The following is a 260,710-nucleotide window of genomic DNA, read 5'->3' on the forward strand; positions in this document are numbered from 1 at the left end:
TGACATTTAATATGCATGTGGTAGTATTACTATAAAAATAGACTTTTCACTCTTTTCTTGAGGGTAACAAGAGCCCCCAGGATTAAACCAAGGCAAAGCATTGTCCTCAGGATAGTCTCTACTTATCCACTGTTTCATTTAATACAAAACAAATTCTATTAATACTCTTTATTCCATATGGAAAAGTACAGTAGTTGTGCAGAAACAAAACTACATAACAAGAGTAAGACTTTCACAAATATTAAAGAAAACAACAAACAATAAATAAGCCAAAGTACTTCTAGCAGAACTCAGGGAAAGCCTAGAAAAATGATAAAGCTGTACAAAGTACACCGTTCACACTCAGGCACAAATGTTGAAGAATGACACCAGATTTCCTGTTCGTACAAAACCATAATGATGCTCAGAGGAACGTCGTTACAATGATTCATTTTTAAAACTTTCTGTAAATATAGAACTTACTTCTCCCCAATTCTAGAAAATAAATTTCACATCCCACCATATAAAACAACTATTCTCCTACCTCTCTCAAACTAGCAGTTTAACATCCTCCAATAGCACACCATTTTCATATAAAAATACCTTTAAACCAAGGCTCATTGCTGTACCTTATCTTTACAAATGAATAATACATCAGTTAGGACTTAAGTAGCACCTCAAAGGTGTTCATATAAATGAGATAAAGTGCTGTTACTGGTATACTGTTAACATGCCATAGTAATATATCGTTCAGTGCAACAACCAGCATGAATGAAGCTTACAAAGAACATGCAAATATATGAGGTTTTTTTATGATTAACTACTTGAAATAGTTATATTTACAAGTCAGAATACAACTTGGCTATTTAATATGTACAACATGTGACTATAAAGTAATGATTGTATAATGAAACAAAAGCAACAACTAACCATACCTTAACTATCCAAATTAAATACTGTCCTTAAAGGACCCTGGAGGGCTTGTTCCAGGAATGGTATCATTGTTAAAAGCAGTTTGGGAACCAGCTGAGAACGAATTTACATATCGTAAAGAAAGCTGTATCCTTAGTTTAATCCAAATCCAACTTGACCACCAATCCTGCTTCCAAATGGCTTTATACTATTTCCAAATATTATAAACACCTTTAAGTGGGAATATAATTCCAAAAAGGTGCTATAAAAATGTTTTTAGTGAGAACCCTAACATGGAAATAAAAGAGAACTACTATGAAGGTAACAATACTTGGATATTCTTGTATTTTGCTTAAAAAAAAATGAAAAGAATCAGCTGTATAACATTTATAGTCACACATGTTCAGCCAGAAATTTTTATATATTTATATGTAAAAACTGGGATTTGACTCAATGGAACTGAAACTTGAAGATTCCATCTTTTCCAGAATACATCATCTGGATATTTGTCATAAGTTAAACCTATCACTTAGACATTTACATTCTCTAAGAAATATTATGATTTTACCACATAGCAAACGCTAAGAGAAAAGTGGTAAAAACCAATTTCATAAGAGAAAACCATGAGTTAATGTCTTCTTGGTGGTCTTAAATTTTTTAACTTAATAGGCATAACTAATTATAAATTTTAATTCTGGTTAGCATTCTTATTTATGGTGACTCCTAGCTATTTATCAAAGAAATTTTATCCCATATTTTATATATATCAGTGGCATCTGACCCACCCCCAAGGAATAAAGAAAAAAAACATACATGGCTACAAGGTAATTTTTCTCACGAAAAACCTCTGAATCACCACCAGGAGGTGGCACACAGTTTCCCCAATCCCACATATGCGTCTCTCTTAAGGCTCACACATTTGACTCTATGAATGATCGCTTTGGTTTTGCTGAAGGGAGGTGACTCCTGTGAGCTTCATTACTGACATGAGGCTGCTGTTTGGAGATACTTTCCTGATACAGATGAGAAACAGTCTTAGTGATCCTGCTATCTTGACAGTGGACTGGAATTTGGCATTTCTTTTCTTCTAGCTCCTTCACCTGTGACCCATTATGGACACTTCCACCCAGGGTAGAAACAGCACAGGTTTTGGCTTGGCTACTATATCCTCCTGCTTGTTTGAGAGAGGGCTTCTCAGAGTTCAAGGATTGCAAGCCGGCTGCAGAGGACGTGTTCAGCAGTAGTCCCTCCGGCACCTGACAGTGCCAGGTACGGTTTGGAGGATTGTTCTGCTGCTGGAACCTTGCAGTCTTATCCATGATGCCCATGAACGGAGTACTGCGTGGTCTGTGCTCGGCTGTCCCACTTTGACCCTGGCTAACAACCTTGTCTTTAATGCGAGCATCCGGTCCTTGGACTTTGAAGCCATCTGAGAAACTGCTGCTTGAAGTCAAACTACTGGTTGAACTTGACATCTTTATGCTGCCAGACGGAGAACCAGAAGAGCCTGAGCTGGTGAGGGAAGCCGGGTGTCGCCCGTCACTGCAGCTCACCGGCCCGCCCTGGTTGAGAGGGGCTACATCCACGGCTACGGAGGCGTGAGACAGAAGCCTCTCTGCAGTCTTTACCTTGCTCGGTAAAGGGTAGGCAGCACCACCCTCGCTGTGCTGCATCTGGACACCGTGGCTGGGGCCCAGCCTCTCTCCAAAATGGCCGGACCCGGCGCCCACAGTCAAAGTGCCCGTGCCCTCCAAACGCTGGGTTCTGCCACCACCAGGAGCTGCAGGGATCCCACCTGGCATAGGGCTCGGGGGAGGATTCTGAGCAGCGACCTGCATTTTTGTGCTACCGTTTCTCACGCCGGCCTGTCCAGCACCCAGATGTTGGTTGGTCTTCACGATCTGTGCCTGCCGGGTGGGCTGCAGGACCAGCCCAGGCGGAGCTACAGCTTCCCTCGGGGCCTTACCGATGACTGGCCTGTGCTGCGGGGACACCGGCCTGACTTTGGACTGTAACCCTTCTTGAAGGTTTCGGATATACGGAGAGGGGACACAGGAGGATGGCTGAGACCTGGGCGGTGGGGAAATAGACTCTTCCTGGGAGGAAGTTTCTTCTTCCCCAGCCTCCTCAAGATGGAAGTGGTCGTTTAACCCAGGGGTCGGAGCGTCCTCCTCGTTGTCGGAGTCATTGGGTGGGGCTGGCGCTGGGCACTGCTGTTTCTGCTGCTGGCTCCTCTGGAGCTGCTTGCATTCCTCCTCGACGCGGGCCACCAGCCTCCTGATTTCCTGATTGGTGGGACAGAGCTTCACAGCTTCCCGGAGGTCAGCCAGAGCCGCGGCAAACTGCCTATACGTGAAAGCAGAGGATACGGTTAGGAGCCACGTAAGAGCATGCTCCCAATGTAACTGTTCCTAAAACAGTTCTGCTGAAAAGAAAGAGAAGGGGAGGGGGGCACCTGGCTGGCTCAGCTGGTGAAGTACTCAACTCTTGATCTTGGGGTTATGAGTTTGAGCCACACATTGGGTGTAGAGACTACTTAACAATAAAATCTTTAAAAAAAAAAAAAAAGGCAGCTGAGTGAGTTTGGCACACCTACTGTGGTGGACAGGAGCTATTCTACACGAGCTTAGAGCTACTCCACTAGGTGGGAGTGAACGCTGACCCACACCTGCACCATGCCAGGACCCATACATCTCTAACCACCACTGGCCCAGGAGCAGGAACAGACATAAACCAGTGGGTGTTAGAATCCTCTTAGTTTTCTTCACCATTGCCTCTCACCGTGTCCATCTCTAACCCAAAAGCCTTATAGGACTCTCTTCCCTTCCCCACCTCCCCTGCTCTAATGTCTCTAGCTGGCAGGTTCCCTGTGAGCACAGACTAATAGGGATTCTGTGTTGCAGCAAGTGTGCAGGGAAGGAACAGTTACTGGGATGTTAGGAGAAAACAAAAGTCTAGCCATCACTGATAATATCCACTGCTGGAAGCTACCAATTTAGTATCAAAAGGGAGGAGAGTCATTAGAGCAATGCTGGTGAATCAGAAACTCCCAAAGTCAACAGCAGCTCTGATACCAAAGAGACACAAGAAGGCTTCCTTAGTCATAGATCAGACCCCAGACAGTACCTGCTATTTCTCTTCGCTCTTGCCCTGGCATAAAAAGCTTCATAGGACTTTGGTTTCAATTCGAGAGCCTTGGAAGCAAATTCTTCTGCCATGCCAAAGTCCTGGTGTCAACATTTAAATACAGGAGTCAAAAGAAGCACTGAGACATGAGTACAGACATCTTTTTAACAGATTTCCTCTCAAGGTTAGCAGAGAACTGGGACGTAACTGAATAGGTAAAGGGCAACATAAGTTTTATTTATTTTGTTTTAAAGTTAAGGAGTTTAAAATAAGTAAAGTTAGGAGATAGTTAATGCTTTTTCATATTTTAAGAGAAGAACCCAGTAGAGAAGTAAAAACGGACGACTCGGGACAGCGGGTAGAAGCAGCGCACCAGAAGGCAGGGGAGCATGCAACGCGCAGGCGCACGGAGGGTCAGATTCCAAGAGGGACGGAGACGCCCACTCACTGCAACAGCAAGGTGGGCCGCATTCGCGGGCACAGAAGCAGGCGGTCAATGGATTCGGTGGTGAGAAGATGAAATGAACAACAACAGCAACAAAAAGCAGGAGAAAGAAGTACTGAAGCACATCTATAGTTTCTGTTTACAAATTAACTATGAGTTAACTACTGAGAACTACAAATTAACCGGTTACTGGCATACGGATTGTAACACATCCGTGTTGAACTTTACAGCACCCTTTTGAGTCTGGGAAGGGTGGCCCGTGACAGAAGTGCACGTTGGCAAGGGGAGGAGCGGCAGCCGGCTAGCCTGTCACTGCTGAGGCCGAGGAAAGTGCCTTCCAAGTGCATTCCCTCAGCACTCTAAGGACGCAGTGACGGCGATCACGTGACGGCCACCTAAGGAGAAGCAGCCCCCCACACGCCAAGTTCACAGCACCGTGCAAACAAACCACACAGGAGGCTCCATGACTCCGTCTGCATAAGGGCTGGCCTTCACCGCCAGAAAACACTCTACTGCTAAAGGAACAGACTAAGGTAAGGGCCCACAGCTTACATTTGTTTTTCTTCGGCAGCGAGACAAATTGAGATAGAGGGAAACTCTTAGCTCATTGAATGGTCTCATGTCCTCTCCAAATCCTTCCCGCGGAAACTTCCTTAAGGCATACTGGTACCTCTGGGCTGCCTCTTTCATCTTCCCTTTCTAGGAATCAAAAAAAGCACAGAAATTGATCCTTTCCTGGATGCTTCAAGACGAACAGCCTCCTGCAACTTGAAGACCCTGGTGAGGTTTCCGCGTCCCTCTCATCCCGCAACAGAAACCATCCGAGCACATGGAAGGGTCCTGCAGAGGACACAGCGCCCTGACCATTATGAGCCCGCACAGCCTCACTGTCCGCATGGACTTCTGCACCACGTGCTTCACGGGGAAGGCACAAACTGGTTTTCTAGGAAATAGTCTGTAAACTGCCTAATTGATAACCATCAATCTTAATACATCAGATTATCCTCTCTGTTATATATTTTTGAAAACCATTTCAGGAATGATCCTTCCTCGACAAATACTTTAATGCTAACTGTAACGATAGAAATCAGATAAAGAAATGATGCCCTTCCCAAGGCAAGTACAGTCTTGTGGAGAAACCTAGAGCTTGCTGTAAAATAATCATTTGTGAGAGGAACTAAAGTATGGGCTTTAAAAACTGGAACAGCACCGCACATCATTTTCAAGGCTAAAGAAATCAATTTGCTCAGTCAGTTCCATAGCACAGCAGGTGTGAAGTCTGCTGAAAATGGCTTGATATTTCTAACATAATTGCCTACCAAAATTCATATTAAAACCACTTCAAAGCCACAACAACATATACTCTGAACTCAATTTCAAACGGATTACAAGTCAGGAACCCCGCTGGGTCGTGCTTTTGCCTACATATTTGTTATTATTAAAAAAAGAAAAGGGAAAAACTAAATGCAGTCCATGCAGCAGCCTCCTGATAAAAGGATTAAAATGGTCATAATGCAGTTTTTTGTTTTGTTTTCAGAACTTTTACTTCTGTCTAATTACAGACCTGGAAAGAACAGTGATCTAGGTCTATGGCCTAAGCATCTATCTAAGCCAGGGGTGGGACACTACAGCTTCTGGGCCAAATCTCGCCTGCCACCCATTTTTACAAATGCGCTTTGACTGGGACATGGCCACACCCATCTGTTCTGTATCACCTGTGGCTGCTTTCATGCCACAGCAGCAAAGCTGGGGAGCAGTGACAGAGACCATATGGCAAAGCCTATTTCCTTGTCTGGCCTTTTACAGAAAAAGTCTGCTGACCTCTGATCTAAACTAATGGCTTATTTTGGAAATTTTACTTCAAATTTTATTTAAAATGTTTACTTTTATTAATCTTTATATTTCCATTTCTAAGGGAAAATGGGGAAAAAATTATCTCCCCAGTAACTGAGTATTACATATGCCTTGACTATCTTAAGTAAAAATATCTCTAGAAACGGTTTCAAATTGCAGAAGCTTACAACTATTAAAAATAAGATAATAAAGTCTTAGGAGACTTAATGATTCTTTTCTTCAGAAAATGTCTCCTGAGTGGCCCTTTCCTGAATTAAGGAATGTCCTGCTTGAGGCTACTCTACCTTCACACCAAGGCTTCAGGCCATACATCACAGTCATAGCTATGAGGATTCATTCAGAAATAACAGTTCTCAACGACAGAATAGTGCCTTCCACCTTGAAGGCTCTGCTGTGGAGACATGAAAGCCTGGGCACGAGGCCAGGTGTGCATCTCCCAGAGTGTCCACGGACGCCTGGCTACAGGTGTGGTGGGCAGGAGCATGGTCCTGCCCGGTCCACACCAAACTAAGAGGTTGCTCGTAGGCTGTCACATCCCAGAAAAGGGCGATACCACTTACTTTGTACATCACGTTTCCTTCCTCCATCAATTTCTGTAAAAGTATAATCAAAATATCAGGTTTGGAAGTAGCCATCGCCCAGGCGGCATTTCCTGCAAAACAAACATGCATTCAGAGGCACGTCAGTGCTCTGGGAGGGAAGGAGTTTGCTGCCGCTGGGGCCAGATGGCAGCCCAGGTCACAGACGGCAGCATACTGTGTCCTGCAGCCTCCAGACAACAGTACAAGTAAGGACAGGGAGCAGGACCCCCAGGAGTTGGTCTCCCTTCCAATCTGCCTCACGCTGAATGAGGCTCCTGGGAGGAGGCTGTACCCCATGCACCTGTTACTCTGATGAAAAGAGTGCTGGGAAACCAAGGCGTCAGAGCAGCCAGGCCCATCCCTCCCTTCTGCTGGGATTTTTGGGGAAAATCAAACATGGCTTCTGAATAATCTCCTTAGCTTCCTGCAGGGCCCATGTCTGCTGGTGAGTGAAGGCACGTGTTCTTAGCAGCCTCTCGCTCTCTGCTGCAGTCTATACTGCATCTGCCCAGACAGGTTGGCTCTGGCTAGTCCGCCCTCTTGTCACAGCTCATGTTTCTCCAGCCGCCAGCCCCACTTCTGAGCACGTGCAGGGAATAATGCTTAAGAGAGGACAGTCTCAGAGTCAGACTACTCTGCTCCACTGACTCTGCTGATTACCATGACCTTAGGGAAGCTATTTACCTCCACTGTGCCTTGGTTTACTCCTCTGCAACATGATGGTGTTATCTCTACCTACTTAGAGGGTAGGTGAGGATTAACTATGATAAAACATGAAACTGCTCAGAATAATTCCTGGTACTGTGAACTGCTTAGTAACATCAGATCTGTTCATCTTTGCCACAGTCCCCTCCTGGGGGCTGCCGCTGGCCGAAGGTCTGGCGTATTAAACTACGAGAGCCATGTTCTTGTTGCTCTTTACCCACACATTGTGAGTGGGGGCTCACGCTCCGACCAAGCACAGAGAACGAGGCTCTTCCTACTCTGAGTCCCCTCTGCCCTGTCATTATCCTTCAGTGACACCCCTCCCCCATCTAGTTTCCAGTAAAATCCCATGAACTTTCCTTCACAGAAACTGCTGGAGTTGTGGCTACCCTACCCGACTAGGACTACTCCAGAACAGTGGTTCGCCAATTCAGCTGCTCAGCAGAGCCACCTGTGAGCTTTCTTAACCACATAACCAGCCTCCCCCGAAGAGCTGAATGGAGCTGCTCACTGCCGTGGCTCCCGGGCATCCCTAACACCCTACAATTCTAGACTGGTCTTCAACATTGGCCACTGCTTTCTACCCACACTGCAGTGATAATGTCATGAGTTATTTAAGCATTCTGAATGACTGTGTTTAAATGAGCCTTGTAGAGGACAGAAAAGAAATCTCTAGGCACCTGACATCTTCTTAACCTGGGATCAGGTAAGTCTTTATGGCCCCGGACATACTCTAGAATTTGAAGTGAACCTCCCTCTCCCGCTGCTGAGATGAGGTGTTCACTGACCTAATTTGGCTCCTTTTCTCAGCAGTGTAACCACTACAGATGTATTTCGACAACCAATGGCTCTATCCAAGGGGCGCATGCCGCTGTGGTCCACGTGCTCAATCACGGCTCCCTTCTCAACCAGATACAGTACCTGCAGGGAGAGACAGAGCCCTGAGGGGTCGCTGGTGGCAGAGGTGTCACACCCCACCCACCTCTGCATCCTGGGGTGGAACTGGCAGTCTTAGCTTTACTGTGATCTTCAACGCCTCTGGCCATGAAGGGTCCTAATGGAAATGAAGCCAATGGGTAACCGAAAACAGGGTTATAATCCATAGCTAAAGTCCACTCTGCCATCAGCAATGAGGGAGGCGGGTGAACACTCCTAGGGAGGGACATGTTATGTACATGCATTCATATACCACAGAGGAGTATATGCATATCAACTTCCCAGACCACAGGGATGGCCACAGTCATCTTTTCATCTCCAATTACTTAGGAGGCAGACTTCTACAACAGCTCCTACATACTGGCAGTCTACAGCAATGGGACCTCTGGAAACACTCAGACCCACACAGCCTGGTATAGCAAGCTAGAAAAACTAGCAGCTTGAGATTAGAAAAAGCCAATTATTACTCACTTTAAGGCTTAGGAAAGAGACTCAAATATTGGGTATGTAAAGAGGCAAGGTTTGAGACCATGGTACATAGCTTGATTTGACATGGTATGACAGCAGTCACTCAGAAATGGAACACAGAGGAAAAATCACTTGGGCTACTCAAATTGCTGAAAAGAAGTCACCTTAGATTTTCATGTGAATCTGACAGTCCACCAATTATTCAAAATGACACTGGAAGGATTAATATCCATAATATATAAAGAACTCCTACAACTCAAAAATAAGAAACCCAAATAACCCAATCTTAAAAAGGATATGAATATACATTTCTCTAAAGGTGATATACAAATGACTAAGAAGCATATGAGAAGATGCTCAACATTATTAATCATTAGAGAAATGAAAATCAAAACCATGAGATTATCACCTCACATTATTAGGATGGCCACTATCAAAAAAAAAAAAAAAAAAAGTGTTGGCGAGGATGTCAAGAAATAGGACCCCTGAGCATTGCTGGTGGGAATGTAAACTGGTGCAAACACTCTAGACACAGTATGGAAGTTGCTCAAAAAATTAAAAATATAACTACCACTTGATCCAGCAATCCCACTTCTGGGTATATATCCAAAAGAATATAGATAAATCTTGAAGAATCTACAGGATCCTGAAGAGATATCTGCATAGCCACAGTGGACTATTGTAAATTGTGACTATTCACAATAGCCAAGAGGTGGAATGAACTCAAGTGTTCATTGACAGATGAAATGATTGACACAATGTGGCACAAACAGTGGAATATTATTCAACCTTAAAAAAGGAAATCCTGTTACATGCTACAAGGTGGATGAACCTTGAAGACATTATGCTAAGTGAAATAAAGCCAGTTTATAAAAGGAAAAATATTCTATGATTCCACCTGTATGAGGTACTAGAGTGGTCAATTCACAAAGTAGAATGGTGACTGTCAGGGACTGGAGGAGGGAAACAGTCTTATTTATTTATTGGGTACAGAGTTTCAGTTTTACAGGATAAAGTGTGGATATTAGTTGTACAATAATGTGAAGTGTACTTAGCACCACTGAACTCTTCACTTAGAAATGGTTAAGATGGTAACTTTTATGTTATGTGTTTTTAAATCACAATGAAAAAAAATTACCCTAGAATGCTAAGCTCCTTCACTCTTCCTAATGCTGACAAACTAGGATTTGGTAAGGTAATAGAAGCTGAAAAATAAAAGTATGGATATGTGAGGTTTAAACAGCTGTTTTTGAAAATCAACATTAAGTACAATTTACACTGTCCAGGAAATTGAGACCATTTAACACGAACATCACTGCCTTCTAAAAAGCATCAAGGCCCAGACATGCAGAACAAGGATGGCTTTTGTTCTAAATTCCATGGTTTCCAGAAACACAGAATCTCTCTGGCTAATTTGCACACTAGACATATTTAATTCTTCAAAAATGGTAAGTCTGAAGGAGCTGAACATTCCTTTAACACCTGCTTGGTGCCTGGGATGTGGAACTGGACAAAGACATGGTTTCTGCCCTGAAAGACATTTTGTAGTTCTTATATTACTAATATTTTATCCCTTCTTCTCTCAATTAAACATTTGGCAAAGGGATGAATATAGTGCCCTAAATATTTTATATTATTTGTATATTATTTATATATATACATATTTTATCTATGTAAATAATGTGGCATTGTCTAGAAATAATATCAACATATATATGAGCAGTTACTAATCAGATAATTATCTGGTTTATTTTTAATAAATAAAAATCAGCATTGTCTAGAAATAACTATATATATATAAGTATATATATAAATAACTATATATATATATTTATATATATATTTTATATATATATAAATTTATATATATAACAATATATATGTATATATATATAAATAACAATATATATAAAATATATATATAATAACAATATATTATATATATAATATAGATTTATATATATAAATATTATATATTTATATCTAATATATAAATCTATATATAATATAGATTATATATATTTATATCTATATATTTGTTGTTTTATTTGTTATTTATTTTTTATGTTATTATTTACATTATTTATGTTATTTACATTGTCTAGAAATATGTCTATAATATATAGATATAAATATATATAATATGTATATTATATATAGAAATATATATGTAAATATATATGTAAATATATATAATATAGATATATTTATATTATGTCTGTATGTCTATATTATGTCTATATTATAGACACCATATAATCTATAGATATATATCTCTATCATATATATTTATATATATTATTTATATTATTTCTAGACTGCCACATTTTTATTAAAAATAAACCAGATAATTATCTGATTAGTAACCGCTCATAAATATAAAAAAGTGATTTTTAAATGCTCTGTAGAGGAATTCTATTTATATGGGTTACTAGAAGAAAATAAAACTACACACGCATTTGTGTGTGTATATATATATATATACACACACACATATACATATGTTCAACATATGTTTGAAGACACAGTTTGTAATCATGTATCTTGAAGGTTTTAAGAGTCTATTAAAATCTTTACTAAAATTCTGCCACAGACTGAATGCCAGAGAATTAGAGAAAAATGAAAGCTACCCCACAGCATACAAGTCCACACTGACCACACTCAACACGGCCTCACATGCGCTCTGGGAATAATTCAACTCCTGGGTTTCTCTGCAGCACTGGCCTGGTGTGCAGGTGGAGTGTGTGACCACCTGCGGGGTACCTACGGTCTCTGCGTCACCGTAGAAGGCGGCCAGGTCCAAGGGAGTGCGGCCATTCTTGTCCGTCTGGTCTATCTCAGCTCCTTCCTCAACCAGAAACTGGACCACTGCCCTGTGACCCTTCAGACAAGCCCAGCTTAATGCTGACAGTCCCTCTTTGTCCAGAGAAGAAAGGGCAGCACCTGAAAGAAAAGCCCATTCGCAAAACATGAGCTCAGTAAGACAAAGCCCAGAAGCCAATCAATTCACATCTGCAAACACCTGGCCTGACTGGTGGCAATCAAGCCTGTGATATCTGAAGCTGGCAAATGGTCACCACTGCTGAAGCTGAGTAATAGGTATATATGTCTACTACCTATTCTTTCTACTTGTGTGTGAATCAGAGAATGTCCGTAACAAGAAGACTTTTCAAACTTGAATTGAAAAGCACTGCCAGTGGGTCTACCAAAGCTCTTTTCTTTGTCCATTCCGAAGAAACCTCTGCAGGGGCTCCCATGCTGCTACCTTTTGAAAGGAGAAATTCCACGGTGCTCAAGTGTCCTTCACAAGCGGCCACCATGAGGGGCGTCCGGCCCTGCTTGTCACTTAGGCTCACATCACAGCCACGGTCCAAAAGTAATCTAACGATCTGAAAGAAACATTGGAATTAAAATCTCCCTGCTCCACTTTCAATCTTGTGCTCTCTACCCAGGCAGGTTTTCCACACTTAAAAGCAATAAAGGATTCCTTCTTCAAATGCCTCCCTACACTGTGTGATTTGTAGGGCCCGTGCCATCTTTCCATTGTATTCCTTTGAACAGAATCTTCTTCCAAATATGTACTTTTTTTCCACATACTCAATTACTATAGCTGTAAAACATGCACATACAAGGCATGAACAGTAGTAACGTGGAGAAGGGGAGATACCAGTCACAATCAAGTCATGACCAGACAGCCACAATGCGGCTTATGGGATCACTGGGCAGAACTAAAGGAAGGGGCAAAGGTCCTGGGTCCCGGGGTGATGATCCTGCAGCTACACTCCCGTAGGAGGGTGGGGGCTGCAGGAAAGCATTCACCCACCACACCCCCAAGCAATCTGCTTTTCTAAGCCTCCCGGCTTAGTGGATGGCTTGACCTTCACAGAAGACAATTTTTAGCAAAGCTTCCTGGAAGACATTCCCAGCCTCAGCTCTGTGCCTTCAACCAGTGCATGGCAATAAGACTGGGGAACACAAACAAAAAACCACAGAGGTGTCTCCTACAAATACCATCACAGTGAGTGCCCTCTGGCACAGCATTAGTTATATGGCGACAACAGAAGGTGGAGTATTCCCACTGCTTTCTTGTTCTTGAGACACTGACAGATGCTTTCCAAACCTCCCCATGACTTAGGAAGTACTGAGACCAGGAGAGAGGATTAGCTAGGGCATCAGATAGACATTATGAGGAGGACAGGACGCAGATGGCACAAACCAAGCTCTTGGAAATGGAACTGAAAAGCCAATCTTGGTGGAGAGCACTGGTAGCTCCTAACAATTGCACTAGCATCATGATTCCGTGATGTAAACTTGGGTCTAGAAAATTCTTCCTATAATGTATGTAGTAAGATCCATTTGTGTGCAGCTTGAATGTAACCTCATACCAGGCATGGGGTGGGTACGTGGCTACTATTTGCTAAATGAATAAATGAATAAATGACTGTTCTCGAAGATCTCCTATGCCCCTAAATTAGAGGCAATGGGCCACTCCTCACAAAAGAAACCAGGCTGAATCACAGTCCTAGACCAGAGAGAAAATGTTTCCTTTTCTAAAGAGCACAAGAGAACCACTCTACTTCCAAGTGTGCTGGACAAATGGGTCACAAAATCACGACAACAAGTATGTTACAGCAAGTCTTCAGTTCTCATGACAGAAAACTAACCCTCCCTGGTTAAAAGGAGGCAGCCGCTGGTCTCCCCTGGTCACCAGCCTTGCTCCCAGTTAGGTTACCAGCCTACAATGGCTGACTGCGCTAGCCCGTCAAATGTTGACAATTATCGAGTAGAACTGACAGCACAAGCAGCAGCCAAGAATGTGAAAAAGACAGGGTCAGGGGAGCCGCATGTGGCCCCTGGGGAAATGGGCGCTAGGGAGCTCTATCCCACCCATGGTTTCTGAAGCCTTCGGGGGCCCACCGGGTACCTGCCAATGCCCCTGGCGTGCTGCACAAAACAAAGGTGGGACTCCTCTCCTGTTAGTCTGAGACACAGCAGCTCCGTGCTCCAGCAGCAGCTCGCACACCTCCAGCTTCCCTCTTCCAGCAGCAGCAGTCAGGGCTGAGGGAAGGTCACAGGGCAGAGGGAGTCTGTTAGTGTGTGGTAGCTGAATGGGGCCACAGATTCTTGGATAGTCCTCCCACTGCCAGGAAGGCGGTTCTGCACCCTTCCCTGCGTCCCTGGATCTGGGTGGGCTCTGTGACAGCTCTGACCAATGCAACACAGAAGGAATGACGACATGCCAGTGTCTGGGCCAGGTCCTGAGATGGGAAACTTCTAGTTCTCCTCGGAACACTCATTCTTGGAACCAGCTGCCATGGTGGGAGGAAACCCAAGTGGCCCTGTGGTGACACTCACAGGGAGAAGCACCCAGGCCTGTGTGTGGTTGACAGTCCCAGGTGAGCTCCCAGCAGCCAGCCAGCAACAAACTGGCAAGCATGGGTGTGCACCATCCTGATAACAGATCCCCAGACAGAGTCTCGCTGCACCAGGTAAAGCAGGTGAGCAGAGGTGAACCATCCCTACCAAGCCCAGTCCACACTGTAGATTCAGGAGCCACTATGTTTTTATTTCATTGTCTTGTTTTGCTTTTTTTGTCCCTCCACCCACAGCAAGAGATAATCAGAATATAGTGCAACACACACACACACACACACACACACACACACACACACACACACAATCAGTAGTATTATCCAGTCCAGCCTCTTACCTTAAAGTCATAAATTTCAATCAGCAAGAACTAGTAATTACTGAGGCAGTCAAGGGCATATCAACTCATTCCTGTCTATACAGAGCTTAGAATCTCTATAACCAGTCAAGATGCTGGATTAAGAATGTCAAGAAAGCAAGAAAAGGGAATCTGATTGTTGGGGGCCTCGAGTGCTCAGGTAAATAGCCTAGTGCGATACTGAGCAGCAAGTGGCCGCTGGTAGTAGTGATGTTCTAGGAAAGTCAGCCAAGGATAAAACAAAAATAGAATGGAGGGAAAGAGAATACATTGGAAAGGTTCTCATGATGCCCCCACTTCAGTAACTATGCCTCCTCACCCCTGTCCCAGGCCATGATTCCTGAAGAGTAGTAAAAAGAGGGGTTTAATTGGATGAGGGTCCTCTGCTATGTCACATGAATGATCGTCTAGAGGAAAGGATAGTCACAGATTCCAGGGACGATCCCAAGCCAGGACAACAAGACAAGTTTCAGTGGAGGACAGGACAGGAAGGCGCTGGGGAGGAACGACACCTCAGGAGGGAGCACTGACAATGCAGATGAGGAAGGAGAAGGTTGAGTGTGGTAATGTGGCTCTATTCCTGCTGCCTGCCTAAGACAACGTTGTCTCAGCCTCACACTTACACATGCCCGGCTTCCAGAACAGATCCAGTGTTGCTACAAATCAGTAAGACCTCTCAGTATGAAAATCAGGAAAACATAGTACAAGGCCCTTCACCAAAGGTGAAGTCCAAGTGATAATGAACTTATGAAAAGTACCCAGCCTCGTCAGCAATCCAAGTAATTGAGAAATGGATACACTCACACACACTGCTGGTTGGAGTAAAGATATCCACATCCCATCGCACAGCAACCCCACTTGCAGACACGTGCCTGGAGATGCCCTTCTAGGGCACTGAGAGATGTAGTGACAACAGCCACAAACTGAAAGCAGCTCACATGGCCATCAACAGTGGGGTGCATCGAAGTACGGTGCAGCCCAACAATGGAACACCGTACAGCAAGAACGACAAACGCCACACCACTGAAGGCAACACAAGGCACCAGTATCACAAACTTGTCATCAGTTCAAAGAAACAACACAGAAAGGAACATGCACGGTGACTTGGTCATACGTAGCACACATACCCCACCGCAGCAGGGCACCTCCTTTTAGAGGGCAGCCTGGCTCCACTGCAGACCGCAGGGTCTGTGTCCCATTCTCCTGGGCACCTAAGGGAGTCAGGCCTAGGGGAGCCAAGTGCTTACAAACCCTGCTTTCTACATGCACATCTCCATCCTTCTGTCCTCCTCAGACCCCTCTCGGGACAGACAACCACACCTACTCCACCTCCAGTCAGCCTGACCACAGTTCAACCCCAGGAGCCACATGTGCACAAGCATGTGAACCTGACACCTGGGCCTGATCTGCCTGTGAGAAGAACAGTTCTTCCAAGAAACAAAGAAGTCTCCTCGGACTGTTCCCGAGACACAGTGCAGTGGGGCCAGAGACTTTGTTCACACAGAGGTGCCACAGCTGCTCAGCAGATCACCTGAGTTTCCCATCCATCCCAGGGACCTGTGCCCCATGAAAGTGAGGAAGATGGCAGGACTCATGAACAAGTGAGCGAATGTGCCAGGCCGGGGCCCTAAAGATGTGAAGGTCAGGTTGTGGAAGATGATGTAGAAAGCAAGCCCTCTCCTTCCGGAAAGGCAGTGAGCTCTCACTTTGCTTCTGGCCCTAAGTCCCCTGAGGCAGGGAATGTGTCACCAGAGCAGCTTGTCACTGGGCAATCTTAATAATGCTTTCTGCCATCATCCATCCATTCAAAGAATTTCTTACAACTCTAAGAAGGGCCACAGTTAGCAGCTGCCATCTGCACTGCTGATTTTCTCAAGACAGAGACGAGGGTCTAGACTGCAGGTGCCATTCTTACCTGGGTTACCCTAAGAGGCTCACTGCCACTCACCATACATCTAAACTCATAAGGAATTTGTAAACAAACACCATAAAGAGAACAGTATTTGTATCAGTTTTATATACTGATGCCCTGGGGTGGAGGTGAGGGTTCCCATACCCAGAGTATCTGAAAACCAGTGCCCAAGGGGATCCTGTCTATACTATAGAGTCTGAACTAGCAGGCCCTGGCCCCAGCTGTCCCAGGCATGCCCAAGATAGTCGGTTCCTGCCATGGTGTTAACGTTAACGATTCCTAAATAACACGAGCTTTGGGGCACTTTTTAAGAGTGTTATCTGGATGGATCAGAACAGGACCAATGAGCGGCTCAAGAGATGGAAGTTCTGGGCAGTGAGACACCTCTTGGACCTGCTGACCTCTGTAAGCCTCCTCCAATTAGGGATCTCCTCCTCTCCCCTCCTCTGGCCACAGCTGACCACTGCAAGGAAAGAATGAACGAAGGAACAGAATGAATGAATAAATCCACACATACACTGCAGGCAGGGTCATGGCCAGCAGATATGCAGGACAGCCTGGGAAGGAACAAACTCAAGGCACTTCTGTTTGATGAGGTCCTGAAGCAGCAGGGCCTCACTAACATTCCATTATCTTCTATTTAGTAAACAAGTTTCATCTGTATTGTAAATGGGGCCTTTAAATCCGGATGTCTGGTGCAGCTGCTACTGAATTTTTGCAACAGCAGCACATCAGAAATGACAGCCCAGCACTAAAAATAGGGCTGTGTGTTTTATGGAGGCGCCAGAGAAGCCAGAAGTTGGAGCAGCTGATGAGCGGATGAGAGCGCCACCCCAGGCCTGGCGACAGAGCTGGATTCCCTTCTCTTCCTTTACAGCCAGACCTGCTGTGCATTTGGTGATTAACTTCCTTTCGAGATAAAGCACCTATATGCACAGGCTGAAAGAGTGTCACACTGTCTGCTCTGGCCTAACACCGCCCACGCTGTGCACATCAAGTCCTAATGAGGTGCTCTCCTTTTCAAGTGATGTAGGTCAATAGGACCTGTGTTTCCCTTTTTTACTCCTGTGAATACTTTTGGCCTCATCACTCAAAACCCCTGAGGCTAGAGGGCACCTCAAGTTCCAGCAGCCACAGATTTAAGGACACCAGATTGAGAAACAAGCAAGACTGAAGAACAGTCAACCACATGCTGAAACAAACAAAATCAGGCAAGACTCTGCTCAGGAATTCCAACTATTCTGCTGAAAAGGCTGACCTCTGAGCTGACCACCAGACTCTAATGAGGGTCAGTGCACTCTGTGTGGCCAGAAGAAAAGAGGGGTGGGGGGAGACAGGAGGAGCGGGTGAGGCTCTGGCAGTGGGGAAATGCCTGTCTTCTGGCCAAAGAAATTCGGAGACGAAGGTGCGAAAAGACCTGGCACGAAATGGAGACTCTAAAATCAATGTGAGTGAACACATGGCACTTTTTATGACTCAAATTGGACACAATTTCTTTTACTTGCAAATTCCTTAACAAGATGGCACTTTTCTAATTAAATTCCCATGAAAGCATAGATCGTTTTTGGAAGATTCTGAATAATTGTACCTCAGCAATACTGTCCTGTCTTCAGAACAGGAGATTTGTCACAGCAGACATTCCTGTTAAGAAGACCCAGTTGACACTCAATATTACGAGCTTCCTGAAAACATCAGTTAGATCTGGTTCTTTGTAAAATGGATCATTTCCAGGAATCTTTTACATATTCAAGTTCTCTGGGCAAAGGTCTGATTTACAAACACTCAATTGTCAACTTGCCAGGAACGCAGTCATTCCACAAACAGGGCTGTTTATAACATTTTATGGCAGATCTGTCACTCAAATACACAGGCACAGGATGGCTGGCTTGAGGGTTTTAACAATGGATCATTATTCCCCTCCTCAGATGTTTCTGTCCCTAATTTAGAGACCTTGAGAGAAGGGTGACAGGTCAGTGCACACAGTGGCGGCTCCCACTTCCAGACAGCGGCCTTTTCAGACACTCCTTACACATTGCCATGCCACCCTCCCAGGCCGGAGTGGAACACGTGAGCCCAACCGTCTGCACCTGCAAAGGGGCAGTCATGCTGGCCCAGATGGCTGACAGAGGGACATGGGCAGAGTGGCTCTGCTTTGCTTATATATTTATGTTTACTGGTGCAATTTATTTCCTAATATATTGACTTTTCCTGTCTGTCACAAAAGTGAGTGGGAAAAAAAAAAAAACCAAAGTGCCAACATTTATAATAAGCAGCAGGATTCTCATAAATGTCATCTAGTTGCAATCAAGATGGAAACCATTAGATGTGCCACAGGCAGTGATGTTTGAACCTCAGCTGGAGGCTCTCTGGACAAACCCCACCCAACTGCAAAGGAGGAGAACAAAAGTAAAGAGTGTGCATGAAATGCTGGAAAATTCTCAGCTATTTTATCTAAGAGGTCAAATGTAATCAGGAATTTTATGATTTAAAAAAAAAAAAAATTCTTTGGGAATGGCAGCCTCTCTCCCTTGAATTCCAAAAACTGACTGGTTTAGAAGTTGTTACGGAGGAAGTTGACCCCTGCTGTGTTTGGCTTTGTTTTCTTCTGAGTATGGGCTGGGCTGGGCGGCCACCCTGAGGGCCTCTGACAGGCTAGCCCCAAAGTTCTCTGCCCGAATGAATGAAAGTAGCACTAAACCCCAAACAAAAGGCAGGCAACACCCCCTTATCCACCTGCTAGGAGTAGGGCTAAGATTTATAAAAGCCAAACCCCACAGCCTTGCTCTGTTAGGCATTTGCTTCCTTTGTTCAGGGGATGGGAAGGCTTCCCTTAGACAGAAAAACAACTTCCTACAGCTATAAATTCTTCATCTCCACAGGGACCAGGCAGTTACTTAATGTAATTCTCAACAACGTAAAGAGTAAAATGAAATACAATAAAGAGTGATTACTTTTTACTCTTACTGAGATCTCTTAGAGATTACTCTTTACTCTTACTCTATTACTTACTAAAAAATATCACTGCATTGAGGGATGAACCCCTCAAAAGTCTCTAGCACTCCCAGCCCTGAACAAAGCCCCGCTGGGTGGGCTCCGTGACCTTATGAACGGGAAGCCAGCACCACCCAGATGCTCAGAGAGTCTCCCAAGTAATGGCTGGGAACACCGTCCTAGGTCTGACCCTGCCTTAGTGTTCTCCATTTGGCAGAAGTCCCCCAGGAGGGCCTCGGGGATGGAGGAAAGGATGGATGTTACCAAGCAACCGGCAACAACCGAGCATCACATGAAACGGTGACTCCCCATCATATCACGCCAGCTCCCAATGACCTACCTATGGAGGTTAAAACAAGGCAGGGGCCAAATCTAAGGAACCAGGACACTCCTGACGTGTGAAAAGTTCTGTAAAAACATGCTGTCAATCTCTGTGTGATAATTAAAGACTAATTAAAGACTAAACATGAACCTCAAATTGCCAAGGAATTCATTACAGAAATAAAATTTATAACTGCCACTAAACAGGACTTCACATGTAACCGAAAGTCATTGTTGTCCTTCGTTTCTGTAAAGTAACTGCAAACTAAGGTTCTATCACTTCAACATCCATTTCAATACTCTATCCAGACCAAATGTATAGTATAACTATGTAACATTCAATAATTAATACTAATTTATCACAACCCTAGCAGCATACTGCATCTGTTGAACACTTAACAACTGCCAAGCTCTGGCTAAAATACTATGGGTGAATTTTTATTTAATCTTGATAAGAATCCTTTGAATTCAGTGACTGTCCATTTTATTGAGGTGAAGGAATCGAGTCACAAGAGTTACATGATTTTCCCCGAGCCCACGGCCAATCAATATCAGTCAGGAATTAAATCCAAACAGCTGAATGAATGAACCTGGATTCATGCTCTCAATCAAAACAGGAAAATCCTAACATATTTTAATATTGTATCATGATACCTATAAAATGCTTCCTACACTGACACTTCATGGCCCTTTAAGTTCACAAATTCATTTAATATACAACTAACTTTTATTTTTTTTATTTTTTTTTATTTTTTTTTAAATTTTTTTTTTAACGTTTATTTATTTTTGGGACAGAGAGAGACAGAGCATGAACGGGGGAGGGGCGGAGAGAGAGAGGGAGACACAGAATCGGAAACAGGCTCCAGGCTCTGAGCCATCAGCCCAGAGCCTGACGCGGGGCTCGAACTCACGGACCGCGAGATCGTGACCTGGCTGAAGTCGGACGCTTAACCGACTGCGCCACCCAGGCGCCCCACAACTAACTTTTATGAGGTAAGTATTGCTCATCCTGGTTTTATAGATGAGGAAAATAAGGCCCAGAGAAGTTAATCAACTTGCCTAAGGTCACACAGTTAGTGGGAGGCAGAGGTAGGATTTGAAGTCGGAGATCCTAACTCCTATGTTGTTGGCTCTGGGATGTTCCCCTGAAAAATATCCAACTAGGGGCACCAGCGTGGCCCAGTTGGTTAAGTGTCTGACTCTTGATTTGGGCTCAGCTCATGATCCCAGCGTTGTGGGATCAAACCCTGCACTGGGCTCTGTTCTGTGCATGGAGCCTGCTTGGGATAGATACTCTTTCCCTCTCTCTCCACCCCTCCTTGCCCCTCCCACCACACCACACACTCGTGCACGCACACTCTCTTAAAAAATATATATGTGTCCAACTAATCAAATAGACTATGAATGTTGTTTTAGATAAGAGTACCAGAAAACACTTTTCTTCTCCTGAAGAACTGTTAAGCCTTCTCCCACAGACAATAAGAATAATCTACAATGATTATGTTCCCTTCCAACTCTGGTCACATGGTATCCTAAGACCAAAACAGCTCAATCTAATGAACATTTAGGACACAGGAGCAGGAATATCTGTGCAAATCCTTGTGTCCAATTCCTGACATTATTTTTTCCCTATTCTTTTATGTATTATTTCAAATAAGTCTCCGCAAATCCTTTGAGGAATAATATGTACTATAAATAACAAATTCAATTTAGGAACAATTTCCTAAAACACGGACAACATAAATCACATTTCATACAGACTTTGTCCTAAAAAAAATCAGAACACAGCTTTTCACAGCTGTCATTTCTAAAGTGTGATGAGAATGCTCACATTTTTGATAGACCCTCTTACACACCACATTATTTAAAGCATATGTAATGTGTGGTTCTTCCTTCTCTCCTTAAAGGGCTGAGCATGCCCGAAGGAGGACAGTTATGTGCAGGACTCCATGCAAGGGGTCAGGGTTAAAGAGGGCATTTCCACAGATACACTCTATGCAAGTTCACATTCAGCCCAGAAGGATGGAAGGAAGGAAGGATCCAAACACTTCAATAAGAATTTGAAAGAAACAATTATGATTTTTCTGAGGAAGTGCAGATGAACCACACATAGTTCTTCCAGGAGTGACTGAAATAACAAGCAACGGTGTTTGTAGGTAAAGGTACTCTAAGCTACTTATATGTAGAGGAGTACAAGTTTTTAATGCCGAAGGCATCTGTTGTCTTTTAAGGAACAGTAGGGAATTACTCACAAGAAGGATGGACTCTATGCACAGCAAAAGCACCATGAACAGAGTTCCAGTAGGTAAGTGGCCAGGTTACCGGTTCATTTGCAGCGAGATGCACTCTGTGGGTTTTCAACTTGCCCCACTTCTTGCCCCCGCCCCACGCCAACCAGTCCTGCAGGGCAGGCACACACAAGTCAGCTGATCTCTGCTGTCTTGTCAGCAGAGAGGAATGGCTCTCCATAGCACACCTACGCTGGGGCAGTGAAGTGGGGATGGGCGGTGCAAACCCCAGGGGTCTGCCAGAACAGTAAAAAGACAGGGTGCAGACAAACCCAAACCCCTTAGTTCTTACCCCCAAATCCGTCTCTACTTGAGGGTGACCCTCACGCCCATCTCCGTCCTTGCAGAGCCTGGGTTAGCCCCTCTTCCCTACATTCCCCCACTTTGTTCTTCCCCTTACAGGGTCCTAGGTTACCCCAGCTCTTCTGCACCCCTTCCCCTTCCCTTCCAGGTCCTGAGCTACCCCCTCTCCCATATCCTCCAGGATCCTGTATTACCATCCTCATCCTGAGTTATCCCCTCCCTCACATCCTCTAGGGTCCTGGATTACCCCTCTGTCATGTTTGGAGGTCAAAGACAATCAAGAACTACTTTTGTTTGGATTGGCAAAACCTGGATTTCTACTCATCTTAGATACTTTCTTAAACACCAGTAGAAGAAGGGATGCCTTGACAAGGATTTTCCAACAACAGCACTGGTGAGATACAGAGAATCTCCAAAAATTGAATATCCTAGGTATACAATAATAAGTCACTTTGCTTTCCTCAGCAGGATACGTTTAGCAAATTCCTTAACATAAAAGTTCTCCACATGCCCCAAAAAGCAATGGACAAATGCTTTTTCTTCCAGTCTCTCATCTGAAAATCTGCTCTGAGATGCCCATACATCTCAGAATGTAGTCTGAATGCCAAAGTCAATACTTACTGGAGTAAGTATTAAATTTGCTTTAAATTGTTACCATGTGATAGCCCTCCTCTCTCTAAAAAAGCAAAGTAAAATCTGACCAAAGGGTCATTTTTCAACCAACAATAAGTCATCCTGTTTCCTGGGGTGCATGCACCATATTCTGTAGCAGCCTTGAGTGTGATAGGCTCAGCCGTCCATGGCCTGGGTCCACCTGCAATTCAGAGCTGAAGGACACCCCACCTCCGGGAGGGTGGGCAGAACCACAGAGTGGGAAATTAAAGCAGTTCCATGGAGACAAGAGGGCAACATCAAAGATGCAATACGACTCATTACCTCGGCTGCACGGTCCAGTAAGGAAATTAGTGTGAGCACCACCCTCCCCCAAGATGGGCCTGGAAACGCTGCACCCCAGCTGACAGGGCCAGGCCTCAGATTCAAGGTCCAGAGGCAGCAAGGTCCTACCCAGAATTCTGTCCAGAATTAAGAAAATAGTGAACTTTGATTAATACACATGCAGAACTAAGCTGCCCCCACCTGCTAGGAAAAGGGAGGGCCATGGAGCTGAATAATCTACTTAATTTACAGTGAAGTAGATTCTGCTCTTCTTAGGAAACTAAGGGTTTTTAAATAGCTTTGACATTAAAAAACCATGGTATTTACAATGACTAAACTTCTTTAGGAAGTACTAACTAGCCAACTAAAGTATTTTGCCAACTGCAATAGCATGAGCAACATAAAAGACACTTTAGAGGAGGTATTTCAGCCAGACTTCTCACTCCCCCTGACAGAGCATCACCCCCTTGCAGAAATTAGGGCAGGGGAGCCCTGGGAGCAGTCAGCCCATGGGCATGACAGCATCCTGTCTGGGCATGAAGCCCAGGGCCCCAGGCCTGCTGACAGACCAGCCAGCGAGCAATAAGAAGGACTTCCCAGGGAACAACAGTATGAGCACACAGCACATCCAGGGTGAGCAGTCAGGCTGGCAGTGCAGGGAGGGGGACATTAAGCATGGGCTGGCACAGGCCACTCTGTGCTATCAGCCATGCCCACACCACGTCTGGCTGTTAACAGCTATGTCCCCAAAGGTGCAATCCAGCACCCAACTACACCCTCAGCACACCTGCGGCACCAGTGACTCAGACAAGAGTTTCTAAGCCAGCCTGGAATCCAGCAGGACACGGTCTGTGCTATGACAGACACAAGGAAACCAGAAGATTAGCGCCTTATGAGCCCCCAGGCTCCTTAACCCTCCCCACCCCAACAATAAAATTTCTCCCAAATTATTCTGCAAGGTTAATGTTACTTGCCCGAAAACTGTATGTTTTTAAAAATTTTTTTCGGGGCGCCTGGGTGGCGCAGTCGGTTAAGCGTCCGACTTCAGCCAGGTCACGATCTCACAGTCTGGGAGTTCGAGCCCCGCGTCAGGCTCTGGGCTGATGGCTCAGAGCCTGGAGCCTGTTTCCGATTCTGTGTCTCCCTCTGTCTCTGCCCCTCCCCCGTTCATGCTCTGTCTCTCTCCGTCCCAAAAATAAATAAACGTTGAAAAAAAAAAATTAAAAAAAAAAAAATTTTTTTTAACTTTTTTTTTTTTTTGAGAAAGCGACAGAGAGAAAGAGAGAGAGACAGACAGAGTGTGAGTGGGGGAGGGGCAGAGAGAATCCAAAGTAGGCTCCAGGCTCTGGCTGTTGGCACATAGCCTGACGCGGGGCTTGAACCCACAAACCATAGCATCATGACCTGAGCCAAAGTTAGATGCTTAATGGACTGAGCCGCTCAGGCACCCCTGGTTTTGTTTTCTTTAAACCCACTTGTTCACTCAGCCAACACCCATGTGACAAGCACCCAAAAGGCCAGTATCTAGTGGCTACCAGGTTTTGAGGCACAGAGTACATTTCCAACATCACAGGAGGTTCGGTTAGACAATACTAGATTAAATAGTTGCTGTTCACAAAGGTAAGCACAAGAGACAGGAAAATTTCTGCTCTCCTAAAGCCTACCATTTGGGAAAACCCACCTCTGACCAAATCAACATCAATAATCAAATTCATAAATGGTCAACTGTAAAGTGACCCAAAACAGTCACGGGTGGGGAAGGCCCTGCTTACAAGACAGGCACATCTGCACGTAAAATGGCAAATGCTAACATAGAAGAGCCTCTATCTCCCTATAAAGAATAAGAAATTCCGACCAGAAACACAGACAGTAGGCTCACAGACTTGAGAGTTGCCTGCAGCTTGGAAACACAGTTCCTCTGACAATTTGCAACAGCATGAGGTCACCAGTTAGGCATCTCTGATCATTTCAGTTTGGGCTAATCCACAACAAATATGGATATGGAAACAGTAACTTAGGCTGGGACTTCGTGGGAGCAATTACTTGTCATGGCTGAGGAATGCCTGAAACAGAGATAACACAAGCATCTGATGGGTTCTTGTCATCTTCCAGGCCGCCCTGGAAGCAGGGCCCTGAGATGGCCTGGCCACGCCTGGGAATGTCATGGAGCAAAGGGGCTCCGCAGCCTGGAGGGCAGAGCTGTGGGTGGCCGCACGCATCAGCAGCCCCCTCCTCGGTGGCTTGGTGCTTTCTGACAAGTCCCACCACTTCTTCCACCAGAGGGGAAGTGCTAAGAAGCTACCAGACTACACAGCAGGTTTTCCAAGGGCTGGACCCTATAAATAGCAACCAGACAGGAAAAGCAAATCGCCCCAGATGCTGGTGAAAGGGGGACCTACATAAGTTAAGCTCTCTATTCTCTAAAACCAGTAGAGATATCCTTTTTAAGTTTTCTAAAAACTGCGGTTTACTACAATAAACCTCCAAATTAAATATTGTTATTATTTTAGATGAGCATCTTTAAAATCTGTTATACTTTCTTGTCTCTTAAAACTCAAGATAGAAACCATGGGCACCTGGGTGTCTTGTCCCGTTAAGTGTCAGACTTTGGCTCAGGTCATGACCTCACGGTTTGTGGGTTCAAGCCCCACCTCGGGCTCTCTGCTGTTAGTGTGGAGACAGCTTTGGATCCTCTGTCTCCCTCTTTCTGCCCCCCCCACTCTCTCGCTCTCAAAAATAAAGATTAAAAATAATAATGCTAAGATAGGAACCATCCTCTTCTGTGACATTTGAGGACTGTAGGTCATCAGCAGGGAGATGCTCAGGGTACAGAAGGCATAGGACTGTCCCTACTCCCACCAACCCCACAGGGACTGGCCTGAGTGACCAGGGGTCTCTATGGGTCTGTTGTTCCCTGTGTTCCCTCCTCTCTGGCTGTCAGCTGTCATCACCTGTCACCGATGACATGCAACTTCTAATCAGCAAAAGGCATAAAAATGACATTTTTGCAATATAAAGGAGATACACAGGGAGCACAAGGGTCTCTCCTGGCAGAAAAGTGGGGAAGGATTTTGTGCACAGATTTAGCCCTCCCACTTCTAGAACTGGCTGTGAGAGAAGGACAGGTAGCTGCCATCTGCAAACAGGGGGGTGTCAGTGCACAGAAATAGAATGGGAAGGGGAGCCAAAAACAGACCAAGGAGACCCTCCCTGGTTACCCCATCAGCTGGTATTTTAAAGCCAAGCTGTTCATAACTAAATGTATACTCAACAGACCTGTATAAGCTTCTACAAGGGTTCAAAGAGAAATACTGAACCACTTTATTCATGCTTCCAGTTTTTCTGTCATCTTCCCACACCCCTGACAGGCTCACTCACAGGATCCTGCCCCCGGGCTGTGGCTGGAGACAGACAAGCTTCACGCTTGGTGCTTTAGACACAGAGCACCACTGACCACACCCAGGAATGAGGACCAAACAAAACCAGGAAGCAAAATAACTGCTTTTACTTCCAAGGGTCCCAGCAAAGAGAAACAGTGCACACAGTGGGGCAGTCCACACAGTCTGGGGACCTGCCTGGTTGCTGCTTGGTAAGAACAAGGAACAGGAGCAGACCCACACACGCATGCTATCATTACCAGGGCCTTCTGTTCCAGAAGGCATTCGGGGTCAGGTACTGTAGACACTTCGTGGCCAATCCCAAACACAGACCACCCAATCTGGACACGTGCAGATGTGCCCTCATCTAAAATATCCTCTGCGAGATTCCAAAGTATTCTTTTGACAAGCACAGACCTGGAATTGGGAGGACCTGGGGTACGAGACATTAATGGTGATTTTTGAAGGAACACAGGAGAAAGATCCCAAGGAGAAACATGGAGCAAAGGCAAGACTGGTTTTATTGACACACAGTCTACACACAGTCACAGTGTCCCCCTGAGCCTGAGAAACAGTGCTTAGCTTTTTCTTTGGTTTAAATTTAGTTTTAAAAAGTCTCTCAAACTTTTGGCTGATGAAATTTCCCCTAATGCCCGAGGAAGAGTGTGAGCTGCTTCTCAGGCTGCAGAGTGATCTGAGCGCTGGGCACCAGCCTTTGGAAGACACTGGCTGAAACATTACTCATCTTCTCATCAAGGCTGATGGGAGAGCTGTAGTTTCTCTTAGGGGTCTCCCCTCAGAGTCCCACGGGGGAGAGCAGAGTGGGAAGAATACTGAAATTCAGGACTGGTCATCAGAGACAAAACAATGCTCACACAGCACCCTCAAAGGCAGCCCTTCTCAGGAAAAAAAAAAAGTCAACGTTAAAGATCACAGATTCCGTTTCTCCTAAGTGAGTGCCACGGTTACTATTAGCACTCAACCCCATTGCCATCATGGGTACTTCTCACGTGTCCCATCCCCAAGTCAGGCCCTTTAGACAACGTTCTACAGAGGTTCTCTTCTTGCCCTGAAGCCATGTCACCTCAAACGCTTGTTTGAGAAAACAAGAAAAAAGAGTCCCAGTCTCATCCCAGAACTAATGAACCAGAATTTCTAGATGCAAGTGAATCATGTCAGGCTGGGGGGGTGTCTTATCACTGGGTATGTTCATTTGGGCAAGACTGCCTTATCTCATTTAGTCTTTGCCCCAATCCTAGAAAGCGGGTACTATTTACCTCATTTGACAAGGAGGCAAAGTAACTCATCCAAAGTTATTTAACCAGGCAATTGAAGGGCAGGGATTCAGACGTTCTGGCTCAGCACAAAGCAGGGTCATGCACTGACCTGGTCTGCTACCCACAACACAATATGGAAGTGGATGGACACTTTTCTTTTGCCAAATTACAAAGCAACCTGTGCTATTTAAATGGGTGGAGGAAAGACTCTGTGGAATCAAGAGTATTTAATTTTAAATTATTATATATATATATATAATATATATAAATATATATATAAATAAATTTATTAATATTTAAATCTATACACGTTGAGCCCAAGCATAATTGAACCCCATTTGGGGTCCTGCCCTCTCCTTGGAACCATGGCGCAGGCCACCCCCTCCCGACGTACCACAAACTAGCTTTATAAACCACGCACACGGCAGCAGCCTCAGAGAGAGGGCACCAGGAGGCTCTGAAGTGCAGGCCTGTACTTCCTGCTGGGGAACTCTGAGGTGTTTCCAAGTATGAGTTACCTGATAAACTCGACACACTACCATTTGGCTTGTTAGGAATAATTGAGAAGCATCTGGAAATAATTCTATGCAGGCAGAAACAGAAGTCATACGCAGCCATCCTTGTGTTATTGTACTCATTTTATTGTACTTCTCATATACTGTGTTTTTTACAAATTGAAAGTCTGTGGCAACCCTGAGGTGAGAAAGGTTTGTTTTCATAGCAGTTGCTTAGCTTGTGTCTCTGTGTCATGTTTTGGTAATTCTTGCAATACTTCAACTTTTTCATGATTATATTTGTTATGGTGACCTGGGATCAATGATTATGACTCCCTAAAACCTTAGAGGACAGGTTTTTTTTTTTGCAAAAAGTATTTAAAAGAATTTTTTTAATGTTGATTTTTGAGAGAAAGAAACAGAGTATGAGTGGGGGAAGGGCAGAGAGAGAGGGAAACACAGAATCTGAAGCAGGCTCCAGGCTCCGAGCTGTCAGCACACAGCCTGACACGGGGCTCGAACCCACAAACCAGGAGATCATGACCTAAGCTGAAGTTGGATTCTAAACCGATGGAGTCAGCCAGGAGCCCCTCAAAAAATATTTTTAAATTAAGGTCTGTACATTTTTTTTATGACATAATGCTACTACACACTTAGTAGACTACAGTCTAGTGTGAATATAACATTTTATGGACTGGGAAACCAAAAAACTCATTTGACATGCTTTATTGTGATATTTGCTTTATTGTGGTGGTCTGGAGCCAAACCTGCAATGTCTCCGAGGTATGCCTGTACACTAGGCGTACACACACACACACACACACACACACACACACACACACACACGACACAGCCCAGAAATGCATTTAGCACTCTTGGTTACATCTATTAAACAACAACTCATAACTTAAAGTCTTATATTTTGAATACCAATTCGGTCAAATGGAAAATTTCAAAGCAGCGTTAGCTGTGTTAATCTGACAAATAACCAACTCAGATCTTCATTATGATGCACTCACCTGGGGCTCCCCTCCCACACTTCAGTTAAATACATATATCCACGCCAGCGAAAAGGGACTTGGCAGCTTGTATTCAGGAGTTGAGAGAGGCCCCACAAGGCTGGAGTCCTGCTCTCATTCTATAAGGCAGGCTGCAGCCTTCCTTGCTGAGCAACTTTGGCTCATCTGAATGTGAGGCTCCTGTCCTGCTCATACTGCATTGTTCATAGGAAGACCGCGTCAGGGAAGATACAGAAGATTCCACAAAGCGGAAACTACCACCTTATTTAGGTACTTCTAACAGAGATTCATCAGAAGTGCAAGAACTAATAGTCAAATTCAAAACTATTCTGATTTGCTTCAAAAAAAGTTTTACCATATTTGGGAAGTTTTAAAAGCTCTAAACTTCAAATGCCTTGTGATAAAATAAGAATAGGACTAACATGTATCTCAAGTAATTCTTAAGATAACTTAGGCCAAAATGGGGGCTAAAACATCAAGAAAGCTGGCCCAGACTACAAGCAGTGAAACCATAATTACCTGTTTCTCCCCACAGCGTGTCGGTGCCATTGACGTCTACCTCATGTTCCTTCTCCAGTCCCAGCAAGCACTGGACCACCTGTCAGAAGTGGCAAGGTGATTTAATGAGTTCTCACAGCCATATGTGCTTATTATATCCCATGTATCAAAGGAGAAAGTGTGTTGTTTTTTAACCATAATTATCTCATGCTACACAAGGAGACAAAATATAATGAAAACTGTTTTCAAGCATAATTCATATGCTATTCACATTTTCACTTTGAGAAGAATAAAAAACCTCAGTGAATTTCAGCAACATTGTTCAGGATTACTAGGTACTCAGAATTCTAATGAATTCCAACATGACCCAAATATGCCAGCCTAATCAACAAAGGACACGGGAGATCATACAAAGTGCAGTTTCTGCATAAATCGCAGGAAGATGGTGAATCCTTTTTTTCACAAAGATACAAAACAAAGCAATATATACCTTTTCAATAAAATAAAATAAATAGTATTGTCCAGAAGATTTTTCTACTGACAGCATCATTCTTCTTTTCCCTAGTTCTTTTCCCTTCTTCCCCATCAAAAAGAGCTTGAGATCACAAGTATGGAGGCAGGAGTGCTGGCTCATGGGGAAAGAACACTATGTGAGCCCCGAGCCAGCATCCACCCTGTGCAACAGCAGCAACAGGAGAGCATAATGAAGCCATTTCCCAGTCTCCCAATCCATACCCTATGGGTAAACTGCATAATAGCCCCAAGTATGATCACATCGTCATCCCCAAAACCTGTGAATGTTACCTTATAGGACAAGAGGGAATCTGCAGGTGTGATTATGAATCTTGAAATGAGATGATTATCCTGAATTACCCATGTGTTCATCTCATACACCTGACATAATCACAACTGTCTTCAAATGAGGGACAAGAGGAATCAAGGTCAGAGGAAGAGATGGAATGACAGAAGCATAGGTTAAAGTGACGCACTTTGAGGGGCGTCTAGGTGGCTCAGTCGGTTAAGTGTCTGACTTCAGCTCAGGTCATGATCTCACAGTTTGTGGGTTCAAGCCCCATGCCGGACTCTGTACTGACAGCCGAGCCTGGAGCCTGCTTCGGATTCTGTGTCTCCCTCTCTCTCTGCCCCTCCTCCACTCACACTCTGTGTGTCTCTCTCGAAAATAAATAAATGTGAAAAAAAAATTTTAAGGTGACGCACTCTGAACATAGAGGAAGGGCCATGAGCTAAGGAATGCAAGGCTTCTAGAAGCTCTAACAAAACAAGGAAACATTCTCCTATAGAGCTTCCAGAAGGAACACTGGCTTTTGGATATGTTAATTTTAGCCTTCTGGCCTCCAGAACTGTAAGAAAATAGATGAATGTTGTTTGAGCCACTGTAGTTTGTGGTCACTTGTTATAACAGCATTAGCAAATGCATACACCCTTCAAGGCTTCTGGTGAATGAGCCCTGCCCTTTTCTAGGAGACAGTTACTGGCCCTGCTGAGGCTGCTTTGGCACAGCATTCCTCCCAGCCAGCTTCGAAACAGGTTGAGTTTAACAGGAGTTGAGAAAAAGGTCACATGTGAATGTGGCATTCACTGTCCTCCCTGTGATGATTTTTCACACTTTGCGTTCCCATGCAGATTTAGGGAGCACTTTAAAAAAGGAAAAACATCCCCATTTGCTTATTTGTGTATTTAACATGCTCTCTGTATATGAGTATTTAAAAAACACATTTATAGTTCTTTTTTAAAGAAACAATAAACCTATTACACAGTAACATTTAACATACTGTTATGAAATATGTATTTTTTAAGTGAAATTACTATTTTTTCCAAAACTAAAACATATAGGGAGGTTGGCTGGCATTGTTTCCTATTTTTATAAATCCTTTTATGCCTGTCTTAAGACAGCTGCATTCTCTTATGTTTCTGTAATTAACTTGTTGCAGTATATTGTATTGGCTTAAATATTGTATATGTGTACTTTTAATGTTTTAAATGCCAAATTTAAGCCAGCTTTCAGTATGTATGTGTACATGCACGTGTGTGTGTGTGTGTGTGTGTATACGTCCGTGTCTGCCCTTGTGTTTTAAATGCCAAAAAAGTCAGCCAGCTGGCTCTGTACCCAAATTCACTATAAATCATTGAGGGTTCCAATCTTACCAAATACTGGCAACTCTAATTGCTTGAAGATAATACAGAGTAAGAAACAGGTGGAAGAGAACGGGTAAAAATGTTATTAAATCCTCAGACACATGGGTCAGGAGATTACAATTAAATCCTCAAACTAAGGGGACGCCTGGGTGGCTCAGTCGGTTAAGCTTCTGTCTCTTGATGTCAGCTCCGATCAGAAGATCCGGGTTCATGAGACAGAACCTGGTGTGGGGCTCTGTGCTATCAGCACTGCTTGGGATTCTTTCTCTCCCTCTCTCTGTGCCCCTCCCTCGTTCGCTCTCTCTCAAAATAAATAAACTTTAAAAAAAAGAAACTTAAAAAAAAAATCCTCAAACTGAGAAATACTGACATCTACCAAAAATATGTGCTCTATTTAGCTACTGCAAGAAGCTTTCCTTCAGCACAGGAACTGTGAATGACAAGCATTCTTACATGCTACCAGAACTTTGAAGTCCTATTTTTAAAAATCCTTCAAATACTCAAGAACAATTTTAGCATTAGTATTCCACATGATTATTTTTAAAAGATCACAAGGACAAAAGAATGAATCAAAGAGAAAAAAGTGCAAGACAGCTGAGCTGGAGGGTAAACGTGGAACAGAGGAGAAACTGGGATACTGCCAAGAGAGAGCTCCCCCTCCCCACCCCGCCCCGCCCCGCCCCCAACTGCAGGAGTCCACATGGGCACCAAGACCCTGGACACCGAATTCTCTCACGCAAAGGGTGGGATGTCAACAGAAGACCTAGACACGTGATCAAACCAACTTCCATTTCTTGAAATCCTCCTTTTCTTTCATTCCTAAAGTGCATCATGGGCTAGCAACTAAGATAACTAAAAAAAGCACCTGAGGGGCACCTGGGTGGCTCAGCAGGTTAAACGTGGGACTTCGACTCAGGTCATGATCTCGTGGTTCATGAGTTCGAGACCCGTGTTGGGGTCTGTGCTGACAGTTCAGAGCTTGGAGCCTGCTTCAGATTCTGTGACTCCGTCTCTCTCTGCCCCTCCCCCGCTCGTGCGTGCGCGAGCCTGTGTGTGCGCGCGCGCGTGCTCTCTCTCTCTCTCAAAAATAAATAAACATAAAAAAAATTTTTTTAAAGACAAAGCACCCAACCCATATTGGGCTATGGCTTCCAGTTTCCCAAGAGTGTCCTCTCAGCGCCAACTCACCGAGCTGTGGCCCATGCTGGCGGCTGCTGTCAGTGCCTGCTGCAGGGCTTGGCTCTTCCTCAGTGCACCTGGCTGGGGAGGGCCTGCCGACCACTCACAGGTCAGCAGGTACCGGAGAATGTCACCATGGCCCCTCAGTGCGCTGTGCACCAGTGCGCACTGGCCTTTCTTATCCAAGTGGTCCACCTGGAGGGCAAGAGAAGGTCATGGTTTAGTATCACAGCCCAAATGAAGTGCGCAAACCCAGTATCACTGCAGATGCTTGGTGGGGGTGGGGGTGGGGTGTTCGCATTCCAATGCAACTTTCTCTAGCGCACCAAATATCCATCTGAATTACTTCCTTGTAGTGAATCGGCCCTAAGGCCAAGGGAACCCTTTGTAGATCCAGCAAACACAAGGCACCCTCAATTCCTGTCTCTTTAGCAAAGGACTTAAAGCTCCAAGTTCTCTGGGAAACGTGTGGGGACACAGACGAAAGCCTCAGCCAAAGCTCTGTGCTTCCCAACGCTGCTGGTGAGTAGAACACTCTAAATCTGCTGTGACAACCTAGGATTTGGGGAGAATAAAGCAGTTCTTTAGTCATTGAAATAGGGGAGCCAGCAAAAGGCAGGGATCTGGAAAATCTAGCTATAACCAAGAAAGGGTAGGAAGGGACTCTGAAGGCCTTCTAACTGGGGAAGGAGGCCATGCACAGTCAGGTGACCTAGAACATGTCAGCATGTAAAGTGGGGCCTCAAAGCCAGGAAGGCCAGCTGTACACAAAGTTAGTGCCTAAGGGCTGCTTACCTCTAAAGGTCCAAGCAGCAACAATGGGTCATTCCCTGTCTAACCCCAGGAATACTGGACTGGAAGAGGAGCTCAGGGCCCACCCTCACCTCACTTGCAAATTCTGGTGATACTCTGCACCCTCACCCAGAAGCTTTGCAGGAGACACCTGCATGACACCCAGCCTCCTCCTACAGAGCTTTTAGCGGTGATGGGAGGGGGCCTGCTAGCCTCCACAGAAAGCTAAGCCACCATTTAGATGTAGAAATGAAGGCATGGAGATGTGCACTAATGCACCCGCCGGGAAGGCTTAATTGCAACATTCCCCTTCTTCCATGAGCTGAAGTCCCTTTACCCCAAATATTGTATTTTTGAGGGAAAAATTAAAAGGCTCTCATAGTTTCTATAAACCTAATTAATGTCTTCCTGTTGAAACTTAAATATCCTAATTAACTATAAAGACAAATACCAGCGATTTATTTCCATTTTTATTCAAAAGCACATCCCCTCTCTCCCAAAGAAATGCTTATAGCAAACCTAAAGAGAGTTTACTGTGAGCTTGGCACTGTTCTCATTTAATCTCTCAACATTAATGGTCCTAGAGTAACTTGTTTAATAATATAGTTACATTTATTTAATGCTCAGACAACAGACCTGTGGTAGATACTGTTGTCATAATTATTTTACAGATGAGAAGCCTGAGGCACACAGACTGGACAGTGTCTCCTAGCTGGCAGGTGGAGAAATGAGGATTGTGGGCTGTCCAGCTCCTGCAGCCATATGCTCAAGTACATGGCTTCTAAGACCCGTGGAACTCATTTTATTGTTTAAAAAAAAAAAAAAGACATGAAATGAAATAGGATAGGCAGGAAAGAGGCAAAAAACCCTCCTAAAATCTTTTAAACCAATCTAGTGCTCTGTTAAAATCTGTGATTGATGGAGTTCTAGGTCACCATTTCCAGGCTTTTGAAAGGATGACCTCTACTCACGCTGCTGTTGGCCTAGGGTCTCCTTGGTGTCCTGCCTCCCCATGGGTAGTATTAAGGAGAGTTAAGAGCTTATGAGCAAAACACATGACGCCTCCTCTCCAAGGCCGCACACCTGACCACCAACATCAGGCACAATCACGCCTTGACCGAAGCAGGCAGCTCACTCTTTCTGTTTAGGTGGCGATTTCTATTAGTTGCAATTCGACAAAGCAGAGACAAAAGGGAGGCTGGCCCAGCTGATGACAATTCTAACAAGGCTATGAAGACACCTCCCCCTCTCCCCACTGGGGAATGCTACCAGCTTACCCTCGCCCCCTTCTTGGCCAGCAGACAGACCAGCTTCATATGGCCAGCAGCTGCAGCATAGCAGAGGGCGGTCATGCCATTCTCTGACATTCCCTCCAGGCAGGCGCCAAATTCCAGGAGCAGAGTGACCACTTCCTCATGGCCAAGGTGAGACTGGACGCACAGGATTGGGGCATTATTTAACACTTCTGTTCTGTAGTTCACGTTGGCCCCTCCCAAAATCAGGAGACGGCTGACCTGTTGAATAATATCCCCCAACAAGATGAATTCTCACATAAACGTCAGTCACAACAGCATTTGTGGAGATGGGCAGTATCCTCATTCTAATCCAGGAGTTCCAAAACTAGAGTGTGCAACAGTACTATCTGCGAATGCACTGAAAATGCACATTCTCCATAGTGGAAAACTAAAAGGGCAGCTGCTTGGAAAACAGTGTGGAGGTTCTTCAAGATCTAGCAATCCCATTTCTGGGAATATATCCAATGGAAATGAAATCAGGATCTCGAAGAGACACCTGCACCCCCATGTTCACTGCAGCACTATTCACAATACCCAAAAGATGGAAACAAACTAAAATGTCTCTCGACCCATGAATAGAGAAGCAGAAGCGGTATGCACATATACAATGGAGTATTATCCAGCCTTTAAAAGGGAGGAAATCCTGTCACATGCTGCAACATGGATGAGCCTTGAGGACATTAAGCTAAATTAAAAAAGCCAGTCACAAAAAGACAAATGTATGATACCCCTTACATGAGGTACATAGAGAAGAGAAATTCAGAGAGACAAGTGGAATCGTGGTACCAGAGGATGAGGGGAGGTGAAAAGTTTTCTTTAACGAGGGTAGTGTTTTAGTTTTATGAGAGGAAGAAGTTCTGGAGAGCTACTGCACAATAATGTGAATATATTTAACGCTACAGAATTCCGCACTAAAAATAGTTAAGATGATAGGTGGCTGGTTGGCTTAGTCAGTTAAGCATCCGACTTTGGCTCAGGTCATGATCTCATGGTCCGTGAGTTCGAGCCCCCGCGCATTGGGCTTTGTGCTGACAGCTTAGAGCCTGGAGCCTGCTTCAGATTCTGTGTCTCTGTCTCTTTGCCCCTCCCCTACTCGCACTCTCTCTCAAAAATAAATAAATAAATGTTAAGAAATTTTTTTAAATAGTTAAGATGGTCAATTTTATGTTTTTTTTTTAAAACCAAAATTAAAAATTTTAAACACCCTGAAAAAAAACCTTAAAATGCACATTCTCCGGCTCCACTTTCAGATTTCTGATTCAGCGGGTCTTGAGTGAGGCCTGAGACTGCTTTTTAATAGTTCCCTGATGATACGGATACTGTTGGTCAGTGGACCACACTTTGAAAAATCACTGTTTAAATAAAAATAGAAAATTCATTTTTTATGGCAATGAAATAATCACGGGATTAAATAAATAACAGTGAGCTAACAAAGACAAAAGTAAATGCAAATACTCTTTTTTTTTACAGGACATGTTCCTACAAGAAAAAGTAGAACACGTTAAAATGTTCCTGTGCCTCTGGGATTGTCAGCAGCACAAGACTCCCAGAAAATAATCTGTTTTTTCTACTGATTACCACATCCACCACCCACTAAACTTGCTGTGTGATTTTCAGAAAATTACTCAGTCTCTCTGTGCTTCAGGTACCTCCTAAGAAAACCCAGCGGAATGCCATCCCATGCTACCCAATAGGTACTCTTGGTTAACAACGTTGGAAGGTGCACTTTTAGTACTTCCTTGCCGACCACCTTACAAGACTTTACCTGGAAGGTATGTGCTTAGAGGCAGAACTTTCCTAAAGATGTCTGTCGTTAATTAATACTTCGTCTGCTTCTTGGAAAAAAACATTTCCTTTGTCGGTGTAATGCTGCTGGTATTTTTACCACTTAACCCCCAATCGGTTTGTGGCTCTTCCCCCAGCCCACAGTTCTTAACCCTGCTGCACACCGAAACCACCTGGGAGCTTGAAAGTTTCCAGTGCTGGAGCCCCACCCTTGGAGATTCTGACTTGGCCACGGTACCAAGAGCTCCCAAGTGACTGCCGTTGGCAGCCAGGGCTGTAAACACATCAGGTGATAAATGCAGCTACAAAGCATGGGCTTGCTCGGAGCCAGGCACCCTCCAGCTGTGTGATTTAGGGCATGCTCCAACTGCCCTCGGCCTCAGTTCCCTCATCTGAAAAATGGAGATAACAGTTTCACTTCACTGAGCTGTTTTGAAGATTAAAAATGAACATGCCACCCACACATACATACAGCACTTAGCACAGCCCTCAGCATCTCGTAAGTGCTAAATAAATATTGTCATGGTCACAGTCATCTTTTGTAAAATCTTCAGAAGGGACAAGACCCCAGGCCCCTGACAAGCACAGTAGGGAGCTCTGCCCCGCTGTCTGGCAACCCAGGTCTCCCTACCACCTTCCCCTGCCCCTGCTATCACTAGCACAGAGCAGCAGGGAGATCTCCCACTTATTTGAGGGGAGACATAGGCAGCTCCTGTTAACAGCCACCAAACGGCACATCCAGAAGTTCTCAGGTACCTACAGCAAAGTCTCAGCTCCCTGAAAGTAGGTAAAACCTAGTAAGAACAACTTCCTTGACCGTTGTGAAAAAGAAAACCACAAGCCCAAAATGGTGTTACTTGGGCCAGGCCCGGTCACCAAACTGGGGCTTTTAATACTTAACCTGACTGCAGTTGCAACCTCTTCCAAAAATAAGTCTTAGTCTGTCAATAGGGAATTTTCTGGTCAGCACCAAAGAGGTAATTTGTCACAGGGCCCTTCTCTACCCACCAAAAGAGAATGTGCATAGTAAGACCCTCTGCCCTTTCCCCTCAAGGAGGGTGATCTTGTCTGGAATAATCCTTTCCTTACTTCTGCTTATAACTTTCTTGCCCCACCCTCCTTCCTATAAAGAGCTTCCATTTTTGGGGTGCCTTGGTGGCTCAGTCAGTTAAGCATCCCACTCTTGATTTCGGCTCAGGTCATGATCTCACGGTTCCAGAGTTCGAGCCAGGCCTGTGTGGGGCTCTGCGCTGGCAATGTGGAGCATGTCTGGGATTCTCTCTCTCTCTCTCTGCCCCTCCCCATCCCCTCAAAATAATAAGCTTAAAAAAAATAAAAATAAAAAAACCCTTCCATTTTGTACAACTCCTGAGGGTGCCCCTCTACTTGCTAGGGGGGATGGTGCCCAATTCATGAATCCCTTAATAAAGCCAATTAGATCTTCAAACTTACTCTGCTGAATTTTGTTTTTTAATACCATGCAGAAGATGCCAAGTGTTTTTCCAAAAGCGTTAACATCTCAATGAGGTTTCTGATCACTCTAGGAGACAGGCTCTTTTGTGACCTCCATTTGGCAGGTGAGAAAACAGAAGCTCAGAGGGATAAAGCACAGATTAGCTCTGGGCACAAAGCTAATTACTGTTACAGCCCAGCGGCTGCAGCAGCTCTAGCTAACATTGCTCTGCCTTCAAGGAAGGGGTTAATGGTTCATCCCGTACATTTATTCCTAACCACATGGAAATTTCCTGATTATCACCACTGCATAAGCTCTCCCTGGATAACATTTGGAAATGGCAAAGTTATCTATAAACTTCTGGGTTTAATGAATGCAAGAAAATTTTAAAAAGGGGGTCCAGGGAGCCAGGCGAAGCAATGTAATCACAAGAAGAGAAGCAACACTGGAGTCTCAGTTTTCCAAGCATAATGGAGGTTCATAGCAACACAACCGTTTCAAATGTGTATCGCCTATCATGTAGAATATGACCGGATCCTTTCCACCAAGGGAAGTCAGGCCAAAGTCCACGCCTAGTTCCTGTCTTCTCCCCTCCCTGCCTTTGGCTGAGAGAAAAATTCTCCCGAGTCCACAGCCTTGGGAAGGACGCCCACGGCCGGCATGCACTCCAATGGTACAGTGTGAACAAAACAATCCGCTGGGTGGGAGCCTAGAGGCACTGGCAGCAAAGACCCTAGTGGGCCGGCATGACCCTGGCCTGGTGAGGGGAGACGACAGTGTTAGAAATCACTGGCGCGCCAGTAAAATTAAAATTCATCTACCAAAGTCATCATTCTGGAGCAAGTCACTTTAATTTACCAAAGTGGCAAACTGCAATTGCTCAAAATGACATTCATTCCTGTATGACAACATTTAATACTCTCTAAAAAAAGTTCCCTAATTGCATGCATAATTTTAAATTACTGTAATTTGTTCAAGATTCTGTGAAAACCTTTTTTTTTTCTTGAAAGATAAAAGAAACAGAAGGATAATGGAACGCCTTAAAATTCTATAACCAAGTTATAGAATTTTGAGCACAGTGTAGAAGCAGATGACACTGAGGTTCTATAAAACAAAGTAAAGACAAATAACTCTTAGAATTGAAAGTATGTTAAAAGTAAAGTCTATGATCTCAGGAGGGTCAAGCTCATTACATTCTTATGCTGTACCTTTTAATTTACTGTCTTAAAAACACTTGTATTTAAAAACCCTGTATTTGACAGGGTATAACGCTTTCCATTTACTTTCCTCCACTTTAAAAGAGGAACTTCTGGGCCCATAATGCACTAGTGAAAACAGATATTGCCGCATTTTTATTTCTTTCTTCCTCATCATTATAGAATTTTATTAATTGTGGAGAATTCAAAAGATATACTTTTAGCTGAGAGGAAAGATGAAACCATGTTATTGTAGTAACCTCAACTCTCATTTCTATAAAATCTAAGTAAAACAAAAACTCTTAATATGACTTCCACTATGATCATCCCTGTGATCAGTAGGAGAAGTTCTCCTTAACTACTAAAACCAGCTTCTCTGTAAAACATGCATGTGGGTTCAGCCTGGACACAGCACTCACACCGAAAAGTCTGGAAACTGGGGAGTGGGACAAAGCACAGGGTTCTTATGAGTGGCTCTCCACTGCTGCTTTGCTGCGAGGTGCCCCGCCAAGAGGGGAGTCAGGCTGAAATCCATTAAGCCTAGGACCCTAACAGTGGGCTGAGTCTGCCCGCAGAAGGCTGGTTTATCCTTGCAAAAACCCCGTCTGCATCCATGGGGGAGCAGTGGCCTTTCCCCAACCAGCACCGAGGTCCTGCATGGAGCACCAGGGCTCTAGGGGACCTGCTCCAGGGTTGGGGGACTCCCATATCCTTTATGACCTAGGGGCTCCTCTGTGTGCTCATTCTACCCTCTCTACCAGGAAGCCAGAGGAGAGAGAAAGGAAGCAGAACTATGTCTACCAAGGAAGCGCTCTGCAAGGTCCACACTCCCAGACACACAGCTGAGTGGCAGGTGCTGAGGATGGGGTGTGCACACAGTGGGGGAGAAGAGGTGCAGGAGTCCCCCAAGGGCACGCTTTCCAGGTGGGTCTGATGAACTGAAGTGAGGAATAGGGAAGAGAGATGCCCAGAAACCTCCAGGGCTTCGAAAGTCCTTCCCTGTATGACCACTTGCTTATACTCACCCTTGATGCTGCTGAGCAGGCAACAGGTATGATTGTGTTCATGGAGGTGTTGGAAGGGGAGGACCTGGCTCCTTGGGAAACTGCCTCAGAGGTTCTGTATGCAGCAGGGCACGTCAGGGCCTGGGGCTGAAAGGCCTGGAGTCCAGCTGACATATCGAGTGGAAGACACTTGTGATCTTTTTACTACATTGCATTGGACAGGATGGTTGTATGCTGCTGGAACATAAACCGGTAATTCCCACAATCTTTGTGGGAGTTAACCCTCCTGTGTTGCCTTAAAAGACACTTGGCCTTCATGTGTTTTAGATTCTCAGACTTGCTTAAAGGAGGAAGGAAAATTGACTCTAAAAAGCACAGCAGTGCACTGTGACATGACAGCCACTGATCAGGAGGGAAGAAGCTCCCGGCCCAGTAGCAGGTCGACCCCCCCTACACTTTCCACAGTCATAAATGCACACGCACACACAACCTTTAGGTAACACATTTTCTCTGTGCAACCATCGCTTTGTTGTCACTCATCAATGCTTAATTTCCTATGAACCATAAAGAGATAGTCCAGATTAGAGACCCAGGACAGTTTAAAAATCAATTTTCCCTAGAAATCTCCCTTTGACCTTTGGTTTCCTTTGTGAATTGCTTCCTTATCACATCCTCTCTTAGACAGTCACCACGTGCTCACGTGGCAGCCCACGTTTCCCTGCCCAGGAAAAAGCTAAACTTCCACAAGAAAACCAGTAATAGGGCATTCAAGCCTGTGCGATTTATATCGGGGGGAAAAGCATCATTAGAGGCTCCACCAGCTCCTGTGGCTGCCACATGGTACAGGGGACAGCAGGGCTACTGGAGGAAAGGTGGTGGGGGCTGGGGCCCCAGCTTTCCGGACACAGGGTCGCTCACCTTCACATTGGGGGTGTAGAGATTCCTGAGAGAGGCGAGGGCGGCAGAGAGGCCCTCGGTGCTGTACCCGATCCACAGGGCTTGGAGGTGGCTTGAGGAGATTCCTGTCTTCTTACTGAGGCCCTGGAAGCAATCAGAGACAAGTGGGCCTCATCCTCTCCTTTCCCAGCTGCGTCAGGCTGAAAGGGGTAGGCCTGGGAGGGTGCAGACCTGCACTAACTCAGGGAAATGCCGAGGCACAGAGAACGCTGGACATGTAAGCCATCCTTCCCACCCTAAAATCAAGAATCAGGGAACTAGCCCACCCTTGCTACATACACGACGCCTGAGGAAAGACATGGCAATGAAGACCAAGTTTCTTCTTATAGAAGTTTTCCAGTCAAAGGAAGAATAAAATTTGGAATATCACCATCCTGTAACCCTTAATGCAGAGTCCAGGCAAACATCAGTAGTGACTGATAATACCCCCACTAAGAGAAGCTAGCATGAATTCCTTAGCTCCTGATGGAAGAAAAACCCTACAGACGTATAGAGAGTTTAAACTCTAAGTATAACTCTAAAGTAATTGTGACACCCTGCAAAAACAAAACAAAACAAAAACAAGCAACAACCAAACCCGAACCTGATTAAGCCTCTAGATACAACTAGCAAATGACATGGGGCACCTGGGTGGTTCAGTTGGTTAAGCATCAACTCTTGATTTCAGCTCAGGTCATGATCTTGAGGTTCACAGAGCCTGCTTGGGATTCTCTCTCTCCCTCTCTCTCTGCCCCTCCCCAGCCTGCACTCACTCTCACTCTCTCTCTCTCTCAAAAGAAATAAACTTCAAAACAAACAACTAGCAAATGACAGAAAATCCAGAGGAAAGAGAACCATTTTAAACTAGACCATGAAAAATAAGACCGCGATCAGAAAATCCAGGCTGTATGAAACTACACAGGTCACGTAGCTCACGTTCTTCAGCAACTAAATAACCAAGAAACAAAAGGGAACGAAAGAAATGGAAACTTTAGGTGAAGAGGAACTTTTTAAAACAGATGTTAAGGGGGAAAAAAATGGGGCTCATGGAAGGCTCTGAGAGGGTTGATAAAGCTGTTGAAAATCTCCAAAACCAAACACTCAAAATGACAACAAAACTCTTCTTCAAGGTGGCGCGTCTCACCTTGAAAATGTGTGCCTTCAGGATGTGATGGCCAAGCTCCATGGTTTGCTGGCGATTCAGCTTGCCCTCTTGTCGAGAGAACATGAATGCCAGGAGAGCGTGCCCATTCCTGGAACAAGAAACACAAAGCTTAGGAACAAAAGACTCCATTCCACGAACTGTAGGCTCTCAGGTGTGAACATCTCCACACAACTCTGGACTATTCTCCTGGTGCTTCAGCATCGCCAAACAAAATGGGTCAAAAGTTGCCTCTTTACAAAAGATGGCCAATGCTATTTATTCTTCAAGTCATTTTAGGGCTTTCTCTGGATTCCCCTATCTCTGTGGAGTGACCCAGAAAGAAGCTCTAGGACAAGGCAGGTCTTTACCTTTGGAACCATCCACTCTCTGTCCCTCATCCATCATTCTTCACCTTGTTTATTTATTTAGGTCTGTCACAAAAATGTCAATTCCAAAGGATTAAGGGTCTTGCCTATGGCACATCAATAGGCATAATACCTAGCAAATGCCTAGCCCTTAGCAACCACTCAAATATGTATTTCTTGTATGGATGAATGAACAGAGGGACAGGTGGAGCAGAACCATCACTGGACCTGGCATTCAGGTCTCCCCCCTCAGTGTAATCACCACTGGGAGTAGACCTGGCCAAAGGATAAGACCTGACAAAGAGAACAAAACAAAAACCAAGCCATGCAAAGCAACAGCACATACTCAGAAATACCTAGAATTCTAGGCTTGGATGGAACACAGTTCCTTACTGGGTGGAGAAAACTAAGATGTACAAGCAGACTTGCTGTGTCTGGGCACATGGTGGACATTCAACTGACACCACCAATTAACCCCTCACTAACCCTTTCATGAAGAAGCCATCCTACCCATCACCCTCTCCACATCTGCAAGACTCATTCCGTCTCCTGTGGGATCCATGCCTCTGTCTGAGCCAATTTGTTTGGGAAAGATGTTAGGGGCTGCTTATTCCAACAGCAATGACTTCTGTACAATGTGAATAATTTTATTTCTATCAATCTGACAACTCTGAGGTGCTGGATTTTTTGTTTTGTTTTGTTTTGGAGGGAAAGCAGGTAATGGTGGAGAAAAGGAAGCATTATGGGGAAAAAATGCATTCTCCCCAATGTTTTCTGGGAGTTACTAATCTAGATGAGTAAAATCATGCATCATTTAAATAGTGTTTAGCTATCCAACTGCCTGCCTGTTTTTCAAATAGGTCATAAACTATGTTAGAGATGAAAAAAATCAAGGCAAGTAGAGACCAAGAGATTGCTTTTTATACTTCAGGGGAAGGCATGACTTAAAAACATGCTGACACTGAGTGCCTTGTCCAACATCTCATAAGGGATTAGAGCTCTTCCACAAGCACACAGTCTGTACTTCTTTGCACACATTCCACCTCCCACACCTCAAGCTTGGGTTTTCCCTCTCAGATGAGATTCTCCCATGTTCCCACCCTTCCTGCTCCCTCCCACCTACCAGTGGTCCAGGCTCTATATCCTCCCTAGTTCCCTAGTCCCTAGCCATGGGCAGGTCCCAGGGTTCAACCTGGCTCACATCTCCCAGCCATGGCCTAAGCCATCCTTAGTCTCCCAGTCTGCTGAACTCAATGGCCACACCAACTGTGTCCACCACAAAGACATACTAGGCTAAGTACCATGGCTACACCCCTAATGGGGAAATGATCATGCATCCTTCAGTGGCTTCTAGTGATCTCAGCTAAGCACGTGGCCTCCTGCCTAAGGAGACAATTCATGTAATCACTAGATAGCTGTGTTCCATTCCTCTATATCCCATTTACTTTTCTTCCCTTCCTCCTAGATCCTGCAGTGCTTTCTAAGGCTACCTGCACTTATAATTCTGTTCATTATATACCAGATGCAGAAACTTAGCTGAATTGTTTCACTAAACTGTACAATCCCGCAACCCACTAAACAGTTTGTTTACATGAGGAAACAGAGGCCTGGACAGGTCAAATGATTTGCCCAAAAGATCAAATAGCTGGTGAACAACTGAGAAGAGATTTGAACTGCAGTCTACCTAATGCAAGCACCTATGCTCTTTATCAGTGCACCATGATTTCTCATTCATTCACTCATTAACATCCACCTTGTAACTAGCACCATGCTTGATATGGAGGATTCCACAGGGAACAATGTGAGGTGCTTCCCTGGAGGAGCTCTCAGCTACCAAAGGACTATAAACAACATTCAGCAGAATGGTGCCATGAATCACCTCAATGGGAATACAGAGGAGACAAGTGGCCTGTGCTCTCTGCCCCTATCCCCTTGCATTTCCAATGTCTCCTTCTTCATGGATCAGGTTTCCCCACATTAACCCCACACCTTTCCAACAACACCTCCAACTCCTGTGTTTAAAAAACAAACAAACAAAAAAAAAAAACACCCTTTCCCCACAAACAAACCCAAACCTCTCCACCCTTACACTTCTTATCCCAGAATTTTGGCGCTCTCCTCTTCCATCCCTCACAGCTGGATGGAGGGAATCTCTAACAATGTGGGACCTTCCTCCTCCACTGGGAAGCCAAACTCCCTCTTAGTTATCATCTTCCTTCACCTCTCAGCAGCTCTTGCACCCCAACCTCCTTCCTGGAATTCTGCTCCATACCCCAGAAGTCAGAGCTCCCTTTCTGCTAACTACACTCCCTCATCAGGCCCCTCCACCACTTCTCCATGAATGATGCCACATCTTCACCTCCAACTTCCCCACCATCAGACTTCCCCCCCACTTGAACAGGCAGTTCTGCCAACCCCACCAGCTCAAGCTGCTATAAGCAAAAGGCATCTCATGTCCTGCAACACGTGCTCCACACCTCCTGCTTTTCTTACCCTTCCTAAGAACAGTGCCACTCCTAGCTTCTGTGGCTTAACACCCTAATGTCCTCTACAGCTCCCCCTTCGCCTTGACTTTGCTTATAAGGCCAAGCTGTGCCCACCCATCTCATGTTAGCAGAGCCAGTCTCAACCCCTCTGCATCCCGAAGCCAGGTCCACCAAGTCCCTGCTGCTGTCACACAGGTTCTCATGGTCCAACCCTCCACACTCCTGCCAATGTAGGTAGTCTGCACTTTTGACCTGCTCAATTGAGGGCTCTCCAGAGATGACTGATTAAAGTCTATCCTCCCTAGCACATCCTTCTGTTAAGTCTTCTATCCCATGACAAAAGCTCCAGCCAAACTAGGTTTGTTGTTGCCAAAACACAACCTGCCATTTGACATGATGACTTGGACAGCTCCTTCTGTCTGCAATAGCCTCTTTTCCACCTACTAAAATCCTATCTGTTCATTCCTCAAGTCCATGACATGACAGCAGACAGGAGGTTGCTCAAGATTTTAAAACTCCTGATGCAACCCTAATGAACTGATGGATCCGGGAAATAATCATCAGGCCTCCGAGAGACATTAAGACATTGTGTGCCTCCTGATGGAAGCAGACCTACTATCTATTAAGTATCCTTGCAAAAAATATTTTAAGATAAAATCTGACCAATTTCAGGAAATAGAGGTGATAAACACAGTAAATACCATGAGAATGCAATCAGCAAAATTCAGATTATGGGAAACCATATAGGACAAATTACTCAGTTATTCTTTTTAAACAAATAAAATGCAAGGACAAAGCAGAAACAGAAGGAGAAGCAAATCTATAGATTAAAAGAGGCACTGTAAAACGCATTTTCATGATCTTATCTGGATCCTGATTCAAACATACTAGAAAAATATGAAGGAAGTAAAGAAATTTGGTCACAGCTAAATGTGTGATAATACTGATCAATTAGTCTTAACATTTTAGGTGTGGCAATGGTGTTGTGGTTAAGTGTGAAAATGTCTTTTTGGGGTACATAATCAGTTACTTGGTAAAATGTCGTGGTATCTACAACTTGTTATCAGCAAAAGATGACAGATGTAGTAAATATTGCAAAATGTGAATTATGTTTCAGTCTAGGTGATGTGCAAGAAGACTTTAAGCAACTTACTCATCTTTTTAATTCTGCTCCTGTAATTCTAACATAAGGAATAATGAAAACAAAGAAGAAAATTCTATTCCTTTCCTGAAAAGCACCAAGACATGCACAATAGGTTGCTTTATTTATAAATAACCCAGAAACAACTGCAAGGCCCCACAGTAAGGGTAAATAAAGTACATCATTATTCGCCTACTAGGAGGTTTGCACACCCATGAAAAATGATACTTTGCTAAGATTTCCAAACTGCTTGCTAAGCTATCCATGATGTGTAAGCAAAAAAAAAAAAAAAAAAATGCAGGATAGGAATTTTAATATAGAAAAGATGATTTGGAGAATGTTTAAAATGCATGGAAAGAGACAAATAAAAAGTGAGATGTCACTGACTCTGGGTATTGGGTTCTTTTTGCTGCTTCTCCCTAATTAGGGCAAAATTACAACTAATTAGGGTGGGAAGAGAAATGCTACCCATCTTTCAAGGCCCAGCCCAAATGTCCTCATGTATGTGAAACACTTTCCAAAAACAGTCTTCCCTAGCTGGAAGCCTCCCTTTCCTAAAGTCCACGTGCAGTGCTTTCTTCCCACATGGTCACTTCCTCCCTCACTTGCCCCCTTGTGTGGGAAGCCCTTGAGAGCTGGGCCCTTATCCCAGGACTCTCTGAATCTGCCACAGTACCCTGCATGTGGTGGGCCCGCAGAGACTTCTGCTGAAATGCATCCAGTAGTGTCCTTTCACCAGCTTTGTCTGCTGAATGAAATTCCAGAACTAAAGGGGTCTTGGGTAAATGCTGATGTGCACAATGCCAAATAGGAACTCCTTATACTTTGCACCCTGGATGTCTCTCTTGTCCTGGTCCAGTCCTGGTCCTACCCTGGGTAATTCCCCACACATGCTTCTTGGAACACATCAGCACTCAGGAACCCAACATTTCAGGTACACGTCTGCTAGTCACTGCACAGTGAGCTCTGCTCCAGGCTGCATTACCTCAGTGCTGCCCACCACCCAAAGCAGAGCGAGGCTTTACAGTGACTACAGTTCAACTTCCTCTGCTTCAAACCCTAGTGACAAATCTACATCCCCTGTTGAAGTTTCTCAACTTGTTTTTATGTTTCTACAAACTCGACTGTAGCCTATCTTCCTAGAAAATGATCCAACTTGGCTAAGTATGTCAAATATATGGTACACATATCACCTCGTTATTTACAGTCTCGCTAAATAACCTGGGAGTTACAGTTTGTTGCCTCAAACCAGACTCAAAAGAACACGTTTCTAGCCTGGTGTTACCTCAGAAAACAACAGTACCCACAACATGAAACAGCCAGACTCCCATCTGGTCAATGTCAAAACAGTACTCATGGGGAAGAAGGTGGTGCAGCTTACAAATGCTTATTTCACCTCTTCATTCCTGGACCCCAGCATCTGGTCACCTGGCCAGTTCAGCTCATAGGGAACAGTTCAGCAGCTTGCTGGACCTGGTACCGAGTCGGGGGCAATTATGACTCACAGACAGCAGAAACCATTCAAGACAACAGTGATGCAGGCCAAGGCCAGGGCCAGGCAGAAGTAGTAGACAAGAACCCACCCTTATGGAAACAAAAGCATCTGCACCCTCAAATTCCCTGACCTCTCACTCTGACTAGCATGAGGCCACATGAGAGGCAGGCTTACCGCCTTCCCTCCCCTGAGCAGTGCAGAGAGCGGAGTCTTGGCCCCACCCTGCTGAGACTCCTCAGTGGAACCTTCCACTCCCTAGATGCAGCTGCCGCAGGACCATCTCATAAATGGGGCATCTGAGGTCTGAATCTGAATCCTGCTGACCTCAAGCCTGTTACACTGCACTGAAGCACAAATGCAAATAATCACAACCAGCTGTGATCACTGTGCTCCATTTGGGGCCTGCAGGCATATCTGATCCCTGGGACAAGATGCTGTATGCCCAAGAGGGGCAGCAGTGATGCTAGGGGTCCAAGACAGTGCACAGACTCAAGGTGAGGAAGCTGAGCTGAGAGTGGCTTCTGGAGAAGCCCACTGTTCCCTGGAGCATGTACCACACTGTGACTCCCATAAAGGGGACCAAGGTCTAGAAGAGAATGGACAGCGAAGAAAGGTCACCAAGCATTGCTCAGCTTCTCTCTCACTGGATGTACTCGCATACAAATTTCTAGCAATTAAAGGACGGAAGTTTTTGTTTGGCAGCAAGGTTTTCCACGGCCCTCCTGAATTGTTCATCATGTGTTGCCTTTCCATTGAGAAGGGTAAACTGGAGAGGAGGGGAAAAAAGGGTGAATTGTGTTTGGAACCCCTTCTCCAATCGCACATTAGACTCCCTGCAAACAGCAGACAGGAAGCGGCCTGCCATACCTGGGCTCGCATAGGAAGGCCGTGTTTTCACCATCTGCTCTCCAAACGAGCCACTCCCGGAAGGACGGGTGGCAGAACATGCGGGTTTTGTCTCGCCTCTTAATGAGGAAGCAGGAGAGAGCATCCATCCTCTGCTGGAAGTCCTCCCATCCCTGCTCCCCTTGTACGTGGCCCGCGTTAATGGCCTGAAAGATCTGCTCATCCGTCATGGGGTGGAGGGATGCGAGGGCCACGTTTAGAATCGGAAGTGCTCTCTCGAAGGCGGACTGGGTCATGAACTTCATGTTGCACTGCAGCAGATAGAGCTCAGACAGAGACACGGGGACCACCTTGTAGCTGGCACTTTTGATGACCAAATGTCCCCTCTGGAAGAGGTCCAAGGTGAGTTTGAGGTACAGGTAGGAGCCGAGGCTCCGCAGCACCAGGTGGCTGCTCACTTTCCCAATAAGGGCGGCGTCGGCCTTGCCGTTCAGGGAGATGTTGCTGAGGATGTCCTGGCTGCTGTGGACCCTGTGCTGGACGTAGGCATGCAGGTCACTGTGAATGTCTTTGTTGTCCGGAAAGTCATCTAAGGAAAGCTTGACGAATGGCAGTGTGCTCACAATTTCCTGTGGAAAAAAAAACGCCAAAACCCACAGTGTCAGTCCACAGAGATTTCTTTTTTATGTCAGCTGCATTTCAAACTAGATTCACTAGTTTTCTTTCAAGGAGGATTTTCATGGATTACAGGGACTCATTGTTTTGTATTAAAACATGTAATAGGATAAGTTGAAGATAAAAAGCTTATGTGAAAGAAATCCTGATGCGAGATCGAATCAGTAATGGCTTTCCCGAGGCCCTCATCTGAAGACTCAGAAACGAGCAAGATGTAAGAGTCCCGGGCAGACAATGGCAAGCTGGCCATTCCAGCACAGGGGCAGTGAGACCCTGAGGTGACCCAATACTCATAATCCTTACATTGTGCAGAGGTTACATAACAAGGACAGACACAAACCAGCACTGTGTATCTAAGAACACGGCCAGACACCGAGATAAGAGGCATCCCTCTCTGTGCATCAGATACTGGGACTGTATAACTGAGCCAGGAAATCTGAAACGGCCCCTGCCCCCCAGCAGGCTATACCGCAGCCACAGCATGCCTTAATGAAGGTGCCGTACTTCAGGATAGCCTGCTAGCATTTTTTTAACTGCTGTTCATTCCAAGTAAACTTTTAAGTTCAAGTATAACATACAAACCATAATTGCACAATGTCATTAATTTTTACAAAGTTAAATACATCTGTGTAACCAGCAGCGAGAAACAACGTCACCAGCTCTCGGAAGCCCTGTGTCCCTTTCCATCCCACCCCCATCCGAAAGATAAGCACTCTCCTCACACCTAACAGCAGAGAGGAGTTTTTGGTTTTTCCTTTAAGCTAACCACTATCTGGGGCGCCTGGGTGGCTCAGTCGGTTGAGTGTCCGACTTCGGCTCAGGTCATGATCTCGCGGTCTGTGGGTTCAAGCCCCGTGTCGGGCTCTGGACTGACAGCTCAGAGCCTGGGGCCTGCTTCATATTCTGGGTCTCCCTCTCTCTCTCTCTCTGCCCTCTCCCACTCATGCTGTCTCTCTCTGTCTCTCAAAAATAAACAAACACTAAAAACAATTAAAAAAAAATAACCACTATCGTTTCTGAAGAATTTGACCCATGTCCTCACTGAATATAATAATTGCAGGGGGCAGGCTGAGTATAATCACTCCCATTTTACATGGATGGTAACCGAACCCTGTGAAAATTTAAACAGCTAGTACAGAAAATATAGGACTCCTATTCCTTTGCTCTATCGATTACCAAATTCCGCTTACTGTGTGATAAATGACTGCAAAGGGTATAAATCAAATGGCCATAAAAACAAATGTCAAGTGAGGCTGAGGCCTAATGCCACTTTTAATGAGAAAAGAAAAGAACCCAAATGCTATTTTTAAATAGACATCATCACAAAAGGGCAAAAATCAAAATCTAAGAGTAATGTCTTTACTAAAAAAGGACAGGGGTAGAGGGAAGAAGTCAAAGGTTGGTAAGATATAATTTGGGTTCAAATGAGGGGAAAGATGAGGAAAAGAATTAAAAAAAAAAGCACTTCATTTCACTACAAGTGGAATCTTATGTTGAAGTTTTATGAAAAAATAGACCTTATTTCAGAATTAGCCTTAAAAATCTTTTCTTCCTTGAAAGAAAGGAAGAAAGAAACAACAAGACAGAGAAGGAAGGAAAGAAAAAAGAAACAGATTCCCACTGCAATTCCACACAAATAACTACAGGAATAACTTTAAACTCCAGTAGATAAATTGAGTTACTTCCAGGGCTGGACTCTTGTATTTTGGAAGTGCAGGGACAGTGCAGTGCTAAGAGGAGACTTTCCTGACATCTTGATTCATGGAAGGTAAAAAGGTCAGAGTTTCACTCATTTGGGGCTTTGTGGACTAAATATATCAAAGTCCTAATGTAGTTTTCAATTAAGCAGCTAAACGCTTTTTAACAGTTTATGTTGTTAATCACTATAAATTCTGGGTATGAGGTCTTGGAAAGAGACTGGAGAATTCTTTCTCACCTGAAAATTTGCTCTTACAGTCACAATCAGCTTCAACCAGGCAGGAAACTTAGAAATAATTTTGGTAATAAATGAAGAAAGCGTATCTCCATAATCAGGCTTATGAAACTCCGCTTCATTTAAGCCATCTATCAAAATAATATATTCTTCTTCAGGAATTTTCTGCTCTAAAGGATAAAATAATTTTTTAATTAAGAAATTATACATTTCTAGAAAATGGCACCACCCAGTGAATTTTAGTGTTAGGAAAAGCTAAAAAGGTTTACATATTGCAGAAGAAACGGTTTTCAGAGAAGCACATTTTCTATTAAATTTATAATGAAAACCAGAGCAGACAGCCAAGAGAAAAACAAATCTTATAAAACAGTTTTCAGAAACATATTGTATTACACACATTAGCAGGATCTCACCCATGGATATGATACAGTTAGCTCTTCATACACTCCTTTCACTGGGGTGAGCTATAGCTAAGATAACTGGCATATATGGAGATTAAATCTGGAAAACATGCTAGGTCCTCCCCATAGAATCCCCCCTGCCCTGCAATGGATGTCTGGGAATGAAAAGGGACCCTCAAAAGCCAAGCACCTGGCCCAAGGCACACAGCCAGCCAGTGGTGAGAACCTCACTTTTACAGACTCCTAGAACAGGGCTCTTTCCCACAAGCCTGAATCTAGTTTTCCATTTATTAGCACCAACTTTCTGTCCAAGAAACTGAGGACAAATGATGACAGATCTGTTTCCATCCCAAAGTGCTATGGAGGCAGGTAAACTAGCTTAAAAGGTGAGGAATGAGGAGGAGAAAGGATAAGAAATGAACAGCCCATAATAGCATTAATGTCCCCTACCTTGTCGAGTATTTCAAGGGGGAAAAAAAAAAAATCAAATGAACACTTCTAGAAAAGCCTTTAGGATCAACTCAACTGAGCAGAGCCCCTGAAAAAAAAATAGCTGGCAAGTTCTCCAATCAACCAACTTGTTCCCCCACTAGGTAGGAATATAAAATATGCAGGCAACAGTTTCTAGGGCATAAGTCATCTGTATAACCTATGGTTACAAATTAGCTACTTTGGAAATATTCAACGGGGAGTGAATTCTTTATCGGAGGCATTTCTTTCAAAACTACACCATTCAAGAAGCAAGCAGGGACCCTAGGGAGATGGTCCTGAGTAAGGGAATGAGCAGTGCACACATTCACCCACATCCTTGCCTGGCGCCCACCCTCGCCCCTATCCAAATGCTTCTGAGGACCGTCCCAGGGACTCTGGACTAGAGAGAGAGGGTGCGGGTGGCTGCTCGGAAGTACCGTTTCTCAGGCTTGTGAGCGGTTCCAGCACTCCTCTCCTGAAGGCGGCCACTGGGTCCTGCACGCAGGACCGGAGGCTCAGCATGCTCTGTAGCTGGGGCTCCCTGATCAGTAGGTCCCTGTAGGCGGCCAGCTGGTGGGACCGGCATAGCAGAGCTGCAATGCTGTGCACGAACTCGGGCACCAGGCACGTGTACGTGTTGTCAGCTTGGCAGTAGTGGTAGGCCACGACCTATGCGGGAAGCAGAGCCATCAGCACCCCTCTTGACATGCTCCCTCCGTGATCTCAAACACATGCGATGCCCCCTCTGCCACGGGAGTGAAATACGTTGTTTCTATTCCCCAACACTGAGTCATTATTTAGCTTAATTGTTTCAGTTATTCTTTCATTCATTCACATGGTTTGCCAAGTTCTGGGCAGACTCTTAATTGCAGCCGCAAATCCATCTTGATTAGCACTAAGATCAGCACAAGGTACTCTGTATCAAAAATAATGAATAAGCCTCATTCATAAAACCTAAAGCCAATCCTGGCTTAGAGCATCTCTGAATAATCCCAACGTACTCAACATCCAGAAGTGCCACATTCACTTCATTCCTACTTTCAAAACAGCAGCATTTCCTTGGGAAACTCATGTGCTGCTCCCCAAAAGCAGATAAAGTTGGTGGGTAGGAAAGTGGCTCAATCAGTTGAGCATCCGACTTTGGTTCAGGTCATGATCTCAAGGCTTGTTGAGTTCGAGCCCTGCATCATGCTCTGTGCTGACAGCTCAGAACCTGGAGTCTGCTTCAGATTCTGTGTCTCCCTGTCTGTCTGCCCCTCCCCGTCTTGTACTCTGTGTCTCTCTCAGAAATAAATAAACGCTAAAAAATTTTTTAAACATTTATTTATTTATTTATTTTTAAAATGTTTTTATTTTTGAGACAGAGACAAAGCACGAGCAGGGGAGGGGCAGAGAGAGGGGGAGACACAGAATCTGAAGCAGGCTCCAGGCTCCGAGCTGTCAGCCTAGAGCCCGACGCGGGGCTCAAACTCACAGACTGTGAGATCATGACCTGAGCTGAAGTCGGACGCTTAACCGACTGACCCACTCAGGCGCCCCAAACATTTATTTATTTTTGAGAGAGAGAGAGAGCACAATCCTGCACACACATGGGTGCATGCATGCAGGGGAGGGGCAGAGAGAGAGAGAGAGGGAGGGAGAGAATCCCAAGCAGGCTTCAGCACTGTCAGTGCAGAGCCCTTGCAGGGTTTGATTCCACAAAAGGTGAGACTATGACCTGAGTCAAAATCAAGAGTCAGACATTTAGCCGACTGAGCCTCCCAGGCACACCCACAGCTGCTGCTTTTTCCCAGACAGGAGGGCCAGCAGCCTAGCTCAAACCTTTAGTCTCCTCCCCGCACACACACCTGACACCGGAGATATTCAACAACACCAGAGTTTGAAGGACCAAAATCAGAAATTACCAAACGTCTGCCCATAGCGTGAAGAGACACATAGGAGAGAGGTTCCTTCCCAAGCACTGAGGGGATAAGGAGAGTTGCCTTTGTTGGGATGGAGTTGAAGGGGCAGCAGGCTAGAGTCCAAGGAAAGTGCCAGGTGCAGAACTGTCCTGGGAGAAGAGCTCTGTAGATGTATGGAAACTCTGATATATTCCCACATGAGAATACAAGGAGGAACAGGGAGTATGAGAAAAGGAAGGTGAAAAAAGTAAAAATGTATGTGTGCAAAGTGCTTTTTGTTCTCCAGAAGGGTCTGAGTGCCTGCTGTTCCCAGAGCTCCTCACAACCCTGCCTCACCAGGTGTGGTTCACAGCTGCGGACTGCACACAGGTTAAATGCCTCACCAGGTAACAAGGGCAGGCAGTGGAAGCTCTGGGATTAGATTCCAGGTCTGTAGACTCTTAAAAGCAAGTGGCAAGAGTAGACATGGCCAATTTGGAACTGTTGTGTGACTTCTGTTTTAGATTAAAATTATCATCCACACTCTGAGGAAAGCTGATTGCTCTTCCCCTTTGCCCTGGAAAGATGAGCAGGAACACAGGAGGACCCCTAAGCTTGTAGAAACCACCAACAAGACAGGCAGCACCCCGGTCTATGTCAAGCACCGTGTCTGACCGAAGAAGTCTGTCAGCCCAACAGTGGGTCATGAAACCAGTCTGGAGCCACAACAACTTGTTTTCATTTCATAAAGTTGGTTATATAAAGCTGCGAGAATACCGTGATGCTTTTGCTTCAGTTGTGTGTTGTGAGTACGTGCACAGGTCTTCCGGGTAAAATATATCTCTTATTGCAGGTCACAAAGTGGTTTGAAAAATCACTATAGCAGGGTGGCTTTGAAGTCTGCACTATACTCTTCATCTCAGATCGCTCATTTCTGACTAGAGGACTGTCACCAATCAGTGGCCGGAGCTGCCTACGCCAGTGAGGAACAGCTCTCACCCGAGAAGGAGGAGCAAGGAGCAAAGATCTGGGCAAAAAAGGCTTCTTTTCAGTCCCCTGCACCAAACTCACCCTCAGAGCGTTTCCTCTGAATCCAGGGGCATTCCTAGATGCCCCTGGCACCATCCACCTCATGCTCCCCAGCTCTGCCTGCCCCACCACTGCTGCCCAGGGAGACCCCAGCAGGTCACTAGCAGTGAGAGACATAACTGTTCTAATGCACAGGGTGGCTTATGAACTTGTCACAGATGCTGAGCAGATGGAAAATTTCAGAAGGACCCTGATGACCGTGAATCTATCAAGAGAAAGTCAGCCAAGTCTCTTTTTTAACCTCACAAGAAACCTCTGACAGAGGGATGCAGGGAACCAAAGTCCCCAGGCAACAGAGAACAGGCGTGGTGAACTGGATCACGTTCAAGGCTCCCAAGTGAAGGACAGCACATGCTTGTAAGGATGGATTTGTGGCACCTGTGATACCACCTGCTACTTTGAGGAATTCTTTCAATCCATTTTTTTTTAATTTTTAAAAAAATTTTACAATGTTTATTTATTTATTTAGAGAGACAGATAGAGTATGAGAAGGGGAGGAGCAGAGAGAGAGGGAGACACAGAATCCGAAGGCTCCAGGCCTTCGGAAGAATCCGAAGGCTCCAGGCCCTGAGCTGTCAGCACAGTGTCTGAGGTGGGGCTTAAACTCACAAACCACGAGATCATGACCTGAGCTGAAGTTGAGCGTTTAACTGACTGAGCCACCCAGGCGCCCCTCAATCCATTGTTTAAGATGAATCAAAGTCCCCTGCCAGTGTCTGGAGATATTTATTTTCATTAATACCTTTTACTTGGAGTACTTGATCACTATTTTATCAAAAGCTACGTTTTTACATTAAAGAACTATCTCTGTTTCAAGATCCCTTTTTCTATTCCTTTCTCAGAAGCCAAACTAACAAATCTTGTTCTCTTTCTAGAAGAGTCCCCTAGAGCAGGAGCAGGTTACCTTAGAAGCGAGGTATTTCACTGCGTCCTCTCTTGGTCTCTGGTTCTCAGGAGTATCAGACCCAGACCCAGGGGGTGTTTTGGCCATGTTGGTGACAACTGCAGAAGAGCTCGGTGAAAGCAACGGAGTGAAAGGAAGATCCTGGGAGGAATCCGAAGCTGCCGAGAAAGAGGCCAATTTCATCATTACAACATCAGAATAGGGGTATGATGAGATAGTGAACGGATTGCTTGAGTAGACCCAAAGAGTACTTTAATAGGTAATGAGTGAACAGCGTTCCAAATGCAAAGGTCCAAAGGAGAACACAAAGTGTCCCTCTCAGCCCTGCCCCCCATACACCCAGATACCCTCCCAGGAGCAGTGCTCTTTCTGGTTTCTTTCATTTTCTTTATATAAAGTCTTTTCGCCATATATATATATATAAACTTTCATGGCTCACTGTTCCTGTTCACCATGTTAGAGACACTTTCTTTTAATGGGTTTATTATACATACAATAAGATGCGATTACTCAAATATTGGCTTCTATATTAAGTTAGTTTTTATACTATGAGTAAACCCAGCACAGAGGACAAAGGCTGTGGAGAACAGGGTACAAAAGAATTGTGCACAGACTCCTCCTGGCTTTTTCTGCCAGGAGCCGAACCCCCTTGGTTTTAGGACCCGAACTCTCCAGGGCACCTGATCAGGCCTCACAGGCCCTACAGCTGAGACAAGACCAGGGAAGGCTGTTCTCATCCCAGGTGATGGCTTCCTGGGTGCCAGGATAGATGGAAGGGTTCAAACAGGTTTCCCAATGTGCTGGCAGACCAGGTATGGCAGCTAGAACAACTTGAGGAACATGGGGACTGTTTATCCCACAGCAATGTCCCCCATCTACCTGACACGAATATCATAAACTAGATGAGTGGTTAAATATGCACATACTTTTTGGTGGTGAACTGGGGCTGCTGGAAGCAATCTGCCTCATGCGGCTTCCGTGGCAGCTAAGTGCCACCAACTTAGAAATGATTGCGGTCTTCCCAAAGCCCACGTTTCCAACCACCACGGCTCCTCTATTTTCTGTCAGTTCTGTGTTCCTCAAGTTTTCTTCTATCTGGTGAAAAAGCCAATCCCTTCCCACAAACACAGAGTCCGTTGTTATGCTTGGTACTTCAAACAACAGGGGTTTCAACAAAATGTCCTGTGGCTTGTAGGGAGCAAATCGTGCTTAGAAAAACAAAAAACAAAAAACAAAAAACAAAAAACAAAAAACAATCATTATTTTAGAAGAATGTCATAATTTTATACACTGATATACTTAGTATTAGCCTAAATTTAGGTTTACCCTACAAGGAATCCGTATTTCCAGTCTGGTTCTATGAATACTTCTGTAATACCTCATTTATAATCCCCTGTTGGTTTTACAAAGGGTCCTATTAAAATGACTTGCTACTTCTTTAATCATGACTCAGGGCAGACACCAGAGGATTAGGAAAAGGGATTCAAGTGGCCAAACCAGGCCTCATCGGTTTGTCTGAAACAGTGTTTAAGATGGCTCCTTCCACTACTGTGTTAGTAAAATGGAAATGTTTTCCTAGAGACGGGGCCCCAGCTCTCATCTTGGTGTGATGATGAGTGGCCCCTTTGGCAAGGTTCCCGACCACCCGACTGTGTGTTACGGGTAGACTTAAGAGGTGACCAACAGCCCAGGGAAATGAAACAAAGCTGACTCTTTGTTGGTCACAAAAAATATCCAGTGAGTGTTAAATTACTCCTCATTCCAAAATAATATACTGCAGAATTATTTTCCAACTCCAGAAACGAGTTCATCACATATTTTAAGGAAGAAGTCCCAAACCACTAAAGGACGGCCTCCTAGCACATTTAACAAACTTTTAGCACACACACACAATTCACGTCATGGTTTTAAATGAGCTGGCTTAAACGCTGGTTATCCCAGATCCTCAATGTTGAGTGAATGTGCTCATTATATCCATTATCCCAGCAGATGCAAAGATAAGTACCTTTAACTTCCTGTGCCCTACCTCCGGCTGTATTGTGCCACGGCAATCTAATTGACGTTCGAAGAGGGGCATTTCTCTGCCCGTCTAAATAACTCAGATCCTCCAACTTGGTTGAGCTTGTTGCTGTAATATTAAACTGAAGTTTAGTCTTTTCAAAGTTGATTTTAATATCATACCCAAACTACTACAAATTATAAATTACTAAGCAATTCCGTTCAGGCTTTCCATTCACTTCAAAGTAACTTTAGTTTTGTTTGCCCATCCCAGCTTATTTTTCCAGCAAGGAGTTCACCGAAAAGTGGCAAAAACCAAGTGTCTCTCATTCTTAAAATTGTGCTGCTATGGTTTCCAGAATTCTCCATTATTCCTGGAAAGACACAGACTTCACCAACAATTTTTATGAAGAAACTTGACCATCACGTGTCACTCAATACAGCTGCAGTACATACTGCAGACACAGAGCACGATCCCAGAGGTCTTTCCCTGCAATTCTGGAGAGCCTTCTGCTGTTGCTGGAATCCCAACCTTGTTAATTCAGGGAGCAGATTCTGCTGTACAATTCCACGGTGCTCAGAACACTAACAGTCAGCTCAGGACAGTGAAAGGAGCCATGTGGATTTCATCAGAAATAAACATTCCTAAGCTTTACATTTTTATGTATATGTTATATGCTATTTTATGTGTATTTTTAAAAATTCTAAAAACAAGTAATATTTACCTCTGATCAAATCAGTAAGTCACACCACACAGGTACCAGTTAAAATGCATTAAGGGTCTATGCGAGCATACATACAAGTTCGATTATAAAAACAACCAATACGGGAGGGGAAGGAAAAAAAAAAAAAAAAGAGGTTAGAGTGGGAGACAGCCAAAGCATAAGAGACTCTTAAAAACTGAGAACAAACTGAGGGTTGATGGGGGGTGGGAGGGAGGGGAGGATGGGTGATGGGTATTGAGGAGGGCACCTTTTGGGATGAGCACTGGGTGTTGTATGGAAACCAATTGGGCAATAAATTTCATATATTTAAAAAATTAAAAAATAAATTAATTAATTTAAAAATAAATAATAAATAAAAAATAAAAACAACCAATACAAAATAATGTTGCTAATTCTTAGCAAATCTTAACAAATACACAGTATGTTTTTACCCTAAAAGAAAAAAAGAAAAAAAAAAAAAGAGTCTCCTCTTATTTACATATATATCCTAGGTCACAATGAGAGAATTCTAAATAGGATTAACCTAATTTGTTTGTGGGTTGAGTGACCCAACATTAAGATACTGCTGATCCTACACGTACAATTCTCTTCCAGGATAATAAAATATAGGCATCATTTGAGGGCAAATGAGTGGGGAACAGGAGTGGCATTCTGAGGGCTAGGGCTTCTAAGGACTGGTAAAATCATTAGCGGGACCAAGTTTTGAGGGAGAGAAGTCAAGTTGGGCCATCTGTCTGCCGAAAGCCTTCTGGCTGCACAGCATCCAGCCACTGACCAGCACCATCTGACCAATCTGGGTCCTCCCCATTTCCCCTCCTGGGGCTTTCATCACTGTTAGCACCACCCCCCTCATTCCATTCAATAAGCACCTGGGCGGCTCCAAGGCCTGGCTCTGTGGTGGCATGTCCCCTCTTGCCACGTTCCCCAAAGGGCAATCCACCCCATGCCCTACTCACTTTCCCAGTCCCAGGAGAGACATCTGACGCCTTGACTTCACAACAACATACACGTATACTCCTGGATCCTTCTGGTGTATATCCACAGCCTAGGTACACATCGTGTGCACGCTAATGTCAATATTCCACACCAATCTTTCCCATTAGAAACATTCGGCTAAGTCCTTATGTAGGACTCCCACATAAGCCTAATTTATGGGAATCCAATGGCAGCCTCTAGCTTCAATCTCAGTCCTTCACAAGTAGGGTGTGTGAAACTTCCAGGAGGGCCACCAGGACCAAACTCATTACTCTGGCTCCCTACAATAATATCGCTTGGAACATATAGTTCTAGGTTCCTGCCTGGGACCTGGGACTCTGACCCAGGCCTCTGCAAATGCCCCCTTTCCTCAGCATGCCTCACTGTGGACACACCACATGTTGGAGGCTAGGGGGGGAGAAGGATCAGCCACAGCTGTAACCCATAAGCCAAGTTGGGTTTGGAGCTGGAACAGCCACAAATATCTGGCCTGCTGCTTCAGCCCTAGAGAACTCAAAGACACTTGGAGCCTCCAAAGGGTTTCCTATTTCTCTTCTTCCCCTACCCCTTAGAACATGACATTCAGTTTATAATTTTGTGACAACTAAAAGGACTAAGAATAGGAGAGTATACAAAGGGCATTCCAAAGAGAGGATTGCAAATAAAAGCCCTAACTTGACACAGATGCAGGAGATGGTGAGGCTTCAAACACCTCTGTTTTCAGATTTACCATCACTATAGCTCTGGCTCCAAAGTGTGCAACAAAGTGGCCTCACCCTCTCCGAGGCTCTGATTCTCCATTGCAAATGGGATTAAGATGAAGCGAAACGGACCGTGGCTCAGTGGGGCTGCAAGACAGGAGCTGCCAGCTACCACTGCTTCCTACAGCGTTGTCACGGCCCCTGAGAGAGACTTGAGTTGGGGCAGTGAAGCTTTAGGTGCTCCCCACCTACCAGAGCAAGCGACCTGGACCACGTGTTGCCTTCTCACACATGTGTACAGTAGAGTTTCAGATATTACCAGCACAACAGCTAGACTCACTTCCAGTATTTAACAATAACTGTTTTCAAAATCCTCAACACAACTCAGGGCTGAGAAAAAGCAGAGGGAAAACAATAATTTTATGCTGCCGTAAACCTACAGCTAGTAGCTCCATGGTTAAATTACACACTTGTTGCATACACACATCACATCGACCATCTGAGAAGGGTATTTTAAGATGCTGCAGGAGAGTTTTTTGAGGGGGTGGAGTGGGGTGGAGGGAGCAGAAGGAAAATTCTCTAATTGGAACAAAAAGAAACATCAGTTGAATACCATGGACTAACCTATCAAAGGTAAATACTATTAAGTGGAGGCAATGACCAGTTGGAATTTCAAGAAAATTGGCTGGTAATTCTGTTTGTTGGTATTCTAGAAAACTAAATACAGTGTCTGCGATCCACTTAGCAATTCAAAAGAAAAAGAAGTTAGTCAAAAACAGTGGAACCTAATTACCCAATTTCTAGATTATCTAAGATATCATGTTAAAGGCTTCTCCTCCTGTTTCCTAATAAAGGAATGAGGTGCCCATGCCACACATTTGATGTAGTATAAAGTAATAACCTGACTGCAGCATTTTAAACCAATTCCACTCCAACAGATACCTTTACAAAGAAAATCTCTGTACAGTGAAACAATCTCCAAACCTAGCCAACTTATTTTTATAGTCTTTGACGTAAGAATTTTACTGATTTCATTGTATTAGACACAACAGTGAACAGACAACCACAGTTCTTTGTAACAGGCTCACTGACAGTAAAGGCTGGCAACCTCAGGAACTCACTTCCATAGGCTCACTCCCTGGGGGAAGGGGCAGGCAGGTCCCTTGGGGCAGCTGCAACCAGAAGCCTGGTATCGCCTTTCCTTCATCTGCCAGTCCTTACTCTTGCCCTCATATGCCAAATGTACTCACTTGATGTTTCCCAAATGGCAATTTGTGTTTGCATGGATCTTCAGATGCAAATAATTCCCAGGGATTGCAATATATGGTCTGTGACATATTATTTAAGGCCTTCTAACATTGAGGGTTGTTTACTACCCTGTTTGTAACAGCTGGCCTTCTAATCACTAGACAAAGTGCTACACACAGTCTATATGACCTGAATCTTTTCTTTTCAATGATACTGGAAAAGTCTTGCCATTACTTTCTATTATTATTATTATTTTGTTTAATATGAGTTGCCATTACTTCTTAACTAAGGTCCAGCTTCAGGGGTAGGAAGGCAGGCAGTGAAGTTTCTCCCAGACTCCTGCTTGTTAAAAGGTACCATGAGGTAAGGAACTTGCTTATTTCCTTCCAAAACAAGCTTTCAGTTTATAAAATTTGCAACACAGAAGAAATGAGCAAACCCATTAGGCCAGGCAGCCACGCTCAAACCCAGAGGTAACACCCTCCCATTCCACAGGAGGTCTAGCTCAAGTGTGTACAGAGACGCTAATGAATAAGCACAGCAGAAATCAGAAAGCGCTGCTCTATAATCACCGCAGTCTCCTGGAAAAACTCAGCTCACACCCACTGTCACTCCACATGCCAGGAGATCACATGAAAGAACATCAGGCAGAAAACATAACCCCAAATGGGGTGCTTCCAACACTATTAACGTATTAATGCATTTACTAATTTTAAAATAGCTTGATTAAATTGAATGCAAGTTTGCTATTCTGTTGAAGTCAATAAAACTATCAGGTTCTGGGATCATATAAATGAATCGTTCATCATAACTGGGTAGATAGACACAGTCTAAAAGGCCTTGGGTGTAACACACTTTGCTGTATGTAGCAGGATAGTGGTGGGAGGGCATAAAAGCTTTCGGAAGAACCATCACTCAATACGCATAACGCTCCCCAGTATTTCTCTCTGGCAGACGTGCCAAATCCCTCTTCTGGAACAAGGCCATTTACTTCCTTTGAAAGTGAATTAGAGCTGCGCCTCAGAACTTTTCCATTAGGGCCATTTATGTATCAGCTGCTTCAGAGTTCCACTGAAAAAAGAATGCCCAAGAACAACCAGTCTGGCTGGCCACATCCCCAAGGAACAGTAGAGAAAAATCGTTTGATGCAGGGAGACAGAACCTGGGAGTGTTAGTAGAGGGGGAATTTTCAGTGCTATATTGGTAACAGAGAATAACTGCAACAAGGTCATCTTCTAAATTCAACCCAGGAGCGTGGAGTTTAGAAACTCGGGACCGTCAGAGCAGGCAGGACAGCTTGGATGCAGAGTTCCTGTCTTCGCCCATCCCAAACTGCTCTCCTTGTCTGAGGACCCCCGATTGTCAACTAGCAACAGTCACCCCTTATGTATCCCCTTCTTGTTCCAGCTGACCCCATTCCACTAAGGAGTGCCTGTCTTTCCCGTTTTCATTTCCTTGACTGACAGGCCGCACTTAGGCTGCTTATGGCTCATGCTGTGAGCTCCCTTATAACTGAAGGATACAGCAAGAGGACCTCCTATCTGTATGATGAGCCTCGATTATAAAAAAATTAGTTTGAAAGTTGGATTCAAAATTCTTTGAGTTGGTATTAACAAACTCACTGTAAACGACCCCTGTTTACCAACATATAATAAGAAGGTACAAATTCACTCAAGCTTCAAGTACCAAAAACAAGGACAAAATTTTTGGTACTTTCTTCCTTCATACACGAAGTGCCATAGAGTCTAAATATTAGATTTAAAGAATTCCAGAGTGGAAGGATCAGTTAAAGACCATTAAGGACAGCCTTATCATGTTTACAGGTGGGTAAACTGAGGCCTAGACAAGGTAAGTGCCTGACCCACGATCACAAATCTGGCTTGTGTCTGGACCAGATTCCCAAGTGGAGAGAGTGAGCATGGGGCACCTCAGACCCAGTGAGATAACCCTTCTGGAGAGAGGCATGACCTTACCTGCAACTGAGTTGGGCCGTGGCATTACTAGCGAGCTGGAGCTCTGAGAATAAGGGACTGGACCATCTCCAACTGAGGCTTCAGTTTTGGGCAGCACGCTCTCCGCTGACCCAGGGGGCTCCTCTTCTGCCACTGGGGAGCAATTATCTGCCCTGCGATCATGAAGCACTCCTTTCTGTACCCCTAACCTTAGGCTTCCGTCCTTATTCCATTCCAAACTGGAGCCACTCCGGTCATCATTTTCGGATGAACTTGTAATTGTGGCTGAAATGAGAGACCAAAATACTTTGAAGGAGGCCAGGCACAGCTGGGGCTGCTGAGAGTTAACACAAGCATACTGCCCTCCCCGTGATCAATGAAACTTTTCCGGTCCACACAGATTTTTATCAAAGTTATGTTTCATACAATGTATTTTGGTACATTAGAAGAATGTTGCTTATCACGGGAAATAAACTAAGTCATTCTACCAGGGAACAAAGGCTGGTAAGATAATGAAAAAGCTGTCTAAAAGTAACTGAGAGTTAACAGTAAACCTATGTAATCTAGAGATGATATATCCCCTCTTAAAGATAAATTGCTCACAAAAGAATTGATATCTCATTAAATTCCTTTGAACCTATAAACATTTTTTTTTTTCCAAATTAGCATTTGTATATGGGGCAGAGGACACGGTGATACAATGGTTAATGCAGAAAAGATGCGGGAGAGATTCTAGAAGAACAAAAATACAATTATAAAGTCAAGCAGAGAATTTGATCCTTAGAATTAAACTTTATAGCATCTGTTCAAGATGAATCAGAAAGAATGACGTGATTTTATTCTCCTTTAGCAGCATAGAGTGGAAAACCTCCCAGCACACAGAAAACACAAGCATGGGAAGGGATACTTGACTACAGAATTTAACCTTGAAGAAAGAAAACCAGCATGGAAAACCATCTTGGCAAAAGAGGAGGAACATGATGTAAGAAAACAGCAATATTCACCCTACATGGCTTCTACCAATAGCCACTTCTAATTTAAAGACCCGAGCCCCTTGCGAGCACAGGTTACCACAGACCCAACACTGGCTTGTGTCCTAGAGAACAAGGGCCATGTCCTCTGCTCCCTTTGTGTTTCCTGTTTGGATCTACACAGTCTAGGCCCGTAAGTGAGAGATTCAATGGGATGTGGCAGATCAGAGTGTGGTATAATAGAACTCAGCCACCTGGATTAAGTTACTTCATCAATATAACCCGGACGATACATACTATCAGCAGGCTGGTGAATGAGCTGCAACAGGCTTATCTAGGATCAAAGGGTCTGAGAGAGTTTTGTTTTGTTTATTTTTACAACACTCTTTAAGGTTTAGAAGACAAAATAATTTCCACGCTGTGACAGAAGACATTCTGTCACGATTCTAAAATGTCCTTTAGTCCTGCTGCTCCAGTGTGGACTCATTATCCACTGCTTGTCTCCCTATTTAAAAACCCCTCCTACACACTGGAGCCTCAGAGTGTCTACCTCCCTTTTCTGAAGAGCACAGCCCCTGGCACATACTAAGCGCTCAATGAATAAGCAAATGAAGAAACTTCTCCTCCAGCTGTGCTCAGAGACGCTACATTTAATCTTACGGTTATTGATTCAGGACTTGATTTTCTGTCTCCAACAAAAATCTAAGCTGATTTGGGACAGGCCCACCCCAGGGTGTCTGCCATTATTCCCAACATTTCCAAGTATTCTATCCACAGTTTTAAAACTGGTATCTCCATCTATTTGGAATCAGTCACAGCCCTGTGTGTTTTTTTAAATGGACCAATTATATGCACATAAGTATGGCAAGCATGACTCTTTCCACCCTGAAAATGCTGGTGATGATCGTAATAGCAGCCACTAACATTTATTTCAGGTTACTATATGGCACGGAGTGTGCTAATGCTTCATAGGAATACTCTATCAGTGAGATCATTGCTTATTAATTATTATTAACTGTAATCTTGTTAATAAGCTGTGATTGTTACAGGCCTTCCTTTGTTAGCCCACTGTTTGGGACTCAGAATGCTCTTGTTGCAGACATAATTAGTTAGGTTCCCAGGCTACCCCAATATCTAAGTTACAGGAACAGTGACAGGGTGGGGGGGGGCAGCAAGGGTGGAGGTGATTTGTTTGGTTTTATTTTGTTGCTGCTTTATTTGGGGGCACATACTCCTAAGGTCAAAAATACAAAGAAAGTCAGAGTGAGGTTTCTCCTCATTTGCTTTCCCTAAGCACAACACACATCAGAGTCATAACCCCAAAGGTCTGAGTCCTAACTCAGTCCACAAGCAGTGTGATCAGGGACTGGGACTTCCCTCGTTCCTGCTACCATGACAGCACCAGAGGCAGCAGAACAGAACAGGGATGACCTGGTCAGGGGTCCTAGATTGCAGAGACAGGCTGGCAGTCCCATTCTCACTGTTCAGCCACAGGTGCCCAGGTACTGATGAGTGGCAGGAAAGTGGGTGCAGGAGGAAAACACTCAGCTGCAGGAAGAGTAGCTGAAAAGGGAAGTCCAAAATGGGGTTGCCATTTCAAAATGAGGGTAAGTTCATAATGTATTTCTAAGTAGGAGACTCTCCCAACTGCCCTCATAGTGTTCAGCTAAGACACAAATTCCGCTGTGCAGGCAGGCAAGAAGTTCTCCAGCCACAGGTCCTCCCACTAAGACTGCCCCGCTTCACAGTATTCCTCCCTACGTTGCAGCACCAGATGCAGCCCACACAGCTTGAAGCCCCACAATGAAGCCCTGACACAGAGACAATGGGGCAGATCCAGGCCCAACAAGAGCAGTTTTCCTGTATGACCCAAGAAACACACCGGATAGGGCAACAACAAAGTCGCCAAGAAAGAGAAGTTGGTTCTTACGACAAATGACAGTCTACTCAAAAATACCTATTTTTCTTCCAGGCTAACAAATTCAAATGCCTCATTAAGTTAATCAGTCACTTTCATGTTAACAGGCACGCGCACACACACACACACACACACCCCTATGGCAGCATCTTCACTCTGATGACTTTACTTATTTTCTTTGAGCAGCAAGCAAAAGTTTATTAGAGTAAAAGATTAGAAAGGAAGAACAGTAGGAAAGCTCTCTTTACAGAGAGTGGACACCGGGAACTGAATGCCCACTATGATGACTTAAAAAAAAAAAAAAAAAAAAGCACCACCTGAAAAAAAACTAAGTGACATTTGATATTTTCTGGAGATTTGGATCTTTCAAGTTCCCTAACAACTCAAAACTTCTAACATTTGGGGCGCCTGGGTGGCGCAGTCGGTTAAGCGTCCGACTTCAGCCAGGTCACGATCTCGCGGTCCGGGAGTTCGAGCCCCGCGTCGGGCTCTGGGCTGATGGCTCAGAGCCTGGAGCCTGTTTCCGATTCTGTGTCTCCCTCTCTCTCTGCCCCTCCCCCGTTCATGCTCTGTCTCTCTCTGTCCCGAAAATAAATAAACGTTGAAAAAAAAAAAAAATTAAAAAAAAAAAAAAAACTTCTAACATTTTATTTCTTCAACTCGTACAGATGCCAGCTTTTGTCAATTAAGACTGGCCATTATCATTCAGACAGGGTCTCTACCATTCTTACAACACAGAGTATTCTGTTAAATGAGTGATTTCACAGTATTCTATTAAATGATTAAACCTCAAGTTTTATCAAGCTAGGAGATTAGACTTTGCTTCTCACAATTTAGTATTAAATTCGGTTTGGTCCTGCTCACTGATTCACCCGTGCTACTTCTGACTCTGCACACCATTTGCAAACGCCTTTTAACCAGGGACGGCGTGTTCTCATTCCTATGTAGTAATGGCACTTTTAACCAAACCTACTAGCACAAAGGGCTACGTGACTTCAATGCACACTCAAAACATGTTAGGACATATACATGATCACCACAGCGCTTAAGAAGGGGTGGACAGGCTAAGAACCATCAACCCACTTTACAGGTATGGAATGCACTTGGGAAAGACTAATCTCTCCCTCTCCCCCCCCCCCCCACCTCTCTCACACACAAACACACACATGGTTAGTGGTAGGTCTAACACCGGCCTTTCTGACTGCCTACACAATATGTATTGAAACTCCCCTTGCCTTACACAGCTCTCAACAAGCAAAAGTTCTCTAAGTGTGTGTGGCTAAAAAGTACTTTGCAGTTCATGAACTTTGCCTTGTTAAAAACAGTAGCCCTCAGGCAGGCGCTAGCGGAGAGAAGCCAGTCAGGGGCACACAGCAGCCAGGAAGTGGAAGAGACATTAAATGTTTTGCTATATAAAGTACTACAATAAAACTGTATTCCTTTCCCTTCCCAGCTTTCCTGCACCCACCCTTTTCTTTGCCTATTGAAGGTTCTTTGATATATTGAATGTACACTTAAAATAGAATTTTAAAAAATCAGTGTTAGGTCCAGGGCCCAGTAAGTAGTTCAGATGGATCTAAATCAAGTTACAGTTTAAAGGAACAATAAGAAGAAAATTAAAATGACTATAGCATTAGTCCAGAATTGTTGAGGAACTAAGGGCCATATCAAACAAGTGTCCCAAACGGCAGAATTTGTCTCCCTTTGAGGTGGAGAAAAGACAAGATGTGAAAAGTGCAAAGGGCTTCGGTTCAAATTCTCCCCTTCTGAGGACCCATAAGGGGTAAGCACCTCCAGGCAGAGTACTAGTGATGGGCACATTTTTGTCTTTACCTTACAGACATCATAATTAGGTATCTGACTGTGTCTCTTTGTACAGGCTGCTAGGAATCCTAAACCTTTCTGCCCACTGAGAAGCAAAACAAATCAAGTCTTATGAACCTGACTCCTGACTTCACCCTTGTTTTGCATTTTTATTTTTTTAAATTTAAGTATAGTTGACACACAATGTTACATTAGTTTCAGGTGTAAAACCAAGCAATTCAACAACTCTGTATTATGTTGTGCTCGCTGCAAGGAAGCGTGGCTACCATCTGTCTCTATATGCTGCAATACGATTGCCTATATTCTCTGTGCTGTGCCTTTCATCCTCACGACTTATTCAGTCCTTAAATAGAAACCTGTATCTCCCATCCCCCTTCATTCATTTCCACCCCCCCCCACCATCCCTCCCTTCTGCTCTTTCACTTGCTTTTATTTTCTTTCCTCAGCTCATATCATCATGGGGAAAAAAAATCTTATTTTACTAAATGTCTATTTGTAAGCATTTCAAATCCACTGGGGAGGGATTAAGTATAAAGCAGCCTCAGGAAATAACAGCAGTGGCTAACAGAAATATAATAGTGCTTACCATGTATGGGTTCTAAGACCTTATCATATGTCAACTCACTGAATACTCCTAACAGTCCTACAGGCAGGAAAGCTGCATACGGCCTGAAGCCTTGTCACGGTGCCCCACGCCGTTCTGATCATGCCACACTATCAGAAAAACTGGAGCATGTATCCCAAACCCATGTATTTACAAATTATGTACATGCATCACCCTAATTTATTCTAATACAATCATACACCAAAAAATATATTTTGAAGAGACTTTTTAAAAAGCCCACAAATTGACATTTGTCTCAAGCACTCCACAGACGGTCTTGTGTTCTCCAATTTTCAAAGCCAGGGCTCTATAAAGAGAGTCCTTTGTCCTTCCTTGGGTTGTGGACAAAATCAGATATAAGGACATGTATGTAAAGTGCCTCACATATCATGAATACCCAAGAATGTTTTCCTCCCTACACAACTGAAAATAGAGTAGCATTGAAAAAACAAAGAAACATTTTCAACTCCTATATTCAGTATGATGATTGACACAAAGTTTAAAAGTTAAAACGCTCGACCAATGAATTAAAGATCAAACAAGAAAAAGACATAATGGTTGCTTAGAAAAGTGGGAGACGGGAATGAAAAAAGAAAATCCCAGCTATACTATAGATACACCACCTCCTTTGACCTGCCAGCATAAAGATCACTAACAACTCTGGAAAGAGAAACCCGAGTCTAAATGAGACTGGGTGAAGGGCAGAGAGAAGAGTCGAGGAAGCACACGGTGCCCAACGCCCTGTTCCTCCTGGCCTGACAGGATTCGCTTCTTTCCTCGCTCACCCCCAACACCTTACACAGTTCGAGGCTGCTGTGCCGTATTTTGCATCTCCCCAGGTGACAAAGGGAAGGATTGCATGGATGAAACCAGCCTGCCTGAAACCTTCGGACCAGAAACACCAGACTGGGCTTCTCCCTCAGCCCCACCTGCAAAGTAACCAACCACACAGCGAACAGAGGCAGCTCACCTGGAGTGACTGCTTTTACCTCCCTCAGCCCGGCGAGGAGAGGACTCCAGGGAAGGCACTCAACCTAACTCGTCCTTGCCTGGAATGCCACAGGGAAGGTGGCCTGAGTTACCTTTGGCTCTCAGGGACTTTCTGGCTTCTCCTTCCACAACTTCCGATGGACAACGGCTTGGCCTGTATAAAGCACTGCAGAGCCCTGCTCCCCTTCTGGGTTTGCACACCGGCACTATGCTTTGGCTTGTGGCAGACAGATCTCTGTACCAAATCTCCAGCTCAGTGCTCATGGCATTGAGCAAGGCATGCTCTGTTATGACACGCAGGAAGGCCAAGGACCCAAGCCATGGTTCACAGCTGTATTTGTGAAGTCCCTTAGACCGTGGAAACACCTAAAGGATCAGTGGGCGCAGGGCACCGGCAGAGTGGAGGACAGGCCACACTGCCTAAACACAGTCTGACACAGCAGGTAACAGACTCCAGAGAAAAGCCTGTGGATTTAAACACCATGAAGTTTTCTAGTGATAACACCCAATGCCATGCTTAGGTAAAGCTTCACCTAACCTGCATACTGAAGGCACAGACACTGGAGCTTCTGACATAGTCCAGTGACTCCCCAGAATTGTGGACTCTTCCAGAAAAGAGCACAAGGCACCACCAGTAGTTGCTATTATTATGCACCTACAGCATACATCTTCCATCAAGAGGTGTCAATCACTGCCATGTTTTAAACCCTGTTTTCAGTAATTGATAACTTGCCCAGGTCTCCAAGGGCGGAAGACCACTCTTTGGTTCCACAGGTGGACAAGTTTGGAAACAGATACTGTGCCTGGGCTTTATTGTAACGATGCTGAAGAAACTTGCTGCTGGTACACAGTAGGTGCCAATAAATGCTTGCTACACCAACAGAACAGCCTGAAGAATCCAACTACACTGTGAATACAAGTACTACAGCAGGCATTCTGCTGCCTCGAATCATCACGAAGGATTTCTTTCCCACATTAAGTATATTACCAAATTATATATGTAAAGGCAAATTTTCCTCCTTCACCCAGGAGATTAAAAAGAAAAAGCTTCTATAATTAAGGATGATTTTTTAAATTGCAGGCAATGCAGCAAAATGAATATTAACACAGATCTCAAACACTCTAAATAGTTATTACCAAATCAATTTCAAAGCATTTCAATTTAGTAGCAAGCAGGGCAATACAGGTGGCAACAAAGCAGTATTAGCATAAAATCAAAAGGGCAGGATTTACAACAGGTTAAAATGAAAATAAAATACAATTAATTCCTCTTTGTAGGCCTCTCTATGCATATGATCATCTCCCTTGGGACACAAAGTCCAGGAAATAAAAGGAACAAAAGGTCTCTAGCTACCTCTGGAATCACTCTCATTTTACAAGCCTAGGAGGGAGTCGAGTCACAGGAAGATAAAAGTCAGCCCACGAGAAACTTTTTTTTTAAATATACTAAGCTACTGGGCAGAAAACAAATATTATCAAACTCTAGCAAGCACCAGCAGGATACTAATCAAGTACCCAGTATTTCTTGCAAGCCACGTTTGCAAAAGAAATGTTTCTGTGAAGGTATGCCCCTGCCTAAATTTACACCTGCCTTCTAGCTTCAAAGGGAGAAAGAGCAAAAACAAGCTGCACCACACCTCCCCGCCAGAGAACGGGGAAAGGCAGCAGGAAGAGCCTAAGTTCTTTACCCTTTTCATATTCTGAGCACTTAATCTCTTGAAAGCTACCTGGCCTGGTGGAATGTGGTGGCTCAGGTGTTGGGAAGCTGGGCAGGTGAACAACACACCTGCTCTGTGTGGGACACATGCCCAGTGGGGGAGATGTGGATGTGGTCCACTCAGAATAACCCTCCTCCTTCATGGAGCTGTCCTAATACCAACTCTCAACAGGAAACAGGTCTGGGATACTACGAAAGTAATTCGGAGACTATAAATGTCAGCAGATACAAGGAGACAGCAGAAGAAGGGCCTGGAAGGGACAGATGACTAACATTTAATGGCCTCTTACTCAGCCAGAATTTTTCTAATTGCTACCTATAAGTCCTTCTCCTGGGCACATCTATTATTAACGCATAGGAAGGATTATTATTCTGTTTTTAAATCGTGATAGGAAAGCTGGGTTTTGTTTCTCCTCATCCAATATGCATTCACTTTCTTCCTAAAGAGAGAAATAACCTATTTTCTTGAAATACACACACACACACACACAACACTGATCATGATGTGGGCACAGACAAAAACTAAACAGTATGTTTAAATCAAACAGTGCTTGTTAAAAAAAAAATAAAAAATAATCAAACTGGTATTCACACGCATTCCAGTGAATACACCTACTTCATTTTTTTCTGAGCTGAAATTAACACAGTTTGCAAGTTCCATTTGTTAACAGTGGAAGTAAATTTATTCAAAGGAGTGTCACTAAGAAAAAATGTTTTCTCAGGCACGGAAGAAATCCCTTTAAGAGCCACTTCTTTACAGAGTTTTCCCTTTAAAGCAAGTTATTAAAAAGTTACCTTATGCTGATTGAGTATAGTTTCACATTTAGAAGGTCTTCACACTGCAAATTTGAAAAATCAGACACTAATTTCTAGGTAATGCTAATGATTTTACTATCTACAGAGTAGGAAATTTTACTTTAAAAAATATATGTGTTTGTAGGGAATTCAGTTACTCCCCATCCAGCTGTCAGAGACAGGATTTGTGCATGACAGAATTATGATACTTCTAAAGAACATCATAAGAACGCGGGGCACCTGGGTGGCTCAGTCGGTTAAGCGTCTGACTTCTGCTCAGGTCATGATCTTACGGTTCATGGGTGCGAGCCCCACGTCAGGCTCTGTGCTACCAGCTCGGAGCCTGGAGCCTGCTTCAGATCCTGTGTCTCCCTCTCTCTCTGCCCCTCCCCTGCTTATTCTCTCTCTCTCCCTCTCTCTCAAAAATAAATAATAAAGATTAAAAAAAAAAAAAAAAGAACATCATAAGAACTTGGACCTCGTCAAAGTAGGGTGAAGTGAGACTCCCCTCTGTAGGACACAATAAAGCTGGAACAGAGGGCAGAGGATCTGCTACCCTCTGACCTCCACACAGAAAGATTGGAAGGGGTCCAAGAAATTCTCCTAATGGTCATTATTCTGCCCTCTCCCCCACTAAGCTGTTCCCAAAAAGAAACTTCTCTTCACCCGCAACATGTCAAAACCAGCAGAAGCAGAAGAAGGACACCCCACGGCAGCCCTCACAAGGCTGTGTGAGCATGTGGGAACGGAACCTTCCCTTCATGGCATCTGCTGAGCAAAAACATGTAGATTAAGTATAATCGGCAAGATGGAAATCAGCTTACATAGTAAGAGGAGGGCCAGGAATTTCTAAGGATGGGTTAAAACTATTTGAAATGTCCCCTAAGTGCCCTATATAAACCGTGCTAATACTGTGCATACAATTCTGAGATCCATATGGGCGCCTGCAGCTACCTTAAACTACACAATGCCACAGCAACTGTGTACACGGGCTGACAAATCTTAAACAATTTAAAGAGGAAAATTAAATGGAAATTTCCTCCCTGCTCTCTCCAGGGCCTATGGAACTTTAGAACAGGGATCCCAACCAGCCCATGACAAGCAGCTGCCAGGCCTTCCAAAGCAGGAAGCCAAGGTAGCTCACCTTCATTATTACCCATTCAGATCACTGTGTTCTTGAATATTTTACTCTGTTGAACACTTAAGATGCCTAAAGGCTGCTGTTCCCAGGCTACACCTTATAAAAACAGTCATGCTCCTCAGGTAGATAAAGCACACACGCCACCCCCAGCAATCACAAAACCATAACTGAGTCACAGATCCCTGCTCTGTGATGAGGCCATGAAACCTGCATGCCCTGAATTAATTCAGAAGGAAGCACTCTGCCTCCTCTGGCCCCACCAATCCTGCCTCTTCCAAGAGGTGTGGCTAGTCTGCCTAGAGAGGAAATACTTGCTTTTTTCCCCCCTTCTCCTCCCTACCACACCCTCTCCTATATCCCTTGGCAACAGGTTCTAGTTCTGCAGGTCATGGAAGGAGAGTGAACAGAGGAACATTGTCCCCAGCAGTGTTTCCCTCTCAGCCACCTACAGTCCTCACTCCCTGCAGAAGATCAGCTAAGGCAGTAAGAAGAACAATTTCCAAAGCTGGGGGTCTTCTGTGAAAATGGATGTACACTGCCTAATGACTAACACTTCATCTCAATGGTCACCATTTTTCATGCAAAGCTGAGTTAAGGGAACGTGTCTGACTGGAGCCAAGGAATGAAGGACAGCCTCAGTGACATGAAACGTGTCATTTAACTTTAACGACAAGACAAACATTAAAAGATGTGACAATGCCAACTTGGAATGGGAATACTGCATAGCTTCTTTCAAAAGCAATTAAACATTCCTTCCTTTGGTGCAACTTGATAGTGGCAACAATTCTTCCTTAAATTCTCATTCCCAACACCATGCTAGGAGCCCAGTAGACAGCTGGAATAACATAAATGAGGACCGCTCTCCATTCATATGGAGACAAAAATAAACAACAAAACCAGAACAAGTAAATTACAGGAAAATACTGAGGTGCTATGGAAGAGCATATGATAGGAGGTCTAACCAGTCTGGGATTGGATAGAACTGTACTTTTGCAAGTACTAATTAAGAGCCTTGGTATTCCTGCAGCTCAATCTCTCAATGACACGACAGAAAACAAAACCAGCAACTTTTCTTTCCACTCTTTACAACACTTTTAGGGGCACCTGGGTGGCTCAGTCAACAGAGTGTCCAACTCTTGATTTCAGCTCAAGTCATGATCTAACAGTCCTGGGATGGAGCCCTGTGTGTTGGGCTCTGCGTTGGGCGTGGAGACTGCTTGGGATTCTTTCTCTCCTTCTCTTTCTGCTCCCTCCCCTGCCCACATGTGCATGACCCCCCACCCCCAAAATAAAAAAACAAAAAATAGAACACTTTTAAAATTGCAGCACTATATCTCAACAAGAGAGAGAGAGAGACAGAGAGCAGGAGGAATGAATAAATGAATGAAGGTCATTTTCTGTCACTGAAAAAGTTTCTGTCAAAACAAGAAACTGGCTTGGTTATAATTAGAGGCATGTAAGGCCAAAGGCAGATCATTTCATGAAAAGAGAAAGGCTATCCCAAAAAACTGTAGCACTGACCAACTCCTCTTCTGAAGGAAGGTAAACTATGGATGAGAGGACATTTCAGAAGGGTGAAGAATGCTGTAAAGGAAGTCAACTGGCTACCGCAGAATACCAGAGACCCATTAGTGATGGACAGCGCAGAGAGAGGGTGTGAGGACAGAAGTAACACTGGGGAAAATTAGTTGACCTAAACAGTAGGTAGGGAAGTGGAGTGAGGAGAGAACAGGAAATCAGTAGAATAAGCTCACTGTAAGGGCTTAAAACTGAGTGAAAGAATTTAAATTTGCTACAGAAACATCAAGCCCCCATTTTATTTTTTATTTTTTTAATGTTTATTTATTTATTTTGACATAAAGAGAGAGAGAAAGAGAGGGAGGGGGAGAGGGGCAGAGAGAGGGAGAATCCCAAGCAGGCTCTGCATGGTGCATGGGAGCGCAGAGCCCAATGCAGGGCTCAAATTTGTGAGATCATGACATGAGCCGAAACCAAGAGTCGGACGTTTAACGAACTGAGTCACCCAGGTGCCCCATCAAGCCACCATTTTAATGAAATGTCCAGAACTAATCAACAGAGACAGAAAGCAGACTACTGGACAAGTGAGGCTAGGGGTGTGGAGGAAATGCAGTGTGACTTCTAATGGCTACACGATTCTTTTTGGGGTGAGAATGTTCTGAAATCAGATGGTGGTAATAGTTGCACGCCTTTGAGCAGACCTAAAACTGTTGAGTGGTCTAAATGGGTGAATGCTGTGACATGTGAGTGCATCTCAGTACGACAATTAAAACTGCAGGAAATGAAAACCTACTGGAGAGCCTGAAACAAGTGAAGACTGAGGGCACGGGCTGCCGTCCTTATGCAGAGGGCCCCTCAGAAAGCTGCAGTGAGGTCTACATCGGGGATCTCACAGGTCTTCTGGGGCAATCTCCAAAATATACAGTGCATGAACCTGCAACTTGGTTTTGCAAATTACACTTGAAAGAAATAGAAGGTGACTAAAGAAAATAAGGAGCTCAAATGTCATTCCCTTTAATTATATTCTAATGTGGAAGTAAGTGAGGTTCAGTCCACTTACTTAAAATGCAAAATACTCCTCAAAGACATGTGCGTAACTCAGAAAAAGGGAAGGAACTGAATGTTCAGTAGAGCTGAATACTGTTCAACAGCAGCACAATGCTGGAGCACAGGAGGGCCCGGACAATCCATCCAGTGGTCCCACATGTCTGTTATCTGAAAGGCACCAAGCTGGACACCTGAGACACACAGGTGTCCAACCCCAACTGCAAAAACATAAAGGCACACTTGTCTGGGGTAAGATGTAAAAACAAGGGCTCTTAAATTCCCAGTTGATTTTAATGTGCATCTGGGACTAGAATCTACTGAACTAATCAGAATCCTTACTTTTACAGAGAAGGAAAGAAGTGTGCAAAGAACTCAAATGTTATGCAAGTGATTATCCAGCTAAGCATCCTAAGAGTCAGTACTAGAATCTGTGTCTCCTGACCCACAGTTTAGGACACCCATACCTAAACTGTGTGGGTGTGTGGGGCACAGGATGGATATCCTTACAAAATTCTGGCCTCAAAACAAGCGGTCAGATACCATTAAAAGAAACTAAAGAACGCCTGGAAATAAGTGAGGAAATAAATGACCTTGAGATTGAGGTAGGACGACGCCTCAATATGCAGGGATTTTATTGCCCTGGTGTATGTCTTCGTGGGATGAGATCCCCAACAAATGGAATTAATCGATGAAGAGGTAAAATTTTGTAACTTCACAGGCCAGATCTGATCTGGAAATTTTTTAACCAAATGAACCCAGTGTTATGAAAATAAATAAATAAATAAATAAACACCAAGGAATGTAAAAGCTGATGCTTTATCCTCTCGGCTGCACATGGAGCCAGCGCGGTCTGTGAAAAACAAGGCGGGCCCTGGCAGACTGACCTTCACAGACCACACTAAAATCCTCTTAAGAAGTGCCCGGTGAATGCTCTGGCTGACGTACATGGAGCCATTACATTACCGAGTCGTGTGCTTCTTACCTATAATTCCACTGTCCTTGCTTTCCAGGGTGGAACTAGGGCTGCTAATGGTCTCACAGGGACTTTTGTTGGCTGCGGTCTTGCTGACACAGCTATTCAAGGTTGAGCAGGGGCTATCGGTGCTAGGAGATGCGGTGCTGCTTGTTAGTGTGGAGCAAGGACTGATGCCTTGGCTTAGAGCTGTGCACTGCAAGACGAACGGAAGGAGGAGTTAGCACGGCTTTACACAGGATGCTGCTACACAGTCTTTTGTTTCTGGTGCGACAGCGATAAAACTCAAAACAGGAACACAGAAAACAGCTTTTTAAAACTAGGGAGCTTAATATGTATGTGGTCTTCCAAATTTTAGAAGAGAAATATCCTTGTTCTGTCCCCCTCCCTTGTGATTTCTTTTTTTTTTTTTTTTAATTAAAAGGGCAGTCTTAGAAATAATTTAGTGGGAATGCACATTCATAAAACAGAAATAGCAAGCAGGCAGACTTCCTTTCATTTAAAGTCTGCAGAAGACAAATGGGTTCTTTGACCTCTGTACGGAAAATCTGGGAACTCTGTTTTTGTAATGTTTCACGAGCACTGCAGCCTGATTCAATTCCTGAAGATTTATGGGCTCTGCGGTCAGGGCAAGGAGGCTGATGGCCACTGCAATCTCAATCAGTGTGTGATACCCTGGCAGAGACCCTCCCAGGGGGCAGAGGCTCTGGCCCCTCACGGCCATGCAGACATATACATCTCGAATGGGAAGCGGCAGGCTGCCATTCACTAGGATGCAGCGTGCTCTCCCATGCAGGAACCATTTGATCTCCTCTTATTTTGTCTCTGCCTCATCTCCTACAAATCTTTTCCTCACCCCGCTGACCCTCCAAAACCCCCACCACGAAAAAGCGCAGGAAAGCACATCCCAAAGCAGCCAGCTGAGAAGAATGGTGTTATAAAGATAAAAGTAGTATCATGACTAGGAGATTCTTGCAGCCACTTAAATTCATTTAGCTACCCTTGCCTGGGTAGTGACCTGAAGGTTAATGTGGACATTTTCTTCAGTTCTGCACCCTTCTGCCTCTCCCCACCTCCCCACTGCAGAAATCACAAACTGTCGAAGTAAACTTGAATACACAACAGCCCAGACTCATGGACTGAACAGGGACTTCCTCACTCAGGGAGGGGGAGAAGACGGTTATGCCTTCGTTCATCCTCTGAGCAGGTAGGACATGCAGGGTCTTCCTCAGGCATTACCATGGTTTCATTTTTTTCTTCAATGGTTATGTGTGTGGCACTTGGGATCCCTTCTCCCAGTAAAAATCCCAGCCTTGTCAACAGTTCTTGAGCTGCCGGCGAACAGCTCGGTTCATTATCGGCCTTTGCTTCTGGAACAAAGAGAGAAAACAATGAAGATGCCCCTCTGGGGAATTTCAGGTTTGCATCTGGAGGAGTCCGCGCTGCAGCTGCTTGTCTGGGGCTTTTGTGTATTTTTATAAAATGCACAAAGTTTGACAATGCTGCCTGTCCTCAAGCAATACATTCTAATTAAGAGGCTGTGACAGGTTAAGAAAACAGTAAAAGAGAAACTCCAAGTGCAAAGAGTGAAGTATTTGACCTGAATCAGAACACAGTGTGATTATAGGATAGCAATTCCTATTTCCAGGTCCTGTGAAAAAGGGATACATCAGACACTAAAGGCAGAAAGAGGCCTGCCCTTCATCTTAACTCTTTAAAAGCATAGGGTGGCCAACGCCCACAGGAGGCTGAAATAAAGTTAAACCCCAGTGGCATACTGGCAGAGACCTCGGCTACTTAAACGTTGGGGTACACCTGAAATCTCAGCTCTTATTAACCAAGACAGGGGCATTACTACTTTGGTGGAAATGTCCTGTGCATACCCCATTCCCACCGCAGTCAAAAGTCAAAGCCAGGACTCCAACTCAAGGGTCAATTGTCAGGAATCCACTCTGAAACAAAGATTTTAAAACCCAGCAAAATGTGTCCCAGGGGACCAGGCCCAAGAATACACTCTGCTGTTTACATGGGGATGTAGAAAAATCAGGCTGTGTTCTCAGCACACTCCACAGTAATGCTGAAAGCACAGTTAACCTGAAGGTCACAGGGCATGCTTAGAACCTGTCCTTCCTCTGGCCTGCCTCCCTGACCGGCTGGCCATCTTATTTTTCCCACTTAAACACATTCTGTTGGGTTTAAATGTTGAGCTACAGGTTAACCTTGTATCCAAAGGCTTAAGGGAACTTAATTAAGGGTGACGAAATGATATTCACACCATTCTAACACCTTTCCTGTATTTTTAAATCAGCATCCATCAGGGAATTAAAAAAACAAAAAACATATAAAGCAAACTCTGCTTACAGATGTTAGAACTTAAAAAGCAATATGCAACCTGTAATACTCTCACTCAATGTTTTGTTCTGTTAATTGTCTAGAGACTCAGACCTATACATTCATGAACCAATTTTTCCTAGACGTGGAAATCTGCAGGTGAGTCTTAGAAAGATAACATGAGGAAAGAACAAAACAGCAGTGTTACCTTTGAGCTACAATTCCACCACCAAAGTTCAATGCTAACTTTGCCTTCTTTAAGGAACCGCAAAAATCAAAACAAGTAGAGCTGAGAAGACCATCTGTATTATCCTCACTCACATATCAGTTTTGCTCAGTCATGCTCCCAGGATAGCAGCTACAAGGAAAACCAGGCTGGTCGTATCTTCAAGGAAGGAAAAGGATCCCACCCCTTGCTTACTCTCAGAACTCCCAATGTGTGTGGTAAGAATTGCTGTTTGCCAGCCTAGATGTTTTTTAGTTGCTCTAGAAAACCACAGGGGTAAAAGAACCAAGGCTGATTGTTCTGGGTTAAGAGTGCCCGCATGTTTCTGGATCATTTGTGTTAAACCTGTAACAGGAAGGGGCAGCGGCCACAAGCCAACGGAGTAAAAGAGCACCCCAGGGTGGGTCAACCACACCCAGAAGGCCACTCTACAAAAGGCCGCTTCCCACCAGAGATTTCCAACCACATTTTGATTCCCAGGGCACTTGGGCATTTGGGAAAAGGCGGCAGGAACTAAACCAAATCAGTAAAACCCAGGCACACCCAAGGGCTGAACCCTTCAGAACAGGATCAGAACACTTCAGAACAGCCTCGCCCCAAGGCTCAGACAGGGCAGCTATTTTATCTCAGGTGGCAGCTGGACCAAAGGGAGAGAACAGGATGCAGATGGAAAGGGAAAGAAGAGGGTAAGGGGCCAGAACTCAGCAGTTTTTCTACTACACGTCCCCCCCTTGCCTTTCAAAACAATCTCTATACAGCTACCAAATTGTGACTGTGCCCTTGAATGTCTGAATGTCTAGCTTCTGGTTCGACCTGAAACTCCAGGGAAAGTGCCAGAAACTACTCCCAGTTGGCAGCTGCTGTGGAAGCACAGAGAACAGCTGCACAGGCTTGGCTGCCACAAAATTTACCCTGATGACAAACAAGGCCACGGCCTATCGTTCACGTGGGGCTCCTTCCGAGACCCTGTAACCCATGTAGGTCCTTGGCAGGGGGGGTTACCCCCCGAGGAGTCAACGCTGCCTCCACACTGTGTCTGTGGACAGACACCCCAGACTGTCAAGGTTTTCATTAAAACATATGTATTTATGCAAAGGCAATTAACTCCTCATCTAAACCTTGCCCACAAGCTGGGAGCTATGGCAATTCCAGGTTTAATGTCTAAATTGACAGGACACCTCCAAATTCATGAACAACTTGTTCTCCTAACCGTTCAACCTGGATTTGAATGCCCCTAAAGTTCTCAAACCTGACCTGGAGTCGGGATGAATAGATGTCCTTTATTTCAGGTTTAGCATCCAGTAAGCCATTGCAATTTCATTTCGTCCAAAAGCTTCCCAACTGTCTCTTCATATAATTCTCTCTTCTCAAATGTCATTCTAGTGACCTTCCCCTCAGAAGCCCTCTTCAGTCTGAATTCCTCAATCCATGTCAAGCCGTCTGCATTTTCCCCTCCCTAATGCACAGAGCTTTCTCTCTGGCTGAACTTTTCATTCTGGCAGAAGGACCCCTGGGTGAAGAGTGATGGTGCCATTTTGGGAGAGATGAGTTGCCTGGGAACTCACGCTGGTATACTAGACTGTGAAATTAAAATGAATTTCTACTTCCACAGCCGATCACAAATACTGAGATCTGAACAGTAAGATAAGATGTTCTTGGAACTAATTCTTACTACAAAATTATCTCCAAACCAAAATCCAATGGGATACTCTAAATGGCAGTATTTTCATTCATGTAGTTAATACTAAATCACTCATCAATAATAGGTGTACCTTACCCAAAACAAGTGGGATAAGTACTAGAGAGACATCATCTCTTAGCAACACTTTATATCTCACAGATTTAAATATCCAAGGAATTCACGATGGCTGCATTTGGAGTCGAAAGGATAATTGGCCTCATACTTCCTGGGACTCTATTAGACAAATGGGGAGTGATATTCCTTCCCAGTAATGTTTTCATGGAATCTTCAACAGGACACCATTATGAAATAACCAAGTGGAGGAAGGCAAAGAGAATTTTTCAGGTCACTTCTTGTCTCTTGTTAACTACCCACACCTTGTTGGACTAGGTTTGGGGCACCAACCCTCAGGTATGGTCCATAAATGGACCACCTTCCCAATTACCACCATCCTCACTTCAAATTCACTTGTGCCCCTTATAACCATCCCCTTATCCTTCCCTACAGTCTCAGAAGAAAGGACTTCTCCTGGCCAAAACTATTCTGGACCACTTACAGCGTGAACTTCTGTCACCCTCAATTTCTTCATGAGGGAAGTAGCCATAACCCACTTCTTATAGGTTGTGAGCTTATTAATAATAATAATAATAATAATAACAACAAAGAAGATGAAAAAATGAGAAAATACCTTACACACCAAGCATCTTTGAAATAAGATGTGATATCAAAGTTGGTCATTATTTCTACCAATTTTAACACCAAGAGCCCACTTTCTCACTATTATTTCATTTTCTGGTGTCATGGATTCCTATCTATATTCAACGTGCTTGTATTTTTCTTACCTATTAAACATAGTTTTTTATGATTCTTCTGCCTTATTTAACTTTCTATGAACTCATTATTCCTTCATGACAACAAATTTCCTTCCTTTTTCTAATTATCAAACTGTTCCACGTTGGCCCACACTTAACTGCTTTCATTTTTATTTTTAAGTTTATTTCAGAGAGCGAGAGAGAGCGAGCACACGCATATGCTTGTGTGTGAGCAGAGAGAGAATCCCAAGCGGACTCCACATTGTCAGCACAGAGCCTGACATGGGGCATGATCCCACAAACCACGAGATCATGACCTGAGCCAAAATCAATTTAGAAAATTGAATTTACAAAAACAGTTATTTATAGAGGAGCATCTATCCGTGAACCTGAGCTGACTCTGTCAATAATTGGCTTCTAGTCCTTAATACAAAAACATAGTTATTGCACAAGTTGTCTTTAAGCACTCCACCTCATTCACCCCATATTAAAACTGTCACCAAATCTTACCACTTCCTCTTTCAAAATGTCTCCTGAATTAGCCTTTTTCTTTCCAGTCATACTGCCACTTATCAAGTCCTCATCCTCTCAAGTCTAGATAACTATTGGACTCTGGATCAATTTTCTCATCTTTTTAAAAAATTTTCACCGTCTTCTTTTCCTTCCTCACAGCCAGTGGTTCTCAAACTTTTTGTCACACTCTTAAAAACGAGGACCCCAAAGAGCTTTGGCATATATGAATTATTGATGTTTATCACATTAGAGATTAAAACTAAGAATTTTTAAGAATCAATGTTAACCCATTCTAAGTTAGTAAAACTTACATGTTAAACATTTTTAATAAAAAATATTTTGGGGGGGCGCCTGGGTGGCTCAGTCGGTTAAGCGTCCGACTTCAGCTCAGGTCACGATCTCACGGTCCGTGAGTTCGAGCCCCGCGTCGGGCTCTGGGCTGATGGCTCAGAGCCTGGAGCCTGCTTCCGATTCTGTGTCTCCCTCTCTCTCTGCCCCTCCCCCGTTCATGCTCTGTCTCTCTCTGTCTCAGAAATAAATAAACATTAAAAAAAAATTAATTAAAAAAAAAAAAAAGTAAATCTTAACCATTTAAAAAAAAAAAAAAATTTGGGGGGGGCGCCTGAGTGGCTCAGTCAGTGAAGCATCCAGCTTCGGCTCAGGTCATGATCTCGTGGTTGCTGAGTTCGAGCCCCACATAGGGCTCTGTGCTGACAGCTCAAGAGCCCAGAGCTTGCTTCAGAGTCAGTGTCTCCCTCTCTCTCTGACCCTCCCCTGCTTGTGCTCTCTCTTTCTCTCAAAAATAAATAAAAACATTTAAAAAAATGTTTTCCCAAAGATTTTAATCTCTACACTCAACGTGAGGCTCACACTTATAACCCCAAAATCAAGAGTCACATGTTCTACTGACCAAGACAGCCAGGCACCCCCAAAATATTTTCAAAGTCAAGAATGGCAGTGTTTTACACTTTTGCAAGTTCTTTTTCATGTCTGATTTAACAGAAGACAGCTAGATTCTCACGTCTGCTTCTGCATTTAATCTGTTGTGATATGTTCTTTTGGGTGAAGCATGTGAAGATGTGTGGCCTCAGAGAGATATGCAGCTGGGAAAGGGAGGAACCTTCTCAGTTAATTACATTCTTCTCTGATACCTCACCAAAACTTGACAAGTAGCAATTTCTTAAAGGTTAGTTCTAGTTTTGACTTTGAATCCGTATCAATATACTTTTTGCACTCTGTTACAATAAAAGTCCATGATCTGTTATAAGCTTCAAATGGACTTAGTTAGCCATGCATGATTTCTTAACATCATGCATTGGATGATTTGGAAAATATTAGTTTCGCAGATCCTATAAGTGCTGACACATTTATTATACAATACCAAAATATCACATTCATTAATATCTCATCTCAAATGAAAAGTCCTGAGAAGCCATCAAACTCAACGTGACCAGTGCAAATCCCAAAAACCTGATTTTTAACTTGAAAGGTCAAATTTTATCATTGGCAACTAATCCCTGTCAGTTTTATTTTTTAATTGAAAGGACATGCTCATTTTGTTCTTTTTTGAGAAAATGTTGTGTCAAATACCCAATTCTGAATAACTCTGGCTTGCCAGTCATTCTTTCAAGTAAAAATGGTGTTCCATTAAAAAAAGTGGCTAGGTCAGCTTGCAATTCAAACAGCCACACAAGTGGTTTTCTCTGGGACAACCATCATACTTCAGCATGCAGCAGACTTGCTTTATGGGGACTTCCCATTTTATCACACAGACTATTAACAAGATCAGTCAAGGTCAAGATTTAGTAACATTTGTTATTTTCAGTGCTTTGTCAGGGATGTTACCCTGCGAGTTATTATTTTTAATACTAATGCATGGTGGTGAAAAATACCACTCCTAGCTCTAGTACAGCAGGTGGCCCTACCTCGATGCACACTAAGGCATCAGAAGTCTCACCAATAATTGCTTTTGTACCATCAGTGCCCATGTCAATGCAAGAGAAATGGAAGTATATTCCTAATGTCATTATGGAAAGAGTTTTGACTTCATAGACCCCTGTAAAGGTCTTGGGGATGCTCCTAAGTCCACAGCCCATACCTTGAGAACCTCTACTCTAAGTCTTCAACTGTACTAAGTTCTCCCTTTCCTTTAAAATCAGTAAAAACTAGTGTATGTACGTCTCTCAACCTATTAACTGATCTCTCATCTTCCCTTACTTGCTCAAAGCCTTGGGGTAAAAAGGCAATGGTTTATCCTCACCAACTGCATTTCCCTTTCACCTACCTGCAACTTAAATTCACAAGCCTCCTGAAACAGCCCTGTAAGGCACGGTAATATTTTTCTTTTTAAATGACCAATCTCCTCTTTTGACTTTTCTATAATTTTTGACCTTGCAAATACTCTGTCCTCCAAGGAGGAAAGTGGCAACTGTCGTAACAGACACTCAGAGAGGAAATCCATGGTTTTCAGAATTACTGTGTGGTCCTGAGGATTCTTATCCTACCCTTTTGCTGATGCCTCTTTCAGCCAATTCACAGCTCATGAATAAAATACCAAAATTTCTCAGTCCTCTCCTCTCAGTGGCCTTTTTCCCAGTCTAACGCATCTCGTTCCATCACGTTCCCTCCAAACAAAAGGAAGTCCAGCTCATACCCAGAACTTTTCCTTGAGACCCAGTTTGAGTTTCCAGTCGTTCAGTGGGCACCAGTGCCTACATGTTCCACCAGCATCTCAAACTCAACGTGCCTGAAACTGAACTCAAACCAAAACGGATGGTTCCCTCTCTTTCAGTGCCATCTTAATGTCACCTCAAAGCCTTGAAGTCATCATCTTGTGTCTTCAGCTCCCAGGTCCATGCAATTTCTCAAGAATCTTCCTACTCATCTCCCCTTCTTTCCTGATCCTGTTCTCATTTGAGATCTTACTCTGTCTTACCTAACTAGTGACATCTCTTCCTAACCATCTCCCTGGCCCTAGTCTCTTCTGTGCCCCACTGCATTCTATACTTTGTTGCTAGGTAAATCTTAAGGCAATCAAGTCCTTCCCAGCTCAGCTCCCCCACCGGCACCCAACACCAGCTTGGATTAGTCAACACTACTTCCCTCTCCTGTTACAGTCACTCTGCGTATATAGGTCTTTAAACCCCAACCAGACTCTAAGGCTCCATGAAGAAAGAACCTATGCTTGATAGCCCATCTCAAAGAGCATCCAACATAGTGCATTTCACAGCATCAGAATTTAATTAATATTTATTTAAGGAAATGCAGAATTAATGGATACTCTACCTCTAATCTCTCTTCCATAGCACATACAAGGCACATCTTCCTTCTATGCTTTCATCTAACTAAAACCTTATTCAACTATTGGTCAAATGGCCTACCACTATTCTAAGAGGCTGAAAATTAAATTAGCAGAAGCAAGGTTACCTCTTGGTAAAGGAAGGGGAATATGATCAGGAGGAAATATAGCTATGTTTTATTTCTTAAACTGAGTAGTAGGTAGATAGGTGCCATGTTCTTTATAGCTTTTCATTCTCTACATCTTTTTGAACATCTGAAATAATCAAAAACATCAGGCACCAGTATTTAAACAAATCTAAAAAAAAGCCTTACTCCCCCCAAGATAGTTGTGCATGTAATTATTCTGCTGTTTCATACATGCTCATTTTACTTCCTAACTATACTGCCAGGTGAGAAGTTTCATCATGTTTTGAGATTGATCTTCACCAAGCAATGACTCATTAGACTAAAATTTTCTCACCCCTCCCCATCAAAGCTTGCTCAAGGAGCTAATGACAGATGGAAGCAAACCTAAACGGATTATGGTTGCCCCTAATTCAAAGAAACATAGCTGTGAATCCTATTATAATTTAATAATCCTCTCTAATTTATCTGGGGTTTATTTCCCCCTTAAGGCAGAAGTATTGTCTTGTGGGTAAATGACATTCTCCCCGTAAACAATATGTTGGTTTAGCAATAGGAAGCTTATTTGTAAAGACCATATTCTGTATGACACACACAGGTTATTAGAACCATTTGACAGGAAAAAGGGGATTGTATTCTGTTTGAGGAGCTCATTAAGTCACTCTTTTTTCCCAGAGTAGAAAATGCTATTTTTCCAAAATATTTTAAAATCTTAAATAAAGTATCTTTTTCTAAAGATGTTTCCAGGTGAATGTAAACTTTAATAGATTCTTGGTATATAATAAAAATATTCATCTGTCCATATCATATAACCCACTCCCCAGGTAGCTAAAATATGCAATTTCACATAATTATAATTACTTACAAGTTAATGAACAAATTCAAAGTGCTTGTTGGTTTTGTTTTACTTTGATTTAAATTTCAAACAGCTAAGAATCAAGAATTTATGTAGCTAAACCATAAAACGAGGCAGCTTAGTCTGGGAAGGGTATTTCAAATATTCAGTAGTAACCTGATATTTCATGAGCCTACGGGAAATTTCAAAACCATTTCACAAAGAGCTGTTTGTTATTAACAGCGTCCAAAAACGCATTTTAAGATATTAAAAAAAAAAATCCCAAAGAAAATATGAAAAGTGTAAGACCAAGTTTTGAATTAAAATTTAAGTGATGATGTTTGATATTAAACCCTAGAAATTAGGGTTTGTCCACCATACATCAGTACATGCTTGGGTTAATACCCAAACTCAATTAGTTTTAGTTTGCTCCAGCCTCTCCTTTAGGTTCACTGACCTGGACATAAAATTTACACTTTAATATGGCAGACTTAATTAATGCTATTGAAATGTAAAGGATTCCATGGGGATTACAAAATACACCATCCTTTACTAATTGCCAAGCTAAATTGTGTTAAGCGACCACTTTCTCAGGAACCAACAGCTAACTGCTGGGGCTTCCACCACCTTCATGGCTATCCACACAACACCACATGATTACAAACATCAACTTTACCTCTTTCTCTTTTTCTGGACACTTAAAAAGAAGAAAATGTACCCTACCTGTAGACAAAACTTCTGGTCCATGTTCACAGCCACTTGGTATGTCAAAACTTCAGCCCACTAGGAGACTGACGATGCTGAATCTGAGAGCTAGGGTCTCAGCAGTGAGGGCACATGCAAAATGCAGGCTGCGGGAGCAATATCAATCTTTACGCTTGAATTAGCTCACCTGGCAGCCAGGCACGAGAATGCCTCCTCCCCCCAAGAATGACAGCCAATTCTGCCTTGGGCAAGAGGAGAAAAGTTGACAATGGGAGCTATTTATAACACCTTTTCTTTGCCCAATACAATTCTTAAATTTCTCCTCCATTCGTATCCCAGAAGGAGTCCTAAACTCTTAACAGAACAGGACCTCCGCGATATTCCCCACCAGAGAGAGAAAGGTAACATCATGGCCGTGTTTGGCCAGCCAAAACACCAAGAGCATAAATAACCAGAACTTCAAAGGCTCTGGTGGGTGGTGATGAGGGTAACGGGAGGCTTATTCTGAAATGGGCAAACAGCTTGGCAAATTTGACTATTGATATTCACTTCAAAGGATCAGGTTTTTATTTTCCTTTCAACCCCCAGAACAGAAATGACAGAACAGATCTAAAAGTAGACACCCTGCACACGTGAATTCACCACCAAGAGAGTCTTCATGTCTATAGGATGGCCATCCTAACCACACACCACTGGGGACTCTCCCCTCTTTACCACCACTCCCGTGGCACCCTTGTCCCTCCTCAGCACAAGTCTTAGTATAAACCTCTTACCCAAACCAAACAGCTAGATGTCTGGACAGAAGGGAAAGGGTAAAATTTCTCATGCTAACACACAGGCAGCAGTATCTCTTCCCTGCCCAGAATGCCCAGCTCCTGGCCCCGTCTCATCTCCCACCCATCCTAACTCTTCTTATTTTTATCTTCTGCCAATTCCTCCTCTTAGCTCATTTTTAGGTTTATTTTCACCACCATCCTATTCCATTTTCCTACCATATCCTCCTCTGAACCACTCCACACTATATATCAGCAGAAACACAAAATGCACACACAGCAGTTACAACATCAAAGAGCTATATTCCTGACTACCCACAACTGGGGCAAGGAAAATGCCAGATGTCCCATAGTAGAAATACGGGGGAGTTTTCTCTTTCAGCATTACTACACAAACTATTGATGTTGTATGACATTGTATGACAAAGTATTGACATTGAAGATAGAATGGGCTTCTCCAGACGGGCCAGGATTCCTAACCACAAGTTTCTGCAGGAAAATGAGATACAAGTTCAAAACATTCAAATTAAAGCCCACAGAGTTGTGACTTGGGGAGCCTCTGCTACCCCCAGAAAAGAACAAACAGGTAAATTCCCAAACTGATTAAAAAAAAATAAAGAACTCTTGATACATTTATGAAATGCTATCATTTGTAATGTCTGTTAGACATGTTTCCAGATCTAGGAAAAAAGAAATATATAAAATATCTCTACTAAACATTTCAATTAATTTGGATTTTTTTTGGGGGGGGGCTCTTACTTCAACATTCCCTGAAGAACAACTTTAGATCTAAAAAAAAAAAACACAAAAAACAAAACAAAAAAAACTTTCAAAAGCTATCAAATGCTTTTAAGAAAGCTAGTTATCAGAAACTTGTCCAGTGAAAGTGCTAGCTTTTCAGCCAAAGCCTGTTGAATACTCTAAAACGACGGAGTAGCAAAAAAAAAAAAAAAACAAAAACAAAAAACAAAAGAGCGCCGGAAGCAATCTTCTGGCGGGCTTTCCTTATTCCCACCTACCCCCCCCTCCCAAGCCGGGGAGGTCAAAATTGAGAGGAAAGAAGACTCAACCCTTAAACAATGCATATGCACCCACTCAACTATTCCTATACTGTGTATATAACTCCAAGAATTTACATTAGCTAAACAGATCTGTATAACTGCAAAAGGGGAAAAAAATCTCCCAAATACATTCAGTTTGGCAAAGCTTCCTCCTACAAGAGGCACTCAAGTTTCACTCAGAAATGGAGTGTCATTATGTAAAATCTTTAGGAGGGGGGAATTATTGAAAACACATTCTTACCATTCTCATTGGGCTCTGCTGCCTTGGACACTTCTCTGAACGGTATTATAACTGCATCTCCAGGCACTCTGGGGCTTTCCACATACTTGGGCTTCCTGACGGGTCCTGCAGTGGAAAAGATCTGAGTGTGGCTAATTTTTTCCAGACGCAAACAAAGCTTCAGAATGTACAGTGTGTGTCCTCACCAGGACCCAAATATGCCTAAAGGAAGAGCCGGCCCCTTCTCCTCCCTTGAATACACACACGGTCATTTCAGTACAGACACGGGAATGTCCAGTCTGAGCTGCCAAAGAAGAAATGGGTAAGCTCAGTTTCGAGAATGTAAACTCTGACAAAAACAAAAGCCGCTCTTTTGCTATGAAGTTTCTACAGCTGTCGTTGGTGTACATCAAGTGAGTGATTTTGACATGTTCAAACCTGGACAGCTTTTGGCAAAGGGTTTTTTATTTGGAATTTGTCTCTAACTGGGACAAAGACGGTTGGGTTGCTTGGTATCTCCAAAGTCAGGAGGCAAGGATTACTAACAGCCAGCCTGAAAGATCAACACACTCTGAGCGACCACAGAGAGCAGGCATTTTATCAGACTGGTGACGCACGGCAATTGTGTGGGGCACAGAAGGTGATGGTTTTCTTGGCACATGACAGAGGCACCTTCAGAAAAGCACAGCGGCCAGTGCAGCAGGCAACTGGGGACACAAGAGAGCCCGTGAGTCCAATCTCTTACCTCCCCCTCAACCTCAACTTATCATCAGAAAATCTGGAATTCTCAGTAAGAACGGATAGACCCCCTCACATACATTGGTGGTGGCAATGTACAGGTGCAGCCACTTTGGAAAACAGTTTGGTAGTTCCTCAAGAAGTTAAACAGTTATTGTATGACCCAGTAATTCCACCTCTATGTTCACACCACGTCCACACAGAAGTTTGTATACTTGTGCGCACAGTAGCACTATCAATAGCCAAGTGTCCATCAACTACTTATAAAATGTGATATCCTATACAGTGGAATCTTATTGGGCAATAAAAAGGAATGGAGTACTGATTCATGCTACAGCATGAAACACTATACTAAGGGAAGGAAGCCAGTCCCTATAGATCACATATTGTAGGAGTCCACTAGTGTGGAATTATCCAGAATAGGTAAATTTATTTATTGTTTTTAAACTTTTTTTTTTAAGTTTATTTATTTTGAGAGAGAGAGAGAGAGAATCAGTGGAGAAGGGGCAGAAAGAGAGGTGGACAGAGGATCTGAAGCAGGCTCTGTGCTGACAACAGAGAGGTTGATGCGGGGCTGGAACTCATGAACCACAAGACCATGACCTGAGCTGAAGTCGGATGCTTAACTGACTGAACCACCCAGGCACCCCCTGAATAGATAAATTTATAGAAACCAAGTATGAATGATTTTCAGGAGCTGGGGGATATGCAGGCTGTGGGCTAATGACTAAGGGGTATCAGACTTCTTTCTGGAGTGATAAAAATGTCCTAAAATTAGTGGTGATGGCTGCATGACCTTAGGAATATACTAAAAACTTCTACAGGGTACACTTGGAGTGAATTGTATATGTGAATTGTATTTAAATAAAGCAACTTAAAAAAAGAGTGCCTATTTTATTCCTTTCAAACATCACATTTGTTCCAGAATCACCCACTTTACTCTCATTTTCCTTGGTTGCCTTAAAGTGTGCTTTTAACAAGGCCACAAAGGCAGGGAACATTTCACACCAGTAAGGGACAGGATGGTGGAAAGAGTGGCAGATGGGTCGACAGCCCCCCCTCCTGCTCAGCCCTGAGCCATAGCCCTGACTCTCTGGGGTCTCGGCTCTGTCACGGCACACTGAGGTGGTGAATCGGGCACATCCTGAGCACCCTTCTGTGTCAAACATCTTAGGAGTCTGAGAAGTTCCGGTCAGAATATGGTTTGTGGTGAGAGATGCTGCCATCTAAAGGCTTACTGCAAGAGCATCTACATCAGTATAAAAATAATCCAACTCCCCGCCACCTACAGTGTACTACAGATTAAAACAGGCTACGTTATCAAAGAAGCTTATGGTACTTGACAAATAGGGCTATTATTTCAAACTTTAGAAACCATGGTTTTTAAATGGCTAACACAGCATTTAATCACATGGCTATCTCCATAATTTATGTAACCCTGTCAGAAAGAGGATTTTTCAAAGGTTAAAATGGAATGCTTATGGGGGAAGAGGGAGGACCTGCTCACAATATGAATGGAAGATGTAGGCTATACAACAGAATACAAAGCATCATTCAGATTTTATCTAAAAATACACATATCTGTACACAAATATGCATGGAGAGAAGACTGGTAGGGGAGGAGGGCGGGGAGGGTAAGGGGATACTAAAAAGTATTTGCTATAGAGGAGCCAGAAACTAGAAGAAAGGGCCCTAACAGGGCAGGAAGAAATGGAACCAGGACAAACATGAGAACCTTTCTACACTTTTGGTTCCTGACCTATTATCTACGGTAAAAGAGATGGCTGGCGTCTCTTCCCCCATCATCTGCCCTAATAAAGAAGTAAAGCCCTTTACTATTATTGTCCAGTGATTCAAACTGCCCCCACCAGCATGCCATTGCTCAAGAGACACCTATAAATGTCTGCTCACCTTAACTCTTCAGAGTATAAGGAACAGCAAATCTAATCAGATCTATTTCCAGGTTCCAATCTACCTACCCCGCATATCCTTCAAAAATATTTTCTAACAGTAAGTACTCTCTTAAAATGTGGGCTACAGTAAGTACTCTCTTAAAATTTCACATGGATGAAATATGAATGGTTTCACATGGATGGTTTTATGAATGATTGGAACATCGAACCCCAACGTCACCCAGAAACATCATCCAGAGCCTTCAGAAAGCATCCATGCCCATCCTTTCAATTGTCTAGGACTGTATTTTGTTCACAGGTCAATTGCTAATGATAAGAAATACTCAACATTGAGGAGTGAGGGTATTAAGAGCAGAGCGTCTGGAATTGGGCAAACCTGGATTCAAACATGGTCCCTAGCCTCCCTCAACTTGGACCTCAGTAATACCCCAGAGCTAAAAGATGAACACGTAAGCCTCCTGCTCCAAGGGGAACATCCATGAGAGCAGAGACCAGGTGGAACGGATTCCCAGGATTGGCACAGGGCCTGGCACAGTAAACAGGGATGCAAGATAGGAAAGGAGACACAGAATATACCAAAGGAAATAAAACGTGTATTCGGTGGACCCACAAGGCTAAGCACTAACATACATTAATTCATTCAATGGCAATAACTTTGGGAGAAAAGCACTATTTCCATTTTTAGGTCAGGAAACCGAAGCTCTAATCAGTTAAACAAGTTGCTCATAGCCCACACATGGCAAAACAGGAATTCAAATAGTTCTGTGGTCCATGCAGGTTTGAGGCCCATGTACTCAACCACCACTCAGTACTTATAAAAGTGGGAAACCCAGATAAAACATGCAGTCCTAGAAAAGGCCAGAGCAGGGGAAACTTCTACCATCACCTGGTCATCCATGGACTTAGCAGAGTCAACAAATATTTATTCATATTTATTTGTCTCTGATCACCCCTTTTACTAGGAGTTGAACATTATGAAATGAATACAGGCTTACATGAGATAGTGCAGATCTTGCAATAAATTGAGTCAAATGAATTTTTTGTTTCTTAGTGCATATGAAATTATGTATACACTGTAGTCTGTCACATGTGCAATAGCATTATGTCTAAAAAACAATGTACATACCTTAATTAAGAATTACTTGGGATAAGCACTGGGTGTTGTATGGAAACCAATTTGACAATAAATTTCATATTAAAAAAAATTTTTTTAAAAAAAGAATTACTTTATTGGGGTGCCTGGGTGGCTCAGTCCAAAGCATCTTTTGATTTCAGCTGAAGTCGTGATCTCACAGTTTGTGAGATCAGAGCCTGCTTGGGATTCTCTTTCTCCCTCTCTCTCTCTCTGCCCCTCCCCTGCTCACACACATGCTCTCTGTCTCAAAATAAATAGTGCTTTTTTTTTTTTAAGAATTACTTTACTGTTAACAATGTCAACTATCATCCGAGCTTTCAGTGATTAGTAATCCTTTTACTGGTGGAAGGTCTTGCCTTGACGTTGATGGCTGTGGACAGATCACAGTGGTGGTTGCTGAAGGCTAGGATGGCTGTGGCGATTTCTTTTTTTTTTTTTTTTTTTTTTCAACGTTTATTTATTTTTGGGACAGAGAGAGACAGAGCATGAACGGGGGAGGGGCAGAGAGAGAGGGAGACACAGAATCGGAAACAGGCTCCAGGCTCCGAGCCATCAGCCCAGAGCCTGACGCGGGGCTCGAACTCACGGACCGCGAGATCGTGACCTGGCTGAAGTCGGACGCTTAACCGACTGTGCCACCCAGGCGCCCCTGTGGTGATTTCTTAACACAAGACAACAATGAAGTTTGCCACATCAATTGACTCTTCCATGAATGATTTCTCTATATGTGATGCTGTTTAATAGTATTTTACCCACAAAATTTCATTCATAATTAGAGTCAAACCTCTCAAATACTGCTACTACTTTATCAACTAAGTTTATGTAATATTCTAAATCCTTTGTTGTCATTTTAACAATATTTACAGTATCTTCATGGGGAGTAGAAACTATCTGTTTATCCATAAAAATCAACTCCTCATCCATTAAAGTTGTATCATGAGATTGCAACAATTCAGTCCCATCTTCAGGCTCCACTTCTAATTCTAGCTGTCTTGCTGTTTCCACCACATCTGCAGTTACTTCCTCTACTGAAGTCTTGGAACTCTCAAAGTCATTGCTGAAGGTTGGAATCAGCCTCTTCCAAACTCCTGTTCATGTTGATATGTTGACCTCTTCCCATGAATCACAAATATTCTTAAGGACATCTAGAATGGTGAACCCTTTCCAGAAGGTTTTCAATTTATTTTGCCCGATCCATCAAAGGAATCACTATCTGAGGGATTGATAGCCTTACAAAACATATTTCTTAAATAAGACCTAAAAGTTGGAATTACTCCTTGGTCAGGCTGCAAAATGAGCACCATGTTAACAGTCATGAAAACAACATTAAGCCTGTTGTACATCTCTATCAGAGCTCTTGAGTGACCATGGGAATTGTAAATGAGCAGAAGTATTTTGAAAGCAATCTTATTCTGAGCAGATCTCAACAGTGGGCTTAAAATATTCAGTAAACCAAGGAGCCTGCGTGGCTCAGTTGGTTGAGTGTCTGACTTTGGCTCAGGTCATGATCTTGTGGTCTGTGAGTTCGAGCCCCGCATTGGACTCTGTGTTGACAGCTCAGAGCCTGGAGTCAGCTTTGGATTCCATCTCTCTCTGCCCCTCCCAGCTTGTGCACACTCTGTGTCTCAAAAATGAACAAACATTAAAAAAATATTCAGTAAACCATGTCGTAAACAGAAGCAGAAGTCCTGTCATCCAGGCTTTGTTGTCCCACTTATAGAGCACAGGCAGAATACATTTAGTATAATTCTTAAGGACCCTAGGATTTGCAGACTGGTAAATGAGCATTGGTTTCAATTTAAAGTCACCAGCTGCATTAGCCCCTAACAAGAGTCACCCTGACCCCTTTGAAGCTTTAAAGCCAGGCATGGACTTCTCTTCTCTAGTTATGAATGTCCTAGGTGGGATTTTCCAATAGAAGGTGATTTCGTCTACACTGAAAATCTGTTGTTTATTGTAGCCACTTTCAGTAATGACCTTAGTTAGATATTCTGGATAACTTGCTGCAGCTTCTACATCAGCACTTGCTGCTTCACCTGATACTTTTATGTTATGAAGATGGCTTCTTTCCTTAAATCTCATGAACCAACCTCTGCTAGCAACAAACTTTTCTTCTACAGCATCCTCACCTCTCTCAGCCTTAACAGAATTGAAAACAGTTAGGGTCTTGCTCTGGATTAGCCTTTGGCTTAAGAAAAGGTGGTGGCTAGTTTGATTTTCTATCCAGATCATTAAAACTTTCTCCCTATCAGCAATAAGGCTGTTTTTGCTTTCCTTTCATTGATGTGTTCACTGGAGTAGCACTTTTAATTTCCTTCAAGAACTTTTCCTCTACATTCACAGCTTGGCTAACTATCTGATGCCAAAGCTAGCTTTCTCGGTTTTTGATATGTCTTCCTCACTAAGCTTAATCATTTCCAGCTTTTGATTTAAAGTGAGAGACATGTGACTCTTCTTTTCTCTTGAACACTTAGAGGACATTATAGGGTTAAATTAAGTTGGCCTAATTTCAAAACTGTTGTATTGGTGCAACATTCAGAACACACCCAACATTTATCAATTAAGTTTCTGTCTTATATGGGTATGGTTCGTGGCACCCCAAAACAATTACAATAGTTAACAAAGATCACTGACCACAGATTCACAATAAGACAGTAATGGAAAAGCTTGAAATACTGTGAGAATTACCAAAATGTGACACAGAGACATGAAGTGAGCAAATGCAGCTGGAAAAATGGTGCCAACAGAGTTGCTGGAGATAGGGTTGCCACAAATCTTCAATTTGCAAAAATGCAACATCTCCGAAGTGCAATAAAATGAGGTATGCCTGTATAAACAACTGCTCTCAACATGATCCTTTTATTTAAAGTGCTTTCCACAAACAGCTGAACCTCAAAACGCTATAAAATAAGAAAAATTTATAACTATAGAGGTTTTGTTCCTTCCTCCTCTCAACTGCTCATTAGAGAATCTTTGCACACTTTCCATTAAACATAGCAGATGAACACTCCTTTTCAAAATACCATTAAAGTTGCAGTAAAGGGATCTGAGAGACCAATGGGAAAAGGAGAACACCATAGGCAAGAAACCAAACTTCTGAAAGTGGGAAACCGCTTGCCAAGGAGCAGTGAATTCAGCAGACTAGAAAAGGTTAGCACTGGGGGAGGGGACAGGAAGGCTCAGCCTCAGGGACACAAAGCACCTCTGAAGGCACACAAGATCAGGTCTTGAGAATTCTACTGAAGGGAGAATTAGACGCTCAGAACTAGGAAGCATTCTCTCTCTCATCCTGGAGGCTGAGGTTTTCCTCTGGAAAGGCTGAATGCCAAGACCATAGAGACTCGAGCTAAACTCTTAAGTGCTAAACTAAAAAACCAGGATTAAGAAAAATTCCACATGCGGATTGGTAGGCCCCAGATGCACCCCTGCGTTTAGCCATGAAAACACAGGCAGTGAGCACTCACACCATGACAGAGAGAGACATTAGAGGATTCTTCTCGGGAGAAAGTCACCAAGAGAAAAGACCTGTAGGTAACCAGTTGGGGACGTCCCCTGAAAGAAATGGTAGATCCCTGGGGCTCCTAGGTGGCTCAGTCAGTTAAGCAGCCAACTTCAGCTCAGGTCAAGGTTTGTAGGTTCAAGCCCTGCATTGGGCTCTGCGCTGACAGTTCGGAGCCTGGAGCCTGCTTCGGATTCTGTACCTCCCTCTCTCTGTCCCTCCCCTGCTTGCACTGGCTCTCGCTCTCTCTCTCAAAAATAAACATTTAAAAAAAAAAAAAAAAAAAAAAGAAAGAAATGGTAGATCCCTGACCACTGTATTACAAAGCCTGTCCTCAATACCTCAACACCTATCCGGCACTTTCAATCAGCTTCTTTGTTCCTCCCAACATACAAACTAGAATCAGAAGGTCAAGGAAAGGTCCTGAAAGACACCAACTGAAACAAGAAAAGGACTCTGAGGAATCAGACAAAACAGGAGGAACACCCTCCAGAATGAGGAGAGTTACTGCTTCCACTACCCAAGGGGTTACCACAACAAAGGGCACCTAGGATCCATGTGGTGGGCAACTGATAAGAATGACTGAAGGATGACGAGAAGAGAGGCTACCCCACTAGGAGGCATGTGATCACCAGACACCAGACACCAGACACTGTTACACCTGAATTGCTGTCTATTAAACCACAATGACACTGATTTCTATGCCACTGAAACAAAAAAACTCCCCCAAAATGAAGTGGCCGCATTCCTTATCAACAGACCCAAATTGAGAATTCCATCTCCCTACTACCCTCTTACTCAAGGATATTACTACCCAGCTGCCTTCTACACACAGCTTTTTAAAATTTTTATTTATTTTTTTATTTTTTTTTTTGAGAGAGAGAGAGAGCGCGCGCGCTAGCCCAAGTGGGGCAAGGGGCAGAAAGAAGGGGACAGAGGATCCAAACAAGGCTCTGGGCTAACAGCAGACTTCGAACATCCAGGTACCCCTACACACAGCTCTTTGTTTAAAGTAAAATGCTCAATGTTCCCAAGCATAAACTATCTTAAATTAATCTCCCTTGCCCTTCCCTATCAGGTTAATCCCTGCAAATTAGCCAGAATATAATGCTACATACTAATTATGCAGAAAGCATGGTACTTTGGCTACTATGTTTTAAGGCAAGAGTTCCTTAGAAATGATATGATACAAGACTGTCAGGTATTAGCTTGAAAATCAGCTAAGGGTGCCTGGCTGGCTCCGTTGATACAGTATGTGACTCCTGATCTTGGGGTTGAAAATTCAAGCCCCACATTAGGTGTAGAGATTACTTAAAAAAACAAAACAAAACAAAAAAAACAGTAGGAAGGGTGCCTGGGTGGATCAGTTGGTTAAGGTTCAACTCTTGATTTTGGCTAGGTCATGAACTCATGGTCTGTGAGATCAAGCCCCATGTAAGACTCTATGCTGCCAGTGTGGAGACTGCTTGCGATTCTCTATCTCCCTCCCTCCCCTCCCTCTCTTTCTGCTCCTACCCTACTCACCCTCTCTCTCACTCTCAAAATAAATGAACTTTTTAAAAAATACATAATTTATTGTCAAATTGTCTTACATACAACACCCAGTGCTCATCCCAACAAAATGAACTTCTTTAAAAAAATGAAGATTCCGATATACTTACTAGGTATGGCTGGGACCATGGCCATGCTTTGGTACCAAGAGTATCAAGTAGAAAAGCATAGGCTACTATGGGCAGGGCCCCTAAGGAGGACCAATCACCCTTCTTCCCTCAGGTCTAAGCAGAGTCTAGGGTCATGGTTGGGGTACCAATGGAGAATGTTCTCAATCATAAATGGGAATTGTTCTCAATTATAACTCATTTCATAGTAACTATGGATCCTTTACCTCATCCAGATTCCCCCACCCCCATTCCCATTCTCTACTATGTGATACAAGGGAAGCGTCCTCGACTTTAAAGCTAAAGGGCTCTTAAGATAAAGAGACACAGATTGTGCCCTGAAGAGGTTAAACAGGCACCCAGTACTCAGCTTGCACAAGAAGAGCTCCTGCCATCTCCTTTCACAGTTCAGCAGGACCTGTGTCAGCCTGGGAGGGGGATCAGCAGCCCAGCCTTAATCACTTCAGTCTCCAGCCTCAGAGGCAGGCATGCTTCCCATTCAGTCCTCTGCCTATGGAAATCTCCAAATGTACTTTTCCCAGCGGCCAGTTTTCCTACTCTTTTTGACATTTTAATCACATAGCTGACTATTCTGCTGCTTAGAAACTGCCATATAAGGAATATTTTTAAAAAGGGATGGCAGAAATAAACCAAACTGGGCTTTATCTCCAGGCAGTGAAAGACAGAAGGGCAGGGGTTACTTTACATTTCTGAGTGTTTCAGTTAAAAATAATTATATATATGAAAGCAGTATTTGGGATGTGGAATACCTGAGGCTATTTATTGCATTTAAAGCAGTCTTACATTTTTCACAACATCTGGAGACTATGAAAAGTGGAACTTTGTATTATCAATCATTTTAGAGGGTTTCGTTTTTGTTTTTTTTTTTTTTTTTTAACGTTTATTTATTTTTGGGACAGAGAGAGACAGAGCATGAACGGGGGAGGGGCAGAGAGAGAGGGAGACACAGAATCGGAAACAGGCTCCAGGCTCTGAGCCATCAGCCCAGAGCCTGACGCGGGGCTCGAACTCACGGACCGCGAGATCGTGACCTGGCTGAAGTCGGACGCTTAACTGACTGCGCCACCCAGGCGCCCGATTTGTTTTCTTTTTTAAGCATCTTGAACTTTTACAGAAAAGGTTCCTTTCAATTTTATCTGGTCTGGGGTTTTCATATTACATTGGGAAATGTCCACAAAAAGAGGGGAATGATAAAAAGGATAAGTAAGAGAATCTCCTTTGGGGGAGGGAAGCTTTATCACTTAAGCAAATGTCATTAATTAGTCAGTTCCCAAATGGTAAACTCTGGTAAACGATCAGATCACAGTCGGGATTTTTAAAGGGCACAATACTTAGCGCTTTCATTTGACCCTCTCCCTCCTGTGCCCCAAAAGGAAAGTGTTGGAGGGAGGAAGAGACACAGTCCGAACTGAGAAAGGGAGGAATTTGGCCTGAGGGCACGATGGGAACACCAAACACTGTAAATGGGATGAAGGTATCCTCTCTTGTTGCTTTGTCCTGTGCTGAGTTGAGGTAGGGCAGGTGAGCTGGTGGGACCGCCCACAACCCTACCTGGGAGGAGTGAGAGCTTCTTGGGAGGATTCACTTTGAGGAAAGGAGCCAGACAATGAACCAACCCCAGTCAGGAAGCCTCCACCCAAAGTGAGGGCAATTTCAAGCACAGTGTGCTGTCCATCACTTGGATTTCTCCTACAAGAAGCAGGGGAGAGACCGCATATGAAAACCTAAAATGCTTCTGGAGATGGCTCTACTCCAGGGATGGACAAAGGCAGCAAGAGGCTCCCCAGCCAGCTCTACATCTTGGGTACTGGAAGCTGATGAAAGGCAAGGCTTCAGGAGAAGTGCATCAGCAAGAGCTTCTCTGGTCTGCCCCTTGGGGGGGCTTCCAGAAACTTCTAGAAACACTTTTATGACTGCCTGGGGCCTTGTGTAGGGAGAGGAGGACAGTAAGTGAGTGCAACCTGAGTTGTTACTACTGTATATAACCTCCTCTAAAGACAGGTAAGGTCTGGGAAAATGCAGGCTAATTCTACGGAAGAAAAAACTGGTGAGAGGAAAACAATGGGCCACCTGCTAATGATGATTGAAATGCGAGAGTTACCTAACATTACTCTCAATAAGCCTCCTTTTTCTTATTTCAAATACCTTATTTTTTTAAGAGTGCATTGAGAAGGGTAGACAGCCTTTATTTATTCACCCAATGCACAAGGCACTGTGTGATATAAACGTGCATTGCCATTCAGGCACTTAAATCTAGTAGGAAAACAGTGTTTCAAGATGGAGCCATATTCCTTTCAATATATCAGCTTTAAAATAAATGTTGACAAAGATTTTCAAGTCTCAGTTTATAGTGTGCATGTTTCCAGCACTTTGAGTACAATAAACCCCAAGGTCAACAAAATATGTACCCTGAGTAATGTTGCCACTTTCTTCCAATGCAGTTTGCTGTTCCTACACTGTACTGTCTTTATATACCAAAGCATGGAAATGCATTAATTCATAAAAATTAATAAAGTAATTAATTCTTTATTTACTCAAGTATCCACTGGCATCCACTACATGCCAGGCCCAGGGTGAGAACAAGAAAGATATCAACGTGCTCTCCTAAAGCTCTCAGATGAGGGAACAAAACTCTTTATCACATTGCCTAAATTTTATTTCCAAACACTTCAATATAGTTAATGTGATATAAATGCATGTCGGGTGCCTTTAATCTACTGCCTAAAAGCAATTAGTTGCCTTAATCTGGAATACAGTCCCCAGAGGTTAACTAGCCTTTAATCATAAGGCCACACTCAAGAGCAGACCATTCACTACTAGTCAGTCAGCTAGCTATCCCTACCACAGCCACCACAGTAATACAAGTTAGCACGCTTGAGGTCAGAAATGGACTTCCACACTGGTGAAGTTCCTGATTTTGGTAAATCATTATTATGTAGTTGGAAATTTATCTGCAGTGGTAAAAGTCATATTGAGTTAAGAGGATTAACCAGAAACATCCCGGAAACTCTCTAGCCCTTGTATGACCCCAGTAGAAACTCTAGCAGGCCTGCAGAAAGGTGTCCTAGCTTAATAAGGAAAAGGTCCAGGTCTACCTGCTGATTCCAGAGAATTATTTGGCCCCAAGGCAAAACGACAGGATAAGTGAAATTCTGTCTGTGGTAGGTGGAACCTTGAAAGATGTCACTCCAAGATTCCTGTCCCCTGGTTACCAAATGAAACACAATCTGGGTATGGCTGTGAAGGGGTCTTGCAGATGGAATTTAGAATTAAGGCTACAGGATGGCAACACACAAGGCAGTGAATGTTTCTTGGGAAGAAAAAGCCTGATCCTTCACCCCCTACTTGGGGACTGTGTCGCTTGGATTCTTCTTTGTACCTGTTCCTTTCCATTCGACTTGACCTTCAGCCATCTTGCCCTTTCCCTGGCCAGATAACCCTCTTGAGCCCAAATGTTCCTTGTACTACAGTCTTCTGGAAAGCAAACTCACCTCCTGCTATGTGATCTCTAACATTTACATGGGATTGTTTTTGCCGTAGCTTAATCTTCCTGAGCCTGCTACCACCGTGGTAGTAGGTTTTAGGTGGGGTTGTAGTGCCTTTGATTAATGTAAATATCTCATTTTCATCTTTCTTCCATTGATTTGGCCTCTCCAGTGACCTGAGATTTCTGTTAAAAAGGTTGATGTTACTGTTTACTGTCTCTTGTAGAGGAAACTAATAAAGTGTCTTTGTGTCGGAAAAAAAAAAATAGAATTAAGGTACTAATCAGCTGACCTTAAAATAGCCTTACAAAGGATAGACCCAATGTAATCACACGAGCCCTTAAAAGCAGAAGAGGAAGACTGAAGAGTCTGTCTTCAGCTCATCAGCACATGTGACATGCCCCTGGGGGCTTCCAGAAACACTTTTACAAGGGCCCAGAGCCTTGTGTAAGGAAAGGAGGGTACAAGTCAGGGTAATCTGAGTTAGGTATAGATAAGATCACATTAGTAATAAAGAATATGAGGTAAGGGGCGCCTGAGTGGCTCAGTCGGTTAAGCGTCTGACTTCGGCTTAGGTCATGATCTCACGGTTTGTGGGCTCGAGCCCCGTGTTGGGCTCTGTGCTGACAGCTCAGAGCCTGGAGCCTGCTTTGGATTCTGTGTCTCCCTCTCTCCCTCTCTCTGCCCCTCCCCTGCCCACACTCTGTTTCTGTGTCTCTCAAAAATAAATAAACATTTAAAAAAATTAAAAAAAAAAAAAAAAGAGTATGAGGTAAGATAAGGCAGAAGTTGGGGGAAGCGGTCAGAGAGACTCAAAGCATAAGAAGGATTCAACCCTTCTGGACTTGACACGTTGTGAGCGGTAAAGATGGAGGAAGGGGGCCACAAGCAAAGGAATGCAGCCAGCCCCTAAAAGTTGAGAACAATCCCAGCCAAGAGCCAGCAAGGAAGTGGGGACTCAATGCTACAGCCACATGACACTGAATTCTGCCACTATAAATGAGCTTGGGAATGTTTCATCCTCTCAGCCTCCAGAAAGGCTGAAGCCTGGCCAACATCTTCAGTGGGTCTTGTGAAATCAAAGCAGGGAAACCAATTTTGCCATGCTGTGCCTGGACTTCTAACCTACAGAACTATGAGTAATAAGCTTTTGGTTTGTTTTTTTTTTTTAATTTTTTTAATGTTTATTTATTTTTGAGAGAGAGGGAGAGACAGAGCATGAGCAGGGGAGGGGCAGAGAGAGAGGGAGACACAGAATCCGAAGCAGGTTCCGGGCCCTGAGTTGTCAGCACAGAGCCCGACACAGGGCTCGAACTCACAAACCGCGAGATCATGACCTGAGCCGAAGTTGACCATGTAACTGACTGAGCCACCCAGGTGCCCCAATAAGTTTGTTTTAAGCTTATATGTTTGTAGTAATTTCTTAGGGCAACAATGGAAAACGAATGTATTGTCTATGAAATCCTGGAATACTTGCTACCGGTAACACTAAATGCAAGGTGCTGTCAGGGCACCGACCCCCTAAAAGAACTGAGCTGGAACTTTACTGGGCATACAAAACAGGTTATATGGTTGCACTGAGCTAGCCTGCTAATGAATCTATGTATAGACAGAGAACCCTGTCTGAGCCTTGTTTTCATTCACACCTGAGTTTATAGGGGGACCTCTCTAGCCCTTACCTCCTCTATTGGTAGTAATTATAATTTACCATAAAGATCTAATGCCTAAAGGTTGTTTTGTCATGCTGGTAATAATCATTAACCAAGGCATCACAAATAAATGGCTAACCACAACCTTGGTTTTAAGATGTCCCCTAGGGGGGAAAAATTCTGACTCCTTCCTGGAATGGTAATTTCAGAGTTTCCCTAAAGAACTAGGGAAGAAGCCCATAAGGGAAAGGGTTCTCCTGTTATTCACACAAGCAGGAAACAAACCCAAGCTCTGCTGCATGGTGAAGTAATGACTTCGAAAAGAGACAGGGAGCATCCCTGAGAACTTTCTTTCCCTGAAGGTTCAGATCAGTATGCTCAAAGTAGGCGCCTAGACCAGGAACAACAGCATGACCAGGGATCTGGTTAGAAATGCAAATTCTCAGCCCCATCCCAGACCAGAGTGATTCTGCTGTGTCCTCAGGTTTGAAAATCACTGGGTTACCCAGTCCTGTGTAGCTATGTAAGACCTTGCCCATGTCCTGAACAGCTTACCATCAAGTATAAAGATTAGACAGGAAGAGCCACCATGGCCAGTGTTAAGTGACTTGGGGAGGACAGCAGCAGTAGAGGCAAGAGGTAGGACCTAAGCTGGGTGGGAGGCAGGGGGCAATCACACCAGAGAGTGCACAGAGGTGGAATGAAAGCAGCTTGAGGAAGAGAACTTTGCCTCTTGTTGGCTCCCTTAGAGCACCGTGTACTCAAGGGGTGCACAAATACTAATGGTGACAACCAAGAGTTTCTGCTCTTTAAATGAATTACAACTATTGGCTTTAATCACTTTTAAGGAATTTCCTGATCTGGGGCTATTTTTCAAATATTCAGCACAGTAGCTATTATGGAATCCTGTTCTAACCTCCATTCATTCCTCCTGTCAAGGGTGGGAGATTTAGGGGTAAGGGAAGAGGTGGGAGGGAAAAGCATGAGTCCCAGTCTATCCAGAGGTCCCACCTGTTGGCGGGACTTAACTATCTGGGAGAGGGCAGGAGACGAGAGGTCCCATGGCCCACTCATCAGCTCCCCTCCCATTCGTCCACAATGACCAAGCCAAGACTTCTCCATTCTCCTCAAACCTCTGATGCACACACATGCACCCCCCCCAAAAGGAAACTTCATGGCCCACATCAGAGATAAGGATATAGAAGGAAACACCCGAAACTTTATTCAGCTCCATCCTCACACCTACTTGCAGTTATACTAATCCTGTCACACCCACATAAAACTAATCCTTCTCTGCTCATGGTGACAAGATCAAGACCAAGAAAAGGCAAGAATGCAGACTCCAACAGTTTCTATAGAGAAATATCAGAACTGTTGCTCTGGATAAGAGGGTTTATAAGCTTAATAAGATTAAGTCGAAATATTAGCAATGGATATTGTTACAACCTAGGTTGCACTGAGACCAACAAAAAGGGCCTAACTTGGGCAACGGGCCACCACTACACACATAGTAGAATAGTAAAATTTAAGAACAACAACAACAACAAAAGATGGAGGAGAAAAAACTGGTGGCAAGCACGCAGATCAAGGGGAACTCTCCTCTGTTGCTGGTGGAGATGCAAAACGGCAAATCACTTTAGTAAAGAGTTGACATTTATATATAAAATTAAACATACCATGTGACCAAACAATTCCACAACTAGATACGGACCTCAGAAAAATGAAAATGTTAGCCCCAAAACCTGCATGTACATGTTTATGGCAACTTTATTCATCATCACCGCAAAGTAGAAGCTACTGAAATGTCCTTCAAGTGGCGAATGGATAAACTATAGTATATCCATGCAACAGAGGGGTACTCAGCAATAAAAAGGGGTACTGATACCCACTACAAAGTTTTGAATTTCAAACGTACTTATACTCAGTGAAAGAAGCCAGACTCAAAGGTTGAGAACTGTATCGTTGCATTTATATGACATTCTAGAGAACACAAACCATAGATTTAGTTGTTCCCAGGAAGTAAGGGTTGACTGCAGAGCAGCAACCTGAGGGAATATTTTGGGGTGAGGAAGCTGTTCTGTACTTGACTGTGGGGGTGCTGAAAACAGAACTCTATGCATTTGCTAAAGCCTATAGATCTGTACAACGAAAAGTGAACTTTATTGTAGAGCTATAAAAAATGAAAAAAAAAAATTTAAAAGGATGGCCTGACTTAGGGTGTCCATCTGTGTAGGGGAGTATCAGTAGTTGTAGGGCACCTCCATTCTAGGCAAATATCTCTGACCTACTGAGAGGCAGAAATAGCTGGAGGCTAGTCCCAGCATCCACCACATCCCCTTCTACCTTGGTGTTAAAAAAAAAAACAAAAAAAAACCTAATTTTTAACTGGTCACTATTTTAAAAAGTACCCAATACTTAGAGGCAAAGAGGGGTACCTGGGTGTTTCGGTCAGTGTCCAACTCTTTCTTTTTCTTTCTTTCTTTCTTTCTTTCTTTCTTTCTTTCTTTCTTTCTTTCTGTCTCTCTCTCTCTCTCTCTCTCTCTCTCTCTTTAATGTTTATTCAATTTTGAAAGACAGAGAGAGAGAGTGCAAACAGGGGAGGGGCAGAAAGAGAGGGAGACACAGAATCCGAAGCAGGCTCCGGGCTCTGAGCTGTCAGCACAGAGCCCGACGCATGGCTCGAACTCACAAACCATGAGATCATGACCTGAGCTGAAGTTGGACACTTCACCAACTGAGCCACCCAGGCGCCCCAAGGGTCCCACTCTTGATTTCAGCTCAGGTCATGATCTCACTGTCTTGACATTGGGATGGAGCTCCTCGTCAGTCTCCAAGCTGAGCATGGAGTCTGCTTAAGATTCTCTCTCCACCTCACCTTCTGCTCCTCCCTCACTAGCATGTGTCCATGTGTTCTCGCTCTCACTCTCACTCTCACTCTCAAAAAAGAAAAAAAAAAAAAAGAGGCCAAGAGATTATAGAGTATACCTTGAGTGGGGTGGTAGGGGTTGTTTTATGTAAAGCAGACTCTCCAAGACCATCTCATTCTATATTCCTGACTGGCTTCCTAGTAACTGGACTATTTTACGGCTCTGCACGTTTCCAAGAGCTTAATAGCAATGCAAATGATTCCTGTCCATAGCAATGTAAATGAATTTTGTGTGGCAGAGAATATAAATCTCTGTAATCCAAATTCTCATTTAAACTGGTCTTAACATCTTACTCGCTCCCTCCTTAATTAATGAGCTAAATAAAATTGTTGACATATGACCTTTTATATTTGCATGTCCTATTTTTACTTTCTTGAAAATTATACTTCAGCAGCACAGGGCATTAAATAAATCAAAGAGTGCATTTTCCAGCCTCCTTGGCAGCTAGGTAAGTGCAGTCAGGAAGGAAACTGAGTGTTAGGTGGGATTTCAAGGATGAGTGTTTAAAACTAGCCAACCCAGCTGAGAGGGGCCCCTTATTACTCTCCTCACTCTCTTCCATCTGATAGGAAATCTTGACATGCTAGCTGGTACTCTAATAATCCCATCGGACCATGAGGTGACCTTGTGGTAGGAAGGTGTCGCAGGCTGATACTGGCACCCAAAAGTATGTCCATGACCTAATCTCTGAAACCTGTAAATGTTCTTTATTTAGAAAAGTGGTTCATGTGGATGTGATTAAGTTAAGGATTCTGAGACACAGGAATCATCCTGGACTATCCAGCTGGGCCCAAAATGTCATCACAAGTATCCTGACAAAAGAGGCAAGGAAAAAGGAGACCAGACGGCCACACAGAGAGAAAGCCAAGTGAAGACAGAGACAGAATGGAGGGATGCAACCACACACAAAAAAATGGTCACGGGTAGCCCCCAGAACCTAGGACAAGCAAGAGCCTCTGGAGGGAGTGCAACTCTGCTCATACCTTAATTCCTGAATTCTGGTCTCCAGAACTGTGAGAATGAATTGCTATTGTTTTAAGCTACCAAGTTTGCGGTACTTTGTTACAGCAGACCCAGGAAACTAACACAGAGAATGGACACAAGTCAGGGGCCTGGTCCCCTGATGACAGACAGGTTGAAGTCACCTCAGCCCTGCAACATCTAACTCCATATTACTAACAGGAGAGAAATAAATTTTTATTTTGTTGAAGCTATTATGTATGTGATTGTTTTTCCTTGAAGCCAGACCTAATCCTAATGTAGCAACATACTGTGATTATGAGTTATTGGCCCTAACCTCAATTTGCCTAAACTGATCAATCATATTGGTTCTCCACAGCCTCAGCAAGGTTGAGAAGTAAATGAAGAGCTGAAGAAGGAAGTCAGTCCCAAATAATTGATACAACTGTGTTACATTTAGAAATAAGTTTGTGTAGAGGCACCTGAGTGGCTTAGTCTGTTAAGTGTCTGACTTTGGCTCAGGTCACAATCTCATGGTCTGTGAGCTCAAACCCTGCATCAGGGTCAGTGCTGACAGCTAAGAGCCTGAAGCCTGCTTCAGATTCTGTCTCTGTCTCTTCCTCTCTCAAAAATAACATTAAAAAAAAAAAAAAAGAAGTAAGTTTGTGGTCACTGGGTATAATCAGGAAACATGTCTAGTAGAGAACTTCTTGTATTTTTTAATTGTTTTTTTAACGTTTATTTATTTTTGAGAAGAGAGAGACAGAGCATGAACGGGGGAGGATCAGAGAGAGGGAGACACAGAATCTGAAACAGGCTCCAGGCTCTGAGCTGGCAGCACAGAGCCCGACACAGGGCTCGAACTCACAGACCGCAAGATCATGACCTGAGCTGAAGTCGGACGCTCAACTGATTGAGCCACCCAGGAACCCCTAGAATTTCTGACATTTTTTAAATGTAGGGGCACCTGGGTGACTCAGCTGATTAAGCGACTGACTCTTGATTTTGGCTCAGGTCACGATTTCATGGTTTGTGAGATCAAGTCCCACACTGGGCTCCACACTGACAGCACAGAACCTGCTTAGGATTCTTTCTTTCCTCCTTTCTCTCTGTCTCTCTCGCACTCAAGCGTGTGTGTGTGTGTGTGTGTGTGTGTGTGTGTGTGTCTGTGTGTGTGGGTGAACGTGTGCTCTTTCTCTCTCTCAAAATAAACATTTAAAAACTAAATAAAACAAAACATGGCCTATTGGAGTTTCTGACTGATTAGCTTTGTGATTCCTATTCAAAATATCTAATTTTTAGCTTTAAGTGAAAATCATTTTAAATGTGTGACTTTAAATTAGATTATAAACATAAGATTTGTAAACTGAGTTTAAAGGCTATGGAAAGCCATGTTTAAAATTAACAACACTACTTTGAACAGTAATTTGAAACTCTTATTATCATCTGTATACAAAACGCTGCTCTCAGACATCAAAAGGCTCATTTTAACAATGGTCTCTCCACAGTATAGTCAGTCTCTCGCTTGTAAAATGCTCAGAGGAAGAAGTTCAAGATGGAAAGAAGGAAGGAGGGAGAGAGGAAAAAAGGAACCCCCAAAACTCCCTTAACTCTGTCTCCCACAGCCCTTAGCAAGCCAACAAAGATAGCCACTTCATTTCTGGTCCTTCAGCTGAATTCTAGAACCTTCCATGTGCAACCACAGCCCCCATGGTCATTGTGGAATACTTGTCAGCGTCCCCCAGAGGACTCACTCCTCCATGTTCCTGCTGTCTGTACAGAGGGAGACACTCTCTCTGAGGAGTCAGGAGCAGCCCATGGTGTTGCTGTACATGGTCAGAGGTTGGTTCATCAGGTCAGACACAAGTGGCCTCTAATGATCCAAAGAGTCCCAGCACAGGCTCCTTGGAGACTAAAAGCAAGAGCAGAGCAGAGGTTGGGCTTGTGAGCCGGAGGCAAACATTCCTCTCTGACCTCTTGGGTGAGAAGCTCACACTCTGAAGCATGTGATTGCCATTATCTGAAATACCTCTTGGAAGCCTCAGGAACCTAAGAGAGCAGCAGCAGACTGATATCTACAGGCTTAGCTGTTATCTCCTTCGAGTTTGAATAGGACAAATTGCACTCAGAGATGACATAGGTAACCCATGACATCACTGACAAGGAGCCAGCTGAAGAGCCACTGGCAGACCACATCTCTGTCATGGTCACGGGCAACCCCTGCAGTGACCCAGCCAGTCAAAACCCTCCTCCAGCAACATCTGACTTTCTGTGCCCTGACCTCAGGGACTGGGTTTGCACACGGAGTTATAGTCTGGTCCTTTAGCATTTTTCTTTTTCATCAAAGCAACTACAATTTTATCTCACTCTCAAAAGCTGATCAAGATTAATCTGCAGCTTATAATTCCTGATTCCATAATGACTTATTACAACAAGAGTGGCTGCTTGATTTTTTTCCTTTAAATCAACTCTAACAGGTTGTCACGCTGACCTCCAGCTTACCATTTGCTACCAGTCACCAGGTCAACCACAAGGCCCTACGAATTACCCAACTAACTCCTCGACCTCTCCCTTCCCGAAGACTCCTCCTCCTGTAAACGTTCCAGTCATCCCAGCCCACCTCACATTCCCACACACCATGGTGGGTGGGACTGTCTGTCTGCTTTCCACACAGGCTCAAACATCTTTAAACCTTTGAGCAAAGAAGAATGAAGCTATTAAAATAAGTCCCCAACCTGACTAAGCCAAAGAAAAACAGCTCCAGAAGTTTGAGTTTTCAACCTGTTGCACTTTTACACCTCAGCTATTAAACAATTTTAAATAATATGAAAGAAAGTTTACCTTAAGATACCTAGACACCTTTTGGTCTGGGTGACCAAAGTTAGCAGTTACTATGCCAAAAATAAAAAAAAAAAAAAAGAACTATGGGGGATTTCAACCTTCCAGTGTTTACTTTTTATGTAAACCTGGACATGTACAAGGCTGAAGTCAGAAGGTAGCCTTTTAAGAACCTGGATCAGAAGAGTCCCAGAACTGCACAGAAACTATTCCTAGAATACACTGATCCTTCAGCATTTACCACACGGTGGCGCTGCTTCAATATAGATTTCAGACAGAATCCACAAATGCATTTCTTCACCATCAGGACAAAAATGCTTGCACCCATTAGGAATTAGAAGCATGAAGCCCAGAAATGCTTCTTCTTGACGATTTCAGGGAACATGGTTCAGGAATTAAACTGCAGGGACAGCAACTCTTTGCTCACGTTTTATGCTACACCTAACATGAATTCTGATAACTTTTGGCCCCTTGCAAAGAGGTTCACTTCACTTATAGCCCACAAGGCAACATGTGGGGCAGAAAAGTGGAGTGTCTGAGTTGGTTTGTCTCAGTGCAACCCAAAATGTCCTCTACCCATGAATCTACACTGATACAAGTATCTGAATGGGGAAGAAAAGATGAATCTCTCATGCAGAAAATCTCACATCGATGCAGATACCCCACTGTCAAGGAGGGGGAGGAGAACACCCCACCCTGCATATGTGGGCTGCTCATAGCACCTTCCCTCCAGAAAGTAGGACGTGGAGAAGGGCATAAGAAGAAAGAGTAACTTGACTATGGAGAAACCTGGAAACCACTACCTTGGCCGGGTGACCAAAGTTAATGTAAACTGTGATAAGTCACATTGTTAGTATTCATCATCAACACAATGTGGTAAAAAGGGCACTTTACCAGGGCGCCTGGGTGGCCCAGTCTGTTAAGCATCTGATTCTTGATTTCAGCTCAAGTCATGATCTCACAGTTCATGAGTTTGAGCCCCACATCAGGTGCTGCACTATCATTCTCTTGCTCTCTCTCTCTCTCTCTCTCTCTCTGCTCCTTCCCTGCTCATGCTCTCCCTCTCTCTCTCAAAATAAGTAAACTTAAAAAAAAAGGGGGGGCACTTTACCTCTATAGTCTTCCTCCTCAAAACCCCTTAAATCCAGTCTAATCATGAGAGAAGTATCAGACAAATCCCAACAGGAGGACATCCTACAAAACACCCTAACAGTAAGCATCAAAACTGCTGAAGTCATGAAAACCACAGAAAGTCTGAGAAACTGTTACAGCCAAGAGGAGCCTAGGGAGACATGACAAATAAATGTAATGTGGTATCCTGAATAAGATCCTGGATATTCGTTATAAGCTAAAGAAATGTGAATGAAGCATTGACTTTACTTGATAATAATGTATCAGTATTAGTTTATTAATTGTGACAATAATGTACTATGTTAATAATACAAGAAACGAGGTATGTGGTATATGGGAACTCTGAACTATCTTTGCAACTTTTCTATAAATCTAAAACTAAAATAAGTTTATATTTTTAAAAGTTCATCCAAGTCTCAAATGGAAACTAAGAGACACCTTCACATACCGGAGAATGCCTTTATCTTCTACATTAAGGAATTTAGGCTCTGTTCCTGATAGTCCCTTGATAGCCACCACAGAAGAAGAGGGTTGTTACAAGCTGAATGGGATTCTCCCAAATTTCATATGGTGAAAGCCCAACTTCCAGTATCTCAGAATGTGACTGTATTTGGAGACTAGGCTATTTTAAAGATTATTTATTTTTGAAAGAGAGAGAAAGTGTAAGTGGAGAAGGGGCAGAGAGAAGGAGAGACAGAATCTCAAGCAGATTCCACACTGTTAGTGCAGAGCCCGATGTGGGGCTCAAACCCACCAACCACGAGATCATGACTTGAGCCGAATTCGGATGCTTAACGGACTGAACCACCCAGGTATTCCAGGAGACTAGGCTTTAAAGAGGTAATTAAGGGACACCCGGGTGGCTCATTCGGTCAAGTGTCTGACTTTTGATCTCGGCTCAGGCCATGATCTCATGGTTCTGAGATGGAGCCCCACATAGGGCTCTGTGCTGACAGCACAGAGTCGGCTTGGGATTCTCTCTCTCTCTCCCTCTCTCCCTCTGCCCCTCCTCTGCTAGTGTTCTTCCTCTCTCTCAAAATAAATAAACTTTTAAAAAAAGATTCAAATAAACATTTTTAAAATAATAATAAATAAAAAATAAAAAGGTAATTACGTTAAAAGAGGCCCCTGCTGTGGTCCCTAATCCAATCTGAGTGGTGTCCTGTTTAGATGAAATTTGGACACACAGAGACAGGAGGACAAACACAGGGAAAAGACCATATGAGGACACAGTGACAAAGAGGCCATCTGTACACCAAGGAGAGAGGCCACTGGAGGCGGTAAACCTGCAAGCACTTTAATCTTGGAACTTAAGCCTCCAGAACTGTGAGAAAATACGTTTTTGTTACTTAAGCCACCCACTCTGCGGTACTTTGTTATGGCAGCACTAGAAACTAATAGAGGGGTGAGGCAAAAAAACATGACACCACTGAAGGCCATGGGACTAAAGAGCCTGATGGCTTCTGTGCCATCTGCACCTACTGAGAGGAACCTAACCTAAGGCTGCTGTTCTGGTCAGCAATGAGGTGAAATGGAAATGTCTAGGGCTTTGCAATCAGGCTGATGGAAGTTCAAATCCCAGCCAGGCAGTAACTAGCTATGCAAACTTTAGGCAAATTATCTAAACTCTTGGGTCTCTCCATCAACAGTAAATGGGGTGGGTGCCTATACCTCAGGGTTAAATATATTTATAAGATGTCTAGTACACAGTTAAGTACTAAACAAATACTAACTTTCCATTCCTCACTTCCTTTCCTTTAAGCTGGCAAACTATGGTCTAGGGGTGAAACCTGACCCATTTCATGTTTTTATAAATAAAATGTTAGTGCAATATAGATAGCCATGACCATTCATTTATGTACTGTCTATGGCTAATTTGTGCTACAAGGAAAAGGCTGAGTAGTTACAACACAGACCGTATGGCCCTCAGAGCCTAAAATATTTACTATCTGGCCCTTGACAGAAGAAACTTGTAAATTCTACTCTGTCAGCAACTACCCTATTTCCAAAAGTGAACACTTTCCATTCCTTATTGTACTTGAATTTCCCAGTCTCTCCCACAGATGCCATGTCTTGAAATTCTTCTGAGCTCAGGCTCTGCACTTCCAACTCCCCAATGCTCTTCACAAACAAGGCTCTGTGGAACATCCAAGATTCAAGATATTCAAAGTCAAACTTTGCACCCCTCCCAACCAACCTGTTTCTGTAATCCACACCATAGTTAATTACACAGCACCTACATCCATGGCAGGACAGAAACAGCATGACTTGAAATCCCACAACTGGAGTTGAAATTCCAATCATCAGAGCCTTACCTAAAATACGAGACTAATAATCACCTTGGAGACACCCTGATAATTATATAGGAGGGGAGGGTAAAACCACAAGAGCAACAAATTTTTTTTTAATCTGAACCCACCTAGAAAACCAAGCTAGAGCCCCTGGCAAGCTTCCCAACTGGTTTGCAAAGAATGAATGAAGTGCGTACAGAGATATGGATCCCTTAGCTGTCAGGACTGCTGGGAAGTCTGGGGCAGCACCCCAAGGGACAGTCCATTTACCCTCGTGGCTGGACAAACATCTCCTACGTGCCATGATATGAAAAGAGATAGCAAGCCCTGGCCCAGAGCCATTCTGCATTTGTCTTCCTTCCCTCATTCCCATGTACAAATAGGTCACCACAACCTATATTCTTTTTCCTACAACTTTCTTAAGCAGATTTCCCCCTACCTCCATTCTCTCATCAGTGCAGAGGCTTCAGTAACTATACTTCAACTGAATCATTACCAAAGAGGCCCAACCAGTCTCCCCAATTCCAAGATGGCCTCTATAAAATAGTTACCATCCTAAATCCTTTATCTATTCCATGTCTCTACTTAAAGACTAAAGGACACCACTGCCAAAAGACTAAAATCAGTCCTGGCTCCCACTGAATTTCCACACTTTTCTCTAACACTACCTGCTGCCCCACAATGCCTTGTGAGCTCCAGCCAGTCCCTTCCAGTCACTCACCTGCCTGCATGTTCTCCAGATTTCAGAGGAGGCTGTCCCTTCCCTACAGAACAGTCCTTCTGCCCAGCTCAAACCCCATTAGCTATGGACCTCCTAATTCATGCGTTAAGAGTGCCTTCCAGTGTCACATGCACTTGGCACATTACCAGCTGCCCCCAGAGATTCTTGCTCTTTTCCATGGCATCACAACTTTGTAGACACCACTAAGCATTACAAGTTAGCACCTCTCTCACTAAACTGGGAGGTCCTCAAAGCTTGGGGCCAAGTATTTATTTACCTTCCTATCTACCTCACCTCTATCCCAGAGCCCAACATACAGCTCATGCTCAATAAACCTTTAGAAGACAAATGTTTATGGAGCCTCATGAAATCACCAACTAAAAGAAAGACTGAAGCAACTCAGAGTGCCTCTGAGGCCATTCGGAAAAATAAAGGTCACCACCAAAAAGTTACATCCACCTACACAGTGTCCTCTTACGATGAAAGGGATCCTGGAAAAATCTCTTGCCAACTCAGCTGCCAGCGAGTCCAGGAGAGCTGGGGGAAGCAAGAGCTCAGAAGAGCAGTAGTGCATAAAGAGGGACTATTTTTAAAGGCCAAAGGGCACACAAACTAAGAATTTCCAGTTTGAAAGGAAGAAATGGAAAGTAAACCACAAAAATAAGAGTATCCAAATGCAAATTAAAAATCATTCTCTTAAGCAGTCTGCTAGGTTTCTTTCTCATTTCAGGGAAAACATATTGGACTCAAAAGGTTTTATTTTTTCCTTCCACTATATCGTTAAGAAATCTACAAGCAACAGTGAAAAAGTCAAGGTGACTCATGCGTATGAAGCTATAGTAAGGTTTTTCCTGCCCTAAAAGGACCTGTTCTTCCTCAATTGCTTATTAAAACACCACAAACTTTTGGGGCACCTGGGTGGCTCAGTCAGTTAAGCATCTGGCTTCGGCTCAGGTTATGATCTCATGGTCTGTGAGTTCGGGCCCCACGTCAGGCTCTGTGCTGACAGCTCAGAGCCTACAGCCTGCTTTAGATTCTGCGTCTCCTCTCTCTCTGCCCCTCCCTGGCTCTCACTCTGTCTCTTTCTCTCTCAAAAATAAATAATAAAATTTTAGAACTTTTTAAAAAAAATTTAAAAACACCACAAACTTTTCAAAAATATGCAGCAAAACCTAGTATCAAGTAAATATCAAGTCCTCAGAAAGTGTTTAACGTGTGCTTCCTTGACCTGGTCTGTTGACATCATTTCTTCCTGAGAGTCTCACATGGCTCACATTGTGAGGGATCTTTCATAGCTAGGCAGAATCAACCCTCCCCTCAAGATGCTGGGTGGTTTTCCTACCCTCACCCCAAAAACTTTGGTATCACCTTGCTTCCTTGTGAACTGCTTCTCACACTCCTCCAAATCTTGGCTACTTGCATTCTCACTGTTTGATCTTTACCGCTTTCAATAAGAACTACAATAGAACCAAGAATAAATAAACAAGGCATGTGACTGGGAGCAATACCTATTACAGGAAATGAACAGCAATGAGAGAGCTGACCAGACCCTTCACAGAAGCTGTCGGCAGGTCAGCTCCTGTGCTTATAGACCCAAATCCAAGTACCAACAGTAAGGCTTCAGCGGTCCTTGCACTGAGGCAGAGGTGTCTTCCTCACTGTCCAGGTCAGACAAACTCAAGTCATAAGAGGAGGAAGTAAGAGAAGCCAACACCTGGAAAAAGGGGCAAGTTACCTAATCTCAGAAGTTATAGGTGGCAGCAAACTTCTTGAGCGTGTTTTAGGAGCCAGGCATTTACCAGCATCCTCTCCATCCTCTCAAAGAACTATATGGTAGATCATTCATTCTCCAGTTCAGATGAGGAAAACAAGAATCAAAGAGCTTGTCAAGTCACTTCCAAGGGCACAGAGTTGCTAAGAACAGGGACCTTGGATTTGAACCTCAGGTCTATCCACCTTTTAGGGCTAGAAACTAACCACAGCACTACATTCTTGGATAGAATTTCCCCATTTAGATGACAGCAAGGGAAACGAAGGATATACAAGTTCATCTTCCCTAATGTACATAAGATCTGCTTAAATCACACCACTTCTAAAAAAATCATGCATTCTCAGAATCTTTTATATGCATATACTCAAATTTTAATGCATGTATGAGTACATATATACATTCATTCAAATACAGTACATATACCTGGCTCTAATAAGAACTCTAGAACTGGAAAAAAAATGCTGTAAATTATTTTGTAAAAGTAAACTACCTTTAATAAAGAAAATTTCTATTGAATTTTTGCTAAAGATCTCAGTCTACAATCTTCTGATTAAAATAACAGGAGATTCCTAGCCTGTGAGCTTTACTTCAAGACCTCTAATTTCTGTATCAAATATTAACACTAGACCCTAGGATGTGCACAGCAGGCACATAATTTCTTTCGCGTACTGAAGCCTCACATCCAGAGTCCTTGTGAAATATCAAAATGCCCAAGAGAGAAGTGCCCATAATACCTCCTATACTCTCAAAATGACAGTGTTACAATGGAGTTGTAACCTGGGCACAATTACTTCACTTGCATTCAACCGCATGTGCTCTGCAAGGCAGGAGACACACGTACCTACTGTTCCCTCAGCCACTCTCGGCCCTACACACCCTCACATAATGGGACTCTGTGTGTAAGGTACACATTTCTGGTACCAACCAGACATGACTACAAGCTTCCTACTTCATCTGGTACATCCAAATAAACAACAATCTGTGTCAATGGCAGAAGAAAAATGTGCCATCCAGAGGCAGTCTGTCTGCATATGGCATTTAGGAGCAACTTAAGGGGTATTCAAGGGTAACCTGGCACAAAGACTTCTGTCTTAAATGCCAATTTTATCACTTACCTGCATAAGGAACGACTCTGTAACTATGCTTGCACGCGCACCTTCACACGAGTAACTGTCTGCTCAACTTCCATTGAAGTTCTGCTCTCATTGCCCGGTGAGCAAGTGTGAACCACTTTGGAGCACTTACTCTCCATCAGCTTCAGGGACCGCTTCTCCTGTTTCATAAAGAGCTCACAGGAGCTTCACAAGTCATTGAGGCAGGGGACCACCAGCTATCCTACCTTTGCTTCGCCCAAATTTCTCTTTTCTGCTCAGAACCTTTCTTAAACCTTTGCACTTGCATCACAGTTTACAAGGCAATTTTACAGACATCATTTTAATCACTTCACACAAATCGCATGCAAACCAAGAGATGAATAATACAAGTAGTTGGTGGGAAAGCTGGAATTGGAACCCAGACAGTGGGCCAGCCACTGCATTATGCTGCTTTCATGTCCTGTTCACAGACAATAAAGCTTTGCTGCACATCAAAAAGACATATGCTTGCCAGAAAACACATATGTCTGAGGATGAAATCCCTCTGGGGGGCATCTGGCTGAGGATGGGGAACTGAGAAGACAGATACTGTGGGAATCCATTCTAGGCCACTAAGTCAGATGAAGGAAGATGAAGACAGGCTCCACGACTGATGGCTACACTAAGACAGCAACCACCACAGAAAAGCTGTGTATCAGGCCCTATACTTCACCGTCTACATCTCATTTAAACTTCAGTTACCCTATAAAGAGAAGCACCATTATTACTCCCATCTCCCAGATGAGGAAACACCTATAACCTTCCCAAGCACACCAAGTGGGAGGTGAATCCAGTTCCAATCTGCCCAAGACTGAGACGGATGGAGACGGTTGGACCTATCAAGACCATTAATACTTTAGTTAACTAAAACTAGGGTCTCACAGATTTCTGACTTCTGATGTATAATTTATTCTCCTAGGCTTCTCAAACAGTGAGCTCAAGCTGAATAGGCCTACATCTGTTAAAGAAATTGAATCAACAAATAACTTTCCAAAATAGCACCAGGCCCAGATGGGTTCATTGGTGAATTCTACTAAACATTTAAGGAAGAAATCATACCAGTTGTTTACAATCTCTTTCAGAGGATAGAAATGAAGGGAATACTTCCTAACTCACTGAGTTTATGAAGCCAACATTATTCTAATGCCACAAGCAGGCAAAGACATTACAAGAAAACTACAGACCAAAACTCCCATAAATACAGATGCGAAAATCCTCAACAAAATATTAGCAAATCAAATTCAAGAATGTATAAAAAGAATTATATATGACGGTCAAGTGGGATTGATCCCAGATGCGCAAGGTTGGTTCAATATCAGAAAATGTAATTCATCACATCAGTAGGCTAAAAAGTAAAATCACATGATCATATCAATAGACATTGACAGTTCATGGCAAAATCCAACACCCATTCATGATAAAAACTCTCCGTCAACTAGGAATAGAGGGGGAACTTCCTCAACTTGATAAAGAATATCTACAAAAACTCTAATATCGTACTTATGGTGAAAACAAGCTTTCCCACTAAGATCAGGAATAAAGCAAGGATTTCCCCTTTCACCAATTCCTTTCCATTATTACCGTGGAAGTCCCAGTTAATGCAATAAAGCAAGAAAAGGAAATAAAAGGCACATAGATTGGGAATGAAGAAATAAAACTGACTTTCTTCACAGATGACATGCTCATGTATGTAATAAATCCAAAATAACTGACCAAAAAATACCTGGAACAGGGATTATGGCAAATTTGTAGGATACAAGGTTCATATATAAAAGTCCATTGATTTCCTATATACCAGTAATAAACAAATGGAATTTAAAAATTAAAAACAATACCATTTGCATTTGCACTTCAAAAAGTGAAATCCTTTGCTATAAAAAAAATATGTAAAAGAGCCACATGACAAAAACTACAAAATGCTGGTGAAAGAAATCAAACCAACTAAATGGAGAGATATTCCATACTCATAGAAGGGAAGACTGTACCTTGTCAAGATGCCAATTTTTTCCCAACTTGATCTACAGGTTCAATGAAATTTCAATTAAAATCCCAGCAAGTTATTCTGTAGATATTAACCAACTGATTCTAAAGTTTATGTGAAAAGGAAAAAGATCCAAAATAGCCAAAATAACTTTGAAGGAGAAGAACCAAGTTAGAGGACTGACACTATCTTACTTCAACATCTACCATAAAACTAAAGAAATCAAGACCATATAGTATTGACATAAGAACAGACAAATAGCTCAATGGAACAGAATAGAGAGCCCAGAAACCCACATAAATACAGTCAACTAATCTTTAACAAAGGAATAAGGGCAATATAATGGAGCAAAGTCTTTTCAACAAATGATGCTGGAACGGTTGGACATTCATCACATGCAAGAAAATAAATGTAGACACTGACTTTACACCCTTCACAAATATTAACTCAAAATCGATCTCAAACCAAAATGTAAAAGGCAAAACTATGAAACTCCTTGAAGGTAAGAGAAGAGAAAACCCAAAGACCTTAGCTATGGCAATGACTGTTTAAAAAAAATTTTTTTTTTTTCAACGTTTATTTATTTTTGGGACAGAGAGAGACAGAGCATGAACGGGGGAGGGGCAGCGAGAGAAGGAGACACAGAATCGGAAACAGGCTCCAGGCTCCGAGCCATCAGCCCAGAGCCTGACGCGGGGCTCGAACTCACGGACCGCGAGATCGTGACCTGGCTGAAGTCGGATGCTTAACCGACTGCGCCACCCAGGCGCCCCGGCAATGACTGTTTAGATACAACCCCAATTTATGAAAGAAGTAACTTATAAGCTGAAATTCATTAAAACTAAAAACTTTTCCCCTGAAAAATACACAGTCAAGAGAATGAGAAGACAATCCACAAACTGGGAGAAAAAAAGATACATCTGATAAAAGACTATAATCTAAAGTATGTAAAGAACTCTTAAAACTCAACAAGAACACAAAAAACCTGGGTTTTAAAATGATCCGAACCTTAAGAGGTAGTTCACCAACAAAGATATACACATTGAAAATAAGCTATGAAAAGATGGTCCACAACATGTAATCAGGGAACTGCAAATTAAAATAAGAGACCACCATTCACCTATTAAAATGGCCAAAATCCAAAAAACTGACAACACCAAATCCAAGTAAGGATGTAGAACAACAGGAATTTGTTGTTGTTGTTGTTGTTGTTGTTGAGAGAGAGAACATGTGTGCCAGCATATGTGAACAGGGGAGGGGCAGAAGGAGAGGGAGAGAGAGAATCTTAAGTAGACCCCATGTCCAGCACAAAGCCTGACGCGGGACTTAATCTCACGACTGTGGGATCACGACCCGAGCTGAAATCAAGAGTCAGATGCTTAACTGACGGAGCCACACAGGCGCCCCTAGAACAACAGGAATTCTTATTCATTGCTTGTGGGAATGCAAAACGGTACAGCCACTTTGAAAGTTTGTCAGTTTATCTTAGAAAACTAAACGTATTCTTATCACATGACCCAGCAATCATACTCCTTGGTATTTGCTCAAAGGCATTAAAAACTTATGTCCACACAAAAACTGGCACACAGATGTTTACAGAAGGTTTACTCAAAACTGCCAAACCTGAAAACAACCAAGATGTCCTTCGGTAGGTGAAGGGATAAATAAACTGTGGTACATTCAGACAATGGACTATTATTCAGCACTAAAAAGAGATAAGCTATCGAGCCATGAAAAGATGTGAAGGAATCCTAAATGCATACTAAGTGAAAAAGCCAGTATGAAAAGACTACATACTATAGGATTCCAACTATATGACCTTCCAGCAAAGGCAAAACTATGGAGTTTGTAATTGCAAAGGTGAGTAGTTGCCAGTGGGTGGGAGAGATGCAATGGAGCACAGAGGATTTTTAGGACAGTGAAAATACTCTGTATGATACCATAAAAATGGATACGTCATTATACATTTGTCCAAACTCACAGACTGTCTAATACCAGAATGTAAACTTTGGACCTTGGGTGATAACGGCATGTCAGTGCAGGTTCACAGATTGTAACAAATGTACCACTGTGATGAGAGATGTCAATAATGGGGGAGGCCGTGCATGTGTGGAGGCTAGGGGTGTATGAGAAATCTCCGTACATTTCACTTAATTTTGCTGTGAACCTACAGCTGCTCTTTAAAAAATTCTATTAAAAAAAAAAAGTGGGAGGGGCGCCTGGGTGGCTCAGTCGGTTAGGCATCCGACTTCCGCTCAGGTCATGATCTCATGGTCCATGGGTTCAAGCCCCGCATCGGGCTCTGTGCTGACAGCTCAGAGCCTGGAGCCTGCTTCGGATTCTGTGTCTCCCTCTCTCTCTGACCCTCCCCCGTTCATGCTCTCTGTCTCAAAAATAAATACAAAACATTTAAAAAAAATTTAAAAAAAAAAGTGGGCTCATCAATTGCCACGTAGGACCTCTAACCAATAAAGGATGACTTACTTGGTGATGGAAAGGATAAGAAAGTCACACCTCCTTGGAAGGGTTTCCTAAATTTTATTTCTCAGAACACTTGTGCCAAGAAAGGGTTCCACGTGCGACTGTTCACTAGCTACTCTCAATAAGTCTCCAGAGACAAAGCTTACTGGTTTAACATTCCAGGTCTGGACAATGAAGATTTTCCCTGTGGTCCCAGTTCTCCCTTTGTAAGGCACTCTGGTTCTTACTGAGCTCTCCTCTAGAGATCACCATTCCGTGTTCACTTCAGCTTCCCAACTCCAGGCTTTGCACACCCTTGCCCCTCCACCTGGAACACAGCCAGCCATTCCTGCCGACACACAGACTTGTTTCACAACAAGCTTGAGGATTCGAGCTGGAACATCACTCTTTTCCTCCTGCCGACTTCTACTTTTCAGTGACGTTCATCAATGTTACTTACAAATACAGTAGGTTCCATGAGCTTCTGTGACTTCTGTGTTTCTCTGAGAATCAGAAATGATCAGAAAGAAGAGATTCCCACCACTGCTGTCCCTGCCCCCATCTGTTTTCTTGAGGTAAAAAGACTCCTTTCTGAGCATGGCACTGGGTTTGTTCTAGCTGCCATCTGACACCACCACAGGGTGCAGCTGACGCTGCTATAAAGTGTGACTGGATAAAGCCTCCAGTCATCATTAACCGCAGGCAGTGGGAAACATGCAGCAAAAATGCCAAGAGCCTGAGAAAATGGAAGAGTGACAGGAGGGAGCATAGAAAAGTAGGATTGAGAAGGCCCCTGACAAACCCAGCTTAAAACCTACTCCCCTTTGCTCACTGCCTAATGATAGCAAAGACCTGAGAGAGAGGTAGGGCGTTAATTAAAGAATCAGTTCTCTGTGGATATGGGGGAAGGTATGTTTCTAGCCTTATAAACATAAGGTCATTACACTGAAATTGCTTATTAGTATTTTCAGCCAATCACATGGAGCTGATGACCATCAATTACTAAATTCCCATTCATTTTAACCAGTAGATACCTATGCCCCCTCACCAGGGTAACCAACAGAAGTGATAACATCCTGTTTTTAAGGCTTCCATGGGGAAACAAAGACAAGAACCAAAGACAAGGAGCTCATGGACTGTCAGGGCAGAGACATGCAATGAGAGGCTGTGCACAGGGAGGAGAAAGCACAGGGCTACAGGTATTTGGAGCGTGAAGTTTTTTTCTCACACAGCGAAAAGGAGAGACACGAGGGAAGTCTGGATGAAGCAAAAGAAGCAAGTCATACACGAGGTCAACTCTAACAGAGGAAGTTCTGACCTTGGGCATGGGAAGGAGGGACTAAGCAAACGGGAAAGCAGAACAACAGGGCTGCTTTAGAGCATAGAGATGACTTGGTCAAGGCCACTCACCATTTCAGTAAACAGTGCTGAGACAATTGGATAACTACATGTAAAAGAATGAAGTTGGCCCCTACCTCACATCATGCATAAAATTAACTCCAGGGTGTCCCGGGTGGCTCAGTCGGTTAAGCATCCGACTTCAGCTAAGGTCATGATCTTGCAGTTCCCAAGTTCGAGCCCTGCATCCGGCTCCATGCTGACAGCTCAGATTCTGCTGCTTCAGAACCTGCTTCAGATTCTGTGTCTCCCTCTCTCTCTCTCTGTCCCTTCCCTGCTTATGCTCTGCCTCTCTTTCTCTCTCAAAAATGAACATTAAAAGTATTTTTTTAATTAACTCAAAAATCAGGGCACCTGGGTGGCTCAGTCATTTGAGCATCCAACTTTGGCTTAGGTCATGATCTCGCAGTTCCCGAGTTCGAGCCCCACACAGGGTTCTTTGCTGTCAGCATGAAGCCCACTTGGGATTCTCTGTCTCCCTCTCTCTGTCACCTTCTCACATGTGCACACTCTCTCTCAAAAATAAACATAAAAAAATTAACTCAAAAGGGATCTTGATCCCTTTTCTCTCTTAGGAGAAAATATAGGCATAAACCTGTGTGACTTTGGATTAGGCAATGGTTTCTTAGAGCATCAAAAGGACAGCAACAAAATGAACTGAATTACATCAAAATTAAAAACTTGCACTTGAAACTACGTTATCAAGAAAGTGAAAAAGACAACCTGAAGAATGGAAGAAAAGTTGCATACTACAGAACTTGTAATTAGAATAAAAAAAGAATTCTTACAACTTAGTAATAAAACTATGGTGAGACACCAGCTCACATGCACTAGGATGACCATAATCAAAAAGACAGACAATGACAAGTATTGGCAACAATGTAGAGAAACTGGAAATCTCACACTCTGCTGGTGGGAATGCACAATGGTGCAGTCACTTTGGAAAATACTTTGGTAGTACTTTCAAATGTTACATATACAGTTGTCGTATGATCCAGAAATTCTAATCCTAGGTGTATACCCAAGAAATGAAAACCTACATACCCACAAAAATGTATACACAAATGTTCACAACAGCATTATTCGTAAGAGCCAAAAAGTGGAAACCCAAATGTCCATATGCTGAAGAATGGATTTTTAAATGTGGCACACACATACCACAAAATATTAGGTAATAAAATGGAACAAAGTATGGATACATACTACATACAACATGGCAAACCTAAAGAACACTGTTCTATGAAAGAAGTCGGTCATGGAGCCCACATGTTACAAGATTCCATTTATATGAAATGTCCAGGAAGGGTGATTCACAGAGACAGAAAGCAGATTACTGTTTGCTTAGGGCTGCAGGATGGTGGATTAGGAAGAGGGGGAGGGAAGTAGGGAGGAATGTGGAGTAATTGCTAATGCAAATGTTTTTTTTTTTTTTTAAGGCAGATAAAAAGGTTCTAAAATTAGATTGTGGCAATGGCTGCACAACCCTGTGAAAATGCTAAAAATGTTGAACTGTAAACCTTAAATGGGTGAATTATAGGGTATGTGATACATCACAATAAAGCTGTGTTTTAAAATGCAACGGGATAAATCACAATGGAAAAGTATGTAAATTTGAACTGAGAGAACAAAAAACACTTCAGTGGGTCATAAAACACTATAAACCTAATTAAATGGAAAATGATCATCTGAGAAAATGTTTTAGTGACATACATGACTGATGGCCTTAAAACAAACAGCAAGAAAGCTGTGATGATTTGATAAGAAATACCTATCACCCAAGTAGAACAGAGGGCAAATGCCACAAAAATCCCCACCACCACACACACACACCAGAGAGTACAAATGACAAGTACAGAATAAGCCACTCTTAACATTCATTACATTTTCACCCAGTAATCCCACTTTCATAGTCTATGCAATGAAAATATCAGAGATGGCCTTTAAATACTAATATCCGAGAATGTTCTTCCACTGTTCTTTATTCAGTGGAAAACTGGGAGCTTCTCACATGTCCAGTGCTCAGGCAAATGGGCAAATACATCACTGTCATTTAGTGGTACACAACAGGGCAGGAAAGACATTCAACCAAGTGTCAGAAGAAGTTGTCTTTCTGGGGGCATGAGGAAACCAAGATTTACTGTATCTTTAGTACATTTTTGTAATGTATTTCCCTCCTCAAATATGATTTCTAAAATTTAGAAAATAAAGATACCTGTGTATTTACCTTCATTAAAAAAGAATATGTGATTATCTCATCTAATTCCTTATCAATGGTTCTCAAACTTTGCTACATATTAATTAGAATCATGTAGGAAGCTTTTTCTTTTTAAATCTTAAATCCCAATGTCCAGGCCATACCTCATATGCATTATATCAGAATCTCTGAAGGTAGAATTCAGGCATCAGGAGTCTTTAAAACTCTGGGGTGATTCCAAGGTACGGACAAACCAGGATCAAGGGTGGGTTAGTCAATGGCACACAAAAAGGTCTGCAGCTTCACACAGGGGAGCAAAGGCATGCACATGAGTTCTATGTGTAAACACCGAACAACAGAAAGTGTGTGTCTGGGTCACAGCTGGGTGTGGCAGTGAGGCACAGGCAGCCACCTACTTCTAGGAGGAGGCTATCAAATAACAAGTCTCCAGGAGGAAACAAAGAATGTTTTCCTATTCACACAGCAGGAGGAACTGTCCTTGATGAAAGTCAGAGCACTGAATGTGGCCCTGACCACTTAGGTGAAAGCAGGGCCTAGCACTCGATGGTTCTACAAGCAGGCTTGTACTGGGACTGTGCATTTCCTGTCACAGATGCATGTGGACACATAAGCTTATGGCCTCCCTGTGCGCATGCAACCAGAATGCAAAGCCACGTCATTTACAGCTCATGTGTCAACAATGTACAGGCAGAACAATGCAGAGTGGACTAGGAGAACGTACTGGGGACAGAGCAGGGGACCTGGACTAAGGCCAAAACTCTATCAATAACTTGCCCATTGGGGCAAGCTCTATACCTTCCATCCCTTCCATATCTGCAAAGAGGCCTTGCACAGGTGGCCTGGCGACCTCTCCAATTCTAACATGTCTATCATCTTCCCCACATAACAGAGTGTGGCTGTAGCTAAAACTGGAAGCCAGCTTTATGTTTTTCTGACCATGAACTTGATCTGACTCAGCTGTGATAATTCCCCTGACACAATATCGTGGAAGGAAAAGAAAGTGAGAATTTCCTGAGAGGTGCCAACAGAGGGGAGTTCAAAAGAGGAAGGTGACAGGAAGGCTTCTCTCAGCCCCTTCTAACTAATTCTGAGTAGTCCACAGCTAGCCTGGACAAAGCACCTCACCAGCAGTATCCATCTAAGACAGTTCCCAGAAGACATTAACTTCAAAAAGCAGCCTCTCAAAGAATGCTGGAGGGAATGTGAAATCAATACAGCTTTTCTGGAAAGTGACTGGGCAGTATGTATCGAGATTCTTTAAAAATGCAGTCCATTTTGTTCAATAATTCCACTTCTGGGAACTTGCCACTCTTACGAGATTGGATATGTGTAAAAATTACTGGACAAAACATTCACATTAGGAGTTTTATTACAGACCGGTTGCACAACAACGTGAATGTACTTAACACTATCGGACTGTACATTAAAAAATGGTTACAATGGTAAGTTTTGTTATGTGTCTTTTACTGCAATTAATAATTTTGAATTCGTAGGCATTTGACAGCAAGAACAAAGCAAAATGTCTGGGCTTATGCTACAATTTAAAAAAACCTGGGGGCACTTCAGTGGCTCAGTCAGTTAAGCGTCTGACTCTTGATCTCGGCTCAGGTCATGATCTCACGGTTTGTGAGTTCAAGCCCTGCACTGGGGAGCCTGCTTGGGAGTCTGTCTCTCCCTCTCTCTGCCCCTCCCCTGCTCTCTCTCAAAAATAAATAAACTTAAAAAAAAAAAAAACCCACAGTAACAAAGTAAATAAATAAATAAACCAGAAAAAATAACAAATATCCAACAACTGGAAATTAGTTAAAAATCAATCATAGAGGGGCGTCTGGGTGGCTTAGTCGGTTGAGCATCCCCGACTTTGGCTCAGGTTATGATCTCGTGGTTCATGGGTTCGAGCCCTGCATTGGGCTTTCAGTGCTGACAGCTCAGAGCCTGGAGCCTGCTTCAGATTCTGTGAATCCCTCTCTCTCTGCTCCTCCCCCACCCCACTCTCTCTGTCTGTCTCTCTCTCTCTTTCTGTGTCTCTCAATAAATAAAACATTAAATAAAACATATAAAAAATTTTTTAATCAATCATGGGATATTGAAACAACAGACATTAAATCTCAAGTTCTTCAAGCAAATTGGAAATTGTTCATGATATAATATTAAGTGAAAAAAAGCAGCGCGAGTGTGGTTTCAGGTCTAGATGGAATAGGTAAAAATATTTTTTTTAATAAAAACGCTAAGAGTAGTTCTGTTTCTACCCTGGGATCTCCAAATTTTCTACAAGAAACACTCTTAGAGGGTGAGGGCCTTGGCAGAGAATTAACTTACGGTCCAAGAATCAAAGGGTAGAATGACTTCCACTTTACAGGCTGTCAGCTTTGAGGTTTCTCCCTTAAAGAAACAGACAGCCAGAAGGGTTTTCACAATTGCTACATCAGCTCTGTCAACGGAGACAGAACTAGAACCGGAAGCAGCACAGGTGCAAACAGCCAGCACCATCCAGTCTCCCCGTATAAGTGAGGATGAAAAAAGCAAGATCACCCACTTTCCACCATCTGCTGCTGTACCCCCATCACAGTATTTTAAAAGCTTGCTTCTCGTTCATGCCCTACCTTTTGAGTGTTTCATAATGGGCCCAAAGTGATCTGGGAAATATAATCCAACTATAAAGTAACTAATGATTTTACTAATAAATAAACCACAGGAAATGGGCTTTGCTCTTGTCTGGAAGACAAAAGGATACATTACAAATATTAATGACTTCTTAGTCCAAAAAGGCTTGCAACCACCACAAGACTATAAGGGATACTGGTCCTTGTTTTCTTTAGCCACAATGTAGTTATCATTCAGAAAAAAAAAAAAAAAACTTGCAACAATACTCAAAAACTGCAGCTTCAGACTAAATAATAGAAAAAATATAAATATATGGAGCAAGGTAGTAGGAGAGTAAATAATATTAACTAGCAATATAAGTGGAATGTAAGAAACTCAACAATGAAAAATGCAGGGTCACATTATTGCAAGGTTAATGAAACTCTCTGGCCCAGAGTTCCCAAGGCCCAGGAGCTAATCACCTATTGTATTAAAATACAAACTTTCATTAATACAGGCTATGCTCAGTGCCTATTACAGGGGTTTATAGTATTTGACCTTTGCCAAAATAGTTTCAGTCCCTGACAGTTTCTTGATTAGCATCAATTAGTAAAGAGTTTCTATCCAAACAAGTAAAACAGGTTTAGGTTTTCTTTCCTTCCTTCTTTCCTTCCTTCCTTTTTCTTTCTTTCTTTTTTTTTTTTTTTTTTTTTATGTACCTTCTTAAGAGAGAGAGAGGGTCTTATCTTAAAAATGAGAACAGAAGTCATCAAGGTAATTTCAGAGCTAGGTCTGAAAGATGACAAGATTCTGAAGCATAGCCCACTAGTGCAGGCCTCAATACTTAGGGGTGTGGCACACACAATGTATTTACTGTATCATTAGCAACAGTGCTAGCTGTTTAAATAGAAGGCTATTTTTAAATCCAGTGCACGTTCACAACCATATGTCAACTTATTTTACAGGCAGGTAGAACAGTAGGTCTCTGGGTACTTTTCTAACAATATGGCTTGAACAGAAACCTGCCTGTGTTAGACACTGTAGAAAAACATTGTTTATTGTCTGATGTACTCTGAGTCACGCCATTTTTAAGCAAGCATCTCTGCCCTTAGCTTCCCTTTTGAATTAAAATTGCCAAGATAATGAAGCCAAATTACCACTGTGAGACACTAATTTGCTGCACAAATTTAGGCAACGCACAAGCATGGCTCCGTTAGAGGAGAATCTGCTTAGTGTATTAAATTTGGACCCAAAGCATCTAAATGGAGAGTATTTTCTTCAATCCATTAAAAAGCTGAATGTTGCAAAACTACTCTCTTCTATTCATAAGGCCTTGCGCAGAGTTTAGCAGAAATAAATTTTATTCCCATGGAGAAGAAACAAACTATAGGATATTTTCTCAACACTAAGGATATCAAATTTAGTCAGGACACAGGAGACCAGGCCTCGTCAGGGATTTCTGGCCAGTGAGCCTATAGACTCTGAGACACTTCTGGATAGCCATACTTCCCATGCTTGCCATGCCATTCATTGCTACCTAACATCCCACTAAAACCTCATAAAATAAACAAATTATAACTATATGAGGTGATAGATGTGTTAATTAACCTTAATGTAATCATTTTGTAATATACACATGCATATACAAAATCACTATGTTATACACTGAAACACACACAGTGTTATGGGTCAAGTGTATCTCCATAGAACTGGAAAGAAATCAAATTAAGAAAAATTAAAAAGAAGATTGAAGTTCCACTAAAACAAACCTTTAATTTGTTAATAATAAAATCCTATCTGAAATGCATATTCCCTAGTCTCTTAGGCATTCACCAGGCCTAAGGCCCAAGAAGCATCAATTCCTTTGCAGCAGCACAGGCTATATAGGAGGGCAAATTCTCCTAAAGGTCGTATCTCTGCACTTGGCACTTGCAAGTACTATTCCCTTAGGAATCCAGATAGGTTCAGAATTCTATTATCTGTTTTTTATAGATGAGGTATACTTAAAGAAGACATCATGCCTGTCCATGCCCACCAGACACAGGATGCACATGAACACACTGATTCAAGGAAAAAGGGCAAATGACGTGGCTGATACAGAAAAAAGTATAACACTACGTACAATTTGCATAGTCATTCCAATGGGGTAACCAGCAAGAAAGGCAGTGTGGGAACCAGGATTTGAAAGAAGAGAAATCTGACAGAGATACAGTCGTAGGGAAAGGCAAAGAGAAAGAAGGACATTCCAGGAATTTCCCCAAATACTGATAAACAGGTCAAATTCCTTGGCACAGGAAATTGCTTCATACCAAAAAGGTTTCCAAGTTCCAGCTAATGACTGGATTGTAAACAATGTTGTCCAAAATAAGAAAGCTCTAGGACAATGAAAGATTTTGGACACTTACCAATTCATAGCATCATTTCTAACATTCAAAGTGTCAAGGTTTGTCCTCTTAATTTTGTCACCACACAAACTGCAAATATCCACTAAATGATTCAGAAATCATGCCTATCACATCTCAAATAATACAAACATTTAGGAAACCAGAAAAACAGATACCAATTTTATAGGCCCAGGACACAATGTAGACCAATCCCAAACACATTCATGGATAAATGAGAAGAATCCTTTCACTGGCATATGATTGATCAGTAAAGACCCCAAACTATCCTACCCTCAGAAAACAAATGCTCAGCAAACATAAAAGAAGATCAAAGAACTTTCATGATTGCGAGTATCAGCATTCTGGAAAGGCTTTCCTCACGTCTGATTCATAACCTCTCAAAGTTAACTAATGTTTGTGTTTTCATTGGTAATGTTAAGTGCAAAAAGTTGGTAATGATGAAGGAAGCCAAAATACTTTAAACAAGTAATCCATGAGACCCTTGTTCCCACCCCTTTAAAAATCTGAATTTTCACAAATTGTATATCTACTCAAATGCTGAGTGATGTAATCAAGGAAAGTATATTAGTATATAACACTTGGCAGTAATAAATGGACTGCTGTCAGATTACACTTGCCAAAATCCAAAATCTTTAAATGCACCACAATGAGTTTAGATTATAGCATTTCCTAATTCACCACCAAGAAAACAAGACCAATGATTGATTAACATTAATACTGATAACAAGATCCTGAATCTTGGTAAAAGTCTAACCTAAGCTATCAAAATAGTTTGTATATAGGCTAAACTAAAGAAATTAGTCTAAATTCAAATCAAAACTTTGTTTTTTAGAGATTTTCTTCTTCCAGAAGTTACTGTAACAAAGAAAAAACCTCCCAGGAAATTTCTTACAAGCACTAGTTTTGCTTAATCTCAATACATGCCTTACATATATAACGAAGACAGTTAGGGTGCTGTTTTGTTGCTTACTTACCTGGGGATTTTTTATTTGATCTTGACTGCACCGAATGAGACTGTCGAGGCAGCAGAGGTGATGAAGGCAAAGACATTGAGACACCTTTGGCCAAGCTCACCCTGTAGGTGTCTTCTGCCACAGGAACGCTGCTCACAGACAAGTCACCACCATGGCCAGGGGGCAGGACTGGGGGAGAAGTCTCTGGACCAAAGTCACCTCCTGGAGTGAAGAGAAAAAACCATAAATTAGGTCATCCATTACAGGTAGATTAATTCCTAAGAACTACATCCTTAGAATATAATTCTCATATGTCACCTACGTATGTTGTTTTTTAATGTTTTCTTTTCTTCTACCACTCTTATAACTTTTTCTATGTGAGAGAAAATTCAAGTTTCACCACTCAAGTATCAATGAACTCTGCCTCATACACCATTCTGGACCATATCAACTGGCCCAGTTTCGCTCCTAACAATGGGTCCAGAAAGCCACCAATCTCAGATTAGATTAAGACCAAGTATGAATGATTCACAAGAAGCTGTGATTTCAGATTTCAGCTGAAGTAGGGGAGGGAGGTTATTGGTCTTACCCAAGTATCTTAGAGTAGATTCGAACACCCAGATTCATTCCAGAACTCTGACTTCACTTCTCTCCAATAAAAGACTCCAAGAGAGGGTCTCTCTACTTCAACATTCCTCCCCAGCACTATCTCTCTTCTCTCATTAGATCTACTCCATACTCCCCATGGCACAGGGTCCACCCTCCTCCAATTTGACCAGCCCAACCCTTAGTCATGAGACTAGAAATATGGCTTACTGATGAAGCTGGTTCTTCTTGGTGTTCAGCTTAAGAATAAACAAGCTTACTATTATGAAATCAGATATTCTAGGGTAAGCAGATCCAACAACAAAATACAGAGGATGCAATTACAGTATAGAGAGTACAAAAGGAAGGGAGTATGGTGGTGAGGATTAGCCTCTCTGAAAAAGATACAGCTGGTCCTCAAGTATTCCAATAATAAGCTCTCCTCTTATTGTTCCTCCCCTACCCATTACTTTCCCCCCTCTAGTGTGTACTATGAAGCAACTGAGGACAGGTAAAGAGGGAAGGTAAATCATTACCCTGATGATTAAAACATCTACAAGCTCTAATTTATATACAGAACTGGAAAGATATAGAAAGTTTTCCATAAGCAAACTAGTCGCTCTGATAAATACTACCCAAATGGTCCTTATCAGGCCTTCCTGACTCTGAAAACTCAAGGCCTGGATTTGAATCAGAACTCAACTTGTGTAGATCTTTGTGCGCAAGACTCAAAAGGGATGTGATCCAAACCATCAAGTTCAAATTGCATCGCTGTGCTTGTTTTTCATGTTAGGAGGCACGGTGAAATATGTAGTCACCCCCTCCACACACTGGGAGTTTGGGGGGTGGGGGTTAAAACTGGCAGACAGGCTCATGCTTGATTCTCAAAGGCAGCTCAAAACCAGTAGATCTGTGAACAGAAAAGCCGTGGGTCCCACAATGGATAAGTTGGCAACATCAGAAAGGTAATTTTAGTCACACCTGGGCCAGCTATGCTTGAAGGATTTTAACAAACTTGGACATTTAGTGATAAATCTTGAGTTTCCCAAGTGACTGGTATTTGAAGAAGAAAACAATTACCAGGAAACCTTCACCAGAATTTTCAAAAAAAAGGAGCATTCACACAAATGTTCTGTCCCTAAGGGAAGGAAGAAGGAATTAGTGGAAATCTTTACATCCTAAATCTATGTGAACAGCGAAGTCACCCACTCTGGTCCTCCTATAACCCTCGCTCACCCTGCTTTATGATGTGTACCGTGAGATACCACCAATTCCCAGGACCCAGGAGCTACTCTTACACCACTGTGGATAAAGCCAGAAATCTTTCTGAAACCACCTGTCCTTGAGGTCTTGAGCCAGGACATGAAGTTTCCCAGGTGCCTCTCCTTTGACTATCTGTCAGTGAAAGAGATCTTAAGGCAGAGCTGGGGGTATACTGCAATGCCAGTGCCCATTGGGGCTAAGTGCCTCCCCGACTAAGGAGATTTGAGAAGATAGAGGAAAAGAGAGCTGTTTTCTCCGGTCCTATATCTGGTGCTCATGACCAGTCCCCACCACCACATTGGTCTCATCTAGGGAATGCAAGCAGGTGCTATGCCTACAAGAATGGTGCCTGGTCACCTGACTCCTGGCTATTTGGCAACGAAACTAGGAGATGTAGAACTTGGAAAGCGCTGAGGCCACAGTCCCAAGGGGTACATGCACAGGATGGGCAGGGGACCTTGAAGAGGTTGTCCATGTGGTTTGAAAAGAGCTTCATTGCCCTGTGGCTGGCCCTTACACCCTCCCAATCACCAAGCTGGTAGTCCAATGTCTAGACTAGCCTGATAGGAGCAGGCACTGTGACGAGGTATGGTCTTCCCTACTCATACAGAAATATTTCTAACCTTTACAACAAACAAAACAAAACAAAACCCAAACCAGACTTCAAGTCCCTTAATTTGGATGGGGACACAATATTAGGGAGAAAGGCATCTATTCTAACAACACCAGAAATAAAAAATAAGCTCCTTACTGAGAAAGGGTTTATTTTCTTAAATACTTCATATTCTCCAATGATACAAACAAAAGGGGGGAGTTAAGGATAAAAGAAAATTAAAGGGTTTCCTAATTATAAAATGTGCCCATAAACTTTGTTTATATCAAGCAAAGCAAATATTTTCATTAACTGCAAGTATGGTGGGGATGAGTTTCCAAAGCAGGCTGTAACCATGAGGACCTTCAGCCTTCTGAGCAGCTGCACTCTGACACTCTGATTTTATCTGGTCTGCAATAAAAAGGGACTCAGAGACGGGGCTCGGGAAGGAAGGGTTTCTATTTCAGGATTACTTGAACATCTTAATATATTATCATTCCCAAACATTTTCTGTTGGTTTGTCCTTCAGACACAAAGACCCCTAACTTCCAGTTTCCTTTTATTAGAAAGGCACAAAGCAGGGAGAGAAATTTTATGTATGAACAGGCAGCATGAAACAAGTGGGGTGATTCAGCAGCTTAGAAGCTGGAGGCAGCATTCCGGAGCCTGGTGCTTTAACTACATGTAGGCAAAGGGGTTCAGGTCAAAGTAAATCTCGAGAGCATCACAAGGATGCAGACGACGCCAGGGGCAGAAAGTGAAAATCTCCTAAGGGTATCCACAAGAATTATACAATACTGGTTCTGGCAACAGGACACCAGAAATTCTCTGGTTGATTTAACATTCCACAGCAGATGCTTAAAGAGGTTTTAAGAAGAATTAAAAACATTTCACTGCAATAACCAGCACTGTGGACACATTTCCTTTAGTTCCAAATAGTTGGTGTCCTGTGAACTGTGACCTATTTTATTCCTACCTCAATTAAGTGATAAGATACACTTTGATCACCATTCCTGCTACTCCAGAAATGCCAGGCTAGGTAGGATGACCATGTTATCAACCACCAATGATCTATCAGGTCCCCTCCTGTTCCACTGGCAGGTGTTTCCCATGAAACATTCATACACCACAGATACATGCATCCACCCCACCATGCTTTTAATCCCGGAGAGTATCTAGTTCAATCACATTGTTTCACAGACAGGAAACAATGGGACATAGGTGTTGAAATTGACGAGCATGGGTCAAACACCTAGAATGACCTTCTCTCCCAATTCCTAAAACTGGCCAGCTCAGGCTCTAACACACTACCCCACACGTCTGAGGGGTGCCTAGATGGCTCAGTCGGCTGAGCACCTGACTTCGGTTCAGGTCATGATCTCACAATTTGTGAGTTTGAGCCCCGTGTTGGGCTCTGTGCTGACAGCTCAGAGCCTGGAGTCTGCTTTGGATTTTGTCTCCCTCTCTCTCTGCCCTTCGCCTGCTCTTGCTTGGTCTCTCTCTCAAAAATAAACAAACAAAAAAAAAAAGACCTGTACTTTGAAAAAAAAAAAATGGAGGTACCCAAAACAGACACATTTTTAAGTAACAAGTCTATAAAGGGTCAGCACAGTTTTGCTTTTAAAGTTTAGGCTTTGCAGGTCACATACAGCCTCCAGCACACGCATGCACACACGCGCACACACACGCACATACACACACACACACACACCACAAACCCACACATACTTTTATTTTAAAATCACCACTTCTTTGAATTCCAAAAATAAAAGACCATAAATGGCATGGGGGCATAAGGTTCTTCCTATTTGTAATACATATAACTAAATATGTACATATGCACATATGTATAACACAAAGGAACTATAAGTCCCAGTCATAGTTTGCCAAGATAATGGAATTATCAAAGGGGATAAAGCCATCCAATAAGGCATTTTAAATTGGCAGAAATGGCTTTTGATAACACTTCTTTATTTTAAATTTTTTTTCTACTGTTATAGACTGTGAAAAGGGATTTAAGTTCATAGTGGAAGAAAATGCAAATCTGGGAGATGATGAATGTTTAAAGGTGTCTATGCAGAATGGCAATGTCCAACATTACAGATTAAAGTAAATGGAGTGCAGGATTAGAGAAGGCTTAAAAAACGAGGGCAAAGAAGCCAGGGAGATGAAAGCAAAATCGCATTTCAGAAAGAGCAGACCTGAGAAAGGCAAGGGTGAGCTCAGACATTCAGGTAAATAGGTCTGCAGATGCAGGAAATAAGATTTCCATTTATTGTGCCATTGAAATCACTAGGTGGGGGGTGGGGAGGGTCAGGTGGAGGGGGGAGGATGGAAGCTCAGAATAGAAAGAAAGAATGTTCTGTTTATCCAGTTCCAGAAAACGGGACTTGTGCAGTACGTTTAACTAGGGCATTAAATGTGTTAGGGCATCTTTTGTGCAGTCCCCGCCTGGGAGTGCATTAATGTTTCTTAAACATATTTTCCATCATAAGGTTTTATAACCACATAACTCATATATATTTACAGAAACCTAGAAAATTGGAAGATTTCCTCCCACAAGATCCAAGTATCATTTTGGGAGCCTTTGGAAGGCTCCCTCTGCAACCGAAAGCATTTTAAACCGTTTTATGTCTTATAGGATCTCCCCAAGTAACCAGCCAAAGCTACTGATTGTTAATGTACATTTTCAAAAAGAGAGTCAAGATAAATGTATCCAAGAAAGCAATTTTCCAGAACATTATTCACAGAGTCGTGACTAAGACTCAAACAATACTGTTAGGAGGCAACAAAGCAGCTAACTTCCACCCCCACTCCCCAGTACAGAAAAACCTGGTCAACAGGACAAGTTTATCCTTTTGTCTTCAAAAATCCACGAAGCAGATTCTACATGGAGATCAGTAAATACTATCCTCACAGTTTTATTCTCAATACTCAGTGGTTACAGAACCAGACATACTTTACCCTGACACAGACGATGAGGAAAGAGACTGGCATTTCCTCTCTTATTGTCAAAATTCTCCTTTAAGGCAGGTCCACCAGGCAAGAGTTTCTAAGCTTAAATACAAGACCTCAGAAAAATTCCTACCCCCAAGCCCTAGAGGAGTGTATTTCAACACAGTAAGTGCCTTCTTTGACGTACTATGTGTTAGGACAGGGTTCGTTGGAGACACTTTATACCCATTATCTCATATCCTCACAACGACCTCATGAAGTGGGTGTTGTTTTTAATACTCCTCTGACAAGGAGTCTACCACACAGAAAGTACCCAGCATCTTGCCCAAGGACACCGACCAATGGCAGGGCTGACTCTGAATCCAGGCAGTCCAATCCAGAATCCATTCCACTACCCTGAAAAAAGGGTACTGAGCTATGCCTTTCAACATTACGTCATTTTGAATACTTAATAGGGAATGCCAAAAATAGTATATGTAGGTCTATGCACAGTACCAGGCCACTGTGAAAAGAAACCTGTTCCCTCATCTATTTTCACTTTTCGTGCAGGCTGGTTAATTAGCTCCACAGCACTCCTGGACCATTCCATTTGGGAGGCACCCGGGCTCAGATCATTAATTTTCTTTCAGTCAGTCACACCTTATGCTGTCACCATGCAAGCAAAGTGGATCTGAGTTAGATGTTTAGTAACCAAGCACCTTAAATAGTTTCTTCTCCTTTCCCTCTGCACTGTAAATTCATTTAACTCTTGCAGCATTGGGCCCTGCTCTCTCTGCCCTTGGTGGATGTGCTGAGTGTCATTCTCGCCTCATCGAACCAAGAATGTGGCCACTCTATCCGGCCCAGAGGAAGAAGAAAGCAGTGGGCCGGCTGTGGTCAAAGCAGCCTGGTAGGATTCATCCTCAATCTACATGGAATCCGTTATTCTGTATTTCCTTGTCAGGTACACTCAGTACTCGGGTCCCTGAGTCCACTGGGCCTGCTGCTCCTGCACACGACTAAAGCTGTAGTGCCCAATCCCTGCACACAGGGAAACTTGAGCCCTCCCCAGCGAGGCTGTTGTAACTGGTCTGGGGTATGGTTCAGGCACTGACAGTTCTCCCCCAACTGATTCTCAGGTGCAGCCAGGATTGAGAACCACTGAGGCAGGAAGGTGGTCAAAGAGATCCAAAATGTTTATGCTCCTATTCCAAGACAGAGGTGGGAGAGATGAAAAGGGAAAGAAATTGGAGAACACCATACAGATGATTATAACACAATGTACATTCCTTGAGTGTGTGTGTGTGTACGTGCATATGTGTGCCTATCTGTATACACATCTGTATATACACTATAAACTTATGTATATAAATCTGTGTAAACATACACAGTTGTACATGTGTGGGGTCTCTAGAAGGACACACAGGAACCAGCAGCAGTGGCTGACTCTGGGAAAGGGAAATGACCAGTTGGGAGCATGGATGAGAGGTGTATACTTTTATATGGTTTACATTTTATGTGCATATGTTTCCTGTAAATATTTTATATTTGCATCCCCTAGGATTGAGCCTTGTATGGACATGAAGATCTTAAGTCTAAATGGGCCACCCACCATGGCCTGACCTGGCAAGTGGATGAAATGAAAATCTGTTCCACAAAGATCATCCAAAGTGACCGTGTTTGGGGCTGACCGCTAGAGGAGCTTATGTTCTACTGACTGAAGTGGACGCAGTACAGGACCCTGCTCTGAAGAAGGTCGGATTCTCGGTAGCACAGAACACACGTGCTCCTGTCATCGATGGGCTCTGTGTAGGCACACGTTTCATTTCTTTTCTGCCCACCATGCATTCCGGCTCTCTTCCAGGTCCTGGGCATCTCTGCTGCTGGTGGTGGAGTGTGGGCACACCTGTGGTTGCAGCACACACAGGATAATCCAGAGGTCTGCCAGGAAGAGGGCAGGAAGAGAGACAGGCTTGGCAGGGGGGTAGAGGGGATGGGGAGGAAGCAGAGGCTGAAAGGGCTAGGAATGAAACAGGCAGGACCAAGGACTATGGAAGTACAAGGAAGAGAGGGGGACAGCCCATAGTACAGGGGGTGGGGTGATGGTAGGCTAAAGGTGGTAATTCCTGTTTCACTTAAAACATCTCCCAAGACCCTGACAAAATACTTGTAACTACAAAGTAAGAGGCAAGCTCATAAATGCAAAAACCATATGGAAAGATAAGGGAGTGTCAGAAAAGGAAAGAACTTCCAATAATGTAAGGATAGTAACAGGGCATCTTTTGTTGTTATTGAAACAACCAGGGGCCTAAGCACACTTAGCCCACCAGGTCAGAGAGCTATCCAGGCCCTTTCCTGGGCATCTGCTCCTGTCTTTCCCCCACACCTACCAACAGGAACCAACAGATCAATCCATGTAGGTAAAACAGGGCTGACTAGGGGCACCCGGGTGGCTCCGTTGGTTAGGAGTCTGACTTTGGCTCAGGTCATGATCTCACCATTCATGAGTTTGAGCCCTGCGTTGGGCTCTGTGCTGACAGCTCAGAGCCTGGAGCCTGCTTCATATTCTGTGTGTGTCTCTCTCTGCCCCTCCCCAGCTCGTACTCTATGTCTCTCTCTTTCTCAAAAACAAAACAAACAAATCAAAATAAACAACAACAACAACAAAAAAACAGGGCTGACTATACCTTTTCTCTTTGATGAAAAGCCTCCCCTACAAACACCCCCAAAATAATAAATGATGGCAGAATGAGCAAACATATAGCTTATGAGAGAAAGGAAAAGAGTATCTTCTTGAAGACTCAAAAAAAAAAAAAAAAGAAAAAAAAGATGGAGAAAAAAAATTCAGTGAATTGCATGGCACCCTCAGTAGAATAGAGGATAATATGGTCTCTATACCCTTCATATGCTGTGTTATTTTGATTATTTCATCTATACACTAGATTCACACTAAAAATAAGGGAAGACAAGCAAGGAAATTTAAAAAGCAGTAACCAGATTTCGATCCACATTTCAGGCATAAAGAATAAAATTAACACTATAGAAAATCCACTCGGTGATAAAGAACAAGCTTAAGGAAGTCTCCCCAGAATCAGAGGAGAAGGGCAAACATTTTAATGATGTGAGTAAAGATTATAGATATGAAAAACAAAAGGTGTTTTTGAGATGAAATGAGGACATGATATTTTAAAAACTAAAAACAAACAAATCTGGGGGCACCTGGGTGGCTCAGTGAGTTAAGCATCCAACTCTTAATTTCAGCTCAGCTCATGAGCTCACAGTTTGTGGGTTCAAGCCCTACACGGGGTTTCATGCTGCTAGTACAGAACCTGCTTGGGCTTCTCTCTGCCCCTCTCTGCTCATGTGTTCTCTCTTTCTCAAAATAAATAAATACACTTTAGAAAAAAGAAAACAAACCCAACAGGGTACCTGGCAGGCTCAGTCAGTTAAGCATCCGACTTTGGCTCAGGTCATGATTTCATAGTTCTTGAGTTCAAGCCCTGCATAGGGCTTTCTGCTGTCAGCACAGAGACGGCTTCAAATCCTCTGTCCCCCTCTCTCGCTCCGCCCCTCCCCTGCTTGTGTGCACACACACATGCTCTCTCTCTCTCTCAAAAATAAACAAACATTTAAAAAATATTTTTTCTGAATTAAAGTATGCAGATAAAAAGAACCCACCATACCCCAGGCTGTTTCCCTGAAGGGACTGCACCTTGACTCATCTTGGCAAAACTAAGCTGATAATTTTTTCTTTATCACAAATATCCAGGTAAGGAGAAAAGAAAGAAAAGAAAGAAAAGAAAGAAAAGAAAGAAAAAGAAAAGAAAGAAAGAAAGAAGGAAAGAAAGAAAGAAAGAAAGAAAGAAAGAAAGAAAGAAAAAAGAAAAGAAAGAAAGGAAAGAAAAGAAAGAAAGAAAGAAAAGAAAGAAAGAAAGAAAAGAAAGAAAGAAAAGAAAGAAAGGAAAGAAAAGAAAGGAAAGAAAAGAAAGAAGAAAGAAAGAAAGAAAGAAAGAAAGAGAAAGAAAGAAAGAAAGAAAGAGAAAGAGAAAAAGTAAAAAAAAAAAAAAAAAAAGTTTAATGGGCTACAAAACCACAGAGACTTTCAAAGGAACCAGAACCCAACTCCCCTCAGACTGCTTATCTTAGTTTCTCAGGCTGCTGTAACAGAGTACCATAAACTGGGTAGCTTAAACAGAAATTGAAGGCTTCAAGTCTACAATTTAAGGGTGTTGGGCAGAGCCAGGCTCTCTCTGAACGCTCCAGGGGAGAATCTAGTCCAAGCCTTTCTTGGTTTCCGGTGTTGCTTGTTATCTTTAGCTTGTAGACACATCAATCTCTGCCTGTGTCATCACATGGCCTCCTCCCCTATGTCTGTGCTTCTTTTCTTCTAAGGGCAGTCATAGTAAATTAGGGCCTACCCTAGTCCTGTACAATCTCATTTTACCTCAATTATGTCTACAAAGACCCTACTTCCAAATAAGGTCACCTTCACAGGTATTGAGGGTTAGAACCTCAACATTTTTTGGCGGGGACAGAATTCAACCCACAACACTTCTCCTCTCCAACCAATACCAAAAAAACAGAAGTCAAAAGCAACACCCACAGAATTTGAGGGAGGGAATAGCAAGACCAAACCTTATAAAACTATACCAAGTTTTCCATTAAGTACAGTATCAACCAGAAAAAAAAAAATTATCAGAAACTCAAAGGCTCAGAAAATGCCCAGCCCATTTATCCTTGAGAAAAAAAGTTACTTAAGAACTAAAATTAACTACTCAATACTGAGGACATTACCATTAAAAAAAAAAAAAAAAAAAAGACAAGACAAGACAAGACAAGACAAGAGAAAAGAAAAGAAAAGAAAAGAAAAGAAAAGAAAAGAAAAGAAGACAATAAACTCTAGGCCAAGCCCAGCCTCCAAACACCTCATTCAGCTGTCTCCCTCTTCTGCTTCCAGTCCCTGCTCATTCAGGAAATGTGGTTTTTGAACCATATCCTTCACCCCTTAGTGCAGAAACAATCTCTTACCTTATCTGGCAACCTCTTAAAACAATAATGCCCTGTGCCAGAACTTGCTAACAATGGCTAACATTTTTTGCATGGTTGTGACACTGGGCAGAGAGAGCTCTCCCACACCACCGCCCCACCGTTTCCTAAACAAGCAGAGGAGTGCAGAACACCACAACAACCATTTTCATTGCCAAGGAACTGAAATTATGAAAAAGAAAGATTTGAGTTTACCATATGATCAACTTTAAAAAAAAAAAACAAAGGGAGCAACATTTAAGCCAGTACACACAATTTTGTATATGCTGTATACCAATGGGAAAAGAATATGCACAACCAAAAGCCAGAAGAAGGTTTGATAAAATGCTGATGGTTATTCTTAAGGGGGTGGAAGCAGCAATGGTTTTTCCCTTTTACATTTTTCATTTGACATATCTTCTGACATTTTTATAATGAGAATGTTTTATAAGAAAACACACTTGGGGCTTCTGGGTGGCTCAGTCAATTGACTGTCTGACTTCGGCCCAGGTCATGATCTCACGGTCTGCGGGTTCGAGCCCCACATCAGGCTCTGTGCTGACTGACAGCTTGGAGTCTGTGGAGCCTGCTTCAGATTCTGTGTCTCCCTCTGTCTCTCAAAAATAAACATTAAAAAAGATTGTTTAAAAAAAGAAAAAGAAAACACAATTTATTTTTCATCAAACATTTATTTGAAACATAAATTTGTACCTATCTCTTTCTACTTCTGGAGGTTTCCCAGTAAGCCCCTGATGGATATCTGCCAAGTTATTGCTCTTATGAATACCCTTCTCCAGGAACAGAGACTCACTTTTCCCTTATCCATGCACCTCCAACTATGCCTATTCAACCACCTGGCTCAGACTTGCCCTTGTCCATGTAGCTTAAACTGTCTATGGTCCTCTTTTCCCCAAGTCTTACAGACATCAAAAAGTCTTCCTTATTGGTTGATCTCACAGGGAAGGTCTGTTCTGGCTGTATTCTATGGTCATTGTGCAGTCCAAGATCCAGTTCCTTGTTCTATATACTTCAAAGTACTTAATAGAACCTCACTGCCCCAGCTCTGTCTACACTCTGATTTCTCTGCTTACAACCTCCAATCTCCAACCAAACTTCTCTTAACATTAAACTTTCTCAAAAACAATATCCTGAATATGACTTCTTATAACATAGAAAACTCCACTTTTTCTGTAGATCTTGAGTGTGATGTGAGGAAGAATGACAGTAGGATCACTGTGCTGCATGTCTCACATCTATTGTGAATGGTGCCTTGGAACTGCAAGGAGGCAGCCCTGAGGACTGCAGCTACCCATTGAATATCCAACTCCTCAAGCTATTCTCCATCTCAATTACACGTTTAGCCCCACTATGACTGCTGGAGCTCACTTACCCTGGAATTTCACATTGCAGGAAGTACCCAAGTAACACATCCGGATTTACAGAGAGTTCTCTGCTCTAACTAGATATACATGTTCATCAAATGTAACTGTCCTAATAATAATGAGGGTGATTAAGTTAGCAGTAAAGGCCTTACTTTGTGTACCAGACATCTTGCTAAGCACTGTATACACATTAGCTTATTTATTCATCCTATTCCATTTGGTGGCATTGCTCCTGGGCTATAGCTGAGAAAACTATTGCTTAGGGAGCCTACTAAGTGAGCTGCCTAGGGCCCCACAGCCTGTAAATGCTACATGTGGATTTGAACCCAGGCAGTCTGACCCACAGAGTTCTGCATCATGGCTTTATACTGGCCTGCTTCTGTGTACACCATGGATCTCCTAGCCAAGGTGTGTACCAAGCATGGAATGCTTTTCAGTGCTTAAGAAATTCTGACTGTCATCCACAGATAATTTAGCAAGTCATGTTTCCCTGAATGATAATCACCAGGAACATTCTGTCATATTGGACACGATGACATTTTGGGGGTGGAAAAGTAAGTGGAGGGAAAAAGACTTTTAGAACAATACCATAACCAGCACACCACCCCCTCACTGACTACTCAAATCCAAACCCTGGCAGGCCCATCAGCAATACTCCTGCCAACAGGCCTTGTTACAAGAGAAAGGAAGGAGAAGAGGGAGCTGCCACCATTTATCTCATTTCAACTCCTTACAAGGAAAATGGTATCTATAAACATTTGGGGGGAAATGCCTCCAAGTTTCTAGGCAGCCCTGAAAGTTTCTTCCGTACAAAAACACGTTAAAAATGCAATGTAACCAATTCAGCACACATCCTAGAAAAAAGCAGACTAAATCAATTGTGTACATGTGGCTGTTTAACAAGATCCTTTTCAGGCCTGTACTGCAGGGCAGGGAGTGGGAGAATGAGAAGACATTTTCTGCATCTGTTATTTTATTTGCTATATTCCTGCTTCACCAGCACCACCAGCACCACAAATTGGGGCAGGGGAGGGGGGGTGTTGGGGGGGGGAGCATCACTCAGTTTCGGAAAAAAAGCAGCCTCAATGACATGTCTGGTACAATATCTTAGCAACAATGTCAATATTGTCTCACCACAGCTAACCATATTCACATTCCACTCTAATCATGATTTCTCGACTATAAAATGGAATGTGAGCTACTCCATTCATTCTCTGAGCACTGCACTGGGAAACACAGCCCTCTAACAACTTCCATTAAGCTGCATGTAAATTAAATATCAAAATTACATTCAATAGCTATTACTTCCTGTGTATGTAACTTCGAAGCATGAGAATAAGCAAATATTGATGAGGCATCGACATAAACACAAGACCCAAATAAAATATAACTAACAAATTAATTTGATGAAATCCTGTCCCTGGTTATTTCTGGAATGGAACCCTTATCACTCACCTGCTTGTAGACCTGTATTTCCAATTCATCTTTAGAGGGCTGCCAAGAATGGGGTTGATTAGATAATGGGGAAGTTCCTTCTCCCAAGACTTTTCAAAGTCATACACACACACACACACACACACACACACACACACACACACACACACACACTTCTGCCATGGCTGGCTGGGGGTGGCCCTGCACAGACTCAAAAACAAACAGCATCCTAGTGGCTCTCAAACCTGGCTAACCATTCAAAAGCCATTATAGGGGCACCTGGGTGGCTCAGTCGATTAAGCATCTGACTCTTGATTTCAGCTCAGGTCATGATCTCATGATTCATGGGATCGGGCCCCACGTCGGGCTCTGTGCTGACAGCATGGAGTCTGCTTGAGGTTCTCTCTGCCCCTCCCCACTCACACACATGTGCACACACACTCTCTCTCAAAATAAATAAATAAACTTAAAAAAAATTACAAATACAGATGCTCAGGTCCCACCACTGAGGAGTGATTCAATACACAGGATGGGAATTTAACTCACAAATGCCTCCAGTGAATCAGCCACATTTGGCAATTAATGCACTAGACAATTATACTAGAGCACACTCTTATAAAGGCAAGGTGAACACCAAATCATGCAGGCACTACACCTTTGAGTGCACACACATCTTCTCTTGGCAGATAAAGAGGCTTCTGGTGACGGGTCCTTGTGTTTGGGGCTCAAATCCTTTCCCCCTTCCCTGTCCTAGCCAGCACATGCCATCTCAGACTATTTACAGCAACTGCCCCCACAGCACTTCGCTAAGGCCAGGCCCATCACCACGGCTCTCCTCCATCTGCACCAGATGAAACGGCCAGGGCTGTGTCTGCCACACAGGCAAAGAAACAAAAATATCCAAGAGGCTGCCACTTATTAAATGCTAAAGGAGGAGATTAAGGGGTGGGGGGAAAAAAGAACCAGAATGATACAGAAAGTACCATCAATTACAATAAGAGCAAGCCTAAAATGCTCACTATGGTCCAGGCACTGTTCTAAGCCCTTTAACTCACTGGATCATCAGAAAAACCAACACCCCTAGAAGACAGATACTGTTGTTATCTCCATTTTGCAGATTTTAAAACGGAACTGAACTTAGGCAACCTGGCTGCTATACTAAAGAGAACACAGCCTTTGGAGACAAACTGGGTTTGAATCTTGGCTCTGCCACTTAGTAACTGCACAGTCTTAAATCAGCTCTTTAAGCTCCCCATCCATGATATGGCATAACTGTTTATAAGCACTTAGCACACTGTCTGATACATAATAAGTACTCAAAGAGCAACTTTTATCAGTGCCACCATATCCTCTCCCAGGGGATTCACTTCCTAGTTTCTTTAATATATTTGAGGAAGAAAAAGAGGTATCGCACCCCTCCCTCACAACACTTGGGTATCAAAAACTCCTGATATAAATTTAAATATTCATGAGTGTATTTTATTTTCTCCCTTAATGGGCATTTCCCCCAAACCAAGAATACCATGTGGTTAAAAACAAAACAAATTCCCCACATCACCAATATTACTGTGCCAGAAGTTAAAACAAACAAAACAGAACAACACAGCGTCATCTGACCTTTACAATTAGTATATGACAGACGATTACCTTCATTTTACAGGCAAGGAAACAGAGCTTCAGAAAAGTGAAACACTTGTTCACAGAGAGCTAGTAGCTACATTAAACCAGAACTCCAAGTTTCCTGAAGCCAAAGCAGCAGAGCGTTGTTCTTCTTGGAGACGCCGCTTCCACAGAGCACAAGGGATTTGAAGTACGGTTTGCGAAGTCCAATAACCATGGAAACCATTTAATGGATAAAGGGGGGAAAACTCGAGAACCTCTAATCTTAACAATCTTAGAGCTAAGGATGTAGCTTTAAAAGGTTTAATCAGATTAGCGCATCAAAACTCTCACACAAAGCAGGGAAAGAGAGAGAGCTGACCTCCCTGAAATAATGATGTGTAACCTCTCAGTCAGTTTTCAACACTGAACTTACAGAATTAAAACAAAAGCCTTCACTTAATCCTACCAAAAACGAAGGATGACTTGTATGAATCCTTTTAGGGTTTATAGTTCAAAATTAAACAGGACACGTGTAACTTGCTTAGAACTCCAGCTGGTAAACAATTAATGGTTCACCACTTACCAAATTTTAAAACAAATTTAAAACAGTGAACCCAACAGAAAAATAGGTAAACATACAGGCAAGAGAGAAAAAAACTTAAATCTTCATGACAAATACTCATATAACATATACTATATGTCAAGCACGGATTTAAGCCCTTTATAAATATTAACTCATTTAATCCTCATAAGTGACCCAGGAAGCACAGAAAGGTTAAGTAATTTGCTCATGTTCACACAGCTGGCAAACTATGGAGCTAGGATACAAATCCAGGCAGTAGGATTTCAAACAGCCAATAAACAGAAAAATGTGTATGAATTCATTCTGAAGAACCGCGTAATTAAAACAATGAGATACAATTTTTGCCTATCACACTGCAAAGATGAAATAATTTGATTATAACCCATGTTAGTAAGTGTATAAAGAGACATTTTCATATACTGAAAGTAGAACTATACATTTTTATTTTACAGATTTTTTTTTAAGTTTATTTATTTTGAGGGAGGTGGAGCATAATGAGAGGAGAGAGAGATACCCAAGCTGGGCTCCACACCAAGCCCAGATGATCTCATGATGGTGAGATCATGACCTGAGCCAAAACCAAGAGTTGGACACTTAACCAATTGAGCCAGCCAGGAGTCCCACAAGTGGAGTTGTAAATTTAATGCCATCTTTTTGAAGGGCAATCTGACAAAAATCTAGGAAGTTTATAAATGAACAAACTTGTTAACTAACTTTTTCTTATAGTTATTTTTATGAAAGCGCAGGCAGGTATGTACAAGGAAGTTCAGTCTAGTACTAATGATAATGATGACAACAAAAGAGATACAACCGTCAACAGGGGAATAAAGAAACCACAGGCTACCTGTCCAATGTAACAAATACTGAGCAACTTTTTAAAAGCCTATATATTAGTGTGTGCTAATATGAAAAAGGTCTAAAAACACAATCAACAAATTTGCAAAATAAAACACTGTAAAGTCTGGATTTTCTTAAGGATCTACACATGTACATATGTGTGTACATATACACATATATGCATAGAAAATACTTAGAAAGATCAAATAAACTATGAATGTTAACTGCCTTTAGGGAGTACAAAGGAAAAAGCAGAGAAGAAATAGGAATGCTATCTATTTCTAATACCATTGTATAGCTTTTTAAAAAATAATTGCATTATATTTAACTATTACATTTACGGTATTTTAATGGCTTTACAAAAACTAAATAGGGCTGATTTGTAACAGTCTCAAAGACACCAAGAAGAAATGGTCCTTAAGATAAAGAAAAAGAAGACATATCACTCACAGTTACTGGGTCTAGATAAAGACCACGTAAGAAACTCAGAAATAATCCTTTGGGGCTGGGGCAGGGTGGAAATCAAAATAATCCCTGTAGAGAAAAATTATAAATATATAGGAAATCTATCTTCTATCTCAGGGACAGGTTTTCTATTTATTCAGTGCTAGAAACAAAAATAATGCAGCTAGCCAGAGACATAGAAACTGAACTAGTCTGGAGTCAGAAACTACACTTGGACTCCATGTTTGTTTTAACTAGCTATATAATGCTGGACAGTTGCTCAGTGCCTCTTTTCCAAATATTCCTCAAAAAAATGAAGACAGTGAATTTCTTAAGACTCCTCTAGATCTAAATCCTTTCATTATTTTACCTTAGTTTGAAAAAGAATCCCTACACATAACAATCTAAGATTCTGAACCATGGATAAAAACTTTTACACTTGAGAATACAGCAATTTATTAAGGAGATGCTAATTATCTGGAACTATCCCTGCCTGCTGTTAGCAACTCACCGGGAGTCCAGCTTTGGGCACCTCCAGGTGGTAGGAGGTATTTAGACTTTTTGACTGTGCACAGAGACAGAATGCTATCAAGTACTGTGAAAAACTTGATGATTCATTTTGAGTTGGTTTTATGCTTTTATTTTGGTTTCTCTATAAATTTATTAAATAGAACCAATCAGACTAACATATCTCCAGCCTCAGCACAAACTGAAACTTCAACAATGCAGGGGACACTTCTACCAATGGAACACAGGCAAGTTTTAGTAAGTTCAATAAAAATTCTTCGGTGAGTGACTTTATAAAGAAACCCCATTCTGACATACCAGGGGCCATACTAGGAAAAGGGAAGAACCAGAATGAAGAGCCTCTCATATTCCCAACAGATAAAAAAATAAACAGTTGATTCTTGAACAACACGGATTTGAACTGCATGGGTCCACTTAAGTGCAGATTTTTTTTTTCAGTAAATACAGTACAATATTGTAAATATTGTAAATTTTTCAGTAAATACAGTACAGATTTTTTCAGTAAATACAGTACAATATTGTAAATATTGTAAATATTTTCTTTATGATTTTAACCTTTTTTTCTCTAGCTTATTGTTTTTTAAGAATACAGTAATAAATATACAAAATGTGTTAATGTTTATGTTATCAGGAAGTCTGGTCAAAAACAGGCTATTAATTAAGTCTTGGGGAGTCAAAAGTTATACTCGAATTTTTGACTGTGGTAGGGAGGGAGGTGGAGGGTTGGTGTCTCTAACCCCCATGTTGTTCAAGAGTCAACTAGACACGGGCATAAAAAGACAATAAAGAGAAAATATAAATGGGCACTAAATACTTAAGAGGTCTACCAATCTAAAAAAAAAAAAAGCTAATTAAAAGCAAATAACATGTTTTAAGTTATAAAATTGGCAAAGATTGTTAAAACCTACAAATACCCAATACTAGTAAGAGTCACGCAAGCAGGCACATGCACATACTGCTTACACAGGTGGCAATCAATACAATCCTCCTGGAAAACAATTTGGCAAGAGGTACGACCAGCTTCTGAAAAGTTTGCTTACTTGCACTATTAATTCCTTGCCTAGAAACATTCTACTAAAATAATCAGAGATTTGTATACAGATACCTATTTTCCAGACGTTGTTTCTGTTTTGTTTTCAATGAATGAGAAAAGCACATACCCAAGCAAAATCATGGTATATGAGTTCAATAAAATATTAGGCATTGATCAAAGACTAATGGCATTGGAGAGGTAAGGCAAAAGACAAAGAATATCCTGGATTTTTTTCTTTATTCTTATTAGTATTTTCCAAATTTTTTACAATAAACACATGCTATATTGGGCATAGATTCAAAGACCTATATTTGTTTTCACTACCAAAATGCATGTTAACAGTCGATAGCATCTTAAAAATCACTATCAGCCAAGCAGTGAGTGTAATGTGGAGGCCACTGACCACAAACCTAGGGTGACTAGACAATTTTAAGCCTTTCCAGGTTTCAGTCAACAAAGCACTTAAGATCAACTGTGGAATGAAGAACCACCCTGGATTTTATCTGAAAACTTTCCATTAAAATCTCCTTTGGAGATCATGAAAGGATAGTATCAAATATGCAGAATGAAGATCTTCAGCTTGGAAGAAAGCCCTGGAGAATATAGTAACTGACTCAAAAAACACTCTATCATTAATGCTCTCAAAGGCAGATAAGATAATGTAGCGTGTAGAAAAATGGATGGTGACAACTAGGTTAAAAAAAAAAATAAGGACTTACAAAAATAAGGCTCTGAATATAAATTAAAAATGCCTTAACCAGGGGCGCCTGGGTGGCGCAGTCGGTTAAGCGTCCGACTTCAGCCAGGTCACGATCTCGCGGTCCGTGAGTTTGAGCCCCGCGTCAGGCTCTGGGCTGATGGCTTGGAGCCTGGAGCCTGTTTCCGATTCTGTGTCTCCCTCTCTCTCTGCCCCTCCCCCGCTCATGCTCTGTCTCTGTCTGTCCCAAAAATAAATAAAAACGTTGAAAAAAAAAATTTTAAAAAAAGAAATGCCTTAACCAACCTGTTTATATTTTCTTTCAGTTTTATGAAAAAGATTAAGATATGTAAAAATAACTCTCTGAAAAAGGGAAAACTTAAGCCAAATGAACATTTTAATTAATAAAGTATTATGTCAGTAGGTCAGTAGGTCTTTCTTCCTTAGAGGTACATGAAATAATGGTGTGTTTTATAATCAATGAAATACAATATTACATTTGTAATTAGAATAGAGACAAGTGCTGTGGGCTGAATTGTGTCCCCTGAAAATTCATTTATTGAAGCCCCAAATCCCCATATGATGGTATTTGGAGATGGGGCCCTTGGGAGATAATTAGTTTTAAATGACATCACGAGGGTGGGGCCCTCATGATGGAATTAGTGTCCTTCTAAGAAGGGGTACCAGAGAGCTTGTGGTCTCTCTCACCATTTGAGGACACAGGAAGGCAACCGTCTACAAAACAGAGTCTTCCCCAAAACCCAACAATACTGGTGCTCTGGTATCAGACATCTGGCCTCCAGAACTGTGAGAAAATAAATTTCTGTTTTTTAAGCCACTCAGTCCATGGTATTTTGTTATGGCAGCATGAACTAAGACAATAAGAAAACATACCATCAAACAAATATATATATATTTAATATCTGACACTTGGAAATAAATTTTCTATATAACTCAAAAGTTATCTACAAAATTTTCTTGGGGGGGCGGTGAGAGGTAGGGACAAAGAAGCCCCTTTTAAAGTTTATTTATTTAATTTCTGTGAGAGAGAGACTGTTAGCAGGGGAGGGGCAAAGACAGAAGGAGAGAGAATCCCATCGTGACTGTCACTGTCAACGCAGAGCCCAATTTGGGGCTCAAATTCATGAACCGTGAAATCATGACCTGAGCTGAAATCAGACACTTAACCAACTGAGCCACCCAGGTGCCCAAAGACAAAAATTATTAACATATAAATTGTTCAATTTTGAGAACTGAAATAGAAGTGCAATCATCGGAAATCAGCAGTATACAGGTAGCTCTCTCCCATCCTTACTCAGGAGTTTGCATCCAGGCTCCTAGCCTCTGCTGCCGGTCGGCTCCTTATCCATAAAAACTCCAGACAAGTGCTCAAACTATTACAGCCACCTATGTATGTATCCCCTATCAGAGACATCATCCTTCCTAAGTACTCTGTGTTCCAGGACAGTCTCAGGACACAAAGACCGTCATTATATACCAAATCCAGCAGTTTGGTGTCCCCAAACTCCCTTAAAGATGGGAAAATTTTGGGGCGCCTGGGTGGCTTGGTCGGTTAAGCGTCCGACTTCGGCTCAGGTCATGATCTCACGGCCTGTGAGTTCGAGCCCCACGTCGGGCTCTGTGCTGACCGCTCAGAGCCTGCAGCCTGTTTCAGATTCTGTGTCTCCCTCTCTCTCTGCCCCTCCCCTGTTCATGCTCTGTCTCTCTCTGTCTCAAAAATAAATAAACATTAAAAAAATAAAAAATAAAAAAAAAAAGATGGGAAACTTTGACATAAATAAACTTGAAAGTAAAGAATTAAAAACCAACTGCTCATGTCTTATTTTTACCCCTAAAATAGTGCTGCGGTCGCCAAAACTTAAAAATTCTCCAACTCTAGGGGCACATCTGGGTGGCTCAGTTGGCTAGGCATCCGACTTCAGCTCGAGTCATGATCCCACAGTTCATAGGTTCGAGGCCCGCATCAAGCTCTGTACTGACAGCTCAGAGCCTGGAGCCTGATTCAGATTCTGTGTCTCCTCCTCTCTCCGCCCCTCCCCCACTCACACTCTCTCTCAAAAACACATAAACTTTAAAAAAAAAAAAAAAGAATTCTCCGAGTCTACACCAGCACCTTTAATGGCTGTTTCACAACTAGCCTGCTACCAAAGCAGGGAGAAATGTGGGATAGAGACCTACTTTCCAATGCCATGATTTCAGATGTGAATAAAGGTTTCTCAATTTAAAGCTCTACACCAAGGCTAGGGCTACCCAACTGATTACCCCTAGTGGCCATCCATCAGCTGCAGGACAAACGCAAGGTCAAAGCCTCATCCTCCTAAGAGGAATAATAAGTTCATACCATCCTTCACAGAACAAAAAGAAAAAAAAAAAAGTCAATCTAGATCAAATCTTTGGTAGCTTACCTCCCCCCTCAGACTATATTTTCCAGTAGATTATATGAAATCAAGATTTTTATATTCCTGTAGAATAGAAATAAAACCTTGGAATTCTCCTAGAAAATGCAAATTGGTCACATAAAAATTCAAATATAGAGCTTCTATGAGAATTAAGAAATTACACATGACAAAGTTCTTTGAAAACTCGATATATAGAAAATAAGACCATTGTTTGGGAGGTTTATTTGTTTACAGAAAAGCAACTTTATTTTTTAAAAATTATTGATAGGGGCACCTGGGTGGCTCAATTAGGTATCCAATTCTTGATCTCAGGGTCATGAGTTCAAGCCTTGCATTGGATTCCATGCTGGGCATGATGCCTACTTAAAAAAATAAAAACCAGGGGTGCCTGGGTGGCTCAGTCGGTTGAACATCTGACTTCAGCTCAGGTCATGATCCCACAGCTTGTGGGTTTGAGCCCCACATCAGGCTCTGTGCTGCTGGCTCGGAGCCTGCTTCCGATCCTGTGACTCCCTCACTCTCTGCCCCTCCCCTGCTCATGCTCTCTCTCCCTCAAAAATAAATAAACATTAAAAAAAAATTTTTTAATAAAATAAAACAATAAATAAAAACCAGGGGCGCCTGGGTGGCTCATTCGGTTAAGCAACTGACTCTTAATTTCAGCTTGGATCATGATCTCATGGTTGGTAGGACTGAACCCCATGTCAGGCTCTGCTCAGACAGCGCGGAGCCTGCTTGGGATTTGCTTTCTCCCTCTCTCTCAGCTCCTCCTCCACTTGCACACACACACTGTCTCCCTCAAAGGAAGTATTTTAAAAAATTAAAATAAAAAAATAAAAAACATTTAGGGGCTCCTGGGTGACTCAGTCGGTTAAGCATCCAACTTCCGCTCACATCATGATCTTGTGTTTGTGGGTTCGAGCTCAGCATCAGACTCTGTGCTGACAGCTCAGAGCCTGGAGCCTGCTTCAAATTCTGTGCCGCCCTCTCTCTCTGCCCCTCCCCCACTTGCACTCTGTCTCCCTCTCTCTCTCAAAAATAAACATTAAAAAAATTTTTTAATATGGTATTTATAAATGAAATTAGATTTGACCCAAAAAACCGGACTCTGAGTTGTTACTTTGTATTTCTCTATTAAGTTTCCTACTACATTTACACATATACAGTTGGCCCTTGAACAACACAGGTTTGAACTGCACTGGTCCACTTATACGTGGATTTTTTTTCTTCAAATACAATCAGTACTGTAAATATATATTTTTCTCTTCCTTAGGATTTTCCTAGCAAATATTTTTTCTAGCTTACCTTATTTTAAGAATACAGTATATAATACTATGTATAAAATATATGTTAATAGACTGTTTATGTTATTGATAAGGCTTCCAGTCCAACAGGTTATTAGTAGTTAAGTTTTGGGGAGTGAAAAGTTACATGTTGATTTTCAACTATGTGGGGGTCGGGAATCCCTAATCCCTGCATTGTTTCGTGGTCAACTATACATGCAAAGAAGGACCCAAGTAAATAAATGCTGTTGTTTGAGAATTCTGCCACAAACTTTATGATGGAAGTCTTGGAAGTCTTACTGGCCAAAAAACAAAGAAGATCCAGGCAGGGGTCTTGATTTCACTTTCTGTGTCCAGAGCTTTCACTAATTATGCCCTTCACAGGAAACAGGCTGTTCAGGATGAACCAGCTTGGTCCATTATGTGTAGGCACCTAACACATGATAAATGCTAAGTATTTGTTCTCTTCCTTCTCTCTTTCATCCTTTATAGTTCCCTAAAACATATGGAAAAGGTACAAAGAGGATGGAAGGCAGAGCCTTCTAAACAGGAAGACCTTCATTAATTAAGGATGTGTTGAAATGAAACATCTCAGAAACTACATAAACTGTACTTAGAAATCTATTCTTAAAGCTGCTCGCTGACTCCCAAAATCTCTTTAAGCAAAGGAAAGAGGCTTTTCATTTAATTCCACAAAGAAAAAGGATAAAATGGCAGTACTTGATATAGGCTAAAAGGTAAAGGACTTCTAAAGAATAGACCACCATACAACAGACAAATGACTCAGCTTTCTCAGTTTTATTATGAGGGAAAGGGTAAAGATGGCACAAAAAGACTTCAGTATGCAAAGACGATGGCAGAGTATTTGGAAATGGGAAGTCATGGAAAGAAGCTTCTAGAACATCACTCCTGAGAGCAGTCCCACCTTCTCTTCAAGGAAAGAACAAGAAGCTTTACAAGGGTTTTGTTTGTTCTTCAAGGCACCACACAGTGTTCTAAGGAAAGCAAAGCTCTACTGAATATTTAGCAGAAGCCATGTGTCAAGTGAGACTTCTGCAAAAAGGTCCTTGTATTTAACCCTGACAACATCCCTGTAAGGTAGCTTAGTGAATAAATTTGTCCAAATTCAAGTAAACTAGGAGGTGATCAAGCTGGGATTTGAATCTGTGACTTCTAATTCCAAAGTCTGTGCTTTTTATAGACTTTGAGACATGTATAGACAACAAAGAAAAAATGGTGAAGGAACCAATCAAACCAGAGGGAACAGCATTCCTGACTTTACCAAAAACCAACCTGGCTTCTATTCTGTTTTTATATCATGTCCCAATATTTTACAGAATTTTCTTAAGTGCCCTGGTAAAGAGAAATACAATACCTTTAGACTGAACTATTTCTGCCTGTTTTGTTGCTTGGGAAACATTTTTGGAGTCCGTTAACAACACAATACCATATATCCATAGCTCAGCAAGACAGTCACTGCACTAAATTCCTAAATAATAGTCCACAACCACAGAAAATGGGCAATGCAGCACAGAATAATCAAAAGCAGCTTCATATTTTCCGGATAAAACAAAGCATCGTTTGTATGGAGGCATTTTTAGAAGGTACCACTGAAAACCAGACTGCAGCCTGGAATGGCTTAAAATACCACATTTAACAATCACATCAGTGGCTTTTAAACTTTAGAGGCAAACAGCTTCCTTTTACTACAAATTCAAAGTGAAGGATTAGATGCAAAGCTAACAGATTAATTCAGTACACATTCAAGTTTAGAGACTATCCAATGCCTTAATTAACACCATTACAAGTGCACTTAGCCGACCAGCTGGGTTTTAACGATGAAAAGGTGAAGGTCAAATGTGTTTTTTTTTTTTAATAAATTGCTTCAAACTAAGCCTCCCTGCTGAAAAAAAAGAACACAAATAATTAAACTGAAAGGAAAAGGCTAATAAACAATTATTTGGGCATATTAAGCAACCCTTCTTTACTCAGTCTATATTTTAATTGAGGCAGTGCTTCAATTAGAAGTTCACCAAACTTTGTTCTTCTTCCTCAACTTGGAGCTTCTTCCCCACCAAAACAGAACAATTGCAAAAGTTGGATAGGGCAAAAGACTATGGTTTCAAGCTTAGCACAGAGCAGAAGGGAGGGATACAGAGAGAGGGACGAACCCTCTCTAGGAGGGCAACAGGTCTTGCCTATTGCTTCCAGAAGGATGCCACTATCTCCAGGATTAAAAGAAAAAACCCAAACTGCTAGCAACTGTAAGCTGCAATTATATCAAAGATGTTAGCAAAAAATTAGGTTTCATTTCTGGGAGCCCAATAGGAAAAAAAAAAAGTCCAAAAAACTAGCCAACTCATTTATTCACTCTGGAAGTGGCAGCTATTCCAATGAGCTATCCTACAGATTTGTGCTTGGTTTCTGAAGTGGAGGGGACCTGCCAATGTCTAGGACAGAAGAATCCTCTTCAATGCATGTCTCAGTGGGAGGTGAAGTCCACCCTGTAAAAGTTAAGTCAAAATACACACCTGTCCCACTTCTGCAGCTAGAACCCAGCATGGGAACCAGGCTCAGTCATTTAGATACACTTGCCCCATACTTTCAGTTATTCCTTGGTTATTTTTAACCATGTTTTCTCCCAGATGAATTTTTAAATCAATTGGCTATGTTGTGTTAAAGAAAAAAAAATGACAGGATTTTTTTGAGCAGTGAAAATACTCTGTAGGATACTATAATAGGTACAGGTCATTACACATTTGTCCAAACCCATAGAATGTACCACATCAAGAGTGAACCCTAATGTAAACTATGGGATTTGGGTGATTGTGATGTGTCAGTGTAGGTTCATCTATCGTAACAAATGTACTACTCTGGTGGGGGTGTTGATCACGGGGGAGGCTGTGAGTAAGTGGGGGCAGAGGATATATGGGAAACCTCTGTACCTTCTGCTCAATTTTGCTATGAACCTAAAACTGCTCTAAAAGAACCATGTCTTTAGGGCACCTGGTTAAAGTATCTGACTTCGGCTCTGGTCATGATCTCACAGTTTGTGAGCTCAAACCCTGCATCAGGCTCTCTGCTGTCAGCACAGAGCCGGCTTCAGAAACTGTCCCGCTCTCTCTCAGCCCCTTCCAAACTTGCATGCATATGCTCTCTCTCTCTCTCAAAAACAAAATAAACAATGTCTTTAAAAATAAAATAGGATTTCATTAGTGATTAAATGAAATGTATAGGTAATTCTATGAGAGTTAATCGGTTTAAAATAATGCCTTTGTCCACTTGGAAAACACAGTATTTCTTTCCATTTATTCAGGTCTTCCTGTAAGTGCTTCAGCAAAGTTTTATTCTATTTTATTTTTTTTCAATGTAAGGCTTGTACATTTTTTCTTAGGTTGATCTATGAAAGTTTTTGTTTCTATTATAAAATGGGACTTTTCCCTATTGGTTTTCTAAACAGTAATGTTGTATAGAAAAAATATTAATTCCCTACATTGCTCTTTTATCGACTCTAAACTCTTACTTGGTCCATACTTATATCAGAATACTCTCAATATACTCACAGCAATTATTTCATCTTTAAATTAAGTAGGTTTAATAATAGTAACATGAAAGTTTTTTGATAGCAAAGGTCACTTAAAAAGACGTGGTCTCTCCCCTCTGGAGAGCTTCAAAATAAATACATTTGCTTTAGATCAAGGCCTTAACATAAGAGCAGGGAAGGGGAAAAAAAAAAAATAAATGCCCTCATCTAGCTCTCCCCACGTTGTGGTTTAATATTGATTTTTGCTCCCTCGGGCCTAACTCAAGGTCAAGAGAAATACAGTACTCATTTGCACTGATGGAATGGTGGGGACAAAGCAAATGTACTTTCCCAAAAAACATTTTCAAGTTTTTAATACTGCATTCTCTGACACAGTTCAACAGCCTCGAGAAAACACGTTTTGCTTAGCTATAAGCATTCCCTACATTATAAAAAGCATAATTAAAAAAAAGAATTTCACCATTTTCAGAGTTCACCCAATGGCTTTTAATAGTTTAATACTCAACATACATTATTTCAAATACCATTATATACATATAAATTTCAATACCTAAAATTTTACCAATAATTTAAAGTACACATATGTGACATTTTCTTTTAGGGATAGGAACTGAGGATGTAATGACTTTTCAATATATATTTCTGAAAAAATGTCTGCTTTCTTTTGAAGAATACTAAATTTAACTCAATGATTATGTTTTCCAAATTCTCAAAGCCAATTCGATTAAAAAAAAAAAAAAGTATAGTTCAAGATTGTAAAAACAACCTACAAGACATGTATAAAAAGCGAAGCTCAGTACTTTAGACATAAATATTTCCTAAATTTCTGTAATTGTGAGTTCAAGTACATAAAAATGAATTTTCCTTTGTCTTTGCAACAAAGATTGGTTTTAATTGGAAACAGGAGAGCAAAATTTTTCCATTTGTAGGAGATATTATTACCCAAGTCTCAGAGCAGTCTCCATAGATTAACCAGCTTTAATTTATAGAGAAACTTAGCTATGATCTACTTATATAATGAGAGTTGGCACTGAACTTAACATACGAATGGTCAAATTCCAAGTATTTTCCTCAATCATCTTGTGACATAACTTCATCAAGATTTAAAATTCCATGTGCTTTGTTCCCCAACTACCACAACCAGATTCTAGTTAAGAGAAAAAAGGCACATACCATACAGATGTTTTATGAGAAATGTTCCCATTGCCTTTTCAAGTTGGTTTGCATTAGTGAAAAGCCATAGTGTGGGAATTATTATGAAGAAATGATTCAGAAAAAAACAGTAGTTGCTCTTAACAACCAGAGGGGGAAATGAACCCAAAATCACATGCTCTGAAACTGGAAAAGTTACAAATGCAAACTATGTTCACGGTCTGGCCCTTCTGAAAGGCAGGGTGCCCCACATCATTACTGTACTGTTATTTTACTGGCACTGGTCAAAGAGCATCGTGGGTCTGCTGTGAAAGACTCCATTACAAAGTAGGGAGTTTTGGCTTGGAGATCCAGGCCAGTGGTTGGGCAGCTCCAGCTAGATAGACGGCTTAGGACCCAATTTAATGCTGAAAATTCCAAAGGCATGTAAAGAAGCAACTAACAAAGTCCCTAGCATGAGTGTCAGACAAGCCAAAACTGGGGAGGGAAATTTTTTTAAACAGCTTTCAGAGAAATCAAAAGAAGGATATTTTGGCCTTGCCCCAGCAGAGGGTGAATATCCTCCTGGACAGAAATCATGTGTACTGAAAAATCTCTATAGTAACCATTCTAATTAATTATTCAAAAGGTAGGGATTGGTTTTTTAAGATTAAAAGTAGAATATGGTCTCTCGTTTCTATCGTTAAAAACTGGTTTCTTTTTTTTGTATCTGCTATACAGGTATTAATGAGAAGCTTCTAATAGAATCTTAACAGTAACTTTACAATAAAGGGTATCTTTTTTTAAATATTTATTTGAGAGAGCGAGCATGAGCAGGGGAGGAACAGAGAGAGAGAGAGAGAGAGAGAGAGAGAGAGAGAGAAACAGAGAGAGAGAGAGAGAGAGAGAGAATCCAAAATCCAAAGCAGGCTCTGCACCGACAGCAAGAGAGCCGGATACGGGGCTCGAACTCACAACCATGAGATCATGACCTGAGCCAAAGTCAGATACTCAACCAACTGAGCCACCCGGGCACTCCTAAAGACTCTACTTTTAGGGGCGCCTGGGTGGCACAGTCGGTTAAGCGTCCGACTTCAGCCAGGTCACGATCTCGAGGTCCGTGAGTTCGAGCCCTGCGTCAGGCTCTGGGCTGATGGCTCGGAGCCTGGAGCCTGTTTCCGATTCTGTGTCTCCCTCTCTCTCTGCCCCTCCCCCATTCATGCTCTGTCTCTCTCTGTCCCAAAAATAAATAAAAAAACGTTGAAAAAAAAAAGACTCTACTTTTAAAGTAAGTTTGACATTTTGCAGACTTTTTGGTTTAAGGGTTAATTAATAGAAAATGTGTCTAAATTCCATATAACTAAAAAGTTTAAGCCCACCTATTCTCTTAAGTACAGAAACTACACATATTAACATGATCCTTAACATTACATAACATACATTATGAATCACACACACACATTACATAGTAACATTATGTAATAAAAGCTATTGCAACATCTTTTCAATTGAATAACTATAATTCAGTGATGTTTTGGTAATAAGTGTACTTATTTATACTTTAATAGAAATTACAGGACGCCTGGTGGCTCAGTCAGTGAAGCGTCCAACTCTTGATCTCGGCTCAGGTCATCATCTCACCATTCATGCGTGAGACCAAGCCCCGTGCTGGGCTCTGCACTGTGAGCATGGAGTATCCCTGCTTAGGATTCTCTCTCCCTCTTTCTCTCTCTCTCTCTCGCTCTCGCTCTCCCCCTTCCTGGCATGTGTGCGCACACACATGCTCTCTCTCTAAATAAATAAACATTAAAAAAATAGAAATTAAGGGGCGCCTGGGTGGCGCAGTCGGTTAAGCGTCCGACTTCAGCCAGGTCACGATCTCGCGGTCCGTGAGTTCGAGCCCCACGTCAGGCTCTGGGCTGATGGCTCAGAGCCTGGAGCCTGTTTCTGATTCTGTGTCTCCCTCTCTCTCTGCCCCTCCCCCGTTCATGCTCTGTCTCTCTCTGTCCCAAAAATAAATAAACGTTGAAAAAAAAATTAAAAAAAAAATAGAAATTAAAACTGCAATGTTATTCAGTATACAATAACTCAGAAAACCAGCCACTCTCCAACTCCAGATCATCATGAGTTTGCAGAGTGAAATAGCACATCTTGGGGAAATCAATCAATGCTAACAGATTTTTGATTGTACAATAATGGTAAAAAATATGTAATTTTCCTAGCAAGAGAAACAGACCACTAGTGGCCACCAAAATAACCTTAGAGGAGTTTATCACATGGAATGCAGTGAAGAGTCACAATGACTACATATGCACCAGAACTCTATCAACAGGAATGAAATCCAAGGCAAATTAAGTAGCTCTCATCATAATGAAAACTAGCAGTCTGGCACTGAGTGAGGCTACACCTGTTAGGCGGAAAATCTGATACTCAAAAGAGGAGGACCAGTCAGCCAGCAGTTGGTCAAACATATAAAATGAAATCGTGTGTGGGAAAAGGGAAAGGGCTTTCTAGAAATCAAATTCCTGGACACACCTGCTATCCCTCCATGTCTTAACTCTGACTGCCTCTGGATCTGAATGTTCTGTTAAAATTATGAACCTTCCAAGCGTTCTGTGGAAAGGATTTGGTTCGTAACCCAAACTCAGTTTTCAAAGTCACTTCCCATAAAAGAGCTCAGAAATGTATTTAATTTCTCATGGCTTCCAGGATTATGTGCATTCTCACCCAGAGCACTCCTTGGGACCCATTCCCGATGCAAGGGCATCCGTCCAGCCTAGAGTGAGCAGGTGTTGATGTCCCATACCCACCTGCTTGTTCAGCTCATTCCTGTACGTACCTGTCTCCTTCCTGCTCCCCTTTCCTCCCTCTCGGCTCTTTTTCAGCACAGCCTTTAACATTTTCAACACTCTTTTGCTTCTAAAGAGAAAAGGAGGGGAGGGAAGAGGAATTAAGGGTTATGAGTTGGAATATAACTTGCATACTGACACAAAAGATAACCTGTGCCCTAACACATTGCTTAGGAGAATATAAAGGTACCTTGAGTTTTACATTATTTTTCTCTGAAGAGACTAAGATGGGAAACTAAATGCTAAAGACACAAGGAGTATTTTATAACATTTAATGAAGTGATCAGAAGTTCACTGTCTGGTTATAAAAGTTAAAAAAAAAAAAAAAAAACCTCACACCAGGGCATTCTCAGCATTCCACATCTAATTAAGGTTACCAGGCTAAATCTGGGCACGTTACTGTAAGATGTTTGGCACAGGAATTCAGGTCTCCTAACCCCAGTTCATCAAAAGAAAACATTAGAACAGAGAATCAACAAGATAATGGTTAAGAAGAAAGCTACATGTTTAAAGGCACGTTTTGCAGATGCTACTGATTATATAACCACAAGGAAAACGTTTTGTAAGTTTATCAGATTAAAACATAACCTTATAAACATTTATAAAATAAATACAATGGAAACACATTTTAAAGCTGATGTCAGGGGACCCAATCAAACAGCATACATTACAGTGGGTTTTTACTACATATAGTTAGGACTTGGGGTAGGGGGTGGGAGGGTTGGGGGTGGGGAAGAAAGTAGAACCGTCTGTGGTGCTACAGCTGAATCCTTTAAACGATAAGCTGCATTTTTAAACAGGGTTGTACTGAGCATGTAAAAACACCACAATGGCCCAGGCCTAAGATGAAACCTAAAACCATCCCTATAGCAAAAGACAGACAAAGGGCCATTATTTCATCGCTGAGTCTCCAGTAGCTCTCTTCCCTCCAGGAACTCAGAGGAGATGGCTGGACAACTCCCAGTGGTCATGAATCCGAGTAGGTTGTGTTACCCATCACACCGTTGTTAATGCACTAAGGACAGGAAGGTGGAAGGCAAGCAGGTTGGTCTTGGAAAAAAGGAGAGAGAGAGAGAGAGAGAGAGGAGAGAAGGGAAGGGAAGGGAAAGGAAAGAGGGAGAAACTGTTGGGGAGAAGAGGGCTCCACCTGCCTAGTGAGCTTGAATGCTTGAAATGGCCTCAATGTAACTAACACCCCGCACAACTGCTCAATCCCAGAGTGAAACAGAGCCTTTGTGGGGACCGCGGAGAGCCAAGAGTCTCAAAGTGCTGCCATTCACAGAGTCACACAACATAAGCACACAGCGTGACCTTCTATCATTTGGTCCAGGCCTGTATTTATTTTTCCAAGCCCTTTGTTTCCCTGACGAAGAAACAGAGACCCTGGAAGGCTGACTGCCCAGGGTCACACAGCTAATTAACAGCAGGGCCAGAATCCAAATCTGCAGGCCCCCAACAAGGGTCTTCTCCTTCCAACACACTGCCTCTCCTCTCAGAAAGTGAAAGGGCAAGAGCAATCAAACCAACAAACAAAAATCAACAAGAAATCAACCCACCCTAGAGATACCAGGAAGACAGTATTTTAAGCAGAATTTGGAGAAAGCTAAAGTTTAATGGAGTGAAATCACTTTACAAAACAAGTCTCCACACACACAAGGCTTACAGCCTATTTTTTTTTAAAAAGTCTGCTTCAGTGAGGGGCGCCCGGGTGGCTCAGTCAGTTGAGTGTCCGACTCTTGGTTTTGGCTCAGGTCATGATCTCACAGTTTGTAGGTTCATGCCCTGCATCAAGCTCTGTGCTGACAGCATGGAGCCTGCTATGGATTCTCTCTCTGCCCCTCGACCCCACTCAGGCACACCCATGTTCTTTCTCTCTCAAAATAAATTTAAAAACTTAAAAAAATTAAAATGCTACTTCAGCAAAGATTTGGGTTTCACCTGAAGGGCAAGCACTGAACCTGGGAAGACCACGAAATTGTGGCAACACCAATTTCTATGATCATGCTTAAAAGAAACACTGAAAAATGTTGTGTAAAAAATGGTGGACAAAATTCAATAATAGATGCCTGCTAAGCTCAGATTTTTTCTTTTCCAAATCAATCAACCTTCAAGGTTTGTCATTTAACAAAGACAACATACTTCAAAAATAAAAGAAAATTATTGATGGAGTCGTGCCAACAGAGCTTGGCTATGGTCCCTTAGTGAGCTCTCCCAGAGCCCTGTACTTCCCTGGACCACAGACTGGCTCAGGCCCCACCATGGCAGTGAGGCTGCCCCTGATTAATCACCCTGGTCATCTCCAACCCACAGCATATCTGCTTTGCCATGGGAAAGACATGTCCCACAGGGCGAGGACTAGGAGACACAGGCTTGGGCATCTCATCCCAGACTCCCTGGATACCTACTTTGGGGAGCTCAGCTATTTTCAGGATAGTCACATCTTCCACATCAGTGGTCTTGAGTTAAGTGAAAGAGGCTATCAGATAGCCACCGTAATTTTTCTTTCCAGTTCCTGCTTTCCTCCATAAATAGCAAGTCAAGGGGAAAAGCTTAAATTTATTTTCTAAGACTTATTCGAACTATGACCTGGAGAAACTTTAACTGAGTGTACCTGAGTACAAAAGTAACTTCAGCTTCTATTTCTTTAAATTATATACTTTCGAGGAAGAGAGAAAAGACTAGCCCCTAGATCAGGCTCTGAAATTCTCTAACGGGGGAAAGTTGCTATAATTTTCATTTAAAAGAAAATAAAATGTGAATAAATAATGTTAACCCTAGACAACCAATGACCTGAAGTGACCTAGATTTCCTTATTTTCCTACTATCATTCAACATCTAAGTTTCCCAAATACCATAGGTTCTTCCTTTTAAAATGCCCAGAAGTTAAATAAACTACCAAGCTTACTTTCACTTTTTGGATTTCTCCTTTAACACAAAGTCTTTGGGGATAGGCACAACATCTCCATGTTATGTGTTAGCATTCTACACAGTAATTACAATGATATACAAATTATAACAAAGATCACCCTAAGTAAAACAGGGAGGATTTAAATGCAAGACCAAATCTGTTCTGGTTTGCAGTCACAATGGCAGCATCGTAACCATGACCACCTTGTCTGAAATCACAGAGTAACATAGCGTTAAAATTCTCCTCTTCTGGAGTGCCATACTGCCTGTTTACACAATTCCAAGTGGAATCTGTGAGCTGAGGGCAGGGACTATGTTAATTCTTTAATACAAACAGAAGCCAGAACACAGGCTTCGTACCCACTCTGTTCTCCGTATTTGTTGACAGATTTAACTAGGCTGCAATGAACACAGATGAGCGACTTCCTCCAAATCAAGCAATTAGCCAACATTTATAGCAGTTTATAAGTTACAAGGAACATTCCTATAGATTTTCATTCACAAGAAACACAGAAACAGAAAACACAGTTAAATTCATGTGACATCAGGCAATGAGACAGTAGGGAAGGAATGCTACATTTCCTAATACCCCTTCAAGTCAACACCTGAATTAACCTTAAAATCTCCTGGTAACAAAATCTTATTATCCAGTTATCCTGAGTTTGTATGCACTCCACTAGAAGGAGCATCTCCCATCAAACCATATATCTGACCTCAAAGGAACGCTGTTTCTGAAGGTGGCTCCCTTTTGCCAAAATTAAGCAAACCAAAATAGCAATATTTACAAGTGAAACACTGAAAACTAAGTTGTACATAATTAAGGATTTTTTTTCCCCAGAAGAGGGAGAGACATCAAAAACATCCTCATGTTTAAGGGTTTGAAAATATTTTTCCACCCTACTAAGGTCTAACTTATCAAAATAATAGCCATATCTTCTGGTAGGACTACCTGTGGAACTTCCTTTGTATTAGCAATCCTCAGTGTTTATTAAAAGAAAGGAAATGTGTGGTGGCAGTGGGAGGTCTGAAGCACCCTTCAAGATAAATAATATATAGAACAGGGCAAATTAAGAAAACAAAGCAGCATAGAGACCACAAAAGGAAACAAAGGGGCCTGCTAGCTGGGGCACTGGCCCTTGGCTGGATATTCACGGAAAATTACATTATAGAAGCTTCCTGAAAGCAAGAGCCACATCTCAACATTCTTTTAGGGCTCCCACGAAGCTGGGGAAAAAACAACCCCTGATGAATACTTGAAATTCCAGTAGGTCTCTCTCCCTGCTCTGGCTGGTGCCCCGTGCCCCCTAACCCCAGCTTTTTTTTCCCCCTCTTACAGTAGAAGCCGCCTAAGAATCAAGAGACCTAATCCCAGCTGTGGCCCACACATTGTAACTAGAACAAGTCACTGAACTTCTCCAGGATTCAGATGCGTCAGACAGAAAAGGTGGGGGAGACACTGGGCTATAATTTATTTCCCAAGACACACAGGCCCAATCATTCACTCTTCTTTATTCAAAACCACTCTACAAACTGTACCTCTAATTCTGCTGTTCTTTTCTTTAGTTAGGCTGGTCATAAGCAAAAAGACTTCCGATTTGAGTATGAGTTATTAAATGCATAGTAAATTTACAGTCCCACAGAATGTGAATTTAAAAGATCTATTGGCATGAAGTCTCAACTCATATGTTTAAATTCTGATGCACAAATTAAGTGGAAACTATCAATTAGATTGAAATCACTTTCAACCCATATTTTACATATTCTGTAGGAAGGTATACACGTTGTTTGGGGAAAAGTTTCTTAAAAATCAAACAAACAAACAAACAAAAACAAAAAAACAAAAAACCTGACTCTCCTAGAGCACCTGGCTGGCTCAGTCAGTAGATCATGTGGCTTATGATCTCAGGGTCATGAGTTCAAGCTACACATTAGGTGTAAAGATTCCTGAAAAATAATAAAATCTTTTACAAAATTAAGAAATTAAAAAACCTGACTCTCCCAAGCTGGTATTTCAAATTACTAGACAATTACTATATGCAAGTGTGTTTAAAGAAGTTCTCATTTTGTGAACTAGTTGGCAAAAAGAAATTTTCACTTTAGAAGCAAAACAAGACTAAGCTACTTCCTTCTGACTGCAGGAGCTTTTTTGTGAAGAGATTTGTTCAGCCCAACTTGTCTACCTCTTCCATAAAGCCTTCCCAGGCCATAGCCATAAAAAGTTATCTTTAGTGTTGCCTGGGTGGCTCAGTCAGTTAAGTATCTGACTTCAGCTCAGGTCATGATCTTGCAGTCTGTGGGTTCAAGCCCCACGTCAGGCTCTGTGCTGACAGCTCAGAGCCTGGAGCCTGCTTCGGATTCTGTGCCTCCCTCTCTCTCTGCCCCTCCCCTGCTCATGCTCTCACTCTCTCTCAAAAATAAAGAAACACTAAAAAAATTTTTTTTGGGTTATCTTTAATTCCACATCCCACTTTGTACTGATATATGGTTATGACACAAAATCATGCTGAAAAATGTTAATTCTACAAATCCCTCTCAGCACCTTGTAATGTACCTTATACATAATCAACACTAGGTACATTTTTTAAATGAATGAACAACAGGTTGTCATGGAAGGGAACTCAAAAATCAATGGCAAGGGGTGTGGACCAATAATTTAAGATTTTTTCCAGTACTAACCACTGGTTTCCAAGTTTATGGTCAAAGTTATACATTTCCACAGCAGGATCTGTTCTTTTATCAGGCCTTCAGAAGGTCACAGGGAGGTTTTATTTTGGTATTTCAAATATGCATACAGAAGGAAAAAGTACAATGACAGAAAAATCAAACCCTGAAATCAATACATTCTCCTCCAACCAGGAAAAACTCAGATGGGAAGATAACCAAGGGCAGCACTTCTGGCAATAATCTTTATGCCTCCCGGGCCAATGGCTGTTGTACAAGATTGAGCACCAACCTTACAGAAAGCCCCTGCTCACCCAGAAGCTGTCTTCGGGTTGGAAGCTCCCCAACCAAGCACATACCTCCCTACTCCAATAGCAATGCTCCTAACTAGAGCTCCTAATTAGAAGACAAAGTAACCACCATATTGCTACCACCACCACCAGCCAGACATTCATAGATATGTAGATCTATTTGAGAAAGCATAGGCATTTCCCCCGAGCCCACTTCAGAAGCTACCTCAAAGCCCCTCCTACTCCTGAGGCCTTCTTACCCACCTGCTTCCTCCTCTAGGTCTGATGGTCAAACCCTGCCCCACTTCCCACATCAGCACAGAATTTGTATGGTCACTCCAGTACCACTGGATACGTTGGGGAGGAACAGAATTTTATTCCATCTATAATTCTCCAAGGGAAGGGTTGTATCTCAAAATAGACTGCCATCCTTTAATAAATTTAAATAAACGTAATAGTGTCATTTAGAATGCAAGTCCCGGGGCGCCTGTGTGGCTCGGTTGGTTGAGCATCTGATTTTGGTTCAGGTCATGAGCTCACAGTTCGTGGGTTCAGGCCCCGCATCCGGCTCTGTGCCAACAGAGCTGAGCCTGCTTGGGATTCTCTGTCTCCTTCTCTCTGCCCCTACCCCGCTCACACTCTCTCAAAGATCAGTAAACATTAACAAAAAACTTTTTTTTTTTTTAATTTTTTTTTTCAACGTTTATTTATTTTTGGGACAGAGAGAGACAGAGCATGAACGGGGGAGGGGCAGAGAGAGAGGGAGACACAGAATCGGAAACAGGCTCCAGGCTCTGAGCCATCAGCCCAGAGCCTGACGCGGGGCTCGAACTCACAGACCGCGAGATCGTGACCTGGCTGAAGTCGGATGCTTAACCGACTGCACCACCCAGGCGCCCCAACAAAAAACTTTTTTTTAATAAAATGCAAGGCTCTGAGGATTAGAGGAAATTGTCCTGACTCTCCTGGGCCAGCTGGCAGCAAAGAGAGACAGGGTTACAACCTGATTTTCCGATTAAGGAATCAGCCCTATGCTTGGAGTTTTTCATTTTATACACTCCTAAGTATTTGTACCAAGCAAAGGATGCGAAGTCAAACATATTATGATGGAAAGGGAAGAAAATGATATTAACAAACATGGGCAGGAAGCTAGGAGTTCATGCCTCCATTTTCTCTATAAAGTAAAAATAAGGTACGAAAGGAGCAGTGAAGGTTGAAAACAGCCCTTGCAGAAGAGAGGAAGGTAAGCACAAGATTAAAAGGACAGCTGAACAGCTCTGACTACCCAATCTAGGCTGCAGAGCAAGCCATGGCACCAGATCAGAGTGTGCAACTGTATCCTCATGCTCAGCCCTACGGACCACCCAGAGGAGGAGAGGAATGAGCCAGCAAATGAATGTCCAGCACAGGAGCTCCAAGACTCAGAAGGGTGCTCTTGTGATGTGCTGAGAGTGGTACACCATGGAATGAAGGCTAGACAGGGAGGGGGGAGGCCCCGAGAGGTCTGATAGCCAGAGAGAACAGGGACTGTGTCTCAAGGAGATCAAAGAACAAAACAGTCACACTAAGTGAATGAGGAAGTTGAAAAAAAGTCCAGTCCTTCAGAATAAACTTTTAAATTTCGGATGTGGAACAATTCCAGACAATGATAAAGGTCACATGATGGCCAACAGCATTGTTTGGTAAAGTGGAATGTCTTCAAGCCCAGGTTGCTGGAAGCAAAGAAATCATGGAACTTGATTCCTGGTGTATGGAAGGGCCATTCAGATGCTTATTACAGTAATGGAGGCAGCATTTGGGATATCAACCATCGCCCTGAATAGCTAGTATTTACTAAGTTTTACTATATATCAGGTAAAGTGAAGAGTTTTACATACATATATAATCTCTTTTTATCCTCAAAAAAAAAAAAAAATCCTGTGAGATAGCTTACTGATTTTTTTTTTTTTTATAACCAAAAGAAGCAGAAAGGCTTAGAGAGATTAACAACTTTCTCAAAGTTACACAATGTGTAAAGGTGGAACTAGAACTTGAAAGCTCAGGCACTGACTGGCTGACTCCAAAGTCCTCAATGAACTGGGGGGAGGGGAGGAGGGGGACAGGGAGGTGACCAGGAGAGTGCATAATACAAGCTTCAAAGACAAGGTGGCTTTTGCATAAGGGTGAAAGTGTAGTTGTTACGGGTCCAGCCGAGGAGAGCTGGGAGAAGGCCAACATCAAGCGTGAGCCCCACTGGCCATGAGGTCAAAAGCCCATGGAGGACCACCCAGGGTTTGAATATGAACCCCAGCCTTTGAACATGCTTCCTTCCATCCTCTCTCACACAACTCTGTAGAGGATGTAACTAGGGTCACAGGATGCTCCCCTGTAATGTTTACAGCAACTGGAGACCCAAGCCCTGTTCCTCACAATGGCAGTTAGCTCTATAACAACCACACTGATTACATTTCCTTCTCTTTTCCCTTCTCCTTTCTGGGAAGTTTTCCACTTGTGTCATTTAACAGATCTACGAGCTCCCAGCTTACACTGACTACCTTCTTGATGTATAGCAACTACAACTCCCTTAATAAGGATAGAAGGCATTCTGTAAACAAAATAACTTTGGGCTAGTTATTTCCCCTTTTATGGACTCCTGTATCTAACAGGAATACTGCTCCCTTTCTGGCTTGACTGGACAATCAGGCCTCTTCCACCTACAGGTGCTATAATTTCACAGGGAAAATTTTATTTCTGGTTCATAAGACCACTGTAATCATAGTAGCTGGTAAACCATCACTGCTAAACCATCACTGCAGATGAAAAAAGAGCCCCTCATTGGAGTCTATGGCATGGGTGATAAGCCTTTATAGGAAAGGAGAAGAGACCTTGAAGACATGTCAGAAAGTCCATTTTTCAAAAACTGCTAAAAGGTAATCAATCAATGCCAGCTGAATGAAGTCTGGTATTATAAATCTAAAGAAATTAAATTTTTTAAATTGCACTGCATCTGGCCTCAAAGTGAAAAAGGTCAGACAACTTCAAAGATGCCGTGAAAGGCAGCTATTCATTACACAAAGATCTCTTGCTTATGTAGCTGACAGATGGATCCTTCACTTAAAGCCCTACAGAAGACATCAAAATCCCTCCTCCACTCCTGTCAGTGATGTGCTAGGATGCTCCAAACAAGGTTATAACCTCCCCTCCACCAGGTCCTAATTTCATTAGCATGGGAGTTCCCAACACCTAGTGTCATTTTTTTTTAAACTCCCCTAGGTGATTCTAATGTGCACCCAGCAACACTTATTTAACACTAACTACATACCAGGCCTTGCTCTAAGCACTTAGCCTACATATATTGTTATTTAATCCTTACCACCACCATCCACAGAAGGTACTATTAAGATCCCGATTCTACAAAGGCAGAGAGAAGCTAGTGATTTGCTTGGGGTCACACAGCTCAAGGGAGCAGAACCAGGGTGTGCATCCAGATTGTCCTGCTCTAGAGCCTAACTATATAGTCCCTCCTATGCCTACTTTTTTAATTAAAAAATGAGACAGACTAGCTCCCAGGGGCCTGATGAGATGGACAGACAGAAAAAAACTGCCAAATAGGAGGAAAAAAAAAAGTCATCGTTGGTCACACACACACACACACACACACACACACACACACACACACACACCCATCCACAGAGCAGCATCCCAGGTCTCAAACCTATACTGAAAAAGAGTCTGGCTCTATTGAGAGACACCTACTGTCCACTTGCTCAAGTTCTGCAAGGCATCCAGGAGTTATTTCAACCACCAGTGTTGTCAATATTTGTGACCTGGAGGTGTCATGCTACAAAATACATGCTAGAATAAGCAAGTTCTTCAATTCCTGAGCTCACAAAAGAACAATACTGGAAGATGGGCCATATTGCCAATGGGGGAGAGTATTTGGGATAGAGACCTCCATGTCACATGGGCAATGCTTCCCCTATTCCTAACATCCAGAAGTTAGGAACGGTGTATTCAAAAGGATCTCAAAAATCCCACCCCATTTCTCACTGAATGAATTTCATAAAACCTGTTAATAGGAGATGGGGCAAGGAATGGCCTGGTGCCCAGCATTTCTCTGGGCAGTTTTACACAGTCCAAATAGACATAATAAGGTTTTAACTTTGGATAGAAAGTTCTAAAATAAACTAGGGTATGCCTGCCACAATAATGCAATGGAGAACTCACTGAAACTAATACAAGTCACACAACATCATCTTTTCCATAGCTACAGCAAATATCAACACACGGAGCACTGTGTATTCTTTTCTGAAATTTGTAAGGGAAACCATTGTTGGCCATAAACACTCGTAGTGAGCTGTCTTAAGGGGGACTGCTACAGTGGGCCCTAAGAAAGGTCACCTGGAAATAGGGGATGGTCTTATTTTTTCATTCACCCCAAGAGCCCCAAAATGGGGGGAAGTCAGAGCTCCAGATGATAAAAGTCAAAGACAACTAGGAAGCAAAAGCCGAATATGTTAAGACTTTTTTTTTTTTTTAAGTTAACTAATCTAAGCCTCAAAGCAAGATGAGAAAGACACAAGGATGCCATCCAAGGCAGAAGCTTATGACCTTTTAAGGGACACGGACTGCTTCAGCAATCTAGATCCTCTCATGAGAATGTTTCTGAATGATTCTGACGAAGAAAATACGCTTACAAAGAAAATCAGTTACGCTGAAATGCACATATAAAACTATTTAAGAAGCAAAGATGTGATAATAGTGATGTGTGCTTAACACATACATAACAAGACACAGCAGCAGGGCTAACAGCTACTGTAGTTTTCTAAGCAATGATGGGCATAAACGATGGTTTAAACTATTTCCCACAATGTGATACCAAAATCTGATTTCTACTTGCCAAAGCCACAGGTGCTACTGTATGCTGCATGTTTTCATGACTTAAGGAAAAGCCACATTCTGGTTAAAGGTTGTGAAAATAAAGATGTAAATTTTTTTCTCCATCCATCCACATTCACAGAACCCCTGAAGTGCATCCAATGATCTCAGTATTAGGAACCCTGACTCAAAGAATCAGAGTCAGACTCAACAGGACAATTACTCAGACTTGCTAAGTGGTCTGCTAATAGCCCAGGAGCTTCCAGACAAACAGTAGCTCAGTTTTATCCCACTAACAGAACCACTGAAATTCAGAAAATTAAACAGCAATTTACTGACTGGCACACATTAGCAAGATGGGGTATTTCACGTATGCACCACTCCTAGCAATTAAATGCCAAGTCCCATGATTAGTGTTCATAGTAATCTATAAAAGTTCTACTTAACAAGAAAGTCCATCACCACCAAATTACTAACCCACCCACAATAACCAGCCTGGCATTGCAGGAGAAAAAGACCTGTGGGGATTTACACCGTGAGACAATATACAAAAACAGGAAAGCCAGGTTGGATATATGGGACAAGTGTATTTTATTATGGTGTTGTTTTCTTGGATGCTCTCCTTATCCTTTTTAAAAGTGTTTAAGGTCCAGCAAGTATAGTCTTCCAATTAACTGGATCAGGCTTCCTAGTTAAGGGTGATACCCAAGGCTTGGCCTCTCCCACGCGCACTGCCTCATACGGTCAGGCCATTCCCCAGCTGTGTGCCCTAAATCAGGGGATACCCATATGAAGATAAATATAATTCAGAGTCCAAAATACATGGACTTAACATTGGGCTATTGCCAGTTTCTCATGGATCCTGGGTAACTGAGACGGTTTTTGTTTTCATGGCTAGGACCTACAACAACAGCTGCAGGAGCGTAATACTTTTTCTAGACTAATAAAATTACCTAAGTCTGGCTCACAGTTTCAGCTCTGGCAGCAGCCAAATTTCCCAGGAAGATGCAAGCCTTGTGTAGCTGTAGAAGAACCAGGAGGGTAGCGCTGGGCTAAACTGGTAGCATTCAAACCCGACCCAACAGCAAACATTTTGGCTAAATTGTGAATTACAGAGTAATTCCCTATGCATAGAGATCACAACTGTTATTATTTTTAGGAGTCCCACAGAAGTTTTATCAAACCTATGAAGTTCAAGCTTTACACGTGAAGTTATATGACATGCTACGTATGAACATCAGATTGTTTTCCCTCTAAAATGCAGTGAAAGGTTCAATTAAAGTCCTTAGTAACTCTGCAGTGAAACCTTTGATGGTGGATTCTGTCGCCACTTCTCTTAACACATACCAACAGTATGAAGCATATCTGAGACCTAAGGAACAAAATCACTATTGTGAAGTCACACATGCACATACCTATATATACACAGATAGATCCCTTTTCTTTGAAGCTGGGGGAGGTGGGGTGGGAGGGTGAGTTTCAGATTCTACAGTCTCCAAACTGAGAAGGTTCCTTGTAGTTGCAGCACAGTTGACAAAGTTATTTCCTAAATAGAAGTGTGTGGTCCCTTTAAGGAAAAACATCCCAATTAGAACCCAGTGAAAAACAGGAACACATGTTTCTTGAATGACTCTGAATTAGAAACAGTGGATGTGAAATTGTTCTAGATATAATGAAGATGTTGCACAGATGTACTAACTTTCCGTGGTCTCAGGGAAACATCTTTCTCGTACAGAAAAATATGTGAGTCTACAACAAAGCTGGATATAGCTTTTTAACTATCTGGTCCTTGTTTTTATGCAAACTTCCCAAGCCGACTCCCTTCTGCCTTCTCACAAACCTAATAAAACACATATTTCAATGTATTGATAATTCACTGAAAACCACAAAGCCATTCATCTCTGATTCAGACTTACGACTTTTTAAAATTATCTCAGTACTTAAACCAATACTGTAAATTTGTTACAAACATAAGACCTTTACTCCACAAATCCAACAAAACATCATAAAAATCACAGCCCAAGTGGAGACACAAAAGCACCCTTCAGCAGGCACGGTTAAGTTTTTCCACAGTGAGGGTTCCTGTTTCGTCCTCACAGCAAGAAGGTAGAACTCTCCTTGTTCTCTTTGACACATAATGAGGCTGAGACAGAGAAACTCAGCGGCCTGCCCCAGGCCACCTTCGCTCTGAATACGGACTCCACAAGAACCTTGCCTTTGGCACCCTAAACCTTAGATCCCCGGATTAAATGATGTCCAAGATCAGCCTCTATTGCACAGAATGGGGCCTCTAAAGACAGCATTATGAAACACTCCAACGTGTTTGTGATAATCTGGTTTCATTTAGAACTATTATCATAATGTATTCCTCAATATTTCTACTTATACTGCCGAAGGAGAAACTGAATGCTATTATCGCAAACATCCAATTCCAAACCCATCAATCTCAGCTCTTTTCTGTGCACCATTTTCCTCGGAAAAATTCTCTGAATACCCACTTCAACAGCTGCCTTCACTCAGGCAGCTCACAAATATGGTTTCCCCATTGTTTTACCTGTGCTGCGGTTCCAGTACTCTATTTCCAACTTGCTGACATCAACCCTGGCAACACAAACTCAAAGTGTCCCAAACTAAACTCACCTTTCTCTTCCCCTGACCTCCAACACCCACTCACCAGGCTGGGCTCCAGGTTCCTGTTGATAGCACCACCCCCGCTTAGTCTACCAGACTCAAGCCCCCTACATCCTCATGGCCTCCTTCCTGGTCTGATCAATAGCCAATCAAATTACTAAGTCTCACCAGTTCCAGCCCCTCTCCACTCCCACAGTTCTGGGGAGGTCTTCACTATACCCCCCCCACTGGACTACTTGGGGAGCCTGCAGCCTAATTTTTCTAACTTCAGGTCAGTTAAAGTGCATCAAAATCCCCTCTAGGGCTTGCTAATAAGGCAAATTGTGGAGTCCCACTGCCACTGATATTTAGGTCTGGTTTGAAGCTGAGACATTATATTTCTAGTAAGTCTGAGCTTGTGAAGACTCTGCTCCTCAAGGTCCAACGCCTGGGAACCACTGCCTTAGACTCTCCTGACTCCCTTCCCATCTCACATCAATCCTTCCCAAATTTTTTCTTCATGGACCAGCAAAAGCCTTTTTAAATCTGAAACTGTAGGCTTCTGATAACTAAGTGGGTACAACAGGAGCTACTATTCACGGAGGACCCACTATGCTTTAGGTTACCTCTGTTATATTCTAGTTAAAACAACCCTACAAAATACAGCATTGCCTCCAAAGTTACAGGGCAACTTTGTTAAAAAAAAAAAAAAAAAGAGAGACTTTGAAATGTTAAGCAATTTTTAAATTCTACAATGACAAATTGGTTTTATGTATTTATTAAAGGGGACACTCTCCTTAGAAAAACTTTTGTTATCAAAATTTGATGCAAAAGGGAGAAGGATGATGGAAAACAAAAAGTATTTCCTTCTCAGGACAGGGCAAAAGGAGAGACCTATGAGGATACAAAGTATAGAACCTCCTCTCCTTGATTTGGAGTTTGCTTTAGTATACCACAATCCATGTTCAAATCCATCCTCCCAAGATCAATTTAACTAAATAAAAAATGTCAATAGACTCTGTTTAATTCACCTGCCTCAGGGTGCCTGGGTGACTCAGTCAGTTAGGTGACCGACTTCAGCTCAGGTCATGATCTCCTGGTTTGTGGGTTCGAGCCTTACATCAGGCTCTGTGCTGAACACTTGCTGGGAGCCTGAAGACTGCTTCAGATTCTGTGTCTCCTTCTCTCTGCCCCTTCCCTGCTTGTGCTCTGTCTCACTCTGTCTCTCAAAAATAAATAAATGTAAATCAATCAATCAATCAATAATTCACCTGCTTCTACTTACATACGTACTCTCTCTGGTTTTTGTACCCTCACCTGTTCTAACACAGGTAAGCTTGAATAACTAGATCTATGTATGCTATCCTTATCCACAGTCTTTACTTGAAAGGGCTTTTTCTGCCTACATTATGACCAGCATGTGAATGAGTCAAACAGCATGACCAGAGATTCAGAAGAATCTACATTTTCACATGCTGTTATTTAAAAACAAAGATAAAAGCTCCAAGGCTCCACAAGAGATTCATTTCAAACCAACAGGCACCTGCAGATTGAAAGTGAGGAGACGGAGAAATATTTATCATGCAAATGGATATCAAAAGAGAACTGGAGTAGCAATACATATATGGGACAAAATGGACTTTAAAGCAAAGACTGTATTTAAAGACAAAGAATAACACTATATAATAATAAAGGAGACAATCTAACAAGAAGATGTAATGACTATTAATATTTATTTACCCAAATGGGAGCACCCAAATACATTAAACAGTTAATAACAAACATAAAGGAACTAATGGATCAAAATACAATAATAGAAGGGAACCATGACATCCAGGACAGATCATCTGAGCAGAAAATTAACAAGGAAACAACGGCTTTGAATGACACACTGGACCAGATGGACTTAAGAGGTATATTCAGAACATTTCATCCTAAAACAGCAGAATACACATTATTTTCAAGTGCACATGGACCATTCTCCAGAATAGAACACCTACTAGCCCACAAAATAAACCTCAACAAATTCAAGATCAAAATCATACCATGAGTACTTTCTGACCACAATACTATGAAACTAGAAGTCAACCACGAGAAAAAACCTGGAAAGACCACAAATACATGGTGGTTAAACAACACGTTACTAAAAATGGATCAACCAGGAAATAAAATTTAAAAAGTACATGGAAACAAATGAAAATTAAGATGGTCCAAAATCCCTGGGATGCAGCAAAAGCAGTTCTAGGAGGGAAGTTTATAGCAATACAGGCCTACCTCAAGAATTTAAAAAAAAAAAAAGTCTCAAATAACCTAACCTTACACATAAAGGAGCTAGAAAAAGAACAAACAAAACCTAAAGCTAGCAACAGGAAGCAACTAATAAATATTAGAGCAAAATAAACAATATAGAAACTAAAAAAGGATAATACAACAGGTCAATGAAACCGGGAGCTAGTTCTTTGGGGAAAAAAAAAATTCAATAAAACTAATAAAACCTCTAGGCAGACTCACCAAGAAAACAAAGATAAAGTACTCAATAAAATCACAAATGAGAGAAGAGAAATAACTGCCAACACCACAGAAATACCAATAATCATAAATATATTATTCAAAATTATATGTCAACAGGTTGAATAACCTAGAAGAAATAGATCAATTCCTAGAAACATACAAACTACCAAAACTGAAACAAGAAGAAAAAACAACTTGAACAGACTGATGACCAGCAAAGAAATTTAATTTTTTAATTGAAAAAATTCCCAGATGACTTCATGGCAAATTCCACCGAACATTTAAAGAAGAGTTAATACCTATTCTCAAACTACATTAAAAAAAACAGAAAGGGAAGGAAGACTTCCAAATTCATTCTATGAGGGCAGCATTATTCTGATACCAAAACCAGATAAAAAGTCCACCAAAAAAGAACTATAGGCAGTGTCCCTGATGAACATAAATGAAAAAATTCTCAATAAAATACTAACAAACTGAATTCAACAGTACATTACAAAAAAAAAAAAAAAATCATTCACCACAATCAAGTGGGATTTACTCCTGGGTTGCAAGGATGGTTCAATATTCTCAAATCAACGTGATACACCACATTAGCAAAAGAAAGGATAAGAACCATGTGATCATTTCAACAGATGTAGAAAAAGCATTTGACCAAGTACAACATCCATTTGTGCTAAAAACCCTCAAAGTAGGTTTAGAGGGAACATACCTCAACATAATAAAGACCATATATGAAAAAAAGCATAGCTAACATCATCCTAAAGGGGGGAAAACAGAGCTTTTCTCCTAAAGTCAGAAACAAAACAAGGATGTCCACTCTCACCACTTCGATTCAACATAGTAGTGGAAGTCCTAGCCACAACAGTCAGACAACAAAAAGAAGTAAAAGGAAACCAAATCAATACGGAAGAAGTAAAACTTTTAACTATTTGCAGATTACAGGATATTGTATATACGAAACCTAAAAGACTCCATCAAAAAACTGCTAGAACCAATACAAATTCAGTGAAGTCTCAGGATACAAAGTCAATGTACAGAAATCTGTTGCATTTCTATACATTAAAAATGAAGCAGAAGAGTAAGGAATCAATCCCATATACAATTGCTCAAAAAAAACAATACGATACCTAGGAATAAACCTAACCAAAGTGGTGAAAAAACCTATACTCCGGAAAGTATAAAATACTGATGAAAAAAACTGAAGACAAGGCGAAAAAAATGGAAAGACGTTCCATGCTCAAGGACTGGCTGGCTCAGCAGGTAGAGCATGCAACTCTTTATCTCAGGGTTGTTAAGAGCCCCCACTTGGGTGTAGAGATTACTTACAACCTTAAAACAAAACAAAACAAAAACAAAACAAACCCCCCCCCAAAGTTGTAGTAATCAAAACAGTATGGTACTGGCACAAAAACAGACACACAGATAAATAGAACAGAGTAGAAAATCCAGAAATAAACCCAAAATTATATGGTCAATCTTCAACAAAGCAGGAAAGAATATCCAATGGGATAAAGAAAGTCTCTTCATCAAAAGGTGCTGGGAAAACTGGATACCAACATGGTAGACAATGAAATTGGACCAGTTTCTTACCCCATACACAAAAATAAACTCAAAATGGATTAAAGATCTAAATGCGAGACCTGAAACCATAAAAATCTTCAAAGAACACAGACTTAAGTAACCTCCTTAACATCAGCCCTAGCAACTTCTTTTTAGATAGGTCTCATGAGGCAAGAAAAACAAAAGCAAAAATAAACTAATGGGTTTACATCAAAATGTAAAGCTTCTGCACAGCGAAGGAAACAACAAAAATAAAAGGCAACTACAGAATGAGAGAAGATATTTGCAAATGACTTAATGCAATACAGGGTTAGTATCCAAAATATATAAAGAACTTCTACAACTCAACACACAAAAAACAAATAATCCAGTTAAGAAATGGGCAGAAGACAGGGTGCCTGGGTGGCTCAGTCAGTTAAATATCCGACTCTTGGTTTTGGCTCAGGTCACATTTCACAGTTTCATGAATCTGAGCCCTGCATCACCAGGTTCTGTGCTGGCGGCACAGAGCTTGCTTAGGATTCTCTCTGTCTCCCCTTCTCTTTCTACCCCTCCCCAACTTGTGCTGTCTCAGTCTCTATAAAATAAATAAAGAACAAACAAAAACAAAAAAAGGAATGGGCAGAAGACATAAATAGACATTTCTCCAAAGAAGACATACAGATGGCCAACCCATGAAAGAATGCTCATCATCACTTATCAGGGAAATGCAAATCAATAAGCTATCACCTCACACCCATCAGAATGGCTAAAATCAACAACACAAGAAACGACAGGTGTTGGCAAGGATGTGGAGATAAAGGAACCCTAGTGCACTATTGGTAGGAATGCAAACTGGTGTTGATACTGTGGAAAACAATATGGAGGTTCCTCAAAACTTTTAAAATGTAACTACCTTATGATCCAGCAATTGCACTACTGGCTATTTACTCAAAGAGTACAAAAACACTAATTCAAAGGGATACACGCACACCTATGTTTATATCAACATTATCAACAATAGCCAAATTATAACTGATGAGTGGATAAAGAAGATGAGGTTATGTATACATATATATATATATATATGTATATGTATATATACATACACCTACATACGTATATGTATATACATACAACAGAATATTACTCAACCATAAAAAAGAATGAAATCTTGCCATCTGCAACAACATGGAGCTAGATATTAAAATGCTAAGCGAAGTAAGTCAGAGAAAAAGCAACTATCTATGATTTCACTCATATGTGGAATTTAAGAAACAAAAATGAGCAAAGGAAAAAAATGAGAAAGACAAACCAAGAAACAGACTCTTAATTATAGATAACTGATGGTTACCAGAGGGGAAGTGGGCAGGGAGGGGTGAAAGAGATGATGAGGATTAAGGAGTGCACTGGTAATGATGAGCACCAACCAGTGTATGGAAGTGTTGAATCACTATATTGTACACTTGAAACTAATATAAATACTGTATGCTAACAAAATGTAATTATAAAGTAAAAACTTAAAGAGAGGCTCATCTGAGCAATTATTGACATCCACAACTAATCATTTTCCCCAAAACGCACCCAAATTTTAGAGCACTTTTTCTTCTACTGTCCCACCTGTTTCTCATAAGAACTCTGGGAGGATAAGCAGCATGATCCCACCATCCTAACCTCGGCTACCTAGCTAATGCACATCTAAGAACCAGGAACCGAACCCAGATAAAGCCACAGAAGACATGGTCCATGGCTTTGCCATTAAGAATCTTGTCTTTAGCAGTGCCTGGGTGGCTCAGTTGGTTAAGTGTCTAACTCTTGATTTCGGCTCAGGTAATGATCTCACCGTTCTTGGGATCAAGCCCTGTGTCGGGCTCTGCACTCACAGCACAGATCCTTCTTGGGATTCTCTCTCTCCTACTCTCTCTGCCCCTTCCTCGTTTGTGTGTGCACTCTCTCTCTCAGGATAAATGAATAAACACTTTTTTAGAAAGTCCCCATTTAAAAAAAAATCTTGCCTTTAGCACCTACTATTATGAAAAAAATATAGGACACACAAATTTGAATAACACCCAGTTCCTCAACAAAGTCAACCTACCAACCAGAGGTCTACAATGGCACTGTGGCATTATGGGAACACAGCAAGACAGAGTGACATGGTGTGAAAGGCTTTGGAGTCAGCCAGACCAACCCACAGGTTTAAAATCCCCCCATCCCAACCCCACCATGCTTTATTTGCCCTGTGATCCTAGGCCAGTAATTTAATCTCTCTGAACCTTAGAGTCCTCATTTATAACAGAGATAATATGCCACAGAATAGTTGTGAAAATTAGAAATAACATGACAACATATGTAGGCCTACGCTGAGCATAAAATGTGTATTATATAAATGGTCACAATTGTCTCATGTTATTCTATCTGCTTATATAAACCAAACTGCAACTTTTAATACCTATAATATTTAAATGTCAGTGGACTGGCCTTTTCCTTTATTATTTAGGTTATTAAAGTGATAGAACTTAATTGCAAATTAAGATATGGGCTGACTGAGGGAGGATGAAGGATGAGTCACATTTCTGGCTTGAATAGTGCCAATGACCAATGTGGGAAAAGCAGACAGAAGCCTAGAGATGAGGTGCCTTGTAGAGGCAGGGGAGGGGGCAGGGATGCAAATGTCAGAAATGGTGCAAAAGGGGCACCTAGGTGGCTCAGTCAGTTGATCATCTGACTTCAGCTCAGGGCATGATCTTACAGTTCATGAGTTCGAGCCCTTCATTGGGCTCACTGCTGTCAGTGCAGAGCCACCTTCGGATCCTCTGCCCCCACTCCTGCCCCTCCTCCACTCGTGCTCTCTCAAAACTAAAGAAGTCAGTAGTACCAAGTGCTACAGAAAAGTCACACCCAGAGTCCTAGCAGAGGTCATTTGTAACCTTAACAAGAGCAGTTTCCATGAAGTTGAGGCAATAAAAAACAGATAATAGGCCATCTGTGAAGTCCTACTAAACAGTAAGATTCTTTGATCTTGAAAAGAAACCTATTCTCTGTCAAATCAATTAAACTATTAAAACCTCAAGTAACAAGTTGCAAGGTTTTCTTCCAGAGAAAGGGAATTTGCAAAAAAGACATAGTTAAAAAACATTTAACTTGATCTTTGCTATTAAGCTCCTATCTACTTCCTGAAGATGGTCCCAGGGAAGGAATAAAGAAAAATTAGCTAATTCTCTACCACCAAGAAACGTCCCGGAAGGGGAAAAAAATGTATACCTTACTAAATAAATTTCCTGTCAAATAAATCTCTAAGGGCAATATATTTAAATTGCTATTTCAATATTACTTTGAAAAAGGTGTCACCACAGGTCAAAAAGCTTTGGTTTCAATATGCAAATCTCTGCATACTTTGGGTGAAATTCCATTTAAGCAGATTCCCACCTGGATTTCTAAATAAGCCCTAACTCTTATTAAATTTAGAAAATTGTTCTTCAATGTCATTTTTTCTCGTTCTTTGTACACTTACAACCATAGAAAGTGTTGTCTCCCAGGCAATTTTAACTTAAAGTTATAAAATGGTTCTACAATACAAATTATGGCACAACAAGGGAATGTTTGGCTTGGCTGTATAAACTGGTTAAACTAGTTAGTAGAGTTCAAAAATAATTCCCCCAAACATCTGCTCAGCCTAAGAAAGAACTTCTTTGTTTTTAAGTCTACTCCACATACAAATATTTTTCAAGAAGTTATACACTATCACCTCTTGAGGAGCTTTTAAAAAAACAAACGTAAATAGTAAGGACTCCCTCCCCATCCCCAAAATTCTAGCTTAGCACACCTGGGGGGGGAGTCCGGTATTCTAATTTCTAAAGCTTCATGTTAGATTCTGATGTGTATTCCCCAGCCATGCTCCTTCTGACAAGCTTTTACTTTTTGTCAGGATCCCCCAAAGTTTTAGGGGCAATGTGACCACTGTGTTCTTCATGGAAGAGTGAGGCATGGCAGGAGGGGTGAGTACAGGATATGAAATCCTGCCAGCAAGCCACACAAGACAGATGGCATAGTGCACCTGCACGTTGCATGCACGTTTCGAGAATTCACAGAAGTTTGAAGGCAGCTTTAACCTTGACCCTCATCTCCTATGGGGGCCCCTTCCACCACTCAGAGAAGAGAAGGAATATGGAGTGGTCTTCAGAACCCTCAGTCAACCACTCTGTCCTGGACCTCCTAGGGATTCCTGCTCCACGGTCTCAACTGTGAGCAGTGGAGGATAAATAACAGCCCTCCAAGCTGGGCTCACTTAAGATGGGATTGAAGATTCTGTTCTCAGCCAACTCTCTTCTTAAAGGAAAGAGCGAATATTTGAGCCCTACTAACTGCTACACATTAGAGATAGGGAATATAACAATGTGAACAGAACAAAAGTTATATATATATATATATATATATGTATTTTTTTTTATCATTTGTTTATTTTTGAGAGAGAGATTGAAAGAGAGTAAGAGAGGAGCAGAGAGAGAAGGAGACAGAAGATCCAAAGCAGGCTCTGTGCTGACAGCAGAGAGCCTAACACGGGGCTTGAAATCACAAAGATTTCATGCAAGATCATGCCCTGAGCCAACGTCAGACGCTTAACTGACTGAGCCACCCAGGTGCCCCTGAAAAGAACAAAAGTTTTAGCCATCGGGAGCCTCCAGCCTCACCAAAACCCTTGAGGTAGGTATTTTTGTTTCAAAATTTACATATAGAACTGCAGTACAGGAAAACCATAGTACAGAAGTTTCTAAAGGAACACAACTAAACAATCCTCCTTAAAACCCAGAAAAGAGAAGAGACACAACTCAGAATAACTTAACAGGACTTCTGTATTTGCAAACTGTCAGCCCTAAGGTATTAAGCTATTCACACAACACGTACTAAATGTTTTCACTGGAAAAGTACCATGCTAGGAACCATAAAGAGAGACCCAAAAACTCAGAAAAGTTCTGGAAAAAAATGTATTGAAGCATCCCTATTAACAAGAGTGTTTTCACCTAATAATTAAGACACCAATTTTAAAAATTTCTTCTTAAATTTGACTAAAAACCCAATTTACTTCCAAAGTCCTCAAAATTTTCAGAGAATAACCAATCTTGGAAAAGGTGGTCTGTCAGAGGATGGGTTTTCCATGGATCTCACTCACCTTGCCTCACCCTAGACTCCACTTGTTTGCAACAGAAAGAAGCTGGCTCACTCGGGGTGCACCCAGAAAGTTCCTCGGGACAAGTCAACCACAGAAAGCTAGAAAGAGAACTGGAAAAAAGACAACATGTGAGCACATTCACCCTAGGAGATGAGAAGCAAAGAGTTTATAAAACCAGCCACAACTTCCCTGAAACTCCCGACGAAGCCATGAAAAGAGATGTCAACCCATATACATACTCTTAACAGAGACTCCCGACGAAGCCATGAAAAGAGACGTCAACCCATATACATACTCTTAACAGAGGGGAAAGCAGGTTGAGGGGATGGCAAAACTGAGAAAATTTGTTCTTTCTTCTGATGCCCTCTATCCAAGCTGACCAGGGACATTTACTGAAAGTTCCTTGTCTTAAGCAAGGTACTGAAGTATCTGTTTACTTCTCCTAGCTCAGGTTTTAAGTGAGGCTAATCGGTTTGCAACCCAGTACACAAAGACATGTTTCAAAGGTTTGAGATAAGGAGCCCAGAACCTCTCTAAAACACTCAGGGTGCTGAAGTTCCCACACTTCCTGCCTCACTCCTCACAGGTCCCAGCTCTGGACACAACTCACTCTGAACACACTGCTCAATTTCACACCTCTGCTCTCCCGGGTCCCTCATCCTGAAGCACCTCTCTTGCACTTTGGAAATTAGTCATCCTCCACACACAGCTCAAACGCCCCCATTGCATGCCCTGCCCCACCCCTACAGCATCCCACCAGCCCCTCCTCTGAGCTCAAAAAGCCTCTCAGGGATCTGAGTTCTAGCATCTGTTTCCTTCTGCCTTGACCTCCCCTCCTACCAGTCTCCCCAGAGCTGGTGTTACCTGTCACCCCCTATCCCAACCTCCTGTTCTTGTCACAAGAAGATGCCGACCACAGGCTTGTTGAAAGAAGAACTCCAATAAGAGGTTCCCCATGACTGACTCAGTCTCTTTCCCTGGGAAATGCTCTTCTACAAGGGTGCTATCCATGCTCAACCACACCAGCCATCAGGCTCAGTCCAAGTCAATGCCTTCCAGGCTTCACTGCCTAATAGGACAGAATCATGTGTAGTCACGTTTAGGCCAACAAAAGCACCTTGGCAGGGCAGCAGAATATAATAGGTTTGTGCATGCAAAGGCTGGGTGGAGGCCTTTTCTCCCCTTTAAGTCTGTTTAATGAGGAGCTCTAAAAGACATGCCCCCCTTGCCCACCAGGACTTCAAAGATGAGAACGGAGCACAGGAGCCTTTCTCTAGGAGGAAACCAGAGACAGAGGCAGGGCACAGGTTCATGTCTTCCTCCGCTTCAGAGACAACAGAGATCTCACTGAAGCAGAACGTGGAGGAGAAACCTACACGAACCAGGTGATCGCGCTTGGGTCAGATGTTTCCTCCAAAAGAGTCTCATCTCACGTCCAGTGACAGCCAACAAATGCTACCAAGTCTTCCAGGCACCCCAGACCTTTCTTCCACCAGGTTGCTGACCTCACTTGTAGTATTTAAGCATTCACTGCAGGACAGCACCACCTGGTGAACAGCAGCTCAAATATCTCAGGGCGTCTTCCTATTATTTGCCCATAATAGGGATCACCTGCCTCTTTACGGAGGGTTCTGGCAGCTAGGGAGGGAATCCATCTCACAGCTGGTGTGAGTACTTCAGCCAACCTCCTTTCTTAAAACACACCTCAGCAGAAAAGGCAGGCTTCTCATCTGTCCCAACCACACTGACACACAAGTATAAAAGAATATCCATCACAGCCCAGACATGCCGGCTGTCAGGCAGACCTGCCCAGAGGACCCACAGATGTGTGGGCACCCTTAAAATTACATCTGTAACAGGTTATGCACACACTTTCCCTCTGGCCCCTTCTCCACCTAGAACAACCCATCTGTTACACAACTTCTGTAAGGACAGGGGGAAATGCCCTTTCTAAGTTCAAGACCACAAAGGCACCACTATAAATTATGGAGTTACAGTGGTCCCAAAGGGAGGCGGCTTCCGGCGAGAAGGAGGACTGTCCCTATAGTCTGTTTTTGTGGTGATGAGATCACAGAGTTTAGATTCTGTATTTGGCCCTACATGGGTTTTCAGGGCCATGTTCAGTAATTACAGAAAGGAAAAAGGGAGGTCAATGAGACCAGAGGAACTCTGAGTGGTGTTTGAGAAGTTACTTATAACTGCAGTTACATCACTCACCTACCCAAACTCAGAACAGACCCTATGCCTGGACTTTTCACCTTTTGTCCTTCAGAATCTGTATTAGATTAAAGTGGAACTGTCTACTTTTTACTTGTTTTTGTTTCATTATTCCTCCATTCAAAGGGATCCATTCATTTTCAATGCATAATCTGAAATTTGGGCCCAAGAAAGTTTTGAAAACCAAGCATTATGTGATAAAATATTCTCACGTAAAATCCAAAAGACCACAAAGTACACTTATTGGGAAAATTTTTATGGAACATAAAACATGGGAGTTTAGAGCCCAGGTGAATAACCCTCAACTGCCAATCACTAGTTTTTACTTTGCAGATCTAATCTCCAATTGGCTCCTAAAAAAATCAAACAAAAATAAAACAAACAATAAAACTTAAAATGCTTTTGAGAATTTTTAGGGTTTACTTCCTGCCAAACTTTCTTACTCGCTTTCAAGGATGAACAAAGAGACTCCCAAGTTGTTCATCCAATAGAAGTTAAGTATTCATCAAAAATTTTTTTTTTACCTCTCAAGTTTCTCCCCCAACGCTAGCAGTGGGCCTCTTCAGCCGACAAAACAAGGACTACTGTATGTGTTCATGGACTAAAGTGTGTGGCCACTCGTTCGTGTGACAGTCCACCAGCCCTGGTTGTACAGGGTTCTGCAGCCCCGAATGCTGCTCCATTAGAACATGAGGCCCAGAGGGGCACCTGGGTGGCGCAGTCGGTTAAGCGTCCGACTTCAGCCAGGTCACGATCTCACGGTCCGTGGGTTCGAGCCCCGCATCGCGCTCTGGGCTGATGGCTCAGAGCCTGGAGCCTGTTTCCAATTCTGTGTCTCCCTCTCTCTCTGCCCCTCCCCCGTTCATGCTCTGTCTCTCTCTGTCCCAAAAATAAATAAAAAACGTTGAAAAAAAAAAAAATTAAAAAAAAAAAAAAACAGAACATGAGGCCCAGAGAGGTGATGAAGGTCACAGCCTGCTGGGTCTGAGAGTTCACAGAGGTGCAAGTCACAATCAGCTAGCTGCATGGACAGAATGGAAAACAATACCACAGAAATGCTAAAGCAAGGAAAAGAATGTTCTCGGGTTTTTTTGTTTTGTTTCATTTTGAATGCTGGTGCTTAATAGAAAGCAGGCTTATATAAAGGAGGAAGACAGGGGGAAGAACAACCTGGGGACTCGACATGCATTTGAAACACGAGCAGCAAAAAGCATTATTTTAAAATACTACCTATATTCATTCTAAATCCTGCAGCTTCCATTTTCCTTAAGACACATGTACAGCTAATATCATTACATCTAACTTACAGTGAGGTGGCCACCAGATCAGAATCTCCTGGCAAGCTTTAAAAGTTCTGACGCCCGGAAGAATGGAAACGGAATCTCCGGGGATGAGGCTCAACTGTTGATACTTCATAAAGCTGACCTTAATGTATAGCCAGGACTGTGAACCACCGCCCCTGCCCTATCCCCAGAGTGTTTTCTTTTTTCTTGAAGATATGGGGGCAGCAGTAAATATTTATGCCTAAAATAAGGGGTAGCAGGACAAACAAATGGACCGGGGAGAGGGATGGAGGAAGCTGAAATGAGTAACAACTTGCAGCTGGTGATCACTAAAGTGAGTGCAAGGTGTGCCTGCAGGGAACACTCCCTCAGGGAGAAGACATGGGGGGGGGGGGAAGCCTGGGTCATTCCCCAAGTACGCTCTGGATGGCCCTGCCATGGGGATGACAAGAGGTAACAATTCAAAGCTCATCTGTAAAGAACATCCCTAGGTTAAGCGTCTGCTATGTAAGAAGTGATTATATAACATGATGGTTTTCATATGTGAAGAATCAACTAAACTGTATTTACCGCTATGATTTCTCCTGGTCCTTTTGCTAACAGTATTAACAAGTTTGTTGTTTTTCTTTAACTGATGATGCTTATTTCCTTGCTCACCAAATCTAACAAAGCACATACTCATTAAGAGATAACGCCTGGAGTTATAGCACCCAAAAAATAGAACTTCCCTAGACAGAAAACCAGCTGGCTCATAAGGGGCTGAACCCAGATGTGATTTCAATTAGCATCATTATGTTCTATGACGTGACAGTGACTGGCTAGGGAGGAGAACGTCGGTATCAGGGTGAAGGGTGAGGACGGCAGGAACACTGTCTCCAGTTGAGGAGCTTATTCTCACGTCCATGTTCTTTAATTCTTAGGACAACCTGCTCTCCATTCATCCTTCTGAAATAGTGACAAAAATCAGGCAGCCCAGCTTGGATGCCTCCTTCCCAGTTCCTGTGTCTCACGGAGGAATTAATCAGCTTTGCCTAATTCATCCTTGACCAATATTTCCTAAAATATGTCCTGCAGGCCAGTGTACCCGAATGATCTGGGCCATCCCTGGAGACCACCCCAGACCACATAAGAAGGGGATCATACTATCTGGAGTAGTGCCCAAAAGTCTACATTTTAATCAACCACGCAGACACAACAGTGAACCAAAAACTCTCCTCCATTTCTCCTTTGAAATGGGTTTACCAGATGTGCTGCTAAACCTCTCCATAACCTCTGCCACTTCCTCACTGGGGTTACATTCTCCCAGTGTAGCTGTTTTCTCCAATGTCACTGCATGGCCACTTTCTCAGATACCGCTTGGACCCCAGCACAGCCAGCTCAAAGTTCCTGACTCAAGTCACACCTGATGCAAAACTTCTCTAGTACTTTCACTTTAGGATTTCGGGTCTGTTAGTTTTCTCTCCCAACTACACATTCAGCTTCTTGAAGGCAAGCTCCATATAATCCCTCAGTATCTTCCACAGAGATCAGTCCATCTTAGGTTTCAAGAATAATGGTTGACAGACAGACCAATGGTTGACAGACCAAACCCTTGCCTCAGCCCTGGGTTTTTCCTTCATTCACCTTCTCATTTTCCCTGAGAAAAATTCATTCTCTCCTCTCCATAATAAAATTGCTTCAGGCACAGGTGGGGGGAAAATTTTACACACTATTGGGGGTAGTAGGAAAGGGACAGAAGTCATAAGCTAACAACCTCAACTATCCAGCAAACAGCTACAAACCAAAATTTAGTCTTTGCTGCTGCCAAAATCTGTGAATAAATTCACACACAGCTCAAAAGAGAACTCCCCCGCCTCTCCCCACCTTGATCCAGCACCTTTTTCGCAGGCCCTCCTGAGAGCTATTTTACTCCTCTTTTAGATAGGATTCTAACAGGAGGAAAATATTTGGTTTCCCCGACCACTGTAAATCAAGAGGGTGGTTGGTGACTGCTAGATCAAGGCATAATGACAGCCCTGAGAAATTATGACTGACATGAGACAATTTATAAAATCCCAAATAGTAGATTATAATTTAAATATAGTTATAGTTTAAATAGCCTTTCAATCCCCAAAAGTGTCCAAGGACACCAAAACAAGGCATTCCAAAACAGCACAATCAGTGGCCCTGAAAGATTATGCTGGGCACTAGGAAAAGGTTATTTCACTTTTAGTGGGTCTACAAGACACTCTGTCGAGGAGAGAAGATGCTCACATGGTCACCCTCTGTCCCTAAGACCCATGTGTTCTCAAAAATAAGAACGGGCACTGTATCCAACTGCAATGCACTGTCTCTATGCGGTCTCCAACAGCACTGAACACCAGGACAGACTTTCAGAGGCAGGAACACAACCCTCAGCATTGCCATTCTGATCAGAAACCTTCCATCTGGCTACTCCCATACTCTCCACACACTAGTCACTTCTCATCTACCTTTTCTTGTATTTGTAAGCTAAGCACCTTACCAGATTTAAGCATCCTTGAACAGGGGAGTCTGGGTAGCTCAGTTGGCTGAGCGACCAACTTCAGCTCAGGTTATGATTTCATGGTCCATGGGTTCAAGCCCCTCATTGGGCTCTGTGCTCACAGCTCAGAGCCTGGAGTCTGCTTTGGATTCTGTGTGTGTGTGTCTCTCTCTCCCCCTCCCCACTTGTGCACTCATGTTCTCTCTCTCAAAAATAAACAAGTCTTAAAAATTAAAAAAATAAACATCCTCGAGCACAGGAACACCATGTATGGACACCATGCCCCCCACCTCTGCATCTCACAGCTGATGCCTCCTGACCCTGTGTCGGTTCACTTAACCTAGAAGCCCTATAGGCCAGATAATCTTAAGGAAAGAGGGATTTAAGTAAGTGTGTTTTAAGATAGCCCAAGCATCTTTCTTTTTTTTTTTTTAATTTTAATTCCAGTATAGGTAACATAAGCCCTAGCATTTCTACAGTCTTTAAAGATACAGATTTTCCTGCTCTCTTAAGGAGCTAAAAAATAAAAGCTTAAATGTTAGGATTCAACAATGGGACAAGCTTTGGTTTATCTTGGAATCTAATCCATATGGGATATGGAGCCAAGGAATAAATTCTGCACCACTGCATGTACCTATCTGAACCACAAAGGTGAGGGTGAGTTTTTCCTTCATCTAAAAGCAACCCAACCTCAAATGGCTTCAATTAGTTATCTATTCAGAACTGATCATTGGGTAACTTCCCATTTTTGTCTTGATAAGTAATAGCACTCACAAGTACTGATTTGTTTTGGGATTAGTAAAGAGAGTACTTTAATGAACTTATTTTGTAGTTCCATAAATGAAAGGTTATGATTTACACTTTGTTCAAGGAATTTTTTTTATCTAAAGTTAACTATCTACACTTAACTCTAAACTGAGTTAAAAACTAAATCTATTTCCAGATTCACAAAAGCAATTCTCAGTTTTGTTTCAGGCTCATTGTTGAATATGTCCCTTACCCTCAGACCCATTCATTGTACAAACAGGCTACAATGACCTACCAGGGTACTGACGGTCTATTTTAGGAGGGTGGAGGTCAAGGTTGTCAGGACATCCAGACCTAGTCTGCTGTTTTCAGCTTCTACAGCCCTTCCTTCCCACAGCTGAAGCCTCTTGACCCCTGCCCCACCCTCCCTGGCTGGCTCAACCCAGCGGGAATTTCTAGAATAGAGATTTAAACAGTTTGGGCCAAGTTGCTTTTGCTGCTTAACAGGCCCTGACCTTGTGTCTAGTGACTCGACTTCTTTCTCCCGCATTCCACAGGCCTAACTCACCCTCTAGCTCAGTTCTGATAAACTGCAAGACTCTGGGGGCTGAGGTGCTTCCTTGCTCTTGGCAATCATCCAGGGAACCAGAGGTCTTCTCTGAACCCACGGGGGGCATGAGTACCCATGTCAGGAGACTCTGATGTTCTGGGCCACTCTAGACCACTGTCTCCCAGACCACTAGCACTAAAGACCCCTGTTCTTTCCTCCTGGTACACTAGACTTCCTCCCAGCTGCACAGTAGGTCTGTTGCCCCCACTACATGTCCCTCACCACTAGGCGTGGAGTTTCAGGCCCAAACCGGGCCTCAGAAGGAAATTACTCAGATCACACAAAGCTGAGGGTCCCCTGGCCAGAACACAAATAAGTCACAAGATCTGGATCTTAACCTATCAGAAATTAAAATCCCAGCAACAAAACATCAACAAAGCAAGAGAAAACAGAACATGTCTTTTTCTATTAAAATATAGAATAAATGCGTAAAAATGCCCCCATGCTGACTACGGGTATGCTGAAGCCATAACACCTTCATTCACTAATTCTAAGGTGAAACCTGAGGAAAATCAGAGAAATGGCAGCGAACTGCATCTTCCCTGGATGGAAGGGAGCGAAAAGGCTTCTACAAACCACTCCAAAGCTAACACCGGTGGCTACTAAAATTACAAATACAAAAACAATGAGGTAGGTCTTCTCTTCACAGAAATCAAGTCCTGTTCTAAAACCCTGTTAACAAGGCTAAATTTATATATACATTTTTATCAACATCTTAAAAAAAAATCAGACATTAAAAACTCTAGCTGGCTAAACTGTATTCCAATTCAAAATAACATGAAAAACAGCAACCTTCATTTTCTGGTCAAAGCTTATTTTTGTAATACCTATCATTTTCTACAGAATTCTAGCATTTTCTGCTTTCCGCCACCATTTTATAGAAAGACTTTTCCCTCTTGGCTTTATATCTTTGCTTTTTGATCTTGTTAACAATCCTGAAAATTCCAACCTTGCAATTTTTTCAGTCCTGGGAAGGAATAACACACAGTCATTTAAAAACCAAAAGCAGTGTCAACACTTCCTCAATGACACAGCTGCTGTGACTGACCAGTGAAAAAAAGCTTGTTTTTCTTTTTTTCTTTTTGGAAAATGATGACTTTGCCTCAAAATAATTCTCAAAGTTACTGAACACATGATCAAAAACAGTAAGGCATTAGTAAAGCAAAAAGTACTAACTACCTATGATAAAACACAGTGAAATAAATACATGAACAAGAGGGGCTGTGGAAGGGAACAAAATTGTGTGTGTGTGTGTGTGTGTGTGTGTGTGTGTGTGTGTGTGTCATATATTCCAGCATTCCAGCAATCCCACTTCCAGGTATTTATCCATAAGAACTGAAATCAGGACCCCAAAGAGAGATCCACACTTCAGTGTTCATTGCAGTGTTACTAATAATAGCCAAGACTGTAGAAGCAACCTAACTGTCCCCTGACAGATGAATGGATAAAGAAACTGAGGTACAGACACACATAGACTATTGTTCAGCCCTAAAAAAAAAAAAAAGGAGGGGCACCTGGGTGGCTCAGTCAGTGGAATGTCCTTCACTCAGGTCATGATCTCACAGTTTGTCAGATCAAGTCCTGAATTGAGCTCTGCACCGACAGTGTGGAGTTTGTTTGGGATTCTCTCTCTCTCCCTCTCTCTCTGCCCCTCCCCCACTTGCACACGTGCTCTCTCCCTCTCTCTCAAAATAAATAAAATAAACATTTTAAAAAAAAGAAGGAAATCCTGTCACATACTAAAACATGGATGCAACTGGAGGGTTATGCTAAGTGAAATAAGCCAGTCACAGAAGGTCAAATACTGTGTGATCCCATACTAGGTATCTGAAGTAGTCAAACTCACAGAGGCAGAAAGTAGAATGGCTGGTTGCCAGGGGCTGAAGGGAGGGGGAAACAGGGAAATGTTGTTCACTGGATATAAAGTTTCACTTGTATGAAATGAAAAAGTTGGAGAGATCTGCTGTACAACACTGTGCCTATAGTTAAGAATACTATAAAGCACACTTAAAAATTTGTTTGTTTAAAGAGTAGATCTCATGTTATGTACGTGTGGGTGTTTTACCACAATTTACAAAAAGAAAAAAGAAGAAGAAACAAGCTCAGCAATTCAGATTATGCTGGCTTCAAAGTTCCCATCCCTTCTACTGCTTCATACTGCCTTCATGCAAATGAAGTATATAGGATATAGATTAGCATATATTAAAGGCCAGGAAGAATGGAGAGGGGACAGAGAACCAAAGAAGGCTCAAGTAGTTGAGGAAAGCATCAAAATGGAGGGTAACTCAGGCCAACCCCTGGAGGATTAAGCTGAGCCTGTGGAGCCTGCAACGAGCCTGGCATGTGAATCTGGACAGACACTAAGCTGGTCCAAGCCAAGAAGGCATGCTAGGAAAGAGCTTTCAAAGGCTGCGGGGGTAATACTATGTAGCACGAACTCCACACTTCCAGCCCATGAATTAGTCACTGACAGCTAGAAATTGAAGCAAAACCAAAGGAACTGGTCAGAGTATCCTAAGCCATTTATAATCTAGCTCTCAGAGTCTGAGTTTTTCCAAATCCTGGAAAAGTACGTAATATAAAAAATCATAAGACACAGCTCTCCAACAGGGCCAGTCTGAGTTAAAATGATCAGAAGACCAAATAAAGTGTATAACATTTCTTAAGAAAGGAATAAAAATATGGTATTAGAGTAATGCCCCATTTATCCAACATCTCTGAAAAATTAGGTATGCTAAATAAAGTCATCTTTTAGATAATGAAATGGCTCCCTTTAAGTATAAAACCTGTATTAACAGGGAACATCTGCATGTGGACTGATGTCAGACAGATATTATGGAAATACCCTTATTTTATTGTGTGATAATGGCATGGGGGGATCTTATCAATTAGAGATGCATACTGAACTCTTTACAAGTAAAATTACATAATGTCTGGAATTTGCTTTTAAAACGGTCCAACCATGGGCACCTGGGTGGCTCAGTCGGCTAAGCATCCGACTTCGGCTTAGGTCATGATCTCATGGTTTGTGGGTTCGAGCCCCTCATGGGGCTCTGTGCTGACAACTCCGAGTCTGGAGCCTGCTTCAGATTCTGTGTCTCCCCCTCTCTCTCTGCCCCTCCCCTGCTCACACTCTCTCTCTCTCAAAAATAAATATTTTAAATTTTTTTTTAAATAATAAAATGGTCTAACCACATAAAAAACAGTGAAGGGTTAGTAAAACAAGACTGGCAAAATAGTAGTGTTTGTGAAGCTGGTTGATCGGTATACAGCAGTTCATTATATTCTCACTACTTGTATGTTTTTGATGATTTTTATAATAACTTTTAAAAGCTCCAAGTTACGCATTTGGAATAGAATTGTCTCTAACATTTATAACCCAGATTCCAGCCACCTTATTAGTGTACACAGGTCTGTCTCAACCTGGGGTATCTTTTTAATCCACTTGGACAAATCCTATTCACTCCCCAAGACCCCATCACCTTACGTTCACTCCAGAGAAGAGGTCTCAATTTTCCCTCTGCTCCCACTATATCCCATTCATCTCTACTCCGTACCCCTTATTATACTGTCTTGTATTTACAGATGAAACCATCCACCCTCTTAGCCTGTAAGAAAGGGACCCTAATTTATCATCATACGCCCAGAGCTTGGCACATAGTACACACCAAATAAATATTTGGGAATATAACAAGACCTAACCTGGAGTCATCACAAAAACCCAGTTACCATCCTGCCAAGGAATCTCAGAAAAGCCTGTCAGGCTGCACAGCATGTGTTCTTCCCAAGCTGATGTCCTTACACAGTCAAGCATGTCTACAATTTCCAGACTGTCATTTCTATGGAAAGAATCCCTGAACACATTTCAATGCTCACAATTCAAATGACCTCCAAATAAAAGAGCTCCTGGACTCAGGAGATAGGTGCACATAAACACATGAACTACATATTCTGGACTGCTCAGAGGGCTTTTCTGCTTAATTCCAAAAGTGTAACTGTGTTCAGGATAACTAGACTGCCAGGTGATACATAACTGTTACTGTGCAGTATCTACATCTCCTGCCTGAGTGTAGACCACTAAGAACGCCAAGCTGAGAGAGGGTGGTACTCTAGCCACTCCCTTGACAAGCAGTATCACCTCAATGGAGTTGTGTCATCCCCACCACCCAACCTCCACCACCAGTAGACTTCAAGTCTTAATGATCCAAGAAGAAATACCTCCGAAGGCTGTTGTGAGCAAGTAACATCACATATATCCAACCAGGGTTTTCAAACCCATTTTGACATAGCAGAACTCTTTTCTTGTATAATCTTGAAATGTCGAAAAAAGACACCGATTAATTTATCTAGGAAAATTTTTCAGCTTAAGTTTTTAAGTTTAAACATTTAAAGTTTAAACATTTAAAAATGTTTATTTTGAGAGAGTGCGCACGCGCACGCACATGAGCGGGGGAGGGACAGAGAGACAGAGAGAGAGAGAATCCCAAGCAGGCTCCTCACTGTCAGCACAGAGCATGTCACAAGAGATGCTTGAGATCACAAACCTGAGCTGAAACAAAGAGTTGGATGCTTAACTAACTGAGCCACCCAAGCACCCCTCAAGTTTTTAAGTTTTTTAAATGGGAGTTTACAAGTCCCCTTTCCAGTCCTCAAACTTTGACCCAAGGCCTGTATCACATACTCTAGTCCTTAATTATATGCCACTCCATAGTGTTTATCCTTCTCTTGCATGTGGACCATCTGGTAAAGTAGAAAAGACAGGAATTCTGAAGTTAAAGTAATCTAGATTCTTGTGCTGGCTTGTCAATATCTTTCATATACTTTTTTTTTTTTTAGAGCAATATTGTTGGGGTGTGTGCAGGAGACATTAAATTTGAAAAAAACATTTAAGTTCGGCAATTCCTTCAGTTTTAATTTCAGTTGCATTTTGTTCCATTTAAATAAAACTAAATTTACCGTCTCATTTTAAATGTGTGCAGTAAAGCTCTGAATGGTAAAAATTACTCTTCTGTCTTTCTTTTTTTTTTTAATTTGTACCAAAAGCATAGATTACTTTTGTCATCAGGAAAATAACTTAAAAAAAAAAAAGCCTTAATATTTTTCAGTTGAATGAGAGAAGTACCCAAGCCCCGCCCTCCAGCTTCAAATGCAGACTTGAAAACCACAGACACCTACCGAGTATGGGCAAAGGATCAAATATTAGATTAATGTGATGAATACTGTATCATCTGTAAATTACCTGTTGTAAGTTAACCATTCTCCTTACATTCTCATTTACAGTATTCTCTGTGGGATGATCAGAAATTTCAGTTTAGGGTCCTGTGCTAATTAGGTAAGGACTTGGGTATCTTTTCTTTCTTTCTTATTTTTTTTTTAAGATTTTATTTTTTTAGTAATCTCTACACCCAACTTGTGGCTCGAACCCACAACCCTGAGATCAAGAGTCACACGCTCCACCAACTGGGCCATCCAGGCAGGCACCCCCTTGGGTATATTTTCTTAGCCTCATGTAACTCCAGACTCCAGGCATCTCACAAAGGCACAACAGATGATCCAAAACCACACCTGTACTAACAAACCATTTCAAATACCCTAGTAACAATCCATACCTCAGAAGCTATTTATAGGAATGATAACACATTACACTTTAAGTTAACAAGCCCTACTTTCCCACAGATGACAGAAAGATCCAAGTACCAGTACTATGGTGTCTAGAAAAAGACCATGGAACCAGAGGTCAGGAAAAAGGAGACACAGGCTACAGCCACTCAACAGACATTTATGTCCAAAAGGGTTCTGGCTATACCACTCAACAGATGTATGACCTTGAACTAGGCTCTTAAATTCACTGGCCCTAATCAGCTTCATATGCAAAGTCAGCAAATTGGATTAGGTGTGTACAACCACTTCCAATTCTAAAATTCAACCTAAATCCAAATTCTTAACCGACTGAATGTAAAGAAATAGGCGTGTACAATCCTTAACATTTTGGCTAGCTTACAGTAAGCATGTCAAAAATGCTAGCAGCTGTTGTTAGAATAAGGAGGTTTAGGTTTATGTGTGTTGTACACAGCATATATTTGAATTTCTCTGGTGTGATTTTCTAAAGGAAAAAAAAAAACACTTTAAAGTCTTATTTTAATCAGCACTGTTAAGTCAAAAAAAGCCCAAAATGAGACAATAAACTATGAAGCTCTACAGGAAAGGACATGAACCTCTCAAAATCGACGGGCTTTGTTTTGTTTTAAATTAGACTTTCAGTGAACTCTTGCGGCACGCAGGAAGAAATCGTGAGTGCTGTAGAGACTCACTCAGCGCACATTCACTAAACATTGCTCTACGAAAGTTGCGGCTGGGGAAGCAAAGATCAGCAAAGACCTGCCTATGGGTCCAAACGATGGCAAGTGTTGACAGTGCCAGAGACACTCTGTTGAGGGGCCTGGACAAGTAAAAGGTTATCCAGAAACCTCCAGTAGCAGGCCACAGAAATTCTGTTCTGCCCACATGCTTTGTTTTTGTTTTTAATCGAGTTAGGTTGCCAAGACCGAGGAATAGCAAGGTCGTACCTAAAGAAGGGATTCTGGCTTCTCTTGGAAATTTAGAAGTGCCAGCAGTACCGAGCTCACATTCCCACTCAGCAGCATCTCCACATCTACCACTCCCTTAATTAACCCCAACACAGGGGTTAAGAATCAGATGCCATCTATGGTCAGCTCACTCTGTCCCAGGCTCAGGATTCCATTTTCCTTTGTCCATGCCACCTGCACACAACAAAGGAGCTTCTTAGGAGTCCAGGCTCTGGCACAGAGACTACTGAGCTGAATCTCCGCTCTGCCATATATGAGCCAGGTCATTATCTCAGACAAATAATTCATCTCTCAGTTTCCCTCTGCAAAACTGGGATATGAATAGTAGATACCTCATGACGCTGGGGTGAGGGGAGAAATGTAGTCACCTGCAAAGTGCTTAGAGCTGTACCTGATAGACAGCAACTGCTTTATAAATATCAGATGTTACTACTGGCTGGCCCCAGTTTCTCTTAGGAATGATGAAAAAATTCTGGAGATGGAAGGTGGTGATGACTGGGCAACAATTTGAATATTCTTGATGCCACTGAAGTATACACTTAAAAACGGTTAAAATGTCAATTTTGCTGTGTATATTTTAGCATGATTTTTAAAAATTCATTATTAGAGGGGTGCCTGGCCAGCCCAGTAGGGGAAGAAGCATGCAACTCTAGATCTCAGGGTTGTGAGTTCAAGCCCCACGTTGGGTATAGAGATTACTTAAAAAGAAAATCTTTAAAAAAAAAAATGAATTAGCAGAGCCTACACAATTTAGTCTGCTGCTATTTGCTAGAATTAAATTGTTAATGATCTCAAAGACCCCAAATGCACTCTAAGTTCATGTTCTCAAAAGCCAGATACTGTATTTCCCATAATAGTTTAGGAAGAACAGCATTAACTATTTTAACAGCTGTACTGCACAAGAGTGGGCTTTCTCTCAATTTGGTGACCTCATGGGAATGCATGTGCAGCACATACAGTATGAGGCCAGTGGGATAGGCTTTTAGTACCTGCCTACAGCAGTCGGGCTGGTCTTCCCTCATTATAAAATGCTCCACATAGATGCCTCGTTCTCTCTCAACAAATATACAGAATGGGAGGCTTCCTGCCAAGCACTATGTTACTGGCTGCCTTTGAACTCCGGGATACTGGGCAACAGTGACAAGAGGTTTTGATCTCCACGCCTGTTCTATAACAGCATTCAAAACACACACACACACACACACACACACACACACACACGAGTCCTGCCAGGCTATAAATCAACATGCAGAAGAGAATATCCTAAACTGTTTCAATCAGGGTCTTATTTTTAAATTTCAACATGCTGGTATCTGTTCTTCATTTAAAAAAAAAGATTTAAAATATAAGCAAACTTAAAACTACTTTGAGAACTGCATTTAACCTGTGTATGCACACACAATACATCCAGTATGTGTTTGTAGTTGTCTGATTCAGAACCACTGAAAATAGTTATTTCCTAACATTTACAGGGCCATTTCCTATGAGTTTACAACCCTGAGTCAGACAAACTGGGCCTATCTCTAAGGAGAAACTGCATGACACTCGGAGATTTCTTAAATAAACTGATACCTTTTTGGGCAGGAAAGATCCCTGGATTTTAAAAAAAATTTTTAATGTTTATTTATTTTTGAGAGAGAGAGAGTCAGAGCACAAGCAGGGGAGGGGCAGAGAAAGAGAGAGACACAGAATCTGAAGCAGGCTCCAGGCTCTGAGCTGTCAGCACAGAGCCCGATGTGGGTGGGGTTTGAACCCACAAACCGTGAGATCATGACCGGAGCCAAAGTCGGACACTCAACCGACTGAGCCACCCAGGTGCCCCTGATCCCTTTAAATATTACCGAAAATTCAAAGTGAGAGGATATATTTTATCTTTTAGATATAATATTCTGAGTACCAACCCAAACTTGGAGTGGGAGAACTACCTGAAACCTTGATTTTTACTGACACCTGGTAGTTAAAAGACCAACCATCCAGGTGGCTGCGTGTCCTATATATAAACCCTCAAACACTGGCAATCATTTTCCCCTGCTAAGAGAAGAAAAAAAAAAAACTAAAAAAGAAAAGATCATAGGCAAAGTGCACATATATTGGTTTATATGTCTTAAACTGATGTGTACATTAAATGACAAGAATTTTATATTCCAGGGATCTAGAGGGAGAAGATATATGTTTTTAAAACACATTAATAAACAGCCTCAAGCAAAACTGCTGTGATCTAAGAAGTGACTTCTATCTATAAACCAGCATATCAGGGAACCACTGAAGAGCTGCCATTTCTGTGAGTAGAAAATTTGGCTTTCCCTGTCCAAACTGCATACAAGCCAATCAACAAATATTTATTAAGCAGACTGAGAAAGTTGCTGGAATTCGGAGACAAAAGGAAAGTGTGACCCCAAGATGTGCTGCTGTTATGAACTGAATTGTGTCTCTCCAAAATCCACTATAGTCCTAACTCCCAGCACCTCAGAAGATGAATTTATTTGGAAACGGGGTCTTTATACAGAGGTAATCAAGTTAAAATGAAATCATTAGAATGGGCCCTACAACGTGACTGGTGTCCTTAAGAAAAGGAGAAATTTGGACACAGAGACAGAGATGCACAGAGGGAGATGACATAAAGGCACACAGAGAAGACAGTCCTCCATAAGACAAGCAGGGACGGCCAGGAACAGATCCTTCCCTCCTCACAGGCTTAAAAGGAGGAGGCTTAAAACTGCTAGCACCTTGATCTTCGACTCCCAGCCTCCAGAGCTGTGAGACGATACGTTTCTGTTGCGTAAGCCACCCAATTTGTGGTACTTTATTACGGCAGCCTTCCCACACTAATACAGCTAATACAGACTAATACAGCTACCCACTGTGTGGCCTCAGACTTCACAGAACCCAGTCGTCGGGAGCATCTCCATTCAGGTGCACATAAGACAACATCCATGGGAGTATCCTGCAAATCTGCAACTGGCTATGTAGCTAGTCAGCGCTGTGTCAGGCACAGTGGGTTATCTAGAACTCTCTCTACCCTCTCCTGCAAAGATCTTACCACCTCACTGGCACAACAGGATGTATAATGCATTGTAAATTGACCATACTGCTATAAATGAAAGCCAAGAATGCATTTTTTAAAAAATCAAATTCTTTACTTATCAGCTAACAACCAAAAAATCAGAGGTAATTTTTAAGACCAGATTTTTGCCCAGGACAAATGGCAAGCATGTTATAAAAATTCCCATGTTCTGTGAAGTTTGGGTACATCACGATGTGTTATCCTTGGTGTTTCACCCCCTTGGGACACAATCTTACTGCAGGAATATGATGTAACTGCCCTGCTTTGTCCACCAAACAGAATACAATATGCCTTCAATATGTCAGCCCGCTTCATCTTCCTAAATACATAATTGATTTTCAACATTTTATGCTCCAGTTACTGCCCAAAAGCAGACTGGGACAAGTTCACATGTCAATGCTCCTTCCTTTAAAGTACAAAAGGAGTGATCGGAACAATTAACAAACGGTCTTTAATTTTTCTGGGAGGAGTCATGTGTTTATTATTCTCTACAGTTTCTTTCTCACTCACACATATACCCCTCATGTATCAGAAAAGATACAGAACTTACACAACCTGGCTAAAAATCAGAGCCACATATACCATGAGAAACGACCAAAAAACCAAACAAACAAACAAACAAACCACACACATGCACACACACAAACAAGAGAGGAAGGAATTTTATTTATTTAGAACACTGAAAGGCTAGCTTCTTACATTCCCAATTAGAAACAGAATTAGGACCAATGTCAAGCAAAAATTAAAAGCTTAAACTTCCCTGAAAAAAAATTAGAACTATACATTTAGGTCATTTTATTTTTAACCACAGTCTTCTAGATGACCTGAATATCCTAACATCCACTCTAAATGACAAGTTTTATAATTCCTATGAATAATTTAGTTGGGCAAATTTGTTTTACTTGTTGAATAAAAATGTTACTTTAGAAAATGGCAAGCCAGTTGCCCACAATAATTTTCAGTCTGAGTATGTTCCATTACTCTTAGGAAAAAAATAGTGTGTGAGGGGGGAGAACAACATTAAAACTGGGACTCCTGCACAGCAGAGACTTTGACAAGCCATACGGAAAAGGGTGGCTTTTGTTTACCTGAAGTTTTCCATCTATTCACCATCTCCCAAAAAGAATAGAAGCACCAAAGTATTTTAAAGTTCCAAAGGCATGTGTTTGAATTCAGTTTCTGAAAGACACTTCTATTAGCACAATTACAGGGACTTTCTTAGAACATGGAGTGAACAATATACCGGACAATAGTTTACTCTGACTCCTACTAAAATGGAAACCAGAGCAGCTTGCCTCAGCAACAACACAGGTAGGGGTTTTTTTTGTTTTGTTTTGTTTTGAAATCCAATTTCACTTTTACAAAAGCCAGTATCTCAAGTAGAAGAGAACAATTTATCCAGAATGTTGTTGACTTTGGGAAACAGAACAGCATTTATTATGGGGGAGGGATACCTGGTTCCTATTTCCTTTCATGTGGAGAGCAGGCCTCCAGCTCCCATCTGGGCCTTCCCACTGGCCCCTCACTCACTCCCTCCTAAAAGCCATGGTGATTTATCTAATCCTTGTGATTTGGAAACAGTAACTGGGGATGAGGATCCAGCCCCTCCCCTCTTCCTCTCCTTGAGTGCCAAGCTACTCTCTGGAGACACACAATTAAGTCTTCTTAAAATTCTGGCTACATGGGAGCAGGCCTCCATGTCAAGGAGCCTCAGTGGTCCAACACATATTCTCCAATATCAGTTCTATCAGTAAAAAAGGGTGCAGTGTGAACTCCCAATGTCTTCTTCCCTCTTGTCCCTGTCAGAACTGGGTCAGCTCTCAGACTGACAGGAAAAACTGGAATGATGTTTATTGCCCCTCCCCAAATCCCAACAATCCAAAACATGAGCTTTTCCTCTTTGAGGGGTGGAATTTCAGATCTTGCTGGTTTTTTTTTTTTTTTAAGTTTTTACTTTTTTCTAAATGTTTATTTATTTTTGAGAGAGAGAGAGCGACTGAGCCACCCAGGTGCCCCTAAAGATTTTAGTTTTAAGTAATCTCTACACCCAGTGTGGGGCTCAAACTTACAATCCCAAGATCAAGAGTTGCATGCTCCAACTGACTGAGCCAGCCAGGCACCCCAAGATCTTGCTATCTTTAAAGAGCCTGTTTTACTTCCAAGTAACCTCTGAGAAAATAGAACAATTCCAATACCCCACTTTTTTTTTTCATTTCATTCAAAACTTATGATGAATCACTGTTACTATTATTACCACCATTTCTCTCTGTATTCTAGCTCAGCCACATATTAGTGGTGGCCGAGTGACCTTGTCCACGTGACTCACACTCATTTGTAAACTGGGAATAATGATGTCACTACCTCACGGGTAGGATTTAGAATGAATCAAGGATGAGGATTAAAGGAACTTTTATACATAAAGCACCAGGAACATATGTAGTAGGTAGCGTTAAATGCTACCTCTCGCCCTCAGCTACTCAAAATGGACACATATTTAGAAGCAGAAGGGGCTTTCAGAGACTATTTCAATAAACCTCTCTTTTATCTTTAGAGGAAGAAATTGAGACCCAATGTAAACAAGTGATGTACCTAAGGTTACTCAGAGAAAAATTTTAAAAGCTTTTCATTCATTTCCTCAAACAGTTCTGAATGTTATCCCCTTCCCACATCCTTGAAATAGTGTTTGGCAGATTATAGAATCTGTACACTAGAGCCACATGTTAGTATGAATTCCGTTACTGTCCGAACAACGGGTTTATGGGCACCCCTGCAGTAAGACAGGATGCTCCCAGGAATTCTCATTCAGAGAGGAAGGGCTCAGTTGCATTGCCCTAATGAGTAATGTTTCTGGAATCAATATAACTTTCTTTGATTCACTTCTTTAGTGAGGTCACCTTTCTCAAGGACTCCCAGCAACCCCAAATCCTTATTTTATCAGTTTCTAATTCTATTCCTGGCACTAAGTAGTTGCCAACTATCACAGTTTCTCATATTCCCCATGAAGCCACAAACACACCAACCAGTAATTTATGAGTGACTAAGCCTTTTTTATCTAACATTAAGGACAGGAATGTTCTAAGAATGTTCTATGAATGATACTGGGTTTTTGTTTTTGGGTTTTGTTTTTTGTTTTGTTTTTGTTTTTTTGAGAGAGAGAGAGAGAGAGAGAGAGAGAGACCGAGAAAGAGCGCGCAAGAGCAGGGGAGGATCAGAGAGAGAGAGAGACAGAGAGAGACAGAGACAGAGACAGAGACAGAGACAGAGACAGAGTCTGATGCTGGGCTCCATGCAGACTCTATCAGACTCTATCCCATGACCCTGGGATCATGACCTGAGCTGAAATCAAGAGTCAGATGTTCAAACAACTGAGCCACCCAGGTGCCCCTAAGAATGATATCGTAACTATCATTTTAAAAAACTTCTCCAGAGCCGAATGCTGCCAAAGACTGGGTCCCTCTATTTATTTTGTCTTTCAAAGAAGTTCTGAAGGGAAAGGAAGGTACCCTTCAGTGGCCCATGTTGCCTTTTCCTCTATTCTGGTTCTTTAATATCTGGCCCACCTATTTCCAGAAGAGGCTTTTTTCTCTCTTGTTGTAAAATGCCTCTCCCGAAAATATTCCAATAATACTCAAGTATTTTATTTGTAGATAATGAATAAAAGAAAATGAAGCTTTGGGTAATCAATCAGTTATTTCTCCAGTCTGCTTTTAGTCCTTCAAGAAACAATTTGAATTCTCTGTCTGCATTTCCCTACTTATCCCAGTAGTGAAACCCAGTCCCAGAGATTAACAGAAAACTAGGTGATCAATCTGCCTCAACCATCATCTCAAAAAAATCCATATTCATTACCACTTGTTGTTGTGAAGCACTTACCAATGTTGCCAGGCTGACGACTACTGCCATGGAATGCTACTACAGGACTCTCCCCAGATAAGCAAACAACAGTTTGTTAACTTGACAGCCTCCCTTCCCTATGATCTTTTTATTTCTTTTATTTGAGAGGGAGAGAGAACAAATGTGTGTGTGTGGGAGAGATGGAGAGAGAGGGAGGAAGGGAGGGAGGGAGAGAAAGGGAGGGAGGGAGGGAGGGAGGGAGGGAGGGAGAGAGAGGGAGGGAGGGAGGGAGGGAGGGAGAGAGGGAGGATCTTAAGCAGGCTCCACACTCAGCATAGAGCCCAATGCAGGGCTCCATTCCATGACCCTGGGATCATGACCAGAGCTGAAGTCAAGAGTCAGTCACTCAACCGAATGAGCCAGACAGGTGCCCCACCCCACCTCCATGGTCTTTAAATCCAGAAACAGGTAAGGTATTTGACAATCTTAGAAAATGTTAATTTGTGGGGAAACTACGAATAATTTACCAGCAGATATTCCATAATAACCACAGTAAGTGCCCCACTCTCTGCTCTACTCCTGCCTTTCCAGAGACCTCAACAGCCTCCACCCTGATCTCTCCTGGAGCCACAATCAGCACCTCCTCACTACCCCTCTACCCACCCACACCTCTTCCCAAGGTCAGGTCCAGTGATTTCATCTTACTCCACTTGCTCACTTGCAAACAATTAACTTGACTTCCATACTACTCCATTCAGGTCTATTCCTTAAAAATAGTTGAAATACCTTTCAATGAGGGGTGCCTGGGTGGCTCAGTTGGTTAAGAGTCCAACTTCGGCTCAGGTCATATCACAGTTCATGGGTTCCAGCCCCTCATTGGGCTCTGTGCCGACAGCTAGCTCTGAGCCTGAAACCTGCTTCAGATTCTGTGTCTCCCTCTCTCTCTCTCTCTGCCCCTCCCCAACTCACACTCTGTCTCTCAAAAATAAACAAACATTAAAAAAAAAAATTTTTTTTAAGCAATTTTGCAAATCTTAGCGTATGAACTGTACTTTTTCCCTCTAACTCAGCGAGTCTAGCATAAGCAGTTATGAGGAAGTGATGTGACCATTCTAATGGGGACACTTTAATCCTCAGGAGTTTAGTTTGTGACCACCTCACCAACATTTTCAAGCAGATGGCCAGGCACAGTGTTCTGGTTCACTCTGCAAAACATCCTACACTCAATCTGCCTGACAGTTTACCTCTCTGTCAATTGCTCATCCCCACACCACTCCATCCAACAGACCCTCCTTCAGAAAATGCTATGTGCTTTCTCTTCTGGATTACTTTCAGTATTTCTAAACCGGATCAGATGTGGAAGGTGCAAGGTGACCTCCTGGACACAGAAAGAAAACATCAGAATGTTTAATCATGTTTATTTGTCTCATTCTTTTATTTTTATTTTTGTGTGTTTTATAATGACTATAATTCATAGGTATACAAATGTTCTAGCTGTGACCAAAAGTATTTTACTGATAGGTCTCTGTGTCAAAAATGTTTAGACTATCAGGCTCAACAATGACACATTCTTCTAAAATACCTTTCTTGGTGCTCTACAGACTACTCCTACTAAAATACTGTATTCTAGTTGTTTGGCTAAGCAAATATTTTGTATTCATCTTGTGTTTGGATGGTAACATAACATTGTTATTACTAAACTCAGACCTCACTCCTGGCTTTCCTATAATGTCTCTGAATTATATTTTCTCATGCAGATCTACCTTTAAAGACAGTCCCCATTGTGAAAAAAAAATTATTTTTTCTTTACTTCAAAATTAAAACTAAGTGAACCATCAAACATCCTTTAAAAGATAAAGGACGCTCAAGGCAAATTTTCAAACACAATGAGCGTGTATAGTATAGGCAGTGTTCCAAGTTCTTTCTCACGTAATCTTCATGTAAGCAGTATTACAATTATAAAATTATATAATTACATTTATTATTAATAAAATTAATTATAAAGATTAGTTTTTAATAGATGGATAAATTAACTTTTGTAAAACCCAAGACACCTCTGTGACCATAGTAAATAATATTTTCAATCAAGAGGTTTCAAAGATACATTATTATTTTCTGTGCCTTCCACACTATCAACCTATTCTCAAAGAATCTCACTTATTAATGGTGTGGCCTTGGGCAGGCAATTTACCCTCTCTGTGCCTTAGAATCCTTATCTGTGCTAAATTCATCCACTGGAGTGCTTCCTCTCTGCCAGGCACTGTTTTTGGCTGGAGGAATATAGCTGTGAACAAAAGACATGATCCTGTTCTCAGAGAGGCTTTTAGATAATACCCGGAAGGCACTTGGCCCAGAAGATAACCGCTCATTATAATGTCAGCCATTATTATTTCCCAAACTAAGGGCTACCATCGTTATTGTTATTTTAGTCCTATTTTCATTCTAAGGTAAATCCCATTTGCCTTCTTCTACCTGGCCCCCAAGTGTTTCTTAGCCAGAGAAAAAGGGCAGCAAAGAGGACATTTAAATGATTCATCAGAGTTTGGCACCAGCAACCATATAAACTCTCTCTACTTCCCTTGAAAAGAATTGTTGTAAAGGTCTGTAGATCCAGCCAGCTATTGGGCGTAAAACATATCACAGCCAGGAACAAGGTTCTGCAAATGACTTTGGATGGATAGCATCCTGCTGAGCTCAGATCCTCCCAGCACTTTTCAACGATGCTGATGAAGGTCTGTTTACACCTGGAGGTTACAGTTGACATGCTGCGGCACCTCTGACAGCTGCAAATTTTAACTGCAGTGCAACTTAATCCCTTACGATTAGCCTGCAAGGCTGCCCTTGCAGGACCTGTCATGAGAACATCTATTTATTCAAAATTATTATATAATCACAGGCCACGCTCTCCACGGTCACCACTGTTACACAGACAGCATTGCTCAAGGAGCCTGTCTCTCGGCACAGAATTGAAAACCACCAGCAGGAGAATAAAAGAATTCTGCTGAATCCAAAGTAAGCGCGTGAAGTAAAATAATAACAGGAACTCTCAACAGAGCACTTCCCTTATAAACAGCTCAGATCACCTCACAAACACCTCGCCGAATCCAAATATCTGAGATAGAGTCACATCTCCACCCTGGGATCACAAATGCCACTGGCCACCACTGAAGCCAGGATACACGTTAGGAGTTTCAGGTTACAACCTCAAAAACTTCGTAAAGAGACAGGTATCTCTATTTCCTGCTATATATATTTCACACCATTCTGTTTCAAAGAAAGAAAAGCTGCAGCAAAACTTTTGCAGTTTGCTGATCAGCTACAAAGACAGAGAGCTGGCCATGATTTGACCTCACCCTTGGTATTTGCTCTGTCAGCATTAGAAATATAGCCAATCCTTTCCCCTGTCTCCACCACCTCCTCCTCCCTGCGTTCATGCACCTGAATTCAACATCAGGCTGACTTCAGATTCAACAGGCAGTGTAAAGAAGTTCAGGAGGAAAACGATAAGTTCAGAAAGAGGGTACAGGCTGAGCCCCGTCTCTGCACTTTCCACACCTCCAGCCCCTCCTCCTGCAGGTCCAGAAAGAAGCTTCTGCCAACAAAACTGCAGATGGCAGACACCTCCCCCCACACTCTGCCCTTAGCACTCTCTGTAGCCCCAGCCCCTTCAGAGACAGGTCAGTATTGGCCAGCCTTTCCACAAGTTCTATCAGGGCTCGTGCCCAATCTAGACACAGGAGTCCTTGCATCTAGCCTCCCATCCCCATGGTCCTACTGCTCTCCCTCCTTGCCCAACCTCATTGTCCAGCATTTTCCTTATTCCAGTCCCCCTCTGCCAACAACCCGGCCCTCACCCTCTCCACCATTGCCTCTGGAACCATCTTTCCATTGTTCAATTCCCTAGGGGTTAATGGCAAGGGCTTTGGAGTCAGGGGGATCTGGTAGTGCCTGGCCTCTGCCATTTTCTGCATACATGAACTTGGGTGAGTTGCCTAATCTCTTCAAACCTGAGATTCCTCATCTGTACCACAGAATTTACCTCATCTCTGAAGTTGGATTAAATAAAACTATATGTAGAGCACTTAGCAGAATCCTCAGCATACATTCAAATATTAAATGCATCCATCTTATACTGGGGAAATCGTTAAGTGGTAGCAATTATCATTTTCTCCTTTCACCATCTTTTTATTTTTTATTGTGACAAAACATACCACAACATAAAATTTACCATTTCAGCCATTTTTAAATGTACACTTCAGTGGCATTAAGTGCCTTCACATTGTTGGGCAACTGTCACCATCATTCATCTCTAGAACTTTCTCAGCTTCCTCAACTGACATTCTGTGTCCATTAAACACTAACTCCCCAGCCCCCTCCCCGCCTTTGACAGGGCCCCTCTCCACCAGGAGACACTGGCCAAACCCATTTTTCTTACAAACTCATGTTAAAAATACACACTTCTTTGAGTTTGTCCCCCTCTTGGAGACTCACTACCCACAGTCACACCACCCTCCACTCCAATTCTCAGCTGTCACCTACCTGGTTTTGGTAACTTCTCATATACTAGAAAAAGGAGGAAGGGATTTGGCTCTTTGGCCAAAGGTCAGCTCCTAAAGGAACGACAGCATAGGAGTTTGGGGGTGGAGGACAGACAACCTACATTAGAACCCCATAATCTATTAACTGTGACCTTGACCAATTACTTATCGTCCTGGGGGCCTCCGTTTCCTATGAGTGGGTATAATAATGTGCCTACTCACAGAGCCAGCATACAGCACTTAGTAGTTGACCTGAATTACTCTCACTGTTACTGCACTTGGGCTTCTAATCCTTGGCTCCTGACTCTAGTCAGCCATTCCCAGGACCACAGTTTAGAGTCAGAGGTCACAATTCAATGCTCTGGCATGATGACCACACCTCTTATCCTTCCAGTTCTTACATCCCCTCACTCCCAGGATACGTGTTCTTTGATGCCCTGGAGTGTGTCCTCTTCTTCCTTCCTTGATAGCATGGACCCCACCGTTGATCATCTGACTTACCTCCACAGCCACACCCTCCGTTCTCTACAACCCTCTTACCACATCCACGGGAATCAATACCACAGCTCTGCTTCCCCATACCTAAACTCTGGGCCAGAAATCCCTGAAGAGAACTCACACCACTCACAGAAAGATGCCACCAAGTGCATCAAATGTCTTTGACCCTGAAAAGCTCTCAGCGGCTTTTTTAAAAAGTCCCAACCAAGTCCCCTCAACAACTATCTCATACTTTTATCATCATTCTCCCCAGTCCTGCTCTAGCAAACGACCTTGCCTCCCACTTCACCCAGAAAACGGAAGCTGGCAGGCTTGACAGGCTAACACCCCAATTTCCTGTCCCTGACCTTACCCACTGGCATCTGCATGCAACTCCCTGGCTTTTCCTCTTGGCTCCCTTTCCAAAGCAACCTTACATGGACCTCTCCTGAACTTCCCACTGAACTCCATGTTCCCTCCACTTTGTTCCTACACACGATTTACCTTTCTCATTTCAGTCCTCTCCATTCAACCCACACCTCACCTGACTACTCCCCTGAGCTGTGGCTCAAGAATCATCTCCTCCAGGAAGTCTCCCCTCACTCCTCCTCTGACTTCTTCACTGGTCCACTCATACCTCTGCAAACTTCATTTTGCCATTTCCTCTGTTTGTGTCTCTCCCTGAGAGCAGAGGTTTCATGGTCCACTGTGAATTCTCAGTGTCTGGCACATAGCTGACAACTCCAAATAAATCAAAGGATGGGTACAGGAGACTCTGCCTTCTGCTCTCAAGTGTTTCATTAAATGTTTTATTAAAATGTTTTCTTGAAAACATCACCAATTAAGACTCATCATCAGCCACTTACATATGGTGCCGTACATTTTCTTCCTCTGGTCTAGACTGAGAAACATCCCTTCCCCCTGCTTTCCCAGAACAAATATTCCTTTGATGAAAGAAAAAACCAGAAACAAAAACACTACTTCCTCCTCAACCAAAACAGAAAACCCAAAATAGCAAGACAGTTTATGAAAAATATCCAGCTGACACTGGCTTAGGTGGGGATAAGTGCAGTTGTCCGCACTTAAGAGGAGAAAGGGAAGTTTACTTTGGATGGCTATTGGGGGAGGCAATGATATTCAAGTACTAAACAAGAAAGCTGACCAAATAATAAGTCTCAGGTCTATTTATAAGGCAAGGGAGGAAGAGGGAGTGGGTAACTCCAGTGGAAATTTCCTTCCTTTGTCTAGTTTTACTACAGGTATGTCTTCCATACTAATTTCTCAATAGTGACTTACAATGATTTAATTTATAGGAAGCAATTTCGAAGGGTCCCAGGGAGCTGCAGATGGTACCTCGGGGGCCCATCTGTTTGAGGATGAAAGCTTGGCACACACCATTACATCACCCTGACCTTCCTCAGCAACTTCCTATCCAACAAAATCTAGATGTTTGCTCTGTCAACAAGATATTTGTGTTTGTCCCCCCTGCCTCCGGCTTTGGTTCCTGATTAGTTTAAAAATCATTATGCACCCAAGCTGAATAGGGCTACTGTTAGCAGCTGTAAGGTCCTCTTCTGGGCAAATCCCCAAGTCTGTGGCCTTCAGGGAGTGATTTCTGTCCTTTCCACATAATTACACACTCTCCTGATTGATGAGCTGATCAGTCCTCCTACCCCCGTTCAGAGCTAAGCCTCTCTCTTCCCGCTCTATTTATTTTCCCAGGGGACCAGAGAGAAGGGAAGAATGGCATGGGCAGGGAGGCCTTGGGCTCTCCCCAAATAAATGCTCAGGCGCTATACATTCCCACCTGAGCATTCAACATGGTCCCCCTCCAGACCCGCCTTCTCCTCTAGCTATCCTGTGAGCCGCCCTCTAGCTATCCTGTGAGCTGTGATCTTGGTTAAGATCATGTGAGGTATTGGAAACATGTGGCAGGAAAACAGCTGCTATTTCCTGGATACTCACAGGCCCACAACGCCTCCGTGCCCACAAGCACAGATCCATTTCAGTCCAGCATGGCCTCCTAATCATACGCTACTGTGATCACCTCTGGAAAGCGCCTACATAACCTACAACTTCTCTAACCTTTCATCCCCCTCTGGGCACAACCACAGACATAATGTCAACTGTGAGTGCTGGTAGGTACCGGACAACAACCTTGGCAGAAATTACATTCTCACGAAGTTTGGGGTTTTTTTTCTGTGGCAGAGTAGGGCGGGGGGAGGTAACGTGTACTGATGTTTGCAACTTACTGTGAAATACTTTAAATTGGTGGGTTAGGTATGTAATAAAGCAAAGACCACAAAATCTTAATTGTAGAATCTAGTTGTGGGTATGTGGCTGTTCACTGTACACGTCTTTCAACTTTTCTTTACATTTATTTGAATGTTTTTATAATTAAATGTTGAGAAAAAATTTTAATATCTTTTGAAAAAAATTTACCAAATTCCAGACCTCATTTGGGTTTGTCTAATTTTTCCCCTAATGTCCTTTTTCCACTCCGCTTTGTAATTATTCATGCTATCTACTTAGTCTTGTCTGTTCCATCACAGTTTCTCAGTCCTTCCTTGTTTTTCATGACTTTAACAGTTTTGAGGAATACTGATCAAGTACTGTGTATTAAGACCCTAGTTGAGATTTCCTGATGTTTTTCTCCCAATGAGACCAGGGTTCGGAGGGGAAACCACAGAGGTAAAGTGCCCTTCTCATCATACGATAATAAGGGCGCATGCTAACACTGGTGATGTCAACCTTGATCACTCGGTTAAGGTAGTGTTTGTCAGTTTTCTTCACTATAAAATACCTTTCACCCTTTCCACACTGTGTCCTTTAGAAGTGAGTCACTAAAGTCAGCACACTTTCAAGGGAATGAGGAAAATTAAGCCGCAGCTCCTAAAGGGGTAAGTGTCTACATAAACTATTTGGAATTCTTCTATGAGGAGGATGTCTCTTCTCCCTGTACAAACTCATGTTTATTTATTTATTTTATACTCTGGGTTATAATGCAGTACTACACTATTTTGTTGCTCAAAGTATTCCAGCGTTGGCTATTAGGGGCTCTTTGAGTAAGGCTCCTAAGCCCTTTTGACTTTTCTGAACACTTCATAATTTTCTCATAATACAAGATGCTCTAAACCTATAATTATCCATGTTTCAAGGAGCCCTGGTTACTTTCATTAAAGAATGGTATTTAGAAACAAAAATTTGGGAATGTTGCTACTACTGGAATGTCATTGCTTTCAAGCCCTTGCAGTGGATCAGATCTAGGAAATACATGCATGTATAAAGGTCCGCATATGTATACACATCTATAATTTCCGTGTCCATATTAACCTAAACATAAGTTCATACTGACATCTCCAACTCCAATCCAGTACCACACGGTTCACTGTAGCCTTGTGCCCCTGCTTATCTGTAACTTCCCTCTCCAACAGCAAGAAAATCTGGGTCCCAGCATCCACCATCATTTATTTGTTAGACCCCTGAACACATGCAAAGCAGTTCATAATTGCTAACCTGTACTCCATGAGAAACAATCTTACCAACTACAATAGTGTCTACTCAAAACACCATCTTCCAAAGCTGTCAGGTCTATGCTTTTTGTCCCTCATTCCTTTCAGTGAGGTTATATCATACAACTATAATACAGGTAGATTCTTTTGTCAAAGTCTACATTCACGGTGAGACACATACCCGCACACACATGCACAGTCCTCTTTTTGTTTTTTAAAGTGCATACAATTCCTAAATAAAATTATTTTTCTTTTCTAGCTGTACTGATACCTGACAAAACTGTAAGACATACATTGTACACAATGTGATGTTCTGATATACATAAATTATGAAAGGATTTCTCCCAAGTTAATTCATATATTTGTCATCCCAGGAACGCTTGGGTGGCTCAGTCAGTTGAGCGTCTGACTTCGGCTCAGGTCACGATCTCACAGTTCGTGAGTTTGAGCCCCGCATGGGACTCTCTGCTGGCAGCATAGAGCCTGGAGCCTGCTTCGAATTCTGTGTCTCCCTCTCTCTGCTCCTCCCTCCGCTCATGTTCTCTCTCTCTCTCCTTCAAAAATAGATAAAAACATTAAAAAATTTTTTTTAAAAAATAAAAGGCTCCTGGGTGGCTCAGTCAGATGAATGTCCGGCTTCGGCTCAGGTCATGATCTCACAGTTTGTGGGTTCGAGCCTCACATAGGGCTCTGTGCTGACAGCTTAGAGCCTGGAGCCTGCTTGGGATTCTGTGTCTCCCTCGCTCTCTGCCCCTCCCCCTCTCATGCTCTGTCTCTCTCTCTCTCCTTCAAAATAAGTAAATAAATAAAAACATTAAAAACATATATATATCTGTCATCCCACATAATTACCTCTTTTTTTTTTTTGGTGAGAACTTTATGTTCTACTTTCTTAGCAAATTTATTTCATTAGTTTATGCAGTATTACCAACTATAGTTGTCCAACTTCAACTTCAATTACCAACTTGTGTCCTGAAGGTCCATGTTATACATCAGATCCTCAGACTTTATTCATCTTATAACTGAAAGTTTGTACTATTTTACCAAATTCTATCCCTCCCATCCCCTGCTCACTATTTTTCTACTTTCTTTCTATGAATTAATTTTTTTTTAAATGATTTCACATATAAATGGTATCATGCACTGTTTGTCTTCTTCTGTCTGGCTCATCTCACTTAGCATAATGCCCTCCAGTTTCCTACATGTTGCCACATAGACTACAATTTCCTTCCATTTTTAGGGCTGAATATTATTCCATTGTGTGTGTGTGTGTGTATATATTTTTTTCTTTATCCATTCATCCACTGATGGACACTTAGATTGTTTCCATAAGTTCTTTAGTGTCTATTTTATATAAACAGTGTATTTAAATATGTGACATCCCTTTCTATTAGTATATATGTTTTATTTGATCCTTCATTCTTTAATACTTATTTCTGAGTGGACCCCACAACAACTAGAACAGTTCCAGACCATGGAGATTACTCGGATACTAATACAATAAGCAGATTCTACAAATTTATCTTCTTAAACTACTATATTGATGTTAACACAGGAGAATGTTCACTACAGTGTTATTTAAAATTCAATAACAAGTGGGGCATCAGTGTGGCTCAGTCAGTTGAGCAACCAACTCTTGATTTTGGCTCAAGTCATAATCCCAGGATCGTGGGATCCAGCCCTGCGTGAGGCTCTGAGCTGAGCACGGAGCCTACTTGAGAGTCTCTCTCTCTCTCTCTCTCTCTCTCTCTCTCTCTTTCTCTGCTTCTGCCCCTCCCCCACTCGTGCACACTCTCTCTTTCTAAAATAAGTAGTAAGTAGTTTAAAAAATTATGTTACGCCTATAGGCTGGAATACGACCAACACACAACCATTAGAGATCATTGGTAAAATACATATTAATATGAGATAATATGCACCATGTGTGTACATAAAAACAGCAAACTATACAAAAAGTACAGCATGTAATTTAACATATATATCATGTGCATGTATGCCTATGAAAAGAAAACACTGAAGAGCACACACCAAAAAATTATTTTTTAAGTTCCTTCTTGTCTTTTTTTTTTTTTTAATTAAAAGTAAAGAAGAGAAGACTTTGCTGTGTGGAAAACTTTACAGAGGATTTTTCCAAGACACAGGTGTTGGGCCAAAGAGGAAGAAACAAAATCAGCAGCTGTGTCCTGAAGGTCCACATTGCATCCAGGTAGGAGATGTAAATAAAGAAAAGCAAGTAAAAGGCATGGCTGTGGGTGTCCCCAGGTCAGTCATAATCTCAGACTAACAAATAAAAGGCAGGGACAGTGGTGTTTGCACTAATATGTTCACTACAGGCAGAAGTACAAGAGTGGAGATGAGAGAAGTCTGGGAAGCATCCAGAGAAATGTGGGTGCTGGATGAAGCTTTCAAGGGCAGGAAAGATTTAAGTGAGAGGAAGAAGGGAGGTGGAGTGTGAATGGAGACAGGTATTAATAAGTGCACCTATCTGGAAGTTTTCTCATTATCTCATTCTATAAAAACCCAAGGAAGATCCTAAGCAATGGCAGCCATTTGGGGAGCTTCAGTTTCAAGTGTCTGACCCTCTGGCTACCCGCCATCTGGCCAAGTGCTTGGGGGTGGGTGGGGAGGATTACCCAATAGGATCTGGTTAGCCTGTAGCAGATTTGATAACACTCAAGTGGCTGATAACAGGAACCTAGCTCTGGGTTTTCAAAGATTAACATTTTTACATTGGAATTTGCACTCCATCCCTACAATTTTTGCTTTTTAAAAGGGAGTAAGACAAATAAACACTGGTAACCAGACATTACACTGGAAAGTTCAATGGCAATAATGACCGAATTTCAGCTTGTCATAATTTTTCAGTGCACAACACTGTGCCCACCACCTAGCCACCTCTAGGGCCGGATCACACACAGCGTAAACACAGGGAGAGAATCTTCATCTCAACTTTAAGAGCTCAGGAGGAACTAGTATGTGCCGGATGTCTAAGTGGACAAGGCAGCAGATGTTTCACACATTGTCCCTCAGTCTTCACAACCAGTGAGGCAAGGATTAGTCTTGGAAATTGCCACTCGGTGTGGAAATGGCAGAATAAATTCACACTCAGCTCTGTCCAGCTTCAAGCCTGTCATCTTTCCACTTAGACTGGTGTCAGGTGTTTCAACAAACTCGAAAGCAGACTTAAACATACCTTTAGTAGCACTCTTTAAAAAAAAAAAAGAAAAGAAAAAAAAACAGTTTTCCAATCCATTTTTCCCTCAAAATAATAGTTCTTTTACAATATAATTCATATACAATGCAAAACATTCAATTTTAAAATCTAAAGCATATTCTCAAACCCCAATAAAGCTAACCAGTTATGATTTAGCAAAATAATATTTTACAAAGTCCACAAGTAAGTTAACTTGATTACAAGTTTTTTAAATGATTGCAAACCTAAAATATTAAAAAGTCAACATTTTTCAATATGAAGGTCTCAAATTGAGCCATGAACATCAGCACTGATGTTTTCTTCCTTCTCAGTAAGGACTAAGGTAGTTTGTGTTCTAAAATATATTACCCAATTCCTCTCTTTACCCTTTCTTCTCCCCTTCCACTCACTCTCCCCTCCCCACAAAAAGAGATCCTGCTCCTACAGTTAACTGCAAAACAACCAATCTATTCTGTGATCCATAAACCACAAAATAGGGGCTCCTGAGTAGCTCAGTCGGTTAAGTATTTGACTCTTGATTTCGGTTCAGGTCATGATCTCATGGCAGTGGGGTCAAGTCCCATGGCTGGCTCTGCGCTGGGCATGGAGCCTGCTTGGGATTCTCTTTCTCTCTGCCCTCCCCACCACCACCAGTAAATAAAAAATAAAAAAAATAGGGGCGCCTGGGTGGCTCAGTCGGTTGAGCATCTGACTTCGGCTCAGGTCATGATCTCACGGTCCGTGAGTTCGAGCCCCACGTCGGGCTCTGTGCTGACAGCTCAGAGCCTGAAGCCTGCTTCTGCTTCTGTGTCTCCCTCTCTCTCTGCCCCTAACCCACTCACATTCTGTCTCTGTCTCTCTCAAAAATAAATAAACATTAAAAAAAAAAATTTTTTTTTAAATAAAAAAATATAAACCTGAAATAAAAAAGGCTAGGACCCACTGATAGTTTAATCTCCAATGTCCTGAGACAGAAACCTCCCTAGAAAGTTTAAATGAGGTATGTCAAGTACACTAGAGTTCCTTTGTCCAAATCACCTGAAAAATTTTTCATACTAAAATGATTTAATTTCTTAAGCACTCTTTAAATGATCAAGAGTGATAGTGTCAAACACACACTATAGACGTTTGGAATATCACTGCCAAACCGTAGCACATTAATTCACACAGGAGACACCAAATCCTATTTGTTATGGAGTAAAGTGCAATTCAGGACAAAAAACAGTGTCTTCTCTTTAGACAAACCAAAGGAGAACTTTAGTAACTAACTTTCTAAAAGTTTAAGAAAAAAGTTTAAGTGTTCAAATTTGGAGATGGAGAAAAGGGCAATGCCTGTGTTTTTTATTTTTTTTAAGAGCAGAGGAAAATGCTTTACTTTTTTTAATATGGTTTATTAAAGTAATACATAAATGTGGAAAAAATAGTATAAAAGTATTTTTTAAATAGGGAAAACTGTTCAATCTTACCACCCAAAGTTCTTTTAAGACATTTCTACGTACACAAACCTATTAAAGGAGCCTACAACCTCCACATAGAGCCTTAACTGTGTCAAACTGTTACATAATGCATACTTTGAAGAAAAAAAACATAAATGCAATTACAGCATGCATACTATGCTGTAACCTGTTTTTCAACGTCACAGTAAATAGAAGACCCCTTTCCACATCACCCCACTCAGTTCTCTCTCACCCTGTACAAAGCTGCTTATTATTCCATTGTATGGGTAACCAAGTTTTTCACCGAGCTCCTTTTCAGGTAAATATTTGGTTTCCCCACTTTTTTGCTATTAACCAATATTGTAATGAATATCCATGTAATGAAACTGTATTTATACAATTATTTTCTTCATTCTAATTTCTAGAACTAGATTTTCTGGGTCAAAGAGCTGGCATGTTTTAAATTAGCACATTGAAAGGCTGCCCTCCAGAAGAGTTGTCCCCATTTATTCTCCCAACACTGTATGAGAGTATTCATTTCCCCATCAGTCTTACCAACACCTCAAACCATAAGGGAAAAAAAGTTATATTCGCATTGAATAAGCCCCTACCATGTGCTGGGCACCATCTTAAAAGCTTTACGTGTATTCTGATAGCCCTATGGAGGTAGGTGCCCACACTCTTTATACCTGCCTCACTAATGGGAAACTAATGCCCACAGATGTTAAGCAACTTGCCCAAGGTCATACCACTTGTCAAACAGGCTGCTGGGGTTTGAACCCAGTTCACCCATTGCCAAAACACACACCAGAGCAATTAAATATCTCAAAAAGATCAAAATCCTCCTCACTCATTCTAAATGGAACACAGCCATCTCTTTCCCCAGCAAAACCTACTGAAAACTCTGACTTCAAGAAAACTGGAAAGGCAGCTGAGATCAGGAGAACCAAATTCAAGACTGAATTCAGCCACTTTACAGGTTGCTGCCGCGTGAGTCTGGGAAGACTGCTTAACCTGAATCTCTTTCTTTGGCTGAAAGCTGCACATATCTACCATCTCTACCTTCACCGCTGTTGTAAAGCCCAAAAGGAACATCCACCCTTTCATAACCACTTGCTGAGGCCTTTCCCTGTGCAAAGGGACCATCCTACCTCTGAGGGTCTAGGAAGAGATGAACATCAACTCAGAAAACCAACACACCTATGCTAGAGAGCACTCAAGCAGGAGTGAGTCACAGGGGTCACAGGGAAAGGAACCACAACATTCCACAAAAAAGAGCAGCTATTAGGGGCGCCTGGGTGGCGCAGTCGGTTAAGCGTCCGACTTCAGCCAGGTCACGATCTCGCGGTCTGTGAGTTCGAGCCCCACGTCAGGCTCTGGGCTGATGGCTCAGAGCCTGGAGCCTGTTTCTGATTCTGTGTCTCCCTCTCTCTCTGCCCCTCCCCCATTCATGCTCTGTCTCTCTCTGTCCCAAAAATAAATAAACGTTGAAAAAAAAAATTTTTAAAAAAAGAGCAGCTATTCAAAAAGATAAGAAAAACACAACACCCAGGAAAATACATGAAATCGTACAAACAGAAAATCCTCTAAGTAAATGTACATTTTATTTAGCTGTATTTTTTACAAAGGCATATACAAAGAATAGAAGGGAATCAAATCCTGGACGCTGCATCAAGCAAACAGTATTTATTCTTTTCTTTCCTCTTCCAAACTTTAGCATTATTTAACATTTATAATCCTTAAAACATTTTAATTGCTGTGAGAACAGATGAAAGTGATTAATTCTGACTGAAATAATGTATGTAAAAGTGGGAAACTCTAAAACGCCCCATGAATGGTATTATTGTCAGAGCATGAAATAATCTAGCATTCTGCATAATAGCATTACAGTGCGGTAGCCCAAGTTATTTTTACACTGCCGCTTGGTTTCCGGCTCACCTGATAATGTACATTAGTCATTTCTTTACAGTATTTTTCTTTTTTAAAGAAATGCATGCATGTGGGAAAATGGCCCAACGGTACAAAAGGGTCTGTAGTAAAATGTAAGACTGTCCTCTATTCTAGACCTCCGCATGCCTCCGAAAGGCAATCACCACTTCTATATACTGATATGTACTTCCAAAGATACTCTATGCATATATACCTTTTGCATTTAACAATATTCTTGGAAGTTTTTCCTTAAGAGCACATATAAACTGACCTCATTCTTTTAACATCTGCAGATCACTCTCTTATGTGGATACACCATCATCTATTTAACTCAGACTATGCGCTATAAAAATGCCTGACTGGGGTACCTGGGTGGCTCAGTCAGTTAAGCATCCAACTCTTGATCTCAGTTCAGGTCTTGATCTCAGGGTTACTGAGTTTGAGTTCAAGCCCCGTGCTGGTCTGCACTCAGCAAGAAGCCTACTTAAAAAAAAAAAGAAAAGAAAGAAAAGAAAAATGCCTGACAATGTTATTAAACACTATTAACGTAATTCTTTCTCCTTATATTTTGATTTTTCATCCTAGCAAATTTCACATCTTCTAAGTTTTTCAGCAAGGCCCATCAGGCCCACCAGTACCTTCCCAGACACAGGTTCTCTGGGCTCCTTCCCCAGTATTTCCTGCTTCCAGCCAAACCCAGGCTGCATACAGTTCTCCCAAATGCTCCATGCATTGCTCATGCTGTTGCTTTAGCTGCCACCCATTGCACCTTCTTTTGCTTGGTTAATTCTTATTTAATCCCTTCAAGAGAGGCTTAGGTATAACCTTCCAGAAAAAAAGGCTCTCCCACCCCTCTGGGCACCTTTTCTTGGCCTCCACCACAGCCCAGGGCTTGCACTTAACCTCCTCGTGATGAATCTGTATGTGTCAGCCCTGGCCACTAGCTTTTAAATTTCTCCAGGAAAGAAACCATTTTATTAAGCCTTGTGCCTGCCAGAGTTTAACATAATATCTGGCACATTAAATATATTTAATACTGTTGATTCAAGCTAGAATGAATAAGGAAGCTCCTTAAAACCTGTTAGGTGCCAAGCCCTACTTTAAATGTACTGCACAAACATTATTTCTCCCTGAACACAATGATACCCAGTTTACAGATGAAGAAACCAAGGCCCTGAAGTTAAACTTGTCCAAAGGCAATAAGAGAGGGCTGAAATTTGAAGCCAAGTCTATTTTATTCCAGAGTCATTGATCTTTCCATTATGCTGTCGGCCACAAGATCTGATGCTGAAAGTTCAGTGAGGAGGTGGAATATGCAGTCCCGAAGGGCAGGACATCTTCATAACTGTTGTGGGTAATCCAAGGGCACTACAGTCCCCCCAAAGAAGCCAGCCAAATGGCACTAAACGGCAGAAAACAAAAAGGAAGTTATGAACAAGCAAATCTTGTCTACAGCATCCACAAATGTGTACGTAGCACACCCTGGCAGTCTTTCGGGAGCCATTCAAAATAAAGAAGACAAGCCGACTTAAGCAGCCGCGATATCCCTGCTTAATCCCACCAGCTCGCTCTCCCAGTGAGCACTGTCTGTCACAGTACATGTTTTTCTTCCCACCCCCAACTCCACAGCATCCACAGTCCTCATACCACTTGCTAAAAGTGATCTTTGGGCCTGCACCTGTAAAGGATTGAAAAGCTCACCAATCCTGCACAGACAGAGCCACCCCTGGAAAGGCCCAGGAGTGGGCGAGGGGCAAGACAGAGGGCAGCACTACAGGAGCAGGTACCAGGGCCCTATAAACCTGCTAGGCAACCTACCGTCAGATACGGACCCTCATCTGCAAGGTGAGCAAAGTAAGAATGCCTGCTCCTTTCTTACGGCCTTTGAGAGTATGAAATCAGACCATCTAAGAATAACCACTTAGCACAGAGCCTGACACCTATTCCATGAATGAACAAACCAACCAGGGAACAAGCTGACCCCCTCCTGTCCTCCGCACCAGGACAGGGATAAGGAAAAGCGGTGGGGAAGCCCTGTAACTAACACAGGAAGTATAATGGCATTTAGCAAAGGTGGGGACACAAGAGGAAGCTGTTCCTCCTTCTCACACATGATAAAAATGAACCTTCAACAGCAAGCAGTTAATGAACCCAAACCTTACTCATTAGGTGAGACAAAGCAACAAGAATTATCCCAAGGGTAACCATACACCAATACAAAAGGCACACAGGTTGAAAACAAAAACCAAAAAACCCTTTCTCTCCTATTATAAGCCACAACCAAACAAAAATGCCTCCTACCTCTTTAGGAAAGGTAGAATACGGTAGGTAATGTTGTAAAGAAATGCACTGCAATCAGCCCTCAATACACTGCGGAGTGGAAGAATTAGGCGCTTAACGTGTGATGAATAAAGCACATTCCCAGGTCTGACTCTCCCTCCCAAGATTAAGGGAGTAAGGCTGGGTTTAGACCTAGGTGTTTTGACCTTATATCTCTCATTTCCCAAACAACCTTCAGAAGTACTCACATTCCAAAGTCACAGAAAACAAGGTCATGGAAGCTGGGTAGCATGCCAGGGTCACACTGAGATAATTCACAGTCAGGTCACACTGAGGTGGGACCCAAACCCAGTCTGTTTGGCTTCAAAGCCTTCACTCACCCCAACACACGACTAAGGGGATGGGCAATGTGAACTAAAGGGGGTCAAAAGGTACAAACTTCCAGGTATAAAATAAATAAGTCCTGGCGATGTAATGTACAGCATGGTGACTATTGTTCACAATACTGTACTGTATACCTGAAAGTTACTAAGAGAATAGATCTTAGAAGTTCTCATCACAAGGAAAAACTTGTAGCTATATATGGTGATGGATGTTAACTAACTAGACTTATTGTGGTAATGATTCCACAACGTATACAAATATTGAATCATTATGTTGTATACCCAAAATGAATATAATATTGTATATCAACTATATCTCAACAGAAAGAAAAAAGACACAGTGAAGAGAGGAAAGAGGGAGGAGATTAGGCCAGGGTCATGACCAATAACAAAGAAATGGTCTAATGACCAGTTGGTTGACCATGTTTGATAACATTTAAGATCCACCCTCTTAACAATTTTCAAATATGTAATTTTATAGTCACCATGCTGTACATTAGGTCCCCATTCAGTGACTTTCTGATCTGTGACCACCTAGGCCATTCCCAGGCAAACCAAGAGCCCCAAGGCACTATTCCTCACTCTCCACATGGCCAGGTTCCCTCTTCCAACCTCTTTTTCATAAGCAAGGAAAATACTCATTATCTAATTTCCCTAGAAATCTCTTGCCAAAAGTCCACTTAAAAGGCAAGCCAAACCTAATATTGGGGGCTTGCTACTTTTGAGCATTAATCCAAAATACTAAATAACTAAAAAATGACCTTGGCAAAATTAAATATGAATGTTAAGTTCCTAAAAACAAGCAATTTTCCAAGGTGTCGGTTCTTACTAGAGATCAACATCATATTAAGGTGCTATCGAAAGCCCCCCTGAAAGAAATGAAGTTAAAAGACAGCCTAGACCACACACAGCCAAATATTCTCAACAGTATGATGCTCTTGTTACCTGTCTGGCTCAATCCAGGATCCCAGGATCTTACTATAAATGCAGACTGCCAACTTACTCCAGACTAACTGAAACACCAACAGGCAGGGCCTGGAAAGGGCCCTTCAGAAGAAGGGCAATACAACACACTATAGGACTAGGGTCTATGGGAGGAAGGGCTCATTACCCATCCCCCCCCCCACACAAGTTCTAGTCCAAGCCTACCCGGAGGACTGGGAAGGGCTTCAGGAACCAAATCTCCAACTGGCTACTGGGAATTTCCAAATGGGTATCCCAGAGGGGCCCCAAACCCTGTCCATCCCCTCCTCAGAGAGGCCTCTGAGGGGTATCAACGATCGTGCACACCTCGATGCCGGGCCTGGAAACAGCTTTGCCCTCTACCTTTAGTCAGCCGCCAAGCAGCCCTTTCTATTCTGGAAGGAGCTTCCACTCTGCTGCACAAAGCAGCTCCCATGAGCACCCTTCTTTGTGTTCTCATTCCCTCTGTCGTAAAAGCAAAATGGCACTGGACTGTCCAGCTGAGTTCAAACCTTGGCTGAGCCAGGTTACTCTGAGCCCCTTTCCTTGTCTGCAAAATGAGGGTGAGGACAACAGGACTCTGTGAACAGAGTTCTGCGACAATGAAATGAGCTAATGCATCCTAAATGCACAACAAAAGGTGCTGAACTGACATTAGTTCTCTTCCCCCACTAACGCAGGCCCCAAACATCATCTCTCACCTGACCTACTTCAAAAGCCTCCTAACAGAGAGCCCTGCCGCCCATCTGTCCCCGATCCAGTCTCTCCTCCATACCACCGCCACCAGAGCTTTTCTCCAACACACAGCTCTGATTACATCATCTCCCTGCTTTCAAACCTTTGACAGCTATCACTTGCTTTACAGGATCAAGTCCACACTTCTTAGCCTAGCATGCAAGGCCTTTTGCAATCTGGCTCTCTCTCCTCCCTGCCACTGTACCCAAATGCCAAGCACCATCTGTTCTAGTAACAATACTCCAAACATGACTTGTATTTTCACGCCTCCCTGCCTCTGCCGGTCATGCTCCCGTCACGGAGAGCCCCTCACCCCCCTCCCCAGTTGGCAAAGTGCAACGCATCCTTCACCCCCTCCCTGAAGTCTTCCTCAGCCACCAGCTCCTCATCTGCTTCCTCCTCCTTCTCCCCCTCCCCTTCCTTCTCTACTCTCCTGCTCCACACCTGCCTTCTAATATTTGTACTATGTATGCACTGGCCTCCTCAGACTGAGGCACAGAGCTGGGCTTCAACCTCAGAAGGGCACAATGGCAGCCCTCAAAAAGTATTTGTTGGAAAAATTATTGCAAGCCTTCCACCAAATGAAAACAGTTTCTGATTTGTCAAACAGTTAACACCTTCATGGTAACTTTTTACTTCTAAAACTCATAAGGATATTATATTCCTTGAGCTAAGATTGCTCTTAATGAAGGAAGCAAAAAAGTGCTGTGTAGATGAATGTCTTTATAAATTCCATCTGCTTAGAGCTCAATCACTATCCCTCTAGAAATGATATCTCCTCCCTTTTGCCATGATGGGAGAGGGAAATCACATTCTCTGATTCTTCCTGGCTTGACTTTCAGTATGTGGAACTGGACAGCTTAAGGAGTCCCTCTTACTTAAGCAAAACATTTCAGAAATGAAGGGATAAACAAAACTTAATGGTAGGAAAAAAAAGTGTAAGAAGTTCAAATGCGCTGGACCTGTGTGCCCTTGGGGAATCCGGTTCATTCTCAGAGAACAGGTGTCACCTGGGCAGAGAACAGTGTGAGTACTGGTCTTCCTGGGACCTGCTCTTGCACAAGCCATTAACAAAGTCACATGTCCCAAGACTCAGAAACAGCTGACTGGAAAAGAACACTTCTTGGTTCACCCAAAATGCCAAGGAGTCAAGCCCCATAAATGTCTATTTATGCTGCCTCCAAAACGTGTTCCTTGACTACTTTCCATTTGAAAGTTAAGATATATTAACTGTCTCTTTACGTGAGTCTTTAACAAGGCACAAGCCAGGAAGGAGAATCTCTCCTCCTCCCCACTGTGAGGCTCCTGAGGCCCTTCAGGGAGTCAGGGAAGCACTGACCCCTCTCCTCCGCAGGAAGGCTGTTCTCCTGGTTTGGCAACAGCCCTGTTCATAAACACACACAGATGACTTGAGTGTGGTGCTACAGGCTTACTTCATCTGGGTAAAAGAAAGCGTGTTATTCTACCCGACACTCAAACAACAGTCTACACGAGTTCGCAGAGCTTCTCGTGTTCTCACACACCTTAGTAAATAAATGGATTTTTAAAATACTGATTTTCATTAAAACCAGACAGTTTGTTAGCCACAGCTTCATGCCAACAACAAAATATCATTTTTTCTCTGGTTCCTTCTCCTAGATTACCACCTAAAAATATCCCACTTGTTTGCTGAAAACATTTCATATAAACATCTAATTGTTTTAATACAAACAACCAACCAACTTATAAAGATTATCTTGAAATTGGTGTCTTATCTGGACTTCTATAACAAGTACCTTAAAATTAGCAATTTTAAAAATACTCAGAATAAGCAAAAACTTCCATTCAATTACTGATCCAGAATGCTGAGCTTAAAAATATGGTTAAGAGGAAAAGAAGGAAGAAGAGGACGTGTTTTCGGCACCTATAAGCCAAGCACAGTGCTAAGCGTGTTATATAGGTTCTCACCTGCATCTTGGCAGGAAGCCTATGAAACAGGATTACTACCCCATTTTACAGGCAAAGAGACAGAGGTCAAGTAAACTGTCCAGAATCACACACAAAACCACAGTTCATCTGACTTCAAAGATCATGCTTTTTTCACTATACCCTATTTATTTGTATTTTTAAAAGAGGAGGAGAAAAAAGAGAGTGCTATGTGTCTATTTTTAGTATACTACTATAGTTGCAAAGTACTTACTGTCCAAGGTACCTCATTTACAACAAGCAAATTTCAATATATACAACAGTATTCCTACCCTCTAAGGGATTAAACACAAGAATGTGCCGGGAACTACCTATGATAGCTATCATTCTTCACACAAAGTTACTTTATATATGCCAAACTATTCTTCATTAAGACACACAAAATTTCTGATTTTAATTTTTCCCAGACATACAAGCACTTGGAAGGATATCAAGGGAAAAAACTTAAATATCAAATTAAGTTAGCAAAGTCAGCTACAGTAAGAACTTTTATTTACATGTCCGAGTTTCCAAGACAATGTATGTATAAAATTATTACCCTGAGAGTGTCCTTAGATTTATGGCTGTACCTGAAATTAGCATAAGCATTTATCAGAATGATATTGTTAAGATTTATCCAACAGAAGCAGAATTAATGCATATTCTTAATTAATGTGCTTAGAATAAATTTTTATAGAATAGTGTTTTACAATTACAACTCAGATACCTTGTCATTCTGAATAAAATCCAACCATCAAAATGTTTAACACTCAAGCCATTTTAACCAATAGGCCCATGGTTTATAATCTTAAGATACACTGAAAACTTATATCCATTTAACCAGACCAACTATTCAGAATACCACCACGTTTCCAACCACAACTGGAATAAATTAAATTTGCATCCACTTGTTATACTAATAAAATTAATTTCCAAACAAACTCTAAGCCATTATATATATATATATGTATGTGTACATATATATATATATGACCTACTTATGAATTGCTAAATTAAAATGCCTGTTCTCAAATCATAGGGAGGAGAAAAGCATAGTTTAGGACCTGTTCTTGCCCAAAATATTTAACCTAAATTTAAACCATGCCTTGAAATCTAACCTCGAATTTATAAGAAATACAGAGGGCAAAGGACAAGGTACACAACACCACAAGGAAACAAATTCAGATATAGGACGTCCTACAAGTTATCTTCTAAAAGTCAGGAGGGAGAGGGAGGGGGTAGTGAAATAGCATTTTTCTACATTTAAAAAGACTAAAGGTGGGGGCACCTAGATGGCTCAGCTGGTTAGCGCCCAACTCTTGGTTTCAGCTCAGGTCATAATCTTATGTTCATGAGATCCAGCTCTACATTGGGCTGCACACTGACAGCACGGAGCCTGCTTGGGATTCTCTGCCCAAGGATTTCCTGCTCCTATGATTGTGCTTGCTCTCTCTCTCTCAAAATAAAAATAAATAAACTTAAAAAAAAAAAAAAAAGACCAACAGGCCAAATCAACAAAAACACACAGTGGTATATGTAAACTTTATCTGGCTCTTGATTTCAGCTCAGGTCACGATCTCACGATTCGTGGGTTCCAGCCCCACACTGAGCTCTGCACTGACGGTGTGGAGTCTGCTCTGGATTCTCTCTCCCTCTCTCTGTGCTCCTCCCCCGCTCACTCTTGCTTTCTCTCAAAATAAACAAACTTAAAAAAAAACTGACACTAAGAAATCACTGTTAATTTTATGAAAAGTGATAACAAGGTGGTGGGTTGTTTTTTTTTAAGTCCTTAGTTAGAAATGCATACCAAAGTTTGTCAGGTGAAATTAAATGATGTCTGGGATTTGGTTTAAAGCTATTTGACCATATCAAACAACCCAAAATTGTTATCTGGCAAAGATGCTTTGCAAAAAAAAGTTTCTACAACTCAATGCATTTGGGAAATGCTTAAAACTCTGGTTCCCTCCAAGGAGATTTACAATAAATATTAAAAATAATGGTGCTCAAAAGTCCTGCAGCTAAAAAGAAAATTACCAAGGCCCTTGGTAGCTCAGTCAATTAACCATCAGACTCTTGATTTTGGCTCAGGTCATGATCTCAGAGTTGGTGAGATCGAGCCCCACTGTGGCCTCTGCACTGATAGCATGGAGCCTGCCTGGGATTCTTTCTCCCTCTCTCTCCGCCCCTCCTCCGCTCGAGTTCTCTCTCTCTCTCTCTCTCTCTCTCTCTCTCTCTCTCAAATGAGTAAATAAATGTTAGGGGAAAAAAAAAATACCTATTTTACTTTGGTTAACCCCAATCTTCCCACTTATTTGAACATAGAACCTTTTTTCAGTGCATAACATCTACTAATTTCCTAAGAATTGCATTTTCCTTGGAAACTCCTTTGGGAATTGCTGCTTTATCTAGCTAAATCACTCTGAGGTAAGGCTCTCTTAAGTCACATGCATGTTCTAAGAACCCTGAATAATTAAAAAACTCACATACTCCAATAATAAAATAATAATAGTAAATAAATAATAAATAATTCACAATTTTATTTGCAACTTAAAAGCCTCTCGCTTTCTCTGTCTTTTGCATCCATAAATAAGTACATGTGGACTCTTTAAGTTAGCATGTTTTCATTTCTAAATCAAACTCTGATTTTTTTAGTGTTTATTTATTTTTGAGAGGGAGGGAGAGCAAGAGAAAATGTGAGTGGGGGAGGAGCAGAGAGAGGAGGAGACAGAGGATCCAAAGCAGGCTTTACATTGACAGCAGAAAGCCCAATGTAGGGCTCAAATTCACAAACCGTGAGATTATGACCTGAGCCAAAGTCTGACACTTAACCTACTGAGCCACCAAGTTGCCCCTAAATCAAACTCTTTCTACAACACAAAATTGCCACTACAAAATTTCCCTCAAGTGGAGTTAAATTTTACTTATTCAAATCTATTTCCTTTTGAAATCTACAATGGAAGAGATTTCAAATTCATAAGTTGTCAAACCACACCTAGTTTTTTTCACTTTCAAAATGTCCCTGAGATATTTCTTTTTTTCTTTTAAGTTTTTATTATTTATTTTGAGAGTGAGTGACAGTGCATGGTGGGGGAGGGGCAGAGAGAGAGAGAGAGAGAGAGAGAAATATCCCAACCAGGCTTCTTGCTGTCAGCACAGAGCCCAACATGAGGTTCGATCTCATAAACATGAGATCATGACATGAGCCAAAATCAAGAGTCAGCCACTTAAGCAACTGAGCCACCAAGGTGTCCCTGCCCTGAGATATTTCAAAGGCTCCTCAAACCCTCTCCAATGACTCCTCAAAATAAGTTAGTAGTTTCACAGTAACAAAACACAAACCAAACCAAAACCAAACAAAACAAAACCTGAAATCAAAACTCTCTGACAGTCTTTCAGGTAGTTCCTAAGGGCTTCTAACAATTTACCTCAAAGTCTCCCAGATTCCCATCTTTCTGCACCAGACATGGTCCCATTCTTATAAATGATCTTTTGAGTACTTGAACAACCAGATCCCTAGACAGATTCACCTTACCACAAATTCTATCTACTACTCCACGGCCAAAAGTTTAAAAGCAAGCTTTCAACTAATATCTGCAGTTCATTTAAGAAAAAAACGTGTCCCATTCCATTTAAGAGCCTCCACACTTAAAAAGTCTTTGGAAGTACACTTAAAAGAAGACAAAAATTGCTAACACAGAAATCTGAGCTAGAAGTCACTGCTATAAGGAAACAATAAAATTTGATGTATCCCTTGCATCTAGGAGGCAATTTACAATGTTCAAAAGCCTTTCATACGCATTCTGTCATTTGACCCTCAAAACCCTGGAGAGATGTCTGTTTTCCATCATGATAGCATATATCTAACATGGCTCAACTTGAAAGCCGACAACTTGTCAACCTTCAATTATCCTTACCACAGAGAGAATAACGGCATATGCAATCTGACTCAGCTGAACCACGGAGAGGCCATCACCTCCAGCTTCTCAAAGGGGACACTCAGGCCAAATCCTACTGTGGGAGTTCCCCCATGATTTTGTTTGGTGCTACTTGCAGACAGCTAACTGTCCACAGGCATTTAGGTTGTCACACAACCCATGCTCCAGGCCTTGTCTTTACTCCACAGGAGAGCGGACTCTCCTTTGAACTGACTGCACCTGCCTAGGATTGTCCAGGGAGGTTTCTACAGCATCAGCCCACCGACCTCCCCATTTTTACCCATGTCAGTGTTTCCACATGAAAGAAGAACAATGTTTAACTGTGCACAACACATGAGAGGGCAGACAAAAAACCTCTGGAATAAAAATGTCCTGGGTTTGGACCCTGGATCCTCCTGTCTTGGCCGTGTGCATTCCTTACCCTCAGATCCCTTACATGTATATGGAGAACTCAACCTCCTAAGCCTGTTGAGAAGTGGAGGAGAGAGAAGCTCCCCACAGTAACTGGGTTCTCCACCTGCCTCCCTTTTCTCCCCGGAAAGGGAAACAAGCAATTTAAAAAGCTGACTCAGGCAAGACAGGACTCCAACCATCAAGAAGCTATAACCCATAGGCAAAGTAAGCAGGCCAACAACTTAATAATAAAAGGCAAAAAGAAAAAAAACAAAACATTGTAATTGTTCAAGTAATGTGCTGGGGACTAAATAGAAGCAACCATGTAAATGCAGACGGGGGAGATCAGAAAAATATTAATAAGGAAGCAGTATTTACTTGAGCTAGTTCTTGAAGGACAATGAAAATGTAGTGGGGGGAGGGGGGGAGAATAGCCTCCCCAGAGGCAAAATTTATAGAAAGTATATGACAGTTATGGAATGGGCCCCTAGCTGAAATGTCATTTGCAGAGACACAGAGAAGACAACTGGGTCTGGAAAAGAAAGTTATGAGCCAGATCATGGAGAATCTTGAAAGCTATGAATAAAAAGGGAACAGCCATGTCTCTCACCTGACCTTGAATGGGTTGTGCCTTCAGCTACAAGTAACAAAAATTACATAACTACAAGTGGCACGAAAACATGGTCTCAAAACTTTTTGGATCATGCAGCCCTAAAAGTAAAAAAAATTTAAACATGTACCCCCAACATGTTATAAGTTGCATGTAATTTATGCATAATTAAAACACTAGACTTATGAATTACAGGTGTATGTAGTATGTACATTATAAAACATCTATTAAAAACTTTTTAAAAGATGAGAATGATTCAAATAGCATTTGCAAGTTTATTTTTATTAATACAAATTCATGCACAATTTTTGTACCAATTTACTAATCTGATTTAAAAGTCATTTCCAGGGCACTTGAGTGGCTCAGTCAGTTAAGCATCGGACTCTTGATTTTGGCTCAGGTCATGATCTCACCATGAGTTCAAGCCCAGCATCAGAGCCTGCTTGGGATTCTTTCTTCCTCCCTCCCTCTCTCTACCTCTGCCCCTTCACCACTCCATCTGTCTCTCTCTCAAAAATAAATAAGTAAACTTTAAAAGTCATTTCTTAATCTCACAATAAGACATTTTCTTATTCCTATAGCCTCAGATTATTATCATTAAACTTTCTTTGCAAGAATCTTTTTAAGCCACTTGCCCATTCTGTGGGAGTCGATTTACTTAAAAATAGATAATATAATCCATAAACCCATTTACACAGATAAAGTACACCAAAGGCAAGAATGAGAGTACCACTGGCAATTCCACCAGGTTGTAAAATGCCAACTCGTCCCTCATGTAACCTAAGTAACAGGAGACTTTCAGATATGGCAAACAGTGTCAATCCATCTATTAAATATTAGTAAAGCTTTTTCTTTTCTGGATAAAGTTCTAATATTTTCTTCCTTTCCATACTGGATGATCTAGCACACTCTACTTGGAGATAACTGCCTCAAACAATAACAATAATAAAAAATAATGCTCACATAAGAAGTTCTGAGTCACAGTGGTTTTAGGGTTAGTAAATTCAGCAGCTGAAAAAGGTCACTGTGTTCTTAGGCACCATCTATCCTTGAACTCTGTGATCCTCACAGTATCAACCTGTTCTATTTTGCTGACCACCTTTGGTTCCTAATATGGTGGTACCCAAAAGGTGTCACATAAGTATTCATTAACCAGTCACTGGCAACAGGTATATTACTAAAGTTGACTTGACTTAAATCAAGATTCACTCCCTCAGGCAAAGGACACATCCAACTTACCTTGAAGTGAATGGCCAATGGAAAACTAATCAAAAGCAAGATTATGATACCAAGTAATGTGGAAATTATTATAGCAGTGGCCCTCGTAAAGAATCATGTAACCACCAGGGCATGAGTGAGCCTAGGCCCAGGTGGAAAAACCACCCAGCTGAGCCCAGCTCCAACTTCTGAATCCCAACCAACTAAACAGTAGTTGGTTTAAACTATAGGAAGGAAAGGAGACCAGGATGGGGAGTGCTGTGGTTTAGCCATCCCTGGTATAACACTCTGCATGCAGGATAATGGGGGAAGAAAAAACTATACTGTTTCATTGCCACAAATTTTTTTAAATTCAAACATCTAGTTCAGTGTAAGCAAGCACTCGATAAACATTAATAATTGATGTTACTCACCCCCCAAGTAATTTAGAATAAAGCATGGCAAAGAGAGGGGAGTATAATGGGATACATGATAATAATAACCAATTCCCGACTTTTTTGCAGTAATTCACTATCCTGTTACACGAGTGCCTGTATATGCAGCAATTCAAATCTCCACAGAATGTGGAAAAGTCTCAGACTGCGGAGTGTATATCACAGGAGCATTAAAAATGTTCTTACCCTCTGACACATTGGTATGTTGTTATGACCAGCAATACCACTTTTGGAAACATATCCTACATTAAACAGCTAGCTCTTTTTGTTTAGCCGGTTCCCTCCCTCTTCCATTAACAATAACCTCCTTCTTTGTGGGACACTTTGTCTCCCCACAGTCCCATCTTGTGGGTCTAAATGGAGACTGCCGAGCGTAACTCTCCTTTGGCTGGCATCAGGCCAATCTGAGTTCTCTCCAGGGTTTTCCCAAATTGGAACTAAGAGCAAAGAGTCAGTTTCTTGATGATGGGAGGTTCTGAAGCTACCAGCAGCCAGGTGCCCCTATGTGGGGCAGTGTGCTGGACCCTATAATTTAATGAGTAAATCAGATCTGAGCCAAAGGGCTCTTAATGCCTAAGAGATATTTCTTTTCAACACACCTAAACGTCCAAATGGACTGGCTAAATAAATTATGGTAATGTAGGTAATGGATTTACCAAATAGCCATTAAAACAGTGCCAAAGAATTTACTGATATGACAGGGGGAAAAAAAGCACATTATACAAGTATATACTGTACTCTAAACTGTGCAGATATATGTACCCTTGTATGTCAAATCTTTTTCACATCTCTTCAAAAGCACATGTAATAAAGGACCCTGTTTGTATGAGTAGGTATGCATGAAAAGAATATAACCAAGTGTTTCTTAGAGACTGCCCTACCCCCACCTGGACTTACAGAGGTAATAAGCCACTGTTCATGATACGCAAGTAACCCTCGGTGTGCTGGGGTGGGGCAGGAAAGGTGGTGAGTCACTGTGGCTCTGGGCTATACAACTGAACATACTGGGTTCACATCTACATACAACTGTGGCCAGAAGATTTTTACTAATGAATTCCTTCACAGTAGTGGCAAATATTTGTGCTAAAATCCAGGGACCATGCCATCCTTCTACAACACTCTTTTAGTCCTTGACATTCTTGACTATGGGACTCTTCTTTCCAGAATATTCTTCTTGATTACACACACCTGCCAGAGCCCTTAAAGACAACGTCTACTGTAGAAGAGCAAACCCCATCAATACTGCAGCCTAGCCAAACCAGAACCCTTTTCACTCTCCACAAGATATTTCCTGATAGCCTTCTTTATCAAAAGTCTTCCCCTATCATTCAAAACCCAGTCTCCTGATAATGAAAAACCAGAAGCTATTCTTCTGCTTTGCTGTTCTTGTCCCCTTCTAGTACACTGATAACAAAGTCTCCCAACTTCACTAGCAAATACGGGTTCATAATGCTCTCTCTGCTCACACACACAGAAATGGCAGCCTTTACAGTCAGGCAATCGATACTTATTGGTACACACTCTTTTTTGAGGTTTAAACCCCACTGCTTAACTTTCTGAAGAGGCAGTCTTCAGAGAATAAGTTTAAAAAGCTAAAGATGGACAGGCTGCTCAGACATAAAAGAGCCTATAGCTTAGCACATAATTTTATTTTAGAACCTTTTAAAGAAAATCCATACCAGCTTCCAGATGAGTGTCAAGTTGCACTCAGTGCTCTTAAACAGGCAAGCAAGACACAGTACAAACATTTAGAGTCACGGTGAAAATGGGTCACCTGCATCCTACTACTTACTTCTTTACCATTAAACCAACGGCATAAGGGAAGAATTTATGTAGCACAAAAAGAGCTGCAAAATTAGACTTATCCAGACATCAGTAGAAAGAGCCCAAAAACGATGACACCAAAAAAGGGACATTTATATCCAGGCTATATTATTCCGCTGAGAGATACCAAGATGAAAAGCAAATGATACATTCATTTCTTATTTTAAAAAAAGACATACAGATTTGAGGACTGACTTCCTTAAGAATGCTGTCTGGGTTACTAGTCTGGATTATAAATCACACTAGACCCTGAAGCCTACTTAATAAAAGTTGAAAATAAACAAATGATTAATTTGAGGTATGTGAATTTCTGAAACTCTCTTGGGGAGAAAGTTTTATTACCATTATTACTGGTCTGTTTTTAATCTCTGACATCAAAGCATAGATGTTAACCCTGGAGTTCTGAAACCAGAATAACCTATAAATGAAATACTGTGAGAAACTGCCACATATTAACATTAGTCTGTTTGTCAAGTTTTGGCCAATTCTCAGGTGTCTCCCTAAACAAAAGGGGTGGAGAGGAGGGGGAGAATCCGAGAACCTAGGTTCAAGTTCAACTCCACCGTTTGTAGATGACATCTAGCAAACTGATCTAACTTGCTCAGCCTCAATTTCCTAACTTGAGAATTAAGGGTTAAAATTATTTAAGTAAAGCCCTTTGTAAATCCCAAAACGCTGTGCTAATATTACAGCACAGGTTCCAGAATGCCTATATTTCTCAAACTCTTGGAAAACTTTAGGGCTGAAAGAGAATCCCATTTTAGAAATGATAATGATGAGAAAATCAAGGCCCAGGAAGGTGTTAGAGCCTTGTACAAAAACACTTTTGTAAACTGGTTGGGAGGAGGTTCTAATTTTCCTCCACTGAAAAACACATTTAAAAGACAATCAAACAGGGGTGCCTGGGTGGCTCAGTCAGTTAAATGTCCAACTCTTGATAGCAGCTCAGTCATGGTCTCCCAGTTCATGAGTTCAAGCCCTGCATCAGGTTCCGACTGACAGTGCGGAGCCTGCTTAGGATTCTCTCTCCTCTCTCTCTGCTCCTCCCCTGTCTCTTTCTCAAAATAAATAAACTTAAAAATTTTTTTAACAAAATCTCTCCCAGCAACACACACACACACACACACACACACACACATCCTCTGCTTCATTTTGCCTTTGTAAACTTTACTCCTATAACAAGTTAAACTAAACTTTCCATCAGAAAGATAAAAATAAAGCCATTTCTCTTAGTGTGAGGCTCACAGACAACTTTTACCCCAACCTAGACAAAAACTTTACATTTGGGTTAGAAATGGCTAGAAGAAACATTGACATAACATTATAACCTCCAGCTAAGCTGACAGGCATCATTATAATATGGATTATAGTTATACCAGGCCAGAGATACTGGTTTTAATGTTCCCTGGGAGATAAAGAATTAATCAGCAACTCTGAAGGGGCTGTTGCCTAAAAAAGGCCAATTTAATGGAGACAATTTCATTGTCTTTAAAATTGTGCCCTCAATCACCCAGTATCAAAAACCCACTATGGCACCAAATAAATTGAGTGTGGTGAAAGAGACAAAATGTTCTTTTTTCTACAGGCTCTTATGGGAAGCAGAAAAGGGCTGACTATGAATCAGTTATGCTTTAGTTCCACGATGGACATAAATTATGATGATTTGGGCGTTCTGGTGGTTAAACCAGGAAAGCAGGAAAAACAGTGCTTCCAAGTCCCAGCAAAAGTTAACTTTGTGGCATCACAGCTGAAAGCCAGGGTCATGAAAAAGTAACCTTACATTTATTTCTGGACTTTCCTGCCCCACTAAAATGGATGACACTATTTCCCATCCCTTATTGTCAAATCACAACAGTCCGGAAGCCTGGACCAAGTTCACTTGGCAGGTAACAGGAGCAAGGCTAGGAGGAAGTCCTGAAGGATGTCAGATACCACATTTCCTTTACTGCTGCATACTTTTCATCTCAGTACCACCAGGATATATTTACCATGAGTTCTAACACCCACCAAACATTCTGGCTGACAAACTCTGCAGAAGCTGGCATTGTCTCAAGAAGGTCCCTCCTGAGATCCTTAAGTAGATTAGATGAGTAAAACATTCAGACTACTACCATAATGACCATCTCTCAGTCACTCATAAATTCTCTCATTCCCAGCAATCAAGAAGCAGCTGTTAAAATCCAGGAATCTTCCTAGTAGCAGATCTAAAATACCTCCAAGCTGGCCAGTGGAGCTTCACAACTGCTGCTTCTCCTTCCCCTCCCCCATCCCGGAGTGCCAGCCTGGCAGAAATAAAGATGACCCAGGAAGGAAAAAACAAACAAACAAACAAAAAACCAGAGTAACGGATCTGGTGAAAGCAGAGATGCAGACTCCCCTCATTTTCACTACAGAGAAATACCAACTTTCTGTACCAACTAACCAGGTTTCCCCTTTCCTCTCCCGTCCTCACCCCCTCCAAACACATCAACTTCTGCAGTCTGGTGGTCTGGTATTTCCAGAGTTAGTGAACTCAGCAGTCCTAAACCCTTTCTCAAAGATTCTGGACAAGGCACTTCCTTTCCGTGCCAGAGTTCGAGGCCCATCCACGGTTAGATTCAGCTTGCCTTTACCTTGCAACCTGCCCAGACGGCGCTGCTCCTAGGGTCAAGTTCAAGATGAAGGTGCCCTTCCACCTCCCCTAGTTGACTCTAGCGGGGACAGCGCGACCGTTACGAGTCACCGGAGGCACAATGATCTAGGGCTGTCAAGAGTGGGCTGGAGGGGAAGACTGTGGCCGAGCCCAGCGTCCTCTCAACTCCTGGCCACGGCGCGGTATTTCTATCCGGGCACCGCCGCATTTCTTCCCCGAGCCTTACACAATAAGTCAAGTAAGTTTTGAGACTGCCGATCCTGAGACCTTTCTGTCTGCAAATACGCCACACAATGCCTAGGGCTTCCTTCCTCGCCAGCCGTTCCGGAAAGCTGCCGCGCCAAAGCGGGGAGCCCCCCAAACTCCCAGCGCTGAGCGCCCGCACCCCCAAAGTCTTCCAGTAAGACGCGAGCCTTGCCGTAAGTCCCCCCAAAAGTGACCACTCTCCACTATCCAAGAACCGGGGGATTCACAATCCTGATACAATCATCGTCTTTTTCAGCTCCCCCTCAATGTCTAATCTTACCCTCCCCCACACACACAAAAAAAAGAACGTGGATATGCTAATCGCGGTGTTTTGGAAAGGAAGCAATGGACTTTTAGCCCAGACTGGGGCAATACCACAGCACCCCCCACACACACACTCCGCTCTCCGGCTTAAGTTCACCCGGCAACTTCGCGACTCGCGCTCCCCTACACTCCGGGGGGCGCCCTGGACCCCGCGGTGCCAGGCGCGCTTCTCCTCCGCCTCCCCTGCCCCAGGTACCAGGCGCAGCCCAAGCCCTTGCCAAGCCCGCGGGCTACAGAGGAGGCGGGAAAGGGGGCGAGGAGGCGCGCCGGGCGGGGGTGGTCCCGAAACTCTAGCGTGCTGCCGCGCGTTCCCGCTTGCCCCCGCACCTCAGTCCTGCCGGGGACTACTCGGTCCGGCACGGAGGGGACCGCGAAGGGAAGGCGCCGACTTTCCCGAGCCGGCAGGACCAAGGCCCGGGGCGCCCAACATGTCCAAGCCTATCCCCGGAAAGCTCCCGGGTGTGCCCAGCCAGAGAGGGGGTGGGGAAGAGAGGCTCCAGAAACTTTCCCACATGCTTTTCAACTCTCCCCATCTCCCTCTGCTCCTCCGCGGGACCCTCTCCTCCCCTCAGCACCGCAGCAGCTGGCGGTGCCCGGGACGCAGGGAGTCCGGCGGCGGCGCCAGGGCGGCGGGAGTTACCTGCCGGGAAAGTTTCCAGCTCCTCGGCGCTGTTCCCTACCCCAGGGCCGGGCCTCGGGGCGCGGCCAGCTCGGCGGTCCGCGGCTGCCTCTCCTCCGGCTCCCGACGCGGCCAATGCTCCCGCAGCTGCCACAGCGAAGGCTGCGTTCTGGCCCGTCCCCCCGCCTCGCGCGGCCCACACCCGGGCCTCATTGGCAGCGCGAATCCCCGCCCTTGCGCGTGTTCCCGAAGGCACCTTCCTCTCGCGCGCCCGCCCGGGCCGCGCCTCCCGCGCCCCTCCCCGCCCCGGGCTGCGGCGGCTCCGGGGACCCGCTGGGGCGCAGCGCGCGAACTTTCCGCCGGGCGCGGGCGCAGCGCCTTCCGCCCCACCTCTCTGGGTCCGGTCTCCAGCGCCCCGCCAGGGGGCTAGTCTCCTGAGGCTGCGCCTGGGGCCCTCTGGGCCTGGATCAAGATGAGTAGTCGTTTTCAACTTCTTTAAAATCAGTGACAAGGCGTCCCCCTCCTTGCTGCGTTTTGAAAACAGTCGAAGACGACATATGGGAGCAATTAACTAAGTGAAGTTTTGGTGGATGCTTCACGGTGACTTTTGTGGCTTTCTTGAATTCTCTCTGCCTCACTTAACACACACACTCAAACACTCGCTTTTTGGGGCAAGAATGAGCTAGGGAAGATGGAAGATGTAAAGAGCATATCCCCTGCTGTCTTTTTCTTTCCCAAAAGCGAACTAGGGACGTTCAGGGACTGGTGATTGTCCGGGGTCCCCAGGGCCCGGTGTCGTCAGCCTCCTCCTACCGGGGCTGCAGCCTCCTCCTACCGCTGCTATATCCACGGAGGGCCAACATCATGTTTCTGTCGGTGGGAGGAGGGAGGTCGGGAAGGAGGAGAAACAAAGATGTTATTATTGTTTCGGTTGGTAGCAGTAAATTAAATTCCCGAGTTCTCAAAATGTTTTGTTATTTCCCAGCAGAGTGAAAGCCAGGATAGGGCCTACGGATTCTGGGGTCCTGGGTTCAGCCAGCACCCCGCAGGAATCTGAGGCAGTCAATTCAAGCCAGGCGCCGGGGAGGGGGGGGGGCACATCTCAGCCCACTCCACACCCCAAGCCCTTTGGACCAGACTTGGTCACGGAAAGATCAACTAGGACTGCTGCTGCCTTGTGTGTCCTGCGGAAACTGCACAAGTCACCCCAACTGTGTGTCTGGAGCTGGGAATACAGAAGTTGCTATAAATGGATTTATTGGCAACCCCTAACCTTGCTGTGGCAAACCGGCCTTTAAAGACAACTGTGTTTTAAGCAAGTTCCCCATGAAAATTTCAACCTCATGCAGAGCTTCCCAATATAAAGATACCTCTAGAGATGGGTGTCCATATTTAGAGTTCTTATGAACAGGGACAGGAAGCAAAATGCCAGACAATCTTCCTACATAAATAAAAGACAACTGAAATTGGCTGGATTTTTCACCCCAACTTTCAAAGGCCTGATTTTTACTGTCCTGATATTTGAGCAGTAAACATATCAGCAGCCTTGAGGTCTTCCTCAAAGAAATCAGGATCTGAATATTTACGATAAAATGTTAACTTATTAAATCAGAAATTTATGGACTTATTTCTTCACTCTGAAATGTCTCATCGCTGAAAAATATGGTAATATGCTTTATTTAATTTCTCTTGAAATGAAATGCATAAAAGTTACCAATCTTTCAACAGATGAAAAGGCAGACAGCCACCTTAGAAATAAAAGACTGACACAAAAGAAAAAAACTCCACAGTAGTTTAACTAATCTGAAATACTGAGATATAAAAGAAGCAATCCTAGGGAAACACACTGGTACAGTTCCCTGCCTCAGACAATGGGTGAAATGTATAATGGATGAAATTTACAATTTGTATCAGGTTCTTCTGTCTTTGGCTCTTTTAAGCTATATTCTCCAAGTTTTGATGAAATTGCTTAATTAAATTGGGCTTTAAAGACAATGAAATTTATTTTCCCCCCTCTATCCCCAAAGCTCCCTAAGTAGCAACTAGAAAATCACATAAAGTAAATATGTTAATTATCAGCATCATCTTTAAATTATTTTTAGTTGAAAAATTTTCGTCTCTATAGTTTCAGAAGTCGCAGTCACTTAGAAGTAACTTCATCACTGCCTAGTTAGGAGTGTTTAACATTCTAAACAGGCATACAGCTAGCAATCTGAGATTTGTACACAGAAGGGCCCTGTCTCCCCTTCTTCCTGTAGTGTTTATATAATCCAAACTACATATGTTATTATGCACAATCTGATCTCCAGCTTTGAACAGCTAACATTACATACAGTATGTCATACTAAGAACATCAAAGCCGTCTTAAGCTGTGAGTGAAAATGTACATTTTCTAGAAGATGAGCCCCAAAACTCATAGTAATCACAATTCATGGGAGGGGATGAAGGGGGAGGCATTAAGATTAAGTCTATAAGAGAAAGACTTAAACATTTTCTAAGAATCTAAAAATGTGAAGTATTAGTTGAAACACACGTTCAAAAAATGAATTTCGATGCTTTTTAAATATCTGCCTTTCCCTTAAAAAAATAAAAGATATTTTTAGTTAGTTGTTAGGTGATTGCTTTTATTTTTAGGGGTGGGGGGTGAACAAGAATCACCTCTTGCTTTCCTTATGGTATTTCTGCTCATCCCATTGAATTTTAAAAGTTCACTCATTATATTTCTATGTTCCAGCTGAAAAAAATAATTAAAAGACAAATATAGATCACATTAGTGTTGTATGTTTGAACATATTCACCAAACATACATACAATATATTGGATTCCGTTTTAAAATTTTCTGTCAGTTTGCCAGCAATGTAGCTTTTCTCAGCAGAGTGAAAGAAAACAGCAAATAATAAACTGGCTATTTTAATGTACAATTTACTGCCCAGGGCAATAGGCTGAGGAAGGCGTGAGAAAAGAATGTGTCCATGAGTGTTAGTATGCTTTTTTCCCCTTGCTCAGATTCTTAAGTACTTCTATTTTAAATCAAGCCTAAGTTAGGATCAGAGCCAGTGTTTATTATGGTATGCCTAGTATAGAATACATAGTGAGAAGTGAAATGTTTAAAACAGTGTAGTAATTAAATACAAAAACTGAGAAGGGACCAAAAAAAAAAAATTAAGGCCAGGTAGGAAATCCAGACTCCAAATAATTCAGCCCACAAACGCTTTTTTGCCTATCTTGGAGTGTCTTTTCAAGTTTACATAATTCATTCTCCTTTGGTCCATTCATTCTTCCTTTCCCTTTTAACATTTTCGGGGGAAAAGCATTTTTAAGGGCATGGGGAATACTGAAATAAATTGGGTTATAGTTAGAAATCCGCTGGGAAAAGCAATTAAATTACATACCCTACACAGTTCCTGGGTATGTAACAATTCATGGTCACACACTTGTATCAACACCATGGTCAGAGGTAGGCTAACAGCAGACATTCATCCTAGGATGTCAAAAACTGCAGTTGTATACAGTTAGCCAGGCAGTCAAAGTAAAAGTCATCTAATGGAACATATAACCCCCTCTGTAGGTCTAGCACATGCCCTGCCAATATTGTAAAAGCTCATCCAATAGGGGCGAAGCAGTGAATTATTTAAACTGATAAGGAATCCACAGAGGGAAGAAAATAGGGAAATAGATTCAGGGGGTCACATTTCCCTATAATAATAATGGAGTAACTAAAATCCCGGGAGAATTTTTTTTAAGATGGTACGCCATCTGATTAACATTTTAAACATAGGTTTAGTTCAGTCTTCTGATGGTGAAATGGTCTATAGGGGGAAATAGAAATTTTCCATGTTTAGGAAGGCTGAGGTAATGCAATCAGGTAGTAATCCCTCCAATAAATGTTGTTGAGTCTGGTTAAGATGGCTTAAAAAGAAATGTGCTGTTAACTTTAAGTATAACAAATGCATTTTAATATTCTCTACCTTGGAGGGGCGCCTGGGTGGCTCACTCACTTAAGCGTCCGACTTCAACTCAGGTCATGATCTCAAAGTTCATGGGTTCAAGCCCCGCATGGGGCTCCTGTGCTGACAGTCAGAGCTTAGAGCCGGCTTTGGATTCTGTATCCCTCTCTCTCTCTCTCAAAAATAAATAAACATTAAAGAATTTTTTTTTAAATATTCTCCACCTTGGGAGTGGTACTTTCCCTCTTCTCAGCAAGTTGTATAAAAGGCACTGACACTAGAGTTATAAAATCTAGATCCCAGTGCTGACTTTGGCAGTTACTGTTTGTGATTCCTGGCAATTCGTTTAGTCCTTTTAAGTCTCTGGCCTCTCATCTATGAAATAAGGAGGATAGAATCTGTGCCTCACATGTTTGTGGTGAAGATTAAACAAAATATGGTAAAAAGCACTTAATGAATTAGAAAATGCTCTACAGAAAGTAACTTTTATTTGGTAGACAATAAGCTATGCTTTTGACTGCCCCCCACCATTACCTGGGACCGTTTTGGTTGGAATAACAACCTAAAGTCTGATCAGAGAAGTCCAGAATGCCCACATTTGCCAAATGTGAAGGAAGAGTGCCTTACCTATGATTTAGTAGCAGATAATAACTCCAATTAAGCTCTCAGAGGCTCATCTGGGGGTAAATTGACAATTCTTTTCTCAAACAGAAGCAGTCAGGAGCCATCTACAGAGTTACATTTTTCTCCTGTGTTAGTTTTAAAGAGGGAAAATTGCAGTATATATACAATATAAGAGTACCTCACTTTATGCAAAAATATATGGAAATTATTTTTTGAATTGTTTTAATGTTAGTTTTGAGAGAGAGAGAGAGAGAGAGAGAGAGAGAGCGCGCGAGCGAGCGCGCAAGTGGGGGAGGGGCAGAGAGAGAGGGAGACACAGAATCCGAATCAGGCTACAGGCTCTGAGCTGTCAGCACAGAGCCCAACGCAGGGCGCAAACCCACAAACTGTAAGATCATGACCCGAGCTGAAGTCTGACACTTAACTGACTGAGCCGCCCAGGTGCCCTGGAAATTCTTAATTACACAATGTATTGATTTAAAGGAAATGTTTCCTTCAAAAAAATTCTTGCTCAGATTCTTCTCAATTACCATTACAATCTTACTTACATCATTAATTACTGAAGATCCTTTCAATTCTATGAAAGAGTACTGATCAACACTAATGAAATTATGAGCTCGAACCCATATAAATATTTTCTGTAAGACCAAGCACTAGTCAAAACTCCCTTGCAGGTGCATATTTATTTGAAGAAATACAAATCAGGAAATAGCACCTACCAAAAGATGTGGTTTAAGCTGGGGAAGGGGAGGGGGCATAAATATGGAGAGACTAGCCAAAATGGAAAGTTTGGTTTTATTTAAAAATCAGTTTGCTGTTTTCCCTTTGATGATCAGACAACCTACTCCAGAAACAGATGAGGAATACTGATGATGATGATGATGATGATGATTAGGATGATGATGATGTTGACAATCAACTTTCTAGAACTGAGAGAGGTTTCTCCCCTAAGAGACAATACAGAATAGGCGGACTCGCCTTCCAAGACAAAATGTGCTTAAAGCAGGATTCCTGCATTTAGGAAACTTTTTTAAACTAGTCTTGGGATTTTAATACAATAATTAGAAGCTCTATCTAAAACAGTCTATTAAAGATTCGAACATTTTAGATTTGGGGCAGAAATGTTTAAATATAAACTTTTGCTCTATCTTCCGTGTGTGTCATGTCTAAATGTTTCAGTGGCTGTGACGCGAGTCATGTCTGCCTAAGAGAAAATAGGGCACAATGTAATTATCACAAGAAATTAAACCACTGGGCTTCATTAGAGAAGTCACCTCTTACCTAGAGCATTTGCTCTAAAAACCAGCTACTTAGTAAAGATTGATTTGACTACCTAGTGAGCTGTAGCTAAAGCCTTGCTACCTTTCAGTGGATTCAAAGCTCTTACTAAGCCTCTTTTTGCTTTTACAGCTCATCTGTTGCCTCTCTTCAAGGTTTTCAGTGCCTTTGAAAAGACCTCCTGAAGGGAGAGAGATTACTGATACAATTACAATAGAAACAGGTTAAAACAAGACATCAGCAACCCAAAATAAGACCACAATCACTGAGGGTTAAAATTAGATGGTGTCCTCATCAGCTCTCCATCTTCTTTCTAATTCTTCATGCCCTCATCCTACCCCTAAGGGCCAATCAAAATGCTAGACGCCTAAATCTTGTTGACAAAGAATTGGTACCTGCAATGGGGGAAAAATATTTCTAATATTTATCTGGAAAGCTATATTTAACTTACCATTCAAGATCAGGTGGCATGTGGAGAAACTGAATCACTCATACATGACTGATGGAAATATAAAATGAAATAGCCACTCTAGAAAACTGTTGGGCAATTTCTTTCAAAAAAAAAAAAAAACATGCAAATACCATATGACCCAATAATTGCACTGCTGGCTATTTATCTCAGATGAATGAAAACTTGTGTGTACACAAAAACCTACACATAAGTGTTCATAGCAGCTTTCTTTGTAATAGCCAAAAATGGAAATAATTCAGATGTCCTTCAACAGAGGGATGGTCAAACTGTGAAACGTCCATAGAATACTAGTCAGCAATAAAAAAGAATGAACTATTATTGATGCACACAACTTGGATGAACTTGCAGAAAATTATACTGAATAAAAGAACCCGATTCTAAAAGGTTACAGAATGAAAGATCCATTTATATGACATTCTTGAAATAACAAAATTATAAAAATGGAGGGCAGGTTAGTGGTTGCCAGGAGACAGGATGGTGTGAAGGGCAGGGAACTATAAAAAAAAAAAATCAGAAGAGATCCTTGTAGATGGAAATGTTCTATTTCTTGACTGTCTCAACATCAATATATATCTTTGTGGCAGTACACGATATAGCTTTGCAAGATACTACTATTTGGGATAAACTGGGTAAAGGTACAGGCGAGTTCTGCATCATTTCTTACAACTGCATGTGTTATTAACAATGATCTCAAAAGAAAAAGTTTAATTTTTAAGAAATCAGATGGGAAAAAATACTCAGGAGGTTGAAAACCAATACTTGTAAACAATAGCCATTAAAAAAAGGTCCTGTGTATCATCAGTTAGAATGACAAATGTATCAAAAACAAAGAATGGCTCCAGATGTTGATTGAAACATAACCTCCAGAGGCCCTTGAAAAGAGCAATAATGCCTGTAACCAAATGGCAGAGTGGCTTAAAAACTGATAGCTTTTTCTGCTGGAATGTGAGCTCCAGAAGGACAAGGAACATGTTGCATGATTGAGTGAATATAAATTCTGCATTTTTCCAAGTTGTCCATTGCTGTGTGAAGAACCACCCCAAACTCAGTGTCTTTGTACAATAATGATCTATGGTCTGACTGAGTTCAACCAGGCAGTTCTCAGGATGCCTCATGCAGTTGCAGTCAGAATATAGCTCAGTGAGTTCTGGCACTTGGACTGGGAAGACCCAGAAGAGCTAGGGCTCCTTAGACATCTATCTGTCTCTGTGGTTTCTTCACATGGTGGCCCCAGCATAGCCAAACCTCTTAACATGGCAGGGAGCTCACAGAGCAAGTTCCCAAGAGCAACAGCAGAAGCTGCATGGCCTTTTCTAAGACTCAGAAGTCACACAACCTTTAATGCTCTTGTTGAGAGTTGCCATGGTGTAAGAAAAAGGCCTTAGGGGACTCCTGGGTGTCTCAGTCCATTAAGCATCCAACTCTTGATTTTGGCTCAGGTCATGATTCCACGGTTCGTGGGATGGAGCCCTGGGTCAGGCGCTGTGCTGACAGTGTGGACCCTGCTTGGGATTCTCTCTCTGCCCCCTCTCTGCTTGTGTGTGCACACGCTCACATGTTCTCTCTCCAAATAAGTAAATAAACTTTAAAAAAATAAAATAAAAGGCTTTAGGCTTTAGAGACAGGCAGACCTGTACTCGCATCCCAGTTCTGCTCTTTTTAGCTGTGAGCCCTTGACAAAGTAATTTAACCTCATTGCAACCCAAGGTGAAACTGTTATCTTAATAACTGGCATCAGAATTCCCCTTTAGAAGATCTTTACTGGGAAAACATTTATTGGGTCAGTAAGTGAGACCTTTGGTCCCATGTAAGAGTTAAGCAGCAAGGTATCACAGACAAGGGCCAGACTGCTCTGTGACAAGGAGAGCAATTTGTGTTTGCTTCTAAGAAGAGGAGGTAAGAGGAAACAGTAAAATAGCAAAAAGTGTGAAGCAATGTATATAGGAAGGACCACACCCACTCCCGCCAGAAGTGCCCTGCAATGAGGGTATGAAGGAATTTTTTTATTTTATTTTTTTATAGAACTCCTACCCCCAGAGTGGGGCTTGAACTCACAACCCTAAGATCAAGAGTGGCATGCTCTACCAACTGAGCCAGCGAGGTGCCTCCCAAGGAACATTTTAAGAAGGAGAGTGCCTATTATTAAATGTAAAGTCATGGCGATGTGTTGCTTCTGTGTGTCCTTCTGTGTCAGTCTACCCCTCTCTGCAGCTGACATAGCTGTACTCCTACTGACTGATTGTAACTACTTTTCTTTTTGTTGTTGTTTTTATTTAAATTCCATTTGGTTAACATACAGTGTAATATTAGTTTCAGGTGTACAATATAGTGATTCAGCAATGCCATACAACACCCGGTACTCATCATGACAAGTACACTCCTTAATCCCCATCACCTATTTCACCCGTCTCCCATCCCACCTTCCCTCTGGTAACCATCAATGGCTTCTCTACAGTTAAGAGTCTGTTTCTTGGTCTGTCTCTCCCTTTCTCCCCCCCCCCCCCGCACCCTTTGCTCATTTGTTTTGTTTCTTAAATCCCACATATGAGTAAGATCATATGATATTTATCTTTCTCTGACTGACTTATTTCGCTTAGCATTATACTCTAGCTCTATCCATGTTGTTGCAAATGACAAGATTTCATTCTTCTTTATGGCTGAATAATAGTAACTACTTTTCAATATAATAGCACACAGCAGATAATAAATGGTAACAGGTGTTACAGTTATTGATAAAAACTTCAAATTTGCAAGTCTTAATAAAAATAATTAACTATTTCTTCATACACCAGTTAAGGCTAGGATCAGAAAAAAACTCAGCTTAAAAAGACTTAACCAATAACAGCGTTCCCCTTGACAATTCCCCTTGACAATGTAACAGAATTCTAACCTCAACTGGGCTGTGTGCTTCCTTGTTTACATCCAGTAAGAAGGAATACATATTCCTGTCCCAACATTCCAAGCAAGAGTCCTGAAATTAACCTTGATTGGACCATCTGGTCCAATGCCCTCTTCTAAACCAATATTGGTAAGTGGGGCTGCAATGTGCTGACTGCCTAAGTCAACTATGGCCTATCTCTGGCATTAGAGGAGACGTTGGTTTGCCTTGAAGCATGTGGGCTACATGAAGAAAGGTAAGTTCCCAAATGAATATCTGATAAGGGAGTAGCAAGCCAACAAATATCCACTGCAAGTGGCAAATATAAGTTAAAGACAAAAATCCTTTAAGTTGTGAACTAAAAGGGTCGGACGGGGGTGGTAATAATCAAGGGGATCTTTGGTGATTAAAAAACAAGCATGTGTGTTTTACTAAAGTTAAAAAAAAACAGGTTGGCAATCACATGTATAAGAGGAAACAAAAGAAGGGGAGGAGAACAGGATAATAGATGGATCAAAAATTTAAAAAAAAAAAGGATTAGAAGGAAAAACACACAGATGGTCCCTGACTGATAGTTTATTTACAGTTTTTCAACTTTATAATGGTAGGAAAGTGATACACATTCCATAGAAGCTGTACTTCAAATTTTGAATTTTGATCTTTTCCCAGGTGAGTCCTATGTCCTCTCTCCTGACACTGGGCCATGACAGCAAGCTGCAGCTCCCAGTCAGCCACGCCATCACGGGGGTGAACCACCGATTCACTTACCACCCTTCTGTACCCATTCTGTGTTTCACGGTGTTTCACTTTCAGTACTGTATTCAATACTTTACATGAGGTTTTCCACACTCTTTAAAAAAAAAAAAATGGGCTTTGTGTTTGATGATTTTGCCCAACTGTAGGCTAATGGAAGTGTTCTGAGCATGTTTAAGGTAGGCTAGGCTAAGTGATGCTGTTTGGTAGGTTAGGTGTATTAAATGCATTTTTAACTTAAGATATTTTCAATTTACAATGAGTTTATTAAGACGTAGCCCCTGTAAGACAAGGAACATCTGATAGACAAAGATAAATTAATTATAATAGTCTTGGCTCAATAAAAAGCTGTTAGGTTTCTTTTTCCCCTTGAATGTGAATGACACAGAGGCCTAATTATCAGGTTTATTAGAGTCATCAGCAAAATGGAACAGAAAAGAACAGAACAACTTGTAATAAATCTCACCTAAAAAAGATGGGAACAAATACTAAATAAGAGATGGTTACAAGTAAAGAAGCATCTGAGACCCAATTATCTAATCACAATAGGTGTTCTTTTTCCCTTTTAACATGTACATACTTTGAATACTACAAACAGAATAAAGAAAAATAGTTCTAAACAATAGATATTGAAATTACATAATATTTGTATTAGTTTCCTGTGGCCACTATAGCCAATTGCCACAATCTCTGTGGTTTAAAGCAACAGGGATTTCTCCTCTCACAATTCTGGAGGCCAATAGTCTAAAATAAGGGTGTCAGGAGAGCAGGCTTCTCTGCTCCCTCCAGAGGCTGTGGGAGAGAATCCTTTCTTACCTTTTCCAGCTTCTGACGTCCCAGCACTTCTTGGCTGTGGCCCCATAACTCCAGTTTCTGCCTCCAACTGCACACGTCCTTCTCCTCCTCTTCTGTCTGGCCCAAATCTCCCTCTGCCTTTCTTTTACAAGGACACTTGGCATTGGATTTCGGGCACCTACCCAGACAATCCAGGATGATCGAATCCCCAAATCCCTAATTTAATCACATCGACAGACCCTTTTCCCAAATAAGGTAGCATTCACAAGTTCCAGGTATGTGGACATATCTTCTGGGGGCCACCACTCAATCCACTGTAGTATTTGTTAAAACGGAAAAATAAGCTAACAAAATTGCATGAAGATTCTAAGACTAGATTTAAATCTACAAATCAATTATATTTGCTAATGAAATGTGTACATTTTTTATTTTCTCAGTTAAATGCAAGTACTTGGTTGTATTTAAGTAATGCACGTATATGTAGTCATCTAGAGATCCTTATCATTGTAGAGACATGCAGAGCAATTAGGTTGATGACAAATGGGTGAAATGTTTACAGTTTTAAGAAAATCCATTTCCACTAGGAAATTTTAAAAATGAAAATAATACTTTGGGAGCCATCATACACATATTACCATAATAAGATATATATTAGAATTATAAGACCCATCTTATAAATCAGAGCCTAGTCAGGAAAATAGAAACCAAACTAGGGGGGCACCTGGGTGGCTCAGTTGGTTGAGCATCTGACTTCAGATCAGGTCCTGATCTCGCAGTTCCTGAGTTTGAACCCCACATTGGGCTCTTTGCTGTCAGCGCAGAGCCTGTTTTGGATCCTGTGTCCCTCTCTTTCTCTGCCCTTCCCCCACTTTCTCTCTCTCTCTCTGTCTGTCTCTCTCTCTCTCAAAAATAAATAAACCTGAAACAAGAGAAAGAGAGAGAGAGAGAGAGAGAGAAACCAAACTAGGAATTTCAAAGAGACAGCATTTAATATAGGAAATTATGTAGTTGGGAGAGCTGAAAGGTCAAAAAGGGAAAGGTAGGTAACTGTGAGATTAGTAAGCACAGAAAGATAGACAGCAGCTGAGGGAACAAAAAGGAGGAGGTAGCATTATAGGAATAAGACTGCACTTCATACTATGTCACTGGGAATGCTAAACAGGATGCTGGGAATACCAGGGAGAGGGCATCCAGAAATGAAGTCACTTCCAGAGATACTGCCAGAAACAGAAAGAAAGAGAACTATGACTTCTCCCCTCTTTCCTTAGAATGCCTCCTAATTTTCTGCTGGAACCTTCTATTGGCAGAACCTAACAGAAACCCAGCTAGAAATAAAGCCTGGGAAATGAGGTTTGCAGGCTCCCGTCCCCAGCATTCCGAAGCTGATTGTGTGGAAGGGTAGATGCGGGGCTAAGAAAACAGCAGGCAAATAATCAGCACACCCAGTGATATGGAAAAGCAGGTGTGTTCTACATTGCTGATGATGCTGTAAGTCAGAGCACTGAAACAAGTAACTCTTCATACCCATTGACTAAATAATACCACTCTGGGGAACATAACCAAAAGAAAGAAAGAAGTAACCTGAAGGAAAAAAAAGAAAGAATTTATACGAAGATGTTGGAAGTGGCATCATTTATAACTGCAAAACCATGAAAATGGCCATATGCTCAACAATAGGGAGATGATTAAGCAAACCCATAGCAGACTGATGTTAACAAAATACTCTAAAGCTTAAAAAAAGACATATATATTTCAAATAAGTATGAAAATGTTCATAAAAATACATTTATGTGAAAAAAATAGAACCAAGAATTGTAGGTCTACCATAATAATTACAATTGGGTAAAAATGTATGAAAGAATCTGAACAAAGATCAAGAGAGAACTGGATTCATGGAACTAGTTTAGAGCTTAATGTTTCTTAGGCTTCTTTTCTTCTATAATGTTGCTTAAGTTCTTAATTAAAAAAGAAAAGTAAACAAATCTTTATTTTTAGATTCCAAACCAACTAAAAATTGTGTGTTTCATGTTAAGCTGCTTTAAAGAAAAAAACCAACACACACACACACACACACACACGCACTACAACCTGGCTAACCATTCCCACCATAGCACTTTTTACAACTCTGGCATTAATCACTGCCATGGCCGGAGGCCAGTGTCCGATTGGTCTAGAGATTTTATTTTACAACCTGAGAACACTGGCTGGCTCCCAGTGCCTCTGCTGGCTTGCCCTGAGCTGAGACTTTTTTTCTGTTGCTATACTTCACGTATTTTACTACAGGCCAGGAGTTGTTAAAGTTAACTAAAGCAATGAATAAAGATAAAACAGGGCTAGTACAAACCGCCCCCCACCCTGCATTTTAATGAGTATTTAAGTTTTTGTCGATATTTGTTGCTTCAAAATGATTTGTTCTCTCCCTGAGCCCAAGTGCCTTGTACCATTCCTGAACCAAAACTCCCTAAACCCAGAGGGCATTAGGCCACACCTTTGAATCACCCCTCCCCCAAACCATGTTGCTTCCCAGAATCATGATGTGCCAAGAAGTTTTTTGCACTCGTGAACTCTGCCTCATTAGCAGGCTCATACTGATGCTTGTCACAGCTGCCTCAAGACTGTTTGGAGTCTGAGGGTATGTGGTTACATCAGGGAAAGTATGACAGCATAACTGCCTCCCATAGGGACCTGCTGGCAAATTGCCCAAGAGACCTTGGCCATGCCCTGAGCTGGCTCTCTGTGTGATTGATTAAGCAGTGAGAGGACTCGCAGGAGAACCAAGCTCCAAACTTAATCAGCTTGCCATCTTTGCCTTTTGTGAGTGCTTGAGAATCCTCTTTCATATTCCAGTTTTACCACCTACCACCTGTGCAACCCTAGGTAAGTAACTTCAGCCTCTGTGCCTCTCTTTCCTAGTGTTTAAAATGGAAAAATAATAGTAGCTACTTCATAGTTTTCTTGAAAAATCTGGGCTAAAGCCCTTGAGGCTTAATGGAGGAATTGCTAGTTGTTTACCCAAGATCCATTTTACCTTTCTTATTTATTTATTTATTTATTTAAAAAAAAAAATTTTTTTTTAACATTTATTTATTTGTGAGACAGAGAGAGAGAGAGAGCATGAACAGGGAGGGTCAGAGAAAGAGGGAGACACAGAATCCGAAACAGGCTCCAGGCTCTGAGCTGTCAGCACAGAGCCCGATGCGGGGCTCGAACCCACAGACTGTGAGATCATGACCTGAGCCGAAGTCAGACGCTTAACCGACTGAGCCACCCAGGCGCCCCTTACCTTTCTTTTTTTTGTTAACAGAAACATGATTTCGTTTGGGGTAGCAATATGCCCAGCTAAAATACTCCCTCCACAGACTGCCTTACAGCTATGGTGACCATATGTTTCTGTTCTATAGGGAGGGGCTCCCAGGAAAGCAATAGTTTCTGACTAAAAAAAAAGGGGGGGGGAAGGAAAGACAGAGCCAGCCAGGATGTGTATTTTGCTTTTTGCTCTTCCTTTTTCATTCTGGAAAAATTAGAATACCTGGGAGAAAAGCAGCCATCTTGCAACCAAGAGAACAAAAGCTAAGGATGGTAGATCAGGAAGCTAGGAGGTTTCTGGGTCCTTAAGATTTTCTTAAGCAGCTGTGCTGGAAGTCAACTACCTACTTCTAAACTTCTTGTTACATGGAAAAATGAACTCCATTTGGCCAGGCCACTGTGGTTGGGGTTCTGTTGCATGAAGATGAATGCAATCCTGATCATAACACTCAGCATGGGGCATCTGGGTGACTCAGTCATTTAAGCATCTGACTCTTGATCTCGGCTCAGGTCATGATCTCACAGTCCATGAGATCGATCATGGATCAATGGATCAAGCACCACCCCCACCCCATTGGGCAAGCAAGTAGCCTGCTTGGAATGCTCTCCCTCTCTCTCTGCCCCTCCCGTGTTCACATACTCTCTCTCAAAATAAAATAAACTTAAAAAAAAAAAAATTCAGCATACTGCCTGCCAATAGTAATACCTTAATAAAGGTTACCTTTTATTTTTCTAAAAAGTATCATGGTTTTGAATCAGCTGTATTACATTGAGCACTAAGAGAGGTTCACCATTATTGTTTTGGAATTTAGTTAATAGGTAAATAATGCATAAAATCCTCCATTATCAACAAGGGCTGGTAACATTCTCATTATTCAGAGACACTGGCTGTAATAACGTTTGTTAAAATAAAATTTGCCAGTCTATTGCAGTTTTTTTTTTTTATTGCTACTAGGTTATATTCAACTATCCCTCTGAAGAGATGATTTTATTGATAAATGTAGTAATTGTATGGAGGGGAAGGAAATAGGACATTTAAATATTTTGGCTAACATTTTTTTTCAAAATTAAATTTTATTTTGTTAAAAGAAATGTTCCTTTCCAAGAGATACTGTCTTTATTTTATTTATGGATATAATAGATTTGTTTCTTTGGAACTCAACAACATTTTAATGCTTTTTTTTAAAAAAAAATTTTAATGTTTATTTATTTTTGAGAGAGAAAGAGAGACAGAGTATGAGCAGGCAAGGGGCAGAGAGAGAGGGAGATAACAGAATCCAAAGCAGGCTTCAGGCTCTGAGCTGTCAGCACAGAGCCCAACGCAGGGCTCGAACCCACAAACCATGAGATCATGACCTGAGCCAAAGTTGGACATTTAACTGACTGAGCCACCCAGGCGCCCCATTTTAATGCTTTAAAAAACATTTTTTTTTGATGTTATTTTTGAAAGACAGACAGACAGAGGAACAGAGAGAGAGAAAGGCACAGAATCCAAAGCAGGCTCCAGGCTCTGAGCTGTCAGCACAGAGCCAGACACAGGGTGCAAACTCATGAACCACAAGATCACTAGCTGAGCTGAAGTCAGATGCTTAACTGACTGAGTCACCTAGGCGCCCCAACAACATTTTAATGCTTTCTAAGGAAGACTGGCAGTAGGGGTAGGAAGAGTACAACCTTGTTGATTTGCCCGTAAGTAAATGTGCAATACATAAAAGTCCTAGGAGATTTCTCAAGATTTCCCCAAGTGTCAGTTATGACAGCATGAATAGCTTGCCCTCAAAGCTCTGCTTCCTCTACTTGGACTGAAACATGGATCCATCCCCAACACCAGAAAAGCTATTTCTAGCTTCAGTCTGAAAATACAATTTCTACATAAGACCAGGGAGAAGTCAGAAAACCTGTCAGACATCTCCACAATCCTAAATTATGCTCCTCTCAGTTTTTCTACTTTGTTGTTCAAGTAGAGGAAAGCAACAAGACAGGCTGGCTTATGATGCAGTAATAATACCAAAAGTTCAGTGGCTAAAATTGCCAAAATTTGTTCCTTGTTTATTCTATTCACCCTTGATGGGTCAGCAGGGACATTCTTCTCATGATAGCCATTGAACCCAAGCTGTGAGAACAGCCTTCACCTTGAACATTATATGTCACCGTGTTGAAAGGAAAGGGCCTTACTTATGCGTCACTTTTGTTCACAATTCTTTAGCTAGAACCAGTTTCATGGCCCCATACAACCAAAAGTGGGCCACGAAGTGCAACCCTACCATGTGCTGGCACTAATGACACTAGAGAGAGAGTATTACTGACAGGACTACCCGCCTACAGCTGTGTGTTGTATACCTGTCATCTAATTCTCACAACAAACCTTGATATTGTTTAACTTTAGTTTTCAGATGAGAAATCTGAGGCTTATACAGATCAAGTAATTTTTCCAAGAATCCCATTTAATGTGTGGACTTGATTTCAGTTTCGTCTGATTCCAGAATCGGTGCTTTTTCCATTATTTCCCTAAGCCTCCCGATATGACATGTTCAGTTGCTTACAACCTCCAAGCCTTGGGGGTGGGGGGTCAGATGGAACAGGAGAACAGAGAGCGAAGAAAAGATTTATTGTTAAGAGATATTTCTCTCCACAAAGCCAAATTGTCCATACTTCTGTGGCCTCATTCTTTGTCACAATGAGGTGACAAAGTGAACTAACCTGACCAAGGATCTGCAGCTCAATCCCACAAGACCAGAAGCCGAAGTTACTAAAATTAGATTATGGAGAAGGAGATATTAGGGACGCCAAGTGGGTCATACAGACATTGCCATAAAATTGACAGGCAGCATTATGCTATTTCTGTTCCTTCAAGTAATCACTCCAGAATGCCTCCTATTACTCAGGGTGATGCCCAATTGTTTTAGAGGGCTCTATTTGCTACTACATAAATCTTACTCTTTAATCCCTAAAGTGGGAGTAATTTTGTTAAGTTCATTATAAGCATTATATATTTTTTTGTTACCTCTCTGAATATAGTAATTTTGGGAAGGACTCCCATTTTGCAGTGAAGTATGCACTCAAGCATGCCAGAGAGGCTGATTCAACCTAGAAGTCTCAGGCAGAGAATGATGAGCTGACCTGGTTCTTTGAGGGCTGTAATTTTCAGCAAAGAGAGGATGATCCTTTAAGCTTTTAAAATAGTTTTCACATTGTGTCTCATTTCTCCTACATAGCTAACCATAAGACCTTAAGTATTCAACCAGAGTTGAAGCTGTTGATATAATATAGCTAGATTTTGACTTTTCTAAGCACACTCTAAAAAAAAATTATAAACCTGAAGGAATATTGTTCCTTCTCTTATGAAGACTTTACTTGAAAATGCTTGTCATCAAATGTTACATGTAAAAGGCAATCTGTACAGTTTTTCAGAGGCTTTGGTTCTAGGGCTGTTAAGCAGCCAGTATGCACCAATTTCAATATACCAACCTCGATGTGCTTGGCTGGGTCAAGACCCTACCTCACCTCTAGGGTAGGTCTATTTTTAGCAGCACTTGTATTTGAATCATTACAGATGATTTCTCCCCTCTACTTTTCAATTTGTCTTTAGTGTTACTTTTCTGATAAAATTTTTTTAGCTTAAAGAGCGTTTACAATATGAGTTCAAATACTTCAGATTACACACTCCTATATTCCTATAGATTTTTTTAATGGAAAACACTGTGAAGATAAAGTATCAAAGACTCAACTAGTAGTCTTAAAATAATCATGAAAGTAAGCCATGAAAGTTAAAACTCAATTTGAAGAAGTGTGCTAGAGTTGAGGGTCAACCCCTCCTTATAACAGCCAAAATTTGAGTCACCTGAATAAATAGAGAGCCGAGAGGGAAAGGGCACTCTGAACTCTGCAACCTCTCATATTTAAAAGAAGAAACAGAAGAGGTAATTCCAATTGACCCTTTGTGCTTTATGGGTTTTGCATCCCTGGGAAGGTTAAGATGACAGCCCATTCTAAATACATGTCCATTTACATTAGCAGCCTTTTCTATGGGTGATTTAAGTGTATATTTGAAACATTCCAACAGAGAAACAAAAAATACATCAAAGGACCAAATAAATCCATACAAGCATGGGGATTTGAGAGTCAGTTTATTTGGACTTCATCTCATTCTTATTTACCCACCATAATCCAAATGATACCATAAAGGAGTCAGTATCCAAAAGGCCTGCTTTCCACAGTCAAAACAGTAAAGATCTCCACTCTCTTTCAGGAATGTTATAGTGGATGCTTTGACTATGTTAGCAAAGAGGTGTAGGGGAGGATGTTGGGACAATAATTTTACCAACATATTTTAAGTGACTCAAATAGGTGTCAAGTTCCTGCCTGAATGCTAATTAGGCCTGGATACTAAAAAAAAACCAAGAACAGGTTGAGAGCAGTTTTTATACTACTTGGGTGGTTAGTTGGAATAGCCATGACTGGAATGTCCTGCTCACCCCAACTTGGGTTGATGATGTAATTCAAGTTGAACAATTACTTTAGCTTTTCAGACAGTCAGGCTAGGTCCAGATTCCTTTGTCATAGCCTAACATTCTCTTTTTAATGACTTTTCCCCTTCTTCTCTTACACTCCTTTCTCCCTTGATGGTATCACTACATATGGAAAATTGTGGAGGTTTACTTTATACAACAGAAAAGATTAACACTCACTTTTTAAAAAATCTGGTACATGAATAAAATCCATATAGCAATACATACAATACTCACATACAGAACTCTGGGGCCCTTAACCCTAGTAAGCGCTAAAGAATGTTTTTAAGTGGAGACAAAGAAATGATGGGAATATTTGCCACAGGATGCAGACATCAGTCCCCTGGTGCCATTAGCTCAATAGGAATTAAATGTAACTATGAACAGGAGAAGTCATTAACTCAATGGTTTTGTTAGGGAGTCTTTGTTTTGCAACCTGGCTGGACTGATTTGTTGGGTTTAGCCAAGGAGTACAGAGATAAAATAGTTAGGAAGAAGAGAAGAAATGATGTGAGCAAAAAACATACTAAAGTTCAAATGGGTAGAACCCAGAGGAAGGCTATGGAGGTGAGGAGCTAGTGGCAGATGTTAAATACTTAACTTTTTTAACTGGCGTTTTAACTAGGGGCATTAGCATTAAAATCAAAGAAGCAAGTTTAAGTACTGGTTCTCTAAAGAAAAAAATCAGAAAGGGGCTCTTTGTCCTTTGTTAACACAAGCACAAACATTTGTACAACAGAGAGAAATGCTCTTCTGTGGTTTTCTCCTTTGCAAGTCAGGGATGACGGGGTAATTTTCAAGCAGAAAAACATAATAATGATTGATCACTGACAAAGTCTTATATTTTATATCACTAGAAGCAGATATTTTATATTTTTGGCCCATTTCTCTACATTATACAGTCACTTCTGCTAGTCATTGAAAGAGTTTCCAACATGTTTTCTGAAACATGTTTTCTTTCTAGGTCCAGCAAATGATGGGCTACTACTTTTCCTTAAAGGTTGCCTTTTTTAACTTAAAGTGTTTTTATTTAAAAATTACAAATGTTAATTATAAAAATGTAACAATGAACAGGAGTATTAAAAATTATTTTAATATAAAAAAATTTTAAATAATGTTATTCCCTCCCCTTCTCTTCATACTCATTTTAGTGATCTATTATTGCACAAAAAAACTACCCCCAAAACTTAGGAGCCTAAAGCAATAAACATCTATTATCTTTCCAGCTTCTGTGGATCAGAAATCCAGAATAGCTTAGTTGGGTGGTTCTTGGCTCAGAGTTTCTCACACATTGCCATGAGGATGCCAGCAGGGATTGTAGTAACCTGAAGGCTTGACTGGGGTTGAAGGGTCCACTACCTCGGTGGGATCTACTCACATACCTGGTTGTGAGTCAGGTTGGTTGTGTTGAATCAGTGCTGGTTGTCGGTGGGTCTCAGTTTGTCAATACCTCACCTTAGAGCTGCTAGGTGTTTCCATAAGGTAGAAGCTAGCTGTGTCAAGGGCAAATGATCCAAAAGACAGAGTAAGGAGGCAGTCAAATGTCTTTTACAACCTCATCTCTGGAATCATACACACTAAATCCGGCCACATTTGAGGGGATGGAAATTGGGCCACACCTTTGTAAAGAGGAATAATGAAGTACTTGTGGACATTGTTTAAAATCACCACAGTGCTACTGATATTTAAAGTTAATCACTATTAATAGATTAATATGTAACTTTCCGGGCCATTTTCTATGTACATATAAATATATATAATGAACATATAAATTTTTATACACTAGATATGTTTATATACTTACAGTTATTTTATAAAACCCAGAAAATTTATGGATATTGTTGGCAAATTATTATTTACTAATATATAAAGGACATAATTTATCCTCATACCCCATAGCTTGTTCTTTTTAATAGTTGCTAGCATTTCATTGGATACTTACAACATAATTTATATAAGCATTTCCCTAAAGATGTACCTTTCAGGGGTGCCTGGGTGGTTCAATCAATTGGGCATCAGACTCTTTTATTTTGGCCCAGGTCATGATCCCAGGGTTGTGGGATAGAGCCCCACATTGGGCTCCGTACTGATTGTGGAGCCTGCTTAAGATTCTCTCTCTCTCTCTCTCTCTCTCTCTCTCTCTCTCTCTGTCACTCTCCCCAACTTGTGCTCTCTCTATCTAAAAATAAAATAAAGATGTACCTTTGAGTTATCTTTAGTTTTTTGTTACTGTGAATATGTTGCAGTGGACATCCTAGTACATAAAACCTTACCTGCTTATTTAAGTATTTCTGTATGATATATTCTCATAAATGAAATTGTTGCACCAAAATATTTCTGCTTTTACTATTTTGATAGGTTACTATAAAATTGCCCTTAAAAGTATAACATTTATCTAGTCATCATATTGGGTAGGGTAGGCTAAATAGAGCTAAAAATTTTCCATGGTTTAAAGACAATAAGTTCATGGGGCACCGGGGTGGCTCAGTCGGTTGGGCGTCTGACTTTAGCTCTGGTCATGATCTCACAGTCTGTGGGTTTGAGCCCTGTATTGGGCTCTGCACTGACAGTGAACCTACTTCAGATTCTGTCCCTCTCTCTCTACCCCTCTACCTCTTGTGCTCTGTCTCTCTCTCTCTCTCTCTCTCTCTC

At 42.1% G+C, this 260,710-nt stretch overlaps 1 protein-coding gene across 1 annotated transcript; it reads right to left on the reverse strand.

Annotated features, from left to right (window-relative positions):
• Positions 1-229: 229 nt before the first annotated feature.
• Positions 230-139,541, reverse strand: TANC1 (tetratricopeptide repeat, ankyrin repeat and coiled-coil containing 1). Its single transcript, XM_047082255.1, has 25 exons — positions 139,412-139,541; positions 132,341-132,541; positions 90,476-90,580; positions 79,114-79,244; positions 77,884-78,070; positions 64,398-64,661; positions 58,783-58,905; positions 57,704-57,985; positions 56,778-56,935; positions 53,342-53,573; positions 52,036-52,202; positions 49,446-50,053; positions 43,092-43,200; positions 41,930-42,052; positions 35,556-35,792; positions 33,496-33,681; positions 30,172-30,250; positions 13,931-14,064; positions 12,272-12,395; positions 11,774-11,949; positions 8,391-8,523; positions 6,877-6,968; positions 5,015-5,161; positions 4,018-4,118; positions 230-3,237 (listed from the first exon to the last, which is right to left on the reverse strand). Exons 1-25 carry the CDS (start codon positions 139,539-139,541, stop codon positions 1,803-1,805), a joined length of 5,664 nt encoding a protein of 1,887 aa, XP_046938211.1. The 3' UTR covers positions 230-1,802.
• Between the last annotated feature and the right edge of the window lie 121,169 nt (positions 139,542-260,710).

Source organism: Lynx rufus, unplaced genomic scaffold (genome assembly GCF_022079265.1).
Source record: "Lynx rufus isolate CCGP_SWC_20201006 ecotype Redwood Valley unplaced genomic scaffold, mLynRuf1.p SCAF_2, whole genome shotgun sequence".
Taxonomy (NCBI): Eukaryota; Metazoa; Chordata; class Mammalia; order Carnivora; family Felidae; genus Lynx; species Lynx rufus.

Bases quoted from the DNA above. Each gene is read 5' to 3' on its own strand.
- TANC1 (XM_047082255.1), bottom strand. From the start codon at position 139,541: ATGCATGGTGGGCAGAAAAGAAATGAAACGTGTGCCTACACAGAGCCC. The intron at 90,581-132,340 runs GTAAGTAAGCAA...TTTCCACTGCAG, and splicing joins ATCAAATAAAAAATCCCCAG to GACCCGTCAGGAAGCCCAAG. The intron at 42,053-43,091 runs GTGAGACGCGCC...GATTGCTTCCAG, and splicing joins TGAAGGCACACATTTTCAAG to GGCCTCAGTAAGAAGACAGG.